Consider the following 288,358-nt stretch of genomic DNA (forward strand, 5'->3'; position numbering starts at 1 on the left):
ACTGTACACGGCCCCTGGACATACGAGAGTCAATAATGCTGCTGACCTCATACTCCTCATGGTTGTCAACAAAGATAGGATGAGAATGAGGCAACACAGTGGTAAACCGATTGCAAACCAATGGTTTCAAGAGGGAGACATGAAAAACATTGGAGATGCGCATAGCAGGAGGAAGGTCAAGAACGTAGGCCACAGGATTAACCCGTCGGAGTATTTGAAAAGGACCAACATAACGGGGAGCCAATTTATTGGAAGGCACACAAAGGTTCAAGTTGCGGGAGGACAGCCAAACTCTCTCACCAACCTGGTAGGAAGGTGCGGGCAGACGCCTACGATCAGCCTGGAACTTTTGGTGCTGCATAGAACGAGGAAGGCAATCCTGAATCTGCACCCACGTGGAACGGAGTTGCCAGAGATGCTCCTCCAAAGCCGGAATACCCTGAGACATGAATGAATCGGGCAAAAAGGATGGTTGAAAACCATAATTTGCCATGAACAGGGATAACTTGGAGGAAGCATTAATAGCACTATTACGAGCAAACTCTGCACAAGGTAACAGTTCAGACCAATTATTGTGGTGATCTGAGACATAGCAATGGAGGAACTTTTCCAGAGCTTGATTAGACCGTTCCGCTGCCCCATTGGATTGAGGGTGATATGCAGAGGAGAAGGAAAGCTGGATCCCCATTTGAGCACAAAAGGAACGCCAAAATTTGGAGACAAACTGGCTACCCCGGTCCGACACTATCTCCTTGGGTAACCCATGTAAACGGAAGACCTCCCGGGCAAAAATTGAAGCAAGCTCCTGAGCGGTAGGCAGCTTCATCAAGGGAATGCAATGTGACATTTTAGAAAAACGGTCAAACACCATAAGGATAACTGTATTGCCATTGGAAACAGGGAGCTCGACAATGAAGTCTATGGAAAGATGTGTCCAAGAATGCTCACCATTAGCAATAGGTTGAAGAAGACCCACAGGAAGACATCGAGGAGTCTTATTCTGTGCACAAACTGAGCAGGAGGCAACATACGCAGCAACATCAGAACGAAGACCTGGCCACCAGAATTGTCAAGTGACAGACCAAATCATTTGGTTCTTGCCTGGGTGACCTGCGGCTTTAGGATAGTGGTAAGTGTGCAAAAGTTTAGTTCGAAGATTCTCAGGAACAAAACACTTACCACTAGGTTTTTCAGGAGGTACATTGGTTTGTGCAGCCAGGATCTCCTCCCCCAAGGGAGAAGTCAAATTACTACGCATGGTAGCCAAAATATGGTCAGGAGGAATAACAGGAGTAGGTACAGACTCCTCCTTGGACAGAGGCAAAAATTGTCGAGAGAGGGCATCAGCCCTAACATTCTTACTACCAGGCAGGTAGGAGACCACATAATTAAACCGAGACAAAAATAGCGCCCATCTGGCCTGTCGGGGCGACAAAGGTTTTGCTTCAGATAGATTCTTGTGGTCAGTAAGAATGAGCAATGGCACGCTAGTACCCTCGAGAAGATGCCTCCATTCCTTAAGTGCCAAAATTATGGCCAGTAATTACCTGTCACCAATTTCATAATTGCACTCCGCTGGAGACAATTTCTTAGAGAAGAATCCACACGGATGCAAGGAACCATCAGGCATAGGACGTTGAGACAAGAGGGCACCTACTCCAGTCTCAGACACATCGACCTCAAGAACGAAAGTCAGGACAGGGTTAGGATGAGCCAGAACTGGAGCGGCAGCAAAGGCAGACTTAAGACTATCAAAGGCCTTAATGGCAGTAGGTGACCAATGGAGTGGATCATTCTCTTTACGGGTCAAGTCTGTTATAGGTTTGACCAAGGAAGAAAAGTTTTTAATAAACTTTCTATAGTAATTGGCGAACCCCCAAAAACGTTGAATAGACCGAAGACCAACTGGGTGAGGCCACTGCAGAACTGCAGATAACTTGTCAGGATCCATGGAGAACCCTGCAACGGAGATAACATAACCTAGGAAGGTTACTTGAGTCTGATGGAACTCACATTTCTCAAGTTTACAAAACAGGCCATTCTCACGTAGTCTCTGAAGAACCCGTGTAACATCAGAACGATGAGCCTCAAGTGTGGGTGAGTGTATGAGGATGTCGTCTAAGTACACCACAACACACTGTTGAAACATATCTCGTAGGACATCATTAATACATTCCTGAAAAACAGCAGGAGCATTACATAGGCCAAAGGGCATTACAAGATACTCATAATGCCCGCTCCTGGTGTTAAATGCTGTTTTCCATTTGTGACCCTCCTTAATCCTAACGAGATTGTACGCTCCTCTCAAATCAAGTTTAGTAAAGACCGTAGCTCCCTTGAGGCGGTCAAAGAGTTCCGTAATAAGCGAAATAGGGTAAGCATTCTTAATGGTAAGACGATTAAGACCCCTATTATCGATACATGGTCTTAACTCGCCACCCTTTTTCTTCACAAAGAAGAAGCCAGCCCATGCAGGAGAGCAGGATTTGCGGATGATCCCTGTGACAGAGCATCGGCAACATATTCCTCCATAGCACAATTCTCTGCAACAGACAGAGGGTACACCCGGCCCGAGGAGGAATGGCTCAGAGTTGCAGGTCTATGGCACAATCGTAAGACCGGTGAGGAGGCAACGTACTGGCACGCACCTTGTCAAACACGTCTAGGAACTCTCGGTACTCCTCTGGCAACTGAGATACCAAAGAAGTGCACAAGACTTTAACTGGTTTCCGAAGACAAGTGGAAATAAATTGCGGGGACCACAACAAAATTTCGGACCTGCGCCAGTCGAGACTGGGATTGTGCTTTTGAAGACAGGGATAACCCAGAACAACCGGAAAATGCGGAGAGTTTATCACCTGGAACTGGAGGGTTTTAAAATGGAGAGCCCCAATAGCCATGGACAACGGAGCAGTTTCGTGAGTAACGAGTGCAGGCTGAAGGGGCCTGCCATCAATGGCCTCAATAGCAAGCAGAACGGACCGAGGCAAAACAGGAATGGAGTGCTTTGATACAAAAGCACTGTCAATGAAATAGCCCGCAGCACCAGAGTCAACAAGAGCCTGAGTGACTATGGAGGAGTCCACCTAGGAAAGGACAACCGTGACCAAAGGTTTCTCCTTAAGGGGTTACAGGGATGGGGATAAACCACCCAAGGTCTGCCCCCGACAGGACCTTAGGTGTGAGCGTTTCCCGGCCGTGTAGGACAAGACTTCAAAAGGCGGCCCTGTAACCCACAATAGAGGCAGAGCCCCTCCCTCCTCCTAAAGGCCCTCTCCGCCACGGAGAGACCCCTGAATCCCAGCTGCATCGGCTCAGCAGTACCTGGTAACTCGGCACCAGGAGGCATGGGAGGAGAGGGAGGCATGGGTGGGAATGAACACGTAGGAGACAACGAAACAGAAGAGCTCCTTGAAAGAGGGCCTCTCTCTGAGTCTGATGTCAATTAGGATCAAAAAAGACACCAATGCCTCGAGATCCTCTGGTAAATCTCTGGCAGCAACTTTGTCTTTAATCGCATCAGAGAGCCCATGAAAGAAGGCGGCAACAAGGGCTTCATTGTTCCAACCTACCTCTGCGGCAAGTGTACGGAACTCAATAGCATACTGAGCAACAGATCTTGTACCTTGCTGAATGGACATGAGTCGTTTAGCAACAGAGCCGGAACATCAAATACCCTTCGAAAGGAGGCCACAAATTCAGGGTAATTTGAAATCACAGGTTTATTAGTCTCCCACAAGGGATTAGCCCAGGCAAGAGCTGTGTCAGAGAGTAACGAGATGAGAAATCCCACCTTAGCTCTGTCAGAGGGAAACACCTGAGGTAACATCTCAAAGTAAATGCCCACCTGGTTCAAAAACCCTCTGCACTGAATAGGATCGCCTCCATATCGCTGAGGTAGAGGTGCAGAACCGGACATACTCCTGGTAGGCATAGGTGCAGCAGCGGAAACAGGAGCAGCCATAACTTGTGGGACACTTTGGTCCAAATGTGCAGTGCGAGTCAGCAGGGTTTGCAGGGTTAGAGCAAATTGATCCAAGCGGTGATCCTGTTCATCCATCCTGGAAATGATGGCAGGTAAAGGTGGATTATTAGCACCATCAGGATTCATGGCCTTTGCGTAATGTCAGGGTGCCAGGAATCAGACTCAGACGAGAAGTGCAAAAATAATCACACCTTTATTAATAGCAAAAAATAATAAAAAGTCCACAAGTCAAATAACAAGCCAGGAGTCAAAACCAGAGCTGGTAGTCAGACGAGCCGAGTCAGGAGCCAAAGCGAATAGTCAGACGAGCCGGACTCAGGAACAAGGAAAACAGCAGAGTCAGGAACAAGCCAGGGATCAGTAACCAGGAAGGACGTCAGGCAGCCAGGTAATACACAGGAACTCTCACAAATAGGTCTGAGACAACGCAAAGGCAAAGCATACTGAACAGAGGCCCTTTAAATAATAAGTGATGACATCACAATTCTGAGACTGCATCCTGTCTCACATGGATGATGCACTCCAGTCTGGCCATAAAAGGAAGAGCAGGAAATGAGCAGCATCCCCCAAAATGCACCATAGTCAGGAAGAGAGGTGAGTAAAATGGCTGCCAGCAGCACATGGCAAACACAACAGGGAAAAAACCCTGACACAATCGGAATTGAAGGGACGCCATCTTGGATTACGTCACTTAAAGGAACCTTCATTCTTCAGTCGCCGTCAGATGGAAGAGGATGCTCTGCGTCGGTTGTCTTCAAGATGGACCTGCTCCGCTCCGGATGGAAGAAGATAGAAGATGCCGCCTGGCTGAAGACTTCTGCCGGTCTGGATGTCCTCTTCTGGCCAGATAGGATGAAGACTTCTGCCCCTCTGGAGGTCCACTTGTGCCCGGCTGGGTGAAGACTTCTCAAGGTAGGGTGATCTTCAAGGAGTTAGTGTAAGGTTTTATTAAGGGGGGGATTGGGTGGGTTTTAGAGTAGGGTTGGGTGTGTGGGTGGTGGGTTTTAATGTTGGGGGGGTATTGTATTTTTTTTACAGGTAAAAGAGCTGATTACTTTGGGGCAATGCCCTGCAAAAAGCCCTATTTGTAATTTAGTATAGGGTAGGATTTTTTTTAATTTTGGAGGGCTTTTTTATTTTATTAGGGGGATTAGATTAGGTGTAATTAGTTTAAAAATTTGAAATTTCTTTTTTATTTTTCGTAATTTAGTTTATTTGATTTAATTGTAATTAATTGTAGTTAGTTTAGGAAATTAATTTAATTATAGTGTAGTGTAACTTAGGTTAGGGTTTATTTTACAGGTAAATTTGTACTTATTTTAACTAGGTAGTTATTAAATAGTTAATAACTATTTAATAACTATTGTACCTAGTTAAAATAAATACAAGTTGCCTGTAAAATAAAAATAAAACCTAGGCTAGCTACAATGTAACTATTAGTTATATTGTAGCTAGCTTAGGGTTTATTTTACAGGTAAGTATTTAGTTTTAAATAGCAATAATTTAGTTAATTATAGTAAATTTATTTAGATGTATTTAAATTATATTTAAGTTAGGGGGGTGTTAGGGTTAGGGTTAGACTTAGGTTTAGGGGTTAATAAATTTATTATAGTGGCGGCGACGTTGGCGGCGGCGGCAGATAAAGGGTTAATAAATTTAATATAGTTGCAGCAACGTTTGGGGGGCAGATTAGGGGTTAATAAATAAAATGTAGGGTTCGGCGATGTTGGGGGCATCAGATTAAGGGTTCATAAGTATAATGTAGGTGGCGGCGGTGTCTGGAGCGGCAGATTAGGGGTTAATAATATAATGTAGGTGGCCACGAAGTTGGGGACGGCAGATTAGGTGTTAATAAGTGTAATATTAGGGGTGTTTAGACTCGGGGTTCATGTTAGGGTGTTAGGTGTAGACATAACTTTTATTTCCTCATAGGAAACAATGGGGCTGCGTTAGGAGCTGAACGCTGCTTTTTTGCAGGTGTTAAGTTTTTTTTCAGCCAGCTCAGCCCCATTGTTTCCTATGGGGAAATCGCACACGAGCACGTTCAGTCAGCTTACCGCTGACTTAAGCAACGCTGGTATTGAGGTGAGATGTGGAGCTAAATTTTGCTCAACGCTCACTTTTCTGAGGCTAACGCCGGCTTGCAGAAAACACGTAATACCAGCGTTGTCTTAAGTGCGTGGTGATAAAAAAAAAGGCTCATTAGCACCGCACACCATTACCGACAAAAACTCGTAATCTAGCCGTTTACTTTTTACTGCTCAAACATGTGGGATCGTTACTGGGGCAACAGAGTGGCTACCTAAGATACACAGACTAATACCAATGGTTGATGAGGTCAAATTCCAAATTGAATCCATTCGGGACCCTGGTATTAAGTCTGTGTATCCAGTAAACCTCCCTTTTAGAGAGCATTACCTCCCTGTCCCCTCCTCTGGTGTCCGTCTTAATCACTTCAATAATGGTGCAAACCAATGACTTGGGACTTTTTGCATGTTGTATTTTAAAATGATCCACTAATGGTGTGGTCAAGTCCCCATGTTTAATGTTATTGACATGTTCCCGGATCCTACTCCTCACCTTAACCCTACATATTGGATGTCACATAATTTACAATTCAACAAATATACAGCATACGTTGATCTGCAATTAAAGCAGGCTTTGTGTTCAAAAGATTCCCCTGTCTACACACTTCTGAATCCATTTCCTACTGTCACATGTTCACACACTATACAGTTCACAAAGCTGCACTTGTAAACCCCCTTACAGCTCGGACAAGAGGACTCCTTTTTTGTTTTGTCTCTCAATTGTGTAGGGGCTAGATGGTTTCCTAATGTTTTGTCCCTTTTATACGCAAAGCAGCAGCCTCTTGAGATAACCTCAGTCAAATTATCATCTGCTTTTAGCATAGTCAGATGTTTACCCAATATATTACATACCTGATGGTACTGTCTGCTATATTGTGTGACAAAGATCACTCCTGCAGACTCTATCCCTGACTTTACCAATTTTTTTACATCCTTTAAAAGGCTAGATCTATCCAATCTTTCTACCTCTTCACGTGTTTTTGCTATAACTTTCTTGGGATAACCCCTTTCAAGGAATTTACCTGTTAGTTCTGTAGCATGCCTAGAATAGTCCTCATCTTTTGTACAGTTCCACTTCACCCTGATAAACTGTCCTTTTAATATAGATCTAAAGACTTGCTGGGGGTGGCTACTATCTGCATGTAGCAGAGTATTCCCTGTGATAGGTATTCTATATAGTTCTACCATAACTTTCTGTTCTTCTTGTGAGCTGCTGGTGCTACGCCACCGCCTGCAGATCAATCAACCAGATCGTACTTCATCAGGTTGAATTTCGGCGATGTGTGTCCGCCTGCTCAGAGCAGGCAGACAGGTTATGGAGCAGCGGTCTTTAGACTGCTGCTTCATAACTGCTGTTTCTGGTGAGCCTGCAGGCTCACCAGAAACACGGGCCCTCAAGCTTCATCCGGAGCTTGATAAATGGGACCCTGAATAGCTGAGTTGAAAAATAAATATGACCCTGACTGGTCTATGGGTCTGCTTTATAATGGGATTAAGTTATATCAAGATGGAATATACTCTATCTCATATTTTTACAATATACTAAATACAAACGCAGATTTGTTGCAATGGGCAGATATTCTAGCGAAATGGGTGAAGTTTTTTCCCGAAATTCAGTTACAAGACATCCAAAACAGTTTTAAGTTGATATATAAATCTTGGGTCCCAACCTCATGGCAAAAATCACATTTTAAACGAATTAATCAAACCTACATTACCCCAGATAAGTTAACCAAATGGTATAGATGCCAGGCTTACTGTCCTAAGTGTAATTATGAACAAGCAGACATCTTGCACTATTTCTGGACATGTCCTAAGATTGTAAAGTTATGGGCACAGATCCACTTTTGGATAAATAAAGTACTCTGTGTGGATTTTACTGTCTTCTTGCAACACATCTTTTTCCTAGCTCCCTACTTCGAAGCAGGTCATAATTTTGATTTAATTAAGACAATCATTTTATTGGTATGGAATCTCCTGCTAAAGAATTGGAAAGCAACCAACACTCCCCAAATTTACTTAATTCAAAAAATAATTAAAGGGCCATAATACCCAAATGTTTAAACACTTGAAAGTGATACAGAATAGCTGTAAAAAGCTGACTAGAAAATATCTCCTGAACATCCCTATGTAAAAAAGAAAGATATTTTACCTCAAAAGTTCCTCAGTAGCCACCTCCCATTGTAAAGGATTTCTAAACAGCATTTTAGTGTGTTTGTCCTGGGACAGCTTAGGGGATGAGCCTCGTGAACTCTCATATTATTTCACCAATCAGGTAAAGGAAGCTTACTATGAAATCTCATGAGAGTTAAGTCAAATCTCATGAGATCACAGTAAGAGTTCATGACCTCAGCACTGCTGATGCTGATTGGCTGCTGTTCATTTCTTCATTTTTTATTTTTTTTTACCTGCAGCTGGGAGCAGGTGAAGTATAACTTTTTTACACAGAACTTACTCTTCTGAGCTGAGGAGATTGTGAGGTAAAATATCTTCCTTTTTTACATAGAGATACTCAGGTGATATTTCCCTGTCAGTTTTTTACAGTTATACTGCATCAGTTTCAAGTGATTTAGCATATGAGTATTATGTCCCTTTAATTAGGCAAATTGTATTAGAACAATAAACTATTCAGAATTATGAAAACAAGTGTTAGAAGTATTTTTTCTCCAAATGGCTTAAAGACATTCAATCTTTACCGATGGATTCTCGAATCCAACTAGTCTGGCCCTTTAATAAGACAGAATATGTTCTCCAGAACATCTATTCAGGTCACGTTCTACTATGTTGGGCCCAATTATAATTATCATAATGGAATTATCATATTCTGTTGGTAGGAATACAAAAGGAGTATAAACCTAATCTAACCCACGAGGTGAGAGGGGAGGGGTGTATTTTTTTTGTTTTGTTTTGATTTTGTTGTTGTGTGGTTCCTAATGAATAACCAAATATTTATGATTATTTTGGACAGATTGTATCACCTAGAAATACTATCTGGCCCTACTGGTAGACTTGCCTTTTCCTGTTATTATATTAAACCAAGTAGGTTACTTCGTTTTTTTTTTTTTGTTTTTTTTTCTATACTGCTAAGTATATACTGTATATTCGACACCATGCAGATATAAGATGGTAACAAATTCCAACAAAGTGAAATGTAAGATGGTAAAGATACACGTTATTAATGATTAACTGGTTATTTCATATACTGTATATGATTTTTTTTTGTTATCTTGCCCTGTGTGACATCAAACTGTATATGATTTTTTTTTGTTATCTTGCCCTGTGTGACACCAAACTTGTTCATATTGTTGGTCTTAAATAAAAAAAATAAAAAAATAAAAAATAATCATTTATAAAAAAAAACATGCGATAAAAGCATATCATGACTTCTAGAAATACAAATACACATTAATTTATGTGAAAGTATCTAAATAACAAATAAATATAACAATAACTTTCTATGAGATATTGTTTGTTGAGGTATAAATGTAGCTATTTTTTGGACATTAACAAATGAAAAATAAAAGATTAGCTTTAGAGAACTGTGCTTGTTCATGGACAGTAATGAAATGGTATAAATAAAGTTGGGAAAAACCCGAATAACCGCAACTTTTTTTATAAATAAGGGCATCGTATGTGGATCCGCGGCAGCAATGTTTGGTGAGCATATTGACGCCGGCGAATGCACCGAGATTGACGCTTTGATAAATATCCCCCTTAGTTTTTATGTCTCTTTAAAAAGGACATTAAACTTTGTGAGATTGTTTATATAAAATTATGTGTATTAAAAAACCCTTAAAGGAACATTCAAGTCAAAATTAAACTTTCATGATTCAGATGGAACAGCAATTTTAAACAACTTTCCAATTTACTTCCATTAACAAAATGTGCACAGTCTTTTTATATTTATGCTCCTACTGAGCATGTGCAATAATTCACAGAATAAACATGTATGCATTTGTGATTGGCTGATGACTGTCACATGGTACGTGTATGCATTTATGATTGGCTGATGGCTGTCACATGGTACAGGGGGAGTGGAAATAGTCATAACTTTTAAAATTGTCAGAAAAAAATCTACTACTCATTTGAAGTTCAGACCAAGTGCTATTGCATTGTCTAGTTATCCTGCATTTGTTGATTATGCAAATCTACTGTGTTGACTGGTCCTATTTATTTTAACTAGGTAGAATAGTTACTAAATAGTTATTAACTATTTACTAAATACCTAGCTAAAATAAATACAAATTTACCTGTAAAATAAAACCTAACCTTAGTTACACTAACACCTAACCTTACAGTACAATTAAATAAATTACCTAAATTAAATACAAATACCTAAATTACAAAAAAAAACAAAAAACACTAAATTAAAAAAAATAAAAATCAAATTACAAGATATTTAAACTAATTACACCTAATCTAATAGCCCCAAAATAAAAAAAAAACCCTAGACTAAACTAAATTACCAATAGCCCTTAAAAGGAGCTTTTTGCGGAGCATTGCCCCAAAGAAATTAGCTCTTTTACCTGTAAAAAAAAATACAAACAACCCCCCAACAGTAAAACCCACCACCCACACAACCAAACCCCCCAAATAAAAACCTAACCTAAGCTCCCTATTGCCCTGAAAAGGGCATTTGGATGGGCATTGCCCTTAAAAGGGCATTTAGCTCTATTGCTGCCCAAACCCTAACCTAAAAATAAAACCCACCCAATAAACCCTTAAAAAACCTAACACTAACCCCAGAAGATCCACTTACAGTTTTGCAGAGCCGACATCCATCCTCAACGAAGCTGGGAGAAGTCCTCAACGAAGCGGGAAGAAGTCCTTAACGAAGCCGGGAGAAGTCTTCATCCAAGCATCCCTTAGATTCCGAATTCTATCAGCCAATCGGAATTAAGGTTGAAAAAAATCCTATTGGCTGATGCAATCATACAAAACAAATAATTAAACCATTCACACAAAAATACTCAGGAAAAAAAAAATAATTGTTAAGGTACATCAAAAATTGTAACATAATTGTTCACCAAAAATCGTATTTTATCAAAAACTTAACTAGTAAACTATTATGACTGTGATAAATTTTTCATGATGGATTAAAAAAACCTTTAATAACCATGCCTAATCTATAAATCTTAAAGGAACAGTCTACTCAAGCATTTTTATTGTTTAAAAAGATAGATAATCCTTTTATTACCCATTCCCCAGATTTGCATAACCAACATGGTTATATTAATATACTTTTTACCTCTGTGAATACCTTGTATCTAAACCTCTGCAGTCCCCTTATTTCAGTGCTTTTGAAAGACATGTATTTTAGCCAGTCAGTGCTGACTCCTAGGTAAATCCACAGGAGTGACCACATTATTAATATGACACACATGAAATAGCGCTGTCTAGCTGTAAAGAAACTGAGAGGTGGCCTTCATAGGCTTAGAAATTAGCATATAAGCCTACCTAGGTTTAGCTTTCCACAAATAATACCAAGAAAACAAAGCAAATTTGATTATCAAAATAAATTAGAATGTTGTTTAAAATTGCATGCCCTATCTGAATAACAAAGGTTTAATTTTGGCTGGACTGTAATTTAGTCTCTAATAAGCAGTACCCTACCCAGCACTGCATAATAAAACAACTTTAATACTGCCATAAGACTGCAGCCTTAGCCTGAAAACATGCTAAGAGACTTATGGCTGAATGCTACTTCTTAATGAACAATGTTATGGTATAACAAACATACACCTAGATTATGAGATGTACGTTCGTGTTTTCACGCTGAAAAAATTGTCATTTCAGTGTTAAAACAGCACCGCAGCCATTACAAGTCTTGTCGATATAGCTGTACCGCAAGCCTTTTAGCCTGTAACACAACGTCAGTTCCACACTCGTAAAAATGACATTTTTTTCATGGAATTCCCATAGCGCTGCTATTACGAGTTTTGCGGTGAGGCTAAAAATCCTGCGTTACACCCTAAAATGGCAAGATCTGTAACACCATCTAAAAGCAGTAGTTATGAGTTTTACGCTACAAATCTGTAACATAAAACTCATAACTAATCTGTCACAAAGTACACTAAACACCCATAAACTACCTATTAACCCCTAAACCGAGGCCCTCCCGCATTGCAAATACTATATTAAAGTTTTAAGCCCTAATCTGCTGCTCCCGACATCGCCACCACTAAAAATAATTATTAATCCCTATTCTGCCGGTCCCCGACATCGTCACCACTATCATAAAGTTATTAACCCCTAAACTGCCTCCCTCCCGCATCGCTAACACTATTTAAATATTAGTAACCCCTAATCTGCCGTCCGCCCCCACTATACTTAAGTTATTAAGCCCTACACCACCGACACTATAATAAACCTATTAACCCCTAAACCGCAAGCCCCCCACAACGAAATATATTAAAATAAACTATTAACCTTTAAACCGAAAGCCCCCCACATCTCAATAAACTAAATTAAACTAGTAACCCCTAAACCTAACGCCCCCTAACTTTAGATTAAAATTACAATTTCCCTATCTTAAATTAATTTAAAACTTACCTGTCAAAATTAAAAAACTAAGTTTAATAAACTAACAATTAAACTAAAATAATTATTAAACTAAAATTAAACTATTTTCCAATTAAATTAAACTAAACTACACATTAAAAAAATAATAACACTACTAAAATTACAGAGTATCTTATTACACAAAATAAAAAAGACTAAATTACAAAAAATAACTAACACTAAATTACGAAAAATAACAAACGAAATTATCCAAAATAAAAAAGAATTACACCTAATCTAATAGCCCTATCAAAATAAAAAAGCCCACACAAAATAAAAAAACCTAGCCTACAATAAACTTCCAATAGCCTTTAAAAGGGACTTTTGTAGGGTACTGCCCTAAGTTAAAGAGCTCTTTTACCTGTAAAAAAAAAATACAAAGACCCCCCCACAGTAATACCCACCACCCAACCAACCCCCCAAAATAAAAAATCTAACTCTAAAAAAAAAAACTAAGCTACCCATTGCACTGAAAAGTACATTTGGATAGGCATTCCCCTTAAAAGGGCATTCAGCTCTTTTGCTGCCCAAACCCTAAACTAAAAAAAAAAAAACCTTAAAAAAACACTAACCCCCGAAGATCCACTTACAGTTTTTTAAGTCCTGCTTGAGCGATCTTCATCCAGGCGGCGAGAAGTCTTCATCCAGGCGGCCTCTTCAATCTTCATACTGGCGGCAAAGTCCTCATCCAAGCGGCGAGAAGTCTTCATCCAGACGGCCTCTTCAATCTTCATTCAGATGGCATCTTCTATCTTGATCCCGATGGCACGGAGCGAGTCCATCCTGAAGACATCCGGCGCGGAGCATCCTCTTCATACGGTCGCCGCCATACACTGAATCTTAATGCAAGGTACGTGATTCAAGATGGCGTCCCTTGCATTCCTATTGGCTGAAATTTTTTAATCAGCCAATAGGAATTAGAGCTGCCAAAATTCTCATTCTTTTGTTATTCTTGAATTGCGTACCTTGCATTGAAGATTCAGTGTACGGCAGTGACCGTATGAAGAGGATGCTTTGCGCAGGATGTCTTCAGGGTGGACCCGCTCCGTGCCGCTGGGATCAAGATAGAAGATGCCGCCTGGATGAAGACTTCTCGCCGCCTGGATGAGGCCTTCGCTGCCAGGATGAAGATCGTTTAAGCGGGACTTCAAAAACTGTAAGTGGATTGTCGGGGGTTAGTGTTAAGCCTTTTTTAAGGTTTTTTTGGGTGGGTTTTTATTTCAGATTAGGGTTTGGGCAGCAAAAGAGCTAAATGCCCTTTTAAGGGCAATGCCCATACAAATGCCCTTTTCAGGGCAATGGTTAGCTTTGATTTTTTTAGATAGTTTTTTTTATTTTGTGGGTTTGGGGGGGTGAGGGTTTGTAATTTTGGTGGGTGTAGAGCAATGCTCTACAAAAGGCCCTTTGAAGGGCCATTGGTAGTTTATTCTAGATTAGGTTTTTTTTATTTTGGGGTGTTTTTTTTTTTTTTTTTAAATGTGTATTAGAATAGGAATAATTTTTATTATTTTTTATATTTTGTGTAATGTATTTTTTTCGTTTTGGGGTGGGTTTTTATTTTTAGATTAGGGCTTGGGCAGCAAAAGAGCTGAATGCCCTTTTAAGGGCAATGCCCATACAAATGCCCTTTTCAGGGCAATGGATAGATTAGGTTTTACTTTATTTTTATTTTGTGGGTTTGGGGGGTGGAGGGTTGTAATACTGTTAGGGGGTGTTTGTTTTTTGTAGCAAAAGAGCTGTTAACTTTAGGGCAATGCCCTACAAAAGGCCCTTTTAAGGGCCCCCAAAAAGCCATTTTAAGGGCCCTTGGTAGTTTGGGGGTTGGGGGTTGTATACTGTTAGGGGGTGTTTGTTTTTGTACCAAAAGAGCTGTTAAAGGGACAGTCTAGTCAAAATTAAACTTTCTTGATTCAGATAGGGCATGCCATTTTAAACAACTTTCCAATTTACTTCTATTATCTAGTTTGCTCAATTCTTTAGATATCCTTTGTTGAAGAAATAGCAATGCACATGTGTGAGCCAATCAAACAAGGCCTTTATGTGCAGCAACCAATCAGCAGCTACTGAGCATATCTAGATATGCTTTTCAGCAAGTGATATCAAGAGAATGAAGCAAATTAGATAATAGAAGTGAATTAGAAAGTTGTTTAAAATGACATGCTCTTTCTAAATCACAAAAGAAAAAAATTGGGTTTCATGTCCCTTTAACTTTAGTACAATGGCCTACAAAAGGCCCTTTTAAGGGCCCTTGGTAGTTTATTCTAGATTAGGCTTTTTTATTTTGGTGTGTTTTTTTTTAAAGGGTATTAGTATAGGAATAATTTTTATTTTTTTGGATAATTTCGTTTGTTATTTTTTGTAATGGTAGGTTTTTTATTTTTTGTGATTTTAGTGTTTTTTATTTTTTGTAATTTTAGGTTTTTAGTGTAAGGTAGCTTAGGTTTTATTTCACAGGTAAGTTTGTATTTATTTAAACTAGGTAGTTATTAAATAGTTAATAACTATTTACTAACTATTCTACCTAGTTAAAATAAATACAAACTTACCTGTGAAATAAAAATAAAACCTTAGCTAGCTACAATATAACTATTAGTTATATTGTAGCTTGCTTAGGTTTTATTTCACAGGTAAGTTTGTTTTTAGTTTTAAATAGGTATTATTTATTTAATAATTGTAAGTTTAATTTAGCTCTATTGTAATTATGTTAAAGTTAGGGGGTGTTAGGGTTACGGTTTGGGTTACGTTAGGTTTAGGGGTAGGTGTAGGGTTAATAGTTTAATTTAGATTTTTGCGATGTGGGGGTTAATAGATTTATTTAGTGGTAGTGATGTGGGAGGCCAGAGGTTTAGGGGCTAATAGCTTTATTTAGTTCCAGCGATGTCGGGGAGTGGCGGAATAGGGGTTAAATAACTTTAATAAAGTGGTGTTGATATCGGGAGTGGCAGATTAGGGGTTAATAGTTTTATTTAAGTGGCGGCAATACCGGGGGAGGCAGATTAGGGGTTAATAACATTATGTAGGTGGCGGCGATGTCAGTGGGGGGCAGATTAGGGGTGTTTAGACTTAGGGTTTATGTTAGGGTGTTAGGTTTAAATGTTAGTTTTTTCCCCACAGACATCAATGGGGCTGCGTTACAGAGCTTTTCTTTCCACGATCGCAGGTGTTAGACTTTTTTCTAAAACGCTCTCCCTTATTGATAATGTCTATGGGAAAAGCGTGCACGAGCACGTCAAAACAGCGCTTGTTTTTTGTGCGTTATGGAGCTTAAAAGCACCATATCGCACGTACAAGCCGGCTTTTTAAAAACTTGTAATGACTGCTCTATAGGGGGTTAAATAACGCAACTTTTGTTGCGTTCGTTAATTTCCCTATAGCGCACATAGTTTGGGATCTAACTGATATATAGCAGCAATCGACAACAAAAAGCCCTCTGCATGACTAGATTTTGCGGCCCCCAGGGAAAGCAGAACTAACTGGGTGCCAGGTTTTGTTACCCCAGGAAAAAGTGGAACTAAAAATGAGTGTTTTAGGGGTTACCACAACAACAACAAAAATCTGGACTCAATAATAGCAACCATACTTAAATCTATAACTGTGCCACTGTGTTTGTTTCTAGGAAATATATTATTTGTTTGTTAAATAGTCAAACATTTCAATGCTTCTTCTAAATTTTTAGTTTACTGAGAAGTTTCAGCATAGATACATTGCCTGAACTATTTTTCAGAACTGGAAAACTGGAAAATGAAATTGCATATTTATCTTTTTTTAAATGTGCAATATTGTTATATTGTATCAACTAGTTTGCATAAATTTTAGATATTTTAGGATGCCATAAGTCAAGGAAAACAGGAGTCGTGTCTTAATTTTAAGGTCATGGGAATATAAACTGCTGATGAAGATTATAAACACCAATTTAAAATATAGTGACTATAGTGATATAAGTTACAGTTACCTATGTGCTTCATATACATTTTGACAGATTTTTTTTTTTAACATTTTTCAATTTTGCGTGGTAGTGTAAATCTAGTGTAAAATCAGTTCAAATACTGATATAACGTACTCGGCGTATCGGCAGCTTGTTTCAGAGTTAAGAAAAATCATCACTGGGCGAGACAAATTCACCATATTAATATTAGCTGACAAACTCATGTTCTCTTTATGGGCAATATACAAATAGTTAATACATTAATATCATAAAGGGGACAGTCGTTCTTCTATAACTGAAATAACACGCGCGCGCACAGTGAAAGACAGATGGCAGCGTTAGCGCGTTTCTATGGCAACTATAAACACGATGTTACCACTAACTTTTTCGTATCACTCCGCCTAAAGTATAAGATTTTTAATAAACTCTATACTGCTAAAGTATTTTTCATCCACAATAGAAATATCTTTGTTTATCAAAATTAATCATACTGAGAGCGGCGCCGCCTGCACAGTTAGCACTTCAACTGTAGAGCGGAAAAGCGGGCTATTTTTTTGTTGGCGTATTGATACAGGAATAAAGGGGTAACTAAGAACGCTGCCGGTTCCTAGGGAATTATTTCAGTGGTCGTTCAGCAGTTGACAGTCGGGTAAGGAGGAGCATTTGACATTTTGTATCTTAGTTTTTATATGAAAATCTGTGTAAAAATGTTAACTTATGCACAACAGAAAACAACAAAAACAAACAACAATTCGAATAACACTATCACAGTTGAATGGTTAAAGGGACAGTCTACACCAGCATTTTTATTGTTTAAAAAGATAGATAATCCCTTTATTACCCATTCCCCAGTTTTTCATAACCAACACAGTTATATTAATATATATTTTACATCTGTGATTACCTTGTATCTAAGCCTCTGCAGACTGCCCCCTTAACTCAGTGCTTTTGACAGACATGCAGTTTAGCCTATCAGTGTAGACTCCTAAATAACTCCACGGGAGTGAGCGCAATGTTATCTATATGACACACATGAACTAGTACTGTCTAACTGTGAAAAATGTCCAAAATGCTCTGAGCTAAGAGGCGGGTTTTAACGGTTTAGAAATCAGTTTGAGCCTAGCTAGGTTTAGCTTTTAAAAAATACCACCAAGGGAACTAAGCAAATGTAATGATAAAAGTCAATTAGAAAGTTGTTTAAAATTGCATGCCCTATCTGAATCATAATAGTTTAATTTTGACTAGACTGTCCCTTTAATGGTATGAGCCGAGGTTGATATTCAGGCGTAATTGGACTGGCCTATAATAAGTATACTAGTATTAAAAGGAATAAACTTGGAAAATGTGCCTCTTATGTTACCAACCTGTAGAACCTGCCCAGCTTCACAATTTCCTATTTTATAACGTATCACTAAAAAATAGAGACATGAATAAGATTTAATAAATTATATGCATTGAACAATATTGGAACTGCTGAATCTGGAGAGGTCCCAGACGCAGAATAGGTCTTATAATTTTACTTTATTTCTCATGATAATAAATGGTAAGTGGGGCACTCGGGTGTTCCTTCAAGTCAAAATCGGCTACAGTGTCATGAATTCTTTGTGTCTGGTATTGAGTCTTGCAAATTATTCAACAACCACAGAATTATTAGCAAGATAGCAATTTATTATTTGTCATCCTGCTTCTGTTCTTTTTATCTTAGATGGGTCACACAAGATGTATCAAGAGGGCACTCTGATATCTTCCAAAGGTGTTGGTGTGACTTGTGATTGGTTCTACTGACTGCCATGTAAGATTACAAAAAAGCAACCTGTGGACAAAGGGGAGGAACCAACAACTCAATAGATATTGAATACTTGTAATTATAATGGTCACTATCATTGTTAAAGATATGCAGCATGGATAGTCGTTATTTTAATATTTAACTGTGTATTTCATGGTGACCATTGTTTTAGTATAGGGTGATAGTTCCTAAACCTGTTTTCATTGGCACATAAAAAAGTAATTAGGACAAGTAACCACTTGTCCTAATGACTTTTTCAGAGTCGCTGTTATCAGAGCAGTATGCTATTGAGGACAGAGTTATAAGATGTTGGTTCTCCGTATATTAATTACATGCAGGCCATAGAATTATAGGATATTGCTCCCTGCATGGGTTCCAGGTTTCTCAGATAAAAAGAGACATAAATAGTAATTAATTGGAGGAAGCAGTGACCAGGACACAATTTGGTGCAATCATGCAAATTGCTCGTCAGAGAAATGGTGGCAGATATGGGAGAAAAGGAAACATCAGCTACACGGTGATCCTATGCAGCAGTAACAGAATAAGAGTTGCTGTGTGGTTTGTTACGGCTTTGTTGCCCGTTCTGTCAATGCTTTTGTATATCTTTGTTTTGATAATCATCTCTTCTTTAGCAAATATATATTACATATCTAGACTTCTGCAGTCTTCCGTATCAGTGACTTTGTTCAATAATTTATTTTAGCATTTGTTAACCATTTCACTGTTGAACCACTTCTCACAACTCTGCAGAACTGTTTCTAGACTTCTCTCTTTGTATTGGGCCCCCTTTTTCTCTCTCATATTCCCTCTTTACATCTACACTATAAGCAAGTCCTGCTGTTTTCAAAAGATTTTTCAAGAGGCATATGTATGTAGCCAGCAAGCACCCAGTAGGGCATTTCTGCTTCAATGTCTACTTAATTGTACTTTTCAGGTGGTTAACTGCAATCCTTTAAACAAGCTTATCAAATGATTTATGTACAAATCTTTAATGGCGAATTTTGTAGAAATATCATTAAATAAACTGAATAGCTTATCTGCACATGATTACTTTATTTCTGAAATCATTATAATGCCTAGAAACATTGGTGTCAAAAAGATAGGAAAGTGCAAATGTAATGCTTTTGTAATTTTATGTTGAAATAGTTTCTATTAACAAAGTTTTTTTCCATGCCGTATACCTAAATAATTATTAGCAATACATCAGGTGCTTTTGTAATTTTAAAGGGACACTCAAGCCAAAATTAAACTTTCAATTATTAACAACTTTACAATTTACTTCCGTTAAAGGGCCATAATACCCAAATGTTTAAACACTTGAAACTGATGCAGTATAGCTGTAAAAAGCTGACTAGAAAATGTCACCTGAACATCTCTATGTAAAAAAGAAAGATATTTTACATCAAAAGTTCCTCAGTAGCCACCTCCCATTGTAAAGGACTTCTGAGCAGCATTTTAGTGTGTCTGTCCTGGGACAGCTTAGGGGATGAGCCTCGTGAACTCTCATATTATTTCACCAATCAGGTAAAGGAAGCTTACTATGAAATCTCATGAGACTACAGTAAGAGTTCATGACCTCAGCACTGCTGATGCTGATTGGCTGCTGTTCATTTCTTCATTTTTTTTTATTTTTACCTGCAGCTGGGAGCAGGTGAAGTATAACTTTTTACACAGAACTTACTCTGGTGAGCCGAGGAAATTGTGAGCTAAAATATCTTCCTTTTTTACATAGAGATGCTCAGGTGATATTTTCCTGTCAGCTTTTTACAGTTATACTGCATCAGTTTCAAGTGATTTAGCATAGGAGTATTATGTCCCTTTAAAGGTACATTAAACCCAAAAAAATCTTTCATGATTGAGATAGAGGATATCATTTTTAAAAAGTTTCCAATTTACTTCTATTATCAATTTTTTTCATTCTCATGTTATTCTTTGTTGAAGAGATACCTAGGTAGGTAGCGTGCACATGCCTGAAGCACTACACAACAGGAAATAGTGCTGCCATCTAGTGCCCCTGCTAATGTAAAACATTGTTGCAAAACTGCTGCTATATAGTGCTGCAGACACGTGCACACTCTTGAGCTTACATTTCTGCTTTTCCACAAAGGATAACAAGAAAACTAAGAAAATTTGATAATAGTAGTAAATTAGAAAGTCGTTTAAAATGTTATGTTCTATCTAAATCATGAAAGAAAAAAATTGGGTTTTATGTACCTTTAACAAAATTTGCAGTCTTTTTATATTTACACTTTTTGTGTCACGACTCCTACTGATAATGTGCAAGTATTCACAGAATATATGTATATGCATTTGTGATTGGCTGATGGCTGTCACATGATACAGGAGGAGTGGAAATAGATATAACTTTTAAATTTGTCAGAAGAAAATCTACTGCACATTTGAAGTTTAGACGAAGTGCTAATGCATTGTCTTTTTATTATGTATATGTTGATTATGCAAATCTGTATTTATTTATTGGTCCTTTTTAAGCTCATGAATTATTCATAATTTGTATTTGTAGTATACTATATAGAACTTTACATTATTATTTTTTTTGTTTATTTTTTGAAGGTGCAACAAACCTGGAAATCAGAAAATCTACAGGTAGATTTAGGAAAAAGGACGTGAACTGCAAGTCCAGTTTTTGAAGTAGTTGCACTATTTGAGACCACAGAATATGACTTTACTACTTTCATAGACAATATCACCATATGGCATACTATGGAAACAGCTGTTCACCAATGTAAATGGGTGATAAAATGGAGACGGTTGGATTTGGTAACTTATCGCCAGTAAACTTTGAAGTTGTGTCTGATGGCAACAGAATGGAACAGGAGACTGCTAAAAAAATGATTGTGAAAAATGTAGAAGATCTCTCTCACATAGTAACCTTCACAGTCACCGTTGCTTTTGCCATCCCATCGCAAGCCAGTAAAGGTAAGATGTTTTTGGTTTTATAACAAAACACTTTTATAATACCACGGTATACATTTTTTAACAACTGTTAAAGGGTCATTAATCATTAATGCTACCAATCGAGAGTTAACTGCGCTAGAAGTAAAGCAATTTGAACCCGACGAGTGCAAAAAGACTAACTTAGAATGGTCTGAAATTTAAAGTGATGGTAAACTCTTCCTTTTTAAAATCAGATATGGAACGTTAGTGATATTTTAGATGGGGTTTAAATCATCAGTTGTAATGTAGATGAGCTATAACTTTTTAATATAGATATGAAATTCAGATACCCCGCGCTTCACTGCCCACTTCTAAATTAAATTTTTCCGTGAGTTAAAGGTTTGAATTGTTCTTCACTCAGAGCTCTCACCATATGGTACTTTTGTTGTCGCTAGAGCGCTGATTGGAGAACAGTTCAAAACTTTAGCTCACGTACAAATTTTGAAGTGGGTGTCAGAGAAAAGGGTATTTGAATTTCATATCTATATTAAAAAGTAAGTTACAGTGCATCTTAATTACATCTGAAGAATTAAACTCCATTTAAAATATCACTAACATTCCGGATCTGTTTTTATAATCTTGAGCAATGCTGCCCCCTGCTGCGGCGCAACCAATTGCACTTAAAGAGATGGTAAACCCCAATTTTTAATTTACTCCTATTATCATTTTTCTTCATTCTCTTGCTATCTTTTTTTTTTTTTTTGAAAGCAAGAATGTAAGCTTAGAAGGTGGCCCATTTTTGGTTTAGCACCTGGGTTGTGGTTGCTGATTGGTGGCTAAATGTAGCCACCAAACAGCAAGCACTATCCAGGGTGCTAAACCAAAAATGGTCCGGCTCCTTAGATTCCTGCCTTTTCAAATAAAGATACCAAGAGAATAAAGAAAAATTGATAATAGAAATAAATTAGAAAGTTGCTTAAAATTGTGTGCTCTGTCTGAATCATGAAATAAAACATTGGGGTTTACTATCCCTTTAAGCAGGATGTATCAATCACACTGAACGAGCGAGTGTCTGGGTGATTAATCTTGTCACATCTGAGGTGGCGTAGAGGAAAAAGAAGCAGTTTAAACTTCTTAAATATGTGGCAGCTGAGCCTGCTCCACGTAGCTGAAAAAGTTAAGAATGCAGCCTTATTAATGTACCTGATAGTAGTGCTTAAATGAACATAGATTCATAAGCACTGTTCTTGCAATTCTCTGTTCATTTCATTGAGACTTTGCAGCCAGGAGCAGTTATTACAATCTATGGGGCGTATAGTGTGGTATTTGATTGGCTGTACTGCCCCACTGCATTCCAAAGAGAAAAAAAGTCTCTGAGCGTTCTGTGGTGCAAAATATACAAAAAACACAATTTACAGGGTAGGAAGGGGACATGAGCTTATGCAATCCTGTAATATGTTTAGAGCTGCAACAACTAATCGTCATAATCGATAATAATCGATTATGAAAATAGTTGTCAACGAATCTCATAATTGATTAGTTGGTTTGCAATTAGTTGGTCTGTGCACAACACCAGCTGCTTCACTCTGATGAGCTCCTGCACTTGGTATTGTATTTTATGGTTTTAAAGGACGCCTACAGACGTTTACGTTCACTTTTTCAGGACAGTAAGTTTACAACTACTCCTGGCTTATGTGCAACCCAGATACTATTGTCCATCATTTGGATTGTTTATATTAAATCAGGTGATTTGGTGCTTTGTATGATATGTTGCCGAGCTTGTTATTTACACCTAGCCCCTAGATAGATGGGAGTTATTTTAATTGATGTGCACTATTATCTGTTTGCACAATTAGCGGATTGCTTGCTATTGCTGATTATATGTACTGTATAAATAGATGTGTAAGGATTTGTCTTGCTATTAATATATATTCCTTAACGCTTTTTGATTTTTTTTTTTAATTAATTTTATTATTTGTTTTAATTGTGATAATATGTACCAGATTCAACCTTTATAAGAATATATCTGTTACTTACCATTGCATATAGATTTGCAAGATATTTTTTATGTTAAAATGAAGTCCAGGCTTACTTTGAGAGGCCCCTTGCCAAGGTGGAATCACTTTGCATTGGTGAAGAGCTAACACAGATAAATATCCCACTTTAGCGAAATTGGCAAAACCCTACTTATGCATCTCAAGCACCTAAACACTATCTGAGTGCCTCTTCTCTGCTGCAGGAAATATAGCTGCAAACAGAGAACCAGCCTTAGCCAGGAACATGTCGAGATTTTTGCATTTCAATGCAAAGTTTCTGAAAGAGTGAATAACAGAATGTTAAAAACAGTGATAGTATACCTGTTTCTAGTTCTAACTCTTTTCAAACAGTTTGCAGTTTTATTTTACTTAAAGGGACACTGAACCCCAAATTTTTCTTTCGCGATTCAGATAGCGCATACAATTTTAAGCAACTTTCTAATTTACTCCTATTATCAAATTTTCTTCATTCTCTTGGTATCTTTATCTGAAATGCAAGAATGTAAGTTTAGATGCCGGCCCATTTTTGGTGAACAACCTGGGCTGTCCTTGCTGATTTGTGGATACATTCATCCACCAATAAAAAAGTGCTCTCCAGAGTACTGAACCAAAAAAAATCTTAGATTCCGTTTTTTTTTTTCAAATAAAGATAGCAAGAGAATGAAGAAAATTTGATAATAGGAGTAAATTAGAAAGTTGCTTAAAAGTGCATGCTCTGAATCACAAAATAAAAAAATTGGGTTCAGTGTCCCTTTAATTATAAAACTGTGCTCTGCTGCTTAAAAAAATAGACAAACAGACGGACATTTATTTTCTCTCTTGTTGTAGAAGTACCTAATTAACATCCTTGATATTAAAAAATATTTACTATCTGGCCCTTTACTGAAAACGGTTGCCGTCCCTTGTTGTAATGCAACAGAACAATTTCTTATTGCAGTGTTGATACGCACTATATTAATGGGTTCAAACAGAAAAGAAAGTGTTTCAAAGGCTGTTAGAAAGGTTGAGAATTACAAACACTAAAAAGTATGAATGGGATGGGCAAGTGGTAATGTTTGAAGGTTGGTCAAAGTAAATTTGGTATTTGGTGGTGAGATTTCTTGCAGTTAAAGGGCCATAATAGTTGAAAAATGACATGATCTAATGTATGAGTAGGTCATTTTACAACTACCAACACTGCACTACTGTGTGTTTAACCCCAGTAACAGTGCCATTCAGGACCAGTGGAGTCATGTGACTTACTATGCTGACTAGATCAGCGGCAGGTACCACTCGGAACTTGCAGTGCTCTACGGGTGCAGGGGTTAAACACACAGCATAACTAATTAGAGCATGTCCATTTTCGATTGTTATGGCTCTTTAAGCCCAGGTTTGTTTGTTTTTTATACACCAAGCATAAATAATTATTTCAGTGATAGTAAACATTATATTTCCTTGAAATGCTTCTAACCTATTTAGGGCTGCAACTAACGATTATTTTCATAATCAAATAATCGGCCGATTATTTTTTCGATTAATCGACTAATCGGATAAAAAAAGAATCAATAATTGTTTCCTAAATCCACATACTGAGTGTTACAAATATAAACTTCAGACTAACACTCATTTCAACAAAACATTTTTTGATGGAACAGAGAAAACAGTACAGTACCTTTCAGGGCCGGTGCAAGGATTTTTGGCCACACAGGCGAGGATACATTTTGCCGCCCCCCCCCCTCCCTATATTTTTAAATTAAATAATTTGCCACCCCCCCCCCCTATAATTTTAAAGAAAATAATTTCCCATTTGGGTGTTTGCGTGTGTGTGCCAGTGTGTGAGTAGTATATGTATTTGTGTGTTTGCATGTGCATATGTCTATCTATCTATGCATGTGTTTGTATGTAAGTGCGTGGGTACATTCCTGTGTGTGTGTAATGGTGCGTGTGTGTATGTGTGTGAATAGTGTATGTATGTGTGTGTGTATGTATGTATAACACACATAAAACTACACAAAAATGTACAGATATACACAGGGGAAGGGTGGGCTTGTATAAAGTCAACAAGTTATTGTAATCATTACTAAAAAAAAAAAAAAAAAACGTTGTTAAAAGTACAACGTCATTTCATTTCTCCTTTTTTATTTCATTTCTACTTTTGTGTACATCAAAAATCTGTATTGAGGGCTAGATCTATAATATTAAATGGTGAAGTGAAGCACTTTGATCAAACTGACAGCTATCCATCTAAATAGTTATGTGATTCTGCAGAAAGTAGGATCACATAACTCTTTAGCTGGTTAGCTCTCAGTTTGATTAAATAAGTCCTGAATTGTGAATCCTTACTTGCCACTAGGACAGAGTTCCGCACCCAGACTCACAGTTGTCACCTCCGCCGGTCCTCACAACACAACTGACTTCACTGTTGTCAAAGACTGTCACCACCCACGAGCACTGCACCGACCATGCATATTTTTTTTTCTGCCCTGCCTGACTGCCCTCAGAGACCCCCACTGCACCACAATTCCTATGTTACTCTTCAGTACTCGTCTGTGGTCACCGTCTGGCCATAACAGCCGTCTCCTCTCCATCTCCCTGGGTGAACCGTGGGCATCATCACTCACCTCTTATGTGCCTCATTTTCATAGAGAGGTGCAGTGTGAGTCTCAGTCATGTGGACAGTGGAACTAGGCATCCGCACAATTTCCCTCTCAGTTAGAGCAGGCTGTTAGGCAGACCAGACAGCAGCAGGCAGGGCAGCTGTTCAAGGTAGCTCCGCCTCCACTGTCAGTGTTACCACACGCGCACCCACATTCCCATAGGAAGGCTATAGCAATAGTCGGGCCGGCATCATCTAAACCAGCCAATTAAGCGCCATTGATTTAGCCAGATAATCAATTGTCATGAAGGTCAGGTCTTACTGTTACTGTAGGAATAAGTAAATTGCACTGTTGCAGCAAGCCAGCCCCAAGCGTTAATACATTTTAATAAGTTCCTGTCCCACTGTCTCTCATCACACTTCAGGGAGGGAGATGATCCACCTCAGCAGTCAGCAGTAGGCACCGCTCTCGGCGCCCCCCAGCTGGAGGCACACTAAGACGGCTGCCTTTACTGCCTTACACAAGAACCAGCCCTGGTACCTTTTTACCTTTTTAATTGTCCCTTTTTAATTTTGCTTTTTTGATCTTTTAGTGGAATCATGTAATTAATTGCATGTTGTGCCAGAATTTAATAAACAAGCATACCAAAGGCAAAATGCTAATAGGTTAGGGAAGTATTAATTATTTCTGACAGTAACAAATTTATATTAAAATATTACCATTTGCAGATGGTGATTTTCCCTCTGACAAAGAAAACACGAATCAGAAGAAGCCTAAGAAAATAATAGATCCTACAAAACCTCGAGGCTATTACCATTTTGAATACTTTCTACTTCCAGAAGACACCGGACCAACAAAAGTGGATGTTGTAATGTTCGGTCACATGGCCAAACTCTATTTGGAAAGTGAATCTAAGGTGAGTTTTTTTTTTAATCTCTTCAGGCATAATCCTAAAGTAGAAATGTAAGATTTGTGAAATATTTCTTATTAAAGCTGCATGTATAAGAGTAAATTAAGTTCCCAAAGCGCCAACTAAAGAGGGTTTAGGTAGACCCACTAACTTAATACTTTGTGTTTCAAAAATAACCACTTTAAAGTAATGGGGTCTAATAAACAGAGTTCTAATAAATCATCAAACTAATAAATGTTTCCCACCAAATCCATAAGATATAGAACATATATAAAAAGTGTAATCTTACCAGATATATGTTCTAACAGGAAAATAAATAAATCAAATGCTGCAGTTCATATACATATAGTCCACAGTCCTTATTCCCCACACTGTTCTGCTGCTCCTTTAAATCCACTGGTGATTAATCCATGGACACAAATGGTAGCTGAAGATGATCCCTGTCAGGAGACAAGAAAAACAGGAGCGCAAGTCCGTGCACCAAGCAGTACACGGACAATCTAAGTGTAGATTTAAAAACCTTTTTATTGCTTAAGAACAAACATAGAAAGCTCCAAACATATAGTTCTCCACTCACATCAAATGTCCTCAAACATATGAGGTATGTATGCACATCTGTAAAAAGTAATACCAGGAACGTCCCCACACCGGTCTCCTCTCCTCACTATCCTGTGATGTCCGGTTAACCAGCAGGTAAGTCCTCTTATCGGTGTCAGGACCCTCTCTCAATCCGATCTGACAAGCGCTGCACTGTTTGAAGCCGGCTCCAGTACAGACGCTATCCTTGTCGACGGAGTACGTCCTGCGTGTCGATAAGAGGACTTACCTGCTGGTTAACCGGACATCACAGGATAGTGAGGAGAGGAGACCGGTGTGGGGACGTTCCTGGTATTACTTTTTACAGATGTGCATACATACCTCATATGTTTGAGGACATTTGATGTGAGTGGAGAACTATATGTTTGGAGCTTTCTATGTTTGTTCTTAAGCAATAAAAAGGTTTTTAAAGCTACACTTAGATTGTCCGTGTACTGCTTGGTGCACAGACTTGCGCTCCTGTTTTTCTTGTCTCCTGACAGGGATCAACTTCAGCTATGTATAAGAGTAAAGTTGTTATTGTTTAGATAAAGCAGGTCTCGGCATTAAGGAGCAATTTAAGGTTAATTAAAAAGCTAGAAAAGTGTAAAATTGTGCTTTGATTTCTGATCATGTGAGGTGCATAAAGTCTACCTGTGTATGCTAGGGGAGCCATGTGCATGAGAAAAGTGATTATATGCTCACTTGCTAAGGATTCTCAAATATTTTCATTATCCACAATGGTTGTGGTCAACGGCTTTTTTTCAGATTTCATTATTCCTTCATGAGGATATATATTTTACTCAATGCCATTTTAATTTTCTCAAAATTAAAGGGATATGGAACCCAAAAAATGTATTTTGTGATTCAGACAGAGCATACGGTTTAAAAAAAGTTTCCAATTTACTTCTATTATCAAATATGCTTTGTTCCCATGATATTCTGTGTTGAAGAAATACTTAGGTATGTATATGAAGCACTACATGGCAGTAAATAGTGCTACCATTTAGTGCTCTTGCAAATGGATAATATTCCAACTGCTGCCATATAGTGCTCCAGACACGTGCACGCTCCTGAGCTTATGCTCCTGCTTTTCAACAAACGATACTAAGAGAACACAGAAAATCTGATAATAGAAGTAAATTAGAAAGTTGTATAAAATTGCATGATTTATAGGAATCATAAAAGAAACATTTAAAGGTTCATGTACCAGAAGTTTAATTATTGGGTTTTCCATATTTGCATTATTTTTGAATTTTATGGACCTGTTCAGAGTAACATAATTTATGTATTTTCCTCTTTGGTGAAGAACTGGATTGTAAAAAAACACAGAATTGATTATTCTAACTGTAAATTAATATTTGTTGATTAAAGGACCACTCAATGCAGTAGAATTACTTAATGAATACGTAAATTAATAAAAATATAATGCAATAACACTTTCTCTGAAATTCAAATAACAAATAAACAATTTTATTTATTTCTCCCATTTCCCGTCCCCCTGTGACAGACATCAGCCTATCACAGACTAGTATATGTATACCTTGTAAACTTGTGCACATGCTGAGTAAGATCTTGTTCCCCAAAAAGTGTGATTATAAAAAGACTGCAAAATTTGATAATGGAAGTAAATTGTAAAGTGTCTTTAAACTGCATACTCTTTCTGAATCATAAAAGTTTATTTTGACTTGAGTGTCCCTTTAATAAAGACAGTTTTCATTACTACAACACTGGGAAAGACAGAAGGGGAATGAGCAAGTGGCTATGGAATCCAGGAGGCTTTGATGAACCAGATGAGGAGGGTTTTCGGATATGGGGGATTTGGAAGGATTAATCAATATGGTATAAGACAGTTTCTTAATGAGGAAGTGGCTGTGAAATCCAGGATGTAGGGTTGCGGAATAGCTGGGAGTATGGTACCCAGATATTTTGAATGTGGAAGGGATGGGGGATCTGAAATAGTCAGAGTAGAAATGAGTAAGTGGGTGTGAGATTAAGAATATAGGGGTTGTTATTTTTTGTGAGAATGGTGAATTGGGAATTTGGCACTGGCAGATTGTGATTAAGGGGATTGAAGACGCATGTGTGAAATCCAGGATGTAGACTTGTGGGAGGGCTGGTTTAGGAGTGTACCCAGATATATGGTATGTGAAAGGTATGGGTGCCTGGGATAGGCAAACTGGGTGTAAGGAAGTGAACATGACATTTTGGAATGTAGGGGTGAGGAGGGCTGGATAAGGAGGGTCACCACATGTTATGTGGAATGGATGGGTAGATCTAGGGTACACAGTTTGGGATTGAGGAAGTAGGTGCATAATCTGGAATGTGAGAATAGAGGAAGGGTTGGAAAAGGAGGGTTCCTGTAGGAGTAAAATAAATGGGATCAGTGTATCTGAGTTAGGTTGATAAGGGTTAAGTTAATTGGTATGATATTTGGGATGCAAGGGCTTGGAATGGGAAGGGTCCTCATTTATGTGGAGTGTGGAAGGTGTGTTGGTCTGAGAAACCAAGAATTTGTGTAATAGTGGAACATACCAAATCTTGATTTGCACATATCTTTGTGTGCTGCACTATTACATAAATAAATCCGGCTCTGAAAAACAGAGCTACCCACGGCCATTTCATGCATTTGTTTGTACAAACAAATGCCGAATGCACTATCTTGGTTAAAATGTATGATGATGATAATTTTAAATTGGTAAATTATCTATGGTCTATCTTTACCAGTGTTTTTATAGGCCACAGTCTATATTTATTTGTGAAATTTAAGGTTGGAGGAAAGGAGATTTAATCTCCTGCAACGGAAACGTTTTTTCACTGTAAGAGCAATAAAATTGTGGAACTCATTACCAAAGGAGGTAGTGAATGCCAATACCATAGATACATTTAAAAATAGTCTGGATAAATTTCTGTATATAAACAAAATTCATAGATATGATTGCTAGTATTAAATGGGTCACATTTTAATGGGGTTATTTAAGCTTAACTGGAGCTTTTTGAAAGTATTTTAGATTTGTATAGGTTGAACTCAATGGACTTCAGTCTTTTTTCAACCTTATCTACTATGTTACTATGTAAATCCCATAGAAATTCTGTATTCAAAATTGGTGTCCTGATTTTAAACACATCGTTTCAGATCATCAAACCATGGACAGAAAATGAAAAAATATGGTTGCTTTGGAGCCACGATGTAGATCTGCCGGTCACAAAAAATTTCATACAAAAATCTTTGAAGCATAAAGTACAGGTGAAAATATGGGATACTAAAGAAAAAGTGTCATCCAAAGCCAGGTTTGATAAACCAAGGACTTTTAAAGTGAGAAAAGGAGACTATTCAGAAGGTAATTATATGAATCTACTTTTAGTGTTTTTGTAGATAGTTTTACTTGTTTATATCAGTTCTGTACTCCTCATTTTTAAGTCTATATTTTTTGGTACCTCCTGTGCTATTTTATTCAAGTTTGGGCCTCGAGTCTAGAACAAGTTTCTTTTTTTATTTTGCCTGTTTTTAACATTGATCCCCTCTTTTCCCCTTTAGATGAAATTAGAGACCTAATTTTAAGTCAAATAAAACATTTTGAAGAAAATCAACCAAGACCAAGTTTGGTTCGCCATCAAAATGAGAACAGGTCACGTTCTTGGCAAGATGTTACTAGATCAGGTGTGTATGTAACAATTTAATTATATTAATTAGTCATTTAACTCACTATCAAATTACATAGAACGTGACTATGTTTAATATGGAGGCAAAGCAGTATATGAAAAGTAAGTGTTTAAAAGGACCTAATACCCATATGCAAAATCTTTTGAAACTGATGCAGCTTAACTGTAAAAAGCCAAAAAGAAAATATCACTTGAACATCTGAGTAAAAAAGAAAGATATTTTACTTCAAAATGTCTTCAGCTCACCAGAGTAAGTGCTTTGTGAACAGTAATCCTTCAACTACTGTTAGCTGCATGTTGGGGAAAAAACAGCCAATCAACATCAATGCTGATGTCCCACTTTGTTTTACTTTAATTTTGTGAGATTTCAGATTTCATTGAAATCTTGCGAGATTTCATAGCAAACTTCCTTTAACTGAGAAGGGAAATAGCATGACTGTGCCTTCAAATGCCAGATGCATGCTCCCTTACCTATCCTGGGACTAGCATCCTGACTGGCTGCTTTAGAGTCCCTTTACAATGGGATGCGGCTGCCGAGGGAATGTTGAGGTAAAATAACCCTTCTTACATGGAGATGTTCAGGTGATATTTTTAGACAGATTTTTACAGCTATGCTGCAGCACTTTCAAGTGCTTCAACATTTGGGTGTCATATTTTTTTTTTTAAAGAATGTAAGTCACAGCATCTTTTAAAATGTAAAATTGAATGTTTAGAAAAGTTTTGTCTTATTTTTTTTTAATTATTATTTAGTACTGAAATGTTATGTTGGTTACATTTGTGGGCTTTTCTTTACTTAGAAATGGACAGATCTCAAAAATTATCATCAGTCTCTGCTCATATACCTGCTTCAACCAATCCCTATCTACCAAATCAGGTCACAGGGTAAGCATGTCCAGCTTTTATAATTACATTACACCAGTAATGCTTTTTCATGTAAATGTTTGTTTTAAATTCAGGAGATGTAATAGTATTCTGTTTTGTCAAAGGTACAATAAACATAGATATTAATGCACTATGTGCAGAATTATGTAACAATAACCTTGCAACACTTGTAAAAAAATGAGGCATTTTAAAGATATAAACCCCAAAATATAACTTCCATTCCTCACTGTACTATTCTGCGCCTCTGTTTTTTTCAAAGTGCGTCATGGGGACGCTGTCTGCACTCGATCGCACCTTTGGGCTAAATGTAGCACGCTTCCATGCTTTACCCTGCGCGGGTTAGACACAGCACCCATGATACAGCTTTGAAAAAAACAGGAGCAAAAACAGGAGCAGAAGAGAATTGCAAGGAGCAGAAGTTATGTTTTTGGGGTTAAATCTTTAAAATGCTTAATTTTTTTGCAGGTGTCACAAGGTTAATGTTACATTAATATCTAAGTTTAATGTGCCTTTAATAAAAAATTGGAGGTGACAGTAAAATTTTAAATCAACATGTCATATTAGTAATGTTAAAAACAGAATTATTTTACGGTAAAATGCTACATTTTCTATATATATTCATTATCCTGCATTAGTTATTTTATGCGCTATGTGCAGTTTTTAAGGAATAAGTATGGGGTTGATCACAATCCTTTAGAAAAACGTATCTAATGATTATCAACAGAAAAACACTATTAAAGTCTATGGGGATTTTGGTAGATAAATTATTTGATAGGTTTTTCGTTCTAAGGCCTCCCCAACAGGCCATGGTTTCAAGATTACCTTGGATGAGAACAGGTAATATTCACATGTGCTCCAGCATAGTCTCAGGCCTGTTAGGGAGGTTTGTAAACCAGTGATCTAGAGCACTATATATTGCTTTAGAAAAGCTGATCAAATGATTTATCTACAAAATCCATTTACTTCATGTTGAATTTTGTAGAAAAATGACAAGATAAATTCTTCTAAATGATTGTAATTGACCCCTATGTCTGGTAAGTTTGACATTAATGTCTCTTTAATTCACTCCTAACTTTTACACTGGGATCACAGCAAAAGTAGCACAAGTCTTCATTGAGTGTTCTATGTTACATGCTGCACATTGTCTGAACCAGCTGTTTAGAGGGAGAGTAAAGTCAAAATGAAACGTTCATGGTTCAGATTATTCAATTCACTGCATACGTTCTGAAACACCAGCTTCTTCATAGCATGTGCAAGATTCACAGAATATATGCATTTTGTTATTGGCTGATGGCAGTCACATGACACAGTGGGAAGAAAAATAAAAGTAACTTTCACCAAGGTAACAAGTTTTGCGCTATACTGCGTGCGTAAATAACGCAAAAAAATTAGCGGTATTGCATTTTCCATAGCGCTGCCATTACAAGTTACTGAAAACCAATGGACATCAATGGAGAGAGAGTGTTAGAAAAAAAAACTAACACCTGCGATCGCGGAATGGCAAATTGCCGTAACGCAACCCAATTGATGTCTATGGGGAAAAGAAAATTACGTTAAAACCTAACATAAACCCCTAGTCTAAATACCTCTAATCCGCCGCTACCCAACATCGCTGACACTAAATAAAGTTATTAACCCCTAATCTGCTGCTCCCCAACATCGCTGACACTAAATAAACCTTTAACCCTTAAACCACCAGCCCCCCACATTGCAACTAATAAACCTATTAACCCCTAATCCGCCGCCTACCCACATTGCTACTACTATAATAAACCTATTAACCCCTAAGCCGCCGCCCCCCACATTGCCAACACTATAACATATTATCCCCTAAACCTCCAGCCCCCACACCGTAACTAATAAACTAAACCTATTAACCCCTAAACCTAACACCCCCCTAACTTTAAATTAAGTTACAATATAACCATCTTAAAATAAATAAAAACTTACCTGTGAAATAAAAAAAGCTAATATAACTATTCTAATAAAATAAAATAAATTACCAATTAAAAATCCTAAATTATATGATTAGAAAACTTAACACTACGAAAAAATAAAAAACCTAATTAACAAATTGAAATAAACCTAATACTACTAAGAAATTAAAAAAATCTAACATTACAAAAAACACGCTAAAATTATGAAAAATAAAAAAACACTGATTACAAAAAATAAAAAATGAAATTATCCAAAATAATAAAAATTACACCTAATCTAATACCCCTATAAAAAGCCCCCCAAAATAAATCACCCCCTAACCTAACAATAAACTACCAATAGCTCTTAAAAGGGCTTTGCCCTAAGTTAAACCGCTCTTTTACCTAAAAAAAATTACAAAGTTCCCCCCTAAAAGTCTAAAAAAAATCCTAAACCACCCATTGCGCCTAAAGGGACATTAGTATGGACATTGCCCGTAAAAGAGCATTCGGCTCTTTTACTTCCCATCAAAAACATAATCTAAAAAAAAAAAAAACACCCCAAAAAAAAACCTAACACTAACCCCAGGAAATCTACTCACAGTTCCTCAGATAGGGCATTCACCCCTTCCTTCAGGAACGGGTGAATGCCTTGAAACATCACACATTAAAGGTTGCTATGTTTTAAACCCAGAGAGTGTGATTATTGGATCTTTATATATATATATATATATATATATATATATATATATATATATATATATATATATATATATATATAATAATGCACACTTCTGGACTTATCTAGGGGTCGATCACAATCTCGTAGAAAACCTTATCAAATGATTGATGTACAAAAATCTTCATAAACTTTAAAGGTGATTTTATGTTGAAACAAAAATGATGTTTTTCTATATGATTTTGATAGACCCATAGATTTGCTATCATAATGCTAGATTACGAGTGGAGCTGTATTTTGCGCTCACTCGTTAACTTCACTAAAAGTAAACTACGTGCTCGTGCTAGTTAGTGTTGAAAGTAAAAAGTTTGCACAGGAGCAATAACCTGATTTGCTCAAAAAGTCAAACTTCGAATACCGCAAATGCGTTAACGTATTTGTGACAGACACTGGCTACCCCCGACAGGGTTGCTCCGCTAAAAGGTCCTGCTTCCTCCCCGGAGCCTGTAGCTGTATAGCTGGAAAGTGATTATAGCAAGTAGCCCACCCTAATAACCAGACAAGACCAGTATTAAGGTGAAACACGAACAGACTTTATTGGGAAAACCACACAGCTTATATACACATTGAGAGCCTTATCTGATCCCAAGATCTCCCGCCATTCCCGCCCCTCCAGACAGTCTGGTGCCTCCACAGTACCTAAGTCGCGGTTTCGGGGTGATCCCGTGGGGAGCGGCGGCACTTCCAGGGTGTGGTTGGAATGTTCCTGGTCCCCAGATGCCACAGTCCAAAAAGCGGCATGATCCGTTTCTTGGGACCAGAGTGACAGTCTGGCAAATATATTGAGGTGGGGGTGTCCAAAACCCGCGGTTCCCGGATGGGCTCCCCCTCGGCAATCACCCCAGCCCTTGTCCACCAAAGGCACAACAAATCCCCAAAAGAGCGGAGCTCTGGGACACAGGACCGCTGGAGCAACCTGGGGTAAAGGTTAGCGGGCATCTGGGGTAGTCCGGCCAGGCCAGTAGTTTCAAGAGCCCGGCCAGCCAGAGAGGGGTCAGGTGGGAAGGGATCAGCTCTTCCATGAGAAGGTGCAAACACTAAAACATGAAACAGGAAGGGTTTGGGAGATCCCGTAAGTCATGAAAGGGAGTCAGGTAGTAGGGGGGTGGGGGTAGCCTTGGCAGCCTGGTATCCGTGACAGTGCTCCCCCTTTAAAAGTCCGGCAGACCCGGCTAGATCCACACACATGTTGGCCTGGGGCTGTCCTGTGAGTTACTCCCATTTTAGGATGCCAGGTGAGGTCACCCCCCCCCCCGGGTTCATGGCACCACTGTTACTCCCTGTTGGGATTCATCCCCTGCACCCGGGGCACAGGGATATCCACATAAGGCTAAGTTCCGTCACTCAGTTCCCCAAAACACAAAACAGGTTTCCAATTCAGGCCCCAGAACATTTGCCCTCCCACAATCAACACTCACATAGGGGACTCCTGACTTTCCCATGAAAGGCATCTTCCGCTGGAGAGAGGGGCCAATTGCCCCTTCTCACTGCAATCGGGCCAGCCGCTGGGGGGAAAGGCAGGGTAGCAGGGCTGCTGCAGCACAAGGTTGGGGACCTGGGCCGACTGCCCAGCAATCCTGGGGTTCATAGTTGGAGACTGTAATCGCAATCACCCCCACTAGAAAATCCTCTTGGATGGGGGAAGGGCAGTGATCAGCATCCACCTGCCCGGTTGCCAGCATCACTGCTGGATGGAGCACAGCTACTATTCCAGGGCTGTCTCTCCCTGGCTCTGGGATGTATAATAGGAGTGGGCAGAGGCGTTCTGCCCTGCTGCCAGCTCTTCCTCTGAGTTGATAAAGGGGACCACCTCAGCCTCCTCCAGGACCACAGGAACATACTCCGTCTTTACAGTTTCTACCTCTTCTCCAGTATAATCCAGTGGTGTGGAGGGCAGCGAGCAATCTCCCTCTCAGGGCTCGGCTCCAGCCCTTCTGCTGTGGTGATGCCGGGGGCATCCTCGGTCACCTCCACAGCCACAGGAACTCCAACTCTGCACCAGGGTCCTCCACCTCCCAGAGTCTCCGGGATCTTGGGAAAACAGGGCAACCCCAACTCCAGGGCAAAAGCCCTCCACATATCCCCGGGGCACCCGCCTCCCCAAAAAAACAGAATCCTCTCAAGTTCCAGAGTCCATAGTCGGTGGGAGGCTGGCCTGCAGTCCTCTCCAAAAGTAACGGAGGCTTCTGTTACATTTCTCCCACTGGTAGGGACCTGAGTTAGTTGGATGGCTAAGCACCAAACTCTTCCATTTTAGCGGTTGGCCACTGCCACTGGGGGGTAAGGATGCTGACCTCCTCTCCCTGGATCACGCCAAGCTATTGGGTAGAGGGATCGGCCATCTCCTCTCCCTGAAGTGGGTTCTGCTGCTGGGGAGAGAGGTCAGCTACCTGCTCTCCCTGGGAGCTGTTCTGCCGCTGGGGAGAGAGACCGGCTGTCTTCTCTCCCGGGAACAGGTTATGCTGCTGGGGAGAGAGGTCGGCTACCTCCTCTTCCTGGAAATCATTCGGCTGCTGGGGAGAGAGGTGGGCTACCTCCACTACCTGGGAATGGCTCTGTCGCTGAGGAGAGAGACCGGCTGTCTCCTCTCCCTGGAACGGGTTCCACTGCTGGTAAGAGGGAGGCTACCTCCTCTCCCAGGAAACCACGGGTTCTGCTGCTGGGGAGAAAGGTCAGCTACCTCTGCTCCCTAGAAATGGCTCTGCTGCTGGGGAGAGAGACCGGCTGTCTCCTCTCCCGGGAACAGGTTCTGCCGCTGTCATATAATTGTCTCTCCTTTCAGGATATAACAACTTACTATTGTTTACTGTGCCTTTAAGACTGTTATTTGCCTTACCCTATTTAAACTCATTCTGGTTACCTCACAGTGCTTGGTATTTTCCTCCTTGGAGCCTGTAACCTGAGCCTCACTCTTGCTGACCTCGTTAGCAATCTCCAGCTGTCAGTCCTAGACAGATCCTCTGTTCACTTCAGGGGTTTCCATGCTACTTTCTGCTGCAACCTTGTGCTGTGACGTCACACACCATTCTGTTTACTTCAGACCGGGTGAGTCCTGTAAGCTAGCTCTTCTGCTGCATTTAACTCCACATAAGGTACCTTATTATTGTTATTTAAAACTTATTACTACCTTATACCGCAGTGTGAACTCTGGGACTTTTGTGCAACTTAGTTCTGAACCATTCCTGACTTTCCTTTCAACTGAAACACAGTAAGCTTACTATATTTTGTTCCTCATTATTCTTAGAATTGGTAAGTCTATCTTTTAAGTAATCTGCTGTGTATGCTGCGCCCATCAGCTATAGATTACTTTGAGAAGCATACCTAAATTAAGGAAGATATCCAACTTCACACTGTTCTCTCTTAACAGTTGTTGAAGTATGATATCTACCACACACAATATATTTTTATCTAAGAGTAACTTATTTCTACAGTTGTGGTTCTTAAAACATACGCTTTATTAAATGTTTTACAGGAAAGGAAACCTGCACGACATATAAAGTGTCATTCTGAAATAGGAATAGGAATTATTCTATCAGTATTTATTCCAATCCTACAATAACCTGTGCATATTGTTACACACTTGTTACAGCCGCTGGGGAGAGAGGTCGGCTAACTCTGCTCCCTGGGAATGGCTCTGCCGCGGGGGAGAGAGACCTGCTGTCTCCTCTCCCTGGAACGGGTTCCGTTGCTGGGGAAAGGGCAGCTACCTCCTCTCCCAGGAAACCACTCTGCCGATGGGGAAGAGACCGGCTGTCTCTTCTCCCTGGAAATCATTCTGTCGCTGGAGAGAGAGGTCGGCGACCTCTCCCCGGAAATGACTCTGCCGCTGGGGAGAAAGGTTGGTTATCTCCACTCCCTGGGAATGGCTCTGCCACTGGCGAGATAGTCCGGCTGTCTCTTCTCCCGGAAACGGGCTCCACCACTGGGGAGAGAGGTCAGCTACATCCTCTACATTCTGCTGCTGGGGAGAGAGGTGAGCTACCTCCTCTCCCTGGGAATAGCTCTGCCGTTTGGGGGATGAGACAATTTCTCCATCCCCCAAACCCTCGACCAGCTGCTGGGTAGATGAACTCCTCCATACCCCAAACCCTCGACCAGCTGCTGGGTAGATGAACCCTTCCATCACATCTCGCCTTTTGCAGAAACTGGTTCATCAAGATGGGCCAGTATCTGCTGCATGCGGCATAGGAGCTCTTCTTCCGTAGCTGCGGGTAGAGGGGGGTAGAGCGCAATGTTAATTGTCCCGATTGCCGACACTTTAGCCTGGCCTTCATAGCTTTCGGCTGTTACCACCTGATAGTCCCAGGCAAAGGGAGCCTCAACGGGCTGCTGAGCCAAGTCTAGCAGCTTTTTGTAGGCTACTTCCAGCTCCCATTCCTGGACACTTAAAAAATCCAGATCGGATTGTAGCCAGGGTACCCCCGAGAGATTCAGAAGTCTATCTTGGTACTCACTAATGTCCATCCGGTCTCCACTCCGCCTCACTCCCAAAGTCTGGGTCCTCTGTCAGCTTTTCAAATAGCAATCCAGGGCTGCCAAAGCCCTATGTGGGGAGGTCATCCTCCAGCCATGGCCGCACTTGCATAGTGTACCATCGGAGGCCCTGTAGCTATCATCCAGCATGATCTCAGTCTGGACCAGTCCATCTAATTCAGATAGCCATTCCTCCCTGGGCTGCTCATCCAGGAAAGGCACTCGTAAGTCCAGCTGGAGCCAGTACTATTCCTAAGCATGATAATGCTGCTCCTGTTTAAAAGCCTCTCTCCAGAGTTGCCGGCGGATAATGTCCCTCCATCCCAGCTCGTCCTGTGCAGAACCAGGACCATCCAGCTGGACCAGCGCCTCTTGCAATCTCCATAGGAACTCGGCTTCCATGGTTGCAGGCTACTGTGGTGCTTTTTCTCTGTCAGCAGGAAACGTGTGGAAGCAGCAGATCCCACTGCTGCCAGCCTATGTGACAGACAGCAGCTACCCCAACTGGGTAGCTCCGCCAAAAGGTCCTGCTTCCTCCCTGGAGCCTGGAGCTGTATAGCTGGAAAGTGCTTTCTCTCTAATTTGTACATAAAAAAATACTTGCTATAATCAAACTACACCAAGTGAGTGGGTTGTAAAGTCTAGGTATACAGCACACTATATCAAATCAAATAATCAATAAAATAAAGAAAAACAAAAGCTAGAAAAGTTTGCATACAAAAATATATATTTAATAATTGAAAATATCACATATGTTAAAAAAAGAAAAAGAGAAAATGCAGGGTACCCCATCATAAAAAAGGTCTAGTAATACATCCGGTTGTATATATTAGGGTCTGTGGTGCACCACAATAGTATTGCTGTACCAAGCGGCAAAGAAGTTATGCTTTTAAGCATGATAGTGCAGATAAAGTCCTTCAATGATAGTAGCAGTCAACCCGGTTGTATACGTCAAAGTGTAAGACACACTTCAAACCCTCACCAAAGGCAGTAGATAACCCATATATTACGGAGCCAAAGGAGAAAGAGAGTGCAAGTGTACAGGCAGACCACTGCCAGAGCTACCTCCAGCGCCACAGGTCTTAAAGGCAAATACAGTTCGTCATGCAAGTCTTCTAATTTGTGTAGGTGATAGAGCCACAGAGGGTCAGAAGGATGAGGGGGATCTCCAGCACAGACTCACAGCGACACACCAATGCGTCCTCATGCGCGTTTTGCTCCACCTCCTTGTGGCTTGGAGCTTCTTCTCATTTGTACATAAATAATTTTTCTAGGTTGCACCTTATTTTAGGATTACATTTCATTATATTAGAAGGGAGCATACCTCTTTTCCCCTGTTTTTTTATTATAGCAAGTAGCCCACCCTAATAACCAGACAAGACCAGTGTTAAGGTGAAACACAAACAGAATTTATTGGGAAAACCACAGAGCTTATATACACATTCAGAGCTTTATCTGATCCCAAGATCTCCCGCCATTCCCGCCCCTCCAGACAGTCCGGTGCCTCCGTAGGAGCCACAGTCACATAGAGCCCCCACAGTACCTAGGTTGCGGTTTTGGGGTAATCCCGGGGGAGCGGCGGCACTTCCAGGGTGTGGTTGGAAAGCTCCTGGACCCCAGATGCCACAGTCCAAAAAGCGTCATGATTCATTACTTGGGACCGGAGTGAATGACAGCCTGACAAATATATTGTGGGTGTGTCCAAAACCCCCGGTTCTTGGGTGGGCTCCCTAGGGTATTGCCATTCACTGAATATGTAAGAAAAAGCGGATCACGGGTATAAATGAGAAAAATAACATCTTTATTGTTGGTCAAGCATGTAAAAATAAAACAAAGTAAAAAAAATCTACATGTAGAGTGATGGTCAGACACCTTTCGGCTCACACCTTCACCCGTGACCTAAATGTATCATATAGCTAGACATGTATATACCCTAAGGGTATAACTGATTGGATAAGCCATTGATGGAATGATTGTTAACAGCAAACTAAGGGACCTTCCCCTAAAACATTAACCCTTAATGAACCTTAATTAGGTGGACACAGGCACAAATTCAAAATCCCATATTAACAGTGGCTGATGTACATGAACATTATAAGAACATAAAAAGTGCAATATGTACATATATATTACTTAAACAACAAGGATAATGTTATAAACCTTTAATAAAGCAAATTTTGAAAAGGTTTGCATATTCATTGTTTTTATCGTTATCAGCGATTCTTTTACTCATTTAGACAAAAGAGCAAGTTCAAGGAAGTGAAACAAATCATAAAAATTATGATGATGAGCCTTATTACCCTCTTATTGGAAGGGGAGATAATCATGAGACTCCAGAGAAGCAAAAAATGGCTATAATACCAAATAAATATTGCTAACTTATGAAAAAATTAGTTCTCATGACAGTCCCCCTAATACCAAGGGGTATATAATATGGCATGCAAAGTCTCATTTCCTAGGGACAGGCACCCAAGTCAAATATGTAAAGAAACAAAAAACAACAAAAAGGTTAATCATATAAATTATAAATTAAAAATATATTGTACATAACAGCTATGTTGGATAAACTGAAAAAAACAGTACATACAGTAGCCAGATGCGTAATAACTTATAGTTGTAAATGATCAACTCGATGTTCAATAAAGAATTAAGAGGAAAGGGAAATTGGGAATATTAAACAAGTATAATGACTATCAGACCGTTTTGTAAACAGAGGAGAACACCTTAAACTAAACAAACTGGTTGAATAAGTTCTAGGTCTAAACATTGATAATATCAGAATCAATGTTGCAACCTAGGGGTACTCTTGTTCTTAGTGTAAATATCCAGGAAGCCTCCCTCTTTGAAAGGATGGCATCTAGATTACCCCCTCTTAAAGGGCGGCGGATCTGCTCTATAACGAGCCATTTGAAAGTATGAACCTCACAGTCATGTTTGACTATAAAGTGTTCTGCTAAAGCTGAGCAGGGAGTAATAGAAGAAATGTCATTTAAGTGTTCCCTAATCCTGTCATTCCTACATTTTGGAGGTTACAAGACTGACGTGACCAAATAAATTACATATTTGGCTCTACAATTTGAACAGTGTTCTACAATGTAAATTCTCTGCGAGACGCAAGATTGAAACTGCTTAGTTACCAGTGAATGTCCACAGACTTTGCAGTTGGATTTCCTACATCTACAATGACCTTTAGACGTGAGCCAACTGCTTTGTGAATGTGAATTGCGGACCATGCTGGGAGATAAGCGATTTCCCAGAGTTTGATTGCGTCGAGAGACAAAACGGAAACCTCGTTTTACTATGGGATTGAGTATTTCATGTCCCATAAGTATAGGAAGATTTCATTTGACTATTTTGACAATATCATCATATTGTCTACTGAACTTGGTGCTAAAAATTATTTTACCATCCTGAGTGACACTCTTTCTAGTTCCTGGTTTGTCTTTCAAAAGAAGGTATCTATCTAGACTCTGTACTTGTAGTTTAGCCTTTTCAATCACAGTCACATCATACCCTCTATCAATGAATTTTTGTTGGAGCAAAACACTTTTCGACAAAAACGTATCTTTACTTGAACAATTACGTTTAAGCTTGATGAATTCTCCTTTCATCATGCCAAAACCTGTACACTTAGGATGCAGGCTCTTTGCATGTAACAGGGTATTAATCGGCTTGTAGTAGAGTTCGGTATTGATGGTGGTGTTGCATAAATTACCTTTCAATGTAAGGTAAAGATATGGCACCTTAAGAGGATCACAAAAAATTGTGAATTCCAGACCACACTCATTGATATTGAGTGATGCAACAAAATCATCAGCTTCTCTGACTGAGCCTGTCCATATGAAAAGTAAATTATTGATATATCGTCAAAAAAATTTAACGTGTTGTCGAAAAGAATTCTGTTGTTCATAAACGTGGAACAGCTCCGACCAACCCATATAAAGGTTGGCGTATGAGGGGGCAAATGTGGCCCCCATCGATGTTCCACGTTTCTGGAGAAAGAATTCATTTTTAAAGAGGAAAATAATTATGATTGAGTAGAAACCCAATAATGTTAAACAATATAGTCTGTGAAATCTGCCGAATAATTGCTGAATTTGTCCAGAAAAAATCTTATGGACTGTAAGCCCAAATCATGAGGGATGGCTGAATATAATCCGACAACATCTATATTAAGCCATTTACAGTTTTGGGACCAGTCTTGTTTATTCAGCAGATTCAACAGATGTTTGGTGTCTTTAAGGAAACTTGGTACAAGTTGAACAAGAGGCTGGAGAATACTGTCTATCCAGGCTGACAACCTTTCTAAAAGGGAACCTATACCTGATACAATTGGTCTGCCCTTAAAAAAATCTAGAGACTTGTTGACCTTCGGGAGATGGTGGAACATTGGTATGATGGGATCCCTAATGTAAAAGTAATCTAAAGTATCATCATCGAAATACCCCGCCTCCCTACCATCATTCAGAAGGTCATATGAGTCTCTTAAAATCCAAGGTCGGATTCCTACTTAATTTTTGGTAGACTTCAATATCATTAAGTTGGCGATAAGCCTCTTTAATATAGTCTTCCCTGTTTAGTACCAGCAAATTACCGCCCTTGTTGACTTGTTTTATGATGATACCTTGGTCAGCCTGTAAAGACTTTTGCATTAGTGTCAAAATCTGTACCTTTTTGGTAGTCTTTAAGCTGTCATGCAGGTTCTGTAAGTCCAATTCCACTCTTTTATGGAAAATATCCAAAACATTACCCCTACTTTTAGTTGAATAAAAAATAGAGGGAGGCTAAAAACCTGCATGATAGCTAATGACTCCTTGTTGGGCTTTACTAGATTCCAATTCCAGTTCTAATAGTGACATATAATCATGCACCTCATCAAATGTAAAATGTAGTGGTGAAATTTCAAGGGGGCATGACATGTGGCTATTATCTGTTGAAGAAAGGGGGGAAGACAATGTGTTCTACTGAGACAAAAACTTTTTTAATGTTAGTTTGCGTACAAATTTATTAACATCAATTTCAAAAACATTGACATCGTCGGCAGGCACAAACCCTTAACCTTGTTTCTGTTCTTCAGTCAATTGATGTGAAGATGCATTAATTACTGTGTAGCTTTGTACTTGTTTTTCTGACGGTTCTCCCTCAGCCCATACTTCTTTTCTGTTTGTTGAAATGCGTTTGCCCCTCCTTTTTTCTTTTTCTAAGCCTATGCCTTTTGTTCTTTGTTCCTTGGGAAAAACCTGTGTGGTAACTGCTTGATTGACAATATCTGATGTATGTGTATAAACTGTAGTGTCTCTGTCCACATGGGTAATCTCAAATGTTGGCGCTATGTGTCTAATATTGACCTGTTTAGGCCTATTTTGATCGCTAACATTATCTGATGGAATGTGAGGGTATGGGGTTTCTGGTATTATTGTAACAGTACCATGTACCTCTGAATTGGTATCTGCTGGAATTACATTCCTGTCTTGAGTATGATCTTCTGGTACCTGTTGAAGTATGGTAGATTTAATACTCTCTTCCACTGTGGAGGAAGCTTCTGTATCTGAAAAAGAAATAGGTTTCCCTTGTGTTTTTTGATTTTTCTTATTATTAAATCTCCTGGACTTTTTTGTAATATTTGACCAGAGATACACCATATTATTTTTATAATCCAAAAGATCCCTGTCAATTTTTAGTAGCATCAATGTCCTCTTTTACAGAGATAACAGTCCCCTTCAAAATGCCGTCAAATTTGGTATAGTCCTTATGGGTCAAGAACTGATTCAAGTCTTCTTGAAGTGTGGTGATTTCACTGCGTAGTTGCTCTAATTGCTCTTTTCTATGTATAATAAGCATATTCATTAATTTCACAAAGCAATCTGTTAAAGCAGCATTCCACCTCTCTATAAATATTTTGTCAGTAACCAAGAAGGTTGGAAATGTAACTATTCGCAGACCCCTGGGGATCATGTCCATACTTAGATATTTTTCCATGAGATTATTGTCCCACCAAGTTTTGTACTCCTTAATAAGGAGAGTTTCCAATTTCAAAAAAACATCAGTGATAGTAACCTTTCGTGATTTGCAGGAAAATAGTTCACTTAAAGACGGTCTGGATTGATCCAAATCAGATATAGCTCTGAGGGAAAATGGAATTACGTTTTCCATGCTTCTGCGTATATATAGACCAACAAACAAACAGATATAAACAAAATAGATGTATATACTGTGATGCTGTCTCAGTGATTCCCAGTGACTTGAGAGGCGGACAGTGGGGAAATGGAATTAGGATTAACTAAATCCAAAAGAAACAACAAAGTCCTCACAAACCACTCCAAGGCTCCCCCTAAAAAAAACTAGGCAATATTGTATACTAGTATTCAATGTAGAGGCCCAGCACTAGTACCCAGGCAAGTAGGTGCACGCTGTAGGGACCCTGCAATAGTCCCTTGTATAATCCAGAAAAGTAGAAAAGCAGCAGCACCTTGTTAATGCAAAAAACTTCCTTTATTGGTTTAACATCATGGCAGACAGGAGAAACAACGTTTCGGTCACAAGCTGACCTTAATCATGTTCTAAATAACATCATAACTGCTCACACTTTATACCCTTAGTAAGAGGGGAGGGGCTCAGTTACCTGATTCAGGTGTACTCAAATACATTCCTAAACTATATACTCCCTCTAGTGGTTGTTAGCAGAGAGATCATTCTTCTTTAACCCTCAAAGACCTGAAAATACATACAATCTCAATTAAAAACAATATATAACACACATATATACAATTAAAATTAAACTTAAGACTAGCAATATGTTCAAAAATTGCAAATTCACAAATCTACATATATTGTTTAGTGTAAGTATATAACCCACATGGTACTATTATACAATTATAAGAGAGACTCGTACATTACAAGGTTACCCCCCAGTCTATTTCTTTATTCATTCCTACAGGAGCCATAGATTGTAGGGTATATATCCAGAAAGTTTCCCTGGTTTTCAACAACTTAACCCTATCACCACCTCGCCTAGGTCTTTTAATATGTTCAATGATTTGAAACCTAAGTTGCGAGATTGAATGGCCAGCCTGGAGAAAATGACTAGATACTGGGGCTTCAAGATTCTTTGTACGAATATTAGATTTGTGTTCGTTTATACGATCCCTGGCCCTGCGTGTTGATTCCCCTATATAGATCTTGGAACAGGGGCATTTAATCAGATATATAATAAAATCTGTATTGCATGTATGAAATCCAGAAATCTTATATCTCTTTCCCGTTAGGGGGTGTAGAAATATCTCTCCTTTGATCATGCTGTTGCAGTTGCAACATCCTAAACAAGGATAGCAACCCATCCGAGGATTACCAATGTGTGTCTGCCTCAGACCCTTCTCTGGGCCAATGTCAGCCTTGACCAAAGTATCCCTAATATTCCTACACCTCCTATACGCTGGCATGGGGGCTCTTAAAATTCCTTGATATGCTTATTTAGATCTTTTATCACCGGCCAATGTTTCCTAATGATACCATTTATTTTGTTACTAAGTGGGTTAAACTCAGTAACAAATAAAAGTCTCTCATTTTTCTGAAATTTCCTATTTACATTAATTCCCTTAGGAACCAACTCCCTCTTTGTTACCTCTACCTCTTTGATTTGTCTATCAATAAGGGATTTTGGAAAACCCCTCTTGAGAAAACAATTGCCAATTTCTTTGAGTCTACAGGTCATCTTATCCTCATCAGAGGATAGTCTCTGATGAGGATAAGATGACCTGTAGACTCAAAGAAATGGGCAATTGTTTTCTCAAGAGGGGTTTCCAAAATCCCTTATTGATAGACAAATCAAAGAGGTAGAGGTAACAAAGAGGGAGTTGGTTCCTAAGGGAATTAATGTAAATAGGAAATTTCAGAAAAATGAGAGACTTGTATTTGTTACTGAGTTTAACCCACTTAGTAACAAAATAAATGGTATCATTAGGAAACATTGGCCGGTGATAAAAGATCTAAATAAGCATATCAAGGAATTTCAAGAGCCCCCCATGCCAGCGTATAGGAGGTGTAGGAATATTAGGGATACTTTGGTCAAGGCTGACATTGGCCCAGAGAAGGGTCTGAGGCAGACACACATTGGTAATCCTCGGATGGGTTGCTATCCTTGTTTAGGATGTTGCAACTGCAACAGCATGATCAAAGGAGAGATATTTCTACACCCCCTAACGGGAAAGAGATATAAGATTTCTGGATTTCATACATGCAATACAGATTTTATTATATATCTGATTAAATGCCCCTGTTCCAAGATCTATATAGGGGAATCAACACGCAGGGCCAGGGATCGTATAAACGAACACAAATCTAATATTCGTACAAAGAATCTTGAAGCCCCAGTATCTAGTCATTTTCTCCAGGCTGGCCATTCAATCTCGCAACTTAGGTTTCAAATCATTGAACATATTAAAAGACCTAGGCGAGGTGGTGATAGGGTTAAGTTGTTGAAAACCAGGGAAACTTTCTGGATATACACCCTACAATCTATGGCTCCTGTAGGAATGAATAAAGAAATAGACTGGGGGGTAACCTTGTAATGTACGAGTCTCTCTTATAATTGTATAATAGTACCATGTGGGTTATATACTTACACTAAACAATATATGTAGATTTGTGAATTTGCAATTTTTGAACGTATTGCTAGTCTTAAGTTTAATTTTAATTGTATATATGTGTGTTATATATTGTTTTTAATTGAGATTGTATGTATTTTCAGGTCTTTGAGGGTTAAAGAAGAATGATCTCTCTGCTAACAACCACTAGAGGGAGTATATAGTTTAGGAATGTATTTGAGTACACCTGAATCAGGTAACTGAGCCCCTCCCCTCTTACTAAGGGTATAAAGTGTGAGCAGTTATGATGTTATTTAGAACATGATTAAGGTCAGCTTGTGACCGAAACGTTGTTTCTCCTGTCTGCCATGATGTTAAACCAATAAAGGAAGTTTTTTGCATTAACAAGGTGCTGCTGCTTTTCTACTTTTCTCAATATTGTATACTAGTACAGTCTTTTTGCTACACATACTGTCTTCACCCCTAGTTAATTAATGATTATTAGGAATGGTGCGGTACAAGCTTGGCATGAAAAAGTGCTGGAGAAATATATAGTTGTAACAATGCAAATAGCGATCTTACCCTCTTTGGACACAACGAAACAGGAATGCCGTAAAAGAAAATGGACCATCATCGGCAGCAAAACCTCTTAATAGAAGTCCAATGTTATGTGGTAGAAAAAACCTCCGTGTGTGACTTATCAAGGGATCAGCTTGTAGACAGCTCCATGCGTGTCACCGGAAGTGTCCTTAACTTGGTCCCGGAAGCACTCGTGGCTCCGTCCGTCCATCTGTGTCCTAATCGAGGGTGCCATTCTCTACCTCCTCTAGTAATGAGTTCCACAATGTTATTGCTCTTACAGTGAAAAAACTTTTCTGTTGCAGGAGATTAAATCTCCTTTCCTCCAACCTTAAATTGTGACCTCTTGTTACAAACAATTTTCTTGGAATAAACAGAGCTTCTGCCATCTCTGTATATAGGCCTTGAATATATTTATATAAAGTAATCATGTCACCTCTCAAGCACCTTTTTTCTAAAGAAAACAGACCCAGTTTGGCTAGCCTCTCCTCATAGCTTAAATTCTCCATTCCCCTTGTTAGCTTTGTGGCCCTTCTCTGAATTTTTTCTAGTTCTGCAATATATTTTTTTGCGATCAGTCCCCAGAACTGCACTCCATACTCAAGGTGAGGTCTTACCAGGGATTTATATAGTGACAGAATTATGCTTTCTTCCCTTGAATCAATGCCTCTTTTAATACATGCTAGTATCTTATTAGCCCTTGTAGCCGCTGCCCTGCATTGTGCACCCATCTTAAGCTTGTTATCTATTACTACTCCCAAATCCCTTTCCTCCTCTGTTTGGCTAAGTCATGTCCCATTTAAATAATAAATAGTTTAAGACTTTATTAAAAATTAATATTGCATAAATATGATTTTATGTTTTCATCTACTTGACTGCAAAGGGTTCCAATGCACTTATGTATGTGTATATCTGTGTACATATGTATTTGTGTTCATATGTGTATATATGTCTGTAAATACATATATATACGGTATATATATATATATATATATATATATATATATAAAAATAAATTTGTACACACACATATATATATATATAATGTGTGTTTATATGTGTGTGTGTATATATGTATGTATGTATGTATGTATATATATATATATATATATATATATATATATATATTAGAGAGAGAGATAGCCGTCAACCGCAAATACGCTGTAATTCCGCAGCGTATTTGTGGCAAGCCTGATTCCCCTTAGTTATCAAACCCTACAGACCGGCAAAAGTAGAATTTTGTGACGTAACATACGATCCGCCGGACTCAGTCCGACACAGATCGATGCTTACATCATTACAGATCTTCCGAATGCAAATTCTGCACAATCTGACTACTTTTGCTAGTTATCAATTTTCTACCAGGTATGCTCGCCACTATTCCGGCCCAGCGTACTTGGTTTTCAATCCACCGCCCTGGAGGCGGCGGATGCCATAGGAATCAATAGGAGTCTGAAAGCAGCGAAAGCTTATGTTCGCTGCTGCCCGATATCCCATTGATTCCTATGGGAACGTTTACACCTAACACCCTAACATGTACCCCGAGTCTAAACACCCCTAATCTGCCGCCCGCCACCGCTGCCACCTACATTATACTTATTAACCTCTAATCTGCTTCCCCCGACACTGCCGCCACCTACATTATACTTATTAACCCCTAATCTGCCCCCCTACACCGCCGCCACCTACATTATATTTATTGACCCCTAATCTGCCCCCCCTACGCCGCCGCCACCACCTACATTATACTTATTAACCCCTAATCTGGCCCCCCCTACACCGCCGCCACCTACATTATATTTTTTAACCCCTAATCTGCCGCCCCCTACACCGCCGCCACTATATTAAATTTATTAACCCCTAAGTCTAACCCTAACACCCACTAACTTAAATATAATTTAAATAAATCTAAATAAATATTCCTTAAATAAATTATTCCTATTTAAAACTAAATCCTTACCTATAAAATAAACCCTAAGCTAGCTACAATATAACTAATAGTTACATTGTAGCTATCTTAGGGTTTATTTTTATTTTACAGTCAAGTTTGTATTTATTTTCACTAGGTACAATAGTTATTAAATAGTTATGAACTATTTAATAATTTCCTAGTTAAAATAAATACAAATATACCTGTAAAATAAAACCTAACCTAAGTTACAATTACACCTAACACTACACTATAATTAAATTAATTCCCTAAACTAAATACAATTAAATAAAATTATCTAAAGTACAAAAAAACAAACACTAAATTACAGAAAATAATAAACAAATTACAAGATTTTTAAACTAATTTCACCTAATCTAATCCCCCTAACAAAATTAAAAAGCCCCCCCAAAATAAAAAAGCCCTACCCTACACTAAATTACAAATAACCCTTAAAAGGGCCTTTTGCAGGGCATTGCCCCAAAGTAATCAGCTCTTTTACCTGTAAAAAAAAAAAATTACAACCCCCCCAACATTAAAACCCACCACCCACACAACCAACCCTGTCCAATTATAGTGTAGTGTTAGGTGTAATTGTAACTTAGGTTAGGTTTTCTTTTACAGGTATATTTGTATTTATTTTAACTAGGAAGTTATTAAATAGTTAGCGGTTTAGGGGTTAAACACTTTATTTAGTTGCGGCGGGGTCCGTGAGCGGCGGTTTAGGGGTTAATACATTTATTAGAGTTGCGGTGGGCTCCGGGAGCGGTGGTATAGAGGGTAAACAGTATAGTATAGTGTGGGTGTTTAGTGACAGGGTACCAATAAAGCTGGGATAAAGCCGAAGAGCAGCGAGATCGATGACTGTTAGTTAACAACAGTCCGCTACTCATCGGCCCCGTACATGGTGCGCAGCTTTTTGACAGCTTTTTTGATAATTTTGGAGAACGTATTCAGGTCCGCGGCAGAGAATTTAGGCGATCTTAAGCGAGCGTATTGGTGCCGTTGAATGCAAGTAAGTTGATGGCTTGATAAATAAATGAGAGATATAGAGAGAGAGAGATATAGATATATATATATATATATATATATATATAGAGAGAGAGAGAGAGATATAGAGAGAGAAATATATATATATATATATATATATATATATATATATATATATATATTATTAAACAACTACCAGTTTAACCCACCTTTGGTCAGCAGCCTGGGTGCAAGAATACAATTCCTTAAAGTAACAAGAGATGCACTCACAGGTCTTTTTCAATAATTTTAATGGAACATTTTCGGGGTTTAGCACCCCTTCATCAGCATACAACTGTGCAATAAATCAAGCCTTTTATAGTGTTTAATAACAAGTGAACAAACACAAACCTCATTACTCCAAAGTGCGCCAAAAAATTTCAGCAGTGGAACGCAAATTGCGTTCCACGGTTAGTGCCAAAACCGGAAGTTCAATGACGTCACTTCCGGTTTTCGCCAATGTATTCATGTCAATAATAAAACAAATTGTCATCAAAACTGACTATAGCCAGAACAGTGTTGTGACTTATAACACTCAAAGAATTGAATAAATGTGTATGGCAAACAATAATAGTGTGGTAAATACTACCGTGTAAACTATTGTTGTGTGTTATTTTGTTACCATGGCAACCGCTGTCATGGATACCCATATTCATTATAGTGCTTCAGTGGAATAAGTCCCTAGCAGTGTACTAGATGTGCTCATATAAATAAAGGAGAAATCCATACAATGTACTTGGATATGTTAGACTTTTTGCACCACAGAATAAAACAGAGCAGTTACCACCCAGGATTATTAATCCCCATAGTGAAATAACAGGCATTCAAACAATAAAAATAATAATAAAATTAGATATTAAAAACATAATTGGGCTATAACATAGTGCTAAAGATGACAATATACTTGTCTTTAAATGCTATTAAAGTGCTAGCCAGATTAACTGGCCACAAATCTGAGAACGTGGATATATACTGAGGGAAGTGGTCATTAAACATGTTGCTCACATGACCTGTTTTTTCAACAATCTATGATTACATTGCAGACCCCATTATTTTGCCTAACTAAGCAAGATGTGTATATATTACCCTAGGATCTGAATCCTATTGGGGTAAGAGCAAAGACACATTGTAAGATGGTACTCTACAAAGAATGCAGACATATATATATATATAATTTATGGAGAGTCCCATAATGTGATAGATGTTGGGACCCCCGAACATTAGCTGTAATATTCAGTGCGATAGATAGAGTAACTCATAAGAGTTGGCCAGGCTTCCACTGTAGAATATAGAACCAAAAAGGATCCAAATTCACAGTTCTGTGAGAACTATGCAAATCTCACCCAATGAAGGGAGAGGTACAGCACAGTCCAAACACAGAGCCACATTGCCCCACTCAAATTATACTCAAGGTATGTAGCACACTAGACATGGGTCACAGAAGATTCTTGAAATCAGGTGTGGTATTCAAACCACCAGGTCTGACGATGCCAATCGGATCCTTTTTGCACCCATCTCCAAAACAGTCGGTGAGACCCCAGTTAATCTATATTATAATTTACTAAAATTGAAAAAAAGAGAGGTTGACCTAGCATTACATGGGAGCTATCTGTCAGATTATTATAGGACAGGCCACATCCCAAGGGGATTCAGAGTCCATAATATACCAACTATTGGTCGTGACAACCCAGAATTTAGAAAAAAATGGTGTTTTATATTAAATAAATGCTCTCTAGATCTGATACTTTTAGTTATAGAGGAGGTCACGGTTATTTTGAGTAAATTGAGGGTGGAGATACATACTTTTGAAACAATGCACAACAATACACTCACTAGTGACCCCCAGGAAAATTGGATATCTAAGATTAAGACACAAATTGATAAATATCAAAGTGAATTGATCACATTCAAAAATAGGAAGTTAGAGACTGTTAACAATGACTATGAGCAGGGTAGAGTTTACAAATGGCTCACTTCTACAACAGGTATTCAACCTAGGAGGAGACAGAGAACTAGACGAGTGCAATTTGAAACCATAGACACCAGTGTTGGTGATTCCACTGATACTGAGAGGAACCCATCTGGTGTATCCTTTTCATCACCTAGTTCATTTAGACAGCGTAATCATCTTACTCAACATGACTCTAGACAACACTCCACTCCGACTCATTTTTTAGGGGTGACTACACGATCACGGGGAGGGGGAGGCACTATAGACCCCATATTAGGAGGGCGGGGCATCAGACACAGGCCCCCCAGACGTCCACGACAGAGGACATAATTATTAATTTAAGCACGCACATCCTCACTGAGAGTGAGTGCAAAGTACTAAATAGAGGATTATCATTCGTGCCTAGTGTAGCTGTATCCGAATTTGACTTAAAATTAGATTTGTACAAACTTAACAGATCTCTCAAGATCAGGGAATTTTTTCAGAACAAAGAATCCACAAGTGTGAAAACTCAGGTAGAGCTCAAGTGCAAGCTCCCAAGCTCATTTGAACCTGCCAACAGCAGCCCCAGTACTAAAACTTTCCTCAGATTAGTTTCCTAAGGTCTTGATATAGAAAGAATGGAAACTATGTGGAAATATAACTTATCTAGGGATGAACAAAAGGCCATCCAAAATCTCCAGGCTGACTCCTCCATTGTAATTAGGCCCGCCGACAAGGGCGGGGCCATTGTCCTGCTAAATTACAGTGATTATAGAGCAGACATCCTGGATCAGTTGGCTGACACGGATACATACACATCATTAACTACTGACCCCACCGCTACATACAAAACACAACTAGATAGACTCATAAAGTTTGGTTTTGAACAGGGGTTCCTATCTGAGCATATCCGTGACTTCTGTACAACTAAACACCCTAGAGTACCCATATTGTATTCCATCCCCAAAATCCACAAAAGATTGGACCATCCACCGGGCCGTCCGATTGTGTCGTCCCGAGACTCGCTAACTCAACCTGTAGCTCAGTATGTGGATGTGTTACTCCAACCAGTGGTTAAAGGGATACGGTCCTACATTATGGATACTACTGACTTCATCAAAAAGATACGGGCTGTTGACATCCAACAGGATGACTTACTTGTAAGTCTGGATGTCAACAGCTTGTACACCATTATACCCCATCAGGAGGGATTATTGGCAGTCCAAGAACACCTTATGGGTGACGCCCTCTATGAGGGTCCCCCGGTGGAATACATGACCTCGCTGATTGAATATTGTTTATTCAAGAATTACTTCCGTTTCGAAAACAAGTTTTATTTACAAGTGGCCGGTACGGCCATGGGTTCCTCCATGGCCCCCGCCTACGCCAACATCTACATGTCACAATTTGAAAATATGCACCTATGGCCTCTACAATGTGCATCAATTATCTGTTATTACAGATACATAGATGACATCTTTTTGGTGTGGCGTGGGGGCATGGAGGAACTCCAGGCATGGTACAATTCATTCAATAATTGTACCAGTAATGTGAAATTTAAAATGACTGTGGATGAACATTCCATAAGTTTTCTTGATCTCACAGTCTTTAAAAACTCAGATAATCTTGGCACCACGTTATATCACAAGCCCACAGACCGTAATTCCATACTTAGGGCGGACAGCTGCCACCCCCCAGCCCTATTGAAGGGCATTGTAAAGTCACAATTTATCAGAACTATGCAAAACAATTCTGATTCGGTGACTGGGGTCTCCCAACTGGCAGGTGTGGGTGAGAGATTCCGTTCAAGAGGTTACAAGACATCTGTGATCCAAGAGACGATGGAGTCTGTGTCTAAATTAACACAGTCTGAATTGATTCAACCAAAGCCTAAACGAGACACCACAGATAAACTTATCATGTCCACTACTTTCACCCCGGCAACTAAGAACACTGGTCAAATTCTACGCCAACACTGGCCCATCATGTCATCTGACCCTAAGTTGACATTCACCAAGAATTTAAAACCTATGGTAGGTTTCAAGAGGGGCACCAATTTAAAAGATTTACTGATGAGAACAGACCCTAAAATGTGTTACAACACTGCCATCAAAAGGAACATCAAGGGATCATATCGGTGCTTAGGTTGCACTACTTGCAACGGTCTAATTGGCACGAAGGTGTTCCATCACCCGCATACGAATCGGACCTTCACAATAAGACACTCAATAACATGCACCACTACGCATGTAGTGTACCTTTTATTCTGTCCGTGCTCCATGCACTATGTAGGCAAGACCTCTGGCACATTACGTGAATGGATGGCCAATCATCGACACGCTATAAGAACTGCCCTCAAAGATGGCGACTCTGAGCAGCCAGTGGCGCGACACTGCGCCCAGAAGGGACATTGTTTCCTCAGTTCGCTATATTCTAATTGATCACATACCCCCATTGGAGCGAGGAGGTGATCGCAACAAACAGCTCTTAAGGTGTGAGGCCCAATGGATGTTTCGCTTGGGGACTGTACAACCTGGTGGTTTGAATACCACACCTGATTTCAAGAATCTTCTGTGACCCATGTCTAGTGTGCTACATACCTTGAGTATAATTTGAGTGGGGCAATGTGGCTCTGTGTTTGGACTGTGCTGTACCTCTCCCTTCATTGGGTGAGATTTGCATAGTTCTCACAGAACTGTGAATTTGGATCCTTTTTGGTTCTATATTCTACAGTGGAAGCCTGGCCAACTCTTATGAGTTACTCTATCACACTGAATATTACAGCTAATGTTCGGGGGTCCCAACATCTATCACATTATGGGACTCTCCATAAATTATATATATATGTCTGCATTCTTTGTAGAGTACCATCTTACAATGTGTCTTTGCGCTTACCCCAATAAGATTCAGATCCTAGGGTAATATATACACATCTTGCTTAGTTAGGCAAAATAAAGGGGTCTGCAATGTAATCATAGATTGTTGAAAAAACAGGTCATGTGAGCAACATGTTTAACCCCTTAACGCCCGAGGACGTGCAGGGTACGTCCTCTAAAGGATGTCAGTTAACGACCAAGGACGTACCCTGCACGTCCTCGGTGTGGAAAGCAGCTGGAAGCGATCCTGCTCGCTTCCAGCTGCTTTCCGGTTATTGCAGCGATGCCTCGATATCGAGGCATCCTGCAATAACACTGTCTGGCCATCCGATGCAGAGAGAGCCACTCTGTGGCCCTCTCTGCACCGGACATCGATGGCCGGTATCGTTGGTGGGTGGGAGCCGACTTGGGAGGCGGGTGGGCGGCCATCGGTGAGATGTGGAGGGGGGAGGGATCGGAAGCGGAGCCGACGGGGGCGCGCACGGGCGCGCGCGCGTGCACGGGGGGTGGCGGGCGGGCGCGTGCATGGGGCGGGAGCGGGTGGGAACCGCTACACTACAGAAAAAAAGTTAAAGAAAAGTAAAAAAAAAAATGAAATAAACTTTTTTTTTTTTAAGCATCTAAGGGATCTGGAAGGGGTGGGGGGTTGGTCTTGGGGGGGGGGAAAGCTACACTACAGAAAAGGGACATTTTTTTTTTAAAAAAAGCATTTTTTTCACTAAACTGGGTACTGGCAGACAGCTGCCAGTACCAGTACCCAAGATGGCGCACATTAAGTCAGAGGGGGAGGGTTAGAGAGCTGTTTAGTGGGGGATCAGTGAGGTTGGGGGCTAAGGGGGATCCCTACACAGAAGCATATGTAAATATGCTAACAAAAAATGCACAAAAAAGCCCAAATATACCTTTTATTTTAGTACTGGCAGAGTTTCTGCCAGTACTTAAGATGGCGGGGACATTTGTGGGGTAGGGGAGGGAAGAGAGATGTTTGGGAGGGATCAGGGGGTCTGATGTTTCAGGTGGGAGGCTGATCTTTACACTAAAGCTAAAATTAACCCTGCAAGCTCCCTACAAGCTACCTAATTAACCCCTTCACTGCTAGCCATAATACACGTGTGATGCGCAGCGCCATTTAGCAGCATTCTAATTACCAAAAAGCAACTCCAAAGTCATATATGTCTGCTATTTCTGAACAAAGGGGATCCCAGAGAAGCATTTACAACCATTTGTGCCATAATTGCACAAGCTGTTTGTAAATTATTTCAGTGAGAAACCTAAAATTGTGAAAAATTTTACGTTTTTTTTTAATTTGATCGCATTTGGCGGTGAAATGGTGGCATGAAATATACCAAAATGGGCCTAGATCAATACTTGGGGTTGTCTACTACACTACACTAAAGCTAAAATTACCCCAAAAAGCTCCTTACATGCTCCCTAATTAACCCCTTCACTGCTGGGCATAATACACGTGTGGTGCGCAGTGGCATTTAGCGGCCTTCTAATTACCAAAAAGCAATGCCAAAGCCATATATGTCTGCTATTTCTGAACAAAGGGGATCCCAGAGAAGAATTTACAACCATTTATGCCATAATTGCACAAGCAGTTTGTAAATAATTTCAGTGAGAAACTGAAAGTTTGTGAAAAAATTTGTGAAAAAGTGAACAATTTTTTGTATTTGATCGCATTTGGCGGTGAAATGGTGGCATGAAATATACCAAAATGGGCCTAGATCAATAATTTGGGATGTCTTCTAAAAAAAAATATATACATGTCAATGGATATTCAGGGATTCCTGAAAGATATTAGTGTTCTAATGTAACTAGCGTTAATTTTGAAAAAAAATGGTTTGAAAATAGCAAAGTGCTACTTGTATTTATGGCCCTATAAGTTACAAAAAAAGCAAAGAAGATGTAAACATTGGGTATTTCTAAACTCAGGACAAAATTTAGAAACAATTTAGCATGGGTGTTTTTTGGTGGTTGTAGATATGTAACAGATTTTGGGGTTCAAAGTTAGAAAAAGTGTGTTTTTTTTCCATTTTTCCTCATATTTTATAATTTTTTTTATAGTAAATGATAAGATATGATGAAAATAATGGTATTTTTAGAAAGTCCATTTAATGGCGAGAAAAACGGTATATAATATGTGTGGGTACAGTAAATGAGTAAGAGGAAAATTTCAGCTAAACACAAACACCGCAGAAATGTAAAAATAGCCTTGGTCCCAAACGGACAGAAAATGGAAAAGTGCTCTGGTCACTAAGGGGTTAATGACCACTTCCCTCAGTATATATCCACGTTCTCAGATTTGTGGCCAGTTATTCTGGCTAGCCCTTTAATTGCATTTAAAGACGAGTATATTGTCATCTTTAGCACTATGTTATAGCCCAATTATGTTTTTAATATCTATTTTTATTATTATTTTTATTTAGTTTGAATGCCTGTTATTTCACTATGGGGATTAATAATCCTGGGTGGTAACTGCTCTGTTTTATTCTGTGGTGCAAAAAGTCTAACATATCCAAGTACATTGTATGGATTTCTCCTTTTTTTATATGAGCACATCTAGTACACTGCTAGGGACTCATTCCACTGAAGCACTATAATGAATATGGGTATCCATGACAGCGGTTGCCATGGTAACAAAATAACACACAACAATAGTTTACACGGTAGTATTTACCACACTATTATTGTTTGCCATACACATTTATTCAATTCTTTGAGTGTTATAAGTCACGACACTGTTCTGGCTATAGTCCGTTTTGATGACAATTTGTTTTATTATTGACATGAATACATTGGCGAAAACCGGAAGTGACGTCATTGAACTTCCAGTTTCGTCACTAACCGTGGAACGCAATTTGCGTTCCACTGACGAAATTTTTTGGCACACTTTGGAGTAATGAGGTTTGTGTTTGTTCACTTGTCATTAAACACTATGGCCTAGATTTAGAGTTTGGCGGTAGCCGTGAAAACCAGCGTTAGAGGCTCCTAACGCTGGTTTTAGGCTACCGCCGGTATTTGGAGTCAGTCAGGAAAGGGTCTAACGCTCACTTTTCAGCCGCGACTTTTCCATACCGCAGATCCCCTTACGTCAATTGCGTATCCTATCTTTTCAATGGGATCTTTCTAACTCCGGTATTTAGAGTCGTGCCTGAAGTGAGCGTTAGAATTCTAACGACAAAACTCCAGCCGCAGAAAAAAGTCAGTAGTTAAGAGCTTTCTGGGCTATCGCCGGTTCATAAAGCTCTTAACTACTGTGCTCTAAAGTACACTAACACCCATAAACTACCTATGTACCCCTAAACCGAGGTCCCCCCACATCGCCGCCACTCGATTAAATTTTTTTAACCCCTAATCTGCCGACCGCCACCTACGTTACACTTATGTACCCCTAATCTGCTGCCCCTAACACCGCCGACCCCTATATTATATTTATTAACCCCTAACCTGCCCCCCACAACGTCGCCGCCAGCTACCTACAATAATTAACCCCTAATCTGCCGACCGCCACCTACGTTATACTTATGTACCCCTAATCTGCTGCCCCTATCACCGCCGACCCCTATATTATATTTATTAACCCCTAACCAGCCCCCCACAACGTCGCCGCCAGCTACCTACAATAATTAACCCCTAATCTGCCGACCGCCACCTATGTTATACTTATGTACCCCTAATCTGCTGCCCCTAACACCGCCGACCCCTATATTATATTTATTAACCCCTAATCTGCCCCCCTCAACGTCGCCTCCACCTGCCTACACTTATTAACCCCTAATCTGCCGAGCGGACCGCACCGCTACTATAATAAAGTTATTAACCCCTAATCCGCCTCACTCCCGCCTCAATAACCCTATAATAAATAGTATTAACCCCTAATCTGCCGACCGAATCTCGCCGCTACTGTAATAAATGAATTAACCCCTAAAGCTAAGTCTAACCCTAACACCCCCCTAAATTAAATATAATTTAAATCTAACGAAATAAATTAACTCTTATTAAATAAATTATTCCTATTTAAAGCTAAATACTTATCTGTAAAATAAACCCTAATATAGCTACAATATAAATTATAATTATATTATAGCTATTTTAGGATTTATATTTATTTTACAGGTAACTTTGTATTTATTTTAACCAGGTACAATAGCTATTAAATAGTTAAGAACTATTTAATAGCTAAAATAGTTAAAATAATAACAAAATTACCTGTAAAATAAATCCTAACCTAAGTTACAATTAAACCTAACACTAGACTGTTCAGGGCTGGTAAGGTAAAAGAGCTTTGAACTTTAGTAATTTAGAATAGGGTAGGGCATTTTTTTATTTTGGGGGGCTTTGCTATTTTATTAGGGGGCTTAGAGTAGGTGTAATTAGTTTAAAATTGTTGTAATATTTTTCTAATGTTTGTAAATATTTTTTTATTTTTTGTAACTTAGTTCTTTTTTATTTTTTGTACTTTAGTTAGTTTATTTAATTGTATTTATTTGTAGATATTGTATTTAATTCATTTATTGATAGTGTTCCGATCAGCCAATAGAATGCGAGCTCAATCTGATTGGCTGATCGGATCAGCCAATCGGATTGAACTTGATTCTGATTGGCTGATTCCATCAGCCAATCAGAATTTTCCTACCTTAATTCTGATTGGCTGATAGAATCCTATCAGCCAATCGGAATTCGAGGGACGCCATCTTGGATGACGTCCCTTAAAGGAACCGTCATTCTTCAGTTGGACGTCGTCGGAAGAAGATGGGTCCGCGCTGGAGGTCTTCACGATGGAGCCGGTCCTCATCGGATGAAGATAGAAGATGCCGCTTGGAAGAAGATGGTTGCCGGTCCGGATCTACTCTTCTTCCCGGATAGGATGAAGACTTTGGACCCTCTTCTGGACTTCTTCAGCCATCGGATGATGGATGTCTAGCCCCCGCTTGGGCTTGGATGAAGATTTTGGAGCCAGGACCGATCGGTGAACCTGGTATGGTGAAGATAAGGTAGGAAGATCTTCAGGGGCTTAGTGTTAGGTTTATTTAAGGGGGGTTTGGGTTAGATTAGGGGTATGTGTGTGGTGGGTTGTAATGTTGGGGGGGGGGTATTGTATGTGTTTTTTTACAGGCAAAAGAGCTGAATTTCTTGGGGCATGCCCCGCAAAGGGCCCTGTTCAGGGCTGGTAAGGTAAAAGAATTTAGAATAGGGTAGGGCATTTTTTTATTTTGTGGGGCTTTGTTATTTTATTAGGGGGCTTAGAGTAGGTGTAATTAGTTTAAAATTGTTGTAATATTTTTCTAATGTTTGTAAATATTTTTTTATTTTTTGTAACTTAGTTCTTTTTTATTTTTTGTACTTTAGTTAGTTTATTTAATTGTATTTATTTGTAGGTATTGTATTTAAGTAATTTATTGATAGTGTAGTGTTAGGTTTAATTGTAGATAATTGTAGGTATTGTATTTAATTAATTTATTGATAGTCTAGTGTTAGGTTTAATTGTAACTTAGGTTAGGATTTATTTTACAGGTAATTTTGTAATTATTTTAACTATTTTAGCTATTAAATTGTTCTTAACTATTTAATAGCTATTGTACCTGGTTAAAATAAATACAAAGTTACCTGTAAAATAAATATTAATCCTAAAATAGCTATAATATAATTATAATTTATATTGTAGCTATATTAGGATTTATTTTACAGGTAAGTATTTAGCTTTAAATAGGAATAATTTATTTAATAAGAGTTAATTAATTTCGTTAGATTTAAATTATATTTAAGTTAGGGGGGTGTTAGGGTTAGGGTTAGGGTTAGACTTAGCTTTAGGGGTCAATACATTTATTAGAATAGCGGTGAGCTCCAGTCGGCAGATTAGGGGTTAATGTTTGAAGTTAGGTGTCGGCGATGTTAGGGAGGGCAGATTAGGGGTTAATACTATTTAATATAGGGTTAGTGAGGCGGATTAGGGGTTAATAACTTTATTATAATAGCGGTGCGGTCCGCTCGGCAGATTAGGGGTTAATAAGTGTAGGCAGGTGGAGGCGACGTTGTGGGGGGCAGATTAGGGGTTAATAAATATAATATAGGGGTCGGCGATGTTAGGGCAGCAGATTAGGGGTACATAGGGATAATGTAAGTAGCGGCGGTTTACGGAGCGGCAGATTAGGGGTTAATAATAATATGCAGGGGTCAGCGATAGCGGGGGCGGCAGATTAGGGGTTAATAAGTGTAAGGTTAGGGGTGTTTAGACTCGGGGTACATGTTAGAGTGTTAGGTGCAGACGTAGGAAGTGTTTCCCCATAGCAAACAATGGGGCTGCGTTAGGAGCTGAACGCGGCTTTTTTGCAGGTGTTAGGTTTTTTTTCAGCTCAAACAGCCCCATTGTTTTCTATGGGGGAATCGTGCACGAGCACGTTTTTGAAGCTGGCCGCGTCCGTAAGCAACTCTGGTATCGAGAGTTGCAGTGGCGTTAAATATGCCTGTATGCTCCCTTTTTGGAGCCTAACGCAGCCATTCTGTGAACTCTCAATACCAGAGGTATTTAAAAGGTGCGGCCAGAAAAAAGCCAGCGTTAGCTACGCGGGTCGTTACCGACAAAACTCTAAATCTAGGCGTATAAAAGGCTTGATGTATTGCACAGTTGTATGCTGATGAAGGGGTGCTAAACCCCGAAAACGTTCCATTAAAATTATTGAAAAAGACCTGTGAGTGCATCTCTTGTTACTATATATATATATATATATATATATATATATATATATATATATATATATATATATATATATATAATCAAAAAATTTTGTAATGTACTTTCATTTAGTCAATTACATTGTATATTCCACATTCTTTATACATAGGTACACAGGTAAGCCTATGTCCTCACTTTTGTTTTCTTTTTTTAACTTTTGTATTCCCCCTGTATATACAATTTCACATCTTTATAGATATTGATTCAATGTTGATATATATCTTTATGTCAGTATATGCTCTATGTATAGCTATATATTTCCCCTGTCTGTTCTCCTACACTGGACACTGTCTGCCTGTTACCTAAGCCCCCCTCATGATTTTTACGACACCTCCTCCTCTCCCTGCACTTTCTGTCTTCTTAGTTATTCTGTTTTAAGATATAAGAGAGAGAGAGAAATATATATATATATATATATATATATAGAGAGAGAGAGGGGGAGAGAGAGGGAGAGAGAGGGAGAGAGAGAGAGGGAGAGAGAGGGAGAGAGAGAGAGAGAGAGAGAGAGAGAGAGAAAGATAGAGAGAAATATATATATATATATATATAGAGAGAGAGAGAGAGAGACACAATTGAGACCTCATATCTTTGATCCTTTATAACTTTTTTTTTATGCAATGTGATTTTTAAATAATTTTTAAGTGTTATGAGTGTAACTGTACTGTAGAATGTATTTTTGATGTGATTTGTGGAACTTTTTAGTCCACTTACTTTCAACTCATTATACGCGCGCTACTTCCGACTTGTGCAAAGTCCCACAATATAGCCATTATCACTTGCGCACAACAGCGCACCACTCGTAATCTAGCCCCTAGAAAGGAACTAAGTTTTGACAACGGATACCACAAGTTAGAAGGAAATTTTATAATAGAAGTAAATTGGATTTTTTTTTTTATAAATTGTAGTCTTTATCTTATCCATGAAAGTGTAGTTTGACTTCCATCCCCCTAAACCTACATCTGTATGCAGTTTGAGATTTACTTTTTAGTGTGATCTTTGATTGTTTCTGCCTCACAATTAGACCTTTTCTTTGATGGAAGACAATCTAGATGCAGATACAGCATATAAAATCATTCACAGCTGTATTCTCTTGTTTAGAAAGTCACGTTAGTTTACCATATGGAGTTATTTTGTGAAATACAAGGGATATCTGTATCACAGTAAATTTAATACATTTACGATCAAATCAATGTGTTGCACATATAGAAAATAAACAAACTTTGTATGATTATTTTTTGCTGAAAACAAACAGAAAAGCAACTTACATTTCTGGATCATAAAATGTATAAGCCCAAACTTCTTATGTGCAGTATAATAGGTAAACTGTTTTTTTCTTTAGATGTAATGTTATTTAATGTTTGCATTGAAGAAGGGTTGCTGGAAGTATTGTTGAAATGCATGAGATAACTATAGTTTTATTTGACAAATCTCAGAAGTCCTCGGTCAGAGCGAGCAGAGGGGGTATGTCGGGTCGTGGCACGCCCAGCTGTTGAGAAACCAGGGAGTAGGAGACATGGGGGGGGATTAACGGGAAGGTACTTTTGTACATATTTGTAAGATGGTTATTGGTTGAAGGTAAAAGTTCAGTCTCTGCACTGATGATTATTTGAAGAAAAAGCCATAGTAGTTGAAGAGGACATGTTTAGTACCCTGAGTTCAGCAATCGCTTCCAGCAGCTCTCAGGGTATTGCATTGATGCCTTGATATTGAGACATTCTGCATCGATGGAGGGACTTCCAGATCCTGTCCCTGCAGAGCGCGCAAGTGATTGGAAGCGTGCAGGGCATGCACACGCTCCATTGAGTCCGGAGAGGGGAAGGTAGAGGGAGAAAGAGAGAGTGGGAGATAGAGGGAAATACATTTTTATAAAGTGATCTTGGGGGGGAGTGGGGGCAGCTACACTACAGAAAATTGGGTTTTAAAAAAAACTGGGCAATTGATTATGAGCAAACCCAAGATGGTTGAAAATAGGTAGGGGGGGGGCGTTTGAGAGCTCTATGGGGGGGGATCAGGGAGGTTGGGGGCTAAGAAGGGAACCATCACTGCTGTAAAAAATATTAAAAAAATTAAAATCCTTTTATTTTAATACTGGCAGACTTTCTACCAGTACTTAAGATGGCGTTGACAATTGTGAGGTGGGAGAGGGAACAGAGTTGTTTGAAGGGGGTCAGGGAGGGATCAGGAGGTGGGATGCGTCAGGTGGGAGGCTGATCTCTACACTAAAGCTAAAATTAACCCTACAAGCTACCTAAATAACCCCTTCACTCATGGGCATAATACAAGGTTGGGGGCGCAGCAGCATTTAAAAAAAAGAAGCAATGCCAAAGCCATATATGTCTGCTATTTCTGAACAAAGGGGATCCCAGAGAAGCATTTACAACCATTTGTGCCATGATTGCACAAGCTGTTTGTAAATAATTTCAGTGAGAAACCTAAAGTTTGTAAAAAAGTGAACGATTTTTTTTTATTTGATCGCATTTGGCGGTGAAATGGTGGCATGAAATATACCAAAATGGGCCTAGATCAGTACGTTGGGTTGATGAAAATAATGGTATCTTTAGAAAGTCCATTTAATGGCGAGAAAAACGGTATATAATATGTGTTCGTACAGTAAATGAGTAAGAGGAAAATTACAGCTAAACACACACACCGCAGAAATGTAAAAATAGCCTTGGTCCCAAACGGTCAGAAAATGGAAAAGTGCTGTGTTCACTAAGGGGTTAAACTTTTTACTGGCAGTGATGTGGGAGGCCAGAGTTTTAGGGGTTAATAACTTTATTTAGTGGTGGTGATGTCGGGGAGCGGCGGAATAGGGGTTAATATCTTTATTATAGTGTGGGCAATGTTGGGGTGCGGGGGAATAGGGGTTAATAAATTTCATGAGTTGCGGCGATGTCGGGAGCGGCAGATTAGGGGTTAATAACTTTAATATAGTGGTGGCGATGCATTAGGGCCTCGGTTTAGGGTGTTAATAGGTAGTTTATGGGTGTTAGTGTACTTTGTTTAGTTATGAGTTTTGTGAAACATTTTTGTTACACAAAATCCATAACTACTGGTCTCAAATTGCGGAACGGATCGTGTCGGTATAGGCTGTAACGCAAGCTTTTTAACCTTAACACACAACTTGTAATACCAGCGCTATGGAAATCTCATGCAAAAACGTCATTTTTGTGAGTGCGGGACTGACGTTGCGTTACAGGCAAAAATGCTTGTGGTATAGCTATACCGACAAGACTCGTAATGGCTGCGTTCTGGTTTTTCCGCTGAAATTGCCTTTTTTTCAGTGTTAAAACCCGAATGCAAAACTCGTAATCTAGGTGAAGATTTGTTTTGAACACTGATCTTTACATTATTTTCATTTTTTTTCAGGCCCTTGAATGCTGAACGCTTTTTTCCAATGATGAATACATTAAATGAAATGTCTGCAAGTCATACAGATTTTCTGGACGCAGAAGCTGATTTAGAGAAATTTAAAATGAAAACGAGAAAATATTCAGTAGAACGTAAAACTGATGCAATGCTAAAAGGTAATTACTGTATAGAGTAGACTATTAATTGGCATCCGTCTTGTAAAACCTCATCTGCCTTAGGGCTCAAGTCTCTAATGCTCTCGTCTTGGGACAGATTGTGCAAAAAAGATCCTTTAAAGAATCCTGTGAAACACCTTGTAGCACTAAAGGCAAATGTTACTGTGATAACAACATATAAAACACAAAGGCCCAGATTACGAGTTTTGCGTTAGAGGCTATGCGGTGCTAACGAGCAGTTTTCACTCAACGCTCACTTACATGCAGTGCTGGTATTAAGAGTTTTTACAAACCCGTCATTAAAAGACAAGAAGTGAGCATTGAGCAAAATTTTGCTCATTGCCGCACTCCAATACCAGCGCTGCTTAAGTCAGCGGTGAGCTGGTCGTACGCCGACACCTACATTATAATTATTAACCCCTAATCTGCCGCTCTGGACACCGCCGCCATTTACATTATACTTATGAACCCCTAATCTGCTGCCCCCAACATCGCCAAACCCTACATTATATTTATTAACCCCTACTCTGCCGCCCCCAATGTCGCCGCCACCTACCTACACTTATTAACCCCTAATCTGCCGCCCCCAACATCACTGCCACTATAATAAACAAAATTAAATAAATTAATCCCTAAACTGCCACACTCCCGCCTCGCAAATATTAGTTAAATATAAACCCCTAATCTGCCGTCCCTAACATCCCTGCCACCTACCTACATTTATTAACCCCTAATCTGCCACCCCCAATGTTGCTGCCACTATATTAAAGTTATTAACCCCTAAACTTAACACCCCCTAACTTAAATATAATTTAAATAAATCAAAATAAATATTATTTTTTTTATTTTACAGGCAAGTTTGTATTTATTTTAACTAGGTAGAATAGTTATTAAAAAGTTATTAACTATTTAATAACTACCTAGTTAAAATAGACAAATGTACCTGTAAAATAAAACTTAACCTAAGTTACACTAACACTACACTATAATTAAATAAATTAACTAAATGAAATACAATTATTTAAATTAAATTAAATTAGCTAAAGTACAAAAAAAAACCACACTAAATTACAGAAAATAATAAACAAATTACAGAAATTTAAACTAATTACACCTAATCTAATAGCCTTATTAAAATAAAAAAGCCCCCCCAAAATAAAAAAAACCCTAAACTACCAATAGCCCTTAAAAGGGCCTTTTGCGGGGCATTGCCCCAAAGTAATCAGCTCTTTTACCTGTAAAAAAAAATACAAACAACCCCCCCAACAGTAAAACCCACCACCCACACAACCAACCCCCAAATAAAATACTAGCTAAAAAAAAAACTAAGCTCCCCATTGCCCTGAAAAGGGCATTTGGATGGCCATTGCCCTTAAAATGGCAGTTAGCTCTTTTGCAAGCCCAAACACCTAATATAAAAAATAAACCCACCCAATACACCCTTAAAAAAACCTAACACTAACCCCCTGAAGATCGACTTACCGGGAGACGTTTTCATCCAAGCCGGGCAAAGTGGTCCTCCAGACGGGCAGAAGTCTTTATCCAAGCCGGGCAGAAGTGGTCCTCCAGATGGATAGAAGTCTTCATCTAGACGGCATCTTCTATCTTCATCCATCCGGTGCGGAGCGGCTCCATCTTCAAGACATCCAACGTGGAGCATCCTCTTCTTCTGACGACTAAAACAGAATGAAGGTGCCTTTAAGTGACGTCATCCAAGATGGCGTCCCTTAGATTCCGATTGGCTGATAGAATTCTATCAGCTAATCGGAATTAAGGTAGAAAAAATCCTATTGGCTGATGCAATCAGCCAATAGGATTGAAGTTCAATCCTATTGGCTGATGCAATCAGCCAATAGGATTAAGCTTGCATTCTATTGGCTGTTCCCATTGCAAAAGAGCTAACTGCCATTTTAAGGGCAATGCCCATCCAAATGCCCTTTTCAGGGCAATGGGGAGCTTAGGTTTTTTTAGCTAGTATTTTATTTGGGGGGTTGGTTGTGTGGGTTGTGGGTTTTACTGTTGGGGGGGTTGTTTGTATTTTTTTTTACAGGTAAAAGAGCTGATTACTTTGGGGCAATGCCCCGCAAAAGGCCCTTTTAAGGGCTATTGGTAGTTTAGTTTAGTCTAGGGTTTTTTTTATTTTGGGGGGGGGGGGGACTTTTTTTTATTTTAATAGGGCTATTAGATTAGGTGTAATTAGTTTAAATTTCTGTAATTTGTTTATTTTCTGTAATTAAGTGGTTTTTTTTTTGTACTTTAGCTAATTTAATTTAGGTAATTGTATTTAATTTAGTTAATTAATTATAGTGTAGTGTTAGGTGTTAGTGTAACTTAGGTTAGGTTTTATTTTACAGGTAAATGTGTATTTATTTTAACTAGGTAGTTATTAAATAGTTAATAACTATTCTACCTAGTTAAAATAAATACAAACTTGCCTGTAAAATAAAAAAAAAAATCCTAAGGTAGCTACAATGTAACTATTGGTTATATTGTAGCTATCTTAGGGTTTATTTTATAGGTAAGTATTTAGTTTTAAATAGGAATTATTTAGTTAACGATAGGAATATTTATTTCGATTTATTTAAATTAACTTATATAGTGGAGGTGATGTTGGGGGTGGCAGATTAGGGGTTAATAAATGTAGGTAGGTGGCGGCAATGTTAGGGCCGGCAGATTAGGGGTTAATAATATTTAACTAATGTTTGCGAGGCGGGAGTGCGGCGGATTAGGGGATAATATGTTTATTATAGTGGCGGCGACATTGGGGGCGGCAGATTAGGGGTTAATAAGTGTAGGTAGGTGGCGGCGACATTGGGGGGCGGCAGAGAAGGGGTTAATAAATATAATGTAGGTGTCGGCGATGTTGGGGGCAGCAGATTAGGGGCTTAATAAGTATAATGTAGGTGGTGGCGGTGTCCGGAGCGGCAGATTAGGGGTTAAAATTTTTATTTTAGTATTTGCGATGCGGGAGGGCCTTGATTTAGGGGTTAATAGGTAGTTTATGAGTGTTAGTGTACTTTTTAGCACTTTAGTTATGTGTTTTATGCTATGGTGTTGTACCATAAAACTCATAACTACTGACTTTTAAATGCGATAGGACTCTTGACAGGGTAGGGTTACCGCTCACTTTTTGGCCTCCCAGGACAGACTCGTAATAGCGGTGCTATGGTTTTGCGGTAAGGCCAAAGAAGTGTGTGGTCACCCTAAACCTTCAAGACTCGTAATACCAGCGGGCGTAAAAAAGCAGCGTTAGGACCTCTTAACGCTGCTTTTTAAGCCTAACGCACAACTCGTAATCTAGCCGAAAATGTTTCTTACACGATTCAGACAGAGCATACCATTTTATAAAAGTTTCTAATTTCCTTTTATTACCATATTTACTTTGTCCTTACATTATCCTTTTGTTGAAGAGATATCTAGATAGATAGCGTGCACATTTCTAGAGCACTACATGGCAGGAAAAAGTGCTTTTGGTATTGTAAAACATTGTTGCAAACATTCTTCCATATAGTGCCATATGGCTGTATTGTCTTGTGTTTTACACTGTGCTTTATCATTATGTGTTTATATTTATAGTGTGTGGTGAGAGTCCATAGATAGCCTATTTTAGACAAAACCCACCTATAATATCATGAAGTCTCTTTTGCATCGGGTGTTGTAGGTCTCACTAATTTACTTGAATATTAATAATTTCTTTGATTATATAAATGTATAATTTGCGCCAGCTTTGTTTTGGTCACTTGATTATTATCTTTTTATTTAATTCGGTATTATAGGATTGTTATAGTGTTTATAGAGCTTTTTCTTTTGTTTGCTTTTTGTATAATACATTTTTTTTTTGTTAGAAAAGTTTTCCAATTTACTATTATTTTCAAATATACTTTTTTCTTGGTATCCTTTGTTGAAGGAACACACGTGCACTTCCATTAGCTAGATGAATACAGCATCTGAGCCAATAAAGAGGCATATATGTGCAGCCAGCTGCCAGAAATGTACTGCTGCTCCTGAGCCTACCTATGTATGCTTTTCAACAAAGGATACCAAGAGATCAAAGACAATTACACAATAGAAGTATATTTAAAGGTTGTTGTTGTCTATACCATGAAATAAAAATATTGGTTTTGTGTCCCATTTCTAATAAAATATAATATATCTCTATTATGTAATTGTGCATAGCATTTAAATCAACTTTCCAGCTTATTGCTATTATAAAATCAGCTTAATGCACTACTGGGAGCTAGCTGAGCACATCTGATAACAAGACGTATATATGTGCAGCCACCAATCAGTGTTGCGCCGCTCTAGCTGTTGCTAGGGACGCGGCGCCTGCTGTTCTGCTCGTTGCCTAGGGTAGAGTCGGCTCCTGTGTGCGTGCGGCAGTGACGTCATCGCTGCACGCTCCTTTTAGTCTGAAGCCAGTCAGGATCTCCTGTGGCGTGAATCCTGCGCCTATGTAAGTTGCTCATTTTCTACCTATCACTGCCCAAGTATAAGTGTTACTTAGTGTACTCCTGGGTATGATCGTTACTGTTTTCTGGATTGCCATAACGTTATTGAACTCTGCCTGTCTGACTACTCTGCCTGTTTATACCTTTAACCATTGGATTGCTATAGTGTTACCGAACTCTGCCTGCCTGACCATTCTATTGGTTTATTCCTGAACTGTTATTATTTGGATTCCCTTTGTTGCCGATTCCTGCCTGTTTCTGGTCCTTCTATTGGTTTACCCTTGAACTGCCATACCGCTGGATCCCCTTCCTGTTGCCGCCAAAGACTACGCTGCCTATTGTGAGTGCCGCTTACCTCATTTTGTGAACGTTCTCTGCTCTGGGATATATAGCTTAACGCCGGTTATAAGAAGACTACTCGCCAAGTCTGATAGTGGAATATCCCACAAGCATTACAATCAGCAGCTAGCTCCCAGTAGTGCCTTGCTGCTCCTAAGCCTATTTAGGTAGGATCTTCACCAAAGGATACCAAGTGAACAAATCACATTAGGTATATAGAAGTAGACTGGAAAGTTGTTTAAAATTTCATGCTCTATCAGAATCATGAAAGTTAAATTTTGAATGTATTGTCCTTATTAAAGGGACATGAAATACAAAAAATGTCTTTCACGTTTCAGATAGAGCAAGCAATTTTAAATAACTTACTAGTTTACTTTTTTCTAATAAATATATATATACACCGCAGTATCTTTCAAGTTAATGCTACCATTGTGACCCTCTATGATCAGGTATTCATGGATTTTTATCCTGGAATAAAAGTCAAGCTATGTTGGAAAAGTCGTCTGCATCTCTCCATTTTTTTCTACTTACTGCGTATCATCAGGCAGCTTCTTGTCCCTGGAGTCCCGCACCAGCCGGTATCAAAGTTTGTCGATGGCTCGTATACACAGACAAGCCTAGTGGTTCTGATTGGAGCCGTGAGGTCACGAGGTGTAAGTCACTCCCCCTGCAACGTAGGACACCGGAACGTTGAACTTTCATATGGATGGAGGCTGCTGAATGTAGCACACTACAGGACGCCAGTTGTTTTGCAGGTGAAGATGCTGCATTTAATCCGGGTCGACCTGAGTCTAGGTCTATTTGACCAGTCGCAATATGGGCGATTTCATTTACCACCATGTTTAGAGTTATATTCCCGGAGCGGCAGTTTGGACTTTGATTCTGTTGTCCTGCATCTACTGGATACCTGTTACTTGTTTACAGGCTTAACGCTAATAGTTAAACAGTTTTTTCTGTCCTCATGTTCTTTATTCTGGCGTGACTACATTTTACATTGATCTCTAACCTGGAACTGTAATTCAGAAGTTTTCCATCACCACTAATTATTGGGACTTTTGTTTATGTTTATAAGTACTTTGAATAGTACCATGTACTAACGTTTTGGGTTTCTAATAAGTGTCACTGTGGACTTTCCATTGAGATAAATAGTGTGTGATGCAAACATCCCTTCTCTGAGCCCAAAAAGTATATGTCTGATGATTTGAAATTCTCTAAAGACTGGAGTTGAAAAACATAAAGCTTTATTGATTTTTGTCCACTTTTGTTTGATCCATGTGTATAATTCATTGGTTCTATGTATGTGACAAATAGCTCATATTCCCATGTTATGCTGCATATCTAATTCAAAGGGGCATGAAACACAATTTGTAATACAATGAATACAATGTTTAAAACGTTTCTAATTTAGTTCTATTATCAAATTTGCTTTGTTCTCTTTGATCATATTATTCCTCAGAACATCTCATCTGGCCTTAAGTGGGAAATTCCCTCCAGACCTTTGATCTTAATGTCAAAGCTTATGAAATCACCAAGTAATGCTTTTACTGTTTTGATATTCCATCACAGCTCTTGTTTATGTTGTTTTAAATGAAACAAAAAACATATTCTTTATTGATTTAGACAGATCATACAAATAAAAAACAAAATGTGCAATTTACTTATATTATCACTTTTGCCTTGTTCTCATGATATTCTGTGTTGAAGAGATACCTAGGTAGATATCTATAGCACTACATTGCAGGAACTAGTGCTGTCATATAGTGCAGTTGCAAATGGATAACATTCTTGCAAAATTGCAAGTACTCCAGACACGTGCACGCTCTTGAGCTTATGTTCCTGCTTTTCAACAAGATACCAAGAGAACAAAGAAATTTTGAAATAGAAGTAAATTAAAAGGTTCTTAACCCCTTAAGGACCAAGGCCATTTTTCAATTTCTTTCCCTTAAGGACCAAGGCTATTTTTACATTTCTGCGGTGTTTGTGTTTAGCTGTAATTTTCCTCTTACTCATTTACTGTACCCACACATATTATATACCGTTTTCTCGCCACTAAATGGACTTTCTAAAGATACCATTATTTTCATCATATCGTATAATTTACTATTAAAAATATTATAAAATATGAGGAAAACATGGAAAAAAACACACTTTTTCTAACTTTGACCCCCAAAATCTGTTGCACATCTACAACCACCAAAAAACACTGATACTACATAGTTTCTAAATTTTGTCCTGAGTTTAGAAATACCCAATGTTTACATGTTCTTTGCTTTTTGTGCAAGTTATAGGGCCATAAATACAAGTAGCACTTTGCTATTTCCAAACCACTTTTTTTCAAAATTAGCGCTAATTACATTGGGACACTGATATCTGTCAGGAATACCTGAATATCCCTTGACATGTATATATTTTTTTTTAGAAGACAACCCAAAGTATTGATCTAGGCCCATTTTGGTATATTTCATGCCACCATTTCACCGCCAAATGTGATCAAATAAAAAAAAATGTTCACTTTTTCACAAATTTTTTCACAAACTTTAGGTTTCTCACAGAAATTATTTACAAACAACTAGTGCAATTATGGCATAAATGGTTGTAAATGCTTCTCTGGGATCCCCTTTGTTCAGAAATAGCAGACTTATATGACTTTGGCGTTGCTTTTTGGTAATTAGAAGGCTGCTAAATGCCACTGCGCATCACACGTGTATTATGCCCAGCAGTGAAGGGGTTAATTAGGGAGGATGTAGGGAGCGTCTAGGGTTAATTTTAGCTTTAGTGTAGTGTAGTAGACAACCCCAAGTATTGATAAAGGCCCATCTTGGTATATTTCATGCTACCATTTCACCGCTAAATGCGATTAAAATAAAAAGAAACGTAAAATATTACACAATTTTAGGTTTCTCACTGAAATTATTTACAAACAACTTTTGCAAGCATGGCATAAATGGTTGTAAATGCTTCTCTGGGATCCCCTTTGTTCAGAAATAGCAGACATATATGGCTTTGGTAATTATAAGACCGCTAGGTGCCGCTGCGCACCACACATGTATTATGCCCAGTAGTGCAGGGGTTATTTAGGTAGCTTGTAGGGAGCTTGCAAGGTTAATTTTAGCTTTAGCATAGAGATCAGCCTCCCACCTGACACATCACACCCCAGGATCCCTCCCAAACAGCTCTCTTCCCTCCCCCATCCCACAATTGTCCCCGCCATCTTAAGTACTGGCAGAAAGTCTGCCAGTACTAAAATAAAAGGTATATTTAAAAAAATAAATAAAATTGTATAGCATATTTACATATGCTGCTGTGTAGGATCCCCCCTTAGCCCCCAACCTCCCTGATCCCCCCCAAACAGCTCTCTAATCCTCCCCCTCTACCTTACTGGGAGCCATCTTGGGTACTGGCAGCTGTCTGCCAGTACCCAATTTAGAAAAAAAATGCCTTTTTTTTAAATATTTTTTTATTTTTTTTTCTGTAGTGTAGCTCCCCCCCCATAGACAAACCACCACCCCCTCCCAGATCCATTACAATTAACATTGTCTGCTGCCCCCCCCCCCCGTCTCCAACTTATCAATTAACTTTGTTTCTGTAGTATAGCGGTTCCCACCCGCTCCCTCCCCGTGCACATGCACGCCTGCCGCTCCCCTTGCACGCGCGCGCTCCCGACAACCCTGATCCCGCCCCCCTCTCTCTTCAATCTTACATCGATGGCCGCTCACCCGCCTCCCACGTCGGCTCCCACCCACCAACGATTGCGGCCATCGATGCCGGTGCAGAGAGGGCCACAGAGTGTCTCTCTCTGCATCGGATGGGGGAAAAATGTTATTGCAGGATGTCTCGATATCGAGGCATCACTGCAATAACTGTAAAGCGGCTGGAAGCGATCAGGATCGCTTCCAGCCGCTTTAATCCCCAAAGTCATACAGGGTACGTCGCTGGTCTTTAAAGACCAGGTTGTGTGCGACGTACCCTGTACGACTCGTGTCGTTAAGGGGTTAAAAACTGCATGATCTATATGAATAATAAAAAAGATCTTTAAAGCAGTATGACTATAACGGCCCTTTAAAAGCATAGAAAACACAGCAGTTTTCCATTGCCCTCTAAGGTACGTTCTTGTGTATTGCTCCCATACTAGCTATAATCATGGTAACAGCTATAACATCATTAAAGTGAATGTAAAGTTTAATGAATACATATCTAAAAATACTCTTAAAAACAGGGGCACTTTCCTTCATTAAACTTTACATTGTAACATAGTAGATGAGGTTGAAACAAAGTCCATCGAGTTCAACCTATAAAAATCTAATATACTTACAAAAAGCCCCAGTTTAGCTTAAATTATTCTCGTTATAAGGTGATCCATTTAACCCAAGCAATCACGTACCCTGCATTCTGTTTCTAGCCAGAAATGTATCCAAATCATTTTAAATGTATCTATTCTGTATCTATTATGTATTCTGTAAATGTATCTATCTAAGCAGGTGAGGTATCTCAGACTACAAAAAAGCCTGTTTAAAAGATCCAATGTCACAGGTTCAAATCCTGGCAGGGCCGACTCAGCCCTTCATCCTTCCGAGGTCGATAAAATGAGTACCATTAAATTGGGTAATAATAACAACTATTACTATTCAGCTGCCGATTTGGTTAATTCCGAGAGCGAGCGCTGAAAAAGCGCTTTGAGTCCCACTGGGAGAAAGGCGCTATATAAATACTAGTTATTATTATTATTCGTCATCGATCTGCTAACTACAGCAGGAGATGCAGACAGAGAATCACCAGTCTGCTTTCCATGAAGAAAAAGGTAAGAAGCTTCAATGTAAAGTTTAATAAACAACATTTTCCCTGTTTTTAAGAGTATTTTTTAGATACCGGCACTTATTCATTAAACTTTACATTCACTTTAAGTATATGAGAATTCTTTTTGGATACATCAGGGCGTTCAGCACTTTTTTAAACATCTTAACGTGACATGAAAGTCAGAATTAAATGTTATTGAGTGTTCTGCCATAGAGAAGGAGGATCAGAAAAAAGTAAAAATAAAGCCAATATCAGGAATGTACCATTGATAATCAGCCTTGTAGTCCCTTTTATTTACATCCCCTAATATAGAAGAGGGGCGTTAACAAAGCTACTAGGGGGGCTGTATAAATATTTCTATTGGCTTATATATGACTGACATGGAGAATAGTTGCTTATTTTCAGTGATAAATAAGGAGAAGATACTAATCCGACTAGAGAAATTTATCATTAGTTCTCCTCAGCTCTCCTATGGAGAAAAAAACAAACTTTTTTTAATGATAAATATAGGTGCACAGATGCGCCTCTCCAAAGGATATCTGTGGAGAACTGATATGAGAACAGAAAGGAGAATTCCCAAAATCATTGATAAATCACGCCCATAATGTATGTACTTTTATTAGTAAGCTTGGTGTTCTCCTTATAAACAGGATTTGTTTTGTGCAGTGCTAATTTGATGTGTGACTCATTTATATATTTTGGACCAAATTCAAATTAAACGTGTTTCTCAGTCACTAAAGGGTACCTTTTAAAAGTTACTTAATATAGAACAAGAAGAGCATGCTTGTAAAAATAATTCTAATTTCTGTTTTTTTTTGCAGGAAATAAAAATAAAAAGGAAATATTATGTATGAAGATGAAGCTGAACTTTGTGCATTTTGTTGCAGGTTTGTGCATTTCTAATATTCTATTTACTATACTTTACTAGTGAAGTCCTATTTCATAGCAAAGTGTTTTCTTTCCTAAGACATGGAGAGTCCACAACGTCATTCCAATTACTAGTGGGAAATTCACTCCTGTCCAGCAGAAGGAGGCAAAGAGCACCCCAGCAGAGCTGTTAAGTGTCACTTCCCTTACCCATAACCCCCAGTCATTCTCTTTGCCTCTGTCAATGGAGGACATGAAGTTGGTGTCTGAAGATATTATTCCTTTTTTGGGTACTTTTCCCTGCAAGCAAGGATTTGGGTTTAGCTGTGTCTACATCAATCTCTTGAGTAAGAGTAGTGGTGGCTTATAAGCAGCAGTTAGAAAGTGGTGAGGTGGTACTGGCTTTGTTTTCTAACATATTTGCTGCCCTCTGTATAGAAAGCCAGAGTTGGTTACTCTGTTCTTTCTTTTTCTACAGGTCTCTGTGAGGAGTATATGTCCTTTCACGCCTTGTGAGCTGTCTTCCTGCCCAATAACTAGATTTGCAGGTAAGTGCTTTTGTCTTCTAGGTACTTTAATTCTGCATTAATTTTCATGGGGCATTATAATCCTTTATGTGGGATTCATTTGGGGTAATATGCAGGCACTTTTTGTATGTGAGGAGACTAGGGGCGATATTTATCAAGCCATCAACCGCAAATACGCTGGAATTCCGCAGCGTAATTCTGGCGAGCTTGATTCGGCCTAGTTATCAAAGCCTACAGACAGACAAAAGTTAAAATCTGTGACGTAACATATGATCCAATCAGCCAGTAGGATTGAGCTCTCATCCTATTGGCTGATTGGAACAGCCAATAGGATGAGAGCTGCTCAAATCCTATTGGAGATTGGAACAGCCAATAGGATTTTAGCAGCTCTAATCCTATTGGCTGATTGGAACCTTTCAGCCAATAGGAATGCAAAGGACGCCATCTTGGATGACGTCACTTGCATTCAAGATCCAGTTTACGGTGGAGACCGTATTGAAGAGGAGCTCCTCGTTGGATGTCTTCAGGATGGACCCTCTTCAGGACGGACCCGCTCCTTGCTGGAGATGAAGATAGAAGAGGCTGCATGGATGAAGACTTCGTCGGCTGGATGAAAATGGAAGAGGCCGCCCAGATGAAGACTTCTTGCCGGCTGGATCCTTCAAGCGGAACTTCAGGAACTGTAAGTGATTCGTCGGGGGTTAGTGTTAGGTTTATTTAAGGGTTTTTTGGGTGGGTTTTATTTTTAGAGTAGGGTCTGGGCAATGGGGAGTTTAGTTTTTTTAGATAGGGTTTTTAATTGGGGGGGATGGTTGTGTGGGTGGTGGGTTTTACTGTTGGGGGGGGGTTGTATTTATTTTTACAGGTAAAAGAGCTGATTTATTTGGGGCAATCGCCCGCAAAAGACCCTTTTAAGGGCCATTGGTAGTTTATTGTAGGCCAGGGTTTTTTTTTATTTGGGGGGGGGTTATTTTGATAGGGCTATTAGATTAGGTGTAATTCTTTTTTATTTTTGATACTGTGGTTTTTTTAACATAACGTAACATAGTGTTTTTTATTTTTTGTAATTTTAGTAATTTTTAATTGTAGATTTAAATAATTTGAGTAAGGTTAGGTTTTTAAATATGTAATATAGTTAATTTAATTGGTAGCTTAATATAATTGTAGGATAATAGTTAGGGTAGGTTAATTAATAGTTTAATATAGTTTAATTTAATTCTAAAAGTAAGTTTAAATTTATTATAAGATAGGGATGTTGTAATATTAATGTAAAGTTAGCGGGTTGTTAGATTAAGGGGTTAATAGCTTAATTTAGTTTATAGCGATGTGGGGGGCTGGCGGTTTAGGGGTTAATAAGTTTAGTAAGTGGTAGTGATGTGGAAGGCCAGGGTTTTAGGGGTTAATACATTTATTTAGTTGCAGTGGGGTCCGGGAGCAGCGGGATAGGGGTTAATAACTTTATTAAAGTTGCGTCGGGGTCCGGGAGTGGCGGGATAGGGGTTAAACATTTTAGTATAGTAGCAGTGTTTAGTGACAGGGTATAAATAAAGTTGGTAAGAAGCCGAATAGCAGCGAGATTGATGACTGCTAGTTAAGTCCACTGCTCATTGCCCCATACATGGTGCGCAGCTTTTTGCATAAATAAGGAGAGCATATTCAGGTCCGCGTCCGGGATGTTAGGCGAGCGTATTGGTGCCTTTGAATGCAAGAAAGTTGACGGCTTGATAGATAGGCCTCTAGGGGTTAACGGCTTCTATTAGTTTTATGGGATGGCTACTGACCCTATGGCTATGTGTATTTATCGCAAAGGTCTTTTTTGAGGGAATTTTTTAAACGTCTACTTTCCGTTTTTTACTTCAGAGTATAATTGCGTGCTTTTTCTTTAATGCACAGTTTCTTTTGATGACGCTTATGCGACCTCCTGCTCTTCCTCTTGTAACTTTGAGCGGTGCATCTGGCCGATTGCAGAAGCTGCACAAAATTAGGACTCTCCAGGTTACAGTAGGACGCCTCAGCTTCCGAGGTGTAGAGGTGTATTTCATTTTCAATTTGTTTAACTCTTTGAAGGACTATCCTTCTTAAAGCGACATTCCTTACTTTTTAGGTAGTTTATCAGCTATAGATAATGAACAGGAGTCTGTTCCTTTTGATAAATGCTTATTATGTTTGGAGGCTCAAATTGTCTTGCCTATGCAATTTTGTTCCTCATGTTTAGAAAAGACCTTAAAATGTAAAGATAAATTACTTGTTTTCTGAGCCTAATGTCTCTGAGCCTAATGTTCAGGCAATGCCACAGTTTTCTCCTCAGACCTCCCAAGCCTCAATGGCTGCACATACAGTGCCCTGCAGTTCCTCTCAGACTTCTGGAGGAGTGTATTTGCCAATAGATTTTGCTGCACAGATATCTTCTGCGGTAACTGCGGCTTTATCTGCTTTTCCCATGATGGGGAAGCACAAGAGGAAATAAAAACATGTTTGGATTGTATTGTATCGGGTACTTGTAAAGCGCGGCTAATCACCCATAAGGGTCTCAAGGCGCTGCTCATTTTATCGACCTCGGAAGGATGAAAGGCTGAGTGGACCTTGCCGGGGATTGAAACTGCAACCCTTGGGTTGCTACAGAGCTCAGCCACAGTGCCTTAGCATGCTGAGCTAGCTATTTTTCTGATAGTAAGGTGTCTGTCCCATCTGCTGCTGCAAAGGTTGACCCCCCCATAAGTCTGATGAGGAGGAAACCTCGGTAGCTTCTGAGGGTGAAATCTCATATTCTGACAGTATAAATCCTTTGTCTTATTTCTGAAGAAGTAAACTTTAGATTTAAGCTAGAAAACATTTGTTTACTTCTAAAGGAGGTACTGGCTACGTTGGACGACTCTGATTCTTCTGTCGCTGTCAACCCTAAAAAATCTAGTAAGCTTAACAAATACTATGATGTTCCTTTCTCTGTGGAAGTGTTCCCTGTTCCAGACCGTGTGTTGGAGATCATTGCACAGGATTCCTTTTTCCCCACCCCCTGTCTTTTTTAAAAAGATGTTTCCTTTTACATGGTGTTTATTTTTCTGACAACGTCAAACCTACTATCTTGTCAAATTTTGACCCCTTACTCCAACAATTTAAGGACCTCACAAAGAGATGGGACTCGCCCAGTCTCTCCTGGTGGGGCAGAATTGCAGCGGTGAAAATTAATTTGTTACCTAAGATAACATATTTGTTTAGATGTTTACCAATCCCAAAATCCCTTATTCTTCACTTTCAGCATCTGTGTAACCATTTCATTTGGCGCGGAAAACGGTCTAGAGTAGCTATGAAATGGCTGCAGTCCCCAGTTACAGCAGGAGGGGCCACATTGCCTAATCTGCTGGCATATCATGAAGCAGCCAGACTAATGCATATTTTGGCCTGGGATACAGGAACACAAACTATGAAATGGGCATCATTGGAACAGGATTCCATTGATATCTCCCTCCCTATGCGGGACATAATATGGATTCCAAAACATGTTACAAAATCTGACATAACCGGTAACTACATTGTTGCTTCCAACCTTAAGTTTTGGGATAAGATTAGACATATACAGGGAATTTCTCCTCATCCATCCCCAATTCACTCTATCTCAGGTTTACTATCAGCCCTTTTAGATGCTCACCCTACCAAGTGGGAAGAAATTCAAGTGGAAAAAGTGAATGATCTATTTGTTAACAACTATATTATGACAACTACTCAGTTTCAAGATAGATTTTCCCCATCACCATTATTCTACTTTGAATTCTTTAGACTTAAAAGCTTTTTGAAATCTTGGGGCTTTCTTACCTCACCACCCAGACAAAAAAACTATTTGGGAACAAAGGTGGTTGGCTAAAACTAGAATGTTCTCTCTTTCCTATGTAGATATACTAAAACCCCCCTCTCTTTTATAAAACACCATGTACAACAATGAGAATAGAGCCTCAATTTTGAAGTATCTGAGACCCTTTGGCATCTTGCAACACTCTCCACTAAAAAAGCAATAAAGTTGCCACGGGGGAGCCGCTGGCGTGGATTGAGGATTTTTCTTCTTTCCGTTTTTACTGCCTCGCTATCCTCCAATTGAGGGGGGCTTAAACAACTAAATGAACACACAAACTTCTCCCTCCCTCAAGATAGTGCACAAAACATCTATTTAATTGTTTTGGTTCACCATTACTATAATCAACCATAACATTTTCGGGTACATGACTCAATCTTACTCTACTTTTAATATTTACAAGCATTTGTAATTTGTACTTACTGGTTGCTTGATTATGAACAGATTTTACATGGACTGATGGAAGCATTTCTTTTCCTTTTATTTCTTACAATTTGCATTATCAGACCTTGTGTGTGAAGCAAGCAAAATATAACAATGCCACTGTAACTGTACGTTTTTCTTTTGATATTTGTACTGCATTTGAAAATTAATAGAGAAATATTAAAAAAAAAAAAGTTTCCTGTTGCTGACTCCATTTGGGACTCATGGCACACTGTGCCTAAGGTAGAAGGGGCTATGTCTACTCTGGCCAAGAGAACCACGATTCCTATAGAGGATAGCTGTTCTTTTAAGGATCCCATGGACAAAAAGCTGGAGGCTTATTTAACGAAAATGTATGTTCATCAGGGTCTACAATTGCAACCTGCAGTTTTTATTTCCACAGTAACAAGTGCTGCATCTTATTGGTGTGATGCTTTGTCCGAATTGATTTTAGAGGAGACTCCGTTAGAGGAGATCTAAGATAGGATTAAGGCTCTCAAACTGGCCAATTCCTTTCTCTGATGCTAACATGCAAGTCATTAGACCAGGAGCCAAGATGTCTTGCTTCACTGTCCTAGCCCACAGGGGTCTGTGGCTAAAATCTTGGTCAGCTGATGTTACCTCCAAGTTCAAGCTCCTGTCGCTACCTTATATGGATAACACCCTGTTTGGTCCTGGTCTGGCGGAGATAATTTCTGAAATTAAGGGGCGAAAGGGGTCCTTTCTACCACAAGACAAGAAGAATAGACCTGAGGGACGTCAAAGTTTTAATTTTCGCTCCTTTTGTAACTTCAAGGGTCAAAAGTCTTCTTCTCACAAAAACTCCTTTCGGGGTTTTCTAAATTTATCTGGAAAAATAAGAAATTTTGGATATCTTTAGAAAGATTAATGCAAGATTGTGGAGCAGCTGGTTTGGCTCTTTCAAATCTTAAATTATGTAACTGGGCTGCCATGCTTAAAACTGCTACAGATTGGATTGCAGAATCAGAATTGTTTTCCTCGATAGATATGGAAACTTTTATTATCACTCCGTACTCGTTGAAGGCTATATTACATTGTCCACTTCATAAACTACCACCTAAGTTTACTTATCTTATTTCTTTTTAAAAACATAATTTATGTAAGAACTTACCTGATAAATTAATTTCTTTCATATTGGCAAGAGTCCATGAACTAGTGACGTATGGGATATACAATCCTACCAGGAGGGGCAAAGTTTCCCAAACCTCAAAATGCCTATAAATACACCCCTCACCACACCCACAATTCAGTTTAATGATTAGCCAAGTAGTGGGGTGATAGAGAAAGGAGTAAAAAGCATCAAATAAAGAACTGGAAATATAATTGTGCTTTATACAAAAAACATAAGCACCATAAAAAGGGTGGGTCTCATGGAATCTTGCCATTATGAAAGAATTGAATTTATCAGGTAAGTTCTTACATAAATTATGTTTTCTTTCATGTAAGAGTCCATGAGCTAGTGATGTATGGGATAGTAATACCCAAGATCTGGTACTCCACAGAAGAGTCACTAGAGAGGGAGGGATAAAATAAAAAACTGCCATTTTTCGCTGAAAAATTAAATCCACAACCAAAAGAATAGCTTTTTCTTATAATTGAAAAGAAAAAAAGCAGAGGAATCAAACTGAAACAGCTGCCTGAAGAACTTTTCTACCAAAAACTGCTTCCGAAGAGGCAAATACATCAAAACGGTAGAATTTAGTAAATGTATGCAAAGAAGACCAAGTCGCTGCTTTGCAAATCTGATAAACTAAAGCTTCATTCTTAAAAGCCCACGAAGTGGAGACTGATCTAGTAGAATGAGCTGTGATTCTCTGGGGCGGAGCCTGACCTGACTCCACATAAGCCTTATGAATCAAAAACTTTAACCAAGATGCCAAGGAGATGGCAGAAGCTTTCTGACCTTTCCTAGAACCAGACAACAAATAGACTAGAAGTCTTCCTGAAATCTTTAGTAGCTTCAACATAATATTTAAAAGCTTTTACAACATCCAGAGAATGTAAGGATCTCTCCAAAGAATTCTTAGGATTTGGACACAAAGAGGGGACAACAATTTCCCTATTAATGTTGTTAGGATTCTCAACTTTAGGTAAAAATTGAAATGAAGTATGCAAAACTGCCTTATCTTGAGGAAAAATCAGAAAAGGTGACTCACAAGAAAGAGCAGATAATTCAGAAACTCTTCTAGCAGAAGAGAGAGACAAAAGGAACAACACTTTCCAAGAAAGTAGTTTAATTTCTCCAACATTGGTGTGTCCGGTCCACGGCGTCATCCTTACTTGTGGGATATTCTCTTCCCCAACAGGAAATGGCAAAGAGTCCCAGCAAAGCTGGTCACATGATCCCTCCTAGGCTCCGCCCACCCCAGTCATTCTCTTTGCCGTTGCACAGGCAACATCTCCACGGGGGTGGTTAAGAGTTTTTTGGTGTTTAAATGTAGTTTTATTCTTCTATCAAGTGTTTGTTATTTTAAAATAGTGCTGGTATGTACTATTTACTCTGAAACAGAAAAGGATGAAGATTTCTGTTTGTAAGAGGAAGATGATTTTAGCAGACAGTAACTAAAATCGATTGCTGTTTCCACACAGGACTGTTGAGATGAAGTAACGTCAGTTGGGGGAAACAGTTAGCAGACTTTTCTGCTTAAGGTATGACTAGCCATATTTCTAACAAGACCATGTAATGCTGGAAGGCTGTCATTTCCCCTCATGGGGACCGGTAGCCATTTTCTTAGTTAAACATAAAAGAATAAAGGGCTTCAAAAAGGGCTTAAAAACTGGTAGACATTTTTCTGGGCTAAAACGATTGCTTTACTAGGCATATTATGCAGATTCTAACTAATTATTGGTATTATAATCTTGGGGAACGTTTAGAAAAACGGCAGGCACTGTGTTGGACACCTTTTTCAGATGGGGGCCTTTCTAGTTATAGACAGAGCCTCATTTTCGTGCCATTAATGCACAGTTGTTTTTGGAGAGCAAGGCATGCAGATGCATGTGTCAGGAGCTAAGAATCACTGAAAAAGCTTATAGAAGGCGTCTTGTGGTATCGTATTCCCCTCTGGGCTTGGTTGGGTCTCAGCAAAGCATATAGCTGGGACTGTATAGGAGTTAAATGTAAAAATGGCTCCGGTTCCGTTAATTTAAGGGTTAAAGCTCTGAAATTTGGTGTGCAATACTTTTAATGCTTTAAGACACTGTGGTGAAATTTTGGTGAATTTTGAACAATTCCTTCATACTTTTTCACATATTCAGTAATAAAGTGTTTTCAGTTTGAAATTTAAAGTGACAGTAACGGTTTTATTTTAAAACGTTTTTTGTGCTTTGTTGACAAGTTTAAGCCTGTTTAACATGTCTGTACCATCAGATAAGCTATGTTCTATATGTATGAAAGCCAATGTGTCTCCCCATTTAAATTTATGTGATAATTGTGCCATAGCGTCCAAACAAAGTAAGGACAGTACTGCCACAAATAATGATATTGCCCAAGATGATTCCTCAAATGAGGGGAGTAAACATGATACTACATCATCTCCTACTGTGTCTACACCAGTTATGCCCACACAGGAGGCCCCTAGTACATCTAGTGCGCCAATACTTATTACCATGCAACAATTAACGGCTGTAATGGATAACTCCATAGCAAATCTTTTATCCAAAATGCCTACTTATCAGAGAAAGCGCGATTGCTCTGTTTTAAACACTGAAGAGCAAGAGGACACTGATGATAACTGTTCTGACATACCCTCACACCAATCTGAAGGGGCCAGGAGGGAGGTTTTGTCTGATGGAGAAATTTCAGATTCAGGAAAAATTTCTCATCAAGCTGAACCTGATGTTGTGACATTTAAATTTAAATTAGAACATCTCCGCGCACTGCTTAAGGAGGTGTTATCTACTCTGGATGATTGTGACAATTTGGTCATTCCAGAGAAATTATGTAAGATGGACAAGTTCCTAGAGGTTCCGGTGCCCCCCGACGCTTTTCCTATACCCAAGCGGGTGGCGGACATAGTAAATAAAGAGTGGGAAAGGCCCGGCATACCTTTTGTTCCCCCCCCCTATATTTAAGAAATTATTTCCTATAGTCGACCCCAGAAAGGACTTATGGCAGACAGTCCCCAAGGTCGAGGGGGCGATTTCTACTCTAAACAAACGCACTACTATTCCTATCGAAGATAGTTGTGCTTTCAAAGATCCTATGGATAAGAAATTAGAGGGTTTGCTTAAAAAGATTTTTGTACAGCAAGGTTACCTTCTACAACCAATTTCATGCATTGTTCCTGTCACTACGGCAGCGTGTTTCTGGTTCGAGGAACTAGAAAAATCGCTCAGTAAAGAATCTTCGTATGAGGAGGTTATGGACAGAGTTCAAGCACTTAAATTGGCTAACTCTTTTGTTTTAGATGCCGCTTTGCAATTAGCTAGATTAGCGGCGAAAAATTCAGGGTTTGCTATCGTGGCGGGCAGAGCGCTTTGGCTAAAGTCTTGGTCAGCGGATGTGTCCTCCAAGACAAAATTGCTTAACATTCCTTTCAAAGGTAAAACATTATTTGGACCTGATTTGAAAGAGATTATTTCAGACATCACTGGGGGAAAGGGCCACGCCCTCCCACAGGATAGGTCTTTTAAGGCTAAAAATAAGCCTAATTTTCGTCCCTTTCGCAGAAACGGACCAGTCTCTAACTCTGTATCCTCTAAGCAAGAGGGTAATACTTCACAACCCAAACCAGCCTGGAAACCAATGCAAGGCTGGAACAAGGGTAAGCAGGCCAAGAAGCCTATCACTGCTACCAAAACAGCATGAAGGGATAGCCCCCGATCCGGGACCGGATCTAGTGGGGGGCAGACTTTCTCTCTTTGCTCAGGCTTGGGCAAGAGATGTTCAGGATCCTTGGGCGCTAGAAATAGTTTCTCAAGGTTATCTCCTGGAATTCAAGGAACTACCCCCAAGGGGAAGGTTCCACAGGTCTCAATTATCTTCAAACCAAATAAAGAGACAGGCATTCTTACATTGTGTAGAAGACCTGTTAAAAATGGGAGTGATACATCCAGTTCCAATAAGAGAACAAGGAATGGGTTTTTATTCCAATCTGTTCATAGTTCCCAAAAAAGAGGGAACATTCAGACCAATTTTGGATCTAAAGATCCTAAACAAATTTCTCAGGGTACCATCGTTCAAAATGGAAACTATTCGAACGATCCTACCTACTATCCAGGAAAATCAATTTATGACTACCGTGGATTTAAAGGATGCGTACCTACATATTCCTAATCACAAGGAACATCATCAGTTCCTAAGGTTCGCTTTTCTGGACAAGCATTACCAGTTTGTGGCACTTCCATTCGGATTAGCCACTGCTCCAAGGATTTTCACAAAGGTACTAGGGTCTCTTCTAGCGGTTCTAAGACCAAGGGGCATTGCAGTAGTACCTTACTTGGACGACATCCTGATTCAAGCGTCGTCCCTGTCAAAAGCAAAGGCTCATACGGACATCGTCCTAGCCTTTCTCAGATCTCACGGATGGAAGGTGAACAAAGAAAAGAGTTCTCTGTCCCCGTCAACAAGAGTTCCCTTCTTGGGAACAATAATAGATTCCTTAGAAATGAGGATTTTTCTGACAGAGGTCAGAAAATCAAAACTTCTAAGCTCTTGTCAAGTACTTCATTCTGTTCCTCGTCCTTCCATAGCGCAGTGCATGGAAGTAATAGGATTGATGGTTGCAACAATGGACATAGTTCCTTTTGCACGAATTCATCTAAGACCATTACAACTGTGCATGCTCAGACAGTGGAATGGGGATTATACAGACTTGTCTCCGACGATTCAAGTAGATCAAAAGACCAGAGATTCACTTCGTTGGTGGCTGACCCTGGACAATCTGTCACAGGGAATGAGCTTCCGCAGACCAGAGTGGGTCATTGTCACGACCGACGCCAGCCTAGTGGGCTGGGGCGCGGTCTGGGAATCCCTGAAAGCTCAGGGTCTATGGTCTCGGGAAGAGTCTCTTCTCCCGATAAACATTCTGGAACTGAGAGCGATATTCAATGCTCTCAGAGCTTGGCCTCAACTAGCAAAGGCCAAATTCATAAGGTTTCAGTCAGACAACATGATGACCGTTGCATATATCAATCATCAGGGGGGAACAAGGAGTTCCCTGGCGATGAAAGAAGTGACCAAGATAATTCAATGGGCGGAGGATCACTCCTGCCACTTGCCTGCGATCCACATCCCAGGAGTGGAAAATTGGGAAGCGGATTTTCTGAGTCGTCAGACATTCCATCCGGGGGAGTGGGAACTCCATCCGGAAATCTTTGCCCAAATAACTCAATTATGGGGCATTCCAGACATGGATCTGATGGCGTCTCGTCAGAACTTTAAGGTTCCTTGCTACGGGTCCAGATCCAGGGATCCCAAGGCGACCCTAGTAGATGCACTAGTAGCACCTTGGACCTTCAACCTAGCTTATGTATTCCCACCGTTTCCTCTCATCCCCAGGCTGGTAGCCAGGATCAATCAGGAGAGGGCCTCGGTGATCTTGATAGCTCCTGCGTGGCCACGCAGGACTTGGTATGCAGACCTGGTGAATATGTCATCGGCTCTACCATGGAAGCTACCTTTGAGACAGGACCTTCTTGTTCAGGGTCCATTCGAACATCCGAATCTGGTTTCCCTCCAACTGACGGCTTGGAGATTGAACGCTTGATTTTATCAAAGCGTGGGTTTTCAGATTCTGTAATAGATACTCTGATTCAGGCTAGAAAGCCTGTAACTAGAAAAATTTACCATAAAATATGGAAAAAATATATCTGTTGGTGTGAATCTAAAGGATTCCCATGGAACAAGATAAAAATTCCTAAGATTCTATCCTTTCTACAAGAAGGTTTGGAGAAAGGATTATCTACAAGTTCTCTGAAGGGACAGATCTCTGCTTTATCTGTTTTACTTCACAAAAGACTGGCAGCTGTGCCAGATGTTCAAGCATTTGTTCAGGCTCTGGTTAGGATCAAGCCTGTTTACAGACCTTTGACTCCTCCCTGGAGTCTAAATCTAGTTCTTTCAGTTCTTCAAGGGGTTCCGTTTGAACCTTTACATTCCGTAGATATTAAGTTATTATCTTGGAAAGTTTTGTTTTTGGTTGCAATTTCTTCTGCTAGAAGAGTTTCAGAGTTATCTGCTCTGCAGTGTTCTCCGCCCTATCTGGTGTTCCATGCAGATAAGGTGGTTTTGCGTACTAAGCCTGGTTTTCTTCCGAAAGTTGTTTCCAACAAAAATATTAACCAGGAGATAGTTGTACCTTCTTTGTGTCCGAATCCAGTTTCAAAGAAGGAACGTTTGTTACACAATTTGGACGTAGTCCGTGCTCTAAAATTCTATTTAGAGGCTACTAAAGATTTCAGACAAACATCTTCCTTGTTTGTTGTTTATTCTGGTAAAAGGAGAGGTCAAAAAGCGACTTCTACCTCTCTTTCCTTTTGGCTTAAAAGCATTATCCGATTGGCTTATGAGACTTCCGGACGGCAGCCTCCTGAAAGAATCACAGCTCACTCCACTAGGGCTGTGGCTTCCACATGGGCCTTCAAGAACGAGGCTTCTGTTGACCAGATATGTAAGGCAGCGACTTGGTCTTCACTGCACACTTTTGCCAAATTTTACAAATTTGATACTTTTGCTTCTTCGGAGGCTATTTTTGGGAGAAAGGTTTTGCAAGCCGTGGTGCCTTCCATTTAGGTGACCTGATTTGCTCCCTCCCTTCATCCGTGTCCTAAAGCTTTGGTATTGGTTCCCACAAGTAAGGATGACGCCGTGGACCGGACACACCAATGTTGGAGAAAACAGAATTTATGCTTACCTGATAAATTACTTTCTCCAACGGTGTGTCCGGTCCACGGCCCGCCCTGGTCTTTTAATCAGGTCTGATGAATTATTTTCTCTAACTACAGTCACCACGGTATCATATGGTTTCTCCTATATATATTTCCTCCTGTCCGTCGGTCGAATGACTGGGGTGGGCGGAGCCTAGGAGGGATCATGTGACCAGCTTTGCTGGGACTCTTTGCCATTTCCTGTTGGGGAAGAGAATATCCCACAAGTAAGGATGACGCCGTGGACCGGACACACCGTTGGAGAAAGTAATTTATCAGGTAAGCATAAATTCTGTTATCCAAAGAATGCATAGACTCAAAACGAGGAACCTGTAAAGCTCTCAGGACCAAATTAAGAGAGATTGATTTAATGACAGGCTTGATACAGACTAAAGCCTGAACAAAACAGTGAATATCAGGAAGTTTAGCAATCTTTCTGTGAAATAAAACAGAGCAGAGATTTGTCCCTTCAAGGAACTTGCAGACAAACCTTTATCCAAACCATCCTGAAGAAACTGTAAAATTCTAGGAATTCTATAAGAATGCCAGGAGAATTTATGAAAAGAACACCATGAAATATAAGTCTTCCAAACTCGATGATAAATCTTCCTAGAAACAGATTTACGAGCCTGTAACATAGTATCAATCACGGAGTCAGAGAAACCTCTATGACTAAGCACTAAGCGTTCAATTTCCATACCTTCAAATGTAATGATTTGAGATCCTGATGGAAAAACGGTCCTTGAGACAGAAGATCTGGTCTTAAAGGAAGTGGCCATGGTTGACAACTGGACATCCAGACAAGGTTCACATACCAGAACCCGTAAGGCCATGCTGGTGCTACCAGAAACACAAACAAATGTTCCATGATGATCTTGGAGATCACTTTTGGAAGAAGAACTAGTAGCGGAAAGATGTAAGCAAGTTGGTAAAACCAAGGAACTGTTAAAGCATCCACCGACTCCGCCTGAGGATCCCTGGACAGGTACCTGGGAAGTTTCTTGTTCAGATGGAAAACCATCAGATCTATTTCTGGAAGACCCCACATTTGAACAATCTTGAAAAACAAATCTGGATGGAGTGACCACTCCCCCAGATGTAAAGTCTGACAGCTGAGATAATCCGCTTCCCAATTGTCTACACCTGGGATATGTACCGCAGAAATTAGACAAGAGCTGGATTCTGCCCAAGCAAGTACCCGAGATACTTCTTTCATAGCCAGGGGACTGCAAGTCCCACCCTGATGATTGACATATGCCACAGTTGTGACATTTGTCTGAAAACAAATACATGGTTTTCTCTTCAATAGAGGCCAAACCTGAAGACCCCTGAAAATAACAGAGTTCTCAAATATTGATTGGTAACCTCGCCTCTTGAGATTTCCAAACCCCTTGTGCTGTCAGAGATCCCCAGACAGCTCCCCAACCTGAAAGACTTGCATCTGTTGTGATTACAGTCCAGGTTGGACGAACAAAGGAGGCCCCTTGAACTATACGATGGTGGTCTAACATTGGGTCGAACATTGGGATTTAAGGATATTAATTGTGATATCTTTGTATAATCCCTGCACCATTGATTCAGCATACAAAGCTGGAGAGGTCTCATATCAAAACGAGCAAAGGGGATCGCGTCCGATGCTGCAGTCATGAGACCTAAAACTTCCATGCACAAAGCCACTGAAGGGAATGACTGAGACTGAAGGTTCCGACAAGCTGAAACCAATTTTAGTCGTCTCTTGTCTGTTAGACAGTCATGGACACTGAATCTATCTGAAAACCTAAAAAGGTGACCCTTGTCTGAGGAATCAAGGAACTTTTTGGTAAATTGATCCTCCAACCATGTCTTTGAAGAAACAACACTAGTTTATTTGTGTGAGATTCTGCAGAATGTAAAGACTGAGCTAGTACCAAGATATCATCCAAATAAGGAAACACTGCAATATCCTAGCGCAACGAGAACTTTTGAAAAAATTCTTGGAGTTGTCGCTAGGCCAAATGGAAGAGCGACAAATTGGTAATGCTTGTCTAGAAAAGAGAATCTCAGAAACAGTGATCTGGATGAATCGGAGTGTGAAGATATGCATCCTGTAAGTCTATCGTGGACATATAATGACCTTGCTGAACAAAAGGCAGAATAGTCCTTATAGTCACCATTTTGAAAGTTGGCACTCTTACAAAATGGTTCAAAATTTTCAGATCCAGAACTGGCCTGAATGAATTTTTCTTTCTTTGGGACAATAAATAGATTTGAATAAAACCCCAGACCCTGTTCCTGAAACGGAACTGGTATAATTACTCCTGAAAGCTCTAGATCTAAAACACACTTCAAAAAAGCCTGAGCCTTCACTGGATTTGCTGCAACGCGTGAGAGAGAAAATCTTCTCACTGGAGGTCTTATTTTGAATCCTATTCAATACCCTTGAGAGACAATGTTCTTAATCCAATGATTTTGGACAGAATCTGCCCAAATGTTCTGGAAAAATTTTAATCTGCCCCCCACCAGCTGAACTGGAATGAGGGCCGCACCATCATGCAGACTTGGGGGCTGGCTTTGGTTTCTTAAAAGGCTTGAATTTATTCTAACATGAAGAAGGCTTCCAATTAGAACCAGATTCCTTGGGGGAAGGATTTGGTTTCTGTTCTTTATTCTGTCGAAAGGAACGAAAATGATTAGAAGCTTTAGATTTACCTTTAGATCTTTTATCCAGAGGTAAAAAAAAAAAAAAACTCCCTTCCCCCCAGTGACAGTTGAAATAATGGAATCCAACTGAGAACCAAATAAATTGTTACCTTGGAAAGAAAGAGATAGTAATCTAGACTTAGATACCATGTCAGCATTCCAATATTTGAGCCACAAAGCTCTTCTAGCTAAAATAGCTAAATACATAGATGTAACATCAATTTTGATGATATAAAAAATAGCATCACAGATAAAATGATTAGCATGTTGAAGCAAGCGAACAATGCTAGAAAAATCAGAATCTGTTTCCTGTTGCGCTAAGCTTTCCAATCAGAAGGTTTATGCAGCTACAACATCAGCTATATAAATTGCAGGCCTGAGAAGATAGCCAGAAAATAAATAAGCTTTCCTTAGATAAGATTCAAGTTTTCTATCTAAAGGATCCTTAAAAGAAGTATTATCTTGCATAGGGATAGTAGTACGTTTGGCAAGAGTAGAAATAGCCCCATCAACTTTGGGGATTTTTTCCCAAAACTCCAATCTGGCTGCTGGCAAAGGATACAACTTTTTAAACCTAGAAGAAGGAATAAAAGTAGTACCAGGCCTATTCCATTCCTTTGAAATCATATCAGAAATAGCATCAGGAACTGGAAAAACCTCTGGAGTAACCACAGGAGGTTTATAAACAGAATTTAAACGTTTACCAGTTTTAATATCAAGAGGACTAGTTTCCTCAATATCCAAAGTAATTAACAATTCAACAAGGAATGAATATACTCCATCTTAAAGAGATAGGTAGATTTGTCAGTGTCAATATCTGAGGTAGGATCTTATAAATCAGATAAATCCTCATCAGAGGAGGATAATTCAGTATGTTTTCAGTCATTTGAAAATTCATCATCTTTATGAGAAGTTTTAAAAGACCTTTTACGTTTATTAGAAGGCGGAATGGCAGACAGCAATATAATCTTTTATATTCACAGGGATATCATGTACATTAGATGTTGAAGGAACAACAGGCATTGTACTAGTACTGATGGATACATTCTCTGCATGTAAAAGCTTATCATGACAACTGTTGCATACTACAGCTGTAGATATAATCTCCGCTAATTTACAACAGATACACTTATCTTTGGTAGAACTGTTATCAGGCAGCAGGATTCCAACAGTGGTTTCTGAGACAGGATCAGATTGAGACATCTTGCAAATGTAAGATAAAAAACAACATATAAAGCAAAATGATAAATTTCCTTATATAGCAGTTTCAGGAATGGGAAAAAATGCAAACAGCATATCCCTCTGAGCATAGAAAAAGGCAAGAGGCATATAGGAAGTGGGGTTTAAATAAAAAAAATATTTGGCACCAAGTATGACGCGCAACGCAAAACAAAATTTTTGGGCGCTAACATCCGGAAATGACGCAACTCACGTCATAGCAGACGCAAACTTGTGCATGGAAACCTGGCGTCAACTAAGACGCCGGAAATGACAAATTTGCGTCACTGAACGTACCTTTGCGCCCAAAAAATTCTCGTGCCAAGAATGACGCAATAAATATCAGCATTTTGCCACCTCGCAAGCCTAAATTTTGCTCGCGAAAATGAATGAATACAGTCAATTTTGTAGAAAAGACTATACCACAGGTAAGAAAAATAACTTCCAATATCTGTTTTTCCCAATTTTGAAACTGATAGTCTGCGAAAGGAAATATACATAAACATGACTTATGGCAAATATAAGTACAATACATATATTTAGAACTTTACATTAATACATAAAGTGCCAAACCATAGCTGAGAGTGTCTTTAAGAAATAAAAACATACTTACCGAAAGACACCCATCCACATATAGCAGATAGCCAAAACAGTAGAGGTAATGGAATATGAGAGTATATTGTCGATTTGAAAAGGGAGGTAGCAGATGAATCTCTACGACCGATAACAGAGAACCTATGAAAAGATTTCCCGCGAGGAAAACCATAGAATTCAATAGGTGAGGCTCCCTTCACGTCCCTCTGACATTCACTGTACTCTGTGAGGAATCGGGCTTCAAAATGCTGAGAAGCGCATATCACAGAAGAAAATCAAGCACAAACTTACTTCACCACCTTCATAGGAGGCAAAGTTTGTGAAACTGAATTGTAGGTGTGGTGAGGGGTGTATTTATAGGCATTTTGAGGTTTGGGAAACTTTGCCCCTCCTGGTAGGATTGTATATCCCATACGTCACTAGCTCATGGACTCTTGCCAATTACATGAAAGAAATATTGTTTAAGCGTGGCATAAGTTTTGTGCTATACTAGAAATCGATTATACGCTTTCAGATTTTCTACCTATAATCGTCGATCCACAGTTTTCTGCAGGTAACGAGCAAACAGTATTTATAGATTGGGCAGAAAGAGGGCTTAAATATATATGTATATATGTCAAACTATTGGTGAAGATGTACAGATGCTATTCTTTGAGTTACTTTCTCAACTTTTTGGCCTAGCTAGAACAAACTTTTCGCTTATCTACAATTAGGGCATTTTATTAACGCCCAAAACTGGGGTTCTGTTTCGTTGCTTTCGTGGTCTGATGTCAAGATATGTATCCAAAAATGTGTAGCTGGTAATGCATCTATATCTCTTTTATACGATATTATGCTTACTAAAGAAAGCTTAATTTATCTTAATAAGTTGTGTAATAATTGGGCGCACGTTTTCCATCAATAGATCACGATTAAATTAAACTAAGATTTGCTGCTCCGAATAAATGTGAAATTTCAATGAGTTGGAAAGAGTCGCACTTTAAACTTATTAATAATTATTACTTATCCCCACGCAAATTGTCAAAAATGTATCCTACAAAAAGTGGTGTCTGCCCTCGCTGTTCTAATTCGCAAGCTGCCATCTCAGACCTCTGCAGTTATGCATGTTAAGGCAATGGAACAGGGACTATGCGGATCTGTCTCCGCAAATAGTTCTGGATCAGGCGACAAGGGACTCTCTTCTGTGGTGGTTGTCTCAAGATCACCTTTCCCAGGGAACTTGCTTTTGCAGACCTTCCTGGGTGATCGTGACCACGGATTCCAGCCTTCTAGTTTGGGGAGCAATTTGGCGGTCATTGAAGACTCAGGGTCTTGGGACTCGGAAGGAGTCAGTTCTCCATATAAACATTCTAGAATTGAGAGCGATATTCAATGCTCTACTGGACCGACGTCAGTTAGCCTTAGCCCGGTTTATCAGGTTCCAGTCAGACAACTTAACTTTGATGGTGTACATCAACCACCAGGGGGGAACTCGGAGTTCTTTGGCCTTGTCAGAGGTGGCCCGGTTAATCTAGTGGGCGGAGTCTCACAACTGTTGTCTTTCTGCGATCCACATCCCAGAAGTGGACAATTGTGAGGCGGATTTTCTGAGCCGACAGACCTTTCATCCGGAGGAGTGGGAACTCCATCCGGAAGTATTTTCCACTTTAATCCTCAATTGGGGCAGCGAAAACTGGATCTTATGGCTTATCAGCAGAATGCTAAGCTTATGAGGTATGGCTCGAAGTCGATGGAACCACAGGCTTTCTTAAAAGATCCTCTGGCGGTTCCTTGGAATTTCAGTCTAGCATACATATTTCGTCTGTTCGCTCTCCTGCCAAGAGTCATTGCTCGGATCAAGCAGAAGAGGGTGTCGGTGATTCTCATAGCGCCGGCGTGGCCTTGCAGGATCTGGTATGCAGATCTAGTGGAAATATTGTCTCTACCTCCGTGGAGACTCCCTCTGAGAAAGGACCTTCTACTTCAGGGTCCTTTTCTTCATCCAAATCTTGTTTCTCTGATGCTGACTGCTTGGAGATTTAACGCTTGATTTTATCTAAGCATGGGTTTTCACAGTGGATCATTGAGACCATGATTCAGGCTTGTAAGCTTGTGACAAGAAATATTTACTATAAGATATGGTGTAAATATCTGTATTGGTGTGAATCCAGAGGGTTTGTCAGCTAGTACTCTGAAAGGTCAGATTTCTTCGTTGTCTTTTTTGTTGCATAAGCGTTTGGTGGATGCGCCAGACGTGCAATCTTTTTGCCGTGTGTTTAAGCCTGTTACTCCTCCCTGGAGTCTTAACCTTGTTTTTAGAGTTTTGAACCTTTGCATTCCTTAGATATCAAGATGTTATCTTGGAAGGTTTTGTTTCTTGTTGCTATTTCTTCTGCTCAGAGAGTTTCAGAACTCTCGGCTCTGCAGTTTGATTCTCCTTATCTTATTTTTCATTCTGATAAGGTGGTTTTATGTACTAAATTAGGTTTCCTACCTAAGGTTGTTTCAAACAAGAATATTAATCAGGAGATTGTGGTTCCTTCTTTGTGTCCTAATCCATCTCCTAAGGAGCGTTTATTGCACAACCTAGATGTTGTGCGTGCATTGAAGTTCTATCTTCAGGCGACTAAGGACAGTCTTCTGTTTGTTTTTTTCTAAGAAGCGCAAGGGTCAGAAAGCTACGGCTATTTCTCTTTGGCTAAGGAGTATTATTAATTTGGCCTATGAGACTGCTGGACAGTAACCTCCTGAGACAAAGGGCTGTTTCTTCTTCCTGGGCATTTAAAAATAAAGCTTCTGTGGAACAGTTTTGTAAGGCTGCAACTTGGTCCTCTTTGCATACTTTTTCAAAGTTTTATAAATTTGATACTTTTGCCTCTGTTGAGGCTTCTTTGGGAGAAGGGTTCTTTAAGCGGTAGTGCTTTCTGTTTAGGTCTACCTGTCTTGTCCCGCCCTTATCTGTGTCCTCTAGCTTGGGTATTGATTCCCACTAGTAATTGATGATTCTGTGGACTCACCATATCTTAGGAAAGAAAACATAATTTATGCTTACCTGATAAATTTATTTATTTCCAGATATGGTGAGTCCACCATTTATTTAAGACAGTTATTTTTTCTAAAACCTCAGGCACCTCTACACTTTTGTGTTATCTTCTTTTTCCATTTTTCCTTCGGCCGCATGACTGGAGGTTATGGGTAAGGGAAGTGGCATATATAGCAGCTTTGCTGTAGTGCTCCTTGCCTCTTCCTGCTGACCAGGAGTGATATGCCCACTAGTAATTGATGATTCCGTGGACTCACCATATCCGGAAAGAAATACGTTTATCAGGTAAGCATAAATTATGTTTTTCTCTCACTCTCTTTTCGCTTGCTCTTTCTCTAGCTCTTTCTTTTCTCTCTCTCTCTTTTCTCTAGCTCTCTCTTTCTCTCTTATCTCTTCACTTTCTCTCTCTTTCTCTTTCTTTACAAAATGTTATGAATTAAAAGTATTAAACTGCCACCACCTGGCATGGGTTGTTTAAATACAGAAAGCATAAGTATAAAGTTTTAGTGTTCATAAAGCAATGGGCACCGCCATTTTGTAGCCTAGGTATACTTATCTTCTGAGACCAATTAGGGACAGTTATAGATGGATAACTAAAGTGTGCAAGATAGTAACGTAAAAGGGACATTGAACACAAAATAAATGCTAGATAGAATGGTATTTACAAAGCAAAGTTTAGCTGGAGAATAATATAGAGATGTATTTTTTTTTTAATTATTCATTATTTTGTTGTTTTTTTAAATATTGAAAAAATAATGGTAAGCTTTAGTGACCATTAAACAATGACATCTAAGGTTCAGAATAAAAAAATCATATAAAATAAAGCCTATTTTTGTTACTATTTATATTAAAGTAGTGGTCTCAAAGTACAGGCCCTAGGGCCATATGCAACTCTCAAGATAGTTTAATCTGGCCCTCCTTTGTTTAATAGGTAAACCATTAATTTGGGCTGTCAATATTTTTAATGTTCTAAGAGTTGTAACTAGTTGATGTTCTATATAGGTACTCACAAGATAAATATAAAGACAAGTGTTCAGTGTAGACCCCCACCATACCCTACTTGGATAAGTGTCACTTTTTACATTGTAATACAGTTCCAGAATGATCACTTCACTTGGCACTCACAAGATTAATATAGACAACTGTGTATGTCTGCAGTGGACTACAACTCCCACCATGCACTACTACTTGGGTAAATGTCACTTCCATTTCTGGAGCACTTACTCAGTTCAAGCGGCCCCCATGGGCAAAGAACACTTGGCCAGTGGCCCCCAGATACATTGAGCTTGATACCCCTGTAATAAAGAGTATAATTTAATATCTTATATTATCAGAAATTAGTTACTAATTTTAAAAATTGTCTCTACTCTAAGTACGATTTGTTTAAGAAGGTTGTCGTTTTGTTGCCAGAAGGCAAAAAACAATAGGAAATATGTTATCTCCACCAGAGTAACCCTTGGAGATGAAACGAAATTGTTTATCAAAAAAGTCAGTTGTTTTCAGATGTGGAAGTACAGATAAACAATTCAAAGGAGCGCTATACACAAGCAGTTATAGAGAGATCAAATAAACAAATAATTTTGCTTCAACTATGAAAAAAATTAATTCAGTAATCTAATATAAAAATCAGTATTTTAATGTAAAATAATAAAAAATAGTTCTAAATAACAAACCACAGGTGGTATATATTACACAAAAAACAATTGCTAAAATTTAAAAAGAATTTCCTATAAAGACTAATACAATTTATCAATATACATATAGGTTATCCAAACAGATGATTCAAATGGTATTCTCCTTGGTTAAATGAAATAAATTTAATTTGAGAACAAATGTTAATAAAATCCAACGGATATGTTTGGAACCAAAGTTCTGGTTCAATGTAGGGGGGGTAAGGTGGCAGTTCAGCTGTAATAAATAAGTACCCTTATTTTTTAGTACACTTTTTTGTAACTGCTGAGTCCGTGACTCCTTCCCAGAATACGAAACCTTTCAACGATTTCTCCGCTTTTAATCTGGATAAATAGGGGAATATGGGTAAGAAGTTCTATCTTGAAAAGGCTGCAAAGCTGAAACGCGTAGATGAAAGGATGACAAGCTGTATTGAAATAAGAGCGCTCTGATAAACACTCTTTCTAACGAAGAAAACAATAAATCCTTATTGGATACAAATCCTCACTGCATACTTTGTATACTAACTTTATTGCACTGAAAAGAACTGCTTTCATAACACCCGGTAATCCGCTGTAGTCATTGGTCCTTCAAGGTCCTGTGATCTGGACACGTGACCTGGAACAAGCTACCGGTAGTGGAGAGCGGTGGAGCCTCAGGAGCTATCACAACCAGACGCCGTAATCCAGCAAAGAGTGGTGGAGCCTCGGGAGGTAATATTATACACACCGGAGCCCAGGGTAAGCTTAGTCACTTCAGATTAAAAGCGGAGAAATCGTTGAAAGGTTTTGTATTCTGGGAAGGAGTCACGGACTCAGCAGTTACAAAAAAGTGTACTATAAAATAAGGGTACTTATTTATTACAGCTGAACTTCCACCTTACTACCCTACATTGAGCCGGAACATTGGTTCCAAACATATCCGTTGGATTTTATTAACATTTGTTCTCAAATTGATTTTATTTCATTTAACCAAGGAGAATACCATTTGAATCATCTGTTTGGATAACCTATATGTATATTGATAAATTCTATTAGTCTTTATAGGAAATTCTTTTTAAATTTTAGCAATTGTTTTTTGTGTAATATATACCACCTGTGGTTTGTTATTTAGAACTATTTTTATTATTTTACATTAAAATACTGATTTTTATATTAGATTACTGAATTAATTTTTTTCATTGTTGAAGAAAAATTATTTGTTTATTTGATCTCTCTATAGCTCCTTTCAATTGTTTATCTGTACTTGGTATTTTTTAAGTGATTGGGATTTCACCTGATCAGAGGTAGCTTCGCTATTTTTAAGGTGTTTTTTTCAGATTTGGAAGCACAAGATGTAAATCCTGTGCACATGCTATTTTGGGGATTGAGTTCACGTTCCATGATGAAAGTAAGAAGTTTAAAATCAGGCAGTATATAAATTGCAATACTAGCCGTGTGATTTACTCGCTTATATGTAAGAAGTGTAACATGAAGTACATAGGTTATAAATGACAAGACACTTAAAAAGGGATAGTAAAGTCCAAATTAAACTTGCATGATTTAGATAAAACATGTAATTATAAGGCAATTTTAAATTCACTTCTGTTTTCAAATGTGCTTCATTCACTTGGTATCCCTGTTAAAAAAGAATACACACATATCTTACACTAGTGGGAGCCAGCTGCTGATTGGTGCCTACACACATTTATCTCTTGTGATTGGCTAACTAGATGTGTTCAGATGGATGCCAGTAGTGCAATGCTGTTCCTTCAGCAAAGGATAACAAGATAATGAAGCAAATTTAATAATAGAAGTAAATTGTAAAGTTGTTTAAAATTTGTATGTTCTATTCAAATCATGAAAGAAAATTTTGGAGTTTCCTGTCCCTTTAAAAAGCAGTTGTTGGTTTTTTTTTTTTTTTTGGGGGGGGGGCTATTCCCTCTATTTCTGGATAAAGCAGAGTCGTGTACAGTTTCCTATATTAACCTCCAACTTTATTTGCTTATTCCCTTTATCAGGATATATTTTGTAATTTCATAACCCCCATCAGATGTTTTGAATTAACTATAATGGCTAAATGCTTAACCAACCCCAAACAAATTATTGGTGAATTCTTTTATCAGGACATACCCACTTAGCTTTATTCTTTTCTGGTTGCTAATTATCATTCTTGTTAGATAAAATGATGTCCTGGCCAGTGTTCCCTCTAAGGTCAGTTTTGTGTACGGCCCAGTAGTGAAACAGTTAATTAGAGCAATTAGCGCAAACTACACAATGCAGACTGCAAGGTGTTGTTCCCTTTTTAACTGTTTCACTGCTGGGCCGCTCACAAAACTGGTCTTACAGGGAACACTGGTCCTGGCATGCTTACTTTGTGGGTTTTTTTGCAAGAAAACTATTATAATGATTCATATGATCCTGTAAACAATGTTTTAAATCCTCAGGGTTTCTGCATAATTTTGCTTTAAAAGGTAAATGAATTATTATTCATTTATTAAGTTATTTATGCTGATTGATGAATATGCGGAAGACGGCAGCAGGTCGCTGAATTTGGCTCTTTTTCTAAGTCGAATTTCTTCTTTAGAAAATTAAGACATTAATATCTGTTCAAGTCCCGATTATAGTTTGTTGCATTTTCACAAGAATAAAGAATACACCTGGCTTCCGAAAAGAGCCGAATGCAGAGGCATCCGAAACCTCAGAATGCACAAATCTAGATTTTATTCAAATAATTTTTCAATTTTTAAGGGAGTATTGACAAACATTTCCCTTAAGGCACAGGGATTGTTAAAGGGACAGTAAACACAATCTAACTGAAATAGGTTAATGTAATCAGAGTAATGTGCAATTTACAAAACTTTTTTTTTTGCATTATAAATTTACATATTTTATATTACAAACTTACATCAGTCATAGCAGCCGGCCACTTCGTGTTTACAGGGACATTAAACTGAAAATAAGACCTTCATGATTCAGACTGAAAATGCAATTTTAAACAACTTTCCCATGTACTCCAGTGATCAAATTTGCTTTGTCTCATGGTATCTTTGTGGTAGAGTAAGCCTAGGTAAGCTAAATGTAATGCAAAGTTTATAAAAGGAGGACATTTTATTGCAAAATGTTTAATCTGATGCTTCCTGCTTTGTTTCACTTCTTTGTTTGATGTTTGAAGAGCTGTGTATCAAGGAAAAACATTATATGACTTCCTGGACATTTTTTATCTGAAGCTGCGCACCTGCCATTGTTTCCTACTTGTGTAGCTGATCAGGCCATGCCCTTTCTGTACTAAGTAGCAATTATTATTTTTCTGCTCTGTAAAAATTGAAGGCTTCTCTGTTATCTTGAGGGCACACGTCTTGGTTTCTGGCTACTGCGGATTTGTTTCTGCATGAGTGAAAGAAGGGAAAAGGAAATGTCAATAGTTTAGTGCAACCTTCAACTCATACATCAAAGGCCTCACTTTTTGTAATCTTGCCGAACTGCATAATAAAGGGTAAAGTGGAATTGTGATTTAGGGACACACCTTAGCTTCACCTTGATCAACAAGGTGACATGTTCATATTAAATCCCCAGATGTTAACAAGAGTCGTCAGAGCTATTACTGAGTTTGACAAATCTTTTGTTGGTAACGTGATTGTACGAGCAAACATTTAACAAATATGTTAAAACATAAATTGGTACTTTACCTGATGATTCACTAGTTACTTGTTAACCATTAAAGGGACTGTAAACACATAGGGGCTGAATGATCAAGTTCCGAATGGAGCTTTTACCCCTGTTTCCGCGACGGGCCTTCAGGCTCGCCGGAAACGGTAGTTACGAAGCAGCGGTCTAAAGACAGCTGCTCCATAACTTGCCCACCTGCTCTGAGGCTGCGGACATCAATCCGCCCGATCCTATACGATCGGGTTGATTAACATCCCCTGCTAGCAGTCGATTGTCCATGAATCTGCAGGGGGCGGCATTGTACCAGCAGTTCACAAGAACTGCTGGTGCAATGATAAATACTGACAACGTATACTGTCGGCATTTATCAATGTGCAGTGGACATGATACGCTACATGGTATCATGTCCGCTTGCACTATGATAAATCTACCCCATTGAATGTACAAGATATTTCTGTTGTATTGCTATAGAATAACAAGTTCGAAACATTTTTTAAAAAAATTGACATCTTGTTTGCTGCAGTTGTTTTTCAGTAGCTAAAGTAAATAAAAAGGGGCCAAATAAACAATGAACATTTTGGTATAAAAATGTGTCTTTAAAGGGATAGTAAACACCTTTAGAATATATTGTGCCTTAAATAGAAACTATATTTAGATTTTCCTCAAAAAGCATTTTCTATTCTATTTAAATAAAATAAAATATCTGATTTAAAAAAAAAAAAAGTTTTTATCCCCCCCCCCCCGCCGTTTCCAAATTACTTTTATCATCAAATTTGTTTTGTTCCCTTGGTATTTTTGTTCAAAACTAAACCTAGGTAGGCTCATAAACTGATTTCTAAGCCGTTAAAGGCCGCTTCTTATCTCAGTGCATTTTAACATAGTAACATAGTAGATAAGGTTGAAAAAAGACCGAAGTCCTTCGAGTTCAACCTATACAAATCTAAAATACTTACAAAAAGCTCCAGTTAAGCTTAAATAACCCCACTGAAAGGTGACCCATTTAATACTAGCAATCATATTCATGAATATTGTTTATATACAGAAATGTATCCAGACTATTTTTAAATGTATCTAGGGTATTGGCATTCACTACCTCCTTTGGCAATGAGTGCCACAATTTTATTGCTCTTACAGTGAAAAAACGTTTCTGTTGCAGAAGATTAAATCTCCTTTCCTCCAACCTTAAATTGTGACCTCTTGTCAGAAACAATTTTCTTGGAATAAACACATTTTGACAATTTCTCACAGCTAGACAGTGATTGTTCATGTGGGCCATATAGATAACATTGTGCTCACTCCTGTGGATTTACCAAGGAGTCAGCACTGATTGGCTAAAATGCAAGTCTGTCAAAAGGACTGAGATAAGGGGGCAGTCTGCAGAGGCTTAGATACAAATTAATCACAGAGGTAAAATCTATATAAATATAACAGAGTTGATTATCCAAAACTGGGGAATGGGTAATAAATAAAGTTATTTTAAACAATAAGAATTCTGGAGTAGACGGTCCCTTTTAAAATAATAGCAAAATCATTTTTTTAATGATTTTTTTTTAGAGCATGCAGTTTAAACAATCTTCCACTTTGCTTCTATTATCAATTTACTTTGTTCGCTTAGCATTTGTTGTTGAAGAGTAAACTTTAAGAACAGCAATGCACTACAGGAGCTATCTGAACACATCTGGTGAGCCAATGACAAAAGACATATATGTGTAGCCACCAATAACTGGCTAGCTCCCAGTAGTTGCATTGCTGCTCCTGAGCCAAGCAAATTTGATAATAGCAATAAAATAGTTGTCTAAAGCTTCATGTGCTATCTAAATCATAAACATTTTCAGTTTACTGTTCCTTTAATATTTGAAGTCAGATGTTTTAATGTCATTGGTACAAAGTCAGACTCCTTGACTATAGATTATCTAGTTAGTAATTAGGTTATTGGAGTTTCTCACAGTATGGCTATTTGTATTTGATGAAATCTGTGGTCTGCATGTTTAGAGGGGCATAAAACAAGTTGGGATAGAGACAATATATAAAAATATGTACTTTAATTACTTTACCTGCAAATTTATACTGCAGTGCCTCGTCATTAACCCTTTCTTTTAGTTTCTGAACTGTAAAGCTCTAACTCCCCCCACACATTTCCTTCTATGGCTGTATCTAATTGTTCTTTTGGTAGAATACAAAAGTGAATAGGGATTATCTGCTGGAGCATGCCTAGAAGCTGTAAACTCCGTTGAAATACAATGCCTGTGTCTAAACACTGGTAAGAGGGGGTGGAGTTGACTTCTCCAGACAGCTTAGCTTTGTAATTAATTTTTCTTATTTGTGAAAACTATTTTAACCCCTTAATGACAACTGACGTACCAGGTACGTCATGCATTAACAAGCAGTTAATGACAATGGACGTACCTGGTACGTCAGTTGTCAAACAGAGTGCTGGAAGCGATCACAAATGCTTCCAGCAGCTCTGAGGGTATTGCAGTGATGCCTCGATATGGAGGCATCCTGCAATACCACTTTACAAGCCTCCGATGCAGAGAGAGCCACTCTGTGGCCCTCTCTGCACCGGTAGCGATAGTGCCAGTGTCCGCCGGGTGCACAATGCGCGTGCGCGTGCACGATGCGCGTGCACGATGCGCGAGTGTGCACGTGAGCGTGCATGTGCGCGTGCACGGGCGCGCGTGCACGTGCGCGCGCGTGCACGTGCACCCATTAGCCACACTGACACCAATGAATGAGGGCAGAAAGGGGAAAAAAAGGGAATTTTTTTAAAAAAAAATTTAAAGGATCTGGGAGGGGGTGGGGGTGGGGGTATTGTGGGGGGGGCTGCTACACTACAGAAATAGTTTTTTAAATAAAAAAATAAAATAAAAATACTTTTTGGGGGTTTTTTGGGGCCAAACTGGGTACTGGCAGACAGCTGCCAGTACCCAAGATGGCGGTAATTAGGTAGGGGAGAGGGTTAGAGAGCTGGAGGGGGGATCAGGGAGGTTGGGGCTAAGGCAGGGGTCCATCACAGCTAAAATACTATATTATTTTTATTTAAAAAAAAAAAAAAAAACCTCTTTTATTTAGTACTGGCAGACTTTCTGCCAGTACTTAAGATGGCAGGAACCATTGTGGGGTGGGGGAGGGAAGAGAGCTGTTTGGGAGGGATCAGGGGGTGGGATGTGTCAGGTGGGAGGCTGATCTCTAAAATTAACCCTGCAAGCTCCCTACAAGCTACCTAATTTAACCCCTTCACTGCTGGGCATAATTAACGTGTGGTGCGCAGTAGCATTTAGCGGCCTTCTAATTACCAAAAAGCAATGCCAAAGCCATATAAGTCTGCTATTTCTGAACAAAGGGGATCCCAGAGAAGCTTTTACAACAATTTCTGCCATAATTGCACAAGCTGTTTGTAAATAATTTCAGTGAGAAACCTAAAATTGTGAAAAATGTTAAGTTTTTTTTTTATTTGCTCGCATTTGGCGGTGAAATGGTGGCATAAAATATACCAAAATGGGCCTAGATCAATACTTGGGATTGTCTACTACACTACACTAAAGCTAAAATTAACCCTACAAGCTCCCTACAAGCTCCCTAATTAACCCCTTCACTCCTGGGCATAAAACACGTGTGGTGCGCAGCGGCATTTAGCGGCCTTCTAATTACCAAAAAGCAACCCCAAAGCCATATAAGTCTGCTATTTCTGAAAAAAGGGGATCCCAGAAAAGCATTTACAACCATTTGTGCCATAATTGCAGAAGCTGTTTGTAAATAATTTCAGTGGGAAACCTAAAGTTTGTGACAAATTTTGTGAAAAAGTGAACTTTTTTTTTTTTTGATCGCATTTGGCGGTGAAATGGTGGCATGAAATATACCAAAATGGGCCTAGATCAATACTTTGGGTTGTCTTCTAAAAAAATATATATACATGTCAAGGGATATTCAGGTATTCCTGACAGATATCAGGGTTCCAATGTAACTAGCGCTAATTTTGAAAAAAAGTGGTTTGGAAATAGCGAAGTGCTACTTGTATTTATTGCCCCATAACTTGCAAAAAAAGCAAAGCACATGTAAACATTGGGTATTTCTAAACTCAGTACAAAATTTAGAAACTATTTAGCATGGGTGTTTTTTGGTGATTGTAGATGTGTAACATATTTTGGGGGTCAAAGTTAGAAAAAGTGTGTTTTTTTCCATTTTTTCCTCATATTTTATTATTTTTTTTTTTAGTAAATTATAAGACATGATGAAAATAATGGTATCTTTAGAAAGTCCATTTAATGGCGAGAAAAACGGTATATAATATGTGTGGGTACAGTAAATGAGTAAGAGGGAAATTACAGCTAAACACAAACACTGCAGAAATGTAAAAATAGCCATTGTCATTAAGGGTAAGAAAATTGAAAAATGGTCCGGTCATTAAGGGGTTAAAATACTTGCCAGCTATTTTTAAAATTTTTTTTATGCAAACTATTTTTTAATGAATTATCCCTTTTAGGATATGCACAGATCTCAACCAGTTTTATGTCCCTTTAAGCTAAGGTTTACTAAATGTACTTGTTCCTTTTAAGGTGAATTGTCTGTCACCAATCGTTTAAAGAAGACCTCTAATAAAATATTAGACTGCTATATGACTCTGGCAATAAATAAACCTCTGCTGTCAGAAGAACAGAAAAGGGAACTGAATCCATTAGTGATACGAATACTATCAGCTACATCACTACCTGCATCACCTACGCCAATCAGCTTGTTACAGGTAATTTATTTTTCTTGTTTTCTAGATTGCAGCAATAACAGGTAAAATTGTGCTTTTTGTTCATTAAACAAAATGGGCTCCATTCATCAAGCAGCAGAGGCTGCTTTAGTGCCTTGTGGTGCAGACTCGTGTGAACCTGCTTAGCGCAAGTTAAGAAGCAACTGCTCATTTGTCCAGGCCCTTCTTTTGCACTAGAGCAAGGAGTGGCGCTTTACAAGAACTTGCTTGTGCAATAATACATGCAGGCAGCGGACAGACAGTGTCTGCTGCCCAATCACCTTGAACATAAGCTGACAGGTTACCTAGCTGGTAGCATTGTCTTCTCATCCAAAGATAAATGAAAGCCAGTGTGCCATATGACATTAACAAAATGCTCTAACATATTAAAGCATTTTTTTTGCACTTGTATGTACTTTTAAGTCTCAGATGTTATGAAAGGGACATGAAACCCAAATTTTTTTCTTTTATGATTCAGATAGAGAATACAATTTCTTAAAAAGCAATTCAATTTACTTCAATTGCTAACTTGCTTCATTTTAAGGTATCCTTTGTTGAAGAAATAACAATGCACATGGGTCAGACAATAATACAAGGCATCTACGTGCAGCTACCAATCAGCAGCCAAAGGATATTTAGATATGCTTTTCAACAAAGAATATCAAGAGAATTAAGTAAATTAGATAATAGAAGTAAATTGGAACCTTGTTTAAAATTGCATGTTCTTACTGAATCACAAAATAAAAAAAATGGGTTTTATGTTCCTTTAAACCCTTAATGACCAACGTCGTACCCTGTACGTTGCTGCAGTCCTGGGCTTCTCTCTGCTACAATCTCGCTTTTTTAGCGAGATCGCACTATTTCTGCATGCCCCATGAGTGGGGCACTGCAGAAATAGGTTTGCAGAGTTACCGATGCAGAGAGGGCCACTCTGTGGCCCTCTCTGCATCGGACAGCGGTGGTGCCGATCGTTGGTGGGTGGGAGCCATTGCTGGGAGGCGGGTGGACGGCCCATCGACGGTGCACGTTCCTGATTGGTCACGTATCACACGTGAGCATGCAAGGAGGCAGGGCTCAGGGGCACGCGTGCACGGTGTCAGTATATGGCCGGGTTATAATACAATATATTTAATAATTATTCTTTAAAACAAACCCCCAATAAAATGCATATACCAAACAATTAAAATGAATATAAATTCCTAAATTCGTTATATTAGTTAAATTTATAAACACATTAAATTATATTTATAGAAAATCAGATTATACACACTTATGCTGTTACAATATTCTTTACAAAGCAAACCAAATGTACCTTTTAAAATTAACCTTATTCACAATTCAATTGCATTACATCACCACAATGAAATACCAAAGTATCGGCCACTAACTTTCAGACCAGACAACTAAACTACTTAGCCTACAATTTATCCTATATAACTCTAATTTAAAACATCATATATATATATATATATATACTTAGAAATATGAAATACAAAGGTCCTTTACCTAGGAAACAATTAATTACAAAAGACTAGCTTAAAACTACACAGGACTGTGAAAATGAGTTTAAAATACAAAGTGCCCTTTTAAATTTACTAACTGCAATTTAGTTATAGTTACCAAATACCTTTCTTTCTAATGACACGATGAGTCCACGGATCATCTAATTACTATTGGGAATATCACTCCTGCCCAGCAAAGCTGTTAAATATCACCTCCCATCCCACCCCAGTCATTCTCTTTGCCTATGTTAGAGCAAGGAAGTGGTAAAGTTAAGTGTTAGAAAAGATTCTTCAAGCAAGATTTTATTATTTTTTAAGTAGTGCAAGATTGTGCTGCTTTGTCCTAGGGTGTAGCTGTAGTCCACATTAGTCTCTTCAGTAGGGCAGTGGTGGCTTTAGAGCACTGGGAACTTGTTGGACATTATTCTCACTGCGCCTCCCATGTAATTTATGCTGCCCTAATCATGATAGCCTGAGTAAGATTACTCAGTCTTTATCTTTTTTTCCACAGGTCTATGTGAGGGAGAGGACCTCTCAAATCTGGTGAGCTGCCTTGCTGTCGGGCAGATTTGTGAGGTAAGTGCTGACTTTATTATTTCTGGGAAAGAAAGACAAAAATGTGGGCACTTTATTTCAGAACAATTATAAAAGGGACACTTAAACTCTCCTATAATGGAGAGGACTTATAAGACAGTTGTTTTATGCAAGCACTGAGGGGGAGAAAGATCTTTATGCTCTGGTGGTTCCACTACTCCCAGCGGTTAAACTTTAATACAAAATGCCGACCGGGAGATTATTGTTTGAAGGACGCCAACGATGGGCGGAGCTATGTGAGGCGGCAAGCTGTATTGCGCACCACTTTTACTTTACTTCCGTCTGCGGAGGAAGATAATTTTCTGGGTCTGTCTAGCAACGCATGATTATCTGCAAGCATGCGTTTCTAGGACCGGAGAACGGCTCACTACGTCTCCTGCTGAGTTCCGGATCGTTTTGTCCAGAGGGAATTGCAAAGCTCCGGTGTAGCAGGTCAGGTAGGCACCTCAGCAAAGATGCTGAGGTGTAGAGGTGTTCTGTTATCTTTATTTGGCAAATTTTCTCATTTTGCAGACACTAGTAAAAAAGTTACGGTTTACAATTTAAAGGGACAGTAACGTTTTTTTTCTATTTAATTTTTTTGTAAAAAATTAAGGTGATAATTTGATCCATTGTGAGTCAGAATGGACCAAGAAGCTCTGCAAAATGTCACTTGTTCTTTGTGTTTTGATGCCAATGTGGAACCACCAATTCCTTTCTGTTCCTCATGTATTGAGAGAACTTTAAATTATAGGGATAAACTTTTTTCTGAGCCAACATTTTCCAAGGCGGATGCTGTTCAAGAGTCTGACAATGTTCAATATATGCCACAGCTTTCTCCTCAAGCGTCCCAAATTGTATCGCCCACACATGCAGTGCCCTGCGCTTCCTCTCTAACTCCTCCTGGAGTTACGTTGCAAGACCGCTTCTCTCATGTCCTCTGCGGTTTCTGATGCATTGTCTGCTTTTCCCATGCTGCAGGGAAAGCGCAAGAGGAAAAGTAAACATTCAGTAGGTGAGGTTACTGACGCAGTTGTTGCTATTTTGGATGCCCCCTCCCAGAAGCCTGAGGAGGAGGATCTTTCGGTAGCATCTTAGGGGGAAATCTCAGATTCTGACAGTGTAATTCCTCCTGCTGATACTGAAGTTGTATCCTTCAGGTTTAAGCTAGAACACCTCCGTCTGTTACTTAAGGAGGTTTTAGCTACATTGGATGACAGCGACACTATGGTCGTAGTTAATCCTAAGAAATCCAGTAAGCTAAACAAATATTTTTCTCGGTAGAGGTTTTTCCAGTACCAGACCGAGCTTCTGAGTGAGCTTCTCTCTTCTGGGAGAGACCGGGTATCCCTTTTTCTCCATCTCCTATATTTAAAAAGATGTTTCCCATAGCGGACTCTATCAAGGAGGCTTGGCAAACAGTACCCAAGGTGGAAGGAGCTATTTCCACTCTGGCCAAGAGAACTACTATCCCCATAGAGAATAGTTGTGCCTTTAAAGATCCTATGGACAACAAATTAGAGGGGTTACTCAAGAAGATGTATGTACACCAAGGTTTACAATGGCAACCTGCTGTGTGCATTGCTACTGTCCCTAGTGCAGCGGCATATTGGTTTGATGCGTTGTCTGATGCTATTAGGACAGACACTCCCATTGATGAGATCCAGGATAGGATAAAAGCCCCTACCTTGGCTAATTATTTTATTACTGATGCTTCCCTACAGGCTATCAAACTGGGAGCAAAGATTTCAGGTTTTGCTGTACTAGCACGCAGAGCTTTATGGTTAAAACCTTGGTCTGCGGATGTGTCATCTAAGGGGCCCATTTATCAAAGGGCTTGCGGACCTGATCCGACACTGCGGATCAGGTCCGCAAGACCTCGCTAAATGCGGAGAGCAATACGCTCTCCGCATTTAACATTGCACCAGCAGCTCACAAGAGCTGCTGGTGCAACGCCGCCCCCTGCTTACTCGCGGCCAATCGGCCGCCAGCAGGGAGCTGTCAATCAACCCGATCGTATTCGATCGGGTTGATTTCCGGCGATTCCTGTCCGCCTGCTCAGAGCAGGCGGACAGGGTTATGAAGCAGCGGTCTTTAGACCGCTGCTTCATAAGTTGTGTTTCTGGCGAGTCTGAAGACTCGCCAGAAACACGGCCCTTCAAGCTCCGTACGGAGCTTGATAAATGGGCCTGCAGGTCTAAACTTTACAAGGGAAAGAGCTTGTTTGGACCGGGTTTGACGGAAATAATCTCTGATATTACGGGAGGAAAGGGTCATCTTCTCCCTCAGGATAAGAAAAACAAACAAAAGGGACGTCGGAGTAATTTTTGTACCTTTCGAAATTTCAAGGGAAATTCTACTGCTTCCTCTTCCAAGCAAGAACAGTCCATACCTTCCTGGAGACCCAATCAGTCTTGGAACAAGGGAAAACAATCCAAAAAGCCTACTATGAAATCAAAATCAGCATGAAGGGACTGCCCCCGATCCGGGACCGAATCTTGTGGGGGGCAGGCTTTCCATCTTCGCTCAGGCTTGGGTTTGAGATGTTCAGGATCCCTGGGCAGTGGACATAGTGTCCCAGGGATACAAACTAGAGTTCAAGAATTTTCCTCCCAGAGGCAGGTTTCTGCTTTCAAGATTATCTGTAGACCAGAAAAAAAGAGGGGCGTTCTTACACTGTGTACGGGACCTCTCCGACCTGGGAGTGATAGTTCCTGTTCCGATGCAGGAACAGGGTCTGGGGTTTTCTCTTGTTAAGTGTATCCAGTCCACGGATCATCCATTACTTGTGGGATATATTCCCTTCCCAACAGGAAGTTGCAAGAGGATCACCCACAGCAAAGCTGCTATATAGCTCCTCCCCTCACATGTCATACCCAGTCATTCTCTTGCAACCCTCAACTAGATAGGAGGTCGTGAGAGGACTGTGGTGTTTGATACTTAGTTTATTTCTTCAATCAAAAGTTTGTTATTTTTAAATGGCACCGGAGTGTGCTGTTTTTTTCTCAGGCAGTATTTGGAAGAAGAATCTGCCTGCGTTTTCTATGATCTTAGCAGAAGTAACTAAGATCCACTTGCTGTTCTCGCACATTCTGAGGAGTGAGGTAACTTCAGAAAAGGGAATGGCGTGCAGGTTTCCTGCAACTAAGGTATGTGCAGTAAAATATTTTTCTAAGGAATGGAATTGACTAAGAAAATACTGCTGATACCGAAGTAATGTAAGTAAAGCCTTAAATGCAGTGAAAGCGACTGGTATCAGGCTTATTAATAAAGATGTAAGTAAAGCCTTAAATGCAGTGGAAGCGACTGGTATCAGGCTTATTAATAAAGATGTAAGTAAAGCCTTAAATGCAGTGAAAGCGACTGGTATCAGGCTTATTAATAAAGATATAAGTAAAGCCTTAAATGCAGTAGAAGCGACTGGTATCAGGCTTGTTAATAGAGGTATATACTCTTCAAAAAAATGTGTTTTAAAACGTTTGCTGGCATGTTTAATCGTTTTTTATCGTACATTTGGTGATAAAACTTATTGGGGCATAATTTTTCCACATGGCTGGCTTAATTTCTGCATAGAAACAGTTAACTAAGGTTTCCCACTGTTGTAATATGAGTGGGAGGGGCCTATTTTAGCGCTTTTTTGCGCAGTAAAAATTTAGACTCAGTCTTCCTGCTTCTTCCTGCATGATCCAGGACTTCTCTAGAGGGCTCAAAAGACTTCAAAAGTCGTATTAAGGGAGGTAAATCAGTCACAGCAGAGCTGTGACAGTGTGTTTGACTGTTTTAAAAAACGTTTTTATCTATTGTTTATCCGTTTTGGGTATTAAGGGGTTAATCATCCATTTGCAAGTGGGTGCAATGCTCTGCTGACTTACTACACTTACTGTGAAAATTTGGTTGGTATAACTGCTTTGGTTCATTGTTATTTCAACTTGAGACAGATTTTGTGCTTCTTGAAGGCGCAGTAGCGTTGTTTATATTGCTTGTAAACTTATTGTGAAGTGTTTTTTCAAGCTTGTCAGTTTGATTGCTAGTCTGTTTAAACATGTCTGACATAGATGAATCTACTTGTTCATTATGTTTGAAAGCCAGTGTGGAGCCCCATAGGAATATGTGTACTAAATGTATTGGTTTCACTTTAAATAATAAAGGTCAGTCTTTATCTATAAAAGAATTATCACCAGACGACGAGGGGGAAGTTATTCCGTCTAACTCTCCTCACGTGTCAGTACCTTCGCCTCCCGCTCAGGGGGCGCATGCTATTATGGCGCCAAGTACATCAGAGACGCCCATATCAATTACTTTACAGGACATGGCTACAATCATGAATAATACCCTGTCAGAAGTATTATCTAGATTGCCAGAATTGAGAGGCAAGCGCGATAGCTCTGGGATTAGGAGAGATGCAGAGCGCGCTGGTGCTGTAAGAGCCATGTCTGATACTGCGTCACAGTTTGCAGAACATGAGGACGGAGAGCTTCATTCTGTGGGTGACGGATCTGATCCGGGGAAACCTGATTCAGAGATCTCTAATTTTAAATTTAAGCTTGAGAACCTCCGTGTATTGCTTGGGGAGGTTTTAGCTGCTCTGAACGATTGTAACACAGTTGCAATTCCAGAGAAATTGTGTAGGCTGGATAGATACTATGCGGTACCGGTGTGTACTGATGTTTTCCCTATACCTAAAAGGCTTACAGAAATTATTAGCAAGGAGTGGGATAGACCCGGTGTGCCCTTTTCCCCGCCTCCTATATTTAGAAAAATGTTTCCAATAGACGCCACTACACGGGACTTATGGCAGACGGTCCCTAAGGTGGAGGGAGCAGTTTCTACTTTAGCAATTCGTACCACTATCCCGGTTGAGGATAGTTGTGCTTTTTCGGATCCAATGGATAAAAAATTAGAAGGTTACCTTAAGAAAATGTTTGTTCAACAAGGTTTTATCCTGCAGCCCCTTGCATGCATTGCACCTGTCACTGCTGCTGCTGCTGCATTCTGGTTTGAGTCTCTAGAAGAGGCCATTCACACAGCTCCATTGGATGAAATTATGGACAAGCTTAAATCACTTAAGCTAGCTAACTCATTTGTTTCTGATGCCATTGTACATTTGACTAAACTAACGGCTAAGAACTCCGGATTCGCCATCCAGGCGCGGAGGGCGCTATGGCTTAAATCCTGGTCAGCTGACGTGACTTCTAAATCTAAATTACTTAATATCCCTTTCAAGGGGCAGACCTTATTCGGGCCCGGCTTGAAGGAAATTATTGCTGACATTACGGGAGGTAAGGGGCATACCCTTCCTCAGGACAGGGCCAAACCAAAGGCCAAGCAGTCTAATTTTCGTGCCTTTCGAAATTTCAAGGCAGGAGCAGCATCAACTTCCTCCGCTCCAAAACAGGGAGGAACTGTTGCTCATTTCAGACAGAACTGGAAACCTAACCAGTCCTGGAACAAGGGCAAGCAGGCCAGAAAACCTGCTACTGCCCCCAAGACAGCATGAAGGAACGGCCCCCTATCTGGAAACGGATCTAGTGGGGGGCAGACTTTCTCTCTTCGCCCAGGCGTGGGCAAGAGATGTCCAGGATCCCTGGGCATTGGAGATCATATCTCAGGGATATCTTCTGGACTTCAAGGCTTCTCCTCCTCAAGGGAGATTTCATCTTTCAAGGTTATCAGAAAGCCAGATAAAGAAAAAGGCATTCCTAAGCTGTGTACAAGACCTCCTAGTAATGGGGGTGATCCACCCAGTTCCGCGGACGGAACAAGGGCAGGGATTTTATTCAAATCTGTTTGTGGTTCCCAAGAAAGAGGGAACCTTCAGACCTATCTTGGACCTAAAGATCCTAAACAAATTCCTAAGAGTTCCATCATTCAAGATGGAAACTATTCGGACCATCCTACCCATGATCCAAGAGGGTCAGTACATGACCACAGTGGACTTAAAGGATGCCTACCTTCACATACCGATTCACAGAGATCATCATCGGTTCCTAAGATTTGCCTTTCTAGACAGGCATTACCAATTTGTAGCTCTCCCCTTCGGGTTGGCTACGGCCCGAGAATCTTTACAAAGGTTCTGGGCTCACTTCTGGCGGTTCTAAGACCGCGAGGTATATCGGTGGCTCCGTATCTAGACGATATCCTGATACAGGCGCCAAGCTTTCAAATTGCCAAGTCTCATACAGAGATAGTTCTGGCATTTCTGAGGTCGCATGGGTGGAAAGTGAATGTGGAAAAGAGTTCTCTATGGCCACTCACAAGAGTCTCCTTCCTAGGGACTCTGATAGATTCTGTAGAAATGAAAATTTACCTGACGGAGTCCAGGTTATCAAAACTTTTAAATGCTTGCCGTGTCCTTCATTCCATTCCACGCCCGTCAGTGGCTCAGTGCATGGAAGTAATCGGCTTAATGGTAGCGGCAATGGACATAGTGCCATTTGCGCGCCTGCATCTCAGACCGCTGCAATTGTGCATGCTAGGTCAGTGGAATGGGGATTACTCAGATTTGTCCCCTCTACTAAATCTGGATCAAGAGACCAGAGATTCTCTTCTCTGGTGGCTATCTCGGGTCCATCTGTCCAAGGGTATGACCTTTCGCAGGCCAGATTGGACGATTGTAACAACAGATGCCAGCCTTCTAGGCTGGGGCGCAGTCTGGAACTCCCTGAAGGCTCAGGGATCGTGGACTCAGGAGGAGAAACTCCTCCCAATAAATATTCTGGAGTTAAGAGCAATATTCAATGCTCTTCTAGCTTGGCCTCAGTTAGCAACACTGAGGTTCATCAGATTTCAGTCGGACATCATCACGACTGTGGCTTACATCAACCATCAAGGGGGAACCAGGAGTTCCCTAGCGATGTTAGAAGTCTCAAAGATAATTCGCTGGGCAGAGTCTCACTCTTGCCACTTGTCAGCGATCCACATCCCAGGCGTGGAGAACTGGGAGGCGGATTTTCTAAGTCGTCAGACTTTTCATCCGGGGGAGTGGGAACTCCATCCGGAGGTGTTTGCTCAGCTGGTCCATCGTTGGGGCAAACCAGAACTGGACCTCATGGCGTCTTGCCAGAACGCCAAGCTTCCCCGTTACGGATCCAGGTCCAGGGACCCGGGAGCGACGCTGATAGATGCTCTAGCAGCTCCTTGGTTTTTCAACCTGGCTTATGTGTTTCCACCGTTTCCTCTGCTCCCTCAACTGATTGCCAAGATCAAACAGGAGAGAGCATCGGTGATTCTGATAGCGCCTGCGTGGCCACGCAGGACCTGGTATGCAGACCTAGTGGACATGTCGTCCTGTCCACCATGGACTCTACCTCTGAGGCAAGACCTGCTAATACAAGGTCCTTTCAATCATCCAAATCTAATTTCTCTGAGACTGACTGCATGGAGATTGAACGCTTGATCCTATCAAAGCGTGGCTTCTCCGAGTCAGTTATTGATACTTTAATACAGGCACGAAAGCCTGTTACCAGGAAAATCTACCATAAGATATGGCGTAAATACCTGTATTGGTGCGAATCCAAGAGTTACTCATGGAGTAAGGTTAGGATTCCTAGGATATTGTCCTTTCTCCAAGAGGGTTTGGAAAAAGGCTTATCAGCTAGTTCGTTAAAGGGACAGATCTCCGCTCTGTCTATTCTTTTGCACAAGCGTCTGGCAGAAGTTCCAGACGTCCAGGCTTTTTGTCAGGCTTTGGCTAGGATTAAGCCTGTGTTTAAAACTGTTGCTCCTCCGTGGAGCTTAAACTTGGTTCTTAAAGTTCTTCAAGGAGTTCCGTTTGAACCCCTTCATTCCATTGATATTAAACTTTTATCTTGGAAAGTTCTGTTTTTGATGGCTATTTCCTCAGCTCGAAGAGTCTTGGAGTTATCTGCCTTACATTGTGATTCTCCTTATCTGATTTTCCATTCAGACAAGGTAGTTCTGCGTACTAAACCTGGGTTTTTACCTAAGGTGGTTTCTAACAGGAATATCAATCAAGAGATTGTTGTCCCATCATTGTGCCCTAATCCTTCTTCAAAGAAGGAACGTCTTTTACATAATCTGGACGTAGTCCGTGCCTTGAAGTTCTACTTACAGGCAACAAGAGATTTTCGTCAAACATCTGCCCTGTTTGTTGTTTACTCTGGGCAGAGGAGAGGTCAAAAGGCTTCGGCAACTTCTCTCTCCTTTTGGCTTAGAAGCATAATACGCTTAGCCTATGAGACTGCTGGACAGCAGCCCCCTGAAAGGATTACAGCTCATTCTACTAGAGCTGTGGCTTCCACCTGGGCCTTTAAAAATGAGGCCTCTGTTGAACAGATTTGCAAGGCTGCGACTTGGTCTTCGCTTCACACTTTTTCAAAATTTTACAAATTTGACACTTTTGCTTCTTCGGAGGCTGTTTTTGGGAGAAAGGTTCTACAGGCAGTGGTTCCTTCCGTTTAAGTTCCTGCCTTGTCCCTCCCATCATCCGTGTACTTAAGCTTTGGTATTGGTATCCCACAAGTAATGGATGATCCGTGGACTGGATACACTTAACAAGAGAAAACATAATTTATGCTTACCTGATAAATTTATTTCTCTTGTAGTGTATCCAGTCCACGGCCCGCCCTGTCCTTTTAAGGCAGGTCTAAATTTTTAATTAAACTACAGTCACCACTGCACCCTATGGTTTCTCCTTTCTCGTCTTGTTTCGGTCGAATGACTGGATATGACATGTGAGGGGAGGAGCTATATAGCAGCTTTGCTGTGGGTGATCCTCTTGCAACTTCCTGTTGGGAAGGGAATATATCCCACAAGTAATGGATGATCCGTGGACTGGATACACTACAAGAGAAATAAATTTATCAGGTAAGCATAAATTATGTTTTATTCCAATCTGTGTGTGGTTCCCAAAAAGGAGGGAACCTTCAGACCAATTTTAGATCTCAAGAGTCTAAACAAATTCCTCAGAGTACCGTCCTTCAAGATGGAAACTATTTGTTCCATTCTTCCTTTGGTTCAAGAGGGTCAATTTATGACAACAGTGGATTTAAAGGACACGTACCTGTATGTTCCCATTCACAGGGATCATCACAAGTTTCTAAGGTTTGCATTTCTAGACAAACACTTCCAATTCGTGGCTCTTTCTTTCGGCCTTGCCACAGCTCCCAGAATTTTCTCAAAGGTTCTGGGATCCCTGTTGGCGGTGCTCCGATTACAGGGCATTGCAGTGGCGCCCTATCTGGACGACATCCTGTTCCAGGCGCAATCCTTTCAACAAGCAAGGTCCCACACGGAAATGTTGTTATCTTTCATACGAACCTACGGATGGAAGGTAAATTTGGAAAAGAGCTCCTTAGTTCCAAATACAAGGGTAACTTTCTAAGGAACCATAATAGATTCCCTATCAATGAAGATTTTTCTGACAGAAGTCAAGAAATCAAAGATTTTCGATTCTTGCTAGCGCTTCAGTCCGCTCCTCGGCCATCAGTGGCTCAGTGCATGGAGGTAATCGGACTGATGGTGGCGGCAATGGACATCATCCCATTCACTCGTTTCCACCTCAGACCTCTGCAGTTAAACATGCTCAGTCAATGGAACGGAGATTATGCGGATTTGTCTGCACGAATACAGCTGGAGCAGGAGACGAGGGATTCTCTTCTTTGGTGGTTGTCTCAGGATCATCTCTCCCAGAGAACCTGCTTTCGCAGACCCTCTTGGGTGATTGTGACAACAGACGCCAGCCTTCTAGGATGGGGAGCAGTCTGGGGCTCTCTAAAGGCTCAGGGAACTTGGACTCGGCCCGGTTCATCAGGTTACAGTTGGACAACATAACTTCGGTGGCTTACATCAACCATCAGGGAGGAACGCGGAGTTCCTTAGCCATGACAGAGGTAGCCAAGATAATTCGGTGGGCGGAGACCCACAATTGCTGTCTGCCGGCGATCCACATCCCAGGGGTGGACAACTGGGAGGCGGATTTCCTGAGCAGGCAGACCTTTCACCCGGGGGAGTGGGAACTCCATCCGGAGGTGTTTTCCAGCCTGATTCTCAAATGGGGTCAGCCGGAATTGGATCTCATGGCATCTCGGCAGAATGCCAAGCTTCCAAGGTACGGGTCAAGGTCAAGGGATCCTCAGGCTGTACTGATAGGCGCCCTGGCGGTACCTTGGACCTTCAGTCTTTCATTCCGATTTCCTCCGTTCGCTCTTCTACCTCGGGTCATTGCTTGAATCAAGCAGGAGAGGGTGTCGGTCATCCTCATTGCACCGGCGTGATATCACAGGATTTAGTATGCAGACCTGGTGAACATGTCATCTCTTCCACCTTGGAGACTTCCGTTGAGGAAGGACCTTCTACTTCAAGGGCCCTTCCTTCATCCAAATCTAGTTTCTCTGAAGCTGACTGCTTGGAGATTGAACGCTTAATTTTATCCAAGCGGTGATTTTCAGAATCGGTCATAGAGACCATGATTCAGGCTCGTAAACCTAGAAAGATTTACCACAAGATATGGTGTAAGTATCTATATTGGTGTGAATCCAAGGGCTACTCTTGGAGAAGAGTTAGGATTCCTAGAATTCTGTCATTTCTCCAAGAAGGTTTGGAGAAGGGATTATCGACGAGTTCCCTAAAGGGTCAAATATCTGCCTTGTGTATTTTGTTACATAAACGTCTGGCGGACGTACCAGACGTGCAATCATTTTGTTAAGCCTTGGTCAGGATCAGGCCTGTGTTCAAACCAATTACTCCTACCTGGAGTCTTAATTTAGTTCTTAAGGTTCTTCAAGGGGCTCCGTTTGAGCCTATGCATTCCTTAGATATTAAGTTGTTATCTTGGAAAGTTTTGTTTCTTGTTGCGATTTCATCTGCTCGTAGAGTGTCAGAGCTCTCGGCTTTACAGTATGAGTCACCTCACCTTATTTTTCATTCGGATAAGGTAGTGTTACGTACAAAGTTAGGGTTTCTCCCTAAAGTAGTTTCTGACCGGAACATTAATCAGGAGATTGTTGTTCCTTCATTGTGTCCTAATCCTTCTTCTCAGAAGGAACGACTTCTGCACAATTTAGACGTGGTACATGCTCTAAAATTTTACTTACAGGCGACTAAGTCTTCTGCTTTGTTTGTGGTTTTCTCGGGAAAACGTAAGGGACAGAAAGCTTCGGCTACTTCTCTTTCTTTTTGGCTGAAGAGTATCATACGTTTTGCCTATGAAACTGCTGAACAGCATTCTCCAGAGAGAGTTACGGCTCATTCCACGAGGACTGTTTCTTCCTCATGGGCATTCAAAAATGAAGCTTCTGTGGAACAGATTTGCAAGGCTGCAACTTGGTCCTCTCTTCACACTTTTTCTAAATTCTATAAATTTGACACTTTTGCCTCGGCTGAGGCCACTTTTGGGAGAAAGGTTCTTCAAGCAGTGGTGCCTTCCGTTTAGGTTCCCTGTCTTGTCCCTCCCTTATCCTCTGTGTACTCTAGCTTGGGTATTGATTCCCAATAGTAATTAGATGATCCGTGGACTCATCGTGTCATTAGAAAGAAAACAAAATTTATGCTTACCTGATAAATGTATTTATTTCTTGACACAATGAGTCCACGGCCCGCCCTGTTCTTAAGACAGGTTGTTGGTATGTTATAAACTTCAGACACCTCTGCACCTTGTTGCTTCCTTTCTCTCCTTTACTTCGGTCAAATGACGGGTGGGAGGGAAGGGAGGTGATATTTAACAGCTTTGCTGTGGTGCTCTTTTCTAACACTTAACTTTACCACTTCCTTGCTCTAACATAGGCAAAGAGAATGACTGGGGTGGGATGGGAGGTGATATTTAACAGCTTTGCTGGGCAGGAGTGATATTCCCAATAGTAATTAGATGATCCGTGGACTCATCGTGTCAATAAAAGAAAGACATTTATCAGGTAAGCATAAATTTTGTTTTGTCTAAAATATTAAAAATATAGAACAGTCATACATCACCAACATGAACCAAATTAGATGTGTTCCAGCTTTTCCAAGTAGATTCAGGTCACCTCATATGAAGAAATCAGATCAAGAAATGGTCTCAGATTTTGCTTAAAGTGACTGTGTCCCAAATATGTCAGCCAGTTATTCAGTCACCAGTTTAGCAGACAAAAGACCTTTTTTTTTCTCTCTCTCTCCTTGCGTGAGGTTATATTACGTGATATCCCTCTCCCTTTTCTTATTCTAATCATTGGTGATCTGAATTCGATAGGCCCTTAAAGGAGCTGTCTTTCCATTGGCCCCCGGAGCTTGTCCCTCTCATTGGTTATTTGGGAGACGCCTCCCTGATTGGCTCATCTGGCTCTGCATGTGTTCAAATAGTTAATTTATTTGGCTGTCATACCAGTTTTAATCCCCTAGGGGGCAGTAGACAACTACAAATTCAGTTTCACCATCAATTATTTCCACAGTTCAATATATCCTTATAAAGTGATTATTTAAACTACTTTAATTTCTTGTATAAATCATTTACAATTTTAATTATATATGGGATATGTCATTTTTCTGACTATTCCAATACCAAATACAAGCATGTTTCTAGCGATTTTACCAATAAGCAATTACACTGTCAATCATTTGCTCACCCCAGATTTATAGCATTCAACATCCTGGTATTGTATTGCATCTTAAATAAATACAGCACATTTCTAATTTTTGAGTGCATCAAAAACTAGATGCAGGTCTGAAATTAAAGAAATAATGTTATTAATTTTGAGACATTTTAAATCCTTAAGACATTCTATGCTTTCAGCACTCATAGGGTTAAACATGTCTCTCTGTTAGCTAGTACAGATGTTTATCTAACACCGCAGGTACAAATTTGCCTCGAAGTGTGAATGGTCGCTTTCCCACAAAACTTGTCACTTGTCTCAGACTTTTAGGCTCTCTTGTAAGAAGTAGGAAATCTTATTACACATTTCCAGGTAGTGACCATAAGGTCTTTTGAAGTGATCTTTCTAAGATAACTTGAAAACAATTCCTTTGATGAATGAGAGAGGGGGGCTGGTCTGTTAAAGTGACATATGGAGTTTTACAAATAAAATTAATTATTTGGTGTACACAACCATATATATATTAAATAATATATATATATATATATATATATATATATATATAAATAAAATTAAATAACATTCACAGATATCCTGACAACGGTAATCAATTACCGATGGAGGGAGAGGGGGAAAATGTTTGGAAAGGGATCTGGGAGGGGGGTAGTGTATTGGGGGGGGGAAGCTACACTACAGAAAATGAACTTTTTATATATATTTTTTAATAAAAAGTCAAATTTGTTAGTAAACTGGATGCTGGCAGACAGATGCCAGTACCTAAGATGGCGGCCAATAGGTCGAGGGGGGAGGCTTAGAGAGCTGTTGGGAATAATGGGGGATGCTACACTTTCTCTTAAAATATATTTAAAAAAAAAATCTTAAACAATACAAAAAACTTTATGCCAGTACTTAAGATGGCGGTGACAATTGTGATGTGGGGGAGGGAAGAGAGCTGTTTGAGGGGGGTCAGGGAGGGATCAGAGGGAGGGAGGGAGGGATGTGTCAGGTGGGAGGCTGATCTCTACACTAAAGCTAAAATTAACCCTACAAGCTACCTAATTTTTAACTGCTGGGCATATTACAAGAGTGGTGCGCAGTGGCATTTAGCGTCCTTCTAATTACCAAAAAGCAATTCCAAAGCTATATATGTCTGCTATTTCTGAACAAACCGGATCCCAGAGAAGCATTTACAACCATTTGTGCCATAATTGCAAAAGCTGTTTGTAAATAATTTCAGTGAGAAACCTAAAGTTTGTGAAAAAGTTAGTGAAAAAGTGAACAATTTTTTTTATTTGATCGCATTTTGCGGTAAAATGGTGGCATGAAATATACCAAAATGGGCCTAGATCAATACTTTGGGTTGTCTACTAAAAAAAAATATATACATGTCAAGGAATATTCAATGATTCCTGACAGATATCAGTGTTCCAAAGTAACTAGCGCTAATTTTGAAAAAAAAAGTGGTTTGGAAATAGCAAAGTGCTACTTGTACTTATTGCCCTATTACTTGCAAAGAACATGTAAACATTGGGTATTTCTAAACTCAGGACAAAATTTATAAACTATTTAGCATGGGTGTTTTTTGGTGGTTGTAGATGTATAACACATTTTGGGGGTCAAAGTTAGAAAAAGTGTGGTTTTTTTTCCATTTTTCCTCATAATTTACTATAAAAGAAATGATAAAATATAAGATATGATGAAAATAATGGTATCTTTAGAAAGTCCATTTAGTGGCGAGAAAAACGGTATATAATATGTGTGGGTACAGTAAATGAGTAAGAGGAAAATTACAGCTAAACACAAAAACCGCAGAAATGTAAAAATAGCCCTGGTCCTTAAGGGAAAGAAATTGAAAAATGGCCTTGTCCTTAAGGGGTTAAGTCTTAGATGTTACAGTTGATGTCTAAAGTCATTTTCTATTTTTTGCTTATGATATAAGTTTCTGATGTAAGCTAAGTGTGCTCCAATATCCTAAATGTAACCGTTCCCCCAGTCCATAAGTTAATGGCAGTTACCAACTTCCTATCTGAAGGACAGTCATAGTCACCGCAAAGAGACACACAGTGATATTTTTGCAGTGAGATCCCAGCATCAGCGAGATTATTGATGTGCACTTTTTGCGACCGATATGGTAGTAGCATATCTGTGGTCCTTGACTTGTGGCAAAAATCCAGTCAAAAATCTTAATTTTAGTGTCATGTAACCTTGTAGCTAGCGAGAAGTTACATGCAAACTGTTTTGCGTAAGCGGTATTGTCTTTTTGCATGCCTTTTTAAATGTGCTAATATTACAAGTTGAGTGAAATTGCGCTAGCGCAATCGCCATTTACGATTCAATCCTTACCGCAATCTCAGAGCTGTGGTTAACTGTTTTCCGAAACAAAAAGCTTGCACAACACACTTAAAAATTAGATTAAGTACACTTACTCATACTAAAACTGTCTAATAAAAAAATAAAAGTTAAAATATTGCACAAAAAAAGTTATAATAGCTCGGGTATTAGAAAAAAAAAGGTGCCAAAGTACTTTAACATAGAGATGCATACAGATACATTGCTAAATATCGGCTAGATTTAGAGTTTTGCGTTAGAAGGGGTGCGTTAGCTACGCGTGCTTTTTTCCCCCCGCACCTTTTAAACAACGCTGGTATTTAGAGTTCACAGAATGGCTGCGTTAGGCTCCAAAAAGGGAGCGTACAGGCATATTTACCGCCACTGCAACTCTCAATACCAGCGGTGCTTACGGACGCGGCCAGCTTCAAAAACGTGCTCGTGCACGATTCCCCCATAGGAAACAATGGGGCAGTTTGAGCTGAAAAAAAAACCTAACACCTGCAAAAAAGCAGCGTTCAGCTCCTAACACAGCCCCATTGTTTCCTATGGGGAAACTTTTCCTAAGTCTGTACCTAACACCCTAACATGAACCCCGAGTCTAAACACCCCTAGCCTTACACTTATTAACCCCTAATCTGCCGCCCCCACTATCGCTGACACCTGCATTACACTTTTAACCCCTAATCTACCGCTCCGTACACCGCCGCAACCTACGTTATCCCTATGTACCCCTAATCTGCTGCCCCGAACACCGCCGACCCCTATATTATAATTATTAACCCCTAATCTGCCCCCCCCCAACGTCGCCGCCACCTACCTACAATTATTAACCCCTAATCTGCCGACCGGACCTCACCGCTACTATAATAAAGTTATTAACCACTAATCCGCCTCACTCCCGCCTCAAAAACCCTATAATAAATAGTATTAACCCCTAATCTGCCCTCCCTAACATTGCCGACACCTAACTTCAATTATTAACCCCTAATCTGCCGACCGGACCTCGCCGCTACTCTAATAAATGGATTAACCCCTAAAGCGAAGTCTAACACTAACACCCCCCTAATTTAAATATAATTTTTATCTAACGAAATAAATTAACTCTTATTAAATAAATTAATCCTATTTAAAGCTAAATACTTACCTGTAAAATAAACCCTAATATAGCTACAATATAACGAATAATTATATTGTAGCTATTTTAGGATTAATATTTAATTTGCAGGCAACTTTGTATTTATTTTAACTAGGTACAATAGCTATTAAATAGTTATTAACTATTTAATAGCTACCTAGTTAAAATAATTACAAAATTACCTGTAAAATAAATCCTAACCTAAGTTACAATTAAACCTAACACTACACTATCAATAAATTAATTACATAAAATACCTACTAATAAATACAATTAAATAAACTAACTAAAGTACAAAAAATAAAAAAAGAACTAAGTTACAAAAAATAAAAAAATAATTTACAAACATTAGAAAAATATTACAACAATTTTAAGCTAATTACACCTACTCTAAGCCCCCTAATAAAATAACAAAGCCCCCCAAAATAAAAAAATGCCCTACCCTATTCTAAAATAAAAATAGAAAAGCTCTTTTACCTTACCAGCCCTTAAAAGGGCCTTTTGCGGGGCATGCCCCAAAGAAAACAGCTCTTTTGCCTGTAAAAAAAAAACATACAATACCCCCCCCAACATTACAACCCACCACCCACATACCCCTAATCTAACCCAAACCCCCTTAAATAAACCTAACACTAAGCCCCTGAAGATCATCCTACCTTATCTTCACCACGCCGGGTATTACCGATCAGTCCAGTGGAGTCTCCGAAATCTTCATCCAAGCCCAAGCGGGGGCTGAAGAGGTCCATCATCCACCTGAAGTCTTGATCCAAGCCCAAGCGGGGGCTGAAGACATCCATCATCCGACTGAAGAGGTCCATCATCGGGCTGAAGTCTTCTATCAAGCGGCATCTTCAATCTTCTTTCTTCCGGATCCATCTTCATCCCGCCGACGCGGAACATCCATCCTGGCCGACGACTTCCCGACGAATGACGGTTCCTTTAAGGGATGTCATCCAAGATGGCGTCCCTCGAATTCTGATTGGCTGATAGGATTCTATCAGCCAATCGGAATTAAGGTAGGAAAATTCTGATTGGCTGATGGAATCAGCCAATCAGATTCAAGTTCAATCCGATTGGCTCATCCAATCAGCCAATAGGATTTAACTTGAATCTGATTGGCTGATTCCATCAGAATTTTCCTACCTTAATTCCGATTGGCTGATAGAATCCTATCAGCCAATCGGAATTCGAGGGACGCCATCTTGGATGACGTCATTTAAAGGAACCATCATTCATCGGGAAGTCGTCAGCCAGGATGGATGTTCCGCGTCGGCGGAATGAAGATGGATCCGGAAGAAAGAAGATTGAAGATGCCGCTTGATAGAAGACTTCAGCCCGATGATGGACCTCTTCAGCCGGATGATGGATATCTTCAGCCCCCGCTTGGGCTTGGATGAAGATTTCGGAGCCTCCACTGGACTGATCGGTGATACCCGGCGTGGTGAAGATAAGGTAGGATGATCTTCAGGGGCTTAGTGTTAGGTTTATTTAAGGGGGATTTGGGTTAGAGTAGGGGTATGTGGGTGGTGGGTTGTAATGTGGGGGGGGTATTGCGTTTTTTTTTACAGGCAAAAGAGCTGTTTTCTTTGGGGCATGCCCCGCAAAAGGCCCTTTTAAGGGCTGGTAAGGTAAAAGAGCTTTTCTATTTTTATTTTAGAATAGGGTAGGGCATTTTTCTCCAACATAGGTGTGTCCGGTCCACGGCGTCATCCTTACTTGTGGGATATTCTCTTCCCCAACAGGAAATGGCAAAGAGCCCAGCAAAGCTGGTCACATGATCCCCCCTAGGCTCCGCCTTCCCCAGTCATTCTCTTTGCCGTTGTACAGGCAACATCTCCACGGAGATGGCTTAGAGTTTTTTGGTGTTTAAATGTAGTTTTATTGCTTCAATCAAGAGTTTGTTATTTTAAAATAGTGCTGGTATGTACTATTTACTCTGAAACAGAAAAGAGATGAAGATTTCTGTTTGTAAGAGGAAGATGATTTTAGCAACCGTTACTAAAATCGATGGCTGTTCCACACAGGACTGTTGAGATGAAGTAACTTCAGTTGGGGGAACAGTGTGCAGACTTTTACTGCTTGAAGTATGACACATTTCTAACAAGACTTGGTAATGCTGGAAGCTGTCATTTTCCCTATGGGATCCGGTAAGCCATTTTAATAACAATTATAAAGGGCTTCACAAGGGCTGTAAAGACTGGTAGACATTTTTCTGGGCTAAAACGTTTGTTTTATAAGCATGTTTAATGGTTTATTACTCTGAGGAGTTGTTTTTATCTGGGTATGTTGGTAATAAAAACGGCAGGCACTGTTTTGGACACCTTTTTCACTGGGGGCCTTCTCTAGTCTTAGGCAGAGCCTCAGTTTCGCGCCACTAATGCGCAGTTGTTTTTGGGAGTCAGAGCATGCAGATGCATGTGTGAGGAGCTCAGATACACTGAAAAAGCGTGCTGAAGGCGTCATTTGGTATCGTATTCCCCTCTGGGCTTGGTTGGGTCTCAGCAAAGCAGATACCAGGGACTGTATAGGGGTTAAATGTAAAAACGGCTCCGGTTCCGTTATTTTTCGAGTTAAATCTTTCAAATTTGGTGTGCAATACTTTCAAGGCTTTATGACACTGTGGTGAAATTTTGGTGAATTTTGGACAATTCCTTCATACTTTTTCGCATATTCAGTAATAAAGTGTGTTCAGTTTAAAATTTAAAGTGACAGTAACGGTTTTATTTTAAAACGTTTTTTGTACTTTGTTATCAAGTTTATGCCTGTTTATCATGTCTGTACCTTCAGATAGACTATGTTCTGTATGTCAGGAAGCCAAAGTTCCTTCTCATTTAAATATATGTGATGCATGTGATAGTGAAAATGATGCCCAAGATGATTCCTCTAGTGAGGGGAGTAAGCATGGTACTGCATCATCCCCTTATGTGTCTACACCAGTCTTGCCCACACAAGAGGCCCCTAGTACATCTAGTGCGCCTATTATTCTTACTATGCAACAATTAACGGCTGTAATGGATAATTCTATTAAAAACATTTTAGCCAAAATGCCCACTTATCAGCGAAAGCGCGACTGCTCTGTTTTAGATACTGTAGAGCATGAGGGCGCAGATGATAATGGTTCTGACATGCCCTTACACCAGTCTGAAGGGGCTAGGGAGGTTTTGTCTGAGGGAGAAATTTCAGATTCAGGAAAAATTTCTCAACAAGCTGAACCTGATGTTATTACATTCAAATTTAAATTGGAACATCTCCGCGCTCTGCTTAAGGAGGTGCTTTCTACTCTGGATGATTGTGACAATTTGGTCGTTCCAGAGAAATTATGTAAGATGGACAAGTTTCTAGAGGTCCCGGTGCCCCCCGAAGCTTTTCCTATACCCAAGCGGGTGGTGGATATTGTAAACAAAGAATGGGAAAGGCCCGGCATACCTTTTGTCCCTCCCCCTATATTTAAGAAATTGTTTCCTATAGTCGACCCCAGAAAGGACTTATGGTAGACAGTCCCTAAGGTCGAGGGGGCGGTCTCTACCTTAAACAAACGCACCACTATCCCTATAGAAGATAGTTGTGCTTTCAAAGATCCTATGGATAAAAAGTTAGAAGGTTTGCTTAAAAAGATGTTTGTTCAGCAAGGTTACCTTCTACAGCCAATTTCATGCATTGTTCCTGTTACTACAGCAGCGTCTTTTTGGTTTGATGAACTAGAAAAGTCGCTAGATAAAGCTACCCCTTTGGAGGAGATTATGGACAGAATTCGTGCTCTTAAATTGGCTAATTCTTTTACTCTAGACGCTACCCTGCAATTAGCTAGATTAGCGGCGAAAAATTCAGGGTTTGCTATTGTGGCGCGCAGAGCGCTATGGCTAAAATCTTGGTCAGCGGATGCGTCATCCAAGAACAAATTGCTTAATATTCCTTTCAAGGGGAAAACGCTGTTTGGCCCTGACTTGAAAGAGATTATTTCAGATATCACTGGGGGAAAGGGCCATGCCCTTCCTCAGGATAGGTCTTTCAAGGCTAAAAATAAGCCTAATTTTCGTCCCTTTCGTAGAAACGGACCAGCCTCAAGCTCTACGCCCTCTAAGCAAGAGGGTAATACGTCTCAAGCCAAGCCAGCCTGGAAGCCCATGCAAGGCTGGAACAAAGGCAAGCAGGCCAAGAAACCTGCCACTGCTACCAAGACAGCATGAGATGTTGGCCCCCGATCCGGGACCGGATCTGGTGGGGGGCAGACTTTCTCTCTTCGCTCAGGCATGGGCAAGAGATGTTCTGGATCCTTGGGCTCTAGAAATAGTCTCCCAAGGTTATCTTCTGGAATTCAAGGAACTACCCCCAAGGGGAAGATTCCACAGGTCTCAATTGTCTTCAGACCACATAAAAAAACAGGCATTCTTACATTGTGTAGAAGACCTGTTAAAAATGGGAGTGATCAATCCTGTTCCATTGAAGGAACGAGGGATGGGATTCTACTCAAATCTGTTCATAGTTCCCAAAAAAGAGGGAACATTCAGACCAATCTTGGATCTCAAGATCTTAAACAAATTTCTCAGGGTTCCATCGTTCAAGATGGAAACCATTCGAACAATTCTTCCTACCATCCAGGAAGGTCAATTCATGACCACGGTGGATTTAAAGGATGCGTATCTACATATTCCTATCCACAAGGAACATCATCGGTTCCTAAGGTTCGCGTTTCTGGACAAACATTACCAGTTCGTGGCACTTCCATTCGGATTAGCCACTGCCCCAAGAATTTTCACAAAGGTACTAGGGTCCCTTCTAGCGGTGTTAAGACCGAGGGGCATTGCAGTAGTACCTTACTTGGACGACATTCTAATTCAAGCGTCGTCCCTGCCACAAGCAAAGGCTCATACGGACATTGTCCTAGCCTTTCTCAGATGTCACGGGTGGAAAGTGAACGTAGAGAAAAGTTCTCTGTCTCCGTCAACAAGAGTCCCCTTCTTGGGAACAATAATAGACTCTTTAGAAATGAAGATTTTTCTGACAGACGCCAGAAAATCAAAACTTCTAAACTCTTGTCAAGTACTTCATTCTGTTCTTCTTCCTTCCATAGCGCAGTGCATGGAAGTAATAGGTTTGATGGTGGCGGCAATGGACATAGTTCCTTTTGTGCGAATTCATCTAAGACCATTACAACTGTGCATGCTCAGACAGTGGAATGGGGATTATACAGACTTGTCTCCAACGATACAAGTAGATCAGAGGACCAGAGACTCACTCCGTTGGTGGCTGACCCTGGACAACCTGTCACAAGGGATGAGCTTCCGCAGACCGGAGTGGGTCATTGTCACGACCGACGCCAGTCTGGTGGGCTGGGGCGCGGTCTGGGAACCCCTGAAAGCTCAGGGGCTTTGGTCTCGGGAAGAATCTCTTCTACCGATAAACATTCTGGAACTAAGAGCGATATTCAATGCTCTCAGAGCTTGGCCTCAGCTTGCAAAGGCCAAATTCATAAGGTTTCAATCAGACAACATGACGACTGTTGCGTATATCAACCATCAGGGGGGAACAAGGAGTTCCCTGGCGATGGAAGAAGTGACCAAAATAATTCAATGGGCGGAGAATCACTCCTGCCACTTGTCTGCAATCCACATCCCAGGAGTGGAAAATTGGGAAGCGGATTTTCTGAGTCGTCAGACATTTCATCCGGGGGAGTGGGAACTCCATCCGGAAATGTTTGCCCAAATAATTCAATTGTGGGGCATTCCAGACATGGATCTGATGGCGTCTCGTCAGAACTTCAAGGTTCCTTGCTACGGGTCCAGATCCAGGGATCCCAAGGCGGCTCTAGTGGATGCACTAGTAGCACCTTGGACCTTCAACCTAGCTTATGTGTTCCCACCGTTTCCTCTCATTCCCAGGCTGGTAGCCAGGATCAAACAGGAGAGGGTATCGGTGATCTTGATAGCTCCTGCGTGGCCACGCAGGACTTGGTATGCAGACCTGGTGAATATGTCATCAGCTCCACCATGGAAGCTACCTCTGAGACAGGACCTTCTTGTTCAAGGTCCGTTCGAACATCCGAATCTGGCCTCACTCCAACTGACTGCTTGGAGATTGAACGCTTGATTTTATCAAAGCGAGGGTTCTCAGATTCTGTCATTGATACTCTTGTTCAGGCTAGAAAGCCTGTAACTAGGAAAATCTACCATAAAATATGGAAAAAATATATCTGTTGGTGCGAATCTAAAGGATTCCCATGGAACAAGATAAAAATTCCTAGGATTCTATCCTTTCTTCAAGAGGGTTTGGAGAAAGGATTATCTGCGAGTTCTTTGAAGGGACAGATTTCTGCTTTATCTGTTTTACTTCACAAAAAGCTGGCGGCTGTACCAGACGTTCAGGCTTTTGTTCAGGCTCTGGTTAGAATCAAGCCTGTTTACAAACCTTTGACTCCTCCCTGGAGTCTCAATCTAGTTCTTTCAGTTCTTCAGGGGATTCCGTTTGAACCCCTACATTCCGTTGATATAAAGTTATTATCTTGGAAAGTTTTGTTTTTGGTTGCAATCTCTTCTGCTAGAAGAGTTTCAGAGTTATCTGCTCTGCAGTGTTCTCCTCCATATCTGGTGTTCCATGCAGATAAGGTGGTTTTGCGTACTAAACCTGGTTTTCTTCCGAAAGTTGTTTCTAATAAAAATATTAACCAGGAGATAGTCGTGCCTTCTTTGTGTCCTAATCCAGTTTCAAAGAAGGAACGTTTGTTGCACAACTTAGATGTAGTTCGTGCTCTCAAATTTTACTTAGCAGCTACTAAGGATTTCAGACAAACATCTTCTTTGTTTGTTGTTTATTCTGGTAAAAGGAGAGGTCAAAAAGCAACTTCTACCTCTCTCTCTTTCTGGCTTAAAAGCATTATCCGATTGGCTTATGAGACTGCCGGACGGCAGCCTCCTGAAAGAATCACAGCTCACTCCACTAGGGCTGTGGCTTCCACTTGGGCCTTCAAGAACGAGGCTTCTGTTGATCAGCTATGTAAGGCAGCGACTTGGTCTTCACTGCACACTTTTGCCAAATTCTACAAATTTGATACTTTTGCTTCTTCTGAGGCTATTTTTGGGAGAAAGGTTTTGCAAACCGTGGTGCCTTCCATCTAGGCGACCTGATTTGTTCCCTCCCATCATCCGTGTCCTAAAGCTTTGGTATTGGTTCCCACAAGTAAGGATGACGCCGTGAACCGGACACACCTATGTTGGAGAAAACAGAATTTATGCTTACCTGATAAATTACTTTCTCCAACGGTGTGTCCGGTCCACGGCCCGCCCTGGTTTTTGATCAGGTCTGTTGAATTATTTTCTCTAACTACAGTCACCACGGTATCATATGATTTCTCCTATGCATATTCCTCCTTTACGTCGGTCGAATGACTGGGGAAGGCGGAGCCTAGGGGGGATCATGTGACCAGCTTTGCTGGGCTCTTTGCCATTTCCTGTTGGGGAAGAGAATATCCCACAAGTAAGGATGACGCCGTGGACCGGACACACCGTTGGAGAAAGTAATTTATCAGGTAAGCATAAATTCTGTTTTTTATTTTGGGTGGCTTTGTTATTTTATTAGGGGGCTTAGAGTAGGTGTAATTAGCTTAAAATTGTTGTAATATTTTTCTAATGTTTGTAAATTATTTTTTGTAACTTAGTTCTTTTTTTATTTTTTGTACTTTAGTTAGTTTATTTAATTGTATTTATTTGTAGGTATTTTATGTAATTAATTTATTGATAGTGTAGTGTTAGGTTTAATTGTAACTTCGGTTAGGATTTATTTTACAGGTAATTTTGTAATTATTTTAACTAGGTAGCTATTAAATAGTTATTAACTATTTAATAGCTATTGTACCTGGTTAAAATAAATACAAAGTTGCCTGTAAAATAAATATAAACCCTAAAATAGCTACAATGTAACTATTCGTTATATTGTAGCTATATTAGGGTTTATTTTACAGGTAAGTATTTAGCTTTAAATAGGAATAATTTATTTAATAAGAAATCATTTATTTTTTTAGATATAAATTATATTTAACTTAGGAGGGTGTTAGTGTTAGTGTTAGACTTAGCTTTAGGGGTTAATAAATTTATTAGAGTAGCGGTGAGGTCCGGTCGGCAGATTAGGGGTTAATAATTGAAGTTAGGTGTCGGCGATGTTAGGGAGGGCAGATTAGGGGTTAATAATATTTATTATAGGGTTATTGAGGCGGGAGTAAGGCGGATTAGGGGTTAATAATTGTAGGTAGGTGGCGGCGACGTTGGGGGCGGTAGATTAGGGGTTAATAAATATAATATAGGGGTCGGCGGTGTTAGGGGCAGCAGATTAGGGGTAAATAGGGATAATGTAGGTTGCGGCGGTGTGCGGTCGGCAGATTAGGGGTTAAAAAAATGTAATAGAGTGGCGTCGATGTGGGGGGACCTCGGTTTAGGGGTACATAGGTAGTTTATGGGTGTTAGTCTACTTTAGAGCACAGTAGTTAAGAGCTTTATGAACCGGCGTTAGCCCAAAAAGCTCTTAACTCCTGGCTTTTTTCTGCGGCTGGAGTTTTGTCGTTAGATTTCTAACTCTCACTCCAGCCAAGACTCTAAATACCGGCGTTAGAAAGATCCCATTGAAAAGATAGGATACGCAATTGACGTAAGGGGATCTGCGGTATGGAAAAGTCGCGGCTGGAAAGTGAGCGTTAGACCCTTTCCTGACTGACTCTAAATACCAGCGGTAGCCCAAAACCAGCGTTAGTAGCCCCTAACGCTGGTTTTGACGGCTAACGCAAAACTCTAAATCTAGGCGTATGTATTTATATGTATATAGATATGTATATATATATATATATATATATATGTATGTGGAAAAAAGGCACTCGCTGGTTCAGGATAAAATATAACATTTAATAAGTTAAATTAAGAATGCATGACGTTTCGGAGGTATTCCACCTCCTTTCTCAAATGCATGATACAAACAATTTGGATGTACAAAAAGCAGTATAACACATACAATACCCCTTCACCTTAAATAACCCAGTGGCTTCTGATGGCGCCAAGCCGCAACCGCGGCCCGCATGGTGCAGATCCGGAAGTCATGTGACCGGAAATTACGTCATCTACGTGAACCAAGTGGTGACGCCGGTTACCATGGTGACAACTGTTTGTTGTCTTACGATAGGCATGGATAATAAGGAAGTGTCAATCTAATAGAACACATATACTTAACTCAAACATTGTGAAAGAAATCCTATTGTCCATGTTATAAAATGCTATAGAATGCTGCAGTTAGCCATAAAGCAGAAAGCCAGTGTATTAAAAACAACAAAGGTAGTCGATCATGAGTGATCGAATGTAATGTAAAAACATGAATATGGTGGATATGCAGAAATATTTTAATTACACACGGAGTTTGTTTAACTAATGGTAAGTATATATATGCAACACTATATTATCATCAATGATCAATTATATGGGAGATGGGAAAAAACATCATCATCAAACACCCCAGATCTTGAATAATAAATAGTATATACACACATCTACAACCAATTAATTTTTGTATTCTTAGTGTCTCCTGGAATATGGCAGAAAATACCTGAGGACTTATGAACTAAAAGTAGTAGTGATAAAAAGTCATATTTAAAAGTCATTGGTTATGGATATGATTTAAGATAGAATGCACAGTTATAATTAATACAGAGAGATTAGATCAACTCGCGGTATAGAATGGCGAGAAATCCAGCATAGTATTTAATCCCCTAGGTGCTATAGTATCCAAAGTGTAAATCCATCTTGTCTCCATTCTTAGAAGTCGATTGCCCCTGTCACCTCCCCTTGTCGACGGTGGTACTTGGTCAATCAACATGGTTTTTAAACTTGATACACCATGTTTGTGTCTGGCGAAATGGCGTGCTACTGGCTGATCAGAGTCGCCATTTTTGATGGCTTCCCTGATCGCACAGCGATGATTGGCCATACGCTCCCGAAACGTAGTGACCGTTTTCCCTATATAAACAAGGGAACAGGGGCAAATCAGCATGTAAATCACATGGGTACTCATGCATGAAAGTCTGTGTTTGATTTTATAGCGCTTGTTTATATGTGTATATATGTATTGACAGACATATACACACATATAAACACATAAATAAGTGCATTAGAGCCTTTTGCCATTAAGTAGATGAGAAGATGTCAAAACATATATATGCAATATTCATATTTAATAAAGATTATAACTATGTACTTAATACAAATATTTCACATTTGCTAATGCGAATATGCTGTGATGTTTGCGCCTTGAGGAAGAATTCTCGGAGTCCCTTCTCAGTCGTTTTCGATCACATGGATGGAAGATAAACTTGTACCATGGTGGAATTCCTGGGTACTATAATAGACTCCATATCCATGAGGATATTTCTAACAGACCAGAGACGTTGCAAGCTAACTTCGGCATGTCTTGCCCTCCGGACCTCCTTGAGTCCCTCTGTGGCTCAGTGTATGGAGGTGATTGGTCTCATGGTGTTCTGCATGGACATCATTCCCTTTGCCAGGTTCCTTCTCAGACCTTTACAACTGTGCATGCTGAGGCATTGGAACGGCGATCATTCAGATCTGTCTCAACAGATTGTATTAGACAGCCAGTCAAGAAAATCGCTCTCTTGGTGGCTCTGTCCAGATTATCTGTTTCGAGGGACATGCTTCTTAAGACCATTCTGGGAGATTGTGACTACGGACGCAAGCCTATCCGGATGGGGAGCTGTTTGGGCTGAGTCTAAGTCGACATGAATGGGAGGTCTCCGCTCCTCTTCTGGATCGTGTGGGGGGAAGTCTGTCGCTCATTTTCGTCACTTGGTTCAGGGATGTGCAGGATCCATGGGTCCTGGAGGTCATAGCTCAGAGTTGTGAGGTTTCAAGTCTCAGCCAAGGGCAGATTCCTCCTCTCTCTTCTGTCTTTCTGACCAGAAAGGAGGAGAGCCTTTCTGGGGTGCGTATGGGATCTGTTCTCTTAGGAGTTATTGTCCTGGTGCCTATCTCAGTGAGAGGTTTGGGATACTATTCAAACCTTTTCGTGGTCCCGAAAAAGGAGGGAACTTTCCTTCCGATTCTGGGCCTAAAGTGCTTAAACAAGTTTTTAAATGGCCCCTCGTTTAAGATGGAGACAATAGGTCCATTCTTCCCCTCGTTCGAGAAGGGCAGTTCATGACCACGATAGAACTGAAGGATGCTCCCTTCACGTACCAATCCTCAAGGACCACTTCCAGTTTCTAAAGTTTGCGTTCCTGGGCCAGCACTTCTAGTTTATTGCACTCTCGTTTAGTCTAGCTACGGATCCAAGAAATTTTTCAAAGTGTGGACCATTCGGAATCTCTCCTCTGTCTTCTTTGATTCCATGTATGGAAGATAAATAGAGAGAGTTCTTTTGTATCAAGTACCAGGATAGAATTAATGGGTACTATATTAGAACCATAGATGTTGCAAGCTAGCTTCAACATGTCTTGCTTTCCAGATCTCTTTAAGGCCATCTGTGGCTCGGTGTACCAAGATTATTGGTCTCATGGTGTCCAGCATGGACATCATTCCTGAAACAGTGGAACGGGGATCATCGGATCTGTCTCAACAGATTTCTCTGGACATCCGATCGAGAGAACCGCTCTCTTGGTGTTTTTGTCCGGATTACTTGTCCTGAGGGAAGTCCATCTTAAGACCATCCTGGGTGATTGTGACTACGGTTGCGAGTCTCAGGATGGGGAGCTGTTTGGGGTGCCAGGGAGGCACAGGGGCTTTGGACTCAGGAGGAAAGCTCCCTCCCGATCTCATTTTGGATCTTCAGGCAATATACAATGCTCTGAAGGCTTGGCCTCTGCTGGGTTTGCCCCAGTGTATCAGATTCCAATCAGACAATATAACCTTGGTGGCTTACATCTACCATCAGGGGGGAACGAGAAGCTTCCTAGCTATGAGGGAAGTATATCGGATTCTGGAGTGGGCTGAGACCCACGTTTGTTTGCTGTCAGCGATCCACATTCCGGGTGTGGACAACTGGGAAGTATATTTCGATCAGCCAATAGAATGCGAGGTCAATCCGATTGGCTGATTGGATCAGCCAATCGGATTGAACTTCAATCTGATTGGCTGATTGAATCAGCCAATCAGATTTTTCCTACCTTAATTCCAATTGGATGATAGAATCCTATCAGCCAATCGGAATTCGAAGGACGCCATCTTGGATGACGTCATTTAAAAGAACTGTCATTCGTCGGGAAGTCGTCGGCCAGGATGGATGTTCCGCGTCAGAGGTCTTCAGGATGCTGCCGCTCCGCTCCGGATGGATGAAGATAGAAGATTCCGCTTGGATGAAGACATCAATCGGATGGAAGACCTCTTCTGCCCCGCTTGGATGAAGACTTCAACTGGATGGAGGACATCTTCTGGGCCGCTTGGGTGAAGAATTCGGCTCGGCTGAGTGAAGACGATTCAAGGTAGGGAGATCTTCAGGGGGTTAGTGTTAGGTTTTTTTAAGGGGGGTTTGGGTGGGTTTTAGAGTAGGGGTATGTGGGTGGTGGGTTGTAATGTGGGGGGGTATTGCATTTTTATTTACAGGTAAGAGAGCTGATTACTTTGGGGCAATGCCCCGCAAAAAGCCCTTTTAAGGGCTGGTAAAAGAGCTGATTACTTTGTAATTTAGGATAGGGTAGGGCATTTTTTTTTTTTTTTTTTTTTTTTTTTATTAGGGGGCTTAGATTAGGTGTAATTAGTTTAAACTTCTTATAATTTTTTTTATTTTCTGTAATTTAGTGTTTGTTTTTTTTGTATTATAGTTTAGTTTATTTAATTGTATTTTAGTTTAGATAATTGTAGTTAATTTATTTAATTAGTTTAATGATAGTGTAGTGTTAGGTGTATTTGTAACTTAGGTTAGGATTTATTTTACAGGTAATGTTGGAATTATTTTAACTAGGTAGCTATTAAATAGTTAATAACTATTTAATAGCTATTGTACCTAGTTAACATAAATACAAAGTTGCCTGTAAAATAAATATAAATCATAAAATAGCTACAATGTAACTATTAGTTATATTGTAGCTATATTAGGGTTTATTTTATAGGTAAGTATTTAGTTTTAAATAGGAATAATTTATTTAATGTTATTAAATTTAGTTCGTTTAATTTAAATTATATTTAAGTTAGGGGGGTGTTAGGGTTAGGGTTAGACTTAGGTTTAGGGGTTAATAATTGTAGGTAGGTGGCGGCGATGTTAGGGGGGGCAGATTAGGGGGTAATAAAATGTATTATAGTGTTTGCGAGGCGGGAGTGCGGCGGCTTAGGGGTTAATACATTTATTATAGTGGCGGCGAGGTCCGGTCGGCAGATTAGGGGTTAATAAGTGTAGGAAGGTGGCGGCGACGTTGGGGGGGCAGATTAGGGGTTAATATAATATAGGTGTCGGCGATGTTAGGGGCAGCAGATTAGGGGTTCATTGGTATAGTGTAGGTGGCGGCAATGTCCGGTCGGCAGAATAGGGGTTAAAAAAATGTATTATAGGGTTTGCGATGTGGGGGGGGGCTCGGTTTAGGGGTACATAGGTAGTTTATGGGTGTTAGTGTTCTTTATAGCACAGTAGTTAAGAGCTTTATGTTCCGGCGTTAGCCCATAAAGCTCTTAACTACTGACTTTTTTTTGCGGTTGGAGTCTTGTCGGTAGAGGGTCTACCGCTCACTTCTTCAAAGACTCGTAATACCAGTGTTAGGCAAATCCCATAGAAAAGATAGGATACGCAATTGACGTAAGGGGATTTGCGGTAGCCTTGAGTCGCGGAAAGAAAGTGAGCGGTAGACCCTTTGCTGCCTGACTCTAAATACCAGCGGGCGTTAAAAAGCAGCATTAGGACCCCTTAACGCTGCTTTTTAACCCTAACTCAGAACTCGTAATCTAGGCGAATTAAACCGCATCTGTCTTGAAAGCCGTATAGAACAAGTTCCACTGTGATGCACACAGCTTCACAAATACACATTTAAAACGTTACAAAACATATAAATGAATATATAAATAGTGTAAAGCCCACTCTGGCTGCTGTGTAAACTATCTGAATGAGAGTGTGTATGTGTATATATAATTTGGAGAGGAGAAAGATGTAGAAATTAGCAAAGGGGGGCATAAAAGGAGAGAATATAGATGTTTTGTCTCCTGTCACACATTTAAACACTTTATTCTAATCAGAGCATATATCCACTGATGTCTTAAAAGGGGAAGACTTTAACACATTTATTTCAGTACTAGTAGCTCACCAGTTAAAAAGCCATGACCTCCTGTGAGGGAGGCTGGGAGCACTCCCCCCAGCACTGCAGAATGCATCAAAAGGGAATTCCATTTATAAATTAACAAAGTACAGACCTTAGCTGAGCCCACCGGCACACTCGGCTTCATTTATTGCTTTCCTGTAGGATAAGAATCACACAGCCTGCCTCATGTGAACGGCTGTCAGTACTGCATTCAGGCAGAAAGGAGAGGGAAAAGAGGGGCGTACACTTGAAAAACAGCATATGCAGAACTGTCTGAGAAACTATGGGTTCGATTTATCAAAGCCCCTACGGCTGCAAGTTCTCACAAGAACCTGCTTGCCGTATTTAACAAGCAGAGGTCATCAGACCGTTGCTTTTCTAACCTCTTCGCCATCTCTAAGGTGGCGAAATTCCATCTCTGTGGTCTAGTTCGTTCTCTCTCTTCTCTCTTTTCTCTCTCTTTTCTCTCTCTCTCTCTCTCTCTCTCTCTCTCTCCTCTCTCTCTCTTCTCTCTCTTCTCTCTCTTCTCTCTCTCTCTCTCTCTCTCTCTCTTCTCTCTCTTCTCTCTCTCTCTTTTCTCTCTCTCTCTCTTTTCTCTCTCTCTCTCTCTCTTTTCTCTCTCTCTCTTTTTTCTCTCTCTCTTTTTTCTCTCTCTCTCTCTCTCCTCTCTCTCTCTTCTCTCTCCTCTCTCTCTCTTCTCTCTCTTCTCTCTCCTCTCTCTCTTCTCTCTCTCTTCTCTCTCTCCTCTCTCTCTTCTCTCTCTCTTCTCTCTTTTCTCTCTCTCCTCTCTTTTCTCTCTCTCCTCTCTCTCCCCTCACTCTCCGCTCTCTCTCTCTTTTCTCTCTCTCTTTTCTCTCTCTCTTTTCTCTCTCTTTTCTCTCCAAAAAACACAGATATTTGTAGAAATATGTATTTATGAATATAACATATTATGCTATGTCTGGTTAGCGCACTTGAGAATATGCGATCAGGTTTGTTCACAAGTAAGGTGGGTTTTTTTTGCTCCATTTGCTACTATGGGGTAATATGAGTGAAAACATTTTACTTTCAATCTGTAATATGAGTGCTACCTAACGTGAGCAAAAAGCTTACATCTAGCAGAGTTAGTATGGGAGCAATAAATACTGCTCCACTTGTAATCTGGCCCATAGTATTCAAGAGAAGTGCATGCACTTGAGTCTACCTCAGTATGCTCTCATGAAGTAAATTGGAAAGTTTTGTTAAAACAAATTCCATGGTTCACGTTTCCAGTTTACTTTGTGATAGCAAACTGAGGTAGTCTCAGCAGCGTGCACTTGTCTTGAGCACTCTATGTATAACATTGCTACAAACCAAGATCAATTTGATACAAGAGATTGACTAAAAAAAATATTTTAAATTGTATGAATCATTAGTTTGACTTCCATGTCCCTTTTTAGATGCGATCCTGCCAGGAGTTGTGTGAAATAAAGTACAGGTAGAAAACCCTCTATTTAAACGACCTGGGAATGGAAAAGATTCGGATTTCAGAATAGTTTGGATTTTGGAATATTTGCATCTGTAAAATGGGACAGTTTGGAGGGGATTGAACCAAGTTTAAACAACAATATCTTATGTCATTTAGGCAATATTTACATGTTATAATACTGCTAATGGGGCATATTTACCAATGTGCGAGCGGACATGATACAAAGTAGCGTATCCTGTCCGCTGCCCATCGATAGACCGCTGCTTCATAACTTCTTGAAAACTTCTGGAAACAAGAGGCCTCAAGCTCCATATGGAGCTTGATAAATATGCCCCTATACGTGTAACTAAAGGTACTTTTATATAATTTGTAATGCTTTTGTATATCTAGTACCCTAAGAAAGATAGTACAGTACTGTAATCAGAAAGGTAATATTTGTTGTGTTAAATAAATATAGAATAGAATTTGCATTTTAGAACACAAATAACAGACCAAAGACACAGGCAGAGAAGATTTGTCAATTATAGGCAGGGAAAATTATTAATTATAAAGTTTGGATTTCAGAATAAGTTTGTATTTTGGAATTCTGGATTTGAGGATTTGGACCTGTACTGATCAATATTGTTAAAAAACAAACAAAACAAAAAACAGAACAACATTTTTATTAATCACACTTAAATTTTATATTTCTTTTTTAAGACACGATGAGTCCACGGATCATCTTAATTACTAATGGGATGTTCACCTCCTGGTCAGCAGGAGGAGGCAAAGAGCACCACAGCAGAGCTGTTAAATAGCTCCTCCCTTCTCTCCCACTCCAGTCATTCTCTTTGCCTACGTTAGTGATAGGAAGAGGTAAAGTGAGGTGTTAGATTAGATTTGTTTATTATTTTTAAAGTAGTGCCAGAGTGTGCTGCTTTGTTCTAGGGTGTAGTCGTAGTCCATATCAGTCTCTACAGTAGAGCTTTGGTGGCTTTAGAGCAATGGGAACTTGTGGGACATAATTCTCACTGTGCCTCCCATATAATTTTTTGCTGCCCTTACCAAGAAAATCTGAGGAAAATTTACTCAGGACTTTTGTTTTAAATTACAGGTCCATGTGAGGGAGAGGACCTCGCAAACCTGGGAACTGCCTAACTGTCCTGCAGAAGATAATGAGGTAAGTGCTGACTTTATTCTGGGGGTAGAAGAGGAGACTCAGAAGAAAGTTGGGCACTTAATTTTTATTTATTCCTCATTGGATTCAGCTTCTTTATCAGATGCTTATAGATAAATAGATTCCCTCAGATTTTTAGGGGACACTTTGGGACAGTCAGACGCAGGCACTGGGGCTCTCATTTCATAACTAATGAGCTATACATCAGAACGAGCTCAGTGTGAAGTGATGTATGGGACTTGTGTTTTTTTCATCTCCTGGCGGTTATAGCAGCCGACCGGGAGATCACGTATTGCCATAACGGATGACTTGCCATCACTGAAGAGCTATACATAAGAATAGGCTCAAGTGTGAGGCAACAGTTTAGACGCAGACACTGGGGCTGTATGGGACATGTGCTCTCATCTCCCGGCGGTTACATGATAGCCGACCGGAAGATCCCCTATTGCCAAAAACTGATGCATATACTAAGACAGGCTCAGTGTGAGGGGAATTACGCTTAGTGAAGATATTTTAATGGAACTTGTGTTCTTATCTCCTGGTGGTTTAATAATAGCCGACCTGGAGATCTTATTGCTATATTGTTGATTTGCCATAACCGTTGATAGGCGATGCATGGGACTTACGTTCTTATCTCCCGGCGGTTTAGTAAAGCCGACCAGGACATCTCTTATTGCCACTAATGAGCTATGCTATAGTGAGCTCAGTGTAGGTGATACCACATTAGTTGTTTCTCGGACTAGAAGCTGAGCAGTCCGTTATTATTCTCCCGGCCATTTTACTTAGTAAAGATATTGATGGCGACCGGGAGAGGATTATGTTAACGCCCCCGATGGGCAGAGTTATATGTGGCGCCAATTTAGTTGCGCACCACTTTGTTTGTTCTTCCTGGTATCGGAAGAATTAGTGGAGAGTGTTTTTCTCGTTAAGGTGAACGTATTGCACCAGACAGTGTTTCAAAAGGGCTTAGTCCGGAATATCTAACTCATTTATGCACACAAAAATAAAAAGTTAGAGTTTAACATTTAATGAGACTTTAACTTTTTTTATGTGTTACTTTTATTAAAGGAATTTCAGCTGTTTATTGTTTAATTAATCCTTTGTGACTTAGGATGGAACAAGAGCACACAAAAAATAGTTACTTTTTAAAATTTTAAAGAGACAGTAAAAATTTTTATGTGTCAATTTTTATTAAAATATTTAACTCTTTTTCTGAACCTACTCCTTCCAAGGCGTTTGCTGTTTAGGAGTCTGTTGACAATGTCAATTTATGCCACAAATTTCAACTATAGTCCCCACAAAATGTTATGGCCCACATGCAGTGCCTTGCGCTTCCTCTCACACTCCACTCGGAGTTACTCTGCATTTCATGCATTAAGTTTTTCCCATGTGGTAGAAAACATTACTAGAGGAATTATTTTCAATCATTTGGAGTGATTGATTCAATAGTTCCCTGTTACCTGAAATAGGAAGATACTTCGGAATTATCTGAGAGAGATTTCTCAGACTCAGGTGAATAATATCTTTATTTGATCCTGAGGTTGTTTTTCTTTCAGTTTTTTAGCTTGATCACCTCCATTTGTTACTTTAGGTGGTTTTAGCTACCCTTGGCGATTCCGACACTACCGGTGTAATCTATCCTAATGTGTCCAATAAGCTATAAGAAATGGATGAGCCACATTCCCTATATTTAAAAAGGTGTTTCCCATAGCCGGCTCAGCTAAGGAGGCTGGGCAAATCTTCCCTAGGGTGGATGGAGTAGTTTCCAGCTTAGCTAAGAGAACTACTATACCCTTAGAGGATAGTTGGGTTTTTCAAAGGTCCTATGGACAAAAATTAGAAAAGGGATGTACATCAGAGCTTACAATGGCAACCAACTGTGTACTTTGCTACCGTCACTAGTGTGACGGCATATTGCTTTGATGCGTTGTCTGATGCTACAAAGTCAGAAACTCCCGTGGATAAAATCCAGGATAGGATAAAAGCTTTCAAATTGGCTAATTCCTTTATTTCAAATCCTTCCCTTCCAGTTATCAAACTGGGAGCATAGGTTTCAGGTTTCTCTGTTCCAGCTCACAGATCCTTATGGTTAGAGCCTTGATCTATGGATGTATGCTCTAAGTCTAAGCTTTTAGCGATTCCTTACAAGGGGAAGACCTTGTTGGGACCCGGCTTGACAGAAATAATCTCTTTTGAAATAAAAAAAATAAATAAATCCAAATAGCCTGCTGTTGAATCAAAGACAGCATGAAGGACATACCCCCGATCCGGGACCGGATTTGGTAGGGGGCATACTTTGCTTCTTCGCTCAGGCTTGGGTTTGAGATGTTCAGGATCCCTGGGCAATAGAAATAGTGTTCCAGGGATACAAATTAAAGTTCAAAAGTTTTCCTCCCAGAGGCAGGTTTCTGCTTTAAAGATTATCTGCAGATCAGACAAAAGGAGAGGCGTTCTTACACTGCGTAGGAGACCTCTCAGACCTGGGAGGGATTGTTCCAGTTCCAATACAGGTACAGGGTCGGGGTTTTTTATCCCAATCGGTTTGGGGTTCCCAAAAAAGGAGGGAACCTTCAGACCACTTTTTAGATCTCAAGAGTCTAAACAAATTTCTTAGTGTACCGTCCTTCAAGATGGAAACTATTTGTTCCATTCTTCCCTTGATCCAAGAGGGTCAATTTATGACAGCAGTGGATGTAAAGGATGCGTACCTTCATGTGCTATTCACAAGAATTGTCTCAAGTTCTAAGGTTTGTCTCTCTGGACAAACTCTTCCAGTTCGTGGCCCTTCCTTTCAGTCTTGCCACAGCTCTCAGTTTTCACAAAGGCTTTGGGATCGCTGTTGGCGGTGCTTCGGTTACGGGGCATTGCAGTGGCGCCCTATCTGGACGACATCCTAGTCCAGGCGCAATCCTTACCGCAAGCAAGATTTCACACGTACATGGTGTTATCCTTCTTGCGATCTCACGGGTGGAAGGTAAATTTGGAAAATAGTTCCTTAGTCCCAAGCACAATGGTAACTTTCTTGGGAACCATAATTGATTCAATATCAATGAAGATTTCTCTGACAGAAGTCAGGAAATCAAAGATTATCGATACATGTCTAGTCCTTCAGTCCACTCCTCGGCCTTCAGTGGATTAGTGCATGGAGGTAATCGGACTGATGGTGCTGGCAATGGACATCATCCCGTTTACTCGGTTCCATCTCAGACCTCTGCAATTAAGCATGCTCAGATAATGGATTAGAGATTATACAGATTTGTCTCCTCGAATGCTACTGAGCGATCTACAATGTTCTTCTGGCCTGACCTCAGTTGGCCTCGGTCCAGTTTATCAGGTTCCAGCCGAACAAACTTACTTCAATGTCTTACATCAATCATCAGGGAGGAATGAGGAGTTCCTTAGTGATGACAGAGGTATCCAAAATATTTCAGTGGGCGGAGGCCCATTCTTGCTGCCGGTCGGTGATACACATCCCAGGGGTGGACTACTGGGAGACGGGTTTCCTGAGCAGGCAGACCTTTCTTCCGGGGGAGTGGGAACTCCATCCGGAAGTGTTCTCCAGTTTTTTCCTCCATCTGCTCGAATAAAGCAGGAGAGGGCATCAGTGATTCTTTTAACACCGGTTTCGCCTCGCAGGATTTGGTATGCAAATCTGGTGGACTTGTCATCTCTGCCACCTTGGAGACTTCCGTTGAGGAAGGACCTTCTAATCAAGCCCCCCTCCTTCACCCAAATCTGTTAGGTTTTTTTTCTGAAACTGACTACTTGGAGATTGAACGCTTATTATTTAGCAGGTTTTTCTGACTTTGTCATTGAGTCCATGATTCAGGCTTCTAAGCCTGTCATTAGAATAGTTTATAATACGATATGGCGTAAATATCTCTGTTGATGTGAATTCATGGGCTACTCATGGAGTAGAGTTAGGATTCCTAGAATTTTGTCTTTTCTCCAATAGGGTTTGGAGAAAGGTTTATCGTCAAGTTCCCTATAGGGTCAAATCTCAAGGGACAGAGATCTATTGTGTTCCACAAACGTCTGGCAGATGTCCCAGATGTACAATCATTTTGTCAGGCCTTGATCAGGCCTGTGTTCAAACCAGTTGCTTCTCCATAGAGTCCATAGAATCTGAATTTAGTTCTCAGAATTCTTCAAGGGGCTCCGTTTGAGATATAGATATTAAGTTTTTATATTGGAGGGTTTTTATTTCTTGTTGCTACTTCTTCTGTTTGGAGAGTGTCAGAGCTCTCAGCATTACAGCATGAGTCACCTTATCTTGTTTTCCATTCAGATAAGGTAGTTTTACGTACTAACTTAGGATTTCTTTCTATGGTTGTTTCTGATCGGAACATTGATCAAGAAAGTTTTGTTCTTTTCCTGTGTCCTAATCCTTCTTCTCAGAAGGAAGGACTTTTGCACAATTTGGACGGGGTCCGTGCTTTAAAGTTTTACCTGCAGGCGACTACGGACTGTCGTTAGTCTTTTTTCTTTCTTTGTGGTTTTCTCAGGAAAACGCAGGGACAGAGAACTACGGCTACTTCTTTCTTTTTTGCTGCAGAGTATCGTACGTTTTGCATATGAGACAGCTGGACAGCAGCCTCCCAGGAGAGTTACGGCTCATTCCACGAGGGCTGTTGCTTCCTCATGGGCGTTCCAAGATGTAGTTTATGTGGAACAGATTTGCAAGGCTGCAACTTGGTCCTATAGGCACACTTTTTCAAAGTTCTACAAATTTGACATTTTTGCATCAGCTGAGGCCGCTTTTGGGAGAAAGGTTCTTCAAGCAGTGGTGCCTTCAGTTTAGGTTCCCTGTCTTGTCCCTCCCGTATCATCTATGTACTCTAGCTTTTGTATTGAATCCCATTAGTAATTAAGATGATCTGTGGACTCATCATGTCTTAAAAAAGTAAAGAAAATGTATGCTTACCTGATAAATTTTATTTATTTTTTGACACAATGAGTCCACGGCCCGCCATATTCTTTTAGACAGGTTGTGGTTTATTATACACTTCAGACACCTCTGCACCTTGGCTTTACCTTTCTCTTGCTAACTTCGGTCGAATGACTGGAGTGGGAGGGAAGGAAGGAGCTATTTAACAGCTCTGCTGTGGTGCTCTTTGCCTCCTCCTGGTGACCAGGAGATTAATATACCATTAGTAATTAAAATGATCCGTGGACTCATCGTGTCAAAAGAAATAAATTGATCAGGTAAGCATAAATTTTCTTTTTTCTCTGAATATCAATATTTCTTCAAGTCAAGATAATAGTTTTATTCATTACTTAGCAATATAGTACTTTGTAGCTGTAGTGGAATACTCACCATTATCTGATTATTTGCTTCTGCTTTTCTAGGAGAAATGCTCTCCTGTTTTCTGCAAATACAAGTTTCACAATCAACCTGTTCACAAGACACATGGTCAGGACCATGGAACTCATGTTTACTTCAAGGATATAAATGTAATTTTGGCAGGAACCATTAGTCCTGGCCAGCTGCATGAGTTTCTTCATGGTCCTCCAATAGAAATTGAGGTTCACGATAGAGACAGAAAAATAGAAAAATCGATCATCAAACCATCACTTTTTGGTACTGAACCTGAAGATGAAAAATTCAGTAATGTTGGACTTGTTACTTCCAAAAGAACAGTCCACAACCCATTCACTAAAAAAGACAAGATGTGGAATCCCTATGGAGTTGCAAAAGTCAGTTTGTCAGATCTTCTTCACGATGCTAGTTACCTGAATATTTCTGCACCAATTCACAGCTGTGAAGCTCCTGATGTAAGTGGTTATAATGCCGATCATAAAACTGGCAAAATAGTTCGAATACATGGGTCAGTTGATGGTCCAGAGGATTCACCACTTCCAGTTGGACATTATTTAGATGCACAATCACTTCTCAAAGTCAGGGTGGACATAGCTGTACCCTTAAGCTTGGAATTAGAATCCTCGGATTGCCCATATGGGCGCGTAATTTACATTTTTGATTATACAAACAAAACATTGGTTTATAATATACTACAAAAAATTACAAAAATAAACGCTAAAGCTTTGAATTTAGATGTTTATCCAGTGGACATACTTCAGGATGTCCTTTCAAAAATTAGCCTGAAAGATTTCAAGAAAGATGACCCCCCTATGGATGTCATAACAGGAGTTCATGTAATGGATGGAGCTATTCATGTTTTTATTTTGGAAGGATTGAAAGACAAAGCAATCAAGAATTTGTGGGAATCTCTACCAACAAAGTAAGTGTACTATGTATACTTTTTTTTTTGTACTGTTGGTCTGGGAATTGTTACAGTTCTCTTTTAGAATTTACTACTGTTATCTAATTTGCTTTTTTCTGTTGATATCCTTTGTTGAACAGCATACCTAAGTAGGATCAGAAACCCCTATGCACTACTGGGAGTTAGCTGCTGTTTGGTGGCTATGTATATATGCCTTTTGTCATTGGCTTACCCGATGTGCTCAGGTAGCTCCCAGTAGTGAATTGTTACTTTTACAACAAGACAATGCAACCATTTTGATAATAGAAGTAAACAGAAAAGTTGTTGAAAAGGATATGCGCTCACTACAGAAACATTTTGGGTTTTATGTCCCTTTAAAGTACATTTGTTTTATAAGATGGTGAGAGTCCACAAGATCATCACATGTGGGATTACACTCCAGTCCACTAGGAGGAGGGAAAAAACAGCCCTACATACCAGATCTTTAATACCTCCTTATTCTTCCAGAATTCCAGAAAAAAACATTTGCCTACTTGATGGAGTGAGGTGAATTTTGAAGTGCTGAAGTACAAGATATAGAAATGGATTCTAATTGAGAGCCTCTCTCATTCTTGGAGAGCCTACAAACAGGACGGAGGGTTAGACAGGAGTTTCCAGCAAGGCAGTGAAAATCTATATCCAGTGTGAAGATGTCACAGGCATTCTATGTGAAATGTGAATTTATTCACCACTCCCCTGGTCTACGAAGTGCTGATCATTTATATGCAGGAGCTATGCCCCCAGATGAAATGTAGATTTATCTGCTAATCTCCTGGCTTTTTGGCACCATGCTTTAACTGCCTCAAATGGGCTTGTTTACTGGATATTATTCTTCTGGATGATGCAGCCTTAGTTCTTCCTCCTGCACTGTTAAGCATGTTTTACTACATTTTTCACACTTGAAATCTATGTTAGCAAATTCCTTCGGTAAACGCTTCCGTGTAGTATGTGGATACACTCAACCGATGTGCCGCGTTGTCAACACTGCTGTCTCTGCAGCACCGCTCAGTGTTCCCTCTTCAGCGCTCCCGGCGGGAGCTGTGGCCAGAAGGGAAAGTTCCGGTTCAACAGGTGCAAACAGACGATACAGGGAAATTTCACCAGATTCCCTGAGAAAATAACAAGATAGGAGAAGCCAGAATCCTTGCACTCAAATGGATAGGTCTGGGTAGGTGCCAAAAAAACGAACCAGCACCAAATAGCATTAAAAACGCTCCTTTATTAGATAGCACATAAAAGGCATACACGCCAACACAGAGTACAGGTCAAACGCGTTTCGTAGTTCTCACTTCCTCAGTGACCTCTAGCCAAACCTGTAAACTTACCCTTAATAAAGGCAATAGCCACTCCCCTAGTACAGGTGTTAAAGGTAAGTCAGGTGAAGCAAAGAAAAGGAGGGTGATTCATTTCAATTAATTTTAAACAATAAATCATGAATGAGCAAATGTAAATACAGAATATACAGAGAGATATTACACAAAAATAATAATAATAATAATAGTAAATATACCTAAAATTATATGGGATTAAGGATATACTCTATGAGTCAATTGGCTTACTTAAATAAATTTAAAGAGGTCCTTTTTTTATTTTTTATTTAAATCACCTATGAAGCCATAAAAGCTCAACATATGTATAAAATATCTAGTAGAATTACAAAAGATACCTAGTAAATGATAAAGCCTGATGTTAAATGAGATTATTGTATTACCAACACAGAACTATTGTTTAGCATATCATTATAGACCTATAACTTTTTAGTAACCAAGATGAAACTTAGGTTTCAATAATACATTTTCCACTGTTACATTTTGCCAGGTTTTGCAAGGCAATGGAATTATAGTTAGTTTACTAACCTCCAACCATTATATAAATTCAATCCACATAAAGTTTAATGTCCCAGTCCGAGTTTAATCCTCTAGGGACCCTGGTATTCAGTTGGAAAATCCAATATACCTCTCTTTGGCTCAGGAGTTTTAATCTATTGCCTCCTCTTAATGGTCTTTTCACATGCTGAATACCCTGAAAGCATAGTAATTTACTATTGCCATTGTGTTCAGTCTTGAAATGTAAGGCAACTGGAGTATCCGAGTCCTCATCACTGATGGATCTCAGATGTTCCAGGAACCTTGTTTTGAGGGGTCTGGTCGTCTGGCCAACATATTTAATGTTACATTGTTTGCACGTGAGTAAATATATCACGTAGGATGTATTACAGTTTATGTATTCTTTTATCTGAAACGATTTTTCATTATCTGTGGATTTAAAAGTATCCCCCAGCGTGGCATAGGTGCACAAAGTGCATCTTCTACTGCCACAGTGGAAGAAACCTTTCTTCAAGGTTAACCAGTTTTCCCTGGTAACTGTAGGAAGCATAGATGGGGAAAGAATGTTGGCCAAAGTTCTAGATTTTCTCGTCACAAATTTACATCCCCCTTCCACTATTTTATCCATGGTGTCATCTACCCTAAGTATGGGGAGGGATTTCTTGATTATTTGACAAATATTGTCATATTTGACAAATATTGTCATACTATAGGCCGTAATGAATACTGGTTTCTGTTGATAGTTAACCCTTCTCTGAGTTTTATATGTGATCATATCTTGCCTTGTCATATCATCCACCTTAGCTTTCGCTTCTTTCAAGTCATGAATTTTGTATCCCCTTTCCAGGAACCGCTCAGTGGTTCTCTCAGAATGTACTTCATACGCCCTTTCTGTGCTGCAGTTTCTCTTCGTCCTCATATATTGACCCTTGGGGATAGCCTTTATAACATGTCTTGGGTGACTGGATTTAGCCATTAGCAGAGTGTTACCTGCACTTTCCTTTCTGTATAGTTCTACTTCTATGTGACACTCACTTACATTTGGTTTCATGAGAACATCAAGAAAAGCCATCTCAGTTCTACTTATGTTCATAGTAAAGCGAAGATTGTGCTGGTTGTCAGAGAGATATGTAAAGAAATCATTGACCATTGAATCATCTCCATTAAAAATGAACACCAGGTCGTCAATATAGCGACCATAATGTATAATGTGTTCTTTGAAGGGATTACCATCGCCAAAGACACGGGACAGCTCCCACCAACCTAAAAATAGGTTGGCATAAGTGGGGGCAAACTTTGCTCCCATGGCTGTCCCCTGTCTTTGGCGATAATAATCCCCCTCAAATAAGAAAAAATTATGAGTCAATAGGAATTCAATTGACTTTGAAATAAACTCCCTGAGGCCAGCATCATAATCCGTGTACATCTCAAGACATGACTGTATGGCCATGATGCCCTTATCATGGGGGATCGAGGTATAAAGAGATACAACATCAATGGGGACAATACAGTAATTGTCCAACCATTCCACTTGTTCTATCTGTCTGATAAAATCAGTAGTATCTCTGATATAGCTCTTGAGGCCTAATACAATGGGTTGTAATAGAGTATCAATCATGGCACTTAATGGCTCATTTAATGAACCGATACCCGCCACTATGGGGCGTCCAGGGGGTAAAGTCAGGCTCTTGTGAACCTTTGGGAGGCAGTGAAAGATTGGTGCAACCTACCCAGACCTATCCATTTGAGTGCAAGGATTCTGGCTTCTCCTATCTTGAAATCTATGTTACCGATCTTGCATATCGCTGGAGTGATTGGAGATTAACATTTTGGTGGGCTTTTAGCTCCCCCTGTTGCTTCTCGGTCTTCTTCACTGAAGTGTGGTAGCCATTTTCACCTGTTCGATAGGTACTTCATTGCCAGTGAAGGTGGTAATCTTACCAGAGCTTAATTTAGCCATTTATGCTCCAGAGTTAATGCAGTTGCTTAGTGTGTTAAATTTATGTTATACATTTATTAAAGAGGTTGCAAAGGTTTCTATACAGTTATCTCACTATATTCCCTATTGGAGGAAAGATCAAATGACAATTTAACCCCTTCCAACTCATATTTACTCTGTAAGAAAAAAAATAGTCTGTCGTCCTGCTCAGCTGTGCACTTTTTGTGCAGAAGCCATGGCTAATTCTAGTCCAGGTACTCCATCATTGTCTTAGTCACAGTCTTTCCAAGGGCCTGCATTGCCCAAAACTTAAACACCATGAATTGGTGCTGAAATATCTCCTAAATTTAAGGCGTACATTCACTATTTCTGAATTAATAACTTATGCCTCCAGTTGCCAAACGCATCATGGAGTTGATGGTGATCATTCTCAGACCTTTAGTGCATATGGAATTTATCATCAAGACAACCATCTTCAAATCCCTCTAATACAAGGGGTATATTTGAGTCCGACAATTCCACTTTTTAGAGTGTGTTATCAGAAGCTCAGGGTCCCTGAAACAGCGGCAGAGGATGTTTCCTTTAATTTCAAACTAGAATATATCCCTGCTATTTTGAGGGATGTTTTAATTGCTCTAGATGTGGATGATACTCATTTGATGCAATTATTGCCAAAGTCTCTGGAGGCAAAGGATCTTCCCTGCCTCAAGACAAAATATCTAAGGGTAAACCGAGACCTTCAGAAGTTTTCGTTCTTTTTGGCAGTCAAAAAATTATAAATCCAAACTGACCAAGATGCCATCTCCTACCTCCAAATTCGCATGAAGGTATGGGCCCTGGGTCCAGCTCAGAATCTGGAGGACAGATTGAATATTTTTCTGGAGGCTTGGAAAAGATCTGTTCAGGATTCTTGGGTATTGGACATCATTTCTATAAAAAAAAACAAAAAAAAACAAGTGAAAGAATCATCCTGCCTTGAGTTCCTTGAGATCCAATAAAGAACTACCTGTTGAGGAAGGCAAATCTTAGGAATTGTACACAATAAAGTGAAAGTAAATTTTTAGTTCCGCCAACAACGCTATTGATAATACATCTCCCATAATGGATAGTCACTAACTTTTTATGTTTAAAAAAAGTTCCTATACTTAGGAAATTTATATTTAATATTGTGTACCTTTTGCTAGTTTCCTCCACCCCTGCTAGCTTCCGGGTTTACAAGTGTTAGAGGAAAGAGAGGTCCCACCCGCTCTATACATCATTAGCCGTGCACGCTCTCGTGAGCCCAATATTTTGCGCATGCGCAATGATACGAGCTCCACTCCGATACTAAACATTGAATCACTGGATTCATTGTTTAGTATGGGTGCGGTGATAGTATAAATTTGTTTGTAAGCAGAGAATTCCCCGATGACTAACGAGCAAGCGAAATGTATTAAGTTCTAGAAAAGTATATTGTTTGTTGAGTTACGTCACTAAGGGATTTCCTTTGAAGTTCTAAATGCGCATGCGGCTATCATGAACACGCATCGGATCCTGGATGAACTTTAAGGATAGCCACATGCACATTTGAAAATGGGGGCGTAAATAGAACAGGCTAGACGCCCATGGGGGAGCAATGACATTCTGATACAGCTGTTTCGTCATGACTGAAGGCAAATTTTTTATAATGCAGGTGGAGGAATGGCTAACAAGTATTGTGGCTTTGAGGGTAAATAAATGATGATAGATACAACTTTATAAAAAATGATGAATGAAAGTGATGTTATTTTTAATAAATTTATATAAGCATATCTAGTGATATACTCAACTTTACTTTTCACTTTAAGTCTATCATAGACCTACATTGACTCTCCTGGAATAAATTGGCTGAGTGGCTGTTAAACACCTAGTACTATCAGTTTTTTTCGGATAAGGTGATTGATTCCTTATAAAGACAGAAAACGCAAAATTTTTCTTTCAAGATTCAGATATGGCATACATTTTTTAAACAATTTTCTAATTTACATATATTAACAATTTTGCTTCATTCTGTTAGTATCCTTTGCAAGGAGCAACAATGCACTACTGGGAGCTAGTTGAACATACCAGTAAGCCAGAAACAAGAGCCACCAATCAGAAATTGGCTCCCAAGCATACCCATATATAATTTTCAGCAAAATATAACAAGAAAACAAAGCAAATTAGATACAATAAGTACATTGGAAAGTTGATTAAAATTGTATGCTCTGATTTATGAAGGAAAAAATTTGGATTTCATGTCCCTTTAATACAGGCTAGAAAAGCCGTCCACGGGCGTATCTACCATAAGGTTTGGAAAACCTTTTTTTATCCGATTATCATCCAGTTCTTTTAAAGGTCCTCCAACATTTGATAAGGTTTGGACAAGCAACAAAGAGTTTCCAAACTTTTGGCTTCATCCTGTAAACCTCCTTTCCTGATTTTTTTTTTTTATCAGGATAAGGCAGTCTTTTGAATACACTATTCTTCACCCCCGCTACCCCCCACCCCCCAAAAAAAAAAAAAAAATAGTATCTACAGATAGTATCAACCAAGAAATTATAGTTCTTAGTATTCTTAGGAGCTGGGCAAAAAAGACAGGAGAGTCTTCTTCACAACCTTGATATCATGAGGTCACACGTTTGTGAGGCCACACTAAAGTTTAAACTTTCTTATTTTCCTACATTTTTGTGGACCTCGCAAGGGACATAGAGCTACTGCTATTACCTTAGCCAATTGGCTCACAGCTTTAATTTACAAGGCATATTTGCTCATGGGGAAGACTTCCCCTGAACGCATTACTGCTCATTACAGTATGGCAGCAGCTACGTCTTGGGCTTTTCATCATGAAGTTTCTATAGAACAGATTTGCAAGACGACTACTTGGTCCAATCTTCACACTATTACCATTGTGATGTGTATGCATCTTCTAAAGCAGCTTTTGGCCGGAAATTACTGGGAGCCACAAACATGGTAGTCTTGTGGGCTTTGGTTTAAGAGCCCACATGTGATTATCTTGCAGACACTCACCATTTTATGAAAGAAAACAACATGTATTCTTTCCTTGTAAATGAATTCCTTTCATGATGGGCAGAGTCCACAATCTACATCCTTTTGACGGCTGAACTTGTTTTGCACTTAAATTTTTTTCCTACCATCTACTTGGCCATAGGTATGACTGAGGGATTCTTTAAGAGTGGGAGGGATTAAAGCTCTGGTATGTAGTGGTGTTTTTTCCTCCTCCTAGTGGACTGGAGTATACTCCCACATGTGATGATCTCGTTGACTCTTAATATCAAAATATAAATTAATTTATCAGGTAAGAATACATTTTGTTTTTAGAAAATATGTTAAAATAATCTGTATCTCAAAAAATTTGTTTAATCAGCCATGCAATCTTTTTGTTAAAAAAAAAAAAAAAAAAAGATAAAACTATGATTGCGAAATGAAATATAATTGCAAAAATACAATGTTTATTTTTCAGGACAACAGCTGAAAATGGAATGCTGAAGGTTCTATACAACTCAGGACTGTCTTTCAGTGAACGTCTTTATAAAGATCTCTCGTCTATGGTGTATCATATCCGCCTGCATAAACACTTCTCTTCTATCATAAAACAACCACTCCTCTACATCAGGGATATGGTTCCATCTCCATGTTTTCAGGCACTCTCAAGGTAGTTATATCAGTTGCTTTCTGAACATTTGTTGGAAATTACCTTTCAAACTTTAACGTACAATTATTATTATAATGATGTAAACATAGTGGCTCGGATTTCACAAACAGAAGAAAATATGATATAATTAGAATATGTTCACTTTACTCTTGAAGATACAGTGTTATAGCGAAAAACATAGCTAGGTATATGTCATTTATATTTATCATAAAAAAGACACATAGTGTGCAGTTTCTTTAATGAAATTATTACAGGCTCATCATTTATATGAATTTCAAAATGAATTAAAAAAAATCATTATAAAATATATTTTTTTCTCATGACCACTCTTGGGGCCCGATGATCATCGGGGCCAGATGTGAAAAACCTCTCGCAACACGCGCAGGGGCTCCCCTCAGGGAATTATCTTAAAAGGGACTGTCCCTGCAAGTTTTTTTTCCCCCAATAGAAAGTAATGGAGCTTACTGAAAACTTCACTGGGGAGAGCGAAGGGAGCAGGGGGCTCTCAAAAATTAAAGGGACAGTAAAGTCAAAATTAAACTTAAATGATTCAGATAGAGCATGTCATTTTAAACAACTTTCCAATGTACTTATGTTATCCAATTTGCTTCTTTCTCATGGTATCTTTTATTAGAGTCAAACTAGGTAGGCACATAAGAGCTTAGGAGTGTGCACGTGTCTTTATTAGTCTATGGCAGCAGTGTTTTGCAACATTATTTGTAGCTTTTTTATACAATGTTACAAAAGACTGCTGCCACTGAGTAATACACAAAAAAAGGATGAAACGAAACCTCCAGTAGGAAAGGTTAAAAGTTTGTCTTTATTAGAATCCATAAAATCACACATCATAGCAGGTTCGAAGGCTGTGGCTGTGAGATCCGCTAGAGCAGTGGTCTCAAAGTACAGGCCCCAGGGCCAAATGCGGCCCTCAAGATAGCTTTATTTGGCTCTCCCTTGTTTAATAGGTAAACCATTAACCCCTTAAGGACCACAGCACTTTTCCATTTTCTGACCGTTTGGGACCAAGACTATTTTTACATTTTTGCGGTGTTTGTTATTAGCTGTAATTTTCCTCTTTCTCATTTACTGTACATATTATATGTCGTTTTCTCACCATTAAATGGACTTTCTAAAGATACCATTATTTTCATATCTTATAATTTACTATAAAAAATGTTTATAAAATATGAGGAAAAAATGGAAAAAAACACACTTTTTCTAACATTAACCCCCAAAATCTGTTACACATCTACAACCACCAAAAAACACCCATGCTAAATAGTTTCTAAATTTTGTCCTGAGTTTAGAAATACCCAATGTTCACATGTTCTTTGCAAGTTATAGGGAAATAAATACAAGTAGCACTTTGCTATTTCCAAACCACTTCCAAACCCTGCACGTGATCCCGCCCCCCTGCGATGACCTCCTCGCATCGATGGCTGCCCACCCGCCTCCCACATCGGCTCCAACCCACCAACGATCATGGCCATCGATGTCCGATGCAGAAAAGGCCACAGAGTGGCTCTCTCTGCATCGGATGGCTAAATTTTTTTATTGCAGGATGCCTCAATATCGAGGCATCACTGCAATAACATGAAAGCGTCTGGAAGCGATCAGGATACGTCCTTGGTCGTTAAGAACATTTTTTTGTAGGACGTACCCTGTATGTCGTTGGTCCTTATAAGGGGTTAATTTGGGCTGTCAATTTTTTTTTAAGATTCTAAGAGTTGTTACAAGTTGATATTCTCTATAGGCACTCAGAAGATAAATCTAAAGACAAAGCATCCAGTGTAGACTCCCACCACGCACTGCGTTGGGAAAATATCACTTTTTACATTGCTATACAGTTCCAAGATGATCACTTCACTTGGTACTCACAAGATAAATATACAACTGTGTATGTCTATTGTGAGCTACAACTCCCACTATTCACTACTACTTGGATAAATGTCACTTCCATTGCCTAGTATATCCAGTTTCCTAGCACTCACTCAGTTCAAGCGGCCCCCATGGGAGAAGAACACTTGACCAGTGGCTCCCAGATACTTTGAGTTTGATACCCCTGCGCTAGAGTAATAAAGACACGTGCACAGTTGGGGTTTGTAGTTATTGCCAGTTTCAGGCAAATTTCAACCAAATTCATTGTCATTTCAAGGTTAAATGTTTTTTGATAAACAGAATATTTGTTTGTACTGATGCTATTGCTGCAGCACTGCTATGCAGACATAATAACTTTGCAGGTACATTGATAGAAATTAAATAATGTCTTATTGTAATATTTGTAGGTTAGACTATATCTGCCATGCAAAGAGACTGAGAGATGTCATTCAAGGTGACCTATTTCCAACTGAAAAAATGATGAGTCTCTTAAGCCAAGAATTTGGTGTTCCAGTAACCTTAACAAACTTGCTTATAGAAACTAAAGAAATACTCCGCAAACCGTTGCATATTGACAAACCATCAAAGAAACGTGTGCTGCATAGTCCGATAGAAACCTTCAATGAAGAATATATGCAGTGGAAAGAGAGTGAGAACAAAACTAGTAAAGATTACATCCAGGTAAATATTACAAATTTGAATAATATCTTTATTTATACCTTCTCCTTGATACCCATGTTTTCTGCTTCCGATATTCTCTGCACATAAAAATATATTTTAGCTCATTCTGTCTTATGTGATAACTTATAGGGCTAGATTTTTTAAAGGGCTCACTCATGCAAGCGCGCAACTGATATAGCAGGAGGCCTAAACACACAAAATGGTGGATTAAAATCACCCTGACTGATCTGACCAGGGCTATTGGCAAGCACTGCTCTCATGACAACAGGGGGTGGTATTGCATGGTTGTTCAGTTTTGCAATGACAGATACAGGTTGCAAATGCTGCCTGAAAGTTGTGATCCTTGGAGAAGAGGTAGTAATATATCTGCCCCTTATTCACTGCAGTATCTTCTGTTCTTAAATTAAAGGGACAGTCTAGTCAAAAATAAACTTTCATGACTCAGATAGGGCATGCAATTTTAAACAACTTTCCTATTTACTTTTTTCATCAAATTTGCGATGTTCTCTTGGTATTCTTTGTTGAAAGCTAAACCTAGGTAGGCTAGGTAAACCATTGAAAAATGATTCTTATCTCAATGCATTTTTGACAGTTTTTCACAGTTATACAGTGCTAGTACATGTGTCATATAGGTAACATTATGCTTACTCCCGTGGAGTTATTTAGGAGTTAGCACTGATTGGCTTAAATGCAAGTCTGTCATAAGCACTGAGATAAGAGAGCAGTTTGTAGAGGCTTAGATACAAGGTAATCACAGAGGTAAAAAGTGTTTTTTATATAACACTGTAGGTTATGCAAAACTGGAGAATGGGTAATAAAGGGATTATCTATCTTTTTTTTAAACAATAAAAAATTATAAATAAACTGCTAAATTATATAGATTAAAATCACAGTATTATTATCATTATAATTTGTATTTTAATTTTATTTTATCAAGTAACAAAATATCCTAGAGTGTTTTTACAGGGGTCCAAAAAATTATTCATTTATACAAAACAAAATGACTGACTTTTTACATTCTTAGAAAACTTACCAAAAAAAGTGAAATTACCAAAATAAATAGAAAAGGCGCCTTTGATATGAAACTATTTGTCCAAGATTCCTTTTTTTTTATATGTAGTCAAAAAAATGACAGATAATTTATTTAAAGGGATACTGAATCCATGTGTTCTTTCTTGATTCAGATAGAGCAGGCAATTTTAAGCAACTTTCTAATTTACTCCTATTATAAATTTTTCTTTGTTTTCTTGGAATCTTTATTTGAAAAAGCAGGAATGTAAGCTTACGAGCCGCCCAGTCTTTGCTTCAGCACCTGGTTATCGCTTGCTTATTGGTGGCCAAATGTATCCACTAATCAGCAAGTGCTATTTAGGGTGCTGAACCAAAAATGGGCCGGCTTTTATGCTTACATTCCTGCTTTTTTAAAGATACCAAGAGAACGAAGAAGAATTGATAATAGGAGTCTTTTAGAAAGTTGCTTAAAATTGCCTGCTCTATCTGAATCATGAAATATAGATAATAGCCTAATATATTTGAATTCATTTCTTCTGTTATGTGTGATCAGTCCACGGGTCATCATTACTTCTGGGATATAACTCCTCCCCAACAGGAAATGCAAGAGGATTCACCCAGCAGAGCTGCATATAGCTCCTCCCCTCTACGTCAGTCCCAGTCATTCTCTTGCACCCAACGACTAGATAGGATGTGTGAGAGGACTATGGTGATTATACTTAGTTTTTATGACTTCAATCAAAAGTTTGTTATTTTAAAATAGCACCGGAGCGTGTTATTACTTCTCTGGCAGAGTTTGAGGAAGAATCTGTCAGAGTTTTTTTACTATGATTTTAACCGGAGTAGTTAAGATCATATTGCTGTTCTCGGCCATCTGAGGGAGGTAAAGGCTTCAGATCAGGGGACAGCGGGCAGATGAATCTGCATTGAGGTATGTAGCAGTTTTTATTTTCTGAATGGAATTGATGAGAAAATCCTGCCATACCGTTAAAATGACATGTATGTATACACTTCAGTATTCTGGGGATGGTATTTCACCGGAACTACTCTGTTAAAGGTCACTAATCCTTTTTAATAACTATTTATCATGTTAAACGTTTTTGCTGGAATGTAGAATCGTTTACATTGCTGAGGTACTGTGTGAATAAATATTTGGGCATTATTTTCCACTTGGCAGTTTTTTTGCTTTAATTGTGACAGTTTCGTTTCTCTTCACTGCTGTGTGGGAGAGGGAGGGGCCGTTTTTGGCGCTCTTTGCTACGCATCAAAAAATACCAGTCAGTTACTTTTATATTTCCTGCATGATCCGGTTCATCTCTGATAGATCTCAGGGGTCTTCAAACTTCTTTGAAGGGAGGTAAATTCTCTCAGCAGAGCTGTGAGAATTCTTATAGTGACTGTGAATAAAAACGTTGCTTTGTATTTTTTATGTCAAATTTAATTATTGTTATTTTACTAATGGGAACAAACCTTTGCTAAAAGTTTTGTTGTTTTAAAGTTTGATGCTATAACTGTTTTTCAGTTCATTATTTCAACTGTCATTTAATCGTTAGTACCTCTTTGAGGCACAGTACGTTTTTTGCTAAAAAAGATTATAACCAAGTTGTAAGTTTTTTGCTAGTGTGTTAAACATGTCTGACTCAGAGGAAGATATCTGTGTCATTTGTTCCAATGCCAAGGTGGAGCCCAATAGAAATTTATGTACTAACTGTATTGATGCTACTTTAAATAAAAGTCAATCTGTACAATGTGAACAAATTTCACCAAACAGCGAGGGGAGAGTTATGCCGACTAACTCGCCTCACGCGGCAGTACCTGCATCTCCCGCCCGGGAGGTGCGTGATATTTTGGCGCCTAGTACATCTGGGCGGCCATTACAGATAACATTACAAGATATGGCTACTGTTATGACTGAAGTTTTGTCTAAATTACCAGAACTAAGAGGCAAGCGTGATCACTCTGGGGTGAGAACAGAGTGCGCTGACAATGCTAGGGCCATGTCTGATACTGCGTCACAGCTCGCAGAGCATGAGGACGGAGAGCTTCATTCTGTGGGTGACGGTTCTGATCCAAACAGATTGGACTCAGATATTTCAAATTTTAAATTTAAATTGGAGAACCTCCGTGTATTACTAGGGGAGGTCTTAGCAGCTCTCAACGATTGTAACACCGTTGCAATACCAGAGAAACTGTGTAGGTTGGATAAATACTTTGCGGTACCGGCGAGTACTGACGTTTTTCCTATACCTAAGAGACTAACTGAAATTGTTACTAAGGAGTGGGATAGACCCGGTGTGCCGTTCTCACCCCCTCCAATATTTAGAAAGATGTTTCCAATAGACGCCACCACTCGGGACTTATGGCAAACGGTCCCCAAGGTGGAGGGAGCAGTTTCTACTTTAGCTAAGCGTACCACTATCCCGGTGGAGGATAGCTGTGCTTTCTCAGATCCAATGGATAAAAAATTAGAGGGTTACCTTAAGAAAATGTTTGTTCAACAAGGTTTTATATTACAACCCCTTGCATGTATCGCGCCGATTACGGCTGCGGCAGCATTTTGGATTGAGTCGCTTGAAGAGAACCTTAGTTCATCTACGCTAGACGACATTACGGACAGGCTTAGAGTCCTTAAACTAGCTAATTCCTTCATTTCGGAGGCCGTAGTACATTTAACCAAACTTACGGCTAAGAACTCAGGATTCGCCATACAGGCACGTAGGGCGCTGTGGCTAAAATCCTGGTCAGCCGATGTTACTTCTAAGTCCAAATTACTTAATATACCTTTCAAGGGGCAGTCTTTATTTGGGCCCGGTTTGAAAGAGATTATCGCTGACATTACAGGAGGTAAGGGCCACGCCCTACCTCAAGACAAAGCCAAAGCTAAGGCTAGACAGTCTAATTTTCGTCCCTTTCGGAACTTCAAAACAGGAGCAGCATCAACCTCCACTGCACCAAAACAGGAAGGAGCTGTTGCTCGTTACAGGCAAGGCTGGAAGCCTAACCAGTCCTGGAACAAGAGCAAGCAGGCCAGGAAACCTGCTGCTGCCCCAAAGACAGCATGAACCGAGAGCCCCCGATCCGGGACCGGATCTAGTGGGGGGCAGACTCTCTCTCTTCGCCCAGGCCTGGGCAAGAGATGTTCAGGATCCCTGGGCACTAGAGATCATATCTCAGGGATACCTTCTAGACTTCAAATTATCTCCCCCAAGAGGGAGATTTCATCTGTCAAGGTTGTCAATAAACCAGATAAAGAAAGAAGCGTTTCTACGCTGCGTACAAGATCTGTTAATAATGGGAGTGATCCATCCGGTTCCGCGGTCGGAACAAGGACAAGGGTTCTACTCAAACCTGTTTGTGGTTCCCAAAAAAGAGGGAACTTTCAGGCCAATCTTAGATTTAAAGATTCTAAACAAATTCCTAAGAGTTCCATCGTTCAAAATGGAAACTATTCGGACAATCTTACCCATGATCCAAGAGGGTCAGTACATGACCACAGTGGATTTAAAGGATGCTTACCTTCACATACCGATCCACAAAGATCATCACCGGTATCTAAGGTTTGCCTTCTTAGACAGGCACTACCAGTTTGTAGCTCTTCCATTCGGATTGGCTACGGCTCCAAGAATCTTCACAAAGGTTCTGGGTGCCCTTCTGGCGGTACTAAGACCGCGAGGGATTTCGGTAGCTCCATACCTAGACGACATTCTAATACAAGCTTCAAGCTTTCAAACTGCCAAGTCTCATACAGAGTTAGTTCTGGCATTTCTAAGGTCGCATGGATGGAAAGTGAACGAAAAGAAGAGTTCTCTTTTTCCTCTCACAAGAGTTCCATTCTTGGGGACTCTTATAGATTCTGTAGAAATGAAGATTTACCTGACAGAGGACAGGTTAACAAAGCTTCAAAATGCATGCCGTGTCCTTCATTCCATTCAACACCCGTCAGTAGCTCAATGCATGGAGGTGATCGGCTTAATGGTAGCGGCAATGGACATAGTACCTTTTGCACGCCTACACCTCAGACCTCTGCAATTATGCATGCTAAGTCAGTGGAATGGGGATTACTCAGATTTGTCCCCTACTCTGAATCTGAATCAAGAGACCAGAAATTCTCTTCTATGGTGGCTTCATCGGCCACACCTGTCCAGGGGGATGCCATTCAGCAGGCCAGACTGGACAATTGTAACAACAGACGCCAGCCTACTAGGTTGGGGCGCTGTCTGGAATTCTCTGAAGGCTCAGGGACTATGGAATCAGGAGGAGAGTCTCCTTCCAATAAACATTCTGGAATTGAGGGCAGTTCTCAATGCCCTTCTAGCTTGGCCCCAATTAACAACTCGGGGGTTCATCAGGTTTCAGTCGGACAACATCACGACTGTAGCTTACATCAACCATCAGGGAGGGACAAGAAGCTCCCTAGCAATGGTGGAAGTATCAAAGATAATTCGCTGGGCAGAGTCTCACTCTTGCCACCTGTCAGCAATCCACATCCCGGGAGTGGAGAACTGGGAGGCGGATTTCTTGAGTCGCCAGACTTTTCATCCGGGGGAGTGGGAACTTCATCCGGAGGTCTTTGCCCAAATACTTCGACGTTGGGGCAAACCAGAGATAGATCTCATGGCGTCTCGCCAGAACGCCAAACTTCCTCGCTACGGGTCCAGATCCAGGGATCCGGGAGCGGTTCTGATAGATGCTTTGACAGCACCTTGGAACTTCGGGATGGCTTATGTGTTTCCACCCTTTCCGCTGCTTCCTCGATTGATTGCCAAAATCAAGCAGGAGAGAGCATCAGTGATTCTAATAGCGCCTGCATGGCCACGCAGGACTTGGTATGCAGATCTAGTGGACATGTCTTCCTGTCCGCCTTGGTCTCTACCTCTAAGACAGGACCTTCTGATACAGGGTCCATTCAAACATCAAAATCTAACTTCTCTGAAGCTGACTGCTTGGAAATTGAACGTTTGATTTTATCAAAACGTGGTTTTTCTGAGTCGGTTATTGATACCCTGATACAGGCTAGGAAGCCTGTTACCAGAAAGATTTACCATAAAATATGGCGTAAATACCTATACTGGTGCGAATCCAAACATTACTCCTGGAGTAAGGTTAGGATCTCTAGGATATTGTCTTTTCTACAAGAAGGGTTAGAAAAGGGTTTATCAGCTAGTTCATTAAAGGGACAGATTTCAGCTCTGTCCATCTTGTTACACAGGCGTCTGTCAGAAAATCCAGACGTCCAGGCTTTTTGTCAGGCTTTAGCTAGGATCAAGCCTGTGTTTAAAGCTGTTGCTCCGCCATGGAGTTTAAACTTAGTTCTTAACGTTTTACAGGGTGTTCCATTTGAACCCCTTCATTCCATTGATATAAAATTGTTATCTTGGAAAGTTCTGTTTTTAATGGCTATTTCCTCGGCTCGAAGAGTCTCTGAGTTATCAGCCTTACAGTGTGATTCTCCTTATCTGATTTTTCACTCAGACAAGGTAGTTCTGCGTACTAAACCTGGGTTCTTACCTAAGGTGGTCACTAACAGGAATATCAATCAAGAGATTGTTGTTCCATCCTTGTGTCCAAATCCTTCTTCAAAGAAGGAACGTCTTCTACACAATCTGGATGTAGTTCGTGCCCTCAAGTTCTACTTGCAGGCAACTAAAGATTTTCGCCAAACTTCTTCCCTGTTTGTCGTTTATTCTGGACAGAGGAGAGGTCAAAAAGCTTCTGCTACCTCTCTCTCTTTTTGGCTTCGTAGCATAATACGTTTAGCCTATGAGACTGCTGGTCAGCAGCCTCCTGAAAGAATTACAGCTCACTCCACTAGAGCTGTGGCTTCCACTTGGGCCTTTAAGAATGAGGCCTCTGTTGAACAGATTTGCAAGGCTGCAACTTGGTCTTCGCTTCATACTTTTTCCAAATTTTACAAATTTGACACTTTTGCTTCTTCGGAGGCTATTTTTGGGAGAAAGGTTCTTCAGGCAGTGGTTCCTTCTATATAATGAGCCTGCCTATCCCTCCCGTCATCCGTGTACTTTTGCTTTGGTATTGGTATCCCAGAAGTAATGATGACCCGTGGACTGATCACACATAACAGAAGAAAACATAATTTATGCTTACCTGATAAATTCCTTTCTTCTGTTGTGTGATCAGTCCACGGCCCGCCCTGTTTTAAGGCAGGTAAATATCTTTTAAATTATACTCCAGTCACCACTTCACCCTTGGTTACTCCTTTCTCGTTGATTCTTGGTCGAATGACTGGGACTGACGTAGAGGGGAGGAGCTATATGCAGCTCTGCTGGGTGAATCCTCTTGCATTTCCTGTTGGGGAGGAGTTATATCCCAGAAGTAATGATGACCCGTGGACTGATCACACAACAGAAGAAAGGAATTTATCAGGTAAGCATAAATTATGTTTTTTTTCATTTAACCAATAATATTAATTCAGATTTATATTGACAATATTAATTCATGGCATGTGCAGTTAATATAGTTTTAGCCTAATGTTATAATTATTATTATGTAAATATTTAAAGGGACATTGTACACTAGATTTTTCTTTGCCCAAATATATTGTAGGCGTGTTTTTGTTAAAATGTGTAGTTTTGCTTATTTTTAAATAACATTGTGCTGATTTTCAGACTCCTAAACAAGCCCCAAAGTTTTAGATGTATACTGATGTCTAGAGACTCAAGCTTGCCCCTGTCTCTTTTAAGGGTCATTTCATATGCAGGGGAGGGGGGGGGGGGAGTCTGCTCTTCCTTTCTTTCTCACCCCATTTCAGTGGGTGTTCCAGCCTAGCCTCATCAATAGTGCTAAATTGAAAGCTTCTAAGTAAGTTTTAAAAGGTTTTATACTGGATCTTTATATCACACCCCCAATAGAATGGCTTTTAAGTTTGCCAGACTCTTGGATAAACAATATTGTTTTCCTAAGGATTCAGTATATTTCCACCCCAGCTTTTTTATTGTTTCTGAGACAAGAGGTCATTTTAGCCCATATTGTCTCATCATATGCTTGCTTTGGACCCAGGGTATTTTATCACAATCATAGATCTGTAGGGTACCTTATTTCATATTTCTATTCACAAAATGTTGTAGTGCACCCCACAGAAGTCTATGAGGTGAGGGAGTTAGCATGGTTGTGCTATCCAAACTCCAGATGTTAGCACAACTGAGGCTTTCGGAGTCCACAAGACATCACATGTGGTATTACACTTGAGTCCACTAGGAGACAAAAACACCCCTAATTTCCAGAACTTTAATACCTCCCACTTTCTTACAATTCCTTAGTCAAATGTTTGCCTCCAACAGGGAGTGAGGTAAAATTTGAAGTGCTGATCTACATGTTGTTGAGGGCTTCTCTAACCGATCTGAGACTCATTTCCCCTCAGAGTGCCTACAAACAGGACAGAGGGTTAGACAGGAGTTTCAACAAGGCAGTGATTATCTTCTCCCAGTATGGAGATGCCACCAGCCTCCCAGATGAAATGTGGGCATGCCTGGCAATCCCCTGGTCCACAGTGCACTGCTCCTAGTCAGATCATTGGCACCTGCTTGCTTGGATGGGTTCATTTAGTGAAATCAGTTTTCTGTAGCTGAGATAAGCAAGGTAGACGAAGTTGGTGACTGGTAAGTACTATACATCTTCATAGCCCACCGTTATTAGCATGAACATAAATTTCATATAGTCTGGGGATACAGACATCTACACCACACAACTTCTATTATTATATTATTTCGGCACATTAACCTATTTTTAGGTATATTTTCTTTTTAAAAGTGCCTACTGTCATTTTATATTTACTGGCTTTTAATTTAATGTCTCTGCAGTGCGTTATCCATCTTTGTAAGCAGTGACAGAGCTCTCAGTTAAACAAACAGGCTTAACAGAGCACTGGTGCAAATGTCATTATTTCCACCCCTTATTTATTTGGCAATTAAATTCAGCTTAAAATAGTTATTTTAATAATATTCCTTAGTGCTTAAGTGACTTTACGCAAATACTGTAACCCTTAGTGTGATAACTGTTGTATATTGGGCTATTACTATATTTGTTTAACCAATCTATATACTTTCTCTGAGCTCCTATATGTCTCCTATCTGAGATATTCAGCATCTTTCCTTACTGTTTCCTCTATGATTCATTATAGAGCAAACTGGTGCAGCTCAAGTCTCCAGACAATACGCTGACTACATGGAATGGTGATCAACTGATAATTTTACCCCATCACAGCTATATTTACTATGTAAGAATGTTCTGGTGTGTCCTTCTGCTCAGCTGTGTACTTCATGTGCTGAGCCTGTGTCTAACACTAGACAGCAGTGCTGCCTTAAAATCGGAGTGTGCAGGGGTCTACATCCTACCATGGCTATACCCAGGGTGGTTCTAAGTGCTTTTTTTCCAAGTTTTTAAGAATATATCCACTCTGCTATTACTGAGTTGATGGCTGTTTGGGACATCCCTAAGAACTGACCCTACTAAATACCTCACAGAGAAGGGTTGTACTTTGGAATCGAATGTGGCTGAAGTTGTCTCCCTTACGATAAAACATATCCATATCCTATTAATAGGAATATTGGTTGCCTTAGAGGTAGGAGATGCTGTCACTACAAACAACCACAGAAAATAATTGATAAATTCTTTAAACCAGATGCCAAACAGCTGTCTATCTTCCTAGTTCCTGACTCAGTTTATTCCATTCCTTAGTTATAATTTCAGAAATAAAGTGTTTTTTTCTGTCAGCCAAAATTTAAAATATGTTCCCTATTACTTCTACAAACTTGGAAGTCTGGGACAGTATTTCTAAGTTAAATAGAGTGATATCCAATTTGGCTTGGCAGACTACTATTCCTTTAGAGGATAGCACCTCCTTCAGGCATCCCATGAATAGAAAGCTTTAAAGGCTTTTACAGGCGATCTTATGAGCCCACAGACTTTATGCTTAGGCTAGCTATTATTGCAGCATGTGTTGGTGCAGCTACCACTGTCTGGTGTGATAACCTTTCAGCACTATATTCTGAAGAAGTTTCCCTGGAAGAGATCAAAGACTGCTTCACTTTAATCAGGATCGCAAACAGCTGTATATGTGATGCAGCTGTGGAAATGACACTCATTAATGCAAAAAGCACTGTTATAGCTGTTCTGGCTAGATAAGAATTATAGCATTATAAGTACTGGTCTACTGATATGGTTTCTAAGAACAGGGAAATATTTTGTTTCGACCAAGCATGAATGCAATTATTCCAACAATCACTGGAGATGAGGAAACTTTCCTGCCCCAAGACAAAAGTCTATCCACAAATGGCAGCCTGTGGTGTGGTCTAGGGGTCTCGGAGAATCCAAGGAGTATGGTCTCCTCAAAAAGTGAGGTTGTGATATCCCTTTAAATCTGAACCTGCAATAGCACTTCCTTCCTTTTTAAGGAAGTGCTTACCCCTCAATCAGGGCCTGAAAATTAAAGCTGATTCTCACAGCTAACCCTGCTCCTCTGTGAAGCTACTTTCTCTCAAGTCTTTTTTGACAAGTCTTTCAGGTCTTTTGTTGCACTATCCGATACCCGCTGGGTATCAACTGCTAATCCTATCCTTACCGGGATTCATCTTCCGGATTCTTACGCCTACCGGATCTTCTTACCTCACGCCGAAGTCGCGCTCACACCAAACAGACACCGGATCAAAGAGCTGCCTTCCTCCTCAGTGTTGGCCTTCTCAAAGGCATTACCTACCGCTCTCCACGCTACATCCACCGCTTCAGTTTGAGATAAGTACCGCTCTCCACGCTCCAATGTGTTTATTATATAACGGCTTAACTTGAAACCCGATTGTTTGTTATATAACAAATCTATATCTACACATTATACTCTGTCAATAGCGGTTTGGGTTACAAGCTAGTATGTCTGGACTGTATATATTTTATTGCGTGAATGTGTGAGTGCGTGAAGAAAGGATCTCTACTTTAACCTAGCAGTATAATCTTTGGATTTATTGGAACTGCTTGAATCTTCATTAACTCTTTCATTACCTAATGTTTTCATAAGAGTTTCTCTGAACTTCAGTTAAAGTTTATTTTTTATTCTCTTCTGTTGCCAATATATATATATTTCTATTTTGTGAAGTCCCATTTAAATTTACTCAATTACAAAATTAATGTCTCACCTTATATAAGCAAGCTTAATAAATTATTTTCTCTTGCTTATTATAAGAATAGAGCAACAAAACCTTTATTTTTTCATATATAAGTATTCCTCAATTAAAGTATTCGTGATTATCACAGAATTTTCAGGCCTAAAAGGTCATAACCTGTATAAAATCAAAGATGGATCCTAGTGAAATAAAGAATGAATTCACTAATATCCATCAAAAATTGGAATATTTAGCCAGGGCCTTAACAGATGTGCAAACAGAAAATAAAGCACTTAAAACTCTAGTAAAAGAATGTTTACCAGTAAAGAGCTCAGAAGTCCCTGAACCTCACATTAATTACCCACAACCCTTTTCTGGTAAACGAAGTGAATATAGAGACTTTAAAAATGCTTGCAATTTACTTTTCTCACTCAGGCCTAAGACTTATCACTCTGAGAGAAACAAGGTTTGTACCACTATCTCCTTGCTCCAGGGGGAGCCTCGCTCATGGGCTAATAGATTTTTTGAGAGTAACCATCCAATTTTGGATTCCCTGGAAGAATTTTTTTTGGCCATGACAACCTTATATGAGGATTCCCACTCTCAGATAACGGCAGAAACGAAATTGAGATCCCTAAAACAGGGTAAAAGGAACGTAGAAGACTATATTACTGAATTCCAAATGTGGATTGATGATTCCAAATGGAATGAAATTAGTTTGAAGAACCAATTCAGATTGGGACTTTCGGAAACTTTAAAAGATGAGTTGTCCCGTTTGGAGATGCCTGAAACTCTGAACGGACTCATGAAATTAAGTACTACACTGGATCGCCGACTACGTGAAAGGAAGGCTGAGAGAGCAACCTATGACGGAACACCAAGACGTTCATTCCTTTACACATCAAACCCGGAAAAGGGGACTTCGAATCAGACACCAATGGAGATTGGAGCCATAAAGGGACCTTTAACAACCGAAGAAAAAGCCAGACACAGATCTGAGAATCTTTGCAAAAAGAACACTCCGTTACTAATTGCCCAATTCTTCAAAGACAGAAGAAGGGTAAGATTCATTCAAAACATAATATTTTATACTTCACTCAAAGACCTCAACTGACTCTTAACCTTTCTTTACAGTGGGATCAGAAAAACGTACGGTCTAAGGCATTGATCGATTCTGGGGCAGCCCGAAATTATATAGATATTTCTTTTGTTGATTTAAATAAAATCCCTATTGTTTGCAAGGCACAACCAGTCTCTGTTAAACTTATTGATGGCTCACTCATACAACATGGTCCCATTACCCATCAAACGATACCTTTACTAGTGACAACTGACAATGGACATACAGAATACCTGTCTTTTGACCTAATTTCTATACACATGCATACTCTCATTTTTAGGTTTTACATGGTTACAACAACATAACCCCAGCATAGACTGGTCCACTCCACAGGTAACATTAGAATCATCATTCTGTTTAAACACATGTTTCCCATTTCAGTTAATCTCTGCTATAGAACCAGAACTACCAGAAATTTATCAGGATCTGGCAGAGGTGTTTGATTTAAAAGAGGCAGAAAATCTCCCTCCTCATAGGGAGTTTGACTGTCCAATCGATTTGATACCTGGCTCTCAAATACCTCACGGCAAAATATACCCACTATTACAAGAAGAACTTTCTTACTTACGTTCTTATCTCGATGACAATCTCCGAAAGGGATTTATATCTCATTCAACCTCTCCAGCTGCTGCTGGAATGTTCTTAGTACGTAATAAGGATGGTACAATAAGACCTATTATTGACTACAGAGCTTTAAATGAAATAACTATTAAAAACAGGTATCCTTTACCCATCATACCCGAATTATTAGAACGGTTAAATGAAGCTACTATCTATTCAAAACTCGATCTTAAGGGGGCTTACAACCTTATCCGTATGAAAGAAGGTCACGAATGGAAAACCGCCTTTAGAACCCGTTATGGGCTTTTTCAATACAATGTAATGCCCTTCGGCCTAAGCAATGCTCCTGCAACCTTCCAGCATTTTATTAATGAAATATTCCACGACCTCATGGACATCTGTGTTATAATCTACTTAGATGATATCTTAATATACTCCAAAACTCCCACTGAACACGAAAAGCACGTAAGATGGGTGCTCACTCGTCTCAAGGAGCACAAATTATACGCTAAATTAGAAAAATGTGTATTCCACGTCTCTAAAATAAAATTTTTAGGTTACATAATAACTCCTAACCAAGTACAAATGGATCCTGAAAAAGTGTCTGCCATTAAAGATTGGCCTGCTCCCACTATTGTGAAAGTGTTACGCTTTATAGGTTTCGCTAACTTCTATCGAAAGTTTATCAAAAATTTCTCTTCAATAGTTAGACCACTGACACAACTAACTAGTTTTAATAAAAGATTCAAATGGTCTGACAAAGCCCAAGAAACCTTCGATAAACTTAAAGAGTTATTTTCTACAGCTCCAATCTTATCACTGCCCAACTTCGATCTTCAATTCCAACTCGAAGTAGATGCCTCTAATACAGGCATAGGTGCAGTACTCTCCCAACAACAAGGTGAAAATGGGGAAATTCACCCCTAGCCTTCTATTCAAAAACCCTAACTAGTGCAGAATGTAACTATAGTGTGGGAGACAGAGAATTGTTAGCAATAAAGAATGCTTTAGAACAGTGGAGACACCTCCTAGAAGGATCTAAACTCCCGTTCATAATCTTTAACGACCATAAGAATCTTGAATATTTAAAAACAAACAAGACTTTGACAGCCAGACAAGCCAGATGGTCTTTATTTTTAGACCGTTTTAACTTTATAATCACCTACAAACCTGGCAGTCTAAATACTAAGGCTGATGCTTTATCTCGTATACACGAAAGTCTGACTCATGAAACACCTAATTTTACTATCCCTCCTGAAAAAATCATAGGCGTCCTAACACCTATAGAACAAGAAGTTCGTAAAGCTTTAAAACAAGATTCAATACCTCACCAGTCTTGTGTTAAAAATTCTCAATCTGGTCTATATTACCATAACAGTCAATTGTATATACCTAAGAGTATGAGATCTTCAATACTCGCACACACCCATGATGATTATATGTCCGGTCATCCTGGAATTCAAAAAACCATTGACCTAACCAGACGTAATTTCTGGTGGCCTGGCATGAATAAATACATTTATGACTATGTATCAGAATGTGAGAATTGTGCCCGAAATAAATTAGTACATAAGAGACCAATTGGTTTACTCACACCTCTGCCTATCCCGGATAAACCATGGAGTACCATAGCCATGGATTTCATTGTTGAATTTCCACTTGCTCAACAATATAACACTATCATGGTAATAGTTGACCATTTAACCAGACTAGCTCATTTCATCCCTCTTAAGGGATTACCCTCAGCTATGACTTCCGCTAAAGCCTTTATTGACCAGATAGTCAGACTACATGGTTTACCTTCCAACATAATTACCGACAGGGGAACACAATTTACATCTTCTTTCTGGAGATCTCTTTGTAAACTATTAAAGATTGACCACCTTTATACCACTGCTTTCCATCCCCAGACAAATGGACTAACAGAGAGACTTAATCAGACCATAGAGCAATTTTTACGTTGTTACATATCACATCTCCAAGACGATTGGACAGTTTTCCTCCCCATGGCCGAATTCACATACAATAATTCAATAAGTGCCTCTATCAAAACTTCCCCCTTTTACGCAACATATGGTTATCACCCTAACACTATATCCCTTTCTAATAAATCAGTAAACTCTCCCACAGCAACTGAATTTACATGCAACCTCCAAGAAAGGTTAAATGTCCTAAAGAGACATCTAAAAGAAGCTAAACAATATCAAAAGACATATTATGACCTAAAACATAGAAAGGGACCTGATTATAAGATTGGGGACTTAGTACTTCTATCAACTAAGAATCTTAAACTCAAAGTTCCTAGCAAGAAACTTTCAAATCAGTTCTTGGGCCCATTTCCAATAGAACAAGTGATCAATTCTAACGTGGTTAGGCTTAAATTACCTAAAGACTATAAAATACATCCTTCTTTCCATATTTCATTATTGAAACCGTTTCCAATCAAAGAACATGCTTCTTTCATTCCACCACCTCCTATTATGGTGGATCATCAAGAAGAATTTGAGGTAGAATCCATACTGGATTCTAGGATAAACAGCCATAAATTGGAATACCTCATTAAATGGAAGGGTTACGGCCCAGAGGAAAACTCTTGGCTCATCCATTCTGAAGTCCATTCTCCCAGGTTGATCAAGACTTTCCATAAGAAATATCCACTCAAACCTCATAAGGAATCCCCGGGGGTGATTCCCTGAGGAGGGGGTCATGTGATATCCCTTTAAATCTGAACCTGCAATAGCACTTCCTTCCTTTTTAAGGAAGTGCTTACCCCTCAATCAGGGCCTGAAAATTAAAGCTGATTCTCACAGCTAACCCTGCTCCTCTGTGAAGCTACTTTCTCTCAAGTCTTTTTTGACAAGTCTTTCAGGTCTTTTGTTGCATATCCGATACCCGCTGGGTATCAGCTGCTAATCCTATCCTTACCGGGATTCATCTTCCGGATTCTTACGCCTACCGGATCTTCTTACCTCACGCCGAAGTCGCGCTCACACCAAACAGACACCGGATCAAAGAGCTGCCTTCCTCCTCACTGTTAGCCTTCTCAAAGGCATTACCGCTCTCCACGCTACATCCACCGCTTCAGTTTGAGATAAGTACCGCTCTCCACGCTCCAATGTGTTTATTATATAACGGCTTAACTTGAAACCCTATTGTTTGTTATATAACGAATCTATATCTGCACATTATACTCTGTCAACAGCGGTTTGGGTTACAAGCTAGTATGTCTGGACTGTATATATTTTATTGCGTGAATGTGTGAGTGTGTGAAGAAAGGATCTCTATTTTAACCTAGCAGTATAATCTTTGGATTTATTGGAACTGCTTGAATCTTCATTAACTCTTTCATTACCTAATGTTTTCATAAGAGTTTCTCTGAACTTCAGTTAAAGTTTATGTTTTATTCTCTTCTGTTGCCAATATATATATATAGTTCTATTTTGTGAAGTCCCATTTAAATTTACTCAATTACAAAATTAATGTCTCACCTTATATAAGCAAGCTTAATAAATCATTTTCTCTTGCTTATTATAAGAATAGAGCAACAAAACCTTTATTTTTTCATATACAAGTATTCCTCAATTAAAGTATTCGTGATTATCACAGAGGTAAACAAAAAACATTCTGGAACTCTCAGGGCCCTTCAGAGTCACACAAGGATATTGTTTTCGCTTTCAATCAGACAGTGTCACAGCAGTGGCTTATCACCAGGGCAGATGAACTAGTGGCTCCCTGGTCATTCAAGCTAATTTACATTTTTCCTCCATTTGTGTTGCTATCGAGGGTGATAGCCAGAATCAAACAAGAACACACTTCAGTCAATCTAATTCTACTAGCTTGGCCTTACAGATCTGATTTAAGTGTCCCTGTGCGCACCTTCCACTCAGAAAGGGCATTCTTTCTCAATGGCCTTTCTTTCATCAGAATTTCAAAACAATAAATGTGATGGCCTGTGATTGAGCATCTAGTGCTGTACTAAAGAGTGATAAGGTAATCTATACCTTGATTCAAGCCAAAAAAAGCCTGTCACCAGGCATGTATATCACAAGGTGCTAGCAAGGATACTGTTGGAATACATTCCTGATTCCTAGAGTTCTCGAGTTTCTAAGGGACAGCCTGAAGATAAGCTTCGTCCAATTCTCTTAAAGGTTAGATTACAGATAAGTCTTGTATCACAAAAGAAAAACCAGGATGCCTGATATCAAGACATTTGTTCAGGATTAATTCAGTTTTTCAAACAGTTATTCCTCTGTAGAATCTTAACCCCTTAACGACCAAGGACGTGCCAGGCACGTACTACAATAACCGGTCCTTAATGACCAAGGATGTGCCTGGCACATCCTCGGGTTTCAAGCGCTGGAAGTGATCGTGATCGCTTCCAGTCGCTTTCAGGGTATTGCAGTGATGCCTCGATATTGAGGCATCCTGCAATACCTTTTTTCTTTCCTAAGATATGGTGAGTCTACAACGTCATTAATTACTAGTGGGAATATCTCTCCTGTCCAGCAGGAGGCGGCAAAGAGCACCTCAGCAAAGCTGTTAAATATCACTCCCCTTCCTATAATCCCCAGTCATTCTCTTTGCCTTTGTCAATGGAGAAGGTAAAGTTTTGATGTCTGAAGACATGAAATCCTTTATGGGGATAGTTTTCCATGCAAGCAAGGATTTGGGTATAGCTGTAGTCCATGTCAATCTCTGCTGCAAAGTAGTGGTGGCTTTTAAGCAGTTAGGAAGTTGTAAGGTGGTGCTTACTTTGTTTCCTAACATATTGCTGCCCTAAGTATAGAAAGCCAGAGTTTGTTACTCTGTTCTTTATTTTTTCCACAGGTCTCTGTAAGGAGTTTGTGTCCTTTCACGCCTTGTGAGCTGTCTTCCTGCCAGATAGCTAGACTGCAGGTAAGTGCTTTTTTGTCTTCTAGGTATAGAAGACTTTGCACTTTAGAAGATTCATTATTTATATTCTGCAGTTTTTCTTTATATGATTTAGTTAGCCTTTTAATAGGATTTGATAGGCAGTATGCAGGCACTATGTGATTTTGGGATTGCACAATGGAACCGGGTGCTGCTAGTTTTTTATTTTTGGCAAATGTTTGTTTTGTTTATGTAGTAACGGTTGTTGCTATGTCTTTTTCGGATGTGCTGGTCATGTGATGCTTGTGTTTCAGTTATACGGAACGGATCAGCGTCTCTGTGTTGCTGCAGTCTGTCTCAGGAGACTTGAAAAGGACACAGAGACTGCACACAGTTGCGTGTCAGTCCCTGTGTCATTTTCAAGTCTCCTTGAGTTGTGGTAGGCACAGTTGTCCTTTTTTTAAAAAAAAATGTTTTCCTTTTTCTTGGGGCTGATTTTTCTTAGCTATGGGCATGGATAATGATGACATTGTTTTTAATAAATGTTTATTATGTATAGAGGCGTAAATTGTTTCTCCTTTTGCAATTTTGTACTACTTGTTTAGCTAGAACGCTTCAATGTAAATAAAAATTATTGCCTTATGAGCCTAATATCTCTCAGGATGATGCTGTTCAGGCAATTCCGCAGCCTTCTCCTCAAATATCCCAAGCCTCTATGGCATCACATGCAGTGCCCTGCGGTTCCTCTCAACCTCCTGGTGGGGTATATTTCCCTGCAGATTTCGCTGCACAGATATCCTCTGCGGTATCTGCAGCTTTATCTGCTTTTCCTGTTTTAGGAAAACGCAAGAGGAAAAGTAAACACTTAATAGATTGTAAAGTGCCTGTTGCAGCAGCTAATATACAGGTTGATCTTCCTCATAACTCTAGGGAGGATGTTACCCCAGTTCCTTCTGAGGGTAATTTTTTGTCTGAGGTGGAAGAAGTAAGCTTTAGGTTTAAGCTTGAACACCTTCATTTTTTATTAAAAGAGAATTTGACTACTTTGGATGATTCTGACTCTCCTGTTGTAGTTAACCCTAAGAAATCTAGTAAGCTTAATGGATTCTATATGTCTCTTCCTCTATGGAAGTGTTTCCTGTTCCAGATTGTGTGACAGAGATTATTGCGTAAGAATGGGAAAAAACAGGGATTCCTTTCTCCCCGTCTTAAGTTTTTAAGAAGATGTTTCCTATTGCTGAATCCATTAACGACTCTTGGCGCACGGTGACTAAAATAGATGGGGCTATTTCTTCTTCGGCTACGAGATCTACAATCCCTAAAGAGGATAGTTGCTCTTTTAAGGATCCAATAGATAAGAAGCTGGAGGTATATTTGAAGAAGATGTATGTGCACCACGGTCTTCAATGGCAACCTGCAGTTTGTATTGCCACAGTATCAAGTGCAGCATCTTATTGGTGCAATGCTTTGTCTGAATCTATTTTAGAGGAAACTTCGTTGGAGGAAATTCATGATAGGATTAAGGCTCTTAAACTAGCAAATTCTTTAATTTCTGATGCTAACATGCTAGTTATTAAATTGGGGGCCAAGCTGTCTGGTTTCTCTGTCTTGGCTCGCAAGGCTTTGTGGCTTAAGTCTTGGTCAGCTTATATTTCCTCCAAGTCTAAGCTTTTGGCGCTTTCTTACAAGGGTAAGACTTTATTTGGGCCTGGACTGAAGAATTAATATCTGATATTACGGGTGGAAAAGGATCTTTTCTACCGCAAGACAAGAAGATATAAGATTTAAAGGACGTCCAAAGTAATTTTAGTTCTTTTCGTAATTTCAAAGGTCAAAAGCCGTCCTCTTCCGCTTTCAAACAGGAGCAATCAAAGTCCTCTTGGAGACCCAGTCAGTCCTGGAACAAGGGGAAGCAATCTAAGAAACCCTCAGCTGAGTCTGTCAGCATGATGGGTTGGCCTCCGGTCCGGAGTCAGATTAAGTGGGGGGCAGAATTTCCCTATTTTATCGGGAGTGGTTAGGAGATGTCCCAGATCATTAGGCTGTGGGCATTGTTTCTCAGGGTTACAAGATAGAATTAAATTTTCTCCCTCCCAGGGGTAGGTTTCACCTCTCAAGGTTGTCTGCAGATCAGGTAAAAAGAGAGGCATTCTTGAACTGCATTCAGGATCTTTTCTCTCTGGGAGTGATTGTTCCAGTTCCAGTAAAGGAACAGGGTCTAGGATTCTATTCAAATCCTGTTTGTGGTTCCCAAAAAAGAGGGAACTTTTCATCTCATTTTAGACATAAAGTGTCTCAACAAGTTTCGGTCCATTCTTCTTTTGGTCCAAGAAGGTCAGTTCATGATGACAATAGACCTGAAGGACGCATATCTTAATGTCCCTATTCACAGGGATCATTACAAATTTCTGAGATTCGCTTTTTTAGACACACATTTTCAGTTTGCGGCACTTCCGTTTGGCCTTGCTACAGCTCCCAGAATCTTCTCAAAACTTCTGGGGGGGCTCTTTTGGCAGTGATCAGGTCTCAGGGAATTGCAGTGGCGCCTTACTTAGACTACATTTTGATTCAGGCACCATCTTTTCAACAAGCAAGCTCCTATACAAAGATCGCTTTTCTGGACAACCACTTTCAGTTTGGAGCTCTTCTGTTTGGCCTTGCCACAGCTCCCAGAATTTTCTCAAAGGTTCTGGGGGCTCTCTTGGCAGTGATTCGGTCTCGGGGAATTGCAGTGGCGCCCTATCTGGACGACATTCTGGTTCAGGCGCCATCTTTTCAACAAGCAAACTCACACAGAGATCTTGTTGTCTTTTCTACGTTCCCACGGGTGGAAAGTGGATCTGGGAAAGAGTTCCCTTGTTCCATCTACAAGGGTGGTGTTCATAGGGACTATAGTAGATTCCCTTTCTATGAAGATGTTTTAAATGGAAAGAGTCCACAGCTGCATTCATTACTTTTGGGAAATAAGAACCTTCCCACCAGGAGGAGGCAAAGACACCCCAGCCAAAGGCTTAAAGGGACAGTCTAGTATTAATTAAACTTTCATTATTCAGATTAATTTTAATCAACTTTCCAATTTACTTTTATCATCAAATTTGCTTTTTTCTCTTGGTATTCTTAGTTTAAACTAAACATAGGTAGGCTCATATGCTAATTTCTAAGCCTTTGAGGGCTGCCTCTTATCACAGGCTTTTTAAATCTCTTTCCAACACAAAGTGACAGAAAGTACACGTGGGCCATATAGATAACACTGTGTTCAGGCACAGGGGATTATTTAAGATCCAGCATAAAACAATGCTAACTTTAAGACAATAGATAATAAACAGTCACAGTCATGTGATCAGGGGGCTGGAAGAAGGTTCCTAGATACAAGGTAATCACAGAGGTAAAAAGTATATTAATATAACTGTGTTGTTTATGCAAAACTGGGGAATGGGTAATAAAGGGATTATCTATCTTTTAAAACAATAACAATTCTAAGGTAGACTGTCCCTTTAAATGCTCCTCCCATTCCCCTCATTCCCCCAGTCATTCTTTGCCTTTCGTCCCAGGAGGTTGGCAGAGAAGTATCAGAATTTTTAATTTTTGTTTTTGTCTCTTATGGAGGGTAGTACTCTTCGGCATGGGACAGGAGTTTTAAGTAGTCCTGTCAGTCTCTCAGTGAGGGCTTGTTTGAAAGTTAGAGTTCGGAGATGCAGGGAGAATATTTCTGTGAAACCATCCCGACTCATGTTAACGGCTCCTCAAGTAATCCGCGTTGTCGAACTTCGCTCCGCTGCCTGTTTTCTTCTCTCAAGTCCATGGCGGAGGCGATGCTACTATCCGTCACACTTGAAAGGCCGTGTTCTTGTTCCATGGCGTAGATTCCAGTAAAATTGTTTCACCTATATTATTTCACCTATATGGATGTAAATTCATTCTCCTTATTCCCCATAACTTGGTTTTATGTACAAACTTAAAAAGAAATCGTGTCAGGTCATGTATCCTTTAGCACAAATTTTATTTATTACACAAGTAATATAAATTTATAACCTATGTCTTAGTAAAATTGTAACTTATGAATCTGCAATTTGACAGCATATAATTTTGACATCTTTGTATACAAACCGATCCTCTAAATCCTCTAAATTGAGATTTGGATCCGTTACGACATCAGGCTCTGACATTGAACAATGAAATTACATCAGATGTTTTGATTTCAAGGGGTAACTCTACCTTCCAAAAGAAATTTAGTTGGGCACTGCCATGTGGAAAATGGCCCTGGTTTATCCGTTTTATATATAAAGTGCTTGTATTATGTGCATTCTATTATTGATGTTATTAAAGCATTAAAGTGGAAATCGAGATTATCGTATATATAGAAAAAGCTATAGGATGCCGAGGAAAGATATTATGTGAGCAAAATATTTGAGACTTAATATTGTTAGACACAATAGCTTGCCGATTGGCTTTCCCATTTGACAGACTTAACTTACTCCTCCTAGCACGCCTGTTCTGTTGACATGAGTTTGATGACACTTAACACTGCATCAACTGATTGACATCTTCAAAAGCAAATCCAATTTTATCATCTCATGAAGATATTATTCAGCTACAGTGATATCGTTGGAGTTTTTTGTTAAATATGTGTATGGCATCAATCATAAATATTTATGCAAAGTTGATGTGTATTAAAACTGACATATATATCGAGACTTTTACGCTCATAGTCTTTTTTTATATGATCAAACATCATTGCATGTGCATATACATTGTCCTATGAAGCTGAGGAAAGACATATTCGGCTAGATTTAGAGTTTTGTCGGTAAAGACCCGCGTAGGTAACGCTGCTTTTTTTCCTACCACTGCTTCCAAACAACGCTGGTATTTAGAGTTGTCTGAGGGGCTGTGTTAGGCTCCAAAAAGGGAGTGTTGAGCCGAATATACCGCCACTTCAACCCTCAATACCAGCGTTGCTTACGGTAGCGGTAAGCTGGCAAAACGTGCTTGTGCACGATTCCCCCATAGAAAACAATGGGGCAGTTTGGGCTGAAAAAAAAACCTAACACCTGCAAAAAAGCAGCGTTCAGCTCCTAACGCAGCCCCATTGTTTCCTATGGGTAAACACTTTCTAAGTCTGCACCAAAAATGAACCCCGAGTCTAAACATCCCTAACCTTACACTTATTAACCCCTAATCTGCCGCCCCCGCTATCGCTGACACCTGCATTACACAATTAACCCCTAATCTGCCGCTCCAGACACCAACGCCACCTACATTATCCCTATGAACCCCTAATCTGCTGCCCCTAACATCGCCGACACCTACATAATATTTATTAACCTCTAATCTGCCCCCCCCCCAACGTCGCCGCCACCTAACTTCAAGTATCAACCCCTAATCTGCCGACTGGACCTCGCCGCTACTATAATAAATGTATTAACCCCTAAAGCTAAGTCTAACCCTAAACACCCCCCTAAATTAAATAAAATTTTAATCTAACGAAATAAATTAACTCTTATTAACTAAAGTATTCCTATGTAAAACTAAATACTTACCTGTAAAATAAACCCTAATATAGCTACAATATAACAAATAATTATATTGTAGCTATTTTAGGATTTATATTTATTTTACAGGCAACTTTGTATTTATTTTAACTAGGTACAATAGCTATTAAATAGTTATTAACTATTTAATATTTACCTAGTTAAAATAATTACAAAATTACCTATAAAATAATTCCTGACCTAAGTTACAATTAAACCTAACATTACACTATCATTAAATTAATTAAATAAATTAACTACCAATACCAACAGTTAAATACTATTATTCCGCCAAACTTATACTATTGCCCATAACTCTTGAATTGCTAATGCAAAGCTCTTGAAATCAGGTATGCTGGTACAGCCTATTGCTCTGCTACATCTCATGCAATATTGACCTCATAGGTCATAAGGTAACGCAGCCATATTGCTTTTTGCGACAAATTTCGAAAAACGCTTAATAATCGTTATCTCTGGAACTGCTAATGTTACAACTTTGAAACTTGGTGTGTTCAGTGCTGCTATGAACTAGATTTGCCAGTGCTCAACAGAAGTGCCGTGGTCACATGATGTAGCAGCCATCTTGCATTTTAGCGCTGCGGAATCTGTTGGCGCTCTACAAATAACCGATAATAATAATAATAATAATAATAAATACAATTAAATAAACTAAACTAAATTACAAAAACAAACACTAAATTACAGAAAATAAAAAAATATTACAAGAATTTTAAACTAATTACAACTAATCTAAGCCCCTACCCTATTCTACATTACAAAGTAATCAGCTCTTTTACAGCCCTTAAAAGGGCTTTTCTTTCATGTAATTAGCAAGAGTCCATGAGCTAGTGACGTATGGGATATACATTCCTACCAGGAGGGGCAAAGTTTCCCAAACCTCAAAATGCCTACAAATACACCCCTCACCACACCCACAAATCAGTTTTACAATCTTTGCCTCCTATGGAGGTGGTGAAGTAAGTTTGTGCTAGATTCTACGTTGATATGCGCTCCGCAGCAGGTTGGAGCCCGGTTTTCCTCTCAGCGTGCAGTGAATGTCAGAGGGATGTGAGGAGAGTATTGCCTATTTGAATTCAATGATCTCCTTCTACGGGGTCTATTTCATAGGTTCTCTGTTATCGGTCGTAGAGATTCATCTCTTACCTCCCTTTTCAGATCGACGATATACTCTTATATATATATACCATTACCTCTGCTGATTTTCGTTTCAGTACTGGTTTGGCTTTCTACAACATGTAGATGAGTGTCCTGGGGTAAGTAAGTCTTATTTTCTGTGACACTCTAAGCTATGGTTGGGCACTTTTTTATAAAGTTCTAAATATATGTATTCAAACATTTATTTGCCTTGACTCAGGATGTTCAACATTCCTTATTTTCAGACAGTCAGTTTCATATTTGGGATAATGCATTTGAATAAGACAATTTTTTTCTTACCTTAAAATTTGACTTTTCCCTGTGGGCTGTTAGGCTCGCGGGGGCTGAAAATGCTTCATTTTATTGCGTCATTCTTGGCGCGGACTTTTTTGGCGCAAATTTTTTTTTCTGTTTCCGGCGTCATACGTGTCGCCGGAAGTTGCGTCATTTTTGACGTTCTTTTGCGCCAAAAATGTCGGCGTTCCGGATGTGGCGTCATTTTTTGGCGCCAAAAGCATTTAGGCGCCAAATAATGTGGGCGTCTTATTTGGCGCTAAAAAAATATGGGCGTCACTTTTGTCTCCACATTATTTAAGTCTCATTTTTTATTGCTTCTGGTTGCTAGAAGCTTGTTCACTGGCATTTTTTCCCATTCCTGAAACTGTCATTTAAGGAATTTGTTCATTTTTGCTTTATATGTTGTTTTTTCTATTACATATTGCAAGATGTCCCATGTTGAAGCTGAGTCAGAAGATACTTCTGGAAAATCGCTGCCTGGTGCTGGAGCTACCAAAGCTAAGTGTATCTGCTGTAAACTTTTGGTAGCTGTTCCTCCAGCTGTTGTTTGTATTGAATGTCATGACAAACTTGTTAATGCAGATAATATTTCCTTTAGTAAAGTTACATTACCTGTTGCTGTTCCATCAACATCTAATACTCAGAGTGTTCCTGATAACATAAGAGATTTTGTTTCTAAATCCATTAAGAAGGCTATGTCTGTTATTCCTCCTTCTAGTAAACGTAAAAAGTCTTTTAAAACTTCTCATTTTTTAGATGAATTTTTAAATGAACATCATCATTCTGATTCTGATAATGGCTCTTCTGGTTCAGAGGATTCTGTCTCAGAGGTTGATGCTGATAAATCTTCATATTTATTTAAAATGGAATTTATTCGTTCTTTACTTAAAGAAGTCCTAATTGCATTAGAAATAGAGGATTCTGGTCCTCTTGATACTAAATCTAAACGTTTAGATAAGGTTTTTAAATCTCCTGTAGTTATTCCAGAAGTTTTTCCTGTTCCTGGTGCTATTTCTGAAGTAATTTCCAGGGAATGGAATAATTTGGATAATTCATTTACTCCTTCTAAACGTTTTAAGCAATTATATCCTGTGCCATCTGACAGATTAGAATTTTGGGACAAAATCCCTAAGGTTGATGGGGCTGTCTCTACTCTTGCTAAGCGTACTACCATTCCTACGGCAGATGGTACTTCCTTTAAGGATCCTTTAGATAGGAAAATTGAATCCTTTCTAAGAAAAGCTTACTTGTGTTCAGGTAATCTTCTTAGACCTGCTATATCTTTGGCGGATGTTGCTGCAGCTTCAACTTTTTGGTTGGAAGCTTTAGCGCAACAAGTATCATATCATAATTCTCATAGCATTATTATTCTTCTTCAACATGCTAATAATTTTATTTGTGATGCCATCTTTGATATCATTAGAGTTGATGTCAGGTATATGTCTCTAGCTATTTTAGCTAGAAGAGCTTTATGGCTTAAAACTTGGAATGCTGATATGTCTTCTAAGTCTACTCTGCTTTCCCTTTCTTTCCAGGGTAATAAATTATTTGGTTCTCAGTTGGATTCTATTATCTCAACTGTTACTGGAGGGAAAGGAACTTTTTTACCACAGGATAAAAAATCGAAAGGTAAATTTAGGTCTAATAATCGTTTTCGTTCCTTTCGTCACAACAAGGAACGAAAGCCTGATCCTTCATCCTCAGGAGCGGTATCCGTTTGGAAACCATCTCCAGTCTGGAATAAATCCAAGCCTTTAAGAAAATCAAAGCCAGCTCCTAAGTCCACATGAAGGTGCGGCCCTCATTCCAGCTCAGCTGGTAGGGGCAGATTACGTTTTTTCAAAGGAATTTGGATCAATTCCGTTAACAATCTTTGGATTCAGAATATTGTTTCAGAAGGGTACAGAATTGGCTTCAAGATAAGGCCTCCTGCAAAGAGATTTTTTCTTTCCCGTGTCCCAGTAAATCCAGCGAAGGCTCAAGCATTTCTGAAATGTGTTTCAGATCTAGAGTTGGCTGGAGTAATTATGCCAGTTCCAGTTCTGGAACAGGGACTGGGGTTTTATTCAAATCTCTTCATTGTACCAAAGAAGGAGAATTCCTTCAGACCAGTACTGGATCTAAAAATATTGAATCTTTATGTAAGGATACCAACATTCAAAATGGTAACTGTAAGGACTATCCTGCCTTTTGTTCAGCAAGGGCATTATATGTCTACAATAGATTTACAGGATGCATATCTGCATATTCCGATTCATCCAGATCACTATCAGTTTCTGAGATTCTCGTTCCTAGACAAGCATTACCAGTTTGTGGCTCTGCCGTTTGGCCTAGCAACAGCTCCAAGAATTTTTACAAAGGTTCTCGGTGCCCTTCTGTCTGTAATCAGAGAACAGGGTATTGTGGTATTTCCTTATTTGGATCATATCTTGGTACTTGCTCAGTCTTCACATTTAGCAGAATCTCATACGAATCGACTTGTGTTGTTTCTTCAAGATCATGGTTGGAGGATCAATTTACTAAAAAGTTCATTGATTCCTCAGACAAGGGTAACCTTTTTGGGTTTCCAGATAGATTCAGTGTCCATGACTCTATCTTTGACAGACAAGAGACGTCTAAAATTGATATCAGCTTGTCGAAACAAAGGTTCTCGGTGCCCTTCTGTCTGTAATCAGAGAACAGGGTATTGTGGTATTTCCTTATTTGGACGATATCTTGGTACTTGCTCAGTCTTCACATTTAGCAGAATCTCATACGAATCGACTTGTGTTGTTTCTTCAAGATCATGATTGGAGGATCAATTTACTAAAAAGTTAATTGATTACTCAGACAAGGGTAACCTTTTTGGGTTTCCAGATAGATTCAGTGTCCATGACTCTATCTTTGACAGACAAGAGACGTCTAAAATTGATATCAGCTTGTCGAAACCTTCAGTCGCAATCATTCCCTTCGGTAGCCTTATGCATGGAAATTCTAGGTTTTATGACTGCTGCATCGGACGCGATCCCCTTTGCTCGTTTTCACATGCGACCTCTTCAGCTCTGTATGCTGAACCAGTGGTGCAGGGATTACACAAAGATATCTCAATTAATATCTTTAAAACCGATTGTACGACACTCTCTGACGTGGTGGACAGATCACCATCGTTTAGTTCAGGGGGCTTCTTTTGTTCTTCCGACCTGGACTGTAATCTCAACAGATGCAAGTCTTACAGGTTGGGGAGCTGTGTGGGGGTCTCTGACGGGACAAGGGGTTTGGGAATCTCAGGAGGTAAGATTACCGATCAATATTTTGGAACTCCGTGCAATTTTCAGAGCCCTTCTGTCTGTAATCAGAGAACAGGGTATTGTGGTATTTCCTTATTTGGACGATATCTTGGTACTTGCTCAGTCTTCACATTTAGCAGAATCTCATACGAATCGACTTGTGTTGTTTCTTCAAGATCATGATTGGAGGATCAATTTACTAAAAAGTTAATTGATTCCTCAGACAAGGGTAACCTTTTTGGGTTTCCAGATAGATTCAGTGTCCATGACTCTATCTTTGACAGACAAGAGACGTCTAAAATTGATATCAGCTTGTCGAAACCTTCGGTCGCAATCATTCCCTTCGGTAGCCTTATGCATGGAAATTCTAGGTTTTATGACTGCTGCATCGGACGCGATCCCCTTTGCTCGTTTTCACATTGCGACCTCTTCAGCTCTGTATGCTGAACCAGTGGTGCAGGGATTACACAAAGATATCTCAATTAATATCTTTAAAACCGATTGTACGACACTCTCTGACGTGGTGGACAGATCACCATCGTTTAGTTCAGGGGGCTTCTTTTGTTCTTCCGACCTGGACTGTAATCTCAACAGATGCAAGTCTTACAGGTTGGGGAGCTGTGTGGGGGTCTCTGACGGGACAAGGGGTTTGGGAATCTCAGGAGGTGAGATTACCGATCAATATTTTGGAACTCCGTGCAATTTTCAGAGCTCTTCAGTCTTGGCCTCTTCTAAAGAGAGAATCGTTCATTTGTTTTCAGACAGACAATGTCACAACTGTGGCATACATCAATCATCAAGGAGGGACTCACAGCCCTCTGGCTATGAAAGAAGTATCTCAAATTCTGGTTTGGGCGGAATCCAGCTCCTGTCTAGTTTCTGCGGTTCATATCCCAGGTATAGACAATTGGGAAGCGGATTATCTCAGTCACCAAACGTTGCATCCGGGCGAATGGTCTCTTCACCCAGAAGTATTTCTTCAGATTGTCCAAATGTGGGGACTTCCAGAAATAGATCTGATGGCCTCTCATCTAAACAAGAAACTTCCCAGGTATCTGTCCAGATCCAGGGATCCTCAAGCGGAAGCAGTGGATGCATTGTCACTTCCTTGGAAGTATCATCCTGCTTATATCTTTCCGCCTCTAGTTCTTCTTCCAAGAGTGATCTCCAAGATTCTGAAGGAATACTCGTTTGTTCTGCTGGTAGCTCCAGCATGGCCTCACAGGTTTTGGTATGCGGATCTTGTCCGGATGGCCTCTTGCCAACCGTGGACTCTTCCGTTAAGACCAGACCTTCTGTCTCAAGGTCCTTTTTTCCATCAGGATCTCAAATCCTTAAATTTAAAGGTATGGAGATTGAACGCTTGATTCTTAGTCAAAGAGGTTTCTCTGACTCTGTGATTAATACTATGTTACAGGCTCGTAAATCTGTATCTAGGGAGATATATTATATAGAGTCTGGAAGACTTATATTTCTTGGTGTCTTTCTCATCATTTTTCCTGGCATTCTTTTAGAATTCCGAGAATTTTACAGTTTCTTCAGGATGGTTTGGAGAAAGGTTTGTCTGCAAGTTCCTTGAAAGGACAAATCTCTGCTCTTTCTGTTCTTTTTCACAGAAAGATTGCTAATCTTCCTGTTATTCATTGTTTTGTGCAAGCTTTGGTTCGTATTAAAAAAGTTTGAATTTGGTTCTGGGGGCTCTTCAAGCTCTTCCATTTGAACCTATGCATTCATTGGACATTAAATTACTTTCTTGGAAAGTTTTGTTCCTTTTGGCCATCTCTTCTGCCAGAAGAGTTTCTGAATTATCTGCTCTTTCTTGTGAGTCTCCTTTTCTGATTTTTCATCAGGATAAGGCAGTGTTGCAAACTTCTTTTGAATTTTTACCTAAGGTTGTGAATTCCAACAACATTAGTAGAGAAATTGTGGTTCCTTCATTATGTCCTAATCCTAAGAATTCTAAGGAGAAATCATTGCATTCTTTGGATGTAGTTAGAGCTTTGAAATATTATGTTGAAGCTACTAAGAATTTCCGAAAGACTTCTAGTCTATTTGTTATCTTTTCCGGTTCTAGGAAAGGTCAGAAGGCTTCTGCCATTTCTTTGGCATCTTGGTTGAAATCTTTAATTCATCATGCTTATGTCGAGTCGGGTAAAACTCTGCCTCAAAGGATTACAGCTCATTCTACTAGGTCAGTTTCTACTTCCTGGGCGTTTAGGAATGAAGCTTCGGTTGATCAGATTTGCAAAGCAGCAACTTGGTCTTCTTTGCATACTTTTTCTAAATTCTACCATTTTGATGTGTTTTCTTCTTCTGAAGCTGTTTTTGGTAGAAAAGTACTTCAGGCAGCTGTTTCAGTTTGAATCTTCTGCTTATGTTTTCAGTTTTTTTCATTATAAAATTTAATCTTTATTTTGGGTGTGGATTATTTTTCAGCGGAATTGGCTGTCTTTATTTTATCCCTCCCTCTCTAGTGACTCTTGCGTGGAAAGATCCACATCTTGGGTAGTCATTATCCCATACGTCATTAGCTCATGGACTCTTGCTAATTACATGAAAGAAAACATAATTTATGTAAGAACTTACCTGATAAATTTATTTCTTTCATATTAGCAAGAGTCCATGAGGCCCACCCTTTTTGTGGTGGTTATGATTTTTTTGTATAAAGCACAATTATTCCAATTCCTTATTTTTTATGCTTTCGCACTTTTTTCTTATCACCCCACTTCTTGGCTATTCGTTAAACTGATTTGTGGGTGTGGTGAGGGGTGTATTTGTAGGCATTTTGAGGTTTGGGAAACTTTGCCCCCCCTGGTAGGAATGTATATCCCATACGTCACTAGCTCATGGACTCTTGCTAATATGAAAGAAATTAATTTATCAGGTAAGTTCTTACATAAATTATGTTTTTGCGGGGCATGCCTCAAAGTAATCAGCTCTTTTGCCTGTAAAAAAAAAATACAACCCCCCCCCACATTAAAACCCACCACCCACATACCCCTACTCTAACCCACCCAAACCCCCCTTAAATAAACCTAACACTACCCCCCTGAAGATCTCCCTACCTTGAGTCGTCTTCACCCAGCGGGCCGAAGTCTTCATCCAATGGGGCAGAAAAGGACATCCAGACCAGCAGAAGTCTTCATCCTATCCGGGCAGAAGAGGACATCCGGACCGGCAGATATCTTCATCCAAGCGGCATCTTCTATCTTCATCCATCCAGAGCGGAGCCGAGCCATCTTCTTCCCAGTTGACGCAGATCCATCCTCTTCAACCAACGCCTACTCGCCGAATGAAGGTTCCTTTAAATGAGGTTATCCAAGATGGTGTCCCTCGAATTCCGATTGGCTGATAGGATTCTATCAGCCAATCGGAATTAAGGTAGGAAAAATCTGATTGGCTGATTCAATCAGCCAATCAGATTGAGCTTGCATTCTATTATCTGTTCCGATCAGCCAATAGAATGCGAGCTCAATCTGATTGGCTGATTGATTAGCCAATCGGATTGAACTTGATTCTGATTGGCTAATTGAATCAGCCAATCAGATTTTTCCTACCTTAATTCCGATTGGCTGATAGAATCCTATCAGCCAATCGGAATTCGAGAGACGCCATCTTGGATGACGTCATTTAAAGGAACCTTCATTCGGCGAGTAGGCGTCGGTTGAAGAGGATGGATCCGTGTTGGCTGGGAAGAAGATGGCTCCGCTCCGGATGGATGAAGATAGAAGATGCCGCTTGGATGAAGACGTCTGCCGGTCCGGATGTCCTCTTCTGCCTAGATAGGATGAAGACTTCTGCCGGTCTGGATGTCCTCTTCTGCCCCATCGGATGAAGACTTTGGCCCGGCTGGGTGACGACGATTCAAGGTAGGGAGATCTTCAGGGGGGTAGTGTTAGGTTTATTTAAGGGGGGTTTGGGTGGGTTAGAGTAGGGGTATGTGGGTGGTGGGTTTTAATGTTGGGGGGTTGTATTTTTTTTTTTACAGGCAAAAGAGCTGATTATTTTGGGGCATGCCCGGCAAAAAGCCCTTTTAAGGGCTGGTAAAAGAGCTGATTACTTTGTAATGTAGAATAGGGTAGGGACTTTTATTATTTTGTTTTTTTTTATTGTATTAGGGGGCTTAGATTAGGTGTAATTAGTTTAAAATTCTTGTAATATTTTTTTATTTTCTGTAATTTAGTGTTTGTTTGTTTTGTAGTTTAGTTTATTTAATTGTAGGTATTAGTAGTTAATTTATTTAATTAATTTAATGATAGTGTAGTGTTAGGTTTAATTGTAATTTAGGTTAGGAATTATTTTACAGGTAATTTTGTCATTATTTTAACTAGGTAGCTATTAAATAGTTAATAACTATTTTATAGCTATTGTACCTAGTTAAAATAAATACAAAGTTGCCTGTAAAATAAATATAAATCCTAAAATAGCTACAATATAATTATTCGTTATATTGTAGCTATATTAGGGTTTATTTTACTGGTTAGTATTTAGTTTTAAATAGGAATACTTTAGTTAATAAGAGTTAATTTATTTCGTTAGATTAAAATTATATTTAACTTATGGGGGGTTAGGGTTAGACTTAGCTTTAGGGGTTAATACATTTATTATAGTAGTGGCGAGGTCCGGTCGGCAGATTAGGGGTTAATACTTGAAGTTAGGTGGCGGCGACATTGGGGGGGCAGATTAGGGGTTAATAAATATTATGTAGGTGTCGGCAATGTTAGGGGCAGCAGATTAGGTGTTCATAGGGATAATGTAAGTGGCATCGATGTGCGGTCGGCAGATTAGGGGTTAAAAATATTTATTATAGTGGCGGCGATGTGGGGGGACCTCGGTTTAAGGGTACATAGGTAGTTTATGGGTGTTAGTGTACTTTAGATCACTGTAGTTAAGAGCTTTATATACCGGCGTTAGCCCATAAAGCTCTTAACTACAGCCTTTCCATGGGCGTTAGGAGTCTTGTCGGTAGAGGGTGTAACGCTCACTTCATCCAAGACTCTAAATACCAGCGTTAGGAAGATCCCATTGAAAAGATAGGATACGCAACTGGCGTAAAGGGGATCTGCGGTATGGAAAAGTCGCGGCTTGAAAGTGAGCGGTACACCTTTACCTGGCCAACTCTAAATACCAGCGGTGTTAGGACCCCTAAACGCTGCTTTTGACGGCTAACGCAGAACTCTAAATCTAGGTGAATGTGAGTAAAACATATGCTATTTATTTTCTATAATCGTATGATGGATTGGTAGCCGCACTTACAATGATCGTTATAGCATTAGCATAATTTACTTATAAATGTGATCTTCTAATCAGCCTCATCCACTCAAACACATTTCCTCTGTATGTGACATTAAAGCTTGAGGATTGGTGCTCTTATTTGACAGATCTCACTCCCCCCAACACGCCTTCTTTTTTCATCATGTGTTTTTGATACGTAAGACTATGTCAATTGAGTGACATCTTTATAAGCCAAACCAGCACTACCATGTCATAAATAGAAACCAATCACGTTGTGAGGTGGGTGATAGAGTAAAATAAATAGCGTCCAGTAGCAGCAGCCCGCACCCCCTCTGAGGAAGCGTTCTTTGTGAAACGCTCGTCAAGGGTCCGACAGGAGCAGCTTTGTTTCTCCTAGTTGTCTACTTTTAAATTGCTTACATTGGTTAAAATAATGGCTTGTTGATATATTTGCACTTTCGTCTCAGCCTACAGTCTTAGCATTAATACTATAAATGTAATTTAGCCGTCGGATTGTAAGGGATTAGTGTACTTTAGCTTATTTTTGACTGCGGGCTGATAGGTATCATTTCATAAGATTATTGTGACACATTTATATTCGAAATTAACCAGGTTCAAGTGTTTTTAATTCATTTTAGCCCTAGCTATTGTATGACTGATTATTCCTAGTTTATAATGTATGAATGGGATGAAACTCTTATGGAATAATATTTTCTTCACTTATCCTACTCTAATTTTGCGGAGTTAAAAGGTATTTTATATTGTGGAGCTAATTCCTGTATACTCAATTGTACAATTAGTTTAGCTCCACAACAGGTAAGAACTCTAATGGCACTCTAAATTTTAGTATTTACTATCGGCTAGATTTAGAGTTTTGTCGGTAACGACCCGAAAATCTAACGCCTGCTTTTTTCTGGCCGCACCATAAAAATAACTCTGGTATTGAGAGTCCACATAAAGGCTGCGCTAGACTCCAAAAAAGGAGCGTAGAGCATATTTAACGCAGCTTCAACTCTCGATACCAGAGTTGCTTACGCAAGCGGCCAGCCTCAAAAACCTGCTCGTGCACGATTCTCCCATAGAAAACAATGGGGCTGTTTGAGCTGAAAAAAAAACACCTGCAAAAAAGCCGCGTTCAGCTCTTAACGCAGCCCCATTGTTTGCTATGCGGAAACACTTCCTACGTCTGCACCTAACACCCTAACATGTACCCCGAGTCTAAACACCCCTAACCTTACACTTATTAACCCCTAATCTGCCGCCCCCGCTATCGCTGACCCCTGCATATTATTATTAACCCCTAATCTGCCGCTCCGTAAACAGCCGCTACTTACATTATCCCTATGTACCCCTAATCTGCTGCCCTAACATCGCCGACCCCTATATTATATTTATTAACCCCTAATCTGCCCCCCACAACGTCGCCTCCACCTGCCTACACTTATTAACCCCTAATCTGCCGACCGGACCTGAGCGCTACTATAATAAAGTTATTAACCCCTAATCCGCCTTACTAACCCTATAATAAATAGTATTAACCCCTAATCTGCCCTCCCTAACATCGCCGACACCTAACTTCAATTATTAACCCCTAATCTGCCGACTGGAGCTCACCGCTATTCTAATAAATGTATTAACCCCTAAAGCTAAGTCTAACACTAACACCCCCCTAAGTTAAATATAATTTACATCTAACGAAATTAATTTTCTTTCATGTAATTAGCAAGAGTCCATGAGCTAGTGACGTATGGGATATACATTCCTACCAGGAGGGGCAAAGTTTCCCAAACCTCAAAATGCCTATAAATACACCCCTCACCACACCCACAATTCAGTTTTACAAACTTTGCCTCCGATGGAGGTGGTGAAGTAAGTTTGTGCTAGATTCTACGTTGATATGCGCTCCGCAGCAAGTTGGAGCCCGGTTTTCCTCTCAGCGTGCAGTGAATGTCAGAGGGATGTGAGGAGAGTATTGCCTATTTGAATGCAGTGATCTCCTTCTAAGGGGTCTATTTCATAGGTTCTCTGTTATCGGTCGTAGAGATTCATCTCTTACCTCCCTTTTCAGATCGACGATATACTCTTATATATACCATTACCTCTGCTGATTCTCGTTTCAGTACTGGTTTGGCTATCTGCTATATGTAGATGAGTGTCCTGGGGTAAGTAAGTCTTATTTTCTGTGACACTCCAAGCTATGGTTAGGCACTTTGTTTATAAAGTTCTAAATATATGTATTCAAACATTTATTTGCCTTGACTCAGAATGTTCAACTTTCCTTATTTTCAGACAGTCAGTTTCATATTTGGGATAATGCATTTTGATTTGACCATTTTTTCTTACCTTAAAAAATTTGACTTTTTCCCTGTGGGCTGTTAGGCTCGCGGGGGCTGAAAATGCTTCATTTTATTGCGTCATTCTTGGCGCGGACTTTTTTGGCGCAAAAATTCTATTTCCGTTTCCGGCGTCATACGTGTCGCCGGAAGTTGCGTCATTCTTTGACGTTATTTCGCGCCAAAAATGTCGGCGTTCCGGATGTGGCGTCATTTTTGGCGCCAAAAAGCATTTAGGCGCCAAATAATGTGGGCGTCTTATTTGGCGCGAAAAAATATGGGCGTCGCTTTTGTCTCCACATTATTTAAGTTTCATTTTTTATTGCTTCTGGTTGCTAGAAGCTTGTTCTTTGGCATTTTTTCCCATTCCTGAAACTGTCATTTAAGGAATTTGATCAATTTTGCTTTATATGTTGTTTTTTCTCTTACATATTGCAAGATGTCTCACATTGCATCTGAGCCAGAAGATACTACAGGAAAATCGCTGTCAAGTGCTGAATCTACCAAAGCTAAGTGTATCTGCTGTAAACTTTTGGTAGCTATTTCTCCAGCTGTTGTTTGTATTGATTGTCATGACAAACTTGTTAAAGCAGATAATATTTCCTTTAGTAAAGTACCATTGCCTGTTGCAGTTCCCTCAACATCTAAGGTGCAGAATGTTCCTGATAATATAAGAGATTTTGTTTCTGAATCCATAAAGAAGGCTATGTCTGTTATTTCTCCTTCTAGTAAACGTAAAAAATCTTTTAAAACTTCTCTCCCTACAGATGAATTTTTAAATGAACATCATCATTCTGATTCTGATGACTCCTCTGGTTCAGAGGATTCTGTCTCTGAGGTTGATGCTGATAAATCTTCATATTTATTTAAAATGGAATTTATTCGTTCTTTACTTAAAGAAGTTCTAATTGCTTTAGAAATAGAGGATTCTGGTCCTCTTGATACTAATTCTAAACGTTTAGATAAGGTATTTAAAGCTCCTGTGGTTATTCCAGAAGTTTTTCCTGTTCCTAATGCTATTTCTGCAGTAATTTCCAAAGAATGGGATAAATTGGGTAATTCATTTACTCCTTCTAAACGTTTTAAGCATTTATATCCTGTGCCGTCTGACAGATTAGAATTTTGGGACAAAATCCCTAAAGTTGATGGGGCTATTTCTACCCTTGCTAAACGTACTACTATTCCTACGTCAGATGGTACTTCGTTTAAGGATCCTCTAGATAGGAAAATTGAGTCCTTTCTAAGAAAAGCTTATCTGTGTTCAGGTAATCTTCTTAGACCTGCTATATCTTTGGCTGATGTTGCTGCAGCTTCAACTTTTTGGTTGGAAACTTTAGCGCAACAAGTAACACATCGTGATTCTCATGACATTATTATTCTTCTTCAGCATGCTAATAATTTTATCTGTGATGCCATTTTTGATATTATCAGAGTTGATGTCAGGTTTATGTCTCTAGCTATTTTAGCTAGAAGAGCTTTATGGCTTAAAACTTGGAATGCTGATATGGCTTCTAAATCAACTTTACTTTCTATTTCTTTCCAGGGTAACAAATTATTTGGTTCTCAGTTGGATTCCATCATTTCAACTGTTACTGGTGGGAAAGGAACTTTTTTACCACAGGATAAAAAATCTAAAGGTAAAAGCAGAGCTAATAATCGTTTTCGTTCCTTTCGTTTTCAACAAAGAACAAAAGCCTGATCCTTCATCCTCAGGAGCAGTTTCAGTTTGGAAACCATCTCCAGTCTGGAATAAATCCAAGCCAGCTAGAAAGGCAAAGCCTGCTTCTAAGTCCACATGAAGGTGCGGCCCTCATTCCAGCTCAGCTGGTAGGGGGCAGGTTACGTTTTTTTCAAGGAAATTTGGATCAATTCTGTTCACAATCTTTGGATTCAGAACATTGTTTCAGAAGGGTACAGAATTGGTTTCAAGATAAGACCTCCTGCAAAGAGATTTTTTCTTTCCCGTGTCCCAGTAAATCCAGTAAAAGCTCAAGCATTTCTGAAATGTGTTTCAGATCTAGAGTTGACTGGAGTAATTATGCCAGTTCCAGTTCAGGAACAGGGGATGGGGTTTTATTCAAATCTCTTCATTGTACCAAAGAAGGAGAATTCCTTCAGACCAGTTCTGGATCTAAAAATATTGAATCGTTATGTAAGGATACCAACGTTCAAAATGGTAACTATAAGGACTATCTTGCCTTTTGTTCTGCAAGGGAATTATATGTCCACAATAGATTTACAGGATGCATATCTGCATATTCCGATTCATCCAGATCATTTTCAGTTCCTGAGATTCTCTTTTCTGGACAAGCATTACCAGTTTGTGGCTCTGCCGTTTGGCCTAGCTACAGCTCCAAGAATTTTTACAAAGGTTCTCGGTGCCCTTCTGTCTGTAATCAGAGAACAGGGTATTGTGGTATTTCCTTATTTGGACGATATCTTGGTACTTGCTCAGTCTTTACATTTAGCAGAATCTCATACGAATCGACTTGTGTTGTTTCTTCAAGATCATGGTTGGAGGATCAATTTACCAAAAAGTTCTTTGATTCCTTAGACAAGGGTAACCTTTCTGGGTTTCCAGATGGATTCAGTGTCCATGACTCTGTCTTTAACAGACAAGAGACGTCTAAAATTGATTGCAGCTTGTCGAAACCTTCAGTCACAATCATTCCCTTCGGTAGCCTTATGCATGGAAATTCTAGGTCTTATGACTGCTGCATCGGACGCGATCCCCTTTGCTCGTTTTCACATGCGACCTCTTCAGCTCTGTATGCTGAAGCAATGGTGCAAGGATTACACGAAGATATCTCAAACAATATCTTTAAAACCGATTGTTCGGCACTCTCTAACATGGTGGACAGATCACCATCGTTTAATTCAGGGGGCTTCTTTTGTGCTTCCGACCTGGACTGTAATTTCAACAGATGCAAGTCTCACGGGTTGGGGAGCTGTGTGGGGATCTCTGACGGCACAGGGAGTTTGGGAATCTCAGGAGGTGAGATTACCTATCAATATCTTGGAACTCCGTGCAATTTTCAGAGCTCTTCAGTTTTGGCCTCTTCTGAAGAGAGAATCGTTCATTTGTTTTCAGACAGACAATGTCACAACTGTGGCATACATCAATCATCAAGGAGGGACTCACAGTCCTCTGGCTATGAAAGAAGTATCTCGAATTTTGGTTTGGGCGGAATCCAGCTCCTGTCTAATCTCTGCGGTTCATATCCCAGGTGTAGACAATTGGGAAGCGGATTATCTAAGTCGCCAAACGTTGCATCCGGGCGAATGGTCTCTTCACCCAGAGGTATTTCTTCAGATTGTTCAAATGTGGGAACTTCCAGAAATAGATCTGATGGCGTCCCATCTAAACAAGAAACTTCCCAGGTATCTGTCCAGATCCCGGGATCCTCAGGCGGAGGCAGTGGATGCATTATCACTTCCTTGGAAGTATCATCCTGCCTATATCTTTCCGCCTCTAGTTCTTCTTCCAAGAGTGATCTCCAAGATTCTGAAGGAATGCTCGTTTGTTCTGCTGGTAGCTCCAGCATGGCCTCACAGGTTTTGGTATGCGGATCTTGTCCGGATGGCCTCTTGCCAACCGTGGACTCTTCCGTTAAGACCAGACCTTCTGTCACAAGGTCCTTTTTTCCATCAGGATCTGAAATCCTTAAATTTAAAGGTATGGAGATTGAACGCTTGATCCTTGGTCAAAGAGGTTTCTCTGACTCCGTGATTAATACTATGTTACAGGCTCGTAAATCTGTATCTCGAGAGATATATTATAGAGTCTGGAAGACTTATATTTCTTGGTGTCTTTCTCATCATTTTTCTTGGCATTCTTTTAGAATACCGAGAATTTTACAGTTTCTTCAGGATGGTTTAGATAAGGGTTTGTCCGCAAGTTCTTTGAAAGGACAAATCTCTGCTCTTTCTGTTCTTTTTCACAGAAAGATTGCTATTCTTCCTGATATTCATTGTTTTGTACAAGCTTTGGTTCGTATAAAACCTGTCATTAAGTCAATTTCTCCTCCTTGGAGTTTGAATTTGGTTCTGGGAGCTCTTCAAGCTTCTCCGTTTGAACCTATGCATTCATTGGACATTAAATTACTTTCTTGGAAAGTTTTGTTCCTTTTGGCCATCTCTTCTGCCAGAAGAGTTTCTGAATTATCTGCTCTTTCTTGTGAGTCTCCTTTTCTGATTTTTCATCAGGATAAGGCGGTGTTGCGAACTTCTTTTGAATTTTTACCTAAAGTTGTGAATTCCAACAACATTAGTAGAGAAATTGTGGTTCCTTCATTATGTCCTAATCCTAAGAATTCTAAGGAGAAATCGTTGCATTCTTTGGATGTTGTTAGAGCTTTGAAATATTATGTTGAAGCTACGAAATCTTTCCGTAAGACTTCTAGTCTATTTGTTATCTTTTCCGGTTCTAGAAAAGGCCAGAAAGCTTCTGCCATTTCTTTGGCATCTTGGTTGAAATCTTTAATTCATCTTGCCTATGTTGAGTCGGGTAAAATTCCGCCTCAGAGAATTACAGCTCATTCTACTAGGTCAGTATCTACTTCCTGGGCGTTTAGGAATGAAGCTTCGGTTGACCAGATCTGCAAAGCAGCAACTTGGTCCTCTTTGCATACTTTTACTAAATTCTACCATTTTGATGTATTTTCTTCTTCTGAAGCAGTTTTTGGTAGAAAAGTACTTCAGGCAGCGGTTTCAGTTTGAATCTTCTCCTTATGTTTTTCGTTAAACTTTATTTTGGGTGTGGATTATTTTCAGCAGGAATTGGCTGTCTTTATTTTATCCCTCCCTCTCTAGTGACTCTTGTGTGGAAAGATCCACATCTTGGGTAGTCATTATCCCATACGTCACTAGCTCATGGACTCTTGCTAATTACATGAAAGAAAACATAATTTATGTAAGAACTTACCTGATAAATTCATTTCTTTCATATTAGCAAGAGTCCATGAGGCCCGCCCTTTTTTTGTGGTGGTTATGATTTTGTATAAAGCACAATTATTCCAATTCCTTATTTTATATGCTTTCGCACTTTTTTATCACCCCACTTCTTGGCTATTCGTTAAACTGAATTGTGGGTGTGGTGAGGGGTGTATTTATAGGCATTTTGAGGTTTGGGAAACTTTGCCCCTCCTGGTAGGAATGTATATCCCATACGTCACTAGCTCATGGACTCTTGCTAATATGAAAGAAATGAATTTATCAGGTAAGTTCTTACATAAATTATGTTATCTCTTATTAAATAAATTATTCCTATTTAAAGCTAAATACTTACCTGTAAAATAAATCCTAATATAGCTACAATATAAATTATAATTATATTATAGCTATTTTAGGATTAATATTTATTTTACAGGCAACTTTGTAATTATTTTAGCCAGGTACAATAGCTATTAAATAGTTAAGAACTATTTAATAGCTACCTAGTTAAAATAATTACAAAATTACCTGTAAAATAAATCCTAACCTAAGTTACAATTAAACCTAACACTATACTATCATTAAATTAATTAAATACAATACCTACAATTACCTACAATTAAACCTAACACTACACTATCAATAAATAAATTAAATACAATTCCTACAAATAACTACAATGAAATAAACTAACTAAAGTACAAAAAATAAAAAAGAACTAAGTTACAAAAAATAAAAAAATATTTACAAACATAAGAAAAATATTACAACAATTTTAAACTAATTACACCTACTCTAAGCCCCCTAATAAAATAACAAAGACCCCCAAAATAAAAAATGCCCTACCCTATTCTAAATTACTACAGTTCAAAGCTCTTTTACCTTACCAGCCCTGAAGATGGCGTCCCTCGAATTCCGATTGGCTGATAGAATATTCCTACCTTAATTCCGATTGGCTGATAGAATCCTATCAGCCAATCAGAATTCGAGGGACGCCATCTTGGATGACGTCCCTTAAAGGAACCGTCATTCGGCTAGTAGGCGTCGGGAGAAGAGGATGTTCCGCGTCGGAGGTCTGCAAGATGGATCCGGAAGAAAGAAGATTGAAGATGCCGTTGATAGAAGACTTCATCCGGATCATGGACCTCTTCAGCTCCCGCTTGGATGAAGACTTCATCCGGATCATGGACCTCTTCAGCTCCCGCTTGGATGAAGACTTCAGCCGGATCATGGACCTCTTCAGCCCCCCCGCTTGGGCTTGGATCAGGACATCGGAGGAGCTCTTCAGGATGGATCGGTGAACCTGGTATGGTGAAGATAAGGTAGGAAGATCTTCAGGGGCTTAGTGTTAGGTTTATTTAAGGGGGGTTTGGGTTAGATTAGGGGTATGTGGGTGGTAGGTTGTAATGTTGGGGGGGGGTATTGTATGTTTTTTTTACAGGCAAAAGAGCTGAATTCTTTGGGGCATGCCCCGCAAAGGGCCCTGTTCAGGGCTGGTAAGGTAAAAGAGCTTTGAACTTTAGTAATTTAGAATAGGGTAGGGCATTTTTTTTTATTTTGGGGGGCTTTGTTATTTTATTAGGGGGCTTAGAGTAGGTGTAATTAGTTTAAAATTGTTGTAATATTTTTCTTATGTTTGTAAATATTTTTTTATTTTTTGTACTTTAGCTAGTTTATTTAATTGTATTTATTTGTAGGAATTGTATTTAATTAATTTATTGATAGTGTAGTGTTAGGTTAATTGTAGGTAATTGTAGGTAGTTTATTTAATTAATTTATTGATAGTGTAGTGTTAGGTTTAATTGTAACTTAGGTTAGGATTTATTTTACAGGTAATTTTGTAATTATTTTAACTATTTTAGCTATTAAATAGTTCTTAACTATTTAATAGCTATTGTACCTGGTTAAAATAAATACAAAGTTACCTGTAAAATAAATATAAATCCTAAAATAGCTATAATATAATTATAATTTATATTGTAGCTATATTAGGATTTATTTTACAGGTAAGTATTTAACTTTAAATAGGAATAATTTATTTAATAAGAGTTAATTAATTTCGTTAGATTAAAATTTTATTTAATTTAGGGGGGTGTTAGTGTTAGGGTTAGACTTAGCTTTAGGGGTTAATACATTTATTAGAATAGCGGTGAGGTCCAGTCGGCAGATTAGGGGTTAATGTTTGAAGTTAGGTGTCGGCAGATTAGGGGGTTAATACTATTTATTATAGGGTTAGTGAGGCGGATTAGGGGTTAATAACTTTATAATAATATCGGTGCGGTCCAGTCGGCAGATTAGGGGTTAATAAGTGTAGGCAGGTGAAGGCGACGTTGAGGGGGGCAGATTAGGGGTTAATAAATATAATATAGGGGTCGGCGGTGTTAGGGGCAGCAGATTAGGGGTACATAAGGATAACGTAGGTGGCGGCGCTTTGCGGTCGGCAGATTAGGGGTTAATTATTGTAGGTAGCTGGCTGCGACGTTGTGGGGGGCAGGTTAGGGGTTAATAAATATAATATAGGGGTCGGTGGTGTTAGGGGCAGCAGATTAGGGGTACATAAGTATAACGTAGGTGGCGGTCGGCAGATTAGGGGTTAAAAAAATTTAATCGAGTGGCTGCGATGTGGGGGGACCTTGGTTTAGGGGTACATAGGTAGTTTATGGGTGTTAGTGTACTTTAGAGCACAGTAGTTAAGAGCTTTATAAACCGGCGTTAGCCCAGAAAGCTCTTAACTACTGACTTTTTTCCTGCGGCTGGAGTTTTGTCGTTAGATGTCTAACGCTCACTTCAGACACGACTCTAAATACCGGAGTTAGAAAGATCCCATTGAAAAGATAGGATACGCAATTGACGTAAGGGGATCTGCGGTATGGAAAAGTCGCGGCTGAAAAGTGAGCGTTAGACCCTATTTTGAGTGACTCCAAATACCGGAGGTAGCCTAAAACCAGCGTTAGGAGCCTCGAACGCTGGTTTTCACGGCTAACGCCAAACTCCAAATCTAGGCCTATATGAGTATAGCTATATTAAGATATTACCTGTTATTACATAACTCCGCTACCCCCAAACCCTGTACGTTCTAAACCATTGGCTCTGGACTAGCTGTGAGTCAAGTGTCCTTGGGGCTTTTCCTTTAAAAGATTTTTCTTGGCTTCGGACGAAGCAGGATTTTTTATTGGGGAGAAGTTCAGGCCTGGTGCCCTCAGTATGGGCGGACTATTGTACCCTCCCGTCTTGGCATTCAAGTGTCCTTTATAGCTTGTGTATTGTTTTCCCGAAAGTAATGAATGCAGCTGTGGACTCTTTCCATTTAAGAAGAAAAACATAAATTATGCTTACCTGATAATTTCCTTTTCTTCTGATGGAAAGAGTCCACAGCTCCCCACCCGTAATTTTATGTGGGGCGTCCTTATATTCTTCTGGCACCTTTTCACCCTGATATTTCTTCTACTGTTCCTCGGCAGAATGACTGGGAGATGGGGGGGATTGGGAGGAGTATTTAAGCCTTTGGCTGAGGTGTCTTTGCCGCCTCCTGGTGGGAAGATTCTTATTTCCCAAGAGTAATGAATTCAGCTGTGGACTGTTTCCATCGGAAGAAAAGGAAATTATCAGGTAAGCATAATCTATGATTTTACTGACGGAGGTCAGAAAATCCAAAATTCTCTCTGCTTGCCTCTCTCTTCAGTCTACTGTTCGGCATCTGTACCCCAATGTATGGAAGTAATTGGGTTGATAGTTGCATCCATGGACATAATTCCCTTTGATTCCATTCTGCAATTATGCATTCTCAGGCAATGGAACGGAAACCATTTGGATCTGTCCCAGAGGATAGATCTAGACGTGTTAATGAGAGACTCTCTTCCGTGGTGGTTTTCTCAGGAACATCTGTCTCAGGGCACATGCTTCCGGGTGCCTTCTTGGGTGATTGTGCCCACGGATGCCAGCCTGCTAGGCTGGGGAGCAGTCTGGGACTTGTTAAAGGCTCGGTAGGAATCTGCTCTCCCCATAAACATCTTGGAGTTGAGAGCGATTTACAATTCTCTGATAACTTGGCCTCAGTTGGCTTTAGACCGATTTATCAGATTTCAGTCTGACAATTTCACTTCTGTGGCTTACATCAACCACCAGGGAGGAACTCGGAGTTCCTTAGCCATGAGTGAGGTGGATTATTCAGTGGGCGGAAGTTCATGATTTTGTCTATCTGCAATCCACATTCCAGGAGTGGACAATTTGGAAGCGGATTTTCTGCGCAGACAGACATTTCATCCCGGGCAGTGGGCTCTCCATCCGGAGGTAATCTCCAGGTTAACCCGCAAATGAGGTGTGCCAGAGTTGGATCTGATGGCATCTCAGCAGAACGCCAAGCCTCCAAGGTACGGTTCAAGGTCAAGAGATCCGCAGGCAGCTCTGATAGATGCTCTGGCGGCGCCTTGGGGGTTCGGTCCAGTTTATCTGTTTCCTTCGTTTGCTCTTCCATGAGTCATTGCTCGTATCAAACAGGAGAGAGTGTCCTCGCAGGATCTGGTATGTAGACCTGGTGAACATGTCATCTCTAGGCTGCCTCTGAAGAAGGATCTTCTAACTCAGGGTCCTTTCTTCCACCCAAATCTTGTTTCTCTGAAACTGACAGCTTGGAGATTGAATGCTTAGTTTTGTCTGAGCGTGGTTTTTCTGAGTCGGTCATTGAGACAATGATCCAGGCTCATAAGCCTGTTACTCAGAAAATTGACCATAAGGTATGGCGTAAATTGGTTATTATTATTGGTGTGAATCTAAGGGCTACTCTTGGAGTAGGGTTAGGATTCCTAGAATTTTGTCTTTTCTCCAGGAAGGTCTGGAGTAGGGTTTATCAGTCAGTACTCTGAAAGGTCAGATTTCTGCTTAATCTATTCTGTTGCATAAGCGTTTGGCGGTTGTGCCAGATGTTCAATATTTTTGTCAGGCCTTGGTCAGAATCAAGCCTGTGTTTGTCGGTTACTCCTCCTTGGAGTCTTAACCTTGTTCTTAAGGTTTTGCAGCAGGCTCCGTTTGAGCCAATGCATTCCATAGATATTAAATTATTTTGCAAGGTTTTGTTTCTTGTTGCTTTTTATTCTGCAAGGAAAGTTTCGGAACTCTCGTCTTTGCAGTATGATTCTACTTACCTTATCTTTCATGCGAAAAAGGTGGTCCTATGTACTAGGTTTCTTCCTAAAGTGGTTTTGGTTAGGAATATTAATCAGGAAATTGTTGTTCCTTCTCTCTGTCCCAATCCTCCTCCGCATAAGGAGTGTCTGTTGCACAACTTGGATGTAGTGCGTGCTTTAAAATTCTATTTACAGGCGACTAAGGATTTTCCCCAGTCTTCTGCTCTGATGATGATTGAGAAGTATGATTTGTTTTGCTTATGAGACTGCTGGACAGCAGCTTCCTGAGGGAGTTACAGCTCATTCCACTAGGGCTGTCTCGTCTTCTTGGGCTTTCAAAAATGAAGCTTCTGTGGAACAGGTTTGCAAGGCTGCAACTTGGTCCTCTCTGCACACTTTTTCAAAATTTTATAAATTTGATACTTTTTGCCTCAGCTGAGGCCTCTTTTAGGAGGAAGGTTCTTCAAGCGGTGGTGCCTTCTGTTTAGGTTCACCTGTCTTTTTCCTTCCCTAATCATCTGTGTCCTCCTAGCTTAGGTATTGTTTCCCACTAGTAATTGATGACGTTGTGGACTCACCATATCTTAGGAAAGAAAACAAAATTTTTGCTTACCTGATAGATAAATTTATTCCGGATATGGTGAGTCCACGACCCCACTCTTATATTTAAGACAGTTATTTTTTACTAAACCTCAGGCACCTTTGTGTTATTTCTTTTTCCATTTCCCTTTGGTTGAATGACTGAGGGTTATGGGAAGGGGATATTTAACAACTTTGCCGTGGTGGTCTTTGCCGCCTCCTGCTGGACAAGAAAGATATTCCTACTAGTAATTGATGACTTCCGTAAAGACATACATGTATTAGGTAAGCATACATTTTGTTTTTTAGCCACTGATGCAGAGAGAGACACTCTGTGGCCCTCTCTGCATCTGTCAGCAATTATGCAGATCGTTGGTGGGTGGGAGCCATAGCAGGGAGGTGGGTGGGCGGCCCATCACTGGAGGCAGTTCCGGATCTTGTTGCTGAAGTGCGCATGATTGGCCGGGAGCGTGTGCGCGCACTACATTAAGTCCATTAGTCCAGTAGACTGAAGAATGTATGGGAAGGAGAGAGAGGGGAAAATAAATGTTGGGAAAGGGATCAGGGATGGGGGGAGGGTATTGAGGGGGGCAGCTACACTACAGAAAAATTGGCAGTTTTTAATAAAAAATAAAACCACAATTTTTTTTTTTGTTTGCAAACTGGGTACTGGCAGACAGTACCCAAGATGGCAGCAAATATGTAGAGGGGGGAGGGTTAGAGACTTGTTTGGGGAGGGAGGGAGGGAGGTAGGGGGGATCCAACACTGCAGAATAAATATAAAAAAAAATTATAAAAAAGAAAAATGCCTTTTATTTTAGTACTGGCAGACTTTCTGCCAGTACTTAAGATGGCGGTGACAATTGTGAGGTGGGGGAGGGAAGAGAGCTGTTTGAGGGGGGTCAGGGAGGGATCAGGGGGTGGGATGTGTCAGGTGGGAAGCTGAGCTCTACACTAAAGCTATAATATAAATATATGTCTTCTATTTCTGAACAAAGGGAAAACGTTACCATTTTGTTATTTGATCGCATTTGGTGGTGAAATGGTGGCATGAAATATACCAAAATGGGCCTAGAATCAATACTTTTGGGTTGTCTACTACACTGCACTAAAGTTAACATTAACCCTACAAGCTACCTAATTAACCCCTTCATTGCTGGTCATAATACACCTTCACTGCTGGTCATAATACAAGTGTAGTGCGCAGCGGCATTTAGCGGCCTTCTAATTACCAAAAAGTAATGCCAAAGCCATATATGTTTGCTATTTCTAAACAAAGGGGATCCAAGAGAAACATTTACCTACAACCAGTTGTGCCATAATTGCACAAGCTGTTTGTAAATAATTTCAGTGAGAAACCTAAAGTTTGTGAAAAAGTTACCGATTTTTTTTTTTATTTGATCGCATTTGGCAGTGAAATGGCGGCATGAAATATACCAAAATGGGCCTAGATCAATACTTTGGGTTGTCTACTACACTGCACTAAAGCTAACATTAACCCTACAAGCTACCTAATTAACCCCTTCATTGCTGGGCAAAATACACCTTCACTGCTGGGCATAATACAAGTGTGGTGCGCAGCGGCATTTAGCGGCCTTCTAATTACCAAAAAGTAATGCAAAAACCATATATGTCTGCTATTTCTGAACAAAGGGGATCCCAGAGAAGCATTTACCTACAACCATTTGTGCCATAATTGCACAAGCTGTTTGTAAATAATTTCAGTGAGAAACCTAAAGTTTGTGAAAAAGTTACAGATTTTTTTTTATTTGATCGCATTTGGCGGTGAAATGGTGGCATGAAATATACCAAATTGGACCTAGATCAATACTTTGTTGTCTACTAAAAAAAATATGTAAATGTGAAGGGTTATTCAGGGATTCCTGACAGATATCAGTGTTACAATGTAACTATCGCTTATTTTGAAAAAAAAAATGGTTTGGAAATAGCAAAGTGCTACTTGTATTTATTGCCCTATAACTTGCAAAGAACATGTAAACATTAGTAGTTTTAAAAACTATTTAGTATGGGTGTTTTTTGGTGGTTGTAGATGTGTAGATTTTGGGGATCAAAGTAAGAAAAAGTGTTGTTTTGTTTTCATTTTTTTAATCATATTTTATCTTTCTTTTTATGGTAAATTATAAGATATGAAAATAATGGTATCTTTAGCATGTCCATTTATTGATGAGAAGAACTGTATATAATATGTGTGGGTACAGTAAATGAGTAAGAGGAAAATTACATCTAAACAAAAACACAGCAGAAATGTAAAAATAGCCCTGGTCCTTAACAGTAAGAAAATTGAAAAATGTCCTGGTCACTAAGCGGTTAATATGGTTTTGAGGGTTTATCAAGTCTATTTGAACCCATACATGGTTTAGACCTTCAGCTGTTATCCTGGAAGGTTCTCTTTTTCATGGCCATTTCATCACTGCTTGGTTATGGAATCCCACATGTGATATATTGTGGACTCTTACCATCTTATGAAAGAAAACTAAATTTGTGCTTATTTGATTCATTCATTTCTTTCATGATGGTGAGAGAACACAAGCCTAGCCCTTTCTTTACACAGTTGGCAGTAATACTTGTTTTGTACTTAATTTGTCCTTTTTCTTTCCTGCTTTGCTCCATCTATTTGGATGACTAAGGGAGTATGGGAAAGTGGGAGGGATTAAAGCTGCAATGTAAGGGTGTTTTTACCTCCTCCTAGTGGACTGCAATGTAATCACACGTGATGTCTCGTGGAAATTAATTTGTTGGGTAAACATACATTTTGTTTTTTCAATAGATCTTGATAATAATGTTTTTGACAGTTAATGTTTTGCTGATTTATGAACAGAATGTTGTAACAATAAAATACACACAAATCCTGTTTTCTAGCTGCCTAGGAAAAAAATTGCATTCAATGTTTTCTTTTTTTTCCTGTTTTAGAAAAATATGGATGATATTCATGAAATGAGTAAAAGTATTGAAAAACTCAAGGACGAATACATTAAAATATATTCCAGTGAACTTGCAAAGAAGATTTTAGGGAAAGGAATGGAGGAGGTAAATACAACCAAAAAAAATGGCATTCTGTTAACAAGCTTGCAAGTAAGGAATATTTATTATGACCATGTGAATTAGATTGTACTCACAGATAAAGGGTGACTATACATTCATCCAGACAAACTTATTAGAAATGTGTTGGCTTTTAATGAGCTCATCTGTGCAGTACTACTAACCACTATCCCATGGGTTTAAAAGGAAAATAAACATTTATTTTTTTTACAATTTTGTGTGCGACAATATATTGCTCTAATATGTGTTACATCAATCTTTTAACTCCTTTTAATAATGCAAACGTAACACAATCCAGACTGCCTCTCCATTGTTGCTTTTTTCTATTAAAGGGACACTCAAGTCAAAAAGAAACTTTCATGATTCAGATAGAGCAGCAATTTTTAAACGACTTTCCAATTTATTTCCATTAACAAACGCCTAGATTTAGAGTTCTGCGTTAGCCGTCAAAACCAGCGTTAGGGGGTCCTAACGCTGGTTTTGTCCTACCGCTGGTATTTAGAGTCTTGTAGGTAAGGGTCTAACGCTCACTTTCCAGCCGCAACTTTTCCATACCGCAGATCCCCCTACGCCAATTGCGCATCCTATCTTTTCAATGGGATCTTTCTAACGCTGGTATTTAGAGTCTTGGCTGAAGTGAGCGTTAGAAATCTAACGACAAGACTCCAGCCGCAGAGAAAAGCCAGGAGTTAAGAGCTTTATGGGCTAACGCCGGTTCATAAAGCTCTTAACTACTGTGCTCTAAAGTACACTAACACCCATAAACTACCTATGTACCCCTAAACCGAGGCCCCCCCACATCGCCACCACTCTATTACATTTTTTTAACCCCTAATCTGCCGACCGCACACCGCCGCAACCTACGTTATCCCTATGTACCCCTAATCTGCTGCCCCTAACACCGCCGACCCTATCATAATATTTATTAACCCCTAATCTGCCCCCCCAACGTCGCCGCTACCTTACCTACAATTATTAACCCCTAATCTGCCGACCGGACCTCACCGCTACTCTAATAAATGTATTCACCCCTAAAGCTAAGTCTAACACTAACACCCCCCTAAGTTAAATATAATTTTAATCTAACGAAATAAAATAAATCTTATTAAATAAATTATTCCTATTTAAAGCTAAATACTTACCTGTAAAATAAACCCTAATATAGCTACAATATAAATAATAATTATATTGTATCTATTTTAGGATTTATATTTATTTTACAGGCAACTTTGTATTTATTTTAACCAGGTACAATAGCTATTAAATAGTTAACTATTTAATAGCTACCTAGTTAAAATAAATACAAAATTACCTGTAAAATAAATCCTAACCTAAGTTACAATTAAACCTAACACTACACTATCAATACTATGCTTATACTATTTATGCATACAATATTGTTTTCATAACCGGCACCAATTTCTGTTTTCTGGAGATTCTTTGTACGTTTGTACTACTTTTCTATACTACACTATCAATAACACACAAAGTTCGTAAGAACTGCACGTTGTAATTAAGTCACTGACTAAGTATACAAACCGGTTTTGCATATACAATAAAAAAATGTCGTATTGCTTGTGTCTTTTGACGAGTAAAGTAAAGCAGTAACTTGCCAAATAAAGCTTATAATCAGTGAGAAGTAACAGACCAATGTGTTAGGCTGAGAGGATAAAGCCGTGCTGTTGGCAAGTGGTGGCAGTAATAAAGTTCAATCTTGCAATGGTTCTTAGTAAGAACTACAGATATGTAAGTAAAACAGGTATAATCTCACCGCTGTTGCCGCACTCCGTCACGCCCCTCAGTGCATATACAATAAAAAAATGGCGTATTGCTTGTGTCTTTTGACGAGTAAAGTAAAGCAGTAACTTGCCAAATAAAGCTTATAATCAGTGAGAAGTAACAGACCAATGTGTTAGGCTGAGAGGATAAAGCCGTGCTGTTGGCAAGTGGTGGCAGTAATAAAGTTCAATCTTCGCCTTAGTGCAGGTAAAAAAACATCTTTATGGTTTCAATTTTGATGATCAATGTGAAATTGTCAATTTATTATCACTTGAAAGTGAGAGTGCACGATCCAACACACTAAATCTAAGCATCCCCACCATCACTACCAATGCGAATAAATATTTTTATCCCATACAAATGAGGGGGGACTTTATAGAGGTCTTCCAAAGTTTGGTTGAAAGGGATCTTCACGCATTAGCCAGAGAAACCAACACTAGTACCAGTTCGAAATATGGGAAAAGTAACAATCTATCTAAGAAAGAGAGAAACATTTTAAAAAAATTACAAGAAAATAGTGATCTCATCATTCAAAGCTCAGATAAGGGTGGTTGTATAGTAGTACAGGACAGGGCACAGTATACTAGTGAGGCTCTCAGACAGCTTAGTGATGACACCACCTATCGTAAATTGACATTTAATCCGACCAGGAAATTTGTCATGGAACTTAATGATTTTTTACACCATTATGTACAGGAAGGTGTCATCACTAAGTTGAAAGCAGACTCTCTTAAAAAACAGTTTCCGAACACACCTGTGTTCAGGCACTTACCTAAAATACACAAGAACAGGGAACGCCCCCCTGGGCGCCCCATCATTTCTGGTGTGGGATCCCTAGGGGAAAAACTTGGGTCCTTGATTGACACAGTCTTACAACCTATTGTTCAGATAACCCCAGCATATCTCCGTGACACTAAGCATTTGTTAAGGCTGTTAAACTCTGTGTATGTTGATGAAAATGACACTCTACTCACTATAGATGTTAATTCATTATATTCATGTATACCACACAATAAGGGGATTGAAGCTTTGCAGGCTATGCTTGAGATGTACACTACATATGAAAATAGGTTTATCAGATTTGTATGTGATGGTGCAAAATTTCTTCTGAATCATAACAACTTCACGTTTGAAGGTACTCATTACGTACAGAACCAGGGCACTGCCATGGGTGCGAAATTTGCACCATCATATGCAAATCTCTACCTAACACATTTCGAATTTCAGAAAATATTCCATGACAATAATACTTTTAAGTCACAGATGGGGTTTTACAGAAGGTATATCGATGACTTGGTTATATTATGGAAGGGTGACATCAATTCCATACCTGCATTTGTGAAATATCTAAATGACAATAATCTCAATTTGGGATTCACATACACAGCATCAAAAGAGGACATACCATTTTTAGACATCACACTGAAGTTGGATAGATTGTCACATTCAATTATTACCTCTACGTTTAGAAAACCGACATCAGGAAATACGATCCTACGAGCAGATTCACATCATCCAGCTCACCTCAAAATGGCTATTCCAAAAGGGGAATATATGCGCCTTAGACGCAATTGTAGCAATGTTCACACTTATATAGAACAAGCTCATTCTCTCACTCAGCGTCTTCACATTAGAGGCTATGATATTAGTATCTTAGAAAGAGTTAGCAAAGAGGTTGAACTCATGCATAGAGATGTGCTTCTTAAAGACACCCTCAAAATTAGATCTCATAGTAACAATAGCAGTAACCAGAAAAGTTCAAAATCACCTATAACCTTTTCCACTTGCTATAGTAGACAGTTTAACTGTATTAATAATATCATAAGGAAATATCTTCCTGTATTGGACAGAGATGCCCTGTTACAAGATTCATTACAAAATCAGGGCATTAGACTAGTAAGCAGAAAAGCAAGAACTATTGGAAATCATCTTAATAGAGATTTCTCAATAAAAAGCAATAACTCTTGGTTACAACCAGAAAAGGGATTCTTTAGATGCAAAAAGATTCCCTGCAAGAGTTGTGAATTTGCGCTTTCCGGCAGAGAATTTAAATCCAAGACCACGGGTAAATGCTTTGACATCAGATTTAGACTCAACTGTAATTCTAGATTTGTGGTCTATTTAATTAACTGTAAGATCTGTTGTAAACAGTATGTAGGCAGGACCACTAGACTCCTCAAGGACAGGGTCAGGGAGCATTTGCTCTCCATCAAACATGACCCTCCCTCCACCCCAGTAGCCAAGCACTTTGTTGAACATTTTATTTCACTAGGTATTCCAGTTAACGACCACAACCTCAGTACTATGTTCAGCTTCCAAGGTATAGACCACGCCCCTTATGATATTAGAGGTGGGGATAGAACGGCAAAGTTGAATAGAAAAGAGGCCTTTTGGATATTTAATTTAATGACCGGTACTCCAAATGGTATTAATAAGATAACAGATCTTAGATACTTTATAGATTAAATTGTCTACAATAAGACACATATATACACATAAAATTCCCTAATAATCTGATAAGGCAACAAACATATCTGTTCAGTACAAATAGTAGCCTCTTCTCTTGTCCCTCCAGAGCGCTCATTAGTTCAAACAATAGTACATTTAGTTTCGTTAAATCTTAGACTTGGCTTTATCTGTTAATTAGGTTTCACACTAATTTCACAGTCTACACAGTCTTTTCACTATATTTTTGTCTATACAGACACAGATGACACTAATTATGATTCAGCACAAATGTGTTTATATATAGTGGTCACCCATTTCTATCTATTGCAAAAAACTTTTTGATGAATTTTAGACTAGATCCTTATCAGGACATTGTACCCCAACATATTTTAAAAAGGATACACAGCAAGTTTTCTTTCCAATTCCACCTATTCATACCTTTTCTTTTTCACAAATCACATTCGTACACATCACTTCATTTATCTCATTATTCACACTGAGTAAGCTAGCTCACACATACACTGTAATTTTCTATTAACATAGCAAGTCAAGCAAAAGAACTAACTGTTACATAAGTCTTCAAACTCTCCCCTAAACGTGTAATATTTAATCTTCTAACAAAGACAATTCAAATATAAATCCTTTAATATTTTAAATCCATATATGAGACTTGTAGAAATGTCTCAGTCTGAATCCTCTGTGAGTCCGCTGTACATTATATCAATAACATTGTTAATTTTTTTTTTTAGAATTTGCAGCTTGAAAATAATTTTATGTCTTTTTAGCACCTGTTCATATGAACTGGTTGTAGAACAATTTCTGTTCTATTTCGCTGCCGTCTTTGGAAAAGGCTATTTCAATATGTTACTAGTTTACGGCGTTTTCATTGTGTCTTTTGTGTTACTTACTATATAGATACAAGATATATACACATATAGCACTGTGGATACAATGTTACTTTCGCTGATTGCTTTAAAGGGTTTTTTCAAAACCCAGCAGTAGCAAGTTTCCATAGATGGCAGCATCTGTGCCTTTAACCATAATGAACAGGTGCTAATTCCGTTACGTAAGCAAGTAAGCCTTTTTAAGCTGTTTGTATTTTGACTTTGTAAGTCCCTGACGAAGTGCCTCCGGGCAGGAAACGCGTCGGACGTTTGTGCTCAATGTACCACTGAGTCTGTTTCACCCTGTGAATGTTGAATCTACCTAAATAAAGATGTTTTTTTACCTGCACTAAGGCCTGCGGCTGTGATCAGTTTCAATACAGGTAACTCTATTTGACTACACTATCAATAATTACATACAAATACCTACAAATAAATACAATTAAATAAACTAACTAAAGTACAAAAAATAAAAAAAGAACTAAGTTACAAAAAATAAAAAAATAATTTACAAACATTATAAAATATTATATCCAATCAGCCAATCAGATTGAGCTTGCATTCTATTGGCTGATCGGAACAGCCAATAGAATGGGAGCTCAATCTGATTGGCTGATTGGATCAGCCAATCGGATTGAACTTGAATCTGATTGGCTGATTCAATCAGCCAATCAGAATTTTCCTACCTTAATTCCGATTGGCTGATAGAATCCTATCAGCCAATCGGAATTCGAGGGACGCCATCTTGGATGACGTCCCTTAAAGGAACCGTCATTCGTCGGGAAGTCGTCGGCCAGGATGGATGTTCCGCGTCGGCGGGATGAAGATGGAGGCCTAAGAAAGAAGATTGAAGATGCCGCTTGATAGAAGACTTCAGCCGGATGATGGACCTCTTCAGCCCCCGCTTGGATGAAGACATCGCCCGGATTGGATGAAGACTTCGGACTCTCTTCTGGACGGATCGGTGATACCCGGCGTGGTGAAGACAAGGTAGGAAGATCTTCAGGGGCTTAGTTATTTAAGGGGGGTTTGGGTTAGATTAGGGGTATGTGGGTGGTGGGTTGTAATGTTGGGGGGGGTATTGTATGTTTTTTTTACAGGCAAAAGAGCAGAATTCTTTGGGGCATGCCCCGCAAAGGGCCCTTTTCAGGGCTGGTAAGGTAAAAGAGCTTTTCAATTTTTATTTTAGAATAGGGTAGGGCATTTTTTTATTTTGGGGGGCTTTGTTATTTTATTAGGGGGCTTAGAGTAGGTGTAATTATCTTAAAATTGTTGTAATATTTTTATAATGTTTGTAAATAATTTTTTTATTTTTTGTAACTTAGTTCTTTTTTATTTTTTGTAACTTAGTTCTTTTTTTTATTTTTTGTAACTTAGTTCTTTTTTATTTTTTGTAACTTAGTTCTTTTTTATTTTTTGTAACTTAGTTCTTTTTTTTATTTTTTTTGTACTTTAGTTAGTGTATTTATTTGGATTTATTTGTAGGTATTTGTATTTAATTTATTTATTGATGGTGTAGTGTTAGGTTGAATTGTAGATAATTGTAGATAGTTTATTTAATTTATTTAATGATAGTGTAGTGTTAGGTTTAATTGTAACTTAGGTTAGGATTTATTTTACAGGTAAATTTGTATTTCTTTTAGCTAGATAGCTATTAAATAGTTATTAACTATTTAATAGCTATTGTACCTGGTTAAAATAAATACAAAGTTGCCTGTAAAATAAATATAAATCCTAAAATAGCTACAATATAATTATTATTTATATTGTAGCTATATTAGGGTTTATTTTACAGGTAAGTATTTAGCTTTAAATAGGAATAATTTATTTAATAAGAATTATTTTATTTTGTTAGATAAAAATTATATTTAACTTAGGGGGGTGTTAGGGTTAGGGTTAGACTTAGCTTTAGGGGTTAATACATTTATTAGAGTAGCGGTGAGGTCCAGTCGGCAGATTAGGGGTTAATAATTGTAGGTAGGTAGCGGCAACGTTGGGGGCGGCAGATTAGGGGTTAATAAATATAATATAGGGGTCGGCGGGGGTTAGGGGCAGCAGATTAGGGGTTCATAGGGATAACGTAGGTTGCGGCGGTGTACGGAGCGACAGATTAGGGGTTAATAATAATATGCAGGGGTCAGCGATAGCGGGGGCGGCAGATTAGGGGTTAATAAGTGTAAGGTTAGGGGTGTTTAGACTCGGGGTTCATGTTAGGGTGTTAGGTGCAGACTTAGGAAGTGTTTCCCCATAGGAAACAATGGGGCTGCGTTAGGAGCTGAACGCTGCTTTTTTGCAGGTGTTAGGTTTTTTTCAGCTCAAACTGCCCCATTGTTTCCTATGGGGAAATCGTGCACGAGCACGTTTTTTAAGCTGGCCGCGTCCGTATGCACCGCTGGTATTGAGAGTTGCAGTGGCGGTAAATTATGCTCTACGCTCCCTTTTTGGAGCCTAACGCAGCCATTCTGTGAACTCTAAATACCAGCGGTATTTAAAAGGTGCGGGGGGGAAAAAAGCACGCGTAGCTAACGCACCCCTTTGGCCGCAGAACTCTAAATCTAGCCGAAAATGTGCACAGTTTTAATATTTACACTTTTTGAGTCCTGAGCTCCTGCTGAGCATGTGCAAGAAATCACAAAATATATATATGCATTTGGGATTGGCTGATGACTGTCACATGAAACAGGAGAAGTGGAAATAGACATAACTTTTTACAATTTGTCAGAAAAAAAAAATCTACTAGTCATTTGAACTTCAGACTATGGGGCATATTTATCAAGCTCCCTTTAGGACCGCTGCTCCATAAGCTGTCCGCCTGCAGAAATTAGGAACAATAAAGTGCCGTTTCCAAATATAGAGTCAATTCAGGCTCACCGGAAACAGAAGTTATGAAGCAGCGGTCTAAAGACCGCTGCTCCATAACCTGTCCGCCTGCTCTGAGGAGGCAGACAGAAATCAACCCGCTTGAATACAATCTGGTTGATTGACACCCCCTGCTAGCGGCCGATTGACCGCGAATCTGCAGGGTGCGGCATTGCACCAGCAGTTCTTGAGAGCATATGCTGTTGGCATTTATCGATGTGCAGCGGACATGAGCCGCAATTTCGGAAGTTCCCAACATTCTAAAATGCTTCAAAAGATCATGTAAATAGTATGTATTACCTGTAAGTTTAAAGAGAAAAAAAAACAAATAGTTTAAAGACTTCTTCATGAGCTTGAACAACACTGATGTAATATCTAAATATTTTTACAACTGCTGGGTCTGTTGATATATTTTTAATTAATAATTTCAATGTTTTCTTTATATATCGATCTTTGTATTCTAGGATCCAAAGAGTAGATTCACTTATTGGCAGGACAACCTACGCACAACTGCGGGTCCTATGGACAAAAGTAAATGGATTACATCAAATGAATTTCGATATCCTGGTTTTAAAAGCAGCAGTGAAAGTAATGAACACCCTAAAAAACCAGATGAAGCACGTAAAATGGATTTATCTAAGGTACTGATAATCCAGGAAGCTATTGACCAGTTAGTCTTACATCAATAGTGGGGAAGATATTTGAAGGGATTATATTGCTGAACATATTTGTGTAAACAAGATTATGGGGCCGAATTATCAAGCTCCGAACAGAGTTTGATCCCCCGTGTTTCTAGCGAGCCTTCATGCTCGCCGGAAACACAAGTTATGAAGCAGCACTCTCGCTGCTCCATAACCTGTCCACCTGCTCTGAGGCGGCGGACAGACATCGCCAGAAATCAACCCGATCGAATACGATCGGGTTGATTGACACCCCCTGCTAGTGGCCGATTGCCCGCGAATCTGCAGGGGGCGGCATTGCACCAGCAGTTCACAAGAACTGCTGGTGCAATGATAAATGCAGAAAGCGTATGCTGTCGACATTTATCGATGTACAGCGGACATGATCCGCAATATCGGATCATGTCCGCTCGCACATTAATAAATAGGCCCCTATGTGCTATTGCATTGTCTTTTTATTGTGTTGTTCATTACGCAAATTTACTGTATTTACTGGTCCTTAAGTAATTGGGCAGAACAGCTAACCACAGGCCGCACTGCCCAGTTAGTTGATAGAAAAAAAGCTTAGACATAGTGGGTGCCTGGAATGTGTTATCACAGGAGATAATGGGGTTATAAAAAAGGGCTAAAACTAATACTATTACTAAGATTGATGAAACACATATTGGGACCACATTGTCTCATATAATTTTGAGAAAACAAAAGTTCCCAACATTCTAAATGCTTGAAAAGATCATGTAAATAGTATATATTACCTGAAAGTTTAAAAAGAAAAAAAACAAATAGTTTAAAGACAATGTTCTTCATGAGCTTGAACAACACTGATGTAATATCTAAATATTTTTACAGCTGCTGGGTCTGTTGATATATTTTTAATTAATCATTTCATTTCAAATTTGCAGGGGGCGGTAGTGCACCTGCAGTTCACAAGAACGGCTGGTGCAATGATAAATGCAGAGAGCATATGCTGTCGGCATTTATCAATGTGCAGCGGACATGATCTGCAATATCGGATCATGTCCGCTCGCAGCATCATAAATAGGCCCCTATGAGTTCAAATCAGCATGGTTTTATGAGAAATAGATCATGTCAAACTAATATAATTAGATTCTATGAGGAAGTAAGTAAAAATATAAAGGGGAATCAGTTGATGTGATATACTTTTTTTTTGCAAAGGCATTTGATACAGTGCCACATGAGAGATTAATGCGCAAAATGAAGGGACTGGGAATAGTTGAAAATGTTAGCTCATGGATAAATAACTGGATAAAAGATAGGGAATAACGAGTAGTAGTGAATGGGTCATACTCAGATTGCACAAAGGTAATCAGTGGTGTCCTTCAGAGATCAGTACTGGGCCCTGTTCTTTTTAATTTTTTTATTAATGACTTGGAGCAAGGATTAAATAGTGACATCTCTATTTTTGCAGATGATACTAAATTAAGTAAGGTCATTGGGTCAGAGCAGGATGAACTTTCGTTACAAAGGGATCCACAAAAATTAGAAGTATGGGCAGGTAAATGGAAAATGAGATTTAATACGGGAAAAATGCAAGGTTCTACATTTTGGAAGTAAAAATAAGCAGGCAATGTATTATTTAAATGACACAATACTTGGCAAAACAGAGGAGGAAAGGGATTTGGGAGTAGTTATAGATAACAAGCTATAGATGGGTGCACAATGAAGGGCAGCGGCCTTAAAGGCTAATACAATACTAGCATATATTAAAAGAGGCATTGATTCAAGGGAGGAAAGCATAATTCTGTCACTATATAAATCCCTGGTAAGACCTCACCTTGAGAATGGAGTGCAGTTTTGGGGACCGATCGCAAAAAAGATATTGCAGAACTAGAAAAAGTTCAGAGAAGGGCCACAAAGCTAATAAGGGGAATGTACAATTTTAGCTATGAGGATAGGCTAACCAAACTGGGTCTGTTTTCTCTAGAAAGAAGGCGTCTTGAGAGGTGACATGATTACTTTATATAAATATATTCAAGGCCCATATACAGAGATGGCAAAAGCTCTGTTTAGTCCAAGAAAATTGTTTGTGACAAGAGGTCACAATTTAAGGTTGGAGAAAAGGACATTTAATCTCCTGCAACAGAAACGTTTTTTCACTGAGAGCAATAAAATTGTGGAACTCATTACCAAAGGAGGTAGTGAATGCCAATTCCCTAGATACATTTAAAAATGGTTTAGATACATTTCTGTCTAGAAAAAAAATTAATGGATATGATTGCTTGTATTAAGTGGGTCACATTTTAGTGGGATTAATTTAAGCTTAACTGGAGCTTTTTGTAAGTATATTAGATTTGTATAGGTTGAACTTGATCTTGGTCTTTTTTCAACCTCACCTACCATGTTACTATGTTACTGTTGTGTGTGTTCATTAAAAACATGTGGTCCAGATTGGTTGGGGGGGGGGATTGTGTAAACATAGAGAAATCTAAATCACTTGGATTAATAATATGCAGTTTCACACTTTGTGTGTGTTATGTGCAAGCAAAAGTGCTATACAAATGCTCAATGTGTTTAACCAATGCAAAGCAGTGAACATCTAGTTAAAGTTGACTCCAGCACTACTAGGAACTACCTTAAAACATCTGATTAGCCAATTAGAAGAGGCAATGGCATATATGTGTAGCCACCAATTACCAGATAGCTCCTGATGTGTATCTGAACCATGATCGTTTAATTTCGACTTTCATGTCCCTTTAATATCTCATACCTTTTTCAAAGATTCTGTATATTCCTTTTCTCTCCACTTATTTTCGTTATTCCATTTTTTTGGAGCTAGATAACGTGGATGGTAGCTCTGCTATACAATCTCATTATGCTTTCTACTGCAAAGGTCCTACCACCCACTGATTCTATTCATGACTGTATACTGTCCTGACATCCCACGTAGGAGCTGGAAAGTTGTATATTGTAAGAATTTGTTTATTCTATGGAATAACCTCTTAACAATCAAGTTATTTCCCAGTTTCTGTACTTAAATGATAAAGGCGATTTTGGCATTCTTGCTCTGTATTGGTTTCACCATAATTATCGTTTCTCTTGTTAAGTGCACTCATACATATTATACACCGTTGTTTTACAGACAAACCAGGGCTTTCTTGTGATACCCAATATGGGTATATAAAATAACTATATATGAAATTAATACTGAAATATATCTTCTACTGATATAAACATATTTGGAGGAAGGGTTGTTCTGCAGGCCTTTTGACCAGGGAACTTACTTGTAGTTTCAGAAGAACTTGAGAAAGTATATGATTTGTGATCAATGATGCATCTATAAGTAGTAAATAATTTTTTTTTTTATACGATATTGACTGGGATATAAGAACTGTGCCATACAGAAGCCACCATTTTCATATGGCTCTGCCACTGAAAGTGAAAGGTTACCCAGAGTTCTCCGATTTAGGGCTAGATTATGAGTGGAGTGCAAATTGCGCTTGCGCGATATTTGCGCTCTACTCTTAATACCAGCACACGTAATTGTGCGCTGGTATTAGACGTGAGGCGGAATGCGAACACAACCTCGCGTTCACATTGCATGGAAGCTTTGCGCTCATATGAGATCGCTTCCATAGGCTCCAATGGGAGCCTCATTCTCATGCTGGCACGGCAGAGAACCTAGCACAACAAAGTTTAAATGTATATGAATATATACATATATATTTGTGTTTGCGTGTATATAAGCATATACATATATATATACATTATAATCACAGATCGCCATAGACTGCAATGTAAAGGCACTTTTCTGTACCGGTTTCTTTTCTAACACCCCACATCCTCACACTTTAACCCCTTAAAACTGCTTCGTACAGTTATATTTTTAAAAATAAATAAAAATGCTCATCATTTTTATTAATAAAATGGAAGAAAACTTTATTTTTGGGGGCAATTGGAGGACATTTTCAGAGCACAAAATGCTACCGTGAGATTGCGGTAGCATTAATCGGCCACTTAACGTGCGCCTGTAAATGTGCGGATTTGCCCGTTTTTTTTCTTTTGGAGCTTTTCAGAAACCACCAGGCTCAAAATCTTAGCAAAGAACTGTGCCATATAGAGACTACTACCATTTTCATATAGCTTTGTCACTAAGTGGTAGCTGCCCCCAGTTCAGGAAAGCTCCAAGGCAAAAGCCCTGCAGAACATCCAGCTGTATTGAACTAAACAGTAGTCGTCAGCAGATGACTTGGTTTGTAACTGAAAAGCTTATGGTAATATTCATGTCGCTTATGGTGAGATAAAAGTGACCAAGAAATCTAGGTAAGAAATGCAAATTAGATATGTGTCATCTGACACTTTTTTTTCTTTTTTTTTAAATTGCCTATAAAGATAGTCCTATATAGTTGCTACTGCCTATGGTGCTTGGCTAGATGTAATGAAGTGTGCCAGATAGATTCATCCACCGTTGTAATATGGCTATGCCACTGAAAGTAGCAGCTGCCCCCCACAGGGTCTTCAGAACATCCCCGAATTTTTAGCTGTATTGAAGAATATAAGTTTGATTTGTAGTCCTTAAAGGGACACTGAACCCAATTTTTTTTTCATGATTCAGATAGAGCATGACATTTTAAGCAACTTTCTAATTTACTCCTATTATCAATTTTTCTTTGTTCTCTTGCTATCTTTATTTTCAAAGCAGGAATGTAAATCTTAGCAGCCAGTCCATTTTAGGTTCAGCACCATGGATCTGTTAGCAAGAACCAAGAGACAAACTCCACAGAAATTACAGACTTGTGGGAGACCTGTTACAAACTGTTTTTTTGAAGATAAACATTTCCCTGTATATCAGGTAACTTTGCCTTGAATCTGTTTGGGAGTACAAGCCACCATTTAACATTGTTTTGGAAACACAACAAATTCCACTGAAAAAATGGATATGTAAGGGCTAGCCGCTCTCATCCAATCAGCAACTACCATCGCACGCAACCTGAAAGGAAACCAACAACGGACTGAAAGCAAACACGGCATAGACGTTTTCCACTTTCTCCCCTGCAGACACGTTGTCTTACTAGCACAGCTGTTCAAAAGTGATCAATTGCCGCTTGACCAACATCACACAGCATCTGTAAAGGTTTGAATTTACTCTCCTAACGGAGACGCCGCTTGGACGGCAATTCCTTTCTATTACCACTAACTGCCGCCTTGATCGGCATTATACTTTGCCTATCAAGGCTCCAGCTTATTCCACTGCAGTGGGAATCCTCAGCCATGGCATACTCCTCTGACACGGTACCTACGCAGATGTTCCCGTACTGCTAAACGGCACTGGAGAAAATCACGGAGTTCAGCTGATTTTCTTCATTACAAATTCATCTTGAACTCCTACTATTCTGCCCTTAATCTCCACAAGCAACACTACTTCTCTACTCTTATCTCTAATCTTTCTTCAAACCCAAAACGTCTGTTATCCACTTTCAATACTCTCCTCCTCCCTCTTGCCTCAAAGCTTCTCAAAAAACTAGTATATGCACGCCTATCCCATTTCCTTACGTTAAACTCCCTTCTTGACCCTCTGCAATCTGGATTTCGTCCCTATCACTCCACAGAGACAGCTATTGTTAAGGTCACCAACAACCTACTTACAGCAAAATCAAAAGGCCACTTCTCTCTGCTTATCCTCCTTGATCTCTCTGCAGCCTTTGACACTGTCGACCACCCTCTTTTGCTCCAAACTCTCCAATCCTTCGGCATCTGTGACACAGCCCTTTCGTGGCTCTCTTCCTACCTGTCAAACCGTACCTTTAGTGTAGCCTTCTCTGGGGCTTCCTCTGCCCCGTCACCACTTTCTGTCGGAGTACCACAAGGCTCTGTCCTCGGTCCCCTTCTCTTCTCAATCTATACGTCATCACTAGGTTCCCTAATTAAGTCCCACGGTTTCCAATATCATTTGTATGCTGATGACACCCAAATCTACTTCTCTGCACCAGACCTATCTCCTTCCTTGCTAACCCGTGTCACTAACTGTCTTTCTCACATATCTTCCTGTATGTCCTCTCACTACCTCAAGCTAAATCTCTCCAAAACTGAGCTCCACATTTTCCCCCCTTCTTCCAAAATCTCCACCCCCAATATCTCTATAACTGTCGACAACTCCATCATTACCCCTACCCCACATGCCCGATGTCTTGGGGTCACATTTGACTCAGATCTTTCCTTCACTCCTCACATTCAGTCCTTGGCTAAAGCCTGCCGCTTCCACCTTAAAAACATCTCCAAAATTAGACACTTCCTTACACAAGACACAACTAAGATTTTAATCCACTCTCTCATTCTTTCCCGCCTTGATTACTGCAACTCTGTCCTCTCTGGTCTCCCCACCTGCCGCCTAGCTCCTTTAAAATCCATAATGAATGCCTCTGCCAGACTCATCTTCCTTACACGTCGCTCTTCATCTACTGCGCCTCTCTGCCAATCCCTTCACTGGCTTCCTCTTGCCTCTAGGATGAAACACAAAATTCTCACTCTGACATACAAAGCCCTCAACTGCACTGCTCCCCTCTATATCTCAGACCTTGTCTCCAGATACTCTCCCTCCCGTCCCCTTCGCTGTGCTCATGACCTCCTACTCTCCTCCTCTCTGGTTACCTCATCGCACTCCCGTTTACAGGACTTCTCCAGACTGGCTCCCATCTTGTGGAACTCTCTGCCTCGCCCCACAAGACTCTCCCCTAGTTTTGAAAGCTTCAAACACTTCCTAAAGACTCAGGGATGCATACAACCTATGCTAACCTTACTTTATACCAGTTCCACTCCTCCATTGCTATCCCCTGAACCCCCTTAAGTCCAGCTGTTTGTAGATCACCTTCTTAAGAGCTGATTACAACAGTGCAACTCTTGGCAGGGCCCTCTACCCATTTGATCCCTTTAATTGTTTTGTTTACAGCGCTGCGGAATCTGTTGGCACTCTACAAATAACCGATAATAATAATAATAAAAAGCTATCATTTTAAATTGTTTTATTTGGTACTTTGAATGTAATAAGTTTTTTATATTGTAACCCTCAAGTTTTTATACTTTGTAACCCTTGAGCTCATTTTATATTTAGTTGCAACTTACCAAAGATTTTATTGTGTATTTTATTTTGCATTGATTCAGTAAAAACTATTACAATTCAATATTGCATTTGTCACTTTAACAGTCACATAATTTCATTCACAATAACGCAGCTATAAGAATTGTTTAAAAGGTTTTTTTTTATCTCAATCAGCTAATTCCTTAGCACTCTCCCTTGTTGGCGTCTTTTAGTCTTTAAGACTATTCATGCAGTTAAAGATCTCAAATTTTAACACCATCCGAGGATTACATGGTGGTTGCTGTTCTGGAAGAGCTTCAATACAAGCAAAAACAGTTTCTTATTAACTCTTCACCTCTATTCTCTGTACGTCTGTATCTCAAGGAGTTGTCACCATTTTTTCTGAAGATAAAGCCTACCAAGTTCTAACTGGCAAGTGGTATGTTGGGGAGGATCCCGTTTATCATTAATCTACAGATTGATGCCTTACACTGTGTTTCAGTTTTCCACTCTACCTCCTGATCTGCATTGGGTCACAACCATTAAATTCTTATGCCTCAGCCAATACTGCTCTGTGCTTTTAGTAGGGGTTTAAATCTTTCAATGCAGCTGTGAAAATAGGGCTCAACTTGACATCAATTCTTCGTGAAGCCAACAGCAGTATACCCAGATGGTAAATATGTCAGCCAGGGGTAGATCTAGACCAAAAAATGTTGTGGTGCAAACAAAAGTGAACACAGAGCCAAATATACATTGGATAACATAATAGATAAATTAAAACTCAACTTAAATTGATGTTGTGGAGATACAATACATAATATGGGTTCTTAGCAACTCACTAGAACTGCTACTTTTTGAGATTTTTTTTTATTAATTATAGTAAATGTTCTTGAATAACATATTTTCACAATCCAACAGTCACACAAATTATATAAAATTGTTCCCATAACTCAGGACCAGTACATAGCCGTGACATGTATTTATGGAAATGGTGGCACATCCCCATAGCTAAAGACCTGTACATAGCTATGAAACTAATTTCTAGAAATGGTGGAACATTCTTATAGCTAAGGACCAGTGCATAGCTATGAAACTAATTTCTAGAAATGGTGGAACATTCTTATAGCTAAGGACCAGTGCATAGCTATGACACACATTTCTGGATATGGTGGAACATTCTTATAGCTAAGAACCAGTACATGTATTTCTTGAAATGGTGGCAACTTCCTATAGCTAAGGACCTGTACATAGCTATAAGAATGTTACACTATTTCCAGAAATGCGTGTCATAGCTAAGGACCAGTGCATGGCTATGACATGTATTTCTGGAAATGGTGGCACATTCCCATAGCTAAGGACCTGTACATAGCTATGACACATATTTCTGAAAATGGTGGAACATTATTATAGCTAATGACCTGTACATAGCTATGACACGTATTTCTGGAAATGGTGGCACATTCCCATAGCTAAGGACCTGTACATAGCTATGACACATATTTCTGGAAATGGTGGAACATTATTATAGCTAATGACCTGTACATAGCTATGACACGTATTTCTGGAAATGGTGGCACATTCCCATAGCTAAGGACCTGTACATAGCTATGACACATTTCTGGAAATGGTGGAACATTATTAGAGCTAATGACCTGTACATAGCTATGACACGTATTTCTGGAAATGGTGGCACATTCCTATAGCTAAGGACCTGTACATAGCTATGACACGTATTTCTGGAAATGGTGGCACATTCCTATAGCTAAGGACCTGTACATAGCTTTAACATGTATTTCTGGAAATGGTGGCACATTCCTATAGCTAAGGACCAGTATATAGCTATGACATGCATCTCTGGAAATGGTGGCACATTCCTATAGCTAAGGACCAGTATATAGCTATGACATGCATCTCTGGAAATGGTGGCACAAAAACGAATTTATTTCTAAATCAGTTAAGAAAAGGTGATGTGGTAATTTTGCCTTGGCAAATATCAGCAATGAAAATAGCAAGCTAAAAATGTAGCATCCCAGCATGGTGCACACATACTATTATATATAAATATTTCCATCTGCCCTCTCTTTCTAAAAGAGAACCCACATGCTCTCAGGCTCTTGGGCTTGACCACAGCTGTCTTCATAACCCCTCCACCTCACAAGGACCCCTTCTATTAGCTTTCCAGTAAGTGTTTTCTATTTGTCAAGGAGCTCCAGGGGGTACATTTTAGCTAGCTGTTTTCACTGGTGATAATAGGAACTGTTCCATATTAACATTATGATTTGAAAAATGTGTTTCCAGAACTGTGGGAAACTGTTTTGAATATAGTAAATATTAAAGGATTCAGTGTCTTTTTAATAAAAACATTGTCATGTTAAAAGATGTTCCATTATAAAATATAACTGAATGTTGTTAAATTCTTACATTAAAATGTTTTAATTAACTGACCCAAAAGAGGTCAGTTTGTTTGGTTTGCAATGTCACTATACGCACATTTCTGTTCTTTCAGTTACATTTGTTATGCATTTTTGATGCAAGGTCTAAAGGTTGCCTAATTTTATGTTATAGAAGGCCTTTTTTGTATTCGCAGTAACGTCACATTTCTTTTTAGTTCTGTAAGCATTTGTGTCTATTTTGTATTTTCCTAAAAAAATATAATACAAATTATTTTAAAATAATTAAAATCTAGTCAATTGAATACTGGTTCACAACCTTGGTTTGAATTAAAGCTTGTGCTCTCTATTTCCATTCTACAAACTGCATCAGTTAGACTTATATGCAGATTGTAGCATCATAAATCTTTGTAGCTTTTAATCTAGCTATATTTTTTATTAAAGGCCTGGAGAGAAAATGTTCTGCATGCAAACACTTTGCAGCCTACACTTCGTCGGGATCGATGGAGCTGGACACAGAGAAATATTGATTTTGACCTCTACCGCAAACCTCCCAGAACGTTTTCGGCACCTGTTACTATTCATCATGCAGGTAGAAGCCGCAACAACTTTTATTTTTGCCTGTATCACATCTCCACCTTTTTTTTCCCCATGATGAAAGCTTGCAGAGTATTTGTGTTTCTAATTACATTTTTAAATTGATATAAATATAACCACAGTAAGCTTCCCACATGTCTGACATAATTAGTATGCTTTATTGCTGCTTTCTTGTAATTAACAGTGTAATATAAGATTAAGCCAAAAACACATCTATCATTTCCCCAACAGAGACTGTTGTGAGTTTGTATATTTATATACAAGTTGCCATCACTCATGTGCGAGACAGGCGCAGAATTGTAGATAGCCTTTTTTTTTTTTTCTCCAATAAATAACCCCCTTGAGCATTATATGTAAATGTATTTGTAAAACAAATATGCAGTTTTACCGAGTTTAGCTAACCATTAAATGGCTACTCTGAAAAGATGAAATCTATAGAGCATATTGTGCAAATTGGCTTCAATAAATTTTCAACTAATGTTATTGTTATGATCTTTTGAAAATGTTTGTGAATGAAACTGATATTTGGCTGCACTTTTCCTAAAGATATTATTTTGCTGTGGTTTGATATCTTTAAAGTAGAATTCTTAAATTTAAAATTAAACTTCCATGATTCAGATAGTGTGCCGTTAAAAAATACAGTTAACTTCTATTATCTGATTTACTTTGTTCTGTTATCCTTTGTAGGATAGAATACCAGGGTAGGCTCACAGGTGTGCATATGTCTTTAGCACTTTATGGTGGCAGTGTTTGCACACAGTAAGTTTACACAGGATGCTTGCACACAGTAAGTTTACACAGGATGCTTGCACACAGTAAGTTAACACAGGATGCTTGCACACAGTAAGTTTACACAGGATGCTTGCACACAGTAAGTTTACGCAGGATGCTTGCACACAGTAAGTTTACGCAGGATGCTTGCACACAGTAAGTTTACACAGGATGCTTGCACACAGTAAAGTTTACACAGGATGCTTGCACACAGTAAGTTTACGCAGGATGCTTGCACACAGTAAGTTTACGCAGGATGCTTGCACACAGTAAGTTTACACAGGATGCTTGCACACAGTAAGTTTACGCAGGATGCTTGCACACAGTAAGTTTACGCAGGATGCTTGCACACAGTAAGTTTACGCAGGATGCTTGCACACAGTAACTTTACGCACACAGTAAGTTTACGCAGGATGCTTGCACACAGTAAGTTTACGCAGGATGCTTGCACACAGTAACTTTACGCACACAGTAAGTTTACGCAGGATGCTTGCACACAGTAAGTTTACGCAGGATGCTTGCACACAGTAACTTTACGCAGGATGCTTGCACACCCACTGGTGTCATAGCCCGGAGCATAGTCATATAAAATTAGCTCTGCTTGGGTTTCTTTCTTCTAGCATGCCTGTGCATTAAAAGGTTTCTAGTACAAAACTAGAGCAGGGAACAGCATTAGATGACCTTGAAAAGGGTACGGAGTTCAGGGCCAGTCAAACCCTTGTAGCATACATGAAAAAGGGAGATACTCCAGCCCAGTTGCAATCTTTTAAAAAGGAACCTTTATTGGTTGATATGGTTCAAAGTACAAATAAACAAACAACGTTTCAGACCTACATTAAATTCTTAGTCATGTCATGATCTAATGTAGATCCGAAACGTTGCTTTTTTTTTTGTACTTTGGACCATATGAACCAATAAAGGTCCCTTTAAAAGATTGCAACTGGGCTGGAGTATCTCCCTTTTTTCATATTAAAAGGTTTCTAGCAGTATTGCTTTAATATGCAAGTATTATGATCAAATTTAAAAATTTTCCTTGTTTTTTAAGAAATGTAAGAGATTATTGAACCAAATCTGTTTTGTCTTTTTAGTTGAAACCAAGGGATTTTAAACACTGTTTAAGCAGTCTTAAAACACTAATTTTAAAAATCTTTGCAAAATATTTTTTCTTTTTTTATTTTGTCTCCTTTTCCTGTAATTTTTTTTTTAAATGTAGGTTTTCTATTCCTTTTAGGAATGAAAATTTAGACTGCAGACTTAAAGGGACCGTAAGCACATTGTAATTGCACGCCATTTCTGTTGTCCTGCTATAGAATAACAAATCAGCCAAGTCTAAACATTTTAAAATCAAAATTTCATCTTGTTAGCCAAACTCCACTAATTTGGGCTCAAGTCTGCAGACGACAAGGCTAGCCACTGTCATTATGTTAGTATATTTATTATTTATCATGATACATTTAGCCAACAATCAGCAAGAGTTACCCAGGTGCTAAACCAAAAATGGGCCGGCTAAAAGGCTGACATTCCTGCTTTTGAAATAAAGATAACAAGAGAACAAAGAAAAATTATTATGAGTAAATGAGAAAGTTGCTTAAAATTGCAAGCTCTATCTGAATCATGAAAGACAACAATTGGGTTTCATATCCCTTTAATACTGTATAATTATACATACTTTTGTTTTTCATTTCAGGTGATACATTACAAAATATACAAAAGCAAGCAGCTGAAGTCGAGAAGCAGAAGTGGCTTCAGAACATACAAGTGGATGATATAAACATGAGATTCTACAGACGCTTACCAGAAACAGAGCTTATAGATAAAGGCCCCAAGGCCAGCGATCAGCAAAGTAAACTTAGTGGACTTTTGAAAGACCCACCATTAAAGTTCTCATTAAGGAGAGAAGGTTTATCACTAAAGGTAAGGAAGCAAAATGCTAAGGGTTCTGTTGTGTCTAAACTTCCTGTTTAATTATTATGCATTTAAAGTCATTCATTAAAGGGACATTGTACTAAAAATGTTCTATCATCCTCATGAAAGAACAGCATTCTTATTAATACTACAGTCCTTATTAATACTACAGTCCTTATTAATACTACAGTCCTTATTAATACTACAGTCCTTATTAATACTACAGTCCTTATTAATATCATGCATGCTTTTTACACATTGGCTGATAGATAGAATGAGCATTTGTAACTAGAAGGAAATACAAATTTGGCACTGACAGATAGAATGGCTGATCTATCTATTGGCTGATAGATAGAATGAGCATTTGTAGCTTAAATATAACTTAAAATTTTTTTAAAGCACAAAAACAAACAAATCTACATATTTAAATGCTGCTGGGTTATATTGTTGATATTTTTAACAGTAAAATTACACTTATGTTAAAAAAAACAAAAACATGCATATCTGTATTAATAATAGATAGATATATAATCTGGTTAAAGAGACAATTGTACACCTGATAAGAGTTCATTGTTTTCAAATCTGCTGCAGGAACACCCTTTCAAATGGGCTTTGCTCTCTCTCCCCTAGCTATTTACAGGGACATTGATTTTTTATTGTTGCCTTTTGCTTAGGTAGTTTTTATTCTATAGACGCTACTGCTCTACTGAAATTTTCAGCATAGGAGGCAATTTTAACAAAACATCTTTTTCATATGATAAAATAAAGGTAAAATAGATTATTTAAAACACATTAAAGTGGTATAAACACTACAGTACATAGTCAATTTATTTACATTGGTTATATTTGTGTGTAAAAAGATACAGACTTGGGTTAAATGACTATTTTAACCTTTCTGTTTTATTTATATAAAAATGTACTAGCAGCCCTGTTATCAGTGAACAAAAGCAGTTTAGCAATTACACATCTGTTAGAACTTAGCCTTTGGGCTCCATTTATTAAAGGACGGGCGGACGAGGTTTGCAGTCTTGAATCTCGTCCGCCCAACCTTGCTGTGGGTGGGCAACAGCACACTTCCTTCTGTTAACTTTGCACAATTCACTGATTGTGCAATGCCACCCCCTTCATGCATGCAGCCAATTATGCGCAAGAGGGGGTTGTCCATCATCTTGATCGTATAGGATCACGATGATTGCAATCCGCCATCTAAAGTGTTGCGGATAGGATAAGTAGCAGTGGTCTTACAATATCTTCTATTTAACTAACATTTCAGACTTGCTCTGAGTGAGACTGGATGCTGGGGGGGTGGGCTCTGAAGCAGCCAACACCGTTTGTTAAATTAGTGCCCTTTGAGTTCGTTCTGTGGATTTTTACCCACGTTCTTCCTTTTTGATTTTAGAGCTACAAATAGAGCTTGTTTGGCTTTGACATCCCATTTATAAGGAGTACACAATATATCTCTGCTGTTCAGAATACATTTCCTTCTCCTTATTTTCATACATGTGCCAAATTTATTGGCAGCATTTAGAATAATATTATAAAGAAGTAAAGAACAACAAAGCTGTTTGCATAATAGACAACTGTTACATTAGCACATGCTCATACAGGTGATAGCTATATATTGGTGAGTACATTAGATAGAGGGGTGCGTTACCCAGATAAGTAACATTGTGCAATGTGTAATATCAGTATCAAGGGATAAAGTAGTATTCTTTGAATAATCTTAGGAGTGGAATGTAGGAACATCTTCTTATTTATATAATCTAGGCAATAAAGGAATAGAACCGTCTATTGCATTTGTGCCATATACTTCCATTAGCAAAAATGCTTCTAGTAAAAGTTTTTCTTCATAAAAGGAAAGCTGCATTCATTACTTTTGGGAATTCAGAACCTGGCCACAAGGTGGAGGCAAAGACGCCCCAGCCAAAAGGCTTAAATACTTCTCCCACTTCCCTCATCCCCCAGTTATTCTTTGCCTTTCGTCCCAGGAGGTTGGCAGAGAAGTGTCAGAAGTTTTTGATAGTCTCTTATGTAGGGTAGTACTCTTCGGCATGGGACTGGAGTTTTAAGTAGTCCTGTCAGCTTCTCAGTGAAAGCATGGGTTAAAGTTAGAGTCCAGAGATGCAGGGAGAGTCTTTCTGCGAAACCATCCCGACTCATATTTACAGCTCCACAAGCAATCAGCGTTGACGAGTTTCGCTGCCTGCTTTTTTCTCTCAAGTCCATGGCAGAAGCGACGCTACTATCTGTCACACTTGAAGGGCCGTGTTCCTGTTCCACAGCGTAGATTCCGGTAAGATTGTTTCATTTTACTTTCATCATGGATGTATTGTAATTTCAGCTGTTTATCCGAGAGGGGTTACATCCTTTCGGGGATAACTTTAACATAGGGTCTCAGTGAGGCTCCTTTTTGTGTCTAGGAATCAAGGGTTAATATCTCCTGAGGGGGATTATTGAACAGGGGGGTTTATAATCATGTTTGTGATTCTGTCTGCTACTGTGTAGTGTTGCTTTGGCTCATGGCTATTTTGGAACATAACGGCCTATGTCTAGTGACGCAGCCTTTTTGGTCGGGCACGCTTTTGCATGGACTGCACAGTTTACCTTGTGACTCCATTTCCGCTTTCCTGACCGCGTGGCGACGGATAAATCCTGGTTCTCTGGAGGTGGCAGTGTCCCAATTATGGAGGATTCTTGGAGACGGATGTCTCTGATTCAGACTCTACTTCTTGCAAAGAATATGAATTGGCCCAGGTGATACATGCCCATCAGTTATGTTCCAAATGACGTTTTAGAGTGCTCTGTTCCTCAGGATCAGGGAATCAGGTGCCAACTGAGCCATCCGTCCCTGGAGATTCTATTTCTCAGAAGATGAGTTCCCTACCACTAACTCTTACTACGCATGCAGGTAGCCCAAACACTACTTATCCTTTCTAGGGAGTGTGGCCTGTTCCCACCGGAGGTTACTTCACGGTTCCACATGGCCATATCTTTGGCGCTGGCGCATATGCACCTCCCGGGAGTGTGCTTTCGATATTGCCCGTGTTTCGTTAACCGAGGCTCGTCAGGCGTGGGATCGCCTGGTCCAGTTCAGCCTTCCGGGGGAGCGACTGCCCCTGAGGCCTCAGGGGTTCAACCTTTGGGGCCAGTGTTTCCTTTTGTCCCAGCAGAGGTATGTGGCGCCTTTTGTTAGACTGGCGCGCTTTCGTGTTCTACTAAGACACGATTTTGCCGTTGCTGGAGGATCCCACTCTTAATGGGTCTGGGGATTCTCAGTCTTACTCTTCGACTGGCTTGCATACATAGACATAAGGGGATGAAGTAATCTTCTTATAGTCTTTGTTATTTGTGTATCCTTTTCCTTTTCTTCTTGGGCGATAACCTACGGGTTGCCTTCTTTTATTTTCACCCGGTGAGGATGATTATTATTTGGTCTTAAGCTTATGTTGTGGGTGATGTTTCCTTCGGGGACTTTCTTCTCTGGAATTGATACTCGCGATTATAAAAAAGCTAGCTTAGGTTTTATTTCACAGGTAAATATGTATTTAGTTAATAATTGTAACTTTTTAATTTAGCTCTATTTTAATTATGAAAAACGCTATATTGGATTTAGTGCTATCAAATAATACAGATATAATATCAAACATAGAAGTCAAAGAACATTTGGGTAACAGTGATCATAAAATGGTCACATTTGAAATTTCTTTTCGTAAGCAGTGTCTTAAAGCTTTAACCAAGACTTTTAATTTTAAGAAAGCAAAATTATTGGGACAAAGTATTCTCTAATAAAAATACAGAGGATAAATGGATAACATTTAAAACGTTGTTAAATATACATATCAACAAATACCATATGGTTATAAAAATAAAAATAAAAAATCCAAGCCAATGTGGCTGAATATAAATGTGTTAAGAGAAATTAGGAAAAAAACGTAGGGCATTTAAATTATTCAAAGAAAATAGTACAGACTCAAAATTCAATATTTATAAGGAATGTAACAAAGCATGCAAAAAAGCAATCGAATTAGCCAAAATTGAAAATGAAAAATTAATTGCAAAAGATTCTAAATCTAACCCTAAAAGGTTCTTTAAGTACATAAATAGCATGAAATCTAAGAAAGACAATATAGGTACATTAAAATGCGGGGAGGTATCTATCTATTGGGTACTTATAGAGCACAAACTAATCACCCGTGAGGGTCTCAAGGCGCTAAGGGAAAGGGGATAGGGGATAGGAGAAAGGGGGAGGGGGGAGGAGATGGGCATTCAGTCGAAGAGCCAGGTTTTGAGGTCCTTTCTGAACTTTGTAAGGGAGGTGGATTGTCTGAGGTGAAGCGGGAGGGTGTTCCATGTCTTTGCCGCCATGTGGGAGAAGGATCTTCCACCCGCTGTGGATTTGCTGATGAGGGGGATGACTGCGAGTGCTTGGTCGGCCTATCGGAGTTGTCTTGCGGGGGTGTAGAAATTTACATGGTGGTTGAGATATCCAGGTCCAATGTTGTGTAGGTCCTTGAACGCGTGGGTAAGGAGCTTGAAGGTGATTCTCTTGTTAATGGGGAGCCAGTGAAGGTTCCTTAGGTGTTTGGTGATGTGGCATTGGAGGGGGATGTCAAGGATGAGTCTGGCTGAGGCGTTCTGGATACGTTGGAGTCTCTTTTGGAGTTTGATGGTGGAGCCGGCATAGAGTGCGGTGCCGTAGTCTAACTGGCTGCTGACAAGGGCGTAGGTGACTGTTTTCTTGGTTTTGGTAGGGATCCACTTGAAGATTTTTCGTAGCAGGTGGAGAATGTGGAAGCATGTTGAGGTGATGGCATTGATTTGTCGGTCCATGGAGAGTGAGGAGTCCAGGATGAAGCCTAGATTTCATGCATGGTCGGTTGGAGTTGGAGGGTGATCGAGGGCTGTGGGCCACCAGGAGTTGTCCCATGCAGATTTATTGGGTTCGAGGAGGAGGACTTCGGTTTTGTCTGTGTTCAGTTTGAGCCGGTTGTCCTTCATCCAGGCGGCGACTGCTGTCAGGCCTTCGTGGACGTTCTTTTTGGCGGGTGAGTGAGATGATTAACTGGGTGTCATCGGCGTAGGGGACGATGTTGAGGTCGTGGCGTCGGACGATGGCGGCAAGAGGGGCCATGTAGATGTTAAAGAGGGTGGGGCTCAGCGAAGAGCCTTGCGGTACACCGCAGTTGATTGGTGTGGATTTGGAGGACTTTCTGGGTCCTGTCCGTGAGGAAGGAGGTGATCCATTCCAGGGCTTTGCTGTCGATGCCGGCATCGTGTAGGCGGGTGCGGAGGGTGTTGTGGTCGACAGTGTAGAAAGCTGCTGAGAGGTCTAGGAGGATGAGGGCGGCGGTTTCACCTCGGTCGAGCATGGCGTGGATGTCGTCCGTGGCAGCGAGGAGGGCGGTCTCGGTCCTGTGGTTGCTTCTGAAACCGGATTGGGAGTGGTCCAGGATGTGGTTGGCCTCAATGTGGTCAATAAGTTGCAAGTTAATGGACTTCTCCATGACTTTGGCCGGGAAGGGGAGTAGAGAGATGGGGCGGTAGTTATTCGGGTCCGTGGGGTCTGCCGAGGATTTCTTCAGCAGGGGTTTCAGTTCCACATGCTTCCAGATATCCGGGAAGGTGCCGGTTTTGATGGAGCAGTTTGATGGTGTGGCGGAGTTCAGGGGCGATGATGTCACTTGCTTTGTTGAATATGTGATGGGGGCATGGGTCCGAGGGTGCACCAGAGTGGATTGATTTCATGATACTGAGGGTGTCATCTGTGGTGACGGGGCTCCAAATAGTCAGTGTGTGGTGAGGGGGGGCGAATTTGGGAGGGGTGTAGGGGAGTGGGTGATGGAGGTTGAGTTATGAGGCGTGAAACTGTCATAGATGTCGAGGATCTTATGGTGGAAGTGTGCAGCGAGGGTATTGCAGAGGTCCTGGGAGGGTGGAATGTTGGTGGTGTCGCTGTTGGGTTTAGAGAATTCCTTGATGACTGAGAACAACTCCTTGCTGTTTTGTGCATTAGAGTTGATTCTGTCTTGGATGGCTGTTTTTTTTGGCGGTTTTTATGAGGTGGTGGTGGGTGGGGATTGCTTCCTTAAAGGCAGCTTTATCCAGAAGGGTCTTGCTGGATCTCCAGGTTCTTTCCAGTCATCTAGTATGATTAACAGTGACAAGGAGAAGGCTGAGATACTAAACCAGTTTTTTTCTTCAGTATACACCAGAGAGGAACCATTGGATGATACTTTGGAACAAAATAGAACATGCCAGCCCATACAATTAATTGGGTTATGTATAGAGGATATCAGGAACAAATTTGATAATATTAAAGTAAATAAAACTCCAGGCCCAGATGGAATACACCCAAGGGTGTTAAGGGAACTTAGCACTGTTATAGACAAACCTCTACTCTTAATTTTTCAAGACTCATTATCCTCAGGCATGGTACCCAAGGATTGGCGTAAAGCTGATGTGGTGCCACTCTTCAAAAAGGGAAGTAGGGATGATCCAGGAAGCTATAGACCAGTTAGTCTGACATCAATAGTGGGGAAGATATTTGAAGGGATTATAAGGGATTATATTGATGATCATATTCATGTAAACAAGATTATGAGTTCTAATCAGCATGGTTTTATGAGAAATAGATCATGTCAAATTAATCTAATTAGATTCTATGAGGAAGTAAGTAAAAATATAGATAAAGGGGAATCAGTTGATGTGATATACTTAGATTTTGCAAAGGCGTTTGATACAGTGCCACGTGAGAGATTAATGCACAAAATTAAGGGACTGGGAATAGCTGAAAATGTTAGTTTGTCGATAAATAACTGGATAAAAGATAGGGAGCAACGAGTAGTAGTAAATGTATCATACTCAGATTGGACAAAGGTAATCAGTGGAGTACCCCAGGGATCAGTGCTGGGCCCTATTCTTTTTAATATTTTTATAAATGACTGGGAGCTAGGATAAAATAGCGACATCTCTATTTTTGCAGATGATACTAAGTTAAGTAAGGTCATTAGGTCAGAGCAGGATGAACTTTCGTTACAAAGGGACCTGCAAAAATTAGAAGTATGGGCAGGTAAATGGAAAATGATATTTAATGCGGGAAAATGCAAGGTTCTACATTTTAGAAGTAAAAATAAGCAGGCAACGTATTATTTAAATGGGACAAGACTTAGCCAAACACAGGAGGAAAGGGATTTGGGGGTAGTAATATATAACAAGCTAAAGATGGGTGCACAATGCAGGGCAGCAGCTTCAAAGGCTAATAAGATACTAGCATGTATTAAAAGAGGCATTGATTCAAGGGAGGAAAGCATAATTCTGTCACTATATAAAGCCCTGGTAAGACCTCATCTTAAGTATGGAGTGCAGTTCTGGGGACCAATCGCAAAAAAAGATATTGCAGAACTAGAAAAAGTTCAGAGAAGGGCCACAAAGCTGATAAGGGGATTGGAGAATTTAACCTATGAGGAGAGACTAGCCAAACTGGGTCTGTTTTCTTTAGAAAAAAGGCGCTTAAGAGGTGACATGATTACTTTATATAAATATATTCAAGGCCCATATACAGAGATGTCAGAAGCTCTATTTATTCCAAGAAAATTGTTTGTGACCAGAGATCACAATTTAAGGTTGGAGGAAAGGAGATTTAATCTCCTTCAACGGAAACGTTTTTTCACTGTAAGAGCAATAAAATTGTGGAACTCATTACCAAAGGAGGTAGTGAATGCCAATACCCTAGATACATTTAAAAATTATTTGGATACATTTCTATCTATAAACAAAATTCATGGATATGATTGCTAGTATTAAATGGGTCACCTTTTGGTGGGATTATTTAAGCTTAACTGGAGCTTTTTGTATATATTTTAGATTTGTATAGGTTGAACTCGATGGACTTCAGTCTTTTTTTCAACCTCATCTACTATGTTACTATGTTAAAGTTAGGTTTAGGGGTTAATAGTTTAATTTAGGTTGTTGCGATGTGGGGGGCTGGCAGTTTAGGGTTTAATAGGTTTATTTAGTGTTAGTGATGTAAGAGGCCAGAGGTTAAGGGGTTAATAGCTTTATTTAGTGGCGGCGATGTCGGGAGTGGCGGAATAGGGGTTAATAGATTTATTATAGTGTGGGCGATGTTGGGGTGTGAGGGAATAGGGGTTAATAACTTTAGCATAGTGGCAGCAATATCAGGAGCGGTAGATTAGGGGTTAATAGATTTATTTAGGTGGCAGCGATATCGGGAGCGGCAGATTGGGGTTAATAACATTATGTAGGTGACGGCGATGTCGGGCGCAGCAGATTAGGGGTGTTTAGACATGGGGTTTATGTTAGGGCGTTAGGTTTAAACGTTACTTCCCCCCCCCCCCCCCCCATAGACATCAATGGGGCTGCGTTACGGAGCTTTTTATTCCGCGATTCAGGTGTTAGGTTTTTTTTCTAACCCGCTCTCCCCATTGATGTCTATGGGGAAAGCGTGCACGAGCACGTCAAAACAGCGCTTGTATTTTGTGCGGTATGGAGCTCAACACAACCATATCGCACGCACAAGCCGGCTGTTTCAAAACTTGTAATGGCTCCGCTATGGAGGGTGAAATAACACAACTTTTGTTGCGTTCATTAAAAACCCTATAGCGCGCATAACTCGTAATCTAGGTGAAAGTTTTTTGTTTTTTTTAAACTACACATAATTCAACATTTTAAATTACAATCTCATGCTGTTTAATTCCCCTTTAACTTGTGCATGCAAGCAACTGCTAACCATATGTGAAGAGGAAAACACCATAACAAATAGCTAACAAAATGACCATATAGTCAATAATTACAAAGTACATGATTACCTAGAGCAAAAGAAAATGACAAGGTAATGTGTGTATGTATGAAAACATATAAATATATATATATATATATATATATATATATATATATATATATATATATATATATACACACGTTGTTTGGAGTAGCCGTGTTAGTCCAGAGATTTAGATATCAAAATAACAAGAGTATTACATTGAGCAATGATAGTTTTTTTATTAGACTAACTATACATTTATAAGATGACAAGAATGACTTCCTTTTTCAAGTCTGAAGCATTACTGACCAATTTGATGGAATTTACAGATTATATCTTAAAACGTAGGATGGCTAAAAAGACAAAGTGTTACAGAGGTCTGAATGCAGGGGGAGGAGGGGGTATTGTAAAAATCATGATGGGGGTTTAGGAGACAGAGACAGACATTGTCGTAAATGATAACAGACAGGGGAAATATATGGTTATACACAAACCATGTGAATTGGGATGTTATATTGGAGAAATGAGCCAAAAACTGCACCTTCGGATGAACTTACACAGACATTCAATCAAAAACCACTGTGAAACAAAATACTGTACCTCTGTTGGTCACCATTTCATCCAACCTGACCACGCCATCCAAAACCTCAAAATCAAGATTCTCAGAGGCAACTTCAAAAATACCATGGAAAGAAAAACCTTTGAAATGATAATGCACTTCAACTTGCTAAATTCTGGACTAAATGTGGATTCTGGTTTCTTAACCCATTATCAAAATAAGTTTATCTTGGTCTCATCGGACCATAAGACATGGTTCCAGTAATCCATGTCCTTAGTCTGCTTGTCTTCAGCAAATTGTTTGCAGGCTTTCTTGTGCATCATCTTTAGAAGAGGTTTCCTTCTGGGACGACAGCCATGCAGACCAATTTGTTGCAGTGTGTGGCGTATGGTCTGAGCACTGACAGGCTGAACCCCCACCCCTTCAACCTCTGCAGCAATGCTGGCAGCACTCATACGTCTATTTCCTAAAGACAACTTCTGGATATGCCGCTGTGCATGTGCACTCAACTTCTTTGTCGACCATAACAAGGCCTGTTCTGAGTGGAACCTGTCCTGTGAAACCGCTGTATGGTCTTGCCCACCGTGCTGCAGCTCAGTTTCAGGGTCTTGGCAATCTTCTTATAGCCTAGGCCATCTTTATGTAGGGGTTCTGAAGACAATATTAAGATACAACAAACAAGTTGAGAGACTGCCCTATTGAAAGCTAAATATATTGCAATATATACAAGCTGAAAAGCTGAGAAAATCGACAGAAGTGGAGTTACTTTTACTTTATCCTAAAGTGTGTAAAACAGCAAATTGATAAACATACTTGAGAAGCTACAGATTATACATATATACCATTTTTTACTTTTTTACTATTGGCTTGACTGCTGGAATTTAACTACAATTATTATTATAGACATGCAACTAATTGAGTGTCTGAGTGAATTTTCTTTGCTTTTTTCCATCTTTATGTAGAGCAACATGGCTAGATTACATGGCGTTAGCTTTTTACCAGCATTAGCAACAAGTAGCGAATCATCAGCTATCACACTTCACTTACTACAAATGGTAGCAAGAGCTCTTTTAGAATAGTCAGATGATGGCTGCCTATGCTTTTTAATGGGATTTCCAATGCTTTGTAGCAACATATACAACACTTGCTACATATTTATAAGCTGTTGCTACAGCTCTATTTGCTACGGGTGGATTCAAAACTCTGACACATGGAGTTGCAGCAAGCAAGTTGTTGCTATGGTTGCATAAGCAAAATATGCGACTGACTCTTCTTGAAACTACAAATTTGCATTATTATATGCCGGTTACTGCAGGCGGCGGTACGTCCCTCAGTTGCACGATATATGGAAGTAATTGGTCTGATGGTGGCTTCAATGGACATCATCCCATTTGCTCGCTCAGTCAATGGAATGGGGATTATGTGGATCTATCCCTGCAGATAGTTCTAGATAAATTCACAAAGGATTCTCTTCTGTGGTGGCTTTCTCGGGAGCACCTGTCGCAGGGCACTTGCTTCCGGAGACCGTCATGGGTCATTGTGACCACGGATGCCAGCCTGTTGGGCTGGGGAGCAGTGTGGAACTCCTCCTTAAGGTGAAGGGTCTATGGTCTCGGGTGGAGTCCGAGCTGCAGATCAACATCCTGGAGTTGAGGGTGATTTACAACGTACTGATAGCTTGGCCCCAATTGTCTTTGGCCCAGTTCATCAGATTCCAATCAGACAATATAACCTCAGTGGCTTACATCAACCACCAAGGGGGAACTCTGAGCTCTCTAGCCATGAAGGAGGTGGCTCGGATCATTCGGTGGGCAGAAGCTCACAGTTGTTGTCTCTGCCATTCACATCCTGGGAGTGGACAACTGGGAAGCGGATTTCCTGAGTAGGCAGACATTTCATCCTGGGGAGTGGGACCTTTATCCGGAGGTGTATTCCAGGTTAACCTCCAAATGGGGGATCCCGGAGTTGGATCTGATGGCGTCTCGGCAAATTGCCAAACTTCAGAAATACGGATCCAGGTTGAGGGATCCTCAGGCCCTCCTAATAGATGCGTTGGCAGTTCCTTTGAACTTCAGGTTGGCTTACCTATTTCCTCCGTTTGCTCTACTTTCACGATTAATTGCTCGTATCAAACAGGAAAGGGCATCAGTGATTCTAATTGCACCGGCTTGGCCTCGAAGGATCTGGTATGCGGATCTAGTGGAGATGTCATCTCTACCTCTGTGGAGGTTACCCTTGAGGAACGACCTTCTACTTCAGGGTCCCTTCCTTCATCCAAATCTCGTTTTGCTGAAGCTGACTGCTTGGAGATTGAACGCTTGATTCTGTCTAAGCACGGGTTCTCCGAGTCGGTCATTGAGACCATGATTCAGGCTCGAAAGCCTGTTGCTCGTATGATTTACCATAAGATATGGAGGAAATATCTTTATTGGTGTGAATCTAACGGCTACTCTTGGAGTAGGGTTAGGATTCCAAGAATTTTGTCTTTTCTCCAGGAGGGTCTGGAGAAAGGGTTTTCAGTTAGTACCTTGAAGGGTTCAATTTCGGCTTTATCTGTTTTGTTACATAAACTCTTGAAAGATGTACAAGCTTTTTGTCAGGCATTAGTCAGAATCAGGCCTGTGTTTAAACCTGTTGCTCCACCTTGGAGCCTTAATCTTGTTGTTAAAGTTTTACAGTGGACTCTGTTTGAGCCAATGCATTCTATAGACATTAAATTGTTGTCCTGGAAGGTTTTATTTCTTTTGGCTATTTCTTCTGCGCAGAGAGCATCTGAGCTTTCTGCCTAGTAGTTTAATTCCCCTTATCTTATTTTTCTACTAAGAATATTAATCAGGATATTGTTGTTCCTTCGCTGTGTCTGAAGCCTTCGTCAGTTAAAGAACGTCTGTTGCACAATTTGGATGTGGTTCGTGCTCCTAAATTCTATTTGGAGGCGACTAAGCGCTTTCGCAAGTCCTCAGCTCTTTTTGTTTGTTTCTCTGGGAAACGTAGAGGTTTAAAGGCTACTGTGGCCTCTTCTTGACCTTTTAAGAATGAAGCCTCAATGGAACAAATTTGCAAGGCTGCAACTTGGTCTTCTTTACATACCTTTTCAAAATGTTACAGATTTGATACCTTTGCCTCGGCTGAGGCGGCTTTTGGGAGAAAGGTTCTGCAAGCGGTGGTGCCTTCCGTTTAGGCATGATTGTTCTTTAACCCCCCTTTTTTCATCTGTGTCCTCTAGCTTGGGTATTGGTTCCCAACAGTAATTGTGATGAACCCTTGGACTCACCATATCTTTTGAAGAAAACAAAATGTATGCTTACCTGATAAATTTCTATCTTCAAGATATGGTAAATCCACGGACCCACACTTTTTTGTCTTTTTATAAGATTTTTTTAAAGAATAGATATGAAGTACAGCGCTTAAAACTCTGCCCACCTAGCCTATCTGGAATTACTACCTCCTTCCTAAGTAGTTATTTAGGTAATTGGAAATTTAAATGTATACAGATGGCACTAAAAAGCTGTGGGTTTTTTTTTTTTTTTTTTTATAACAAGATTTATTAAAGAAAAAGAAAAAGATACAGAGCATAGGTGTAAGCACACATTGCCACAATCCTTGCAAGTTCAAATACAGAAGCATAATGTCGCTTTACATTGAAAATATAGTTATTCAAGAATAAGAGATATATGCCTCCTTAGGCTGAGGGCCCTTTCCAAGGTCCTTTTTGTATTTGTAGTCAAAGAAAGTGTCGATCACTAGATCTGTAATTTTGTCAGTTCTTCGTATTCAAATAAACAAAGTGTAATGTCCTTCTTTGCAGGATAAAGTGCAATAACCAAATAAATACGAAGGTGAACAGTAAATGAGAATATCTTGATGATGATAACAATAATAAAAAAAAAAAGAAAATAATAACAGTGACATTCGTAATAGTAACCATGCTATCTCTAACAATATTATTAATAACGTTGTACCAATATCAGTAATATTGATATTAATATTGCACCAGGATACCAGCCGTCATATAGAAGTAGTTGCTTTAAAGTCTCAAGATCAAGCATTCCTGTCGAGTCTCAAAAATCCATATAACTACTAAGTAGGAAAATCAAGTGGGCCCTGTGACCTGAGCTACAGTCAGAGCTGGCTACCACCCTTCCCCCCAGTCATGTCTGGATTCTACATCGTTTGGGAGTCAGTCAATCCAGCGTTTAAGTATTCCTCCCATATAAAACCAATAGAGGAGTAGTCATCTAATCGGTTTGTTTGTCCATAGTGGTATCTCTCTAGGTGTAGGTTATGTGTTACTGTATCTTTCCACATTTTGATTGTTGGGAGCTCCTTTTTTTTCCAATTTAGGGGTATTAGCTTTTTAGCTGAGTTTATCATTAATGTTAATAACGCGAGTCTAAGTTTGCACTTGATTTTGGGGAAATGGTTAAAAAGGAAGATCCAAATATTATGAGCCAGGGGGATTTTTAACACTTTTTCAATTTCTTTCCTTATGGATTCCCAATAATCCCTCGCTATTGAGCAGTGCCACCATATATGGAATGGTGTCCCTATGTCTTGGCAGCCTCTCCAACATAGTGCTGGGGTGGTAGGGAAGAGTTGGTGCAAACGCACTGGAGTATAATACCACCTACACATTAATTTCAAGTTCATTTCCAGTGTGGATATAGATGAGGAGGATTTACTCATGTGGGAGAATATAGATAACCATGTTTGTGTAGGTAATGTTTCTCTTGTCTCTTTTTCCCATTTAGCCACATAAGTGGGCATGGAATTAGAGTAAGATGTTACTATTTGTTTATGTGCGAGAGAAAGGATACCCCTGCTAGGGAGCGGTACCGTACATAAGTTTTCAAAAGGGGATAAAGCACGTGTCAGTTGTGTTTTGAAAGGGTGTGTAGATAGAAAATGATGGATCTGGGAATGCGTTAGCCAGTTTTGGAAAATATCTCCACAATCAGAGATAATCTCGGTCTGTGTTTTAACTTTCTCACCTTGAAAAAATGTATATGCTGGTAATGCGTCGCTAATCCCTACAGTATCTTGGCCATAAGTCTTAAGTTGTATTGGACATGCGGGGTTCCCTAACATCGGGGTTAAGGGTGAGTGTATTGTAGAAATATGTTTGTGTTTCTTTATGGTTGTATCCCAAACTTTGTAGGTTTCTCTTGTGATTGTTGGGGTCGTACTTAATATTATTCTATGGTTGGAAGGAAGCCAGCATTGGCCACTTAAGGTGGTAGTGGTAGTTAAATAATGTTCCAGCTGGACCCATTCTTTACTGGCTGCATGTTTGCACCAGTCCACTATTCTAGCTAGGAAAGTCGCAAACCTATAGTGTAATATGTTTGGGGCTCCCAATCCTCCTAACTCTTTGGGGCGGTATATAGTGGCTGTAGCGATGCGTGGTCGTTGATGCGACCATATGAAGGAATTTAACATCTTCTGAAGACGATATATCATACGGTCTGGGAGGGGTATCGGCAGGGTCTGTAGAAGGTACAATATTTTGGGTAAAATTATCATTTTAATTGCATTGAGTCTACCGAGCCAAGACAAAAATTTATCACTCCATGTTCTAAACATGGAGGTAATGTGTATTGTAAGGGCTTCATAATTCAATGTTAACGTTTCCTGCAGGGCTGGGGACAGGTAGACGCCGAGATATTTTATTGCTTTCTCTTGAATTCTAAAGTGGAACTGTTTTTGAATATTTTGTATTGTCGCAGGTTCTAAATGAACACTCAGCAATTCCGATTTTGCGACATTAATTCGCAGGTTAGAATAATGACCGTATGTCCTTAATAGTTGCATGAGAGCAGGGATAGATGAGTTAGGGTTCGTGAGAGTGACGAATACGTCATCCGCATATAATGTTATTTTATATTCGATGTTTCCTATAGTGTGTCCTGTAATGTCTGCATTGTTTCTCACATAAGAAGCTAGTATCTCCATTGAAAGTACAAAAAGTAGCGGTGAAAGTGGGCAGCCCTGCCTGGTTCCGTTTGAAATCTGTAATGTATCAGAGGTAGTGTCGTTCAACTTAATTCTAGCTTGTGGTTTATTATAAAGGGCAAAAATCTTTCCTACCATTTCTTGATCAAATCCAAACCCAAATAGGGTTTGTTTTAGAAAAAGCCAATCCAGCCTATCAAAGGCCTTCCCCGCATCCATAGATATGAACGCGGAGGGGGCCTGTTGTTTGTATGCATATTCCATTAAAGTCAGAATTTTGGAAGTGTTGTCTCTAGTTTCGCGCGTTGGTATGAAACCAGCTTGGTTTATATGGATTATGGAAGGTAGAAGGGTGTTTATTCGGGTCGCAATAATTTTAGCATACAATTTGATGTCTACGTTCAGTAGAGAAATCGGCCTGAAGTTTGCCGGTATGGTCGGGGGTTTACCCGGCTTGGGGAGTATAGAGATTTGGGCTTCCAACATTGAGGGAGGAAAAGGATTGTTCTCAGAGACTTCATTAAAGAGGGAAGTGAGAACTGGGACTAGGATTGGAGAGAAGGTTTTATAATATTTAGAAGAGAAACCATCAGGGCCCGGGCTCTTCCCTTTGGGTAGTGAGGTAATCGCGCTTTTTAACTCTTGTAATGAAATTGGTAGATTTAAATCTTTTAATTGGTCTTGAGTGATTTTAGGGATCTGGCTGTGCGCAATATAGGAAGTAAGGTTTGATAAGTGTTCCTCAGAAGGATATGTGTCAGTTATGTTGTAAAGATTGGCATAATACCCCTGAAAGGTCTGTAGAATGTCTTTAGTGGTAACTACTGTAGTTTTATGTTGGGGGTCCTGGATTTCATAAATAAATGACTTAAATCGTTTTTTTTTTAATGCGCGAGCTAAAAGTTTACCTGTTCTGTTGCTCTCGTAATGGAATAGGCTATTTGTTTTCCTACGGAGTGTTTGATGCTCTATATCTAAAAATGTATCTAGAGCTAATCGCGCCGAGTTATATTCTTGTGTTATTATGGGGTCAGTTGGATTTAATTTGAATGAATGATCAAGTCTTAAAAAGGTCTCAGATAATTCCTTATACAATAAACGAGCTTTTTGCCTTGCCTGTGCTTTCAATTTTATTAATTCTCCACGAACAACACATTTATGTGCCTCCCAAATTTTAAAGTTGTCTGCTATAGAGTTAGTATTGAATTTAAAATATTCCGATATGAGTGTGGTAAGGATATCTACATGTTTCGGGTCGTGTAAAAGGGTTTCATCTAATTTCCACATGTATGGTTCAGATGGTGTCTCAGGCCATGAGAATTGTAATTTAACTGCTGAGTGGTCAGACCATGAGGTAGGGGAAAGCTCACACTTGTGAACATAGGGGAGACCTTTTTGGTTAGTGAATATATAATCTAGCCTACTATGCGTTTTGTTTGGATGGGAAAAAAAAGTGTAGTCTCTTTTGTCGTTATGGATTAGGCGCCAGACATCGTACAGATTAAGTTCTCTTAAATTTTTCCACAAGTATGTGGAAGTCTTTTTGGACACTTTTATGTTGGGGTTAGAGCTGTCTTTTGTAGGTTGTAAAGGGAAGTTGAAATCTCCTGCCAAATATATTGGACCAACTGCTAAATCAAGTATTCTCCTGAACGCACTACGGAAAAAAGGAGTCTGATTGTTATTTGGGGCATATACGTTCACTAAGGTTATAGGACGGCCATATAGTAGCCCTGTAATGCCTAGGAATCTACCTTCTCTATCTCTTTCCGTCTGAGTCAATGAGAAAGGAAGGTCCTTTCTAATTAGTATGCTAACTCCTGCTTTTTTACTAGGACCAGAGCTATGAAAATGTGTAGTATATAATTTCCCATAGAATTTGGGTTCCCTTTTATGTCTAAAATGTGTCTCCTGCAGAAACACAATATCTGCATGTCGTTTTGCAAGATCCAGCATTGCTTTAGAGCGTTTGGCTGGTGAATTTAAGCCCTTGGCATTTTGTGTCACTAGGGTCAAATGATGTGTGTAACTACGTTTGGACTGTGTCATTTTACCTACTTGAGTACCAGTTGGTTGAGGAATGCGGTCTGGTTCCTGGTGCAAGATCCTGAGTTGGTCATGTTGCAAGTTTCATGTCCTTTAAAACTGAATTTTAACATTACAAACAGTGCGAACAAAAACAGATTATAACTAAAAAAATAAGATAGAATAACTATTGTTAAACAAACATAAACATAAACATAAGAGCCTCTCGTCCTAATGTAGGGCATATCGAGAGTAGACTAATGGGGATGTTAGTTACTAGCCCGAAAAATTTTCTTTTAGAAAGTTATCGACTTCGGTAAATAGAATTAATAAAAAAAAAAAATAAAAAAAAAATAGCTTACTGGTATCAACCGTACTATAAGGGATTAATATAAAGACGGTAATGAAAGGTGCTAATCAAAAATCGTGAAAATCCCAGGTTGACAGGGTGGCTTACAGTTTGACTGAGGATTCTATGTCAGCGGAATCACCCTTCAAAAAGTAAGGGCTTCAGTGGGCCAAATTTGCTGCTGATGCATAAAATAAATCTTAAACCACATGTATTACAGATATAAATGAGCAAGAGGAAAGAAAAAAAAAAAAACTGGTATTAAACTTGCATTAAAACTTGTATTAAAGCTTCAAATCTCAAACCTAAATTGGAGTCCTACAACTCAGGTAACACTGGTAGAACTAAGCTGATCAGCAACCTTCAGGCCTGTTGGTGAGACATTAGCTTTCCCTTTTTTGGAGGAAACTGTGTGCCAGGCCGATGTCTGTCTGTTTGGTCTCTTTGTGGGAGGCTGCTTGGTGATGGTTGCCTCTTCTGGTTCTATAGGATCGAGTCCTAGTGTTGAGCAGAAGTCAGGGATGTCCTCTGGAGTTCTGCAGATCAGTCTAGAATTATTTCTTAGGACCCAAATTTGCGCTGGGAAGCCCCATCTGTAGGGGATCTTTTTGTTCCTGAGTGTAGTGGTCAGCGGTGAAAATTCCTTTCGCCTTTGGAGAGTTTCATATGATAGATCCTGGTAAAATTGAAGAACCGTCCCTCTGAATCTGATCGGTTGATTCTTACGAGATTGATTCAGAATCATTTCCTTCTCTAGAAAGTTCTTGAATCTAATGATGATATCCCTAGGTGGGGCATTATCCGGGGGCCTTGGGCGAAGAGCTCTGTGCGCCCTTACCCACTGTATATCTGTTGTATGTGACGTTTCTTTCACATGCTGGAACAGAGCAGGTAGGTAGACTGGGAAATCACGTGGCAGGACATCCTCAGGGACTCCTCTGATTCTCAGGTTCTTCCGCCTACTGCGGTTCTCCAAGTCCTCAAGTTTCTCTTGGAGGCCATTAATGACCTCTTGTTGTGATGTTACTTGCTCTGTCAGAGTAGAAACCTCTTCTTTAAGTTGTTCGTGGTTATTCTCTAGCGATTCTACCTGGAATCCCAGTGCGTGAATGTCTTGTGACATTGCTGCCAGTTCTTCTCTTATACAGGTGCGGACTATGTCTGCAATATCCTGTTTTGAGGGTAGATTACTGAGTAAGGAAGCAGGGAGTTGTGATTCTGGGGTTTGGGGCGTCTTGCTAAGTTGTGTAACTTGATTTGGAGATTGTTCCCCCTGATTGATATCTGTGTGAGAGATCTCCCTTGAGTCAGCATTTTGCAGGAAAGAAGTCATAGGCAGTGTTTTAATGGGTGCTAGCTTAGTTGACTTCTCAGCTCTAATCACACGTCTAGCAGCCATATTGAGCGCCAGCGGATGTCAGCAATTTGGACAGTAGTTAAGGGGATTAACCCTGCTTGTGCTGTATGTTTCTTTTGGTATAAGAAGGGTTAAACAGTTCTTACGTTGCTACCAGCGGCTTGTTTTCCTCCTCCTTTGACATGCAATTGTATAAGTTATGCTGTCTGTCAGTAGATGGCAGCAAAAAAAAAAAAGTCAATGATAAAGCGATATCCCCATATAGTGAACAAGCTAGCTGTTATCCCAGTTTGGCTATTCCGGTGTCAATTCAATGCTAACTGTGTGTTGTGCAGCCATACCAGACCGCTAGACAGATAAATCAGTGTCCCATAGTTAACGGGGAGAATATCGCCCCATAGCGCGACCTCACCCCCTTCTATTGAGGTCTTGTATCCAGCAGCCCGGTATCTGCACAGGATCGGTAGGGCTAATACAGTGCGCAGCTGATGCTATATGGAGCTGGGTTACCTGGTATCCTCCGGTAAACACCGTCACCGTCCTTGCTTAGATAGTGGGAACAGCCCTTTAGCCTTACTTCCGGTGGCAGCAATGGCGTAGTTTTGTGAGTTGCGAAGCGCCAAAGTCTGTAAATGCAGTTCTGCTATCTCTTCTGCATCGCAAATAACTTCTGCCGCATCAGTGAGAATTCAGATATCCATATCTGCCCTTTTTTGTGTGTTTTGATCAGTGATCACCAAATTTTATCGGTTAGTCCGGGCATAGTGCACGGAGCTCCGGATTTACACTGCACTCATGGCAGCTTCCGGCTCCGCCCCCAAAAGCTGTGGGTTTTTAATGAGAAAAATGGCAGATTGTTTTGTTCATACTAACCTTTATACTACTAAGGATACCTTGCTAATAATAGACTATAATTAAATCTTATTTCAGATGTTATAAAAAAGGGAATATTCCTTTAAACCAATGTCACTTTCTTAAATAGTGCCTTTATTTTCACAGAATTTCTTTCTCAAAAAATTAATCATTATTTATTTATTCATTTTATAGTTGCACATAAAATTACTGACTAAAATACATTCAATATCAGACGTTCCACATTCATTCACTCTGACAAATAACAGTTCATCTAGTCACGATTAGATCAATCAATGTTGCTTAAGATCAGTCAATTTTGCATTAACATTTATAGTATTGCACCATTAAATTGATAACCTAAGAAGCCAATGTTAAAATATTTGATAGAAATGCTAATAAAAAGACCGGGTATAATAAACCCTGTAGTTTAAACAATATTCTTAAGATATGCAGCAGTTGCAATCCTGTGTTATACACAAAAAATAGTCCCAATAGCACACAGGCTCTTTACAAGTAACGTGTTGTTAGCCACTCTTTTATCCTCAAAAAATTTGTCCGGCTATGGGAAAAACACTCCTTACAGCTTAGTGATGATAGATTTAAGTCTATGAGCCTTCTCCACCCTGGGGGCTCTCTTTTACCTCAAAACCAAAGGAAAACAAACTGGCACTACACTGTAAGGATAGGTGAGATAGGAATTATAAAATTCCGGTGCTGCCCCTTAAAAATTAATATTTAAACAACAGGACAGGAAAGTAAGGGGTTACTATAGCACTCACTCTCACTCTAAGTGAAGATATAAAGTAAAACCATTCATACTTTATTAAACAAAAGTTAAAACCAGGATAAACATCCCTGATGGATAAGTTAAACTACCCACAACCACCTATTTAACAATAATAAAAGCAAAGAGGGCCCTCCTAACACTCCTCTGTTTCCTGGCATACCTGGAAACATCGGCATCAGGTGGCTGGAGTGATAGGATAAGCCAGTAAAGAACGTGCTGTACAAACGCGTTTCGGCTATTATACAAAGGGTCTTATGCGTGCGGGCACTGCAAAGTGTGCCAACATATGGTAAAAAAAACATCTATAGTGGATAGATTTGGTAAAACGTGGGCCATTAAAGAACACATCAATTGTCAGAGTACCAACGTGATTTACTGTTTATCTTGCAGTTGCAATTTATTATACGTTGGTATGACTACACGCTGCCTTGGCACACGCATGACCGAACATCTAAGTAATATAAGGACAGCCCAGAGAGATGTAGAGAAGAAAAAACAAATTACTAGTGTGGCTAAACACTTTCTGCAATCTCATAATGGGAATACCAATGTAATGCGATGTTGGGGTCTTGAAAAACTTAAACCAGGTATAAGGGGGGGGGGGGGGGGGAGACTGAACAAAGACTCCTGAAAATGGAAACCAAATGGGTCTTCAATCTGAACACGGTCATACCAAATGGTATGAATGAATTCAACAATTACTGGGTGCATATCTGAAATAACCGATAGCATTTACAGGTCATCTTCAACAATTATAATCATCAGATGGATAATCTCTGTTCTATGATAAGCATGTGATATTACACATGACTATCGGTTCAGTTTTTGTAACTCACAACTGATGGTTTCCTGGTACTATTTTATAAAAGTAGTGACAGCTTATATGGCATGATATATGTAGTAATACGAAATGTTAGACTATAAATAGTTATTTCAACTGAGGATTCTGTTGGTTTTATACATTTTCTTAGAATCCATGGCTTATCTACATACAACTGCAATGAATAGTATTTTATAATAGGGGTGGGATATATCTTTAAGAAGTTATATGCATACACAACATACTAGATTTATGTAACCCTATTAACTGTCCTAGTTTGGAGGCAAGCAGGCAGCTTCTACTAGGTGTGTTTGGGGTGTCTGGTAGTTTTATAATAACTTCAACTTTACACCCTTTTGTTGTTGTTTTTCCCACGTCCCAAAAAATAAATCCTGACCTGAAAAAAAAATTTTCCATCAATTGTGATACACTGATGGTGATTTACTGATGTGTTTAATATGGAGTTAATTATTTAAAAAGCTATAAGAGATCTTAATATTTATCCACTAATTCACATAGGACTTAATGTCTTCAATCCTAGGGGTAATGTATAAATATTGTCCCTTTGTTTGAAAGATAATCAACAACATTGAATTAATGTGGTTATGGTCCGATATAAGAATTTTGCCACATATATAGGTTGGCACAGGATGATATGTTTGACTGTATAGTTATTTATTGCTGGTATTAATTATGTATGAACACATACCTCTGTGTTGGTATTACAATTCTGACCACAGAATATTTTATGCCCGCAAACTACATAACAAACTAACTCGGCAATGAAATATTATTAGCATTTTTGCTTTTTATGTCTCCATAAAACTGCATATAATAATGAAACATCAGTTTGGAAATATTACATGTTAGATGGATTAACCAAATGTTGCTTATGGGTTATTTATATTGAGGCTGAAGTAGCAATATTATGCATAATACACAAAGTCCGATATCGCACCAATGACAAGGTGTGCGGCATTGCTCCAATCAGAAGGAGACTTTCCTATGGACGTGAATTATGCAGGATAACGCACCAATGTCAAGGTGTGCGGCATTGCTCCAATCGGAAGGATATTTCCCTATGGGCGTGAATTAAGCCCGTAACCGATTGGAGGAATTGAAGGTGGAGTCTGGGATATGTCCCGGATTGGCTGCTAACCGGTGTTTTAGAGATATATTAAGCTCCGAACATCGGAGCCTCGGCTTACTCTTTTAGGCATTGAATGTGAAACATTGATAAAGGCTTTCTAATAGCCAAAACGCGTTTGTACAGCATGTTCTTTACTGGCTTATCCTATCACTCCAGCCACCTGATGCCGATGTTTCCAGTTATCGGCCAGGAAACAGAGGAGTGTTAGGAGGGCCCTCTTTGCTTTTATTATTGTTAAATAGGTGGTTGTGGGTAGTTTAACTTATCCATCAGGGATGTTTATCCTGGTTTTAACTTTTGTTTAATAAAGTATGAATGGCTCTCTTACCTCACCTCTCGGCCAAGGATTGTGAGCTACGATAATTCTCCTCCTGTGTAATGCCGCACCGATGTGCTCCCTTCGTCCGGGTCTTCCACGCTGTGCGTGTGACGTCACCCGGTTACCTGATGATACTTGCGCAAGTATAGAAAATATTGTGGTTCTTTATTCCGGCTTGTCAAATCCACACTCTGCCCTTCAGTACAACAGTACGCAGAGATACCAGAGCTTTCTCACCAGTTATCTTTCAACTGGCTCAGCGGTCTGTAGATATTATAATGTTGTAAGGTCTGTAAATTAGATCCTTCTCAATTAGATGGCAACACTACTTCCTGTCGTATAGTGCTTCTACGTGTTTCACCCCTCTCAAGGGCTTTCTCAAGATACTGTGTCTGGCAATCCGCTCACTTAAAAACCCTATCTGGCTTCAGGTGATTCGCTAATTAGTTTCTCATTTCCTTTCCATGTTAATAGTCCATAAGTTTTTTTTTTACTAAACCTCAGACACCTCCGCACCTTGTGTTTACTTTCCTTTCTCCATTTACTTTCAGTCGAATGACTGGGGGTTGTGGGTAGGGAAGTGATACTTAACAGTTTTACTGTGGTGCTCTTTGCCGTCTCCTGCTGGCAAAGAGTGAATCTCCCAACAGTAATTATGATGAACCCGTGGACTCGCCATATCTTGAAGAAAGAAATTTATCAGGTAAGCATAAATTTAGTTTTTTTCCTGTATCAAACCTATTTTTACCAATTTTGTATAATCTAGCCCTCAGTTGTCAGTTGTTTCCAAACATGTAGAATACGATGCTTTACAAAAATTATTTAGGATTTTATCATCCTTTTTTTTTTTTTTTTTGTACGCAGCCTATTCCATCTTTGAGCGTGATCGATAATTCCGGAGACAATGCTGGGATCAGCAGTAAAAATACTATCAACGCATTTGTGCCTGGCGAACAAGAAAAGCATAGCTTAAAGTGGGAAGGAAATGCTATCCCCTGTCACAACAGAGAACATAGCAAGTTTGAGGGCCTTAAAGAAAAAAGCTGTGCGTAAGTATATATTTTAATTTCTAATTTTAAAAGAAGAAAAAAAAGTGTACGCACTACTGTGCGGTTATTAAAGGGACGTAAAACTCAATTTTTTTCTTTCATTATTCCGATAGAGCACACAATTTTAAACAACTTTCCAATTTACTTCTGTTATGAAATTTTCTTCGTTTTCTTGTTATCCTTTGTAGAAAAGCAAGGGTGTAAGCTCATGAGTGTGCATGTGTCTGCAGCACTATATGGCAGCAGTTTTGCAACAATGTTATACATTAGCAGGAGCACTAGATGGCAACACTACTTCCTGTCGTAAAGTGCTTCAGGCAGGTTTCTCTTCATCAATGAATATCATGAGACGTAAGCAATTTTGATAATAGAAGTAAATTGGAAACTTTTCTAAAATTGTATTCTCTTTGAATCATGAAATAAATATTTTGGGTTTAATGTCCTTTTAAGCAAACCATGTATGTAAAAATGAATAAAAAAAAGTCTTACCTAACATGCATGAAGATTGATTATATATTAGTTGATACCCACATGCAGTCCAAAGTATATACCCAATAACAATCAGCTGCTTTAATGCATGTCTCAATACAATTAAAAGTCCACTCAGAGCCTATGTAAAACTGATTGATCTTTTATGTAAAACACTGTGATTAATTCCTGTAAGAAATTACATGCTCACTGGCAGAACTATTTAGGGTGCCTCTCATTCCTACTTATTCCCCTCTTCACTCTGTCAATTTTCATTCATGTATAGAGAAGAAAGAGGTTTTTGGTATAGACAGTACTTTAAATATAAAAAAAATATGAATCTTGTTGTCTCTGACTTGTTCCTTTGAAATATTTGAAATACAGCTTGAGAAGATGCAAACATTAAACTGATACAGCTTTGTGGATGTGTTCAAGAAAGACCAAAAGGGCTACTTTGCTCAGTTGTTCAACTGAGGTTTCATTATACTTGGCCTTTCATGAAGCCTACTACTGTTGTGGAATAAGCATTAATCTAAGCTTCTTTAATAAAAATATTCTGCTGAACTGAGATCTGGGAGGTCCAATGGCCGTCTTCGTTTTCGTTTTTAGATCTTGATAAAATTTGAAGATGATAACTTTAGCAGCGGTTTGAGTACATATGAGAGAAAAATGTTCAGCTTGAATGTGGCACCTGCACCAGTAGAATATGAGCTTGGCATATTCTCTACCCTTCTTAATGATCTATAAATTTATCAGAACAATCTTCAATGGAAACCCATAGTTTTATTAATCTAAGTCCACAATAACTGGTGTATTACAGCAAAATCTATAGCTTCAGAAATCTTGGAAGGTTGGACAAGAGCTTTATTGCATTTTGCTTAATCAAGAAAATTTATAATAACCACTAAGACATTGGTTTTGTGGTAAATTGAATAGAATCTATTAATATATCAAATGTGCAAAAAATAATTGGTATGGAAAACTCTATTCATTCATCCTAAATCTTTTCTAAAAGCTTTCCATTGATACCTTAGTCTACTAAGTTTTCTTTCATGTAATTGGCAAGAGTCCATGAGCTAGTGATGTATGGGATATACAATCCTACCAGGAGGGGCAAAGTTTCCCAAACCTCAAAATGCCTATCAATACACCCCTCACCAAACCAACTATTCAGTTTTACAAACTTTGCCTCCAATGGAGGTGGTGAAGTAAGTTTGTGCTTGATTTCTGTGATTTCTTCCATGATAAGCGCTTCTAAGCATTTTGAAGCCCAGTTCCTCTCAGAGTACAGTGTTTGTCCGAGGGATGTGAAGGGAGTCTCGCCTATTGATTTTATGGTTTTCCTTGCGGGAAATCTTTTCAAAGGTTCTCTGTTATCAGTTGTAGGGATTCATCTCCTACCTACCTTTTCAGATCGACGATATACTCTTATATACCATTACCTCTACTGATACTTTCTCAGTACTGGTTAGGCTATCTGGTTAGGCTATTTTCTCAGTACTGGTTAGGCTATATGTGGATGGGTGTCTTTCGGTAAGTATCTTTTTCTTATTTAAGACACTCTCAGCTATGGTTTGGCGCTTTATGTATTAATATAAAGTTTTAAATGTATGTATTTTACTTATATTTGCCATGAGTCAGGTCTATGTATATTTCCTTTTGCAGACTATCAGTTTCAGTTTAGGAAGCATGTTTAGGAAGTTATTTGTCTTACCTGGGCTATAGTCCTTTTTTTCAAATTGACGTTTTTTTCTTTTAATTGCGCAGGCAAAATTAGGCTCGCGAGGGCGCAAAATGCTGTTATTTATTGCGTCATTCTTGGTGCGAGAATTTTTTTGGCGCGAAGGTACGTCTTTGATGACGCAAGTTCGTCATTTCCGGCGTCTTAGTTAACGCCAGGGTTCCTTGCACGAGGTTGCATCTGTGATGACGCAAGTTGCTTCATTTCCGGATGTTGTTGGCGGCAAAAAAAAATTCAACTTCCTTTTGCGTCGTGCGTCATACTTGGCGCCAAAAAATGTAGTTTATTTTTTTACCCCACTTCCTATATGCCTCTTGCCTTCTATATGCTCAGAGGGCTATGCTGTTTGCATTTTTTCCCATTCCTGAAACAGCCATATAAGGAAACTGTAAATTTTGCTTTAATGTTGTTTTTTCTTTTACATTTTGCAAGATGTCTCAATATGATCCTGTCTCAGAAGCAACTGTTGGAACCCTGCCGCCTGATCACAGTTCTACCAAAGCTAACTGTATCTGTTGTAAATTAGCTGAGATTATATCTCCAGCTGTAGTATGTAACAGTTGTCATGATAAGCTTTTGCACGCAGAAAACGTTTCTATCAGTACTAGTACAGTTTCTGTTGTTCCTTCAACATCTAATGTACATGATATCCCTGTTGATATGAAAAATTATATTGCTGATGCGATACAGAAGGCTTTGTCTGCTATTCCGCCTTCTAATAAACGTAAAAAGGTCTTTTAAAACTTCTCATAAATTTGATGAAATTTCTAATGACCGACAACATACTGAAATATCCTCCTCTGATGAGGATCTCTCTGATTCAGAAGATCCTACCTCAGACATTGACACTGACAAATCTACTTATCTTTTCAAGATTGAGTATATATAATATGTTCCTTGTTAAAAGAAGTGTTGGTTACTTTGGATATTGAGGAGTCTAGTCCTCTTGATATCAAAACTAGTAAACGTTTAAATTCTGTTTTTAAACCTCCTGTGGTTACTCCTGAGGTTTTTCCAGTTCCTGATGCTATTTCTGATGGGATTGCTAAGGAATGGGTTAAGCCTGGTACTTCTTTCATTCCCCCTTATAGGTTTAAAAGGTTGTACCCTTTGCCAGCGGCTAGATTAGAGTTTTGGGAAAAAATCCCCAAATTTGATGGGGCTATTTCTACTCTTGCCAAACATACTACTATTCCTATGGAAGACAGTACTTCTTTTAAAGATCCTTTAGATAGGAAACTTGAATCTTATCTAAGGAAAGCTTATTTATATTCTTCTCAGGCCTGCCATTGCTATGGCTGATATTGCGGCTGCATTAACCTTTTGGTTGGATAGCTTATCGCAACAGGAAACAGATTCTGATTTGTCTAGCATTGTTCGTTTGCTTCAACATGCTAATCATTTTATCTGTGATGCTATTTTTGATATCATCAAAATTGATGTTAAATCTTGAAATGCTGACATGGTATCTAAGTCTAGATTACTATCTCTTTCTTTCCAAGGTAACAATTTATTTGGTTCTCAGTTGGATTCAATTATTTCAACTATCACTGGGGGAAGCGATTTTTTTGCCTTTAGGATAAAAGATCTAAGGGTAATACTAAAGCTTCTAATCGTTTTTTGTTCTTTTCGACAGAACAAGGAACAGAAAACCAATCCTTCCCCTAAAGACTCTGGATCCAATTGGAAACCTTCTTCAAGTTGGAATAAATCCAAGCCTTTTAAGAAATCAAAGCCAGCCCCCAAGTATGCATGAAGGTGCGGCCCTCGATCCAGTTCAGGGGACAGATTGACATTATTCCAAGACATTTGGGCATATTCTGTTCAAAATCAATGGATTCAGAGTATTGTCTCTCAAGGGTATCGAATAGGATTCAGAGTAAGACCTCCTGTGAGAACATTCTTTCTCACTCACGTTCCAGCAAATCCGGTGAAGGCTCAGGCTTTTCTGAAGTGTGTTTCAGATCTAGAGCTTTCAGGGGTAATAATACCAGTTCCGTTTCAGGAACAGGGTCTGGGGTTTTATTCAAATCTATTCATTGTCCCAAAGAAAGAAAATTCATTCAGGCTAGTTCTAGATCTGAAGTTTTTGAATCGTTTTGTGAAAATCCCAACTTTCAAGATGGTGACTGAGGACTATTTTGTCTTTTGTTCAGCAAGGTCATTATATATCCACGATAGACTTACAGGATGCATATCTTCACATTCCGATTCATCCAGACCACTATCGGTTTCTGATATTCTTTCTTCTAGACAAGCGTTACCAATTTGTCGCTCTTCCATTTGGCCTAGCAACAGCTCCAATGATCTTTTCGAAGGTTCTCGGTGCCTTTTTATCTGTAATCAGAGAACAGGGTATTGCGGTGTTTCCTTATTTAGACAATATTTTGGTACTAGCTTAGTCTTTACATTTAGCCGAATCTCACACAAATCAACTAGTGTTGTTTCTTCAAAGACGAGGTTGGAGGATCAATTTACCAAAGAGTTTCTTGATTCCTCAGACAAGGGTCACCTTTTAAGGTTTCCAGATAGATTCAGTGTCCATGACTCTGTCCTTAACAGACAAGACAAATGAAATTGGTTTCAGCTTCTCAAAACCTTTAGTCTCAATCATTCCCTTCAGTGGCTATGTGCATGACCTCTACAGCTTTGTATGCTGAATCAATGGTGTATGTCAATCATCAGGGTGGGACTCGCAGTCCCCTAGCTATGAAAGAAGTATTTTGGATACTTTCTTGGGCAGAATCCAGCTCTTGTCTAATTTCTGTGGTGCATATCCCAGGTGTAGACAGTTGGGAAGCGGATTATCTCAGCTGTCAGACCTTACATCCGGGGAAGTGGTCTCTCCATCCAGATGTATTTAGTCAGATTGTACAGATGTGGGGTCTTCCAGAAATAGATCTGATGGCTTCTCATCTAAACAAGAAACTTCCCAGGTACCTATCCAGGTCCAGGGATCCTCAGACGGAGATGGTGGATGCTTTAGCAGTTCCTTGGTTTTACCAACCTGCTTATATCTTTCTGCCTCTAGTTCTTCTTCCAAGAGTGATCTCCAAGATCATTAAGGAATAATCATATGTGTTTCTGATAGCACCAGCGTGGCCTCACAGGTTTTGGTATGCAGATCTTGTTTGGATGTCCAGTTGCCAGCCTTGGCCACTTCCTCTAAGACCAGTCCTTCTGTCTCAAGGGCTGTTTTTCCATCAGGATCTCAAATCATTAAATTTGGAAATTGAACGCTTAGTACTTAGTCATAGAGGTTTCTCTGACTCAGTGATTAATACTATGCTACAGGCTCGTAAGTCTGTTTCAAGGAGGATTTATTATCGAGTTTGGAAGACGTATATTTCATGGTGTTCTTTTAATAAATTCTCCTGGCATTCTTTTAGAATTCCTAGAATTTTATGGTTTCTTTAGGATGGTTTGGATAAAGGTTTGTCTGCAAGTACTTTGAAGGGACAAATCTCTGCTCTTTCTGTTTTATTTCATAGAAAGATTGCTAAGCTTCTTGATATTCACTGTTTTGTTCAGGCTTTGGTTCGTATCAAGCTTGTTATTAAATCAATCTCTCCTCCTTGGAGTCTTAATTTGGTTTTAAAGACTTTGCAGGCTCCTCCTTTTGAGCCTATGCATTCTTTGGATTTTAAACTACTTTCTTGGAAAGTGTTGTTTCTTTTGGCTATCTCTTCAGCTAGAAGAGTTTCCAAATTGTCTGCTCTCTTGTGAGTCTCCTTTTCTGATTTTCCATCAGGATAAGGCTGTTTTGCAGACTTTGTTTAAATTTCTTCCTAAGGTTGTGAATTCTAACAACATTAGTAGGGAAATTGTTGTTCCTTCCTTGTGTCCTAATCCCAAGAATGCTCTTGAAAGATCTTTGCATTCTTTGGATGTTGTAAGAGCTTTGAAATATGTTGAAGCTACTAAAAGTTTCAGGAAGACTTCTAGTCTATTTGTTGTCTTCTCTGGCTCTAGGAAAGGTCAGAAAGCTTCTGCCATTTATTTGGCATGTTGGTTGAAGCTTTTGATTCATAAAGCTTATTTGGAGGCGGGACAGTCCCCACCTCAGAAGATCACAGCTCATTCTACTAGATCAGTCTCCACTTCTTGGGCTTTTAAGAATGAAGCTTCAGTTGATCAGATTTGCAAAGCAGCAACTTGCTCTTTTTTGCATACATTTACTAAATTTTACCATTTTGATGTATTTGCTTCTTCTGAAGCAGTCTTTGGTAGAAAAGTTCTTCAGGCAGCTGTTTGTTTGATTCTTCTGCTAATGTTTTAAGTTTTTTTCTTTCAATTTATAAGAAAAACTTATTTTTTTGCGGATTTAATTTTTTCAGTGGAAAATGGCTGTTTTTATTTTATCCCTCCCTTTCTAGAGACTCTTCTGTGGACTTCCACACCTTGGGTATTTCTATCCCATACGTCACTAGCTCATGGACTCTTGCTAATTACATGAAAGAAAACATAATTTATATAAGAACTTACCTGATAAATTTATTTATTTCATATTGGCAAGAGTCATGAGACCCACCCTTTTTCTGGTGGTTATGATTTTTTGTATAAAAGCACAATTATATTTCCAGTTCCTCTTTTTTTTTTTTGCTTTTTTACTCCTTTTTCTATCACCCCACTACTTGGCTATTCATTAAACTGAATTGTGGGTGTGGTGAGGGGTGTATTTATGGGCATTTTGAGGTTTGGGAAACTTTGTCCCTCCTGGTAGGATTGTATATCCCATACGTCACTAGCTTATGGACTCTTGCCAATACGAAAGAAATACATTTATCAGGTAAGTTCTTACATAAATTATGTTTTATAATACTATGTATAAAATACTGTAATCTTTAGTTGCCAAAAAGGGTGTCCATGGGAGCATCACAGGACAAAAAAAAATAAAATAACGTAAAAGAATCTAATCCAGGATTTATTCGTTAGAGCCAGGTTCAATGTTTAGAAGATTAAATTTCTAATGTAAAAATGTGCCATTGTTAAAATGTCATCATCTAAAGGAAGAGTATTAATAGTACAGGAAGAATCCAGAGCACTCCAGGGGTAAAAATAAAGTTTAACTTTTATTCAAAGTACTAAAAAGCAAACCTCTTGGTGCAGGCAAGTATAGGCAGTGAACCCCTGACGAAAGAAAAAATGATGCCTAATGCTGTTGGTAAGTAAAATATACACAATAAAGCATATTATGATATGAGTTAGTAAAATATACAGTTATGCATATCAGTATACATTATTTGTCTTATTCTTAGATTTACTTAGAAGGGGAGTGGAAATATTAAATACAATTATACATTCAACATGTAACCATAATTGGAGAAAGGACAGTTTATGAATTTTTGTTCTATGTTTTTATATATATATATATATATATATATATATATATATATATATATATATTTGTGTTATCAGAAGATAGAGAACATTTCAACAGAATGTCATTATTGTACATGTTTTTTTAACAGATAACAAGTAGAAAAGGGTGGCTAGCCAGTAAAGTAGGAGATGTCCCACTCAAGGTTCATCCCTAGGGGAAACCTAGTTTTTAATTTTAGTATCCAAAAAAGTTCCCTTTTAGTGAGTAACTTATGGCAATCACCTCCCATAAGTTGCCTGTTGGCCCTATCTATAATTTGTAATCAGGAGTATTGGTGAAATGTTTCCCATTAAAATGTTTTGCTATTGCCGAATCCTTGTAGTTTTCAACATCCTTAATATGTTCAAGGACTCTAGTAGGTAGCTCTTGTGAGGTTTGGCCTACGTATTGTCCCTGGCATAAGTAACATGTTATGAGGTAAATTACCCACTTAAAGGTTGCATACAAGCGAATTCCAAATTTTTGTTGCGTTACAGTAGACATGAACTCTTTTCCAATTGTCAAGACTGAACATGACTTACAACTGTAATTTGTGCACTTGAAAATCCCTTCTGAATCAAGCCAAGCTACCTTATTGACATTTCTATCGTTAGTTGTAATCGTGCTTGGTGACAATTTGCAGCCCAAGGTCACAGGGCGTTTAGAAACAAATTTACAATTTTTTACATAGGGAGCACCTTTTTCACAGTTCTCTTGGAGCGTGAGATACAGGAAATTAATTGAGATTGGATTTGTCTCACCCGTAAACCTAAGCCATATTTGATTATCATTAAGGTATCTCAAAAACTCTGCAAAAAAGGGAGTACCCTCACTCTTAAGATCAAAAACAAAGATCATATCGTCAATGAAACGTCTGTACAGGATGATGTCGTCAATGAAAGGATTTTTATCCACATAGATGTAAAGGAGTTACCACCATGGCACAAATAAATTGGCATAAGAGGGGGGGGGCAAGTTTTGCCCCCATTGCCATACCAAATAATTGCAAGAAAAAATAATTGTTAAACATAAAATAGTTGTGGGATAGTAGGAACTCCACACAGTCACAAAGAAACATTTTGACATCATCCCGCACACAGTCGTCTCCCTGTCCAGAAAATATTTAGCTGCCTGTATGCCTATAACATGTGAGATGCAAGAGTACAATAATTCTATATCTACAACACCCCAAGCATAATTGGGTTGCCATTTAAAGGGCCATGATACCCAAATGTTTTAACACTTGAAAGTGCTGCAGCATAGCTGTAAAAAGCTGACTTGAAAATATCACCTGAACAGTTCTATCTAAAAAAGGAAGATATTTTACTTCAAAATGTCCTAAGTATTCACACCCCATTGTAAAGGACTTTAAGCAGCAAATCTGTATACCTGTCCTGGGACAGGCAAGGGAGTGATCTTAATCTTATTTCCCTAATGAGAGTTAAGTAAAATCTCATGAGATCACAGTAAAAGAGTTCATGACCTCAGCACTGCTGATGCCGATTGGCTGCTGTTTTTCTTCCTTTTTTTTAAAAAAAACCTGAAGCTGGAGAATAACTGAAAGATAACTTTTTACAGAATACTTACTCTGGTGAGCTTCTCAGGTGATATTTTCCTGTCAGCTTTTTACAGTTATGATGGATCACTTTCAAGTGATTTAGCATATAAGTATTATGTCCCTTTAATGTCCCTAATGTCATTCAAGAATCCTTCAGATTACTGTACAGATTGGTTACTAGGGGTTGTATGATAGTGTCTATCCATTCTGACATGGGTTCCAATAATGACCCAATCCGTGGCACTATGGGTCTGCCAGGGGGCTTTTCCAAATGTTTATGAATTTTTGGTACGTGATGGACTATAGGTATTATAGGATGTTTGTGAACAAGCTTTTCAAGATGACCTGAAGGAAGAGTATTAGGCTTGTACAAGGGGATATAGTATTGTGTACTGCATAAGCATAATCTGAAATGAATCGCAAAGCAAATAGGATTTCTGTGAAATAACTTTCTGGTCAGAAAGAAACTTTGAGAAAATTAGAGAGGGATTACAGTAAACTTTGATCAGCTATTTAGCATGGTTTGTAGAAATAAAACAAAAATCTGAGGAGTCAAATGAATCCTTATTGTTTTTTTGGGTCCAAGAATTGTGGTTTTTTGTGGACTTGTTTCTTCACACTTGATGAACAGTATTTAGTACATAACCTCAGAGGAAACCCAAAAGTCTGAAATGAGTTAGGTTCTTACTTGGATTAAACAGCAGAATAAAAAATGAGCATGACATTTAGACTTAAACAAACATCCTTTTTAATGGTGATGTTTTAAATATATCAGGACGTAGCCTTAAAAATAATTATTTCTTTCTATGTTGGTCCACAAAATCCTATACTCTTGGGAAGTTCACCTCTTGGTCCCAGGAGGAGGAAAAGACACTCCACACCAGAGCTATAAGTATCTCATCTACTTTCCTCTCTATCAGTAGTTCTTTGCCTCGTCAAGGAGAGGGCTTAGGATTTATTTAAGATTTACAGGGGTTTTAATCCCAGGTTTTCTCTCAATGAATAGTGGGAAATATGAATAATGGAAGAGAGAGACATAGGAGAGTACTGGCTGTGCAAAGTAAATCTTAGCTCTGGAGTATTGGTCACAAGCCTACCACGAGTGTCGCTGGCATAGTTCCTTCAGCCCCCTCCTGCTGAACTATGGGGCTGTACTTCCTTGGTGTATCTGCTACTGTTAGCAACAGTAAAATTGGGGATTTTTACTGTATCTGCTGAGGGTAAGACAATGGAGGGTACAGTAGAACAGACTGGCACTGATGTCACTAGGTTTGACACACCTAGTGTTATTTGTATGGATTTAGTGATTCCATTAAATAAAAGTTTACTTTGCAACTCAGTTACTGTTTGTCTGCCCGCACAACTTTGCAGTTCTTGCTTAAGCTCTGTTCTGCAGTCTCATTCAGTTAATCCTACTACTATAACTCAGACTTATCCACCACCTGTTTACGTTACTCAGGGTGGCGTTACTGATTTCTCACATGATTTTAAGAATCATTTGAAGTCATGTATTTCTGAGGCTCTGGCTTGAATGCTCCCATCTAGTAAGTGCAAATGCAAGTTCACATCTTCTGGTTTGTCATCTAAGAGTAATCTGCCTACTATTGCTTCTACTTCAGGTTTGTCATCTAGAAATGAATTACCTGCTGGTACTTCTACTTCTAAGCAGACTTCGGTTTCTGATTTCAGAGGCATCATCTTCTTCTTTAGAAAGGGCAAGATTGTCCTCAGAACATCTTTCCTCATTTTCAGACAAGGAACCTGAGGATTCAGCTTTTCAATTTAAATCAGAACATATATGTTTGCTACTTAAGGAGGTTTTAAAGACTATGAGCATGCAGGAGCCTAGACCAGTGGAGCATAATCATGTTCAAAGACTGGATATTATTTTTTAAGGCAAAATCCAAGACAGTTGAGGTTTTTCCAGTTCTTTCCTTAGTTACGAAATTATTTCTAAGGAATGTGACAAACCTGGAATTCTGTTTATTCCTTTTCCTACTTTTAAATGGCCTTTTCCTATACCAGATTGTAATTTGGAACTATGGTTTACTGTCCCAAAAGTGGATGGTACCATATCTTCCTTGGCTAAATGAACTAGACTAGGATAGCACTTCCTTTATCCTATGAACACGAAGCTTAAAGGAACAGTTCACCCAAAAAAATTCTCCCATTTTAAATTGTTCCTAATGATCCATTTTACCTGCTGGAGTGTATTAAATTGTTTACAAGTAGCCTTTGAAATAGCTGATTTAGCTTGTGGTATCCCAACCTATACTGAAAGTTTTGTTACTGGATTCTCAGCTATTGAATAGCCTAAGTAAACACAGCCAGCAGAAGAAATGACACTCCCAGCGGGGTGCAGGATAGTTAAGTAATAACATGATAATGTTTCATTCTTCTCTGTATGTATTGAGCTTTAGTTTTCCAGACAAATATAAGATAAGGAAGCCAGTGTGTGCATACAAAGTGATAACATAATGAGATATATTACTTGAAGCTCAACCAGCCACTTAATATACACAAACCTGAAAATGCAATTTCTCATACATGTTAGTTATACTCTGCAGCAGGTATAACAAGTCTTTGAAATTACATTAATATAAAAACAATTTTACAGTGTACTGTCCCTTTAAGGGTTTTCTTAGTAAGGCTTTTATACAGCAAGGATTGTTGCTTCAGCCAGCAATAGATATAGCTGATGTGGCAGGAACTGCATCTTTCTGATGTGACTCATTGAATGATCTGGTTTCTAATGATTCATCCTTAGAAGATATTCAAGAACACATTCACTGTTAAAGTTGGCAACTTCCTTTATATGTTATGCGGCTATTCAAATTGTTTGTATTACTGATAAGAATAAGGCTTTGGCCTTCTTGGCTAGGCAAGCTTTCTGGTTGAAATCATGGTCGGACGACATGGCATCTAAGTCTAGACTCTTAACTCTAGCTTTTAAGGGAAAGACTTAATTCGGCCCTGGATTGGATTCCATTATTTCCACGGTCATGTGTGGCAAAGGAGCTTTTTTTTCCCCAAGGATAAGAGGACTAGGCCTGAGGGAAAATCTGGTAATCGTTTTTGTTCCTTTCGCCAGTCTAGGAACCAAGGTTAATCTTCCTCTCAGAAGGTCAGATCCGTCCAAGCCCCACTGGAGACCAAATCAAGTTGGGAGCAAGTCTAAGCAGACCACAAAGTCAACTACCAGCAATAAGACAGCATGGAGATGCAATCCCCAAACCAGATTCCCCGGAAGGGAGCAGATGAAGTGTTTTTTCAAGAGGAATGGGCTTGATCCATTCAGGATTCTTGGGTGATGAATATTGTGTCCCAAGGTTACAGAACAGGATTTCTGTATTGTCCACCTCCATGAGAGGTTCATTTTGTCTCACATTTAGCTTTTATGTGTGCAGGAGCTAGATGACATAGGAGTCATTGTACCAGTCCCAGCAGCAGAGCAGAGGAAGTGGATTTATTCCAATCTGTTGATCTAAAGACTTGTCTAAACAGGTTCTTTAGAGTCCCTTCCTTCAAGATGGAGACTACAGATCCATTTTGCCACTAGTTCTTCAAGATCAGTTCATGACATCAGTAGACTTAAAGGATGCTTGTCTGCACATACCAATCCATAATTACCATCATCAGTTCCTTTGTTTTTGCATTTCTGGACAGGCACTATCAATTTATAGCTCTTCCTTTTGGTCTGGCCACTTCTCCCAGGATCTTCACAAAGGTCCTGGGGACTCTTCTCTTAGTGATCAAGGCTTAAGGGATAGCTGTTGCTCCATACCTGGACGATATATTGGTTCAGGCTTCCAATTTACAATTAGCAAAAACTCACACAGAGAAACTACTTTGGTTTCTTCACAGTCATGGCTGGAAGGTCAGCATGGCCAATATTTCTCTCACTCCTCGGACTAGGGTGATCTTTCTGGGAGTAGTCATAGACTCAGTAGTTATGAGACTATGTTTAAAGGGACAGTCAAGTCCAAAATAAACTTTCATGATTCAAATAGGGCATGTAATTTTAAACAACTTTCCAAGTTACTTTTATCACCAATTTTGCTTTGTTCTCTTGGTATTCATAGTTGAAAGCTAAGCATATGCTAATTTCTTAGAGCTTGAAAAACCTGCATTAACAGTTTTTCACCACTAGAGGGCGTTAGTTCATGTGTGTCATATAGATAACATTGAGCTCACGCATGTTAAGTTACCTAGGAGTAAGCACTGATTGGCTAAAATGCAAGTCTGTCAAAAGAACTGAAATAAGGGGGCAGTTTGCAGAGGCTTAGATACAAGGTAATCACAGAGGTAAAACGTTTATTATTATAACTGTGTTGGTTGTGCAAAACTGTGGAATGGGTAATAAAGGGATTATCTATCTTTTTAAACAACAACAATTCTGTTGTTGACTGTAAAGAACAGACTAACACAAAGTCCAGTCAGCCTGTCGGAATCTACAAACTTTCCTTATCCTACTATTGCTCAGTGCAAGGAGATTGTGTGTTTGATGGTGACAGCCAAGTTTCATTTGCGTCCTCTTCAGCTTAGAGTCTAAATATAGTTCTCAGGGTTTTACCATCTCCTCCTTTCAAACACATACATTCTTAGGATATCAAATTGTAGTCTTGGAGGGTTCTGTTTCCTCAGCTAAGAGAGTTATATGCCCTTTCTTGTGAATCTCCATATTTGTTTTTTCATCAGGACAAAGCGGTGTTGCGTACTTTGTCAGGGTTTTTTCCTAAGGTAGTTTCTTCAGAGAATATCAGTCAGGAGATTATTGCTCCTTCATTATGCCCTAAGCCAAAATCACCTAAGGAAAGGTTATTGTATTATTTGGATGTGGCCAGGGCTTTGAAGTTTTATTTACAGGTGACTAAGGACTTTCGTTGGTCCTCTAGTTTATTTGTTTTGTTCTCTGTTTCCTTAGCTTCCTGAAGGAGTTTGATTAACTGAGCTTATCTCAAGACAGGTCAGCAGCCACCTGTAAGCATTACAGCTCATTCTATGTGTTCTGTTTCTGTAGAACAGATTTAAAAGACTGCAACCTGGTCCTCATGGCAAACATTCACTTTGAAGTTTTTGCCTCAGTGAATGCTGCTTTTGGAAGCAAGGTCCTTCAGATGGTTGTACCAGATAAATAGGTGCCTGCCTTTACCTCTTTTTGTCCCACCCATTTTTCATTGGACTCCACAGCTTGGGTATTGTTTTTCAAGAGTAAGGATTTCGTGTCCTCTCACCAACATTGAAAGAAAACATAATTTATGCTTACCTGATAATTATTTTACTGTTGCTAACAGTAGCAGATACACCAAGGAAGTACATCTCCAGAGCTCAACAGGAGGAGGCTGAAGGAACTATGCCAGTGACCAATACTCCAGAGCGATGATTTACTTTGCATTGCCAGTACTCTCCTATGTCCTTTATGTTTTTAAATTTAATAGTCAGGAGAAGGCAATCACTTAAGGTTTCCAAGTATGACTCAATAATGAAAATATAGTGAATCTTGACAATGAACATGACGTATATTATATATTAATTTATTTTTTTCCTTTTATTTACAGTTTGCATTCTTCTGAACAAACACACATTGTTAAGAAAGAAATAAAACCAATTGGTTGTGAAGAGGAAAAGACATTCGATTTTATGAAGCAGAGTAAAGTAGGAAAAAAAGAATTACCTGCTCTAAAATTTCACAGTTCACACAGCCTCCCATTTTTGCCAGCTTTAGTTCCCATAGATGTGCGCTAAAACCTAGTGAGGACCTTAGCTATCAAGTTTGATCAAATCTGACTTGTGGGACGTTGGACACAGGATGTAACGGTTTCTGAGATACAGATGAGTCATTGCATGATATGATGCAGATTCAATTATAAACAAATGTGTTTGTATATTTACAGCCTCAATAAACTCTTTTTGCATTCCTATAGTTTTGTACCTATTGAGTTTCACCTATCTTTGGCGTATGCACTTCACTAATTCATCATGTTGCAGGTTAATGTGAGTAGAACATAAAAAAAAAATAATCATATCCTTATCATTAGCTTCATTTTTTGAAGAATATTCAGACGTAATTTGGAATACATCTTTAGATTTAGCCCATGATTTTTTTTAAATGTCTGTTTTCAACCTTTTTGATATAACTACATTTGTACATTCTTTATTTAACACACAAATGCCCTAATAATATTCCAAAGCCCCAAGCAAATTATCTTTTCATTAATGAGACATGAAACACAATTTTTGTCTTTGATTCAGAAAGAAGATGCATTTAAACAACTTTCACATTTACTTCTATTATAAATTTGCTTCATTTTCTTGGTATCCTTTGTTGAAGGAGCATCAATATACTACTGGGAGTTAGCTGAACACACGGGGTGAGTCAATGACAAGAGGCATGCATGTGCACCCACCAATCAGCAGCCAGCTCACAGTAGTGTATTGCTGCTCCCGAGTCTAACTTGGTATGATTTTCAACAAAGGATACAAAGAGTACAAAAGGAAATTAGATAATATAAATAAATGGGAAAGTTGTGTAAACTGCATGCTTTACCCTAATTATGAAAGTTTAATTTTGACTTAAAGGAACATGAAACCCAGAATTTTCATGAAAATACAATTTAAAACAACATTCCAATTTATTTCTATTATTTAATATGCTTCATTCTTCAGATATCCTTTGCTGACTGGTGGCTGCACATAGATGCCTCATTTGATTGGCTCACCTATGTGCTTTGCTATTTCCTATTTAAATATGCTTTTGAGCAAAGGATATCAAGAGAATAAAGCAAATTAGATAAGAGAAGTAAATTGGAAAGTTGTTTAAAATTGCATGATCTTTCTAAATCATGAAAGAAAATATTTGGGTTTCATGTCCCTTTAATGCTTATAACTACCCTTTGTTTCACAAATCTCTGCTGCTTGTTCTTTAGCATTTATTTGTACGCTAAAGTTCAGATTTTTTTTTTATTTTTTTAAATAATTTTTATTGAAGTCATAAACAAATACAGAATATAGGGTATGCCCCAAAACATTTACAGATCACTGAATACACAGAATAATTAGCAATGTAATATAATCAAGTATCACAAACGTTACTATAAAATGTGGGCTATCTCATAGTGAGACTTCAGTTTTATTATAGAGTATCATAAATGTAATATGAATAAGAATGGTCCTCTCCCAGCTATATAAAAAGCAGATTAGGGTATCTAATCAGGTAAGGTTAGGGCTAGGGAGGAGGTAGCTCTATAGTTTTATGGGGAAGGGGGATGCAGCGGACGAGAGCCGCTCAAAAAGGAAGGGGATAGGGGGGCGTGTCAAGTTAACAATATCTAACAGTCTAAATATCAGTGAAAATACAGTGGGCCACCATAAGATGGCAACATGAAACTCAATGTAAAGATATTGTCTGTAATCAATTCCTCCTAAAACGTCTAAGGCCACTCTCAGGTCTTACTTATGAACAAAATAAAGGAGGGGTAGCATTTAAAGTGGTCACTCTGGACCCAGGAGATATTGATGGGAGGTTGGCTGTAAATATGTCTGAGTAAAGTATATAGTATAACGTATACAGAACTCTCTAACTAGGTGATGACAGACATTCAATAGATATAAAAAGATATATATATTAGCAATGATATATAGAGCTTATTTCCAGACAAAAATAACAATGAATATAATATAAGGATATATCTGTGGTCTAGATATATCTATCTAGTTTAAAGCAATATGACAAGGAGATCTCTGTATGAGCATGCTTGCAAGAACAAGGGTAAATGATAGCTTATAAACTTCTCTTGCCTAGGCTAGTTGATAATCTCATCTGACTTAGTCTTTATGTTACTAGGAATATCAGTCGCCATTCACATATAAAGCATAGTCAGATGAATTTGTGGAATCAGCTGTCCTGTGGTAGTTAAAGGTGGTGTGGCTAAGTAATCTAAAGTAGGTCAATGCAGAGCAGTATATTTGCGGCCTAGAAATCTAAGGTGCAACTAAGTCCTGTCATGTCTCAAAGAGATCTATATTATGATCACATCTAAAACTTCGAAATGTATGGCAGTCTAACTTATGTGAAAAAAGAAAATTAAATTAGAGAGCAATGAGAGCTGGCTTAATAGGATGAGCTCTTTTATGAGAACTGTATACAGCTTGTGTCACATATTATTATTAGGTTTTATCATCATGTATGCAGGGATGTACTTTCCCAAAGTATGCCTTCCTCCAGATTAAAGCTGTTATTTTGACACTATTGTATAGTGTAAATTTGAATAAAGTTAATATAAGAGCAGAAGTGGTGGTACATATGATAATTCACTGGTAATTGACATATTCTTAAATATATATACTGTTATAACATTAGGTAAGAACTTAGGCTAAATCCCAGATTGACAAGAGGAGAGTCAGAGGGGGTCAATGGTATAACTCAGTGAGGAGTTAATATCATAGTCAGTGACGGGATTACAGAAATATCTAAGAATAGCATAGCCCTATCATATTTATCTGAATAGCTGGCTAACAGTGTAACATATTTCTCTTAAGGAAGTTTAGCTATGAGATAGTTACTAGCAATATGTGAGAAATCTTCATTAGAGTGTAAGAATTTTCCATTGTTGCCCACTATAAATGGATGTTGACTCTTTTTCTTATCGCCATGAGCAGGAATGCTCTAGGTAAGTAAGATATGGCTACGGTGTAAATAACAAGAACATATCAACAAAGACTTATATAAAACAAGCTAGGCAACAAAACGTTTAACTATAGAGCCAGATGGTAGAACTGGCATTTTGGGACCTGTTTGGACATAGTTATGTTCAAGCAAAACACATTTTGACTTCTAACAGCGAAAAAATATGAGTTGCTTTCACATACTGTTACAAATAGGGCTAGGAGACATGACTAAATGTGAAACAATATATAAGGTCAGGGTGCTTGCCAACCAGCCCCAGATTTAAACTATAACACAGTTTAGAGAGCCTCAGGAAATATACATAGTAGTCGTGCATATAGATAAAATGATCTACACTCAAAAAGTCATTTAGTATGTGACAGGTGACTCTAAATCTATAACTACCAGATACACAGTTCTAAGGCACATACAGCAACAACATGTAGATTAGAACTAGGGTATACAGTCCTTTATAGATCTGTGGTATATTCCCATGTTCAGGTATTTCTTAACATTTAACATCCATGGAAGAAAGCTAATTTCCAAAAAGAAAACATGTTTCACATACAAACCAACAGTTATATTAGGCTACACAGTTTGAGGGGGATCGGATGTCCTTGTGGAGTAAACTCAAGCACACTGCCCTCATAATAGTCAGCACAAATGGGCATATGGAATAATCGTATCAGCACTATATAATAAGCAATGATCTTCCATATTAGATAAACAAAATAAAGCAAAACACATCATCTTTATTCCTGCTTCACATCACACTTCATGTGGCCATAAGAGAACAGTAAACGGTGTGAATTGGGATTCATGTTTCTGTTCAGAGACAAATTACCCCACGCCAGCCCTGATGATAGCATGGCTGTCTTGAAGATATCTTGAGCAATTTGGGCATGGTAACTGTAGCTTGTGAGAGTGTGGACCCCCAGACAACGGCGTGCTGCGAAGTCTGCAGCCCCACTGTAGCTGCTTGTACAATGCAAGCATAAGCCCTTGCCAATGTCCACCCCTAGCACCAGCTGTCTTGTAACTTCCCATATCGTAATACATACTCTGCTGCTGAAAACAGTTCAAGGTCCCCGCTGGTGGCGAGAGGCAAAGAGGAGGAGACCAGAGTGTAGTGCTCTCGGAGCGTCGCTGGTCCGTTAGGAAGGACGATCTCATCATCTTAGATTGCTGTCCTGTGGCGCAAGTCAGATCTCCCGGTGTGGCTGTGCGGCTGTGGCCCGCCTCAGGTAAGTATAGTGCAGGCTGTTCCATATTGCCGATCACTTCCCACTGCATTGGCATGCTAGGTTTTCTTTGTGCATTAAGTGGTAGCACTTCAGAGCTCAGGGCTATAATATGAGGCGGCCGGTCCGCTCCTGCTTCATCCTGCTCACCCCCAAAGATGGTTGATCCCGGGTCTAGCGGCTTGTATACTGACCTACAAAGGTCTTTCAGATCATCAAATTGATTGACCATTTGGCGCTCGAGTGCCTCAAGCTGAGACTTTAGGAGCATGTGGAGTGTCAGCATGGATGTGGAGTGGGTAAGAGTAGCCATCCTGGGGAGACTCCCAGACCTCCGTTATTGGTATTGGGAGACAAGGTTCCTCAGCAAAGAGCTGCACTAGGCCTCAACTCATCTAGCGTGTTATAATCTGGGGTGTAGTTGACGAGCAAGTAGACCAGTTAGTCCGTCACATATAGTAGATGACCTGAGAGTAGAATTGAGGTATTTGATGATCAGTCTCAAGTGAATAATAGCTAATAAGGATAATTGAAGCAGGAGCTTCTGAAAATGCGACTGAACACCATCTTAGCTTGGACACGCCCCCAAGTTCAGATTTTTTTAATTAGATTTAATTTGGGGTAAATTCCTATTTAATTTAAAGCAAAATACCCAGAAATATAAAGAATTTTATATATAAACTGGTTTCAGTATTTTATATTACACTGATCTCTGACAAAACATAGCATTGGTGAAGGTAGACGTTTGTGCTGTTGGCGTGAACTTTTTTTTTTCTTGTTAGACTTCCTATTTAGAAGAAATTTAACTTCCCCCTCCAACACAGTTTGATTGTTTTAGCAGTTACTAATCCTCACCATGTTGATGGCGTTTAGCAGGTAGCTAAAATTTTCTTCCTAATGGGAAAGAGTCCACAGCTGCATTCATTATTTGTGGGGAATAAGAACCTGGCCACCAGGAGAAGGCAAAGACACCCCAGCCAAAGGCTTAAATACTCCTCCCACTTCCCCTATCACCTAGTCATTCTTTGCCTTTCGTCCCAGGAGGTTGGCAGAGAAGTGTACTTTTATTTATTTTTACAAATGTCTCTTATGGAGGGTACTACCCTTCGACATGGGACAGGAGTTTTACGTAGTCCTGTCAGTCTCTCAGTGAGGGCCTGGGCGAATATTAGAGTCCGGAGATGCAGTGGGAGTTCCCTCTGCGACACCATCCCGACTCGTATTTACAGCTCCTTCAGTACTTGGCGTTGCCGAATTTCGTTTCGCTACCTGCTATCTTCTCTCAAGTCCATGACGGAGGCGATGCTACTATTCATCACACTTGAAGGGCCATGTTCCTGTTCCACGGCATAGATTCCGGTAAGATCTTTTCATTTTATTACATTGATGTAATGTGATTTATTGTGACAGCTAAATATGGGTCTCAGTGAGGCACCTTCTTTACCGATCTGGGAATCCAGGGATAGTTTCTTCCTTAGGGGGGATTTGTGAATGGGGAGGGTAACTTTATTCATGTTTCTTATGTGATTAACCTGCCTTGTGTAGTGTGGGTATTTGCTCTAAGGCTGAGAAATTTAGCGTTAATCTATGTTGTGGCATAGTGGCTTGCTCTCTGGGCTTGCAAACTGAAAGTCCAGGGTTCAGATCCACCTTTAGATGCTGGTTGTAACCTTTTTGCTAGGTTCCAGACTTGCTTAACTTTTTTTCTGTGGGGCCTAGTTTACCGCCTTCTGGTGGCACACTTTTTTGAATTACGCGGTTCTCCTGGCGACCGGGCGTCGTTACGCTTGATGGTTTTTCCGGGTTCCGCATTCCTGACCGGGTGACGACAAAAGAAATTTTGCTCCGCTGAGATCTGGTCAAAGGAGGAGGTGAGTGCCCCAGCCATTGTGGGCGTCAGGAATAAAAAAATAGATTTAAGAAGCGCTAAAGAAGCTAAAGACACAGGATTATCACACTTAATATGAACACATTTATTGTATACTCTGAGTTAAATCATAAATACTTAAAAACCCAATCGATTTCCTGTTTTTTTGTTGGGCTCAGTTTATTGGAGATTCGGCAGCTGTTGCTGTCGAGTGGCTAGCTTACAGCTTGCCATGCAGGATGCCTTACCTGTGGCTATTGGATTTTTTGCTACAAAGGGAACCCAGATGTTTTGGCAGACATTTTCCCTGTGCTGGAACTTGTGCTTCCGGTTGTCTTCTTCCGTCCCTTGGGGTCGGGTATCGGGGTGTGCGCCGTTTTTTTTCTTGGTCTTGTGGATCTTGGTTGCTGGTCCGGGGTTCTTCTAGTTGGGATTGTTTCCGTGATTTTCCCAGAACGTTTCCTATGTCCTCTTTGTAGTTCCTCTGTTTTCAGTTTTTTTTTCCTCAGCTGGGATTGGTCTGACCAGGTTGTTTTGGTCTGGTAGCGGCTTGGGTCGTGTTGACTCGAGTTTTGGCCAATGGAATCTCTTGTAGCGCCCTCCCTGCTCAGATCTGGTAGTGGATATGGGGGGGGGCCGGGATTCTGGTAGTGTCGGTATAGCTGTTTCTATACCTGTCCAGTTTCCCTTCAGCGTTTCGGGGCTGGTTCAGGATGGGGTTTCCTTGTCTCCCTTTGGGGAGTCTGGACCTTCTTCCGGATGTGGTACCCTTGTTGTGAGAAAGTGTGTGCCTTTGGATCTCTTTTCGAATGGTCTTTTTTGCCCTGTTTCTCATTCTTGTTCGTTCAGATCACTGGGACATAGATCTGGCCATCTGGTGTACCTTTTCCCCTTTTTGTTTCTGCATTCTGCAGAATTTCTAGAGGCAGATGTGTTTTCGGCAGGTTGTCTTGTCTTACCACCTCTGTTGTGGAGGTCCGAGATGTTGTCTCTTGGAGGTCTTTGCGCTTTTTTGGGGTGCTGGATGGTTTAGGTCTGTCTTGGTTTTTTTCTTCTCGTGTCCTGTGGGCAGGGGCTCCCTGCCTCCCATCTTCGCCTGGGGGAAATCTTGTTCCTTTGTGGGAATAGTTTGTCACGTTGGTCCCTTGTTTCTTCAGGGGGATAGTGAGCCCTTGTGGGCTTGTCTCTTGGGTTTTGTGTCCTCCAGTTTTTCTGGGTGGCTCTCCCCGTGTTTTCTGATCGCACTTCTCTTAACGTGGTTTGTTGTTTTCTTCCCTCTCTTTTGAGTAGAGGTGGGAATCTGTTCCCTGGGTTTCGCCCTGTCTGCAACAGGTTAGTCTACCCGGGCGTGGGCGGCTCTTGTTGATATTTCCTGCTCGTCCTTAGCCTTCAGGCTGCTTGGGTCCCGGATGAGGTGTCCTCTGAACCCTCTGGGGGGGTTGGATCCTCTGGATGACCCCTCTGTTGGGGGGACGTTTGTTTTAGGGATGATTGTTTTTTTCTGGTCGTCCTTCTCTGACTGCGGGTTTTTTCATTTGGGTGTCGCCCTCAATCTATTTTGTGGTCTGGGGCGTTTGCCTTGGTCTCCTTCAGCTGGTTAGCTGGGAAAAGGGATTCTCATTTTTTGGCTTTGCTTCTGCAGTTGGCTCTTGGACAAGCTAAATAGCTGTCTATGCGTCTATGGAGATGCTTTATGTTTTTCCTTTGGTCCTTGACCTTGTTTTCCTGAGATGCCTTTTTTGTTTTCTCCTGGCATCTATTTGTCTTTTTGGGGTTCAAGAGCAGACCTTGGTTGTCTTCTTGGAAGACCTGGTTTTGTTCCTTCTTCTGACTTGCTATTCCCTCTGGGAATTGTTAGTCGGGGTCCCCTAGTTGGTCTAAGGGGGTGTGGCTGGGATTTGCCTCTGAGAGGCGGTGTCTTCTAAGTCTGTCTTGGTTGCGTCTGCTCGTGGTCTCTAGCCAGGCCTTGGGTCCATGGGGCCGTTTTTTCTATTTTTGTTGCTTGTTTTTTGGACGAAACAGGACTTTTTTCTCTGGGAATGTGATTTTGGTTGGTTCCTTCGTTTGGACCGCCTTTTACCCTCCCGTCTTGGCATTCAGTGTCCTCTTTGGCTTGGGTATAATTTTCCCACAAGTAATGAATGCGGCTGTGGACTCTTTCCAATTAGGAAGAAAAACTTAAATTATGCTTACCTGATAATTTAATTTTCTTTTGTGGGAAAGAGTCCACAGCTCCCCGCACGTTTTTGAGGCGTTGTGTTTAATCTTCTGGCACATTTTCACCTTGATATTTCTTCCACTGTTCCTTGTTCATCGGCAGAATGACTGGGGGATAGGGGAAGTGGGAGGAGTATTTAAGCCTTTGGCTTTTGTTTCTTTGCCAAAGAATCTAGCTGTGGACCCTTTCCCATGGAAGAAAATGAAATTATCAGGTAAGCATAATTTGTTATTATAGCTTGGAATCTTCTGGTAGAGTAGGTCCCAGGTGTAACCTAGACTTCAGACTAATGGTTGCTCATTTTGTCATTTCTTTGCAAATGTCTTCTCCATCATATATAATACAGAATCACACCTGTTGTTTGACTTTACATTAATAAATAAAAACATCAAGAACAATCCTGTAACGTTTATTACAAATTAATGTAGTACATTTGATAATCACATGACAAATTAAGACTTGTTACCGTACATCATTAGCTTTAATTTTCCATAAAGCTAGAACATTTGTGCTGTATTGTGACCGAACATAAATTACCCTGATGCTTCCCATTTTACTCCAGCCATATGCACATACAGATGTTATTCAGGATGTCCATCTAGCAAAAAACACTTAGTTAAAGGGATATGCAAATGTCAAAAGAAAAACATACTTTATACTTACCCGATAAATTCCTTTCTTTCATGGTGGTGAGAGTCCACAATTGCTTACTCATAGGAATTACTTCTCTACCGCTAGGAGGAGGCATATGGGTCGAGTTATTAAGCAGTGGATGCTGCATCAATGACCCATGGTTTCTAGTCCGCCAGAAATGGAAGTTAAGAAGCAGTGGTCGTAGGTAAAACTGAAATCATCACGATCAGCACAGAATTCTAAAATATTTATTGGAAGCCTCACCTCCCAAGGACTCCAAAACCCTTGTGCTGTCAGAGACCCCCAAACTGCTCTCCAACCTAAAAGACTTACATCTGTAGTGATCACAGACCAGGTAGGACGAGCAAAATAAGCCCCCTGATTAATAAACTGATGATTCAGCCACCAAGCCAGAGACTGACTTGTACTGGAATCTAAAATTATCTTTTGAGATATTTGAGAATAATCCCTGCACCATTGGCACAGCATACAAAGTTGAAGAGGCCCCATGTTAAACCGAGCAAAGGGGATTGCATCTGAGGCTGCAATCATGAAACCGAAAACTTCCATACACTGAGCCACTGTAGGGGAATAGAGGGACTGAAGGTTCAGAAAAGCGGACATCAATTTTACTCTTCTCTAATCTGTCAGAGAGAGACTCATGGATACCAAATGTATCTGGAAACAAAGGAAATAAATCCTTGTCTGAGGATACAAAGATTGATAGTGGGTCTCCAGACTGCACTGGAATTACCTTGTTTCTGATAGGAGTCAGATTTGTGTTCCTTGTTCTGACGAAAGGAATGAAAATGACTGGGAGGCATAAATTTTCCTTTGGACTTTTTGTCCCAAGGAAGAAAAACATAATTTATGTAAGAACTTACCTGATAAATTCATTTCTTTCATATTGACAAGAGTCCATGAGTTAGTGACGTATGGGATATACAATCCTACCAGGAGGGGCAAAGTTTCCCAAACCTCAAAATGCATAGAAATACAACCCTCACCACACCCACAATTCAGTTTAATGAATAGCCCAGTAGTTGGGTGATAAAGGAGTAAAAAGCATCAAAAAGGAATTTGGAAATAATTGTGCTTTATACAAAAAAAATCATAACCACCATAAAAAGGGTGGGCCTCATGGACTCTTGCCAATATGAAAGAAATTAACTTATTCTTACATAAATTGTTTTCTTTCATGTAATTGGCAAGAGTCCATGAGCTAGTGACGTATGGGATAGCAATACCCAAGATGTGGAACTCCACGCAAGAGTCACTAGAGAGGGAGGGATAAAATAAAAACAGCCATTTTTCGCTGAAAAAAATTAATCCACAACCCAAAATATAAGTTTATTCTCATAAATGAAATGAAACTTAAAACATAAGCAGAAGAATCAAACTGAAACAGCTGCCTGAAGAATGTTTCTAACAAAAACTGCTTCTGAAGAAACAAATACATCAAAACGGTAGAATTTAGTAAATGTATGCAAAGAAGACCAAGTTGCTGCTTTGCAAATCTGATCAACTGAAGCTTCATTTTTTAAAAACCCATGAAGTAAAGACTGATCTAGTAGAATGAGCTGTAATTCTCTGAGGCGGGGCTTGACCCGACTCCAAATAAGCTTGATGAATTAAAAGCTTTAACCATGTAGCCAAGGAAACAGCAGAAGCCTTCTGACGTTTCCTAGAACCAGAAAAGATAACAAATAGACTAGAAGTCTTCCTGAAATCTTTAGTAGCTTCAACATAATATTTCAAAGCTCAAAGAATGTAAGGATCTCTCCAAAGAATTCTTAGGATTAGGACACAAGGAAGGGACAACAATTTCTCTATTATGTTGTTAGAATTCACAACCTTAGGTAAGAATTTAAATGAAGTCCGCAAAACCGCCTTATCCTGATGAAAAATCAGAAAAGGAGATTCACAAGAAAGAGCAGATAATTCAGAAACTCTTCTAGCAGAAGAGATGGCCAAAGGAACAAAGCTTTCCAAGAAAGTAGTTAATTGTCCAAAGAATGCATAGGCTCAAATGGAGGAGCCTGTAAAGCCTTCAAAACCAAATTAAGACTCCAAGGAGGAGAAGATTGATTTAATGACAGGCTTGATACGAACCAAAGCCTGTACAAAACAGTGAATATCAGGAAGCTTAGCAATCTTTCTGTGAAATAAAACAGAAAGAGCAGAGGTCTGTCCCTTTAATGAACTTGCAGACAAACCCTTATCGAAACCATCCTGAAGAAACTGTAAAATTCTAGGAATTCTGAAAGAATGCCAAGAGAATTTATGAGAACACCATGAAATATAAGTCTTCCAAACTCGATAATAAATCTTTCTAGAAACAGATTTACGAGCCTGTAACATAGTATTAATCACTGAGTCAGAGAAACCTCTATGACTAAGCACTAGCGTTCAATTTCCATACCTTCAAATTTAATAATTTGAGATCCTGATGGAAAAAACGGACCTTGAAACAGAAGGTCCGGCCTTAATGGAAGTGACCAAGGTTGGCAACTGGACATCCGAACAAGTTCTGCGTACCAAAACCTGTGAGGCCATGTTGGAGCCACCAGCAACACAAACGATTGCTCCATGGTGATTTTGGAGATCACTCTTGGAAGAACTAGAGGCGGGAAAATATAAGCAGGTTGATAACACCAAGGAAGTGTCAACGCATCCACTGCTTCCGCCTGAGGATCCCTGGACCTGGACAGGTACCTGGGATGTTTATTGTTTAGATGAGAAGCCATCAGATCTATTTCTGAAAGACCCCACATCTGAACAACCTGAGAAAACACATCTGGATGGAGGGACCACTCCCCCGGATGTAAAGTCTGACAGCTGAGATAATCTGCTTCCCAATTGTCTATACCTGGGCTATGAATCGCAGAAATTAGACAGGAGCTGGATTCCGCCCAAGTAAGTATCCAAGATACTTCTTTCATAGCTTGGGGACTGTGAGTCCCACCCTGGTGATTGACATATGCCACAGTTGTGATATTGTCTGTCTGAAAACAAATGAACGGTTCTCTCTTCAACAAAGGCCAAATCTGAAGAGCCCTGAAAAATATTGATTGGTAATCTCGCTTCTTGAGATTTCCAAAATCCTTGTGCTGTCAGAGATCCCCAAACAGCTCCCCAACCTGAAAGACTTGAATCTGTTGTGATCACAGTCAAGGTTGGATGAACAAAAGAGGCCCCTAGAATTATACGATGGTGATTTAACCACCAAGTCAGAGATAGTCGAACATTGGGATTTAAGGATATTAATTGTGATATCCTTGTATAATATAATACCTGCACCACTGGTTCAGCATGCAAAGCTGGAGAGGTCTCATATGAAAACTAGCAAAGGGGATCGCGTCCGATGCTGCAGTCATGAGACCTAAAACTTCCATGCACATAGGAATGACTGAGACTGAAGGTTCTGACAGGATAAAAACAATTGTAAACGTCTCTTGTCTGTAAGAGACAGAGTCATGGATACTGAATCTATCTGGAAACCTAAAAAGGTGACCCTTGTCTGAGGAATCAAAGAACTTTTGGGTAAATTGATCCTCCAACCATGTTTCTGAAGAAACAACACTAGTTGATTCATGTGAGATTCTGCAGAATGTAAAGACTGAGTTAGTACCACAATATCGTCCAAATAAGGAAACACTGCAATACCCTGCACTCTGATTACAGAAAGTTGGGCACCGAGAACCTTTGAAAAGATTCTTGGAGCTGTCGCTAGGCTAAAAGGAAGAGCGACAAATTGGTAATGCTTGTCTAGAAAAGAGAATCTCAGAAACTGATAATGATCTGGATGAATCGGAATATGAAGATATGCATCCTGTAAGTCTATTGTGGACATATAATGCTCGTGCTGAACAAAAAGCAGAATAGTCCTTATAGTCACCATTTTGAAAGTTGGTACACTTACATAACAATTCAAAATTTTCAGATCCAGAACTGGTCTGAATAAATTTTCTTTCTTTGGGACAATGAATAGATTTGAATAAAACCCCAGACCCTGTTCTTGAAATGGAACCGGCATGATTAACCCTGAAAACTCCAGGTCTGAAACACACTTCAGGAAAGCCTGAGCCTTTACTGGATTTGCTGGGATGCGTGAGAGAAAATATCTTCTCACAGGAGGTCTTACTCTGAATCCTATTCGGTACCCCTGAGAGACAATACTCAGAATCCATTGATTTTGGACAGAATTTGTCTAAATATCCTTGAAAAATCTTAATCTGCCCCTACCAGCTGAGCTGGAATGAGGGCCGCACCTTCATGCAGACTTGGGGGCTGGCTGTGGTTTCTTAAATTACTTGGATTTATTCCAATTTGAAGAAGGTTTCCAATTGGAAACAGATTCCTTGGGGGAAGGATTAGGTTTATGTTCATTATTTTGTCGAAAGGAACGAAAACGGTTAGAAGCTTTAGATTTACCCTTAGGTCTTTTATCCTGAGGCAAAAAAACTCCCTCCCCCACCATCGCCCTAAGGGGGTGATCTCCACAATGTATAGAATGGTCCTTAGGTCAAGCCTTCCGGCCAAACCGAATTACATATCTAAATGGGAGGCTGAGATGGGCAGAAGTTTTTCTTGTAGACAGTGGGATACATGGTTTCAGGCAACAGCTAAATCAGCACATTCATCATCAGCACTTGAAACCAATATCAAAATCCTCACTAGGTGGTACTTAACACCAGGCAAGTTAAAACACATATTTAAAAATGCTAGTGGCAAATGTTGGAGGGGTTGCGGGCAGGAAGGTACTATGTATCACATATGGTGGGAATGCAGAGCAATACACACATTTTGGATACAAATAAATAATCAGATCTGTAAAACGATTGGTATTGATCGGACATTGTCACCAGAAGGTGTCTTGTTTAATGCTAGTATAGAGATCTCATGCAAGATTAGGAGAAACCTTTATCAAATACAAATAAATGCAGCAAAAAGGCTCATAGCCAGAACCTGGAAGAAAACACACGCACCTACACTTAGCGAGTGGCGTAATTTGGTGAAGCACACCTTAATATTAGAAAGGTTACATTATCTTAAAATAGGAAATATAACTCTGTACCATGATATGTTATTTCTATGGGAGCAGTATATGTATGGTTTAGAGGTGGTAGGCAATTGAACCTTATTGAAAGTATGTAAGATAGTGCATAATATGTAATATATATGTATTAGAAGATGTGTCGATAGTACCCAGAACAGTAATGCATAGTGGCCCTCACGGTGGAAAACTTGATAGGATTTGTAAATTCTCTAGCAGTCACGCAGTTCTTCTAGATTTTTTAAGGTATAATGCAATAGAAACTTAAGTTCACTGAACCTGGACTGGATAAAAATCTCATGGACTCATACCCTACACCATTCTTAGGAGTGATATTATGTGCAACCCGATGGGGTATACAGTGAAAAACGAAAATAAAAGTATGGTAGTAGACTGGCTATCACAATTAGGGATCCAGTGAGACATCATTGGCTATATGTAAACTTACCTTTAATGCACTGATTCAAGTTGTAATTTAATTGACTGCGACAAGCTGTTCAGGTTGTTTTGTTTTGTACATTTACAATCCTTTTGTTGTAAGATCGCTTTTTATTTTGTATGTTTATTATACTTGAATAAAGCTCTTTTGAAAACTAAAAAAAAAAAAAAAAAAAACTCCCTCCCCCCCAGTGACAGTTGAAATAATCGAATTCAACTGAGAAACAAATAACTTTTTACCTTGGAAAGAAAGAGATAGCAATCTGGACTTAGAAGTCATGTCAGCATTCCAAGATTTAAGCCACAAGGCTCTTCAAGCTAAAATAGCTAAAGACATAGATTTAACATCAATTTTGATGATATCAAAAATGGCATTACAAATAAAATTATTAGCATGTTGAAGTAAGCGAACAATGCTAGACAAATCAGAATCCAATTCTTGTTGTGCTAAATTTTCCAACCAAAAAGTTGATGCAGCTGCCACATCAGCCAAAGAAATTGCAGGCCTGAGAAGATGAGCTGAGTATAAATAGGCTTTCCTTAGATAAGATTCAAATTTCGTATCTAAAGGATCTTTAAAAGAAGTACTGTCTTCCATAGGAATAGTAGTATGTTTAGCAAGAGTAGAGAGAGCCCCATAAACTTTGGGGATCTTTTCCCAAAACTCCAATGTAACCGCTGGTAAATGATACAATTTTTTAAACCTTGAAGAAAGAATAAAAGAAGTACCAGTCCTATTCCATTCCTCATTGAAAAAAGAGGATACGCAATTTACGTAAGTGGATTTGCGGTATTTCCAAGTCTGGCCAAAAAAGTGAGCGGTACACCTGTACCTGCAAGACTCATAATAACAGCGGGAATTAAAAAGCAGCGTTAGGACCGGCCAACGCTGCTTTTTAAGCCTAACGCACAACTCGTAATCTAGCCGAAAGTGTTTGCTAATGCTCTGTTTTGCGTGTGTTTTTTATTGTCTTCAATTAAGCTAAAAAGGTTATTTTGCTGTGACCATGACCTTGCTCGGTTTTGAGGAAAGGGGTTCTAAATTGTTAACTAAAAATTAAAGTGATATAAAATAAACTATTGACAGCATCTTCTTTTATGTTTTGTTTTTTTGTTTTTTAAATAGTCTACTGAAGCGTAAAGTTACTATAGCTATCTAAATGCTATCCAAAATATAAAAAGTATTGAATTAATATACATTATTTTTATTGATCTAACATTTTATATTAAAGACAAATATTGGAAAGACATGCTGCAAGAATATACAGGAACTAGCAAACTTACACAGAGCTCAAATACAATTGTTGATCATAAGTCCAAGAAAAAAAAGGCAAAATCATAAAATCAGTCCTTTACAGACTTGTCTATATTGATAATATATAAAAACATAATTTATGTAAGAACTTACCTGATAAATTCATTTATTTCATGGTGGGAAGAGTCCACGAGTTTGTTACTTATGGGATATACATTCCTACAAGGAGGAGGCAAAGTTTCCCAAACCTCAAAAGCCTATAAATACCCCGCCCAACTCACTCAAACCTCAGTTTAACGTATAGCCAAGAGGTGAGGTGTTTAAGGAGTAAAAGCATAAGGAGGAGCAGGAAAAGAGATGTGCTTTATAAAAAAAATAATAAACCAAAAATAAAGAAAAAGGAGTGGCCTCATGGACTCTCGCCACCATCAAATAAATTAATTTATCAGGTAAGTTCTTGCATAAATTATGTTTTCTTTCATATAGTGGCTACTCCACAAGCTTGTTACTGATGGGATATAATACACAAGTTGTGGAAGTCCACGAGTAACAAAATTAAAGAGAGGGATAAAAGTCTTTCTCAAAAAAAATTCAAAAAAATTGAAATCATAGGCACTAGAATCAAACTGAGACAGCTGCCTGAAGAACCTTTTCTACCAATAGCACCAACATCAAAATGATAGAATCTAGTAAAGTTATGCAAGGAAGACCAAGTGGCCGCCTTGCAATTTGGATCAACTGAAGCTTCATCCTTGAAAGCCCAAGATGTGGCAACTGATCTTGTAAAATGAGCTGTAATTCTGAGGCAGATTTTGGCCCGCCTCCAAATAAGCTTTGTGAATTAACAGCTTTAACCAAGATGCTAATGAAATGACAGAGGCTTTCTGACCTTTTCTAGAACCAGAAAAAATATCAAACAGACTAGAAGTCTGTCTGAAATCCTTAGTAGCATCTACATAATATTTCAAAACTCGTACTACATCCAAAGAGTGTAAGAATCTTTCAACAGTAGATTTAGTATTAGGACACAAAGAAGAAACAATAATTTGCCTATTAATGTTGTTAGAATTCACAACTTTAGGTAAAAATTTGAAAGAAGTCGGCAAAACTGCTTTATCATGATGGAAAATCAGATAAGGAGACTCACAAGAGAGAGCAGACAATTCCGAAACTCTTCTAGCAGAAGAGATAGCAAAGAGAAACAACACTTTATAAGAAAGTAGTTTGATGTCTTAATAATGCATAATCTGGTATTAAGGATACTACAGGCTCCTCCTTTTGAGTCTAACGGCTAGATTACAAGTTTTGCATTATGAGCTATGCGGTGCTACTGTGCAGTTTTTTCTCACCGCTCACTTACCTGCAGCGCTGGTATTACAGATTTTTACAAATCTGGCTCCACACTACACTCCAATACCAGCGCTGCTTAAGTCAGCGGTGAGCTGGTCATATGTGCTTGTGCATGATTTCCCCATAGACATCAATGGGGAGAGCCGGCTGAGAAAAAACACCTGCCAAAAAGCAGCGTAAATCTCAGTAACGCAGCCCCATTGTTTCCTATGGGGAAACACATTTTATGTTTAACCCTAACATGAACCCCGAGTCTAAACACCCCTAATCTTACACTTATTAACCCCTAATCTGCCGCCCCGACTTCGCCGACACCTACATTATTCTTATTAACCCCTAATCTGCCGCTCCGGACACCGCCGCCACCTACATTATACTTATAAACCCCTAATCTGCTGCCCCCAACATCGCCGACACCTACATTATATTTATTAACCACTAATCTACCACCCCCAATTTCGCCGCAACCTACCTACATTTATTAACCCCTAATCTGCCGCCCCAACGTCGCCACCACTATATTAAATGTATTAATCTCTAAATCTGTCTAACCCTAACCCTAACACCCCTTAACTTAAATATAATTTAAATAAATCTAAATAAAATTACTATAATTAACTAAATTATTCCTATTTTAAACAAAATACTTGCCTATAAAATAAACCCTAAGATAGCTACAATATAACTAATAGTTACATTGTAGCTAGCTTAGGGTTTATTTTTATTTTACAGGCATGTTTGTATTTATTTTAACTAGGTAGAATAGTTACTAAATAGTTATTAACTATTTAATAACTACCTAGCTAAAATAAATAAAAATTGACCTGTAAAATAAAACCTAAACTAAGTTACAGTAAAACCTAACCTAACCCTACAATTAAATAAATTACCTACATTAAATACAATTAAATTAGCTTAATCACAAAAAACCACTAAATTACAGAAAATAAAAAACAAATTACAGATCTTTAAACTAATTACACCTAATCTAATAGCCCTATCAAAATAAAAAAAAGCCCCCCCCCCCAAAATAAAAAAAAAAACCATAGCCTAAACTATCAATAGCCCTTAAAAGGGCCTTTTGCGAAGCATTGCCCCAAAGAAATTAGCTCCTTTACCAGTAAAAAAAATACCAACAACCCCCCAACAGTAAAACCCACTACCCACACAACCAACCCCCCAAATAAAAGCCTAAGTAAAAAAACCTAAGCTCCCCATTGCCCTGAAAAGGGCATTTGGATGGGCATTGCCCTTAAAAGGGCATTTAGCTCTATTGCAGGCCCAAAGTCCTAACCTAAAAAATAAACCCACCCAATACACCCTTAAAAAAATCCTAACACTAACCCCTGAAGATTCACTTACCGGGAGAAGTCTTCGTCCAAGCGGCAAGATGTCCTCAAGGAAGGCAGAAGTGGTCCTCCAGACGGGCAGAAGTGGTCCTCCAGACGGGCAGAAGTCTTCATCCAGACGGCATCTTCTATCTTCATCCTTCCGACGTGCGGAGCGGCTCCATCTTCAAGACATCCTCTTCAAACGACGTCTTCTTCGTAATGAATATCACTCTGTGTGACATCATCCAAGATGGTGTTCCTTAAATTCCGATTGGCTGATTCTATCAGCCAATCGGAATTAAGGTAGAAAAAAATCCTATTGGCTGATCCAATCAGCCAATAGGATTGAGCTTGCATTCTATTGGCTGATTGGAACAGCCAATAGAATGCCAGCTCAATCCTATTGGCTGATTGCATCAGCCAATAGGATTTTTTCTACCTTAAATCTAAGGGACGCCATCTTGGATGACGTCACACAAAGTGATATTCATTACGAAGAAGATGTCGTTTGAAGAGGATGCTCTGCACCGGCTGTCTTGAAGATGGAGCCGCTCCGCGTCGGAAGGATGAAGATAGAAGATGCCGTCTGGATGAAGACTAGGCAGATTAGGAGTTAATAAATGTAGGTAGGTGGCGGCGATGTTGGGGGCAGCAGATTAGGGGTTAATAAATATAATGTAGGTTGTGGCGATGTCTGGAGCAGAAGATTAGGGGTTAATAAGTATAATGTAGGTGGCGACAGATTAGGGGTTAATAATATTTAACTAGTGTTTGCGAGGCGGGAGTGCAGCAGTTTAGGGGTTAATATGCTTATTCTAGTGGCGGCGATGTCCGTAGCGGCAGATTAGGGGTTACAAATTTTAGTGCGGATCAGGTCCGCAAGACCTCGCTGAATGCGGAGAGCAATAAGCTCTCCACATTTAACATTGCACCAGCAGCTCACAAGAGCTGCTGGTGCAATGCTGCCTCCCCTGCTGACTTGCGGCCAATCGGCCGCCAGCAGGAAGGTGTCAATCAACCCGATCATACTCGATCGGGTTGATTTCCGGCGATTCCTGTCCGCCTCATCAGAGCAGGTGGACAGGGTTATGGAGCAGCGGTCTTTAGACCGCTGCTTCATAACTGGTGTTTCTGGCGAGTCTGACGACTCGCCAGAAACACGGGCCCACAAGCTCCATTCAGAGCTTGATAAATGGGCCCCATAGGCTTTTGAGGTTTATGAAACTTTGCCTCTTCCTGGTACGAATGTATATCCCATCAGTAACAAGCTCGTGGACTCTCGCCACCTATATGAAAGAAATACTGGCCATCTTCTGTGTACTTGTCCCTGTCTGTGTAAATCTGTTGTTTTAAAATGTTTATGGTTACAAAATAAAATAATTATGTATCAGATGTTAAATTTCAGTTATGTACCTAATAAACGCACAAATAATAATAATAAAAATTAATAGTGCACTATTTTCTATGGGTAAAACTTTATCATAAGACAGAGGGGCATATGTATCAAGCTCTGTAAGCCCCGGCAGGCTCGCCAGAAACAGCAGTTATGAAGCAGTGGTCACAAAGACCGCTGCTCCATAACCTGTCCGCCTGCTCTGAGCAGGCGGACAGACATCGCCGGAAATCAAGCCGATCAGGTTGATTGACACCCCCCTGCTGGCGGCCCATTGGCCGCGAGTCTGCAGGGAGCGGCGTTGCACCAGCAGCTCTTGTGAGCTGCTGGTGCAATGCTGAATACCGAGAGCATATTGCTCGCCGTATTCAGCGAGGTCTGGCGGACCTGATCCGCACTGTCGGATCAGGTCTGCCAGTCCTTCATAACTAGAGGACAGAGGCTCTATATGGCATTAACATAATGTTTAAAACAATAAAACGGTGCCACTTAATAGTTGTTGGTAATTTATGCTAATCTATTGGTTTAATTACATGGATGATTATCAACCTTTATACCTTTTTATATTACTGTTCTTATGTTTCAAGGTTTACATGTTCCTGGACAGGTGGATCAGGTGCTCTCCTAATGCTTTAGCCGGATCCTACCCACTAATAAAAAGACATAAAACATAAAAGTGCAAAAAAAAAAAAAGGTGAATGGCCGCACCACACTAGAGCTCCGGAATCGGCAGCGGCTAAGCCCTCTCCCAGGGTTGAATAGTGCAGCTTGGGCAACTGATTTCGGAAGGGGAAGCGCTCCGGACAGCCACCGGACCTTTTATTCACTGTGCCTGTGAACGTTAAGGCACTTTCTAGCCCCAATGTGATCGGAGGAGTAGGCCGCAAACCAGGCACTCCTAAAGTTATAACCTTGCACTGCGGGGAACGTCAGCTTCTTCCCATGGAGCTGTAGAGCTCACAGGATCCCTTAGGAACACACTCCAGGCAAACCGGGTAACAGCCTGGAACCCACTGGATATGAGGGAACTGGCCATGTGACGCACCTCTACCTTGGGACGCCATCACAGTGGTGAGCAGAAGATAAAAACTTTATTTTTTCCCCATATGCAGCCCCAAGCAACTTCTGTTATTTAACACCTTATGTTACGCTTCCAGAATAGCAAATAACAATATAGTTTTGTA

At 39.5% G+C, this 288,358-nt stretch overlaps 1 protein-coding gene across 1 annotated transcript; it reads left to right on the forward strand.

The window, feature by feature from the left end:
• Nucleotides 1-21,103: 21,103 nt before the first annotated feature.
• On the forward strand, nt 21,104-228,654 carry CFAP92 (cilia and flagella associated protein 92 (putative)). The gene is made up of 20 exons (XM_053689398.1): nt 21,104-21,281; nt 26,580-26,767; nt 30,474-30,678; nt 30,876-30,998; nt 31,798-31,882; nt 54,526-55,096; nt 63,774-63,835; nt 66,045-66,202; nt 76,605-76,670; nt 106,719-106,903; nt 147,178-148,070; nt 155,338-155,529; nt 157,815-158,088; nt 168,291-168,450; nt 170,609-170,661; nt 170,749-170,763; nt 215,683-215,859; nt 220,019-220,045; nt 225,766-225,913; nt 228,377-228,654. Exons 1-20 carry the CDS (start codon nt 21,104-21,106, stop codon nt 228,652-228,654), a joined length of 4,038 nt encoding a protein of 1,345 aa, XP_053545373.1.
• Nucleotides 228,655-288,358: the final 59,704 nt, after the last annotated feature.

The sequence above is a fragment of the Bombina bombina genome, chromosome 7 (assembly GCF_027579735.1).
Source record: "Bombina bombina isolate aBomBom1 chromosome 7, aBomBom1.pri, whole genome shotgun sequence".
Taxonomy (NCBI): Eukaryota; Metazoa; Chordata; class Amphibia; order Anura; family Bombinatoridae; genus Bombina; species Bombina bombina.

What these genes read in the sequence shown, in the direction of transcription:
- CFAP92 (XM_053689398.1), top strand. Translation starts at nt 21,104, where the DNA reads ATGGAGACGGTTGGATTTGGTAACTTATCGCCAGTAAACTTTGAAGTT. An exon ending in GTAAAATGGATTTATCTAAG is followed by an intron (nt 215,860 to 220,018) that starts GTACTGATAATC and finishes ACTAAGTGGTAG; the next exon opens with CTGCCCCCAGTTCAGGAAAG. An exon ending in TGTTACTATTCATCATGCAG is followed by an intron (nt 225,914 to 228,376) that starts GTAGAAGCCGCA and finishes TTTTCATTTCAG; the next exon opens with GTGATACATTACAAAATATA.